At 39.4% G+C, this 229,178-nt stretch overlaps 3 protein-coding genes across 18 annotated transcripts; 1 reads left to right on the top strand and 2 right to left on the bottom strand.

The window, feature by feature from the left end:
• Nucleotides 1-16,991: 16,991 nt before the first annotated feature.
• Nucleotides 16,992-56,165, bottom strand: KANSL3 (KAT8 regulatory NSL complex subunit 3). Of its 11 annotated transcripts, none has more exons than XM_007475895.3 (22): nt 56,031-56,165; nt 54,309-54,576; nt 51,344-51,514; nt 43,650-43,740; nt 43,191-43,376; nt 36,324-36,455; nt 35,611-35,727; nt 35,245-35,346; nt 35,075-35,146; nt 34,184-34,258; nt 33,807-33,964; nt 32,732-32,795; nt 32,086-32,286; nt 31,314-31,470; nt 29,771-29,848; nt 27,892-28,083; nt 26,791-26,869; nt 26,142-26,296; nt 25,082-25,191; nt 24,413-24,635; nt 23,710-23,843; nt 16,992-19,743 (listed from the first exon to the last, which is right to left on the bottom strand). In XM_007475895.3, exons 2-22 carry the CDS (start codon nt 54,521-54,523, stop codon nt 19,723-19,725), a joined length of 2,733 nt encoding a protein of 910 aa, XP_007475957.1. In that variant the 5' UTR covers nt 54,524-54,576; nt 56,031-56,165; the 3' UTR covers nt 16,992-19,722. The 11 variants fall into 11 exon arrangements, with proteins under 11 accessions (XP_007475957.1, XP_007475959.1, XP_007475958.1 ...); XM_007475897.3 differs by having other exon boundaries at nt 26,142-26,233; XM_007475896.3 differs by having other exon boundaries at nt 55,917-56,058.
• A 24,643-nt stretch (nt 56,166-80,808) lies between these two features.
• On the top strand, nt 80,809-160,389 carry FER1L5 (fer-1 like family member 5). Of its 5 annotated transcripts, XM_016427875.2 has the most exons (53): nt 80,809-80,999; nt 84,158-84,213; nt 92,022-92,113; nt 92,445-92,553; nt 94,886-94,937; nt 96,476-96,585; nt 103,073-103,201; nt 104,326-104,391; nt 107,607-107,657; nt 108,108-108,138; nt 108,933-109,048; nt 109,252-109,375; nt 109,766-109,860; nt 111,667-111,735; nt 113,873-113,916; nt 114,607-114,689; nt 114,786-114,883; nt 115,237-115,365; nt 116,901-117,078; nt 124,730-124,854; nt 130,069-130,169; nt 135,522-135,708; nt 138,368-138,523; nt 140,131-140,289; nt 142,198-142,361; nt 143,127-143,238; nt 143,430-143,532; nt 145,905-146,047; nt 146,588-146,761; nt 147,146-147,263; nt 147,411-147,488; nt 147,842-148,023; nt 148,287-148,448; nt 148,832-148,936; nt 150,280-150,426; nt 150,775-150,937; nt 151,460-151,482; nt 152,211-152,246; nt 152,443-152,541; nt 153,715-153,834; nt 154,588-154,749; nt 155,046-155,137; nt 155,711-155,881; nt 156,168-156,313; nt 156,588-156,727; nt 157,071-157,159; nt 157,490-157,585; nt 157,865-158,006; nt 158,885-158,984; nt 159,062-159,255; nt 159,438-159,547; nt 159,855-160,002; nt 160,165-160,389. In XM_016427875.2, the coding sequence occupies exons 1-53, from the start codon at nt 80,915-80,917 to the stop codon at nt 160,387-160,389; spliced, it is 6,189 nt and encodes a 2,062-aa protein (XP_016283361.2). In that variant the 5' UTR covers nt 80,809-80,914. The 5 variants fall into 5 exon arrangements, with proteins under 5 accessions (XP_016283361.2, XP_056669046.1, XP_056669045.1 ...); XM_056813068.1 differs by lacking the exon at nt 148,287-148,448; XM_056813067.1 differs by lacking the exon at nt 157,490-157,585.
• A 1,248-nt stretch (nt 160,390-161,637) lies between these two features.
• LMAN2L (lectin, mannose binding 2 like) lies at nt 161,638-190,714 on the bottom strand. 2 transcript variants are annotated; one of them, XM_007475893.3, is made up of 9 exons: nt 190,350-190,596; nt 186,159-186,277; nt 181,738-181,855; nt 179,503-179,585; nt 169,601-169,633; nt 168,266-168,427; nt 168,026-168,140; nt 163,801-163,920; nt 161,638-163,388 (listed from the first exon to the last, which is right to left on the bottom strand). In XM_007475893.3, exons 1-9 carry the CDS (start codon nt 190,540-190,542, stop codon nt 163,246-163,248), a joined length of 1,086 nt encoding a protein of 361 aa, XP_007475955.1. In that variant the 5' UTR covers nt 190,543-190,596; the 3' UTR covers nt 161,638-163,245. The 2 variants fall into 2 exon arrangements, with proteins under 2 accessions (XP_007475955.1, XP_007475956.1); XM_007475894.3 differs by lacking the exon at nt 169,601-169,633 and having other exon boundaries at nt 190,350-190,714.
• Nucleotides 190,715-229,178: the final 38,464 nt, after the last annotated feature.

Genomic DNA, 229,178 nt, shown 5'->3' with positions numbered 1-229,178 from the left:
TGTTATAGCAAGGATTTTTTTTTTTTGGCATTTCAGTTGAACAAGATGGCAAAGTCCCTTCCAACTCTCAAATTCCTGTGAGTCTTAATTTCATCATCTGTTTAAAAAAAAAAGTAATGGGGCAGGGGGAGCAACTAGGTAGCTCAGCGGATATAAAGCCAGATGTGGTGATGGGAGGTCCTGGATTCAAACCTGGCCTCAGACACCAATCCACAGTATTGATTCAAAGACAGAAGTTAAAGGTTTGTTGCTTTGTTTGTTTTTTTAAGAGTAATGGATTTCCACTACCTACTTGGAGTTGTTATTGTCATCAAATGAGATTATGTATGCCAAGATTTTGTAAAGCTTGATGAAATATGTGGTTAAATATCTATGTCCTCATTGAACCCCCAAGTTCTGTGGCTCAAGTCAGCCTAGTTTATAAAGCTGAAAACCTGAGGAGAGTAAAGGGACCAAAAAAAATGCAAATAATAATTATAATAACAATAATAATAACAGTATTTAGGTAGTCCTTTAAGGTTTACAAAAGCACTTTAGAAATATTATTTCACTTCTTTCTCACAATGACCTTGAAGGTTACTTTTATCTCTATTTTATAGATGAGGAAACTGATATGGGCAGCAGTTAACTTGAAAATGAATTTGAACACAGATCTTGACTCTGGGTCCAGTGCCACCTAGCTGCCTCTGACATACCATTAGTCCTAATATAGCCTGACAACAATCAGCATGAGGTCAAAAAACATTGGAGTGAACGGATGGCTGGCTCTCCCAGTCAGAGTATCCCTTTGGGTCTGCTCTCTGCACCCCCTCCAGCAATGGCACAGGAAGCTGTCAGAGGTCCCTGAGACCAGGACCTACAGCAGGAAAGCATCAGCTGCAGAAGCTTCATCTGCACCAAAGCTCATGCCTTGGGTGGTGAAGAGGTGACAACACCTCGAGCCAGAACTCCTGAGCCCTTCATCTAATTTTGTGCTTTACTGATACTATGAAGGGAATATTAGTTAGAGACAGTCATATTTTCTACACTCTATTGCCTGCTCCTGCGAGGGAAAGTTGTAAATGGGTAAGATGACTGAATTGAGTCTTTCCTACAACTCCTGTATTCTAAGCATGCCTTTTACTGTCTGAGTCTGCCTTGGGTTCACAGCCTCATCACAGCTATTCTATTACATATTGCTTTTATTGTTTCTATGCAAAGAGCAAAACTTAGCACCCCATCAGGTTGCACTGTTCGCATGGCAAGCAGCTCCATTATGCCATGGCTGTATAAAAGGAGTTCAACGAAATATAGCAAACTCAGGCAAACAACAGGGTTTTTGACCAAGAGGGGCTCAGAGCTATTCTGATCCATGTAAATGCACACTAACCATATATTTAACTGATTGTGTGACCTTGAAAAGGAAGCCATTTAGCCTCTAGATCTCAGTTCTCTTATCTACAAAATGAAAGGTAGAGCAGATCAGTTCCAAAGTTCTATAAGTTGGGGGTATCATGAGCTCATAGGTCAGAGTTTTGCTCAAAGGAAGGAAACTGGTTTTGAGATTGTTTCATGAAATCATGGCAGTGCAGAGCTGAGAGGAGCCTTGGAGATGATTGGATCCAATTCTATTACTTTACAAAGGAGCAAAATGAAGACCAGAGAGATTAAGTGGCTTCCTGAACAAGGTCGCATAGACAATGAGTAGCAGAACTGAATAACACCAATCATATTCTTTATTTCCTCTCTTTCTTCCTTCTTCCTTTCTTTCCTTCCTTCTTCTCTACATCTCCTCTCTCCCTCCATCCTTCCCTTCCTGGCTCCTTCCTTCCTTCTTCTAGCACCAGTAATGGGGTTCAGAAAGTTCTTAAGACTACTTCTGGTAACATGGGAGCCTTTAGCCCTTTGTAAAAGTCACAAATAACCAAAAGTTCCTGTTTCCTGTTTGATACATGCCCTTTAGCAAAGGACCAGAGTACAGGTGTCATCAGAAGTATTCTGAGTGTATGCTCAGCTCTGTCACCCCACTACACTTCCTTCTTCCTCCTTCTCTCCTTCCCTTCATTTTCTTTTCTTTCTTTTCTTTTTTTAAACTCTTACCTTCGACCTTAGAATCAATACTAAATATCAATGTCAAGGCAGAAAATCAGCCAGGGCTAGGCAGTTAGGGTTAAGTGTCTTGACCAGGGTCACTGAGCTAAGAAGTGTATGAATTCAAATTTGAACCCAGGACCTCCCATCTCCAAGCCTAGTGCTCTTATCCACTGAGTCACCTAGCTGCCCTTCTTTCCTTTGCTTTTCAAAACAAAGCTCATACAACCACTTAGGATTGCTGCAAAATAACATTCAGTGAATTGAAAAGTACTTTGCAAAGTACATACCCCTTTCTCTGACCCATCATCCTACTTTAAGAAGCTACCTGGGCATTGACCAGACCTTTTCATCATACACAGGTCCTAAGAAAATGAAAGCTGCCCCTTACCTCACCTTCCTCTAGGAGAGAAATGTGCTTGCTTCCACATTCTCTCTGAACTTTTATTAAGTAGAAAACTATTAAGTGAGATCCAGCTCTGGGACAAATTGGGCATGACCTGCCCTAGATATGCTGAGAATAGAAGGTCATAATGGGGCTGACCTTTTTTCCTAAGCAATTGTGGTAGGGATGTGGTTAAAAAAAATAAAAATAAAAACAAAATTCCTGATGCCAGGGCAACTGAAAATTGCCATGAATTATTACTTAAAAAAATATTGCTGCCTCCAGATGTTCAGACATGCATGACTCTGCCCTTTTTGCTTATTTTCCCTATTGCAAAACTGTGGTTAGCTGAGTATTTGTTGTCATCAACTGCTATTACCTTGTCTGTATTTATCTCAGTGAGCACTGAACCTGAAAATGGCATTTTTTGAAATGAAATCTTCTGGGTTAAATTGTGCTGGGAGTGGTGCACAATATTCATTGATATGCAATAATTACCTGTACACAAAAAAGTTGGTTTTTATTTTTCCCACAATCCTTCTCTTCTCCTCCTTTTCTTCATTCTATTGACTTGGTTTTGTCGTCTATCCATTTTATCTTTAGATTTACTCTTGGATCAGAGACTTAGAGCTGAAAAAGGCTTTCAGGGTCACCTAATACAACCCTCTCATTTTATAAAGACCCCATGAGGTAAATTAAAAATAGAAAAGCAGCTGTTAACCTTTTAATAATATGCCTGAAGCCATAGAAATTTAGTGTTAGAAGGACTTGATAGATGGGAGCAGCTGGATACCTAAGTGGATTGAGAGCCAGGCCTAGAGATGGGAGGTCCTGGGTTCAAATCTGGCCTCAGACCCTTCCCAACTATGTGACCCTGGCCAAGTCACTCGACTCCCATTGCCTAGCCCTTACCACTCTTCTGTCTTGGAACCAATAATGGTTCCAAGACAGAAGGTAAAAGTTTAAAAAAAAAAACAAAAAAAAGGCATTGAGATGGGAAAAGAGCCTCTGTCCTATCCACCTCACAGGGTTGTGGGGGGAACTTAAGCAATAATTCATTGGATAAATGAAGGAATATGAAAGTGCTCAGTAGAGTGAACCCATAAAGGACAATCATCATGATGTGCTAGAATGGAGAGTTTAAGGTCCCACCACAAGGAGCAACTTAGGAACTTCAGAGACAAACTTTTGGACATTCTATCCAATGACATAGGTTGACACCCATTCATTCCTGTTCATCCTATGCAAAATCTTACCTGGGTCTTTTCCATAAGTTTTTCATAAGGGTGTCACTCGGTATACTGGAGACTGTCCTCTCTTTCCACTGACATCAGATGTGTCCCAGGAGAGCAATCTAATTGACTCCCTGTCATCCTTTATTCTTGCTAGCTAACTATCTTATCTCATCTTTTCCTAGAGGCAGCTAGGTGGCATGGTGGATAGAGAGCACAGGGCTTGGACTCAAGAAAACCTGAGTTCAAATCTGGCCTCAGACACATACTATCTGTGTGGTCCTAGCCAAGTCATTTAATCTGTTTGCCTCAGTTTCCTCAACTATAAAATGAGGATAATAACATCACCCACTTTGCCAGGTCATTGTGGAGATCAAATGAAATAATATTTGTAAAAATATTTAGCAGTGTCTGGCTTGCAGGAGTTGCTATATAAATGTACCTGCTGAAGGTTTTTAATGTTTCTGGGTCCCAGTCTCCTAAATCTATCAAACGAAGACATTAAGTTCCTTCCTTGTTCTGGGGCTCTAATCTACTCCCCAGAGAACATGGTTTGGGGTCAAAAAGTAGCCTCAGGTTCCTCAGCTGTAAAATTAGGATAGTAACAGATTCTCTTCTTATCATACAATTCGTTCCTGCCATGTTTTTTTACCGTGGTCCATCTCTGGAGTTCCTCATTGGCTATATGTTGCAGCCTGCTTACATTCATCATGGTACCTGTCCTTCACCTCCTCCTTGACATTCTTTTTTTTTTCAAAGCATTCCATATCTTGGTGCCATATAGCAACCGTAATAGAATATTAGTATTGAAAAGATGTACTTTAGCTCTCATGAGAAGCTCAGGGTCAGTAAAAGAGTTTTGCAATTTCCAGCTGCCTCTCTTCCTCTTGTTCAACTCTGGTCTCAATTTGTCATTCAACTCTACTGTCTATCCCAGATAAACCTATTCAATATCCAGCAGAAATGCATGTTGAAATCTGAGCAACAAAAAGCCGTTATTCAATTGGCCTTTTTCTGTGTGGATAGACAGGTCAAACTCCTTTGAGTGATTACATATCTCTTCCAGGAAGATGTCCAATGTCCTAGGACTTGATGTGCAATCAGATCTCTAGAGGACCTCACCACCCACTGGACTCTACCTTGGTCCTCTTTGTCTTTTTTATTCCTGCTATCCCATCCTGCCTCATTTAGTCCAATTCTACCAGAAATGAGCCCAGGCTGAATATTATTCCATCCTGACTTGCCTCTCTGAAATAACCAACTTCTTTAACATAAAATCACATTCCTTATCAGGAATTAACTTTATGCCCCAAAACCACTTTCTCTGGGGAAAATTGGAACCCCAGAACAAGAGAGAAACTGTCTTCATTTTATAGATTTTGGAGTCTGGGGCCTAGAGACATTAACTGACTTGTCTAAAATTCATTGTAAAACCAAGTGCCAAGACTCCTGACATTCTATTATACTACGTTGCCCTCTAATTCACATTACCTGCTACTTCCCTTAATGAGACAACCTTATGTAGAATACAGCAAAGTGTTGAGAAGAAAAATACTCACCAGAAGTCACTGAAGAGAAAACTCATTTTTCACTCTTTAGCACCAAGAAGTTCTGTAACTGGTTCTGTCTGCTTTGCTTTAGAGCACAGATATTAGGGGCCACGTAATTCACATAAACTTTGTGGCCACAGTTACAAAAACCACATTTAGAGAAAGAGAAGTGAAACCAATATACTGTCAGGTGGCTATTTATGCCAAACTCCTCCCCAAGATTTTGACTTTATTGGGTTTTTACTTCCTTCTACTAAAATTAGAATTTTTGAATTTAGGACTAATGATAGGAATCAAATGAATAACCTGGACATAGCTCTAACTCATCCCTGTAAGCAAGTGGTTTTCAGGATGGCTAACATCTCACTCATTCAAAGGATAATAAGTTTAAATATGGAAGGAGCTAGACATGGGTATGCAATTCCTACTGCCAAGGATGCTACAACTTGTGAATTGCTTGAGCTCAGGAGTTTGGAGCTACATTAGAATGCTAAACTTGGAGCCAGAAAGACCTGGGATCAAATCTCACCTTAGATGCTTCCTAGCCATGTGAACCTGGTCAATTCCTTAAACTTCTAAGAAGATAAACAGTATGCGTTTTCAACAACATAAAGGCTAACAGACTATTGGGGGATACATGAAAACTGGGTTCTAACTGGCAGTGAAGCAGGCATTCATCACAAGAGAGGATTGAACTAGATGAGATATGCTTGTACTTTAATTTAGGGCTAGAAACCTAGAGGATCCTGACCCTATGACTGGCTAAAATTGACAATTCAGTCAGCCAAAAGGCATTTATGTATTTATTTTTAAAACCTTCACCTTCTGTCTTAGAATCAATATCAAGTATCAGTTCCAAGGCAGAAGAGAAGAGTTAGGCAACTGGGGCTAAGTGATTTGCTCAAGGTCACACTGGTAGGTAGTGTCTGAGGACAGATTTAAACCCAACATTTCCCAGCTCTAGGCTTGGCCACTATCCACTGAGCCACATAGATGCCCTTCAATGGGCATTTATTAAGCACTTACTTTGTCAGGCACTGTGCTAAGCATTTGGGGTAAAAAGAAAAGCATGACAGTCCCTGCCTTAGGAACTACAGTTTAACAGGGAAGACATCATGCAAATAACTATGTGCCAACAAGCAATTTACAGGATAAATTGGAACTAATCAGCAAGGGAAAGACTACCAAATAAAGAAGGATCAGGAAAGAAACTCCCTTCATATGCACAGAATACCCCGGTAACTTTGGAGTTCGAGATTCAGTGGGATGAGAAGATCAGAGGCTAGATCACAAGGGATGAAGAATAGAGTGAGAGGAGAAAGAATGGAGAAATGTATGTTTAAAATTATTTGGAAATTAAAGAATGTCATCTTAAAGAATGAATAGATCAAAGAACAAATCATAGAAACAATAATTCCATTAAAAAGAATGACAGTAGAGGGCAGCTAGGTGGCTCAGTGGATTGAGAGTCAAGCGCAGAGATGGGAGGTCCTGGGTTCAAATCCAGCCTCAGATACTTCCTAGCTGTGTGACCCTGGGCAAGTCACTTGACCTCCATTGCCTAACCCTTACCAAACTTCTTAGAACCAATACACAATATTGATTCTAAGACGGAAGGTAAGGGTTTATTTTTTTTTTAATGACAGCAATGAGACAACATACAAACAACATTTATAGATGTAGCCAAAGCAATATTCAGGGAGAATTTTATACTTCTGTACATATACACCAATAAAAGAGAGAAAGAGCAGATCAATGAATTGGGCATGCAACTAAAAAAAAAAGCTAGACAAAAAAAAGAACAAATTTAAACCTACCCCAAATCACACCAAAATAGAATTACTGAAAATCAAAGGAGAGATTAATAAATTTGGAAGAAAAAATCCATCACACTAAAAAATAAAAGTAGGAGTTGGTTTTATGAAGGGAGAATTTTTATGGTTAATTTTATGTAAAAAAAAAAAAAGAAACCAAATGACCAGTATCAAAAATGGAAATGGTAGTGCTTGCTTTGGCAGCACATATACTAAAAATGGAAACGGTAAATATATATATATATACCAATGAAGAAGAAATTAAAGCAATTATTGGGAATTATTTGGCTCAATTATATGCCAGTAATACCAAGAATATAAGTGAAAAAATGCTTCAAATTACTATTATTTAAAGAAATGTACATTGCATCTACTCTGAGATACCACTTCATATCAATCAGATTTGAATAACATGAATAACATGACAGAAAGGAAAAAGATGACAGAAAAAGAGACACTAATACACTGTTGGTGGAATTGTGAACTGCCCCAACCGTTCTGGAAGAAAAGTTTGGAACTATGTCCAAAGGTCCATAAATCTGTTCATATCCTCCAAACCAGCAACACTACTACAAAAACAGAATGTCAGAAGCTAGATATATACCAATATCTCACACCCTATTGTAAGAATTGGAATAATATTTCGACCCAGATATATATTTTATAAAGTTTATTAAGAAGGGTAGACAATCATTCCTAAGTTTAAAGATAATTTAAGGGTTGTGATTTAAAATCTAAATTAATTGGTTGCCAGGGAAAAAAAATCTCAAAATAAAATACCCAAGTCAGTCTGGAAATGTATTGAAATTTTTAATTAATATAGAGGAAAGGATTTAAGGAGAAAGAGGGAAGAGGGTATAGGATTTTTTTACTTGGCCTGTGCCAGGGGGAGTTCAACATCTCTGCCACTAGGTCTCTGAAGGAGATTAGAGGCTTCTAATAGGATCAAGTTTGGAAAGTAAAGGAGGGAAAACTCAGCCAGAAACTCACCACTGAACCAGACAAAAGCTGTAGCCACGCCAAGATGCTGAAAGGCCCAGCACGCTGCCACCAGCCACCTCTCTTTCGCCAAAGGTACTGGAGAGAGGAAGTGATGCGAAATATATAGACCTTTTACTCTTGTGTCTTCTCTAAATTTTCACATCTACCAATCACATCAGAGGCTTTTCTCCAGGACTGTCCACTCTTTAGTTCTCATCTTCTTTGATTAGATTATATCTTTTGAGTTACTTAACACTTCTTTGTTAAGTTCAAGTTTAGTTACTTGACCTTTTTGTGATTAATTTAACCTTTATAGTTACTTAACACTTTTTTGTATTAAGATCTTAAAATAGACTTAGCTTAAAGTTCTAGCTTCACCCTAAAGTAAGAACTAAGTACCTTCATTGTTCAATCAGGAGATTACAATTTCATCTTCTCCATAAAGTAAGATCTAAGTAGGGTGGAGTAATTTAAAGTTCACATAAGTAACCTGACCATGTGATCCCTAGCCTGCCAGTCTCTTTCACTCTTTCCTCTTTCCCCCCTCACCTGCCTACTCTGTTCCTGACTTTTTCCTTCTTCATTTTCTTCTTGATTCTCCCCCAATTCCCTCTCAATTCTCCTGCTCAGAAGCCCAAAACCTTGACCTTTATTGATGCACAGCATGTTGATCAAAGCAAAACCTGGTGCAACTGTGGTAAATCAGGAATGTTTGACAGACAGATCAAGCTACTGAAGGAGGGGGAGGGGATAAAACTTCCTTGACACACTATATCAAGATAAGATCAAAAGGGACACATGATTTAGATATAAAGAGTAATACCATGACTAAATTGGGGGAATACGGAATAGTTTATCTGGCAGGCCTTTGGAGAAAGGAAAAATTTATGACCAAATAAGAAATAGAGTACTATTAGATATAAAATGAATAATGTTGATTATATTACATTTAAAGGCTTTTGTACAAACAAAACTATAATATTACCAAGCTTAAAAGGGAAACAAAAAACTGGGGAAATTTTTAGAACAAATTTCTCCAGTAAAGGTCTAATTTCTCAAATTTATAGAGAATTAAGTCAAACTTATAAGAATATAAGCCATTCTATAACTGAAAAATGGTTAAAGGATATAAATAAGCAATTTTCAGATGAAGAAATCAAACTATCAATAATCATATGAAAAAATGTTCTAAATCACTCATGAGAGGGAAGAGCCAAGATGGCAACAAAGTAGCAGGGAAATTCTGAAACTGTTCTGATGAATATCCTTCCAAAATTATCTTTAAAAAACATCTCAAAAGGACAGGAGTCAAAGCAGAACAAGGCAAGGGGGCTCTCCCACTGAACTCAATGGAAAAAGTAGGCAGGGAAAGTGAATTTCCATAGTATAAGGGAGAACTGGAGGCAAAACTGCACAAGGAAAAGCACGGGCTGACCACCCACCCCCACCTACCATGCCAGATGCAGAATTAGGACCTAGAAAACTTCAGTATCCTAGGACAGGGGCTACACCAACTAAAGAACACTTCAGACCCACTCCTGAAAGTTCCAGGTATAAAAATGGAGATTTGAACCCCAGACTTCAATTCCCAGGAGTCCTTGGCCGCTTCCCAAAATGCCTTATAACCTCACCTGAATTCCCACCTGAGCCAAGAACAGAAATTGTATTTAGGTTGACTCTCCACCTACTTTGGGTCTCTCTCTCCCTGCTTCTGCTTCCAAACACACGTGTCTCTCAAGATGTTGTGTAAGTGAAATTGAATGGGCCTTTTGGCCCTCCTAGGCACGTGCTTTCTTATTTTGTATTTTTTCTTTATTTCTTAATCTTTAATAAACCTCATAAAAATATAATACTTTTAGCAGAGAAACTAAATTTTTAATTTTTACACAGGTCTTCCTTGGCAATAAGATTTGGAACTCCAACACATTGGGCACACTTCTGCCTCCCCTGCAGTAGCCCCATCAGCAGTGAAAATAGCCCCTGGGCAAAACACTTTTAACCAAGACCTAGGCAACTTCAAGATCCCCAGAAGATGGATACCACAGACCCACCCCTGGCAATCCCAAGCCCTGAAGGTGAGGTTCAGAACTCCATAGCCCTGAATACACTTGAGCCTCTGAGGTGACTGAGAAGATAGCTCCAGAGCAAAACCCTGCATGCCAGAAACTAAGGCAGAAATGGCTAGTAACTTTCAGATCTCCCAGGCCTCAAGTGGGAAAATGGGTAAACAGCAGCAAAAATAGCACTTGACCCTCAAATTTTTCTACAAGAAAAAGGGCAAAAAACCAGAAGCAACAGGAGTAGGTGAGAAACAAGCAAACACACGCAAACTGCCCCCAAAAAAGAAAAAAATGGAATTTGGTCTCAAACTCTGGAAGATCTCAAAAAGGAGTTAAAAAATCAAATGGCAGGTTAAAGAAAAATGGGAAAAAGAAATTAAAGTAATGCAAAAAGAAAATAACAGCTTAAATCACTCGCTCATCATTAGAGAAATGCAAATTAAAACAACACTGAGGTACCACCTCACACTTATCAGATTATCTAATATGGCAGTAAAGGAAAAGTGATCAATGTTGGAAGAAGTGTGGCAAAATTGGGACACATGCATTATAGATGGAGTTGTGAACTGATCCAACCATTCTGGAGGGCAATTTGGAACTATTGTCCAAAGAGCCATGAAACTGTGCATACCCTTGTTCTGGTTATACCACTACTGGGTCTATATCCCAAAAAGATCATAAAAAAGGAGAAAGTTGTACTTGTACAAAAATATTTCTAGCTGCTCTTTTTGTAGGAGTAAAGAATTGGAAATTATGGGGATGTCCATCAATTGGGGAATGGCTTAACAAATTGTGGTTCATGTTGGTGATAGAATACTATTGGTGCTATAAGAAATGATAAGGAAGATAATTTCAGAAAAAGCTGGGAAGATCTGCAGGAACTGATCAGAGTGAAATAAGCAGAATTGGGAGAACATTGTACGCAGTAACAGTAATATTGTACAATGATTATCTGTGAATCTGTGTTGGCTACTCTCAGCAAAGCAATGATCTGGGACAATCCTAAAAGACTTAAGATGGGGAATGTTCTCAACCTCCAGAGAAAAAGCTGTTAAGAGTCATCTTTCCCTTCAGTGTAGCTTCAGTTTTTTATTTGGGGATTTTGGTTATGTATGAGTGTGCTCTTACAGTGATGATCAATATGGAAGTGTTTTGCATGATGATAAAAATAAAATTTTTTTAAATGCCACTACTAATTCTGTATTCCAAAGATATCAAAGAAAAAGTATATATATATATATATATATATATACATATATATATATATGCATATATATATATACATATACATAAACATATAAATATATATATTTATACCAGCTCTTTCTGTGGTGTCAAAGAATTGGAATTTCCAATTCTTTGACACCACAGAAATCCAATCAGGTGGAGAATGGCTAAACAAGTTTGTATATGATTGTGATGATGAACTGGTTTCAGATGGTTTCAAAAAAATCTGGCAAGACTTATATGAACTGATGATGTAAAGTGAAGTTAAAAAAACTAAGAGATCATTATGTGCAGTAATAGCAATATTATAACAATGATCAATTGTGGAAAAAAAAAACTACTCTACTCAATTCATGACAATTCCAAAGGACCAGTGATGAGAGCAAGAGAACTAATGAATTCTGAAAACAGATTGAAACATGCTTTTTTCACTTTAGTTTTATTTTTTCTTTTTTTAACATGACTAATATGGAAATGTTTTGTAGGATTTCATGTGTATAATTGATGTAAATTTTTTTAAGCCCTTATCTTCTGACTTAGAATACTAAATTCCAAGTTTCAGTTTGGGGTTCCAATTCTAAGGCAGAAGAGTGCTAAGAGGTAGGCAACTGGGGTTAAGTGATTTACCCAGGATCAAATAGCTAGGAAGTGTCTGAGGCCAAATTTGAACCCAGGACCTCCCATCTTTAGGCCTGGTTGTCTAGTCACTGAGTCACCTAGCTGCCCCCTAATTGATATCATAAAGCTTGCCTTCTCAATGGATGGGGAAGGGATAAGAGGAAGAGAATTTGAAACTCTACATAAAAAAAAAAAGAATTAAATGTTTTAAATAATTATTTTAAAAAGAGAGGCACACTTTGAACATGGAGACTCAGGCAGAGTTAAAACGATGGTAATTCCTTTATTTACTTTTCCAGGAAAAGCCTGTCATCCATAGAAGCAACTTGCTTTTGTGTTCTAGTTTCATTTATATCAGAAATATTAATTTTTATGATTCAACTCATCCAATAACATGTCAACTCATTGATAATTAAACAAAGATCTCATGTTTAATGCCATTAGAGAAGTTAGTTTTATAGCAAAATATAGTAAAATGAAAAATAGTAAAATTCTCAGCACCCTCTTTTTTTGCAACTCTGCTAACACTGAAAAAAACAAAAACAAACGTACAGCACATTTGACACCCCAAGTCTTTCACCTCTTTGTCAGAGAGTAGCAAGCCTCATCATTTGTCTTCTGAATTCATGGTTGGTCACTGCATTGATCCTTTGCCTGGAGCCCAATCATGGGTTCTTATCCTTTTTTTAATTTTAAACCACTTTTTTATCATCATTTTCTGTGGTTAGTTTGCTTTACTTAATAATAATCCCTCCTTTAATATATCCTCCTTCTTATTGCACCCTCTCCGATTCCCTGTTGAGTGACATATATTTCTGAACCCAAAAGAATGCATATTCTTTCTTTTGATCAATTTAGATAAAAGTGAAATTTAAGTGTTGCTTACTCCTTCCACCTTTTCCTCCTTGTTTGTATGAACTTTCACATGAACACTGTGAGAACTCGCCAGGATCAGAAATGGGAGGACCTCTATTCCACCTGTACTTAAGACTGCTTTAGGGCAGAAAACTCCTTGTTAAACAAAGAAAGTACTTGGATCCATGTTTATGGTGGGGCAAGGAGTTCTTTGAGCCAGGCCTGTTTTTAGAATTGATACAATGAATAGATACCTAAAAGGGTCCAGCAAGTTTTCTCTTGATGAGATTACTTGACTCAGCTGTGTTTTCTCTAGTTCAGACTTACTGAGGAGATTTGGTCAACCCAGCAGCATTTTTTCTGATTCAGACTTACTGAGGAGATTGGTCAACTTAGCAGGAATTTAGATGGGCAGTCTTTTGGAAAGCGTCTACAGTGATTGGTAGATGTAGGGACTTAGGGGAGGTGACATGGGAGAAAAGCCCCTATTTAAGAAAAAGCAGAAGTTCTTGAGGAGATATCCTTTTGGAGAAAGCCATTTTGGAGGATCTCTGATGAGGACCGCTTGGGAAGAATCTCTTGAGAGAGGCCTTTTGGAACAGTCTCTGGCTGGAAGGCTCTCTGGTGAAGTCAGCTGAGATGGAGCTGGCCTGATGTCACTAGAATCCTTGTTTAGTCAGACCTTGTGGTGAGTGTTAAAAAACTGACTGATTTCTCTCTTAAGGCTCCTGTCTAGGCCATATTGGCTTGAGGCCCTTCATACTTATTCCTTTCTTACTCTCTCTCTCTTTCTTTGATTACTCATTGTATTATTCATTAAAAATCTCTATAAAACCCAGTTGACTTGGGTATTTGAATAATTGGGAATATTTCCCTGGCGACCACCTTATATTTGATTTAAAACCAAGACACTGTAGTGAAACATATTTTCTGCGGTCAAATTTACTCACCCTCTCTTATATCTATCACAATTTATATCCTCCACTATTTTAATCACTACAGTTTAAGACCTCAACCATTTTAAATCTCACAACACCCCAATTATACAAGATAATTTTCCCCATCCTTCCTCTGCTTCTTTCTCCCCTAGTCTATTCATCTTCCATTTGCTTTTCATTCTCATTTCAAGTTCATCAAAAGTTAATAGAACTACTCCCAGGTCTTCTGTCTAAATAAACTCCTTCTATGGCCCAAGATGATGACAGTGTTACAAATTCATCAACGCTGAATACCTTTGAATCCAATGATTATGAGGCCAATTAAGGATGAACACAGGGACTGGTAAACTATCAACAAATGGCCTCAAACATTTTGGTAAAACATTAGGCTAGGTTCTCAGATGAAGAGGAAGAGTAGGACCTAGAACTAGGGGAAATCTGAGAAGAAAAAATATGGAAAATCATTTGTGCGATGAGGTTCACCAACCTCAATTAGAAAACAAATGAGCTACTTATAAGTTTGGCATCCTAGTAAAAGGGGTAGATAACTTCATGGTGGGACATGAGAGGAGTTAGGAGTAAGGGATCCTCCAAGACCCAAATCAAAAGGTCCCTCCTCCATATGAGCTTCTCAGAACCCACTGGAAGTGGTCTCTGTCCTGTGGACCAACATAGCATGTGGCTCTTCTTACTACTTGCTCTTTCATATTCTGCCTTGTAGTAAAGGTGTTTGAATTGAAATTCCCTCCTACTAAGAAAGCTTCTCAAAAGCAAGGCTCTAATTACAAAACGGCCTGGAAACTCATGGCAAAATGTATATAATGGCTGGATGTCCCAGAAGAGCAGAGATTTCCTCTTTGCATTCCTCATCATACCTGGCACAGGTTAGGCACATAGTAGGCTAAGCAAGACATTTCCCAAATGATTATGATAAGCAGCATAAGAAGATCACTCACCTCTAAGGTTTCTAGAGCAGTGGGACAATACATAGGTAAAGTATCATATAAATCATTATATTTTCATGAAGATATTAAAAACGAATATCATGTACAGAATTGTATTGGAAATGCAGGAAAACCACATAACTCATAATCATAGAGATAATACTTGAACCTGAAACTATCCAAAATAACTCTCAAAGTCCTGCAGGCCCCCTACAATTTGATCAGATTGTCTGAACACCTACTACTATGGGAGTTTGGAAAGAAGTACAACAGAGGTAAGGTACAAGAAACAATTCTGAAGCACCAAGTCCTGAAAGAAGGTTGATGGCAGATTAGGGTGAGGGGTGAATTGAAGAGCTTTGGGTTAGCAAGAAGACTTTGAATGGGGAAGGGTACCAAGGTATATCTACTTTAATTTTACATCCAACTCTGTCTTTTCCCATTATCTCTCCATCCCTCTTTCTCATCAATCAAGGAATTTGCCAAATCCCTATAGGCCAAATCTTCATCTTCACACAAGGTAAATAAGGTTGTTATTAGAGCTAGGGAGATGGAAGAGATCCTTTGGAAAAGTTCTTCACAAGTTTGAAATCCCAACTTTGGTGAAAAAGTTTAAGAAATTAGTCCTATGTAGATGTATACGATCTGGAGACAGACAAAAAGCAAAGCCCAACCTACCTCAACTTCTTGGACTGAATTCAGTTCTTTCATCCTAACCACCACTCTCTCTCCACCAAGTGAGATCTCAAAAACAGGTATTCTATCTTCACTGGGATGTGGCTCAGCTCATTTGACATTTTGTCTGGTGAATATTCTGAGTCAGCCTTAAGATCAAGTGCTATCTCTTGCACATCCATAAAGTTGGAATATTTCCCCAAAACACTATAAGCCTTCCTCATTCTGATTCCTCTTAAGAATGTTTAACCCATTTCTATAGTGGCACAAAAGCACCCCCTGCTGGTGAACATGGCACAAACAACATTCTCAGGAAATTCTAGGTCTCTCTTCCACATTGCTGGGGTAAGGGACACTGCCCTCCCATGATCTGGAAAATCTGCAAGAAAATTCTCTTCCTTCATATCAGAGAAGTCATCTTGAATTTTTTTTCCTTTTATGGGGTGTTTACAGTACCTTATTGTAAAATTTGGGTTATTTGTTCATGGATTGTATGTAGGTCACTGTTATTTCTATTTCACTGCATTTCTAGTCTTTTGTGTCTTCTTTCATGTTCTTTTTACAAACTTTTTACTTAAATTTTTTAAAGCTGTGAATGTTTATAGTATTAAAAGATAAAATAAGTTGATATTACATAATACCATATATGTATTTAATGCATTTCTGAATTTTTTAACTTTTTCTGTCATGTTGGCCTCCATGTATCCATGACTTCTGCAAAACTCCCCCAAAATTCCCATTTCTTATGCAGATCTATGAAACTGCAATGGGAAAAATTGTGATGAGAAAAGGAAAGTCCAAGAGCTTTACAAATAATAATAATAGGGAGATAGGGGAAAAAAACTTTACTAGTACTGAAGAGAAGTGCTCTTAGAGAACAATCCATCTGAAAGATCTGGAGGGCTTACCAACAATGTAAATAATAATGGGATCAACAGGAAGCTCTGGCAATAAAAAAAAAAGAAAGAAAAGATAGTGTGATCTTTGGCTACACTAAAGTGTCCAGAATGCCAATACTCTTCCCTGGTCAAGCCACAACTAGGGCACCATAGAGTACTCTATACATTTCTAGGTAAGACATTTTAACTAGGGAGAGGGACAAACAAGGAGTCCAAGAGGAGACCTAGATATGAAGGGCCTCATACACCTGCCATATGACTAACCTTTTAAGAGGTTTATCCTGGAAAAAGAATATAATCATTCTTTTCAAGAAATTGAAGAACATTTGGCATTTCAGTGCTCCCAGGAGTTTAGCATATCACCTGTATACCATGGTGTTAATTTTAAACTTATTCAGTTTAATAAAAATGGCAAAAACATAAGTAGTGCATAGAAGTTGCAGAGGCAGATTTAGGCTTGACATAAGATAAAAATTCTGAGCAATGAGTTATACAAAAATAGAATGGAGCAGCTCAGGAGGTAGCAAGTTACCTTCAACTTTCATGTGCTTGCTAAATATTCACTTGTTTGGGATGTTTCATGGGAAATATTTGGTTAGAAATAGGTACAGATGGCCTCTGAGGTTTCTTCCCAAACTGTGATTCTGTTTTCCCATTGAAGAAAAGGGAATAATACCTACAAGCCTAACCCACAGGGTTGCTATAATGGGGGGAAAAAAAAGAAAGAAAGAATTTCAAAAAAATAAGTTAGCAGCACGCCACAGTTTATTGTTAATAGAACATCAGAACTGCCACATCAGGTCAGCCCCATTTCCCAGCCTGGGCACATGCTCTTCTCAATGATGCCCCCTCGATGTTGAGGGAGGTCCTCCAAAAAATGTATTTTCTTTAATGACACAACAGACCTATCTTCCATGCATTTATCTAAGCTATTCCTGATCCTCAATTACATGAGGACCACTCACAGACAGTAACAAATTCCTTTAGCTTACTCTGTGTTGTACTATAGGACACTTGCTTTTTAATCCCTCCATTCTAGCTTTAAAAGGGGTCTACTTTTCTGATAGCTCTAGGGAAGAATTTCATGGTTACCTTTCACAATTTTTAGATTTCAACTGCCATATTTTTAACCTGGCTCTCACCTGAAGAACCCTCTTTATTATGTCAAATCTATAATCTTCTCTGGTTCTCTCAAGTCTTTCTCAAGCTATAATAACAAGAAATAGAAGATACTATGTGCAGACAAATCCATTTTCTCCCAGAGCTGAATGATATGTTGGTTGTTTTCAATACTATCCAGGGCAGTGCTCTTCACTTGGTTGACCTTTTTGGCTCCAGCAGTATTCTAAGCTAATTATGTCAGGGAACAGTCTCCAACAACTTACAGATCTCTTTCCTAGGTCATGAATGGAATGGCTGGCTGGGAAACCAATTCTAGATAGTTTGGATCACTGTCACCCAGATCTCCTGCCTTATACTTGCCCCCATGGAAGTACACCTGTGATTTCTGCCTGCTCCCAGCAAATGTGCCTACTATTTGCCTTAGGCTGGTTTGGCATTTCAGTGCTCCCAGGAGTTTTATCATATCACCTGTACACCACAGTGTTAACAAAATGTGAGCCAAACTGCAGTTCCTGCTTGCTACCTACTAGCTTGTGAGAACAGATCCTCCCTGCATGTGCCCACAGAGGGGCCAACTGAGAACAGCTCTGGAAGGCTCCTTTCTAAAGAAAAAGCAGAACACTGAACTTCAGTGGAGTTGACCATGCTCAATCTGACAGGCACACATACACCAGAATTACCAACTGCCACTGGTAATTATGTAAACTCCATCTTATCAACCCTGCCATCCCCTGCAACCACTGAATAACTAGGTCAGCTGCTTGGTTGTGGCATCAAAAGGCTGGATCATGGCTCCCAAGTCTACCATTGTCCTTTTGACTAAAATTACAAATGTGTAAGAAATTTGTTAGGAAAGTTGTAAAGGAAGAAGAGATAACATCAGACCTCAATTTCCTTCCAGTGTCAAGTATTTAGGAAGAAAGTGACAAGTTATGGTCTCCATTTCCAACATGAAAATTCTCCAGAGACTTTTCTGCTTACTGAACTGGACCCAATAGTCATCACTTGGTTAGGTAACTATCTCCAAGACTAATGACCTCCAACTTCTAGATGAGGAAAAAAAAATTAGCTACTCAGGAAATGAAAGAGGCATTCCTGACCCACACACACTTCATAAAGTGTCCCAAATTGGCATGTTGGGCTAAACTCCACAGCACCCAAGTAGCAGAGATTATCTTGGTCTTTTTATCTTCTCTGCTGATTATGGGTAACAATTCCTATTGATTCATTTGACCAAATTGTTCCTGTCCCCCATAACTTACACAAGCACCAATGCTTGAGTAAAAGTTGAATAAGATGCAAAGCCCAAGAACAAAATCATTTTAGTCAATTTACCTACTACTGCTCCCTCAAGCTGTCCCATTATTTATTTCCTCCTTTAAGTCCCTCCTGACTTGCTAGCCTTCTACCTACTAGAAGTGTTAACTGCTCAGTGAGATGACATAGGTTTTGTGTGGTTCTATCCTCATGTCATGAGTGATGCTGCTCATTCAGGAGGCAGATGGGGTGAATCAAGAGCCTAGAAATTTTAGCTGACCTCATCTTCATTAGGACAGGTTTGAAAAATGAGTTTTCAGGTCTCTAGGGATCCTTGTTTGACTTCTAAATCAAAGAGCTGTATTGGGCATATTGCCCTATGCTCTAAGGTACTACACAAAGAAAACTGTAGTGAAACCTCATGACCATGTGTAGGGTCAGTAGACCAGGCTTTCTTCCCTAATTCCTGCTTACACAATCTCTCAATCTTGCCACAGAGGGCAACAGAGCCCTTCCAAAGAGAAACAGCTTTATTAAACAACCTCAAAAATGCAACATTTGCACTCATGTCCAGTCATGGCTGATGGGAAGGTCTGACTACCAGCCCAGCTGTCATCTGACTGGCTTAGCTGGTATCTCATTAAAGAAGCCACTGCTTCTTACTGATGTCACCTTTGATTTGTTTTGATCTTGGTAAGAGGGGGGAGAAGCTTTCTCCTCTCTGAGAAGCAGAGCTCCTAATTCCACCTGGTAATAACACCTATGAAATGTGTGAAACCCAGTGTTATAGCCATCTGCTGCATTAAGGGGGACTGAGAACAGGGGAAGAGGGGGGAAAGGGGATGGCTTGGAAGCCAAAACCTGCTGATCCCAGATGATGGTATTGCATTTGCTGAACAGTATGGTTACCTAGCCCACTGGCTCTAAAAGACTCAAATGCCTAGCCTTGATGATTGAGCAGGCAAACAAGGACGATAGTCTCAAAGGAAGTCTTCAAGAAGGCAGGCAACATCACAAAGCAATCTGTGTGCCTGCCGGCTTGTTGGAAGGCAGCCATCACAGAAAATGAGAGTTAGAGATATTACACAGGCATCTTCAAGGAGCTGGCGGCAATCGCTGTAGGAAGAAGAAAGAAAGCACAGTCAAGACTCAGCCAAGGGGGCAACTGGGTAGCTCAGTGGATCTAGGCCCAGAGACAGGAGGTTCTAGGTTCAAATTTGACCTCAGACACTTCCCTGTGTGACCCTGGGAAAGTTATTTGACCCCCATTGCCTAGCCTTTACACAGTATTGATTCTAAGATGGAAGGTAAGGATGCCAAGAGAAATTAAGGAACTTTTGCTCTACAGTTCAGGAAAGAAAGGTAAGAGAAGGTCAAGGACTCAGGAGTCATAAGGTATTAAAACTCTTAGAAGACATCAAGTCCATGATATAAAGGATCAAGGATGCCAGAAGAACCTATATCCTTTTCTTTACTCACAAGTCTAACTAAACTTAAGCATCTCTTGGACACCAGATTTCAAGATATGTGGCAAAAAGAGCTCTCCTACAAAGCCAGCTTTAGTTCTGCTTTTCTGCATAAGAGTAAGGTGGGTTCATCAGTCAGCTGACATAGGACATTGGAAAAACTCAAAAACAAGAGATTCAAGCTAATATGGTATGTAATCATAACAATTCTGTTCTCTTAGGGCTTCCTCTGATTTAGTGCTCAGTCAACAGGTCCTACTTATTCTCTGATTCCATAAAAAACAACAGCCCATCTCTCAGAATGAATATAAAGGTTCTCTGTCTGTAGAATAGCTCTTTCTTAATGATTCACTAGTTGCTGAAACTTTTATTTTAAAGCTAATATATATATATAAAAGTGTCATTATTATCTCCATTTTACAAATGAAGAAACTGAAACAAAGAATTTAAGTGATTTGCCAGGACCATAAAGCTAGTTAAGTGTCTGAGGCTAGATTTGAATTCAGGTCTTCCTGACTCCAGCCCACTTAATATATACAAAACAATTTCTCTTTCCCTAAAAGATCTCCTCATCTCCTTCTGACTTCACTAATTCTGTCAATGGTACCTATTCACCTATATTCAAACTTCTTTTTTTGGTTCAACATCCAAAAATGATATCTTATAAAAGTGAGCATAACCCAAGGCTCTATCTGGGCTGCCTTCTCTCTCTTCCTCTTGATGATATATATCATCAATTCCCAGGGTTTCAAGTATCAACATTAGACAGGTGACTCCCAGACTATCCAAACCTAGTTTCTACTAAGCTCTAGTCATATATGATTAAGAACTATTTATTGTGTTATTTCCAAATAGATAGCCCATAGGTATCTCAGATTCAACCTATCCAAAACAAAACTCATAATCTTTTCCCCAAATCCACCATAGTTTCAATTTTCCCTATTTCTATCTAATAGATCTTGAGACCAAACCCCCTCTCCAATTCCTACCAAGACCAAAGTGCACCACCCCTTCCCCTTTCCCCAGCACCTGCCCAAGCCTGGGACAGAAATTGCCACAACAGTAAAATCTGGCAGGACACAAGATCTCCCTGTCAGGTCCAGACAAATGACCTCCTGCATCACTGGCCATTAGGCCTGAGAACTTACCACCCCCAGAGACCGCCGATTCCCAACTCTCTTAGAGCTATCCAATCACCTGGACACAAGTACCCCAACTTTGCCCAATAGAGGCAATCCAGATTACCCAATCTCTGACCACCACCCTGCAAAAGATTCCCCCCTTCTCCACCCCAGTAGAGACCCTTAGCCATCTACAGGTTTCAGGCTCCCCCGTTGCTCTCTCTTCCTTCCTCCCTCCCCACCCCCACTGCCCCTTCCCACAGTAAAGCCTCTCTACATTACTCAACTCTCTGTCTCATTAGTCTCGGGTCAGACCTGACGTCAGCCAGGTCTGACACTATCAAAGGCACTAACCTACTTCCCTTCATCAAATTCTAAACCTTGGCTTTATACTCCTCCTTCTCACCCCAACATGTGCAATTAGCAGCCAAAATGCTATCAGTTCTGCCTCCAGTCTACTCAGTCTGCCTCAGCATCTACTAGTTAACACTAACTCACATGACCACCACCCTCATTCAGTACTTCTCTCCTGACTGCTGCAATATTTTAATCAGTTTCCCTGCTTCCCCTCTCTCTGCTCTTCAAATCATCCATCCCACAGACACCACAATACTAGTCCTAAAAAGCTCAGTTCTGACCATGTCACTCCCATGCTCAGAAAGCTCCAATGCTTCCCAGTCGCCAGAGAAAAATACAAACACCTCAGTTTAACACTTAAAGCACATACTTCTCAATCAGGCTCCAGGTTACCTTTGCTCACCTTCACCTCAGAATTCCTGGCTTCTTCCAAAGCTCAGCTCAAGTACCACTTCCTACATTAGGTCTTTCTGGATCCTATACAGCTAAACTACAAATGCACCTGCCCATCCCCTGAAACTTCCTGGTATTTACAAAAATGTGTACACATTATTTCAACAGAGAGAAGTCAACTTCCTTGGGGGCAGGGAATGTTTCATTCTTGCATCCCTAAGATCTAGCATAGTGCCTAACACAAAGTAGGTCTGATAGTGCCAAAATCCTTCCCTATTTCAGAATGGCTTCTCATTGATGGTCTTAAAGAAAGGGAAGGGTGCTGCTTTCTATCACAACTAATGCCAGGTAGCAGTCTGCCAACTTCTGCCCCAAAAGGAATTTCAGAAGAATGCCTATGAAAAGTTGAAGTCATCCAACAACCACCAGCTACACCTTCAGTACCTACTAATTAAGCTCAGCTCATAATCAAACCAGGCACAGAACCCTAAAATGGATAATGCCCAAATGAACCAAGTTGCCTACAAGTATGTTCAAGATTAAAGCAAAATTCGTTTTTTCCTGATGCCATCAAACTATGGAGAGTCTTCCTGAGCTCCATCTGTGAACCAGAATATTTTATATCAAAAGCTCATATTAGGGATAGCTGGTTGGCTCCGTGGATTGAGAGCCAGGCATGAAGATAGGAGTTTCTAGATTTAAATCTATCCTCAGACACTTCCTAGCTGTGTGACCCTGGGCAAGTCACTTAACCCCCATTGCCCAGCCCTTACCATTCTTCTGCCTTTGAATCAATATTTAGTACTGATTCTAAGAGAAGGTACAAGGTTTAAAAAAAAAATCACATAGTAGTGTGAGATCAAATAAAGGTCCTGGTAGCAAAATCCTCAGAAGTAGCAAGAAGCAACAAAACTGCAGTAAACACAAGAGAAACAGAAGAATGAATCTCACAGACAGCTGGGCAACAGATTATCATGTTTGAAGATCAAGAAGAAACTCAATTATGGTGTGTATAGGGGTATAATGTGCAATAAATGAGAAGAAGGGTTTTTAAAGTCAGATAGAAAAGTACTTTTTTTAAACCCTTACCTTCCATCTTAGAATCAATACTGTGTAGAAAGAGCAATAAGGGCTAGGCAATGGGGGTTAAGTGACTTGCTCAGGGTCACCCACAGCTAGGAAGTGTCTGAGGCCACATTTGAACTAAGGACCGCCTATCTCCAGACCTGGATCTCTATCCCGAGCCAACTACCTGCTCCCAGAGAGAAATTCTTTCAATGTTAACCTTTTAGATTTTTTTTTCCTTTGTTTATTCTATGTTTAATTTTTTTTTTTGAAAACCCTTACCTTCCATCTTGGAGTCAATACTGTGTATTGGCTCCAAGGCAGAAGAGTGGTAAGGGCTAGGCAATGGGGTTCAAGTGACTTGCCCAGGGTCACACAGCTAGGAAGTGGCTGAGGCCAGATTTGAACCTAGGACCTCCCATCTCTAGGACTGGCTCTTAATCCACTGAGCTACCCAGCTGCCCCCTATTCTATGTTTAATTTTTAAAAAGCATTGTTGTCTAAATCTGTGCAAACTCCTCACCTGCAATGCTACTGGGAAAAGAATATTTTCAGCAATCTTCCTCTATAGCTGCTGAGTGATAAATTAGATAAATGGAAAGACTATCCCACTAGTCTTATCAGGCAAGTCTATGCCCTCTGCTTCACATGGGACTCCCTTCCTCACTGGTAAGACTCACCTGTGGGGTAGAAGGCAGAGCCTGAGAGGTGGACTCCTCTAGAGAGGCAGCTCCTGTTCCCATTGGACTCAATGTAGTGACACGACTGGGTTGACCTCGAAGAGTTACTGTAATGGTGGTTGGGGCCTTCAAGCCTTAGAGGAAAAAAGGATGTAAGTTTTTATTATAATCACTACCTTGAAAGGAATCTTTCCAGTACCACTTCCTTTTTCCTCATTAGTTTCTTTCTATCCATTTATCCAGCTCAACTGTATCTAACTAGTCAAAGTTCAGAAAAAAAAAACAGCGTTAAACAGCCTGTGTCTCATGACCTCCTTAAAGTAGCACCACTAGTCCAAGCTCCTATCCAATTCAAAAATCGCCTCTCCATTATCTTTGACATAGCTTCACTCAATTTCTGTTTCAATACTACTAGCAATGGAAAATATACTCCCTTACAAAGCAGCTCATTCTATTTGGGCACAGTTCTAACTGTTCCTTATAAATATGATAGATTATACCTGCCTCCCTTAAAATTTCTTTCTTCCCAAGTCTGCATTCTAAGTTACACAAAAATCCATGGAGCCTAATCAGTTGGAAGTTCCCTTCCTAATTCTCTTGTGTTTCAGTTTAAAGTCATGTCTCATCCATGTAACATGATCAGGCAGGCTACAGAGTTGAGATTACCCAATTTGTCACTCCCACAAGTCCCCATGAGACTCACCTGCTGCTTGATTAGAAATCTGAGCCAGGCCAGGGAGGCTACTGGCCAACTTGGCGAGGCCCCCATTGGTCAGCAGTTGGTGGATGGCTGTAGGCTTCCCACCAGGAGTGGCACCCAAGGAGGAGAGAGTGGTGGCCACAGGAATGGTTCGAACAATGGTGCCAGTGCCTGTGGTGATAGCACCCAGGCCCTGCATAGGGGTTGGCAACTTCACACTGCTGGCCTGTGGGATATATAAGCCCAGGTATTAAAAAGCTATATCATTTCATGACAATTCTTTTAGTTTTTGAGAACCACATAGGATTGAAGGAATGGATGAGGGAAGCCCTAATAACAATTGTTAGTTTATACTCCTCAAGGTCCGTTAGCTGGGCAGGATAAGGAACTATCCAAACTTACACATTTAATAGCTGTGTGCCCTTGAGCAAATCATTTAACTTGCCTCAGTTTCCTCATCTGTAAAATGGGGAAAATAAAGAGATCTACCTCCCAGAGAAGTTGTGAGACCAAATGAAATAATTTTAAAGTGCTTGGTACAAAATAAACACTACATAAACATTTATTATTGTTGTTGTTATTATTGACCCCAATCCCAATTTGGCTGTGACTACCTCTCCCTAATCTGCCTATCCAAGGACAATGCAGATCTCTGGACTGCTGACCACTTACCTGTGTGGCTGGCCCTGGGGAAGCACTAGCTGGGAGGGTAGGAGTTTTGCTACTGATATCTTGTAGGCTGAAGCTGAGACCCTGAAGAAGGCTGCTGGCAGATGTGGACCCTGGGAAGAGAGGATCACTATCAATACAATAGGCTTAGCCACCCTTATCCTTTAGCCCAAAGAAGGCTTCCCATCTCTTTATCTTTCAACTAATATGCAATTGTTTGCTGGTTTGAACCCTTACTTAGAATTGGCATTCAATTATCTTCCTACTTCTCTCTGAAGACTCATGTGGTACATAGCAAAAATGTTGGGGTGCTATAATAAGGATACCCACTTACTCTAAACTTGTCTTCCAATTAATCTACTTTGAGATAGGACCTTTAAAGGTTCTCCCTGACCTGATTCATACTCTTGCCAAAAGATTTTCTGCTACCAACCTCAGCCTAGAAGAATAGAGAGAAGACTTGACAGAAGAATCCCAGTGGTATGTCAAGGCCACAAAAGTGCCTAGCCTATACAAGTGGACCTTCTTTAAGGAGAAGACAAAAAGGTACATGGTCTTGCTAGTACCTAGTATTTGAGTCATGTCTCTGATTCCATTCTTCATGCACAAAAATGTTTATTAGAAGGGAATGGAAGGGAGGGGGCATGTAGGTAGCTCAATGGATAGACAGAAAGGCCTGGAGACAGGTCCCGAGTTTAGATTTGGCCTCACATTTCCTAGATATGTGACTCTGGACAAGTCACTTAACCCCCCCATTGCCTAGCCCTTACTCCTCTTATACATAGTATTAATTCTAAAATAAAAAAAAAAGAAGGGAATAGAACCTGTAGCCCAAAAAAATTCCACACATGGTACAACTGTAGACTGAGGTCACCTACAGAAAGAGGCTGAATAAAAATTCCTTACCATGAATAAAAGTTTGGCTAATTCCTAACATCAACACCATGCAAACCCTACATCTAAAAGCTAGGTCAAAAAAGATCCCTCTCACATGAAACCACCATCTTCCTCCCTGCCCAGTAGCACATCAAAAAGCAAAAGAAGTCAAGGTGGGACAAAATACCTGGGAGTGTGCTGCCAGGGGAGGCTGCCACGCAATGACCACCACTAGCCACCAAGCGGCTCTGCAGAGTGTGGAAGGCACTAGGAGCAGTACTGTTGGGAATAATGGAGGAAGAAGCTGGGCTCACTGACACTGTTTCAGAAGCCACACTTGATCTGGAGAGACAAGAAAAGAGTTCAAAAACTGTTCCAAATTTCAACAGGCAGACTGATGGAGACTGACTGTGGGGATAGCCAAGTATAAAGAAGAGATCAGGGGAGGCACAGGAAAGAACATCAGAGAAAGAACTCTGGCCTCCTGACTCTCAACTTCCAAAAATTGCCACCTATATCCTAAGCCAAATTCTACTAATAGGGAAGGAATAAAGCCAAGTATAGAAATCAGTAAGATATAAGGGAGACTGATATTTCTTTCTGGGGGCCATTAGAACAAGGATGAGTAATGGTGGTAGAGTTGAAGATCCTCAGACAAAAAGTGGCTCCCCTTTTCATGGATACAAATAGAAAATGGCCTACCCCTCAAGGAAATGCCTCCTGGAAGTAACCTAAGAGAAAACAAATTTGCATGCCTAAGGTCACAGTTTATGTGATCTATCAGGAAGAGATGAAAAGAAATTGCATTAATAGAAAACAAAGCCAAGCAGACTCACTTGGCTGTGGTGAGCAGCCCTGTTAGCTCCTTGGCACCTACAGCAGCTTGCCCACGAGTCACAGTAATGGGTTTTCCTCCTGAAAATGAACAACAGCTTTTAGACACATTGACTTCTCACATCTGTTTCTGCCTATACCTCACAAAATTATGGAGCACTAAGAAAATACAATAAACCTGGTCTGGCCTCACTATTCCCAGGCTAAATTGAGCTATGCCCTACTGATAAAGATCTCTGGACTGAGAATCAAAAGACCTAGTTTCAAGTTCCAATTCTACCCTTTACTATGTAACCATGAATGATTCAATTCAAACGGCATTTATCAAGCACATACTTGGTGCTCGATACTAATAGGTACTAGGGGTAAAAAATAAAAAATGAAAGTCTCGAGGAAGAAAAGACCTCAAGGAATTTACATTCTAAAAACGGGAATCAATTTATATGATACAAAATATGTACAAAGCAATTTTGGGAATTAGGGCAGAGGACACTAACAACAGGGGGATGAGGAAAAGGCCTCATAAAGGAAGACAAAAAAAATTCCAAGAGACAAAGGGAGAACATTCTAAGCATGGGGGAGAACCTGAGCAAAGGCATGAAAAAGGGAAATAGCATTTCACAGTTCAGGAATGGCAAACTACCAGTTTGACTGATAAAAATGAGTATGGGGAAGTAATATGAAGTCAGTCTAGAAGAGATAGGTTTTGAAGGGCTGTAAATGTCAAATAAAGTCCATTTTATCCAAGGAGTCACAAAATATTCTTAAGCAAAAGAAGGACATAGTCAAATTTGAGCTTTAGAAATATCAACTTAGCGATTAGTCATTTCTCCTCTCTGGGTTTCAGTTTCTATAATTATAAAATAAGGGAGTGAAACCAGGTTTTCTCTAAAAATCCATTATCTAATGGTCTATGACTCCAATATCAGATCACTGGTCCCTGTCTGGTTTCTTCCCACATGTATTTCAATGTCTGCTTCTACTACAGGCTCCTTTGTGGGTTGGAATGAAGACTAGACCCCAAAGCAGTAGCCACAAACTAGCAGGTCTAAGCTCTCTGTGAGTATTCAATTAGTGCAATAACAGCTTCTCTAGTCACTTACCCTCCGTTGTTCCTCCTTGGGATGGGAGACTTGGTCCACTAGCTCCATCACCATGAGAGACAATGGTCACTTTGATTTTAGCTCGCTTAGAAGACTTGCTACCTGGAGGGGGGCTAGGAGGATGCTGACGCTTCAGCTGGCCCCGAAGGTCTTCTTTATCAGCTTCCTCAGTTTGGTCTGAGGAAATGGGAACTAAAAAGTGAGGAAAATCAGTCTGAGGCCTTCTCCATCCCAGGAAGGCCCAACAGGCATTGCCTCAAAGAGGCACACAAACATGCATCCCACACATACGTACTACTCAAACCAAATGATCATCCCTTGTCCAAAGCCTTGAACCCAAGATGCTTCCAAAGTCAACTCTGTCTTCAGCCACCTCACCTTAGACTCTTCCCCACAATAGCAACCTAACCCTAAAAGCCCTGTCCTGAATGATGTGACTACATTCCTAATCACCCTGATCCCAGCCCTGGAGAATGAAGAGGTCCAGAAAAAAAAAAAGGAGTTAATTTCTCCCTACCATGGCTGGGTCCAGCAAGAGAATATTAAGGTGACAAGGAGAATAGGTAGTGTTTCCTAGTCTATGAAATAGTTCTGTCCATCTCTGATTCCATTTGTCCCTCAAATCACAAACCTAAAGTTCTCTTAGGGATATTAAACACTGAAGAGAACACAGCAAGGCAGAGAAATGTGTAGGACCAGTATACATGAGGACCACAGAGCATAAGGTCATTAACCCTGTCCATCAAGAGGAGGAGGGCCATCCTCCTCTAAATATTATAATTTCCATGGAACAATGAGTTTTGCCTAGTACCATAAAATCTGGGGCATTTTCTTTGTCAAATGTAGGAGACCTAAAAGGAATTCCACTGAAGAAAAAACTGCTGATTCTTTTCTTGTCCTCAGGCTAAGGGAGTTCCAATATGGAACCCAAAGCTCTTGCTCTAAAGCAACCAGGGTAACAGCAAACCATGCAACCTGCTTCAGAGATCGCTTCTCTCTAGCATACAAACCAGCCTCTCTTCAATGATTGGTGAATAGATCCAAATCAAACTAATCCACAAGGACGGCCAAGCCTTCTTTGTTCTCCTCTCTCCAAAGCACCCTTCTCATAGGCTTCTCCAGACTGGCTCACCTCTAGGCATGTTGCCAACTTTTCAGGGGAACTGTCCCACCCAATCCCTTCCCATTCAAGCACAAAGGGCAGTACAGTTGCTCCCATGAGGGCAGGATCCTGGCCTGGAGCCATAAGTGATTCCTCCTCATCACCATCACAGCACAATCAGAGCTGGAAGGATCATTCAAGACCTGAATGCACTGGCTCAATCAGGAATGGAAAAGAAGTGGAGGTAGAAAAGGAAAAATTTTGTAAAAGCTTTGAAGCTTGCAAATGGTTTCCATCCTTTAATGGTCATGATGGGGGCAAGAAAGGCACACACAGAGGCACACAACTTACAGAAAAATAGGCTTTTCTATATATGCAAAGGGGGCAGACAAAAAGGTCATGCAGAGAAATCAAGAAAGTAAGAACATGGAGGAACAAAGAAAATTAAGCAGAGAGAGAATAAAAAAATAGAAGGAAAAAGAACAAGAGAAATACAGCATGATAAAGGTCAAAGGGTCCCACAGAGGCAAATCCATTGAGAAAGAAGTAGGAAGATGGAAAGGAGGGCACAAAGATGGAAGGAATAAGAAAGGAGATTTTAAAAAGAGAGAGAAATGAGAGGAAAAGCTAGAGCAAAAATTCAATCTAATTCCACTAAATACCTATTTAGCACCTACTTTGTGCAAGGTATCATGCTGGGCTATCTATGTGAGAGAGGGAAGTTGTGAGCAGATGCAGAGGAAGCAAGAGACAAGCAGGCAAGAGAAAGATACTCACCAAAGAGACAGGAGGAGGTGCCGGGAGGAAGAGTTTTCCTCACCAGCATGTTTTGTTTCAGAAAAGCAGCAAACTGCGCTGGAATGAATCAGAAAGAATTACAGAATCATAGCCGGTCAAGGGAGACAGGGAGGGGAGAGGGAGCCAGGAAGGGGCCTGAAGATGTCTCATTACTTCTTGCTGACTGAAACCATCACTAATGGGATTCTGAAGTTACTGCTCTTACTCATGACCAACTGGGCACTAAACAAAAGGGAGGACAACTCCATTCTGATTCCATGCCTAACCAATATCATAACAGTATGACTATTAGCAAGAAAATCTCTAAATATTCCCTAAATTGCCATACCCTATTTGATGATCCAAATGGTAGTAATGGCTAACATCTCACCCTTTCCCTTTTCAAAAAAAAAAAACAAAATAAAATACCACTTAATGGTAACTCCATTCCAACTACAAAGCACCAGGCAGACATAGAATACAAAAACACTATCACATAAACCTGAGGGGCAAACATATACATGCATGCACACACATATGCACACACCTGTGCAGCACACACATGCGCGCACATACACACACGCACACACATGCAAACACACACATATACAGAGCTTTCTCTTCATTCTTGTTAGCTTTATTTTTCTAGAGTACCTTGAAGGAGTCTAGGGTTTGAGTTCTGACCATTAAGCACCAGATTAAGAGGGCACATAAATAGATGAGATAACCGTGTTTGAAAGGCAGCCTGAGTTCCATATAGTAAGGGCAGAAAATAACTGAAGAACTCAGCCCCCTAGAAAATTCTGAACATGTTAGGTGTTCTTGGATAAACAATCAATTCCCATAATACCAGCTCCTATGTGGGCTAAACCAAAGCCAGAATATCAGCATAAAATTATTAGCTGTCCTTAAGCAATTTCTTCTCTGACACCTCCCTTCTTCTTCTCCCTTCACTGATTCTTTACAGTGCCCATATTATCCAAAGCTTCTAATTTCAATCAGATTTCAAAATTCCCCAAACCAAATGTGCAGCAAGGACAGTGATAAATCCTTCCCAAAAGAAATCTCTGTTGAGTTTAGCATGGAAATCATGACTGTAAAGTCACAGAACAAAGAGCCCAGTGAAATCTGAATATCTTCAAGCCTCACCTTTTGAGAAGCCACTTTCAATAGGAAATGACTCAGGGAAGCAAAACTGTACATAGAAAGAGCAAGGATACAGCTTTCCCTGCTGACAATTAAAATATGAAGTTCAGCACCCTAAGATCCCTGCCATCAACAAAGCAAAGCAAGGAAGATTGTCCTTCCACACTTTCCATTCACAACCCAGTAGGCTGGCCCTTCATGACTTCCTTTCATTTCATTTCAAGGCTACCCCTGATATTTAACCTGTTTTAGAAATGAGCGCACACCAATAGCTTCCAGATCATGTTCACTAGGGAAGGTTGGGGGGGCCAATTATTTAAGTTCTAAGTTCTAAGGCACAACTACAAAAGAAAAGGGAAGGAAACCTCATTTTGGCATTAGATGTGGGAATCTGTACCTTGAGCTTGTTTATGGGTCAAGACAGCTTCTGTCCGTTGTACGTGTCTCTTCAATAACTGAGCAGTACCAATTTGGCTAGACTTCTGGACAGAGGTCACTGTTGCCATTTTGGTCTTGGGACTAGAGGTGGGGCTGCTAGACACACTTGATAGATCCTGAATGGAGTTAGAGAGATAAAGAAATCAGATACCTCCTAGTTGTGTGACCCTGGGCAAGTCACTTGACCACCATTGTCTAGCCCTTACCATTCTTCTGCCTTGGAACTGCTACTTAGTAATGATTCTAATACAGAAGGTCTTTTTTTTTAAAGAAAGAAAAAGAAAAACATGTCATCTGGACTATAATTTATTTCAATAACAAGCAATAGTTTTAGGTATTTGAGAGATATAAAGACAGAAGCATGAAAATTTCATGAGATTCCTTGTTCTTACAAGCAGGAATTTTTCTTTTACAAATATGTAAAACCTGAACCACTGAGAGATTCAAGAAACAGGAGTAAAGGTTAGGAAGGAACCCAGTAGTCACAGAATACCAACCCTTCATTTTATATATGAGGAAACTAATGTCTCAGCATTTAGGTAACTTGTCCAAGATAATATAGTTCCTAAGTAGTGAAGCCATGATTTGAACCAGGTCCTCCAACTTCAATCCAGTGTTCTTTCCACTAAAGCACTTTGCTGAGAACCAAACTTAGAAGTTCTAACTCTCTATCAACATGCTCCCTGCTCAATGTCCCCATAAACAAACATATTAGCCTTAAGTTGAATTACCTCAGAACCAGAAGGTGAGGCAGGAAGCTTAGCAGCAGGAGAAGTAGGCCTGCTTCCCCTTTCAGGAAGTTCAAAAGCCAGGTCCCGGCGGGCTGAGTCACGTGGCTTCTTCTTCTTCTCAGCGTCCTGATCCCGGGGCTCTGAGCCACTATGACCCTCAGCACGAGTGAGCACACCAGTCAGGAAGTCTGCAATCTCATCCTGGTTCAAATAGGAAGTGACTATGCATCAGCATCAATCAGTGTTACCCTAGGGTACAATCTCAAGGACATTTTCAAGCCAGTATCAACTTTGCCCTGTTTTTGATATTAAGATGAGCTGGGGGTTTTTCCCTCCCATATGAAGCCTAACACAATCTCCTCAGTTGGTCTACAAATAAATACTAAAACCAGGTAATAGGACCCCTGAGGGACACCTGAAACTCACAATACTCTACCACTTTTATCCATCTGCTTTATTATTCTTCTCCGAGTTATTTTTTCTCCTCTTCTTTCTTCTTCCTTGACTATGCCTTGTATTTCACAACAGACCCCACAGAAAAAACTTAGTATTGTAAAAAAAAAAAAGTTTCTGGACCCTCAACTGAACCAACCCCCCAAAATATGATGACAAGGACAAAAGAAAAGCTCAAGGCAACTATATTTACCTGGACACATCTGTCTACCATGCTCTGAGTCAGGCCTTCAGATTTCTTCTTTGCTTTGCTTATCCTAAGAGAAAGGAAAAAAGAAATTATGTGAAAATATGATTCAATTAAAAAAAGAATTATTTGGATTTTTAGAGTCAATTTATTTTCCAAGCACAAGAAGTATAAATTAGGAAAAAATGAATAAATCTCTCTAAAAGACATACAAAGGGGACAGGTAGGTGGCTCAGTGGATTGAGAGTCAGGCCCAGAGATGGCAGATCCTGGGTTTAAATATGGCCTCAGACACTTCCTAGCTGTATGACTCTGGGCAAGTCACTTCACACCCATTGCCTAGCCCTTACCACTCTTCTGCCTTGGAACCTATACAAAGTGTTGACTCCAAGATGGAAGGTAAGGATTTTGATAAATAAATAAATAAATAAAAATTAAAGACATACAAAATACTAGAAGTGAAAGAAACCTCAGATATCATCAAGTCCAACACCCTCAATTTAGAGGAGGAAACTGAAACCCAGAATGGTGAAATAATGAAGCGTAGTAAATGGAAGAACTAGTTCTAAACCAGAATTCCTAATTCCTAACCAAGTGCTCTGTCTATTCACAATTCCACACTGCCTCCTAATATGTTTATCATAGAATTGAGAGCTAGAAGGGATCTTTAGCACTCCTCCAGTCTACTCATTACCCAGTTATTTTTCAGTCATGCTTGACTCTAGATGACTTCATTTGGGGTTTTTTTGGCAAAGATACTAGGAGCAATTTGCCATTTTCTTCTCCAACTCATTTTCCAGATGAGGAAACTGAGGCAAACTAAGTCAACTGGTTTGCTCAGCATTACACAGCTAGTTAAGTGTCTGATGCCAGATCTGAACTGAGAAAGATGAGGCTTCTTGACTCCAGGCCTACTGCTCTCTCCACTATGTCACCTAGCTGCCCTACCTTTTCATTATTGAGAAATTGAGACCCTAAGAGACCATACTTAGAGGAAATTTTCTTCCACTTCACTTCAATTAATCTTGCACACTCTTTGCAATCTACTAGGAAACTGCAATCACTCCTCAAATGTGCCTACCTAAGATTGTCATCAGCTCCCCCAACTACCACCATGCTGTTATCAGCACGGATCTTCTCCCGAAAGTCCTCCATAGCTTCAGTATGACACTGTAAGGAGTTCTGGCCAATGACAAAGAGGACTGGAGTCTTCATATCCAGAAGAGGGTCATCCACATCCTGATGAAAGAAAAATATTTAAAAGATATTAACCAAATAATACATATTCATTGAATGCCTACCTGGAATTTAGGAAAGAAAAGGCAGTGTACCTAGGAAACTTCCCAGGTATAGGAAAATTCCTTTAGTTCAATGGAATATAGGAGGAAAACTATACTGGCACCTTAACTTTCTTTTCCCATTCTAATAATTAGTACATAATCTTTATCTTATCCTTACCCCTCTGGGACCATCCACAGTAAGCAGAGGAAATCCAAGGCAGACAACTGCAGTGACATATTCCATCACTGATACCTGAAAACAATGCAATTGTCAATGTAAGGACTCATCTCCCTGGAGCTTCAACCAGCTAAGAATCCTTTATGTAACCCATCAACCAATTAGTCCTAACCCCCAAGACACTCTCCTGATCTCAAGGTCTTTCAGTCATGACATCTTTGGGCATTACAAAGTAGATGTTAATAAATGCTTATTGAATTAAACAGCAAGGAATACAAGTTGGGTCATTTTGTATATAGTCATGTAACCCAAAGACATGGCCTTGAGATGAACCTGGAAGAATACTGAGGCTATAAATTTCATAGCCTTCTAATTCCTCAGAACAGAGTCCTGGACAGCTTACTTCTTTCCCAGTTAGCAAATGAGATCAGAAGAACTCCAGAAAATAGTTCTCTATTTCTTAAGTAAAATAAAACTCTTTAAAACTTAAATACAATAAGTGGCCCCCATTACTGCCCCTTTATTTAGAATACTCTAGTATATCCTTTCCTCTTCTAAACTACTTCTGAAATAAAATATAAAAGATGGATCACTTCCTTCAGTCAGTCTAAATACTGGGTTCAAACTAAAAAACAATACATTTTACTAATTATATTTATTTTACACTCTTGAGGGGCAAAAATTTTTAACACATCAGGCAAATCTATGTAAACCAATATTCAAACTTATGCTAGACAGTAAATAAATGTACCCCAATTTTGCTAGAAAAGTAGGGAGACAACCTAACAGCCAATACCAAAGACAAACATTTAAACTTCCACCTTCAGATGATTAATCATCCCAAAACTTTAAGAGAATGACCTTTAAAAAGCATGATGAGAAATTACTTACATGACAAGCCACTAAGGCTCCTGTATTCCAACCAATCAAAATGATGGGTTTGTGGGGGAAATGATTGTGAATCTTTAAGAGAAAAGAGAATCAAGTAAGTCCTAGACAGTTGCAAAGCCAGCCCCAAGACCTGATTTAGTGCCTCAGCAGAGGGATAAGAATATTCTTACCTCTAGTACTTTGCCTCGAACAGCTCCAATCATGTGCTCAAGACACTGCAGAACTCCAACTCCACTCCCATTATTTAGGAGATGAGTGGCAATTGGAATAACCTAGAGGAAAATGGTGCCACAGTAATAAAGGCTACATACAAAGGCAAGTTTTGAGCCTAGTCAAATCCTAACCCAAATCTCAACAATCTGTCACTAGCACTATTTCTGTTTCTACATGAAACCAAAATAGAATAAAGCCTCCATTAAAGTCTAGCTTTCTGGAAAATATCTATCATTAACAGCACAATTCATTCCACTCCCCCTTTTTTCCCTTCCTTATTCTTCAATAATCTTATGTACAAAGTTCCCATTTCCAGCACATACCTTGCCCAAGCAGGATAGCTGTGACTGCCAAAATCGGTGTCTTCTAGAGGTAGGGAACATGGAACTTGAGGGACCAGAAGAGGCAATGAGAATCAGTGGAGATCCAGGGAGCTTGCTCTAAAAAGAAAGAATCCCATCCACTCACAGATAAGTAAAGGTGAGTTCCCCTTTCAAGTCTCAAGGTCTCGATTTTTTCTTCTTTTTTAATAAAAGGTCAATTTACTTGATGGTATTACTAGGCAAATTAAGTAGATAATTTCTGAAGTTTATAATCTAAAGTTTGTAATTTTCTCACCACAGAACTGAGCTCTATAAAGGATATAATATGGGGCAGCTAGGTGGCTCAATGGAAAGAGAACCAGGCCTAGAGATAGTAAGCCTGGGGTTCAAATCTGGCCTCTGACACTTCTCAGTTGTGTGACCCTGGGCACGTCACTTAATTCCAATTATCTAACCCTTACTGTTCTTCTGCCTTGGAACCAATACTTAGTATCAATTCTAAGACAGAAAGTAAGGAGTTAAGGGGGGGTTTTTTAAATAGAGAAAATAAGTCCTCAAGGCAGTTGCTATATCAGTTTATTTTATTTGTTATAAAAGAGGGTTGAGGAGGAAGTGAAGACCATTGTGGGGTAGGAGGTTAATGGGAAATGAGGGCAGGGTAAAAAAAAGTATCAATAAAACTTTAAAATTAAGTAACTGGTTGTCCAGCTTACTGGTTTGTTATGAGAAAGCACTCCTACAGCAGGGTCCCAAGGTCTTTTGAGCAGGAGAGACAAGGCTTCAGCTCCTGCAGCCCCAGTCTTTGTGGTAGATGACATCAACATCCGGTCAATCAAGGTTGGTATCTAAAAGAAAAGAACAACAACAAAAAAAGTCAGTATTGTGTAAGTGGGCCTCTCACCACCTGAGACCAGGCTTAAGCCCTGCTATCTGAAACAAATCTCAGCTTCTCAGACATTTTAATCTAATTTTGTCTTTCACATAAGACTCCCTTAAAGAACGAAATATGCAGACCACTAACTACAGTTACATGTGACTGATATAAAATATTCCCATGGCAAAATAGTCTACTTGCAAACACATTATGGTTTCAGCAGTAGCCTATTTTAGTATAAATTCAAAAAGTGGTCTTATAGCTATATAAATGTAGACTCCAGATAGGCTAATGTCTGCAAGTAAAATGACTCGAATGAAGAAAAGGATTGTGATAATCTCCATGCCATCCATGAAGGTCAATGATTCACGTAGTAGAAAGGGGTTTTTAAAAATGTAAACAGCTTTAAGAGAAACAAGAATTTTGGAAATATTAAAGAAACTGAAAAACAGAAAGCAGACTACTCTAATAGTCAAGGAAAAAAAGAAGAAAGGCTCAAGGAAAATGGCCAGAAACTGTGCACCCAAAAAAAGACTAATTCAGGAGTAATGCCACTTGAGGTGTCAAGGAATTACCTAGAGTACAATCTAGTCTGAGTTTAACAGCCAGACTGCTTTAAAACAAGACAGAAAGGAACTCATTTCCTTAGTGACCAGAAGAATTAAGAAAATGTCCTTTAGGGGGCAGCTGGGTAGCTCAGTGGATTGAGAGCCAGTCCTAGAGACGGGAGGTCCTAGGTTCAAATCTGGCCTCAGCCACTTCCTAGCTGTGTGACCCTGGGCAAGTCACTTGAACCCCATTGCCTAGCCCTTACCACTCTTCTGCCTTGGAGCCAATGCACGGTATTGACTCCAAGATGGAAGGTAAGGGTTTAAAAAAAAAAAAGAAAATGTCCTTTAACTGGGTTGACACCAGAAGCAAGGGAAATGAAACTGGAAATGACTACAGAAGCTCACCTGATATATGAAAGCTGATTCAGTCAAGTTTAAGTGAAAAAGCAGTATCACGTAAACATAACATGGGACTTTTAGCATCATAAGATCTAGGTTCCAATGTTTAGTACAGCTATCTTCTAGCCACATGACTAAAACAAGTCAGAACTTCTCAGAAATTCTAATTAATTAGAATTCTTCATCTATAAAACAAAAGTAAAAAAGACAACAAGGGGGCAGCTAGGCTCAGTGGATTGAGAGCCAGGCCCAGAGATGGGAGGTTCTGGGTTCAAATATGGCCTCAGACACTTCCTAGCTGTGTGACCCAGGGCAAGTCACTTGAACCCCATTGCCTAGCCCTTACCACTCTTCTGCCTTGGAAGCAGTATACACAGTATTGATTCTAAGATGGAAGGTAAGGGTTTAAAAAAAAAAAAAGAAAAGATAACAAATTAGGAAAATCTGGGTTCAAATCCTGCCTAAGACATTTCTTAAATGTATGATTCTATGCAAGTCATAGAACTTCTCAGTGCTTTCAGTTACATTGTCTATAAAAGGGGGGGAAGAAGAAGAAAGCCCTGAATTTTATGGCCTCTAAGTTCTATATTCCAGCTCTAAATCTATAATCCTATGAAAATAAATACCAATTGTGAGGAAAGCCGTTTGCAATATAACTCCTAAATCGTGACATAAATATGTGATTCCTATTTAAGTAATCCAATTGTATACATGTACCTTTATGTTTATCATGAGATTTTTTTCAAATTGTGCTAATTTTGCTCCTTATTTGACACTAAGCATATATTTAAAAATTTAAAATAAAAAGGGTAATAGGAAGAAGACAAAAAAACAAGGAACTCACTAATATTTTAATGAAACATCCTAAGTATTTTAACATACATACTACCTAGTAAAAATAGAGGCAAGTAGTGGTTCAATGGATACAGCACCAGGTCTAGAGTCAGGAAGACCCAAGTTCAAATTTGGCCTCAGACACTTATTAGTTGTGTGACCCTGGGCAAAACATTTAATCCTGTTTGCCTCCTTTCCTCATCTGTAAAAATGAGTTGGAGAAGGAAAAGGCAAATACCTCCAGTAACTTTGCCCCAAAAAACCCTAAATGGGGTTGTAAAGAGTCAGATACAACTGAAATGACTTAACCACCTAATAAAATATTAAGAACTCAAAAGTCAAATTCAAAGTATACTCCCTGTGAATAATAAACAGAGTTCTTTGCCTTTTGAAAAGTGGCAGGAAGGGGGCAGCTGGGTGGCTCAGTGGATTGATAGTCAGGCTCAGAGATGGGAGGTCCTGGGTTCAAATATCGCCTCAGACACTTCCTAACTGTGTGACCCTGGGCAAATCATTTGACCCCCATTGTCTAGCCCTTACCACTCTTCTGCCTTAGAACTAACACACAGTATTGATTCTAAGATGGAAGGTAAGTGTTTTAAAAAAATAAAAATAATAATTTTTCAAAAAGTGGCAGGCAGAAAAAACAGATGTAGGCTTTCTCAAACCCAAAAATGAGCTCTCTCTTTATTACATAGATTTTAGCAAAACATATGACAAAGTTTCTTCCTTTTAGTAAACAAAATCTTTTAGTTTATTCTCCCAGAAATTCCAATATGGAAAGCACCAGGGTAGTCATCTCTGATAACCCAGAAAGATGATTAGGGTTTCCCTCATCTCTTGACATGCTCCTTACTTGTTTTTCTAATCTAGCCCAAGTTCTACCCATTTTGAAAATCTAGGAGTTCTCCAAGAGCAAACAGAATGCAGGTGTCCTTGCATGGCCAATTTATAATAAAAGACACTGATATAGAACTTTAAAGCTTGCTAAATGCTTTATATATTTTATCTCATGTGACTGTTCACTTTCTGCCTCCTATGGTCCTCTCTGCCTCAGGTACTTTATACCTCAATATATCCTCCACACTACTGCCAGTTATTTTCCTTAGGTACCTATCTGGCCACATTGCTCCCCTATTTAATCATTAGCATCCTATTGTCTCTAGAATCAAATATAAATTTCTCTGTTTAGTTTTTACAATCTAGTCTTAAACAAACTGTCCTTCTCTCCATTCCTCACAGACTTTATCTTCTATTGCCAAGTTTTTCCCTGGCTGTCCCCTATGTCAGCAAAGCACTCTCTTCTGTCCACTTCTACCTTACAGAATTCCTGTAATCCTTCAAACACTACTTGCAAGGCTTTCCTAACTGCCTCAATCACTCCTCCCTCTCAAGAAGGTATTTAACTATTTTGTATTTGTTTGTATGTATTCTCTTTAAACCTTCTGTATAGAAACTTTTCTCCTCGTTGTCTCCCAACAGAATGCATGCTTCTGAGTAGGGACTGCCTCGGTCATTGTATTTACATCCCCAGCATCTAGCACTGTGCTGGGTACACAGTAGAACTTTAATAACTACCTGCTGATTGATCTTCAGTTTCCTCATTTGTAAAATAAGACAGTTGTTCTCAATCAATGACCCTATGACATACACAACAGTCCTATGAGGTAGATGGTGGCAGCCCACAGATTACAAAAATGAGGTCAGAGAGGTTAAGTAATCTAATCAGTCACAAAGAAAGTAAATTTCAGGGCAACATTTGAATCTAGGTCTTCCTAACTCCAAGTTCAGAACTCTCCCCTACTACATATTGCCATTCAATCACAGTTAATTCACATGATCAAAAGAGAAAGCGTTTTTTCTTGCTTTTGAAAATATTCATCATGTATGCAAGGCATCTGATTCTGGAGGTATGAGAAAATGGAGCTTTTATGAAAGCATTATAAAGACAATAAACTTTAAATGAAAAATTAATATTGAAGTGATTGAAGCTGAGTTGTTCCACAGACCACAATGGTAATTTACTTTTGACTCATATTTGAAAGTTGCCAACCTAATGTAAACATTTTATTTTCTTCTTTCTAGTCTATACAGATCAGTGAGAGGATCCAATATTCTTAGAGACAGTCCTGACTATTCCCCTTCCAAACTTTGAAAGAACAAGAATGCTAATAAATGAAAAGTACCACCAACCAGTCTTGAGGCAAAGCTGAATTTGCAAGTCAGTGACTGAGATCAGGGCACTTGATCCAAAATAGATGTTTACTGAAGTAGCTTTGTCTAAGGAATCTATCCCATCCTCTCTTTCCTCTCTACCTATTCTAGATCCCAGTCTGGAAGGCAAACCTCATCTGCTTATCTTTTCCCTAGTAACTAAGCTCAAGGAAACCTGAATCAAGCACCATCTATTCTACCCACACATTTCTCAACCTCCTCCTGCTTCTGATGCTACTACAAGGATTGAAGGGACTTGAGGGAGGAAAGAAGGGGAGGAATATAAGAAACTATATAGGTGTCACACTAACAACCTAGTAATGGGGAATAAACAGTAGAATTAAGCAATATTGCACAACTCTAAGTAAAGCAATTTAAATTATTTTACCAACCCCATGTGATATAATAAACAGCTATTATACTGCCTCTAAACCTTCTCTTCATCAAGCTAAACATCATCCCCAAGTTCTTCAACCTAGCAGCTAGGAGGCACAGTGGATAGAACACCAGACCTGTAGTCAAGATCTGACTTCAAATTTTACCTCAGGCACTAGTTGTGTGACTCTGGGCAAGTCATTTAACCTTTTGTGTGTCTCCTCAACTATAAAAGGAATAATTATAGTATCTATTTCACAGAGTAGTTATGAGAATCAAACCATTTTTAAGATTTACAAAGCAACTGGCACAGTACCTGCCATATAGTAGGCCCTTAATAAATGCCTGTTCCCTTCCCTCCCCTCAACTAATTCCCACATTGGAATGCATCAGAAAGGCCAATGGGCTTAGAGTCAGACAGCATGGATTCAAATTGCTGCCTCTGTCCTCCTTTTTCTATATAATCTTGGGTATGTCACAAACTGTTTCCTTATCTATAAAATTATAGCGATTTGGGCCACACTAATATAATAAAAACAATAATATTACCTAAATTAATTTACTTATTCAATGTCACACCAATTAAGACTACTAGTTAGATCTTAAAACAAAAATAAGCATGGTGACACTAAACAAGAAATTGACAGCTGGCAGCCTAATAATAAAAGAGAAAAAATACAAAAGGCAGATAAAAACTAAAAAAGCCTGGTTACAGTCTGCCACCAATTATTAAAGGAACGAAAAATGTTCCTTGCTTAGATAATTTCCTAACATCACAGTAGACAAGAGTGTCTGAGATTCATCATGACAGATGCATCATCCCCCAAAATTAAATGGCTATTCAAGGTCTTCCATGATCCTTTCAGGTTTTTTCCCTTTTCTTTCCTTATATAAGCCTGTCATAGCCAAAGTGGTGTATTCATTGTCCCCAAAAGTCCTTCAATTTTCCCAATACTCTTGCCTTTACTAGCACCATTCTCCCTACCTAGACTGCTCCTTAGTCCCATAGGACCCACCACCACTTCTACCTCTCAAAATACTACCACTTTTAAGGCCCAACTCATAAAGTCTGCCTTAATCACCATATTAAGAAGTTTTCAACCTTCTTCCTCAATTCCTTTAGCACCACATATTTGTATTATTCATCAGAAACTACCTGGTATTGAGATTTTCTTTAAACACATCTCCTCTATAAAACTATAAACTCCCAGAGGGCAAAGGCCTTTTCTTATTTCTGCATCCCCAAGATGTATGTGGCACAATCCCTACACAAAAGAGATACTCAATAAGAGTATGTTAAATGAATATTGTATCAAGAAGGCATCGGGTAGTATTGTTTACTGTTTTTACAATACAAGTAGCATGAAATGGAGATTCATAATTTCATATATAATCTTCTTTTCGTATTCAATACTGTATATGGAAATACTTTTTTGGTGTCTTAAGTTTAGTATTGGAGAAAACATTAAAAATCATCTGCAAACTATGTTTAAAAGGCAGAAGAATTTTGATATAGAACAACTGATGAAAATATATCTTCCCTTTTGGTAGAAAGGAAGATTGCTGTAATCACTCTTAGATTTGTTCCCTTTGTCTTAGTTATTTTTCTTTTTGTTACAAGAGAGGTAACATTGGGGGAGAGGGGTATATCTAGAAATGACAAAAGACATCAAGCCTATTTTAAATAAATAAAATTAAACTTTAAAATTACTTTGCCTTAAAAAAAATAACTTTTTAAAGCCTAAAATTTTTTTAAATATATAGAATGCAAGTATGTAATACATTTTAGAAAATGCCCTTTTTTTAAAAAGATTACCCCAGTAATATGAAAACTCACAAAAACTGGCTCATTCCCTAATAATACAGGGTTTGTTGTTTGTTTTTGTTTTATTATACTCACATATTGTAGTCTAAGGTCAGAAAGCCCTATTTCACAATATCTGCCTGACCTGGTATCTCTCCTGGTAAATATTTCATCTCCTCTGGGACATCCCAATTTTTGTAACATTCAACTCACCTTGGGGATGACAAGTCTGAGTTTTTAAAAGTTGAAAAACACATGACAGTTTTCAACACCTTCCCCTCATCCTAGAGACAGAGATGATAGAAACATTTACGAGAAAAGGAATAGGAAATAAGGAGGGGCACATATAAAGAGAAGGTTGGTTGGTTGGTTGGTTTTTACCCAATTCTTTCCTAGCCTGAACAGCAATTTTTCCCTTTTTCATATACCATGACCATTCATGGATCACAACTGGGCAGGGATCACCCCTAGTGCTCAGGCCAGTGACCTCTGCTTCTAACAATGAAGCAAACCAAACTGGTATTCTTACCTTCCCTTTCAATGTCTGCAGTGCATCAAGGTATGCTGCTAGCATAGGCAGGCTCAGGGTTTCCACCAATGTTGTATGCAACCACTGGACAAGTTTAATGTCCCAACTCACACTTGCCAGTGCCTGCCGAACTCTCCTTGCACATTTATCCACAGCAATTCGCCGCAGCACAGGCTCATTGCAAGCCTGGAAGATGACAATGTAGGTTACAGATATGAAGAGGTGAAGGAAATCATCACATATTAGTAAATGACCCTAGAGGAATGGATGTTATACAGTATAGATGGGGATGTCACAACTGACACAACTATCACCCCATAAGAGATAAGAAATGCTCAAAAAGTTTTGAGAACCAAAAAATAATAATGAGGAGTAAGCATTTAAAAATTCCACAGTACCTACTGTCAAGAGTAATTGAAAGGTGTTAGAAGCATACAGGAATCAGTTTATCAAACTTACCCCTTCATTGGCTAGCCGGGCCAGCCGGTCGGACTGCAAGGCTTTGAGAATCTTGTTGAACAGCTTGTTCTGGGCAATTGTCCAACCAGTCCTGGGGAAGAAAGTGCAAATAATTCAAGTATCTCTACACTCTTTAAAGATGATATAACCCTAGTGACCTGTTTCCACTATAACTTGTATAATTTAAAATGGCATATCAACCAACAAGTGCTTATTAAGCACCTGCATATAATGTTCTATGCTGGATATGAGTGATATGCATATAAAACAAAAAAACAGTCCCTACCTTCAAGAAGGAACTTAAAATCTATTAAGGGAATATAAGCTATAAAAGTATATTTTTGATAATTTAAAAAACAGAAGCGTAATAAGGGCAGCAAGAATGGATTACCACAGGTCAAGAGCAGTTGATCCCTGAAGGAAGCTAGGGTTTTGAAATGGCAGAGGTGAGTAGAGAGATCACTCAAGGCATGGAAGTCTAGGAGAGGGAATGTATGGACAACAATAAATAAGCCTGTTTGGCTGAAACATAGAATAACATGGAGAATAATATGAAATAAGTATGGAATCATAGGCACAAGACAGAGTGTAATAAGTTTTAAGTGCTAAACAGAGAAGTTTGCATTTTATCCTAGATATAATAAGGAGCCAGATGGTCAGTCTTGTCCTTTAGGAATATAGACTGGGCAGCTGTGTAGAGGGCATATTTGAAAGAAACGACTTGAGAAAGGAAGACCAATTAGGAAACAACTGAAATAGTAAATGCAAAAGGAGATGAGGGTTTGAACCAAAGTAATGATCAAGTTAAGTAGAAAGAAGAGGATGGAATCAGGAGATAATATGGAGAATAATCATTAAGACCAAACAACTGATTGGGCTGGGGGAGCGGTGGGGAGCGGATAAAGATAGTGAAGAATAAAAAATGACTCTGACATTGTGAACCTGAAAAAAACTGGAAGGATGGTGGTGCTCCTGAAAAAAACAGGGAGTTAGGAGGAATGACAGGTTTAAAAAGTTTAGAGAGAAAGATGATACAGTCTGGTTTGAATCTGTTGAGTTTGTGACTCCTATAAAATATCCAAGTAGAGGCATCTTGCAGATAACTATGAAACTGAATCTCTGAAGACATGTGAGACATGTAAATTTAGAAGTTATTTGCCAAGAAGTGAAAACTGAATCCACAGGAACTGAAGCAATCAACAGAAAGAAAATAGAAGATGAAGCTTTGGGACACGCATATGTAACTGGAGTAACAGGGAAGACATGCATGATAATTAAGAAAAAGACAGGAGGATTCGTACAACTTGTTGTTCAATCATTTTTCAATTGTGTCTGACTTCATGACCCCATATGGGATTTTTTTTTTTGGCAAAGTGTGCATTTCCTTCTCTAGTTTATTTTACAGATTAGAACTGAGACAAATGGGGTTAAGTGACTTGCCCAAGGTCACATAGCTAGTGTCTGAGGACAGATTTGAATGCAGAAAAATGAGTCTTCCTGACTCTGGTCTCAGCATTCCATCCACTGTGCCACCCAGCTACCCTTCATACAACTAAGAGATCCTAAAGAGAGTAATGTCATTTAAAAAATGTAGTGAGCAGAGAGCATCTAAGAGGATAAGGATGGTCAACAGTATCAAATATTGCAGTGTTCAAGAAAGATGAAAGGATGAGGACTGAAAACAGGCCATCAGATTTAGCAATTAAGTGATATAATCAGATTTGAAAGGGCTGAAAAGCAGAAGGAAAGGAAAAAGAAGCAATGAATGTAGATGATTTTTTTCTATGAAAGGGAGACAGGACATAAAATGATAGCTTAAAGGTTTTTTAATTGACAGGAAGTCTGGGTACGTTCATAAGTAGCAAGGAGAAACTAGGTATTGAGGAAAGATTAAAGATAACAGAAAACAAGAGGATGATCTAATAAGAAACAAGAAGAGAATTAAGGCAAAAGTGGAAAACAAGTAGCCTGCATCGTTTTATCACTGATTTTGTTACTGACTCAGTCCACAAAAAATCCCATCCCCTTCTCAGCATAAGTATATGAATAATAATAGTAATTATAACTTAAATATATGAAGGGCTTTTAAGATTTGAAAAGCATTTTCCTCATTAACAGCACAGTGAAGAACATAAATATGGCATTATAACCCCATTTTATGGAATTATAAGAAGAAACACATCAAGTGATTCACCAAGATTAAACTGCTATTGTCAAGAGTTGACCCTCAGTTCTTCTAATTATGATCCTATACCAGTGTTCTTTCCACTATACCAATCTCTTACTACATATCACAACATGTCAAGAGAAAAATCATAAACTATTTCTGTTTGTGCTTATAAAATCAAAGCTAATCATTTAAATAAAGGTTATTTTCTTTGTTATGCCATTAATGAAAGTCTATTTGCAGCTCCTAATACCCAAAGCAATCAAGGCTCTGTCCCCAAATAACTGTGTACTTACTTCATATATACTTTGTATTTACTGAGCATATCTACTGCCTATATTTATGTTTATGATTTGTTTCTAACAATAACAAAAAAAAGCAAGCTTCTGTGTGCATAGAATGAAGGAAAGAAACAAGCATTTATTAAGCTCCTACCCTAGGATAAGCACTGTTAAATGCTTTACAAATAATATCACATTTAATCCTCTTAACAACCCTGTCCAATAAAAAAAGAAAACAACCCTATCCAGTTAATGTTATTATTTTTGATCCTTAAAACAACTCTATGAAGGTAGGTGCTATTATTATCACCTATTTTACAGATAGGGAAACTAAGGAAAGAATCAAACTTGGGTCTTTTAACATCAAGTCCAACATTTTATCCACTGCACCAACTGTAAGCCTCTAAAAATATAGGGAACTAATTCAAAAATTAAAAACAAGTGATTATCCAATAGATAAAATGGTGATAGAAGCAAGTAGTTTTCAAAAAATGAAAAGTAAGCTATAAATAACCATATTTTTAAAATGATACAAATTATAAATAAGGGAAATTCAAATGAAAACAACTTGGGTTCCATCTTATAGAGACCAGGTATACAAAGATAACAAAAGAGAAATGTGGCAATTCCTAGAGATGTGGGAGAACTAGAACACTAATATATTATTAATGGAGTTGTGAACTGGTTCAGTCATTCTGGAAAGCTATCTGCTTTCTTTTTTCTTTATTTTGTATTCAAATACATTTTATTTTTATCATCATTTGTGATTTTTTCAACCTTTTAACAACAGCTCATTAAGGTTTTTCCCAAAGTGGACAAGTATGAAATTAATTTTCAATAGAGGTTTGCTAAAACCTGGAAACTATGAAGCCTATCAACAAAATGGAGCTAGTACTAGTTTATTGCTTTGTTAATTAATTCTGTAACCTTGTGTAGTGAATTGCCTAGGATACTAAGAAATACCATGCCCAGAATCACAGTCAATAAGCTAATAAGCATCAGAGGCAGAACTTGAACACAGATCATCTGTCTAGGATTATAAATATGCCCTCTTACCTTCCTTGACATAACTCTTAACACTGTATATTTCTGAGTTTCATATGGACTTCCTTTCAAAGACAGAGAACTAGAATCCATGTTTCTTTAAGATGCTACAAAATATTGTTTTCAACTTAGCTTACCATTTATTGTATGAAAGAATGTCTTTCTTATTTGCTTTTCTTGCTACTAAATTTATTCTGAAACCCAAATTGGTAAGGGATGGAAATGATGTAAACATTGGAGAAGAAAAAAAAGTCAAATACCTAGAAATTACTATCATACTCTGATGACAGTTGAGATCACATTAGAAGCCACAATGTTGACATGCCCAAAACCAAGAAAAGATTTGAGAGTTGTAGCTAGAGGTCTGCCCAACTGGTTCCAAAAACTAAGACAACTGTTCAATGTTTTGTGTCAGCTCTATAGGAGGTCTAAAAAATTAAACTGGCAGAAGAAAAATATGACCTAACCCAAGGATCAAGATAAACAGTGCCTGAAATATATAATTAAAGAAATTTTAAAACAGCAGACAGAATTTTAACTACAAGTCTGTAGGAGAGGATAAGCCCCACTAGGCTTTGCTAATGGGGACTGCGGTAAACTGAACTGGCTCCCCTCCCCAAAGTTCCCCACCAGTTCAATTTTAAACAGGAAAATGATGTCTCTTCTTGATTTCTCAGACCAGACACCAAAACTAGGAACCTGTATTTCTCCAAACTTTGACTAAGCCCAGATGAGACATCAGAGAAGGGATGGGGGGAGGTGGAAAAGGCAGTATTTATTATTTATGCTGAACTCTGCCCTATGCTTATAACCTAATTCCTACAATCTCAGTCCTGGAGAAGCCTTAATGAGTATGGCAATGCTTCCTTTGGTGTTATTCACAGGGAACCTATTTTATATGAAAATACCCAAAGGACTTAAAACCCCAAGAGATACATAGAGACATTGTCATGGTCATAATTCTCCTTTATGAAATTTTAAAACATCTAGGTTTAAACAATAACAAAATTATAAGTCTTCTGGAATTCATTAAATTCTCTTGCTAAAAAAAAAAGGGGAGGATTTCAGAAGTGTATACTCTAGCTATGGACTCAGATATTTACAATACTGAATAAAATATAAACATCTCATATTGGGTGTTTGAATTCTGAGAGTGTTTCTTTTCCTCCCTCTCCTCATTATTTTAGAACTAAGAGGGGTCATAAAGTTTAACCATCTAATTTTACAGATGAGGAAACTGAGGCAAAGAGTGATGAAATGACCTGTCCAGCTTCCACATCTAGGCAGTTCCACATCTAAATCATGATTTGAACAAGGTCTTTTTTATTCCAAGTCCAGAGCTATCCATTACATCATGCTGTTACTGAAGTATACTCAGAATACACAGACAGAAAGGAAATAGATTTAATAGATTATCAGCTTATAGACTACAAGTCCATGGACTTGATATAATGATAAAGAGAAACTTAAATTACACAAACATGTGACCTTTCTTACAAAAGCAGAAGAGCTAATAATTTAATGACTTCCTTTCATGATAACTTCATTCTTTAAAAGTTGGAGGAACCAATGATGGAAATGTTTATTCTGAGCATGATTCTCACCAACAAAGAATTTGTTGCTGAAGCAGAAATGGGGGAAAGTGATCAGGCCATCTTGGAATTTGTGACACAAAAGTAAACCAGGACATGAACCTTGAATTCTGAAAGTGCAGATTTCAAAGGGGTTCAGAGGAAAAGGTCAAAAAGGAAACAATGGACTAAATTACATAGGGAAAATCATCCAGAAGGAATGAATAGATCTCAAAAATTATATTCTGAAGACAAAAAGGCAAATCTGTTAAGAAAGAAAAGCAGGAATTGTTGAAAGAGACAGATGTGGATGTATCACATGAGTTTGAGATGCGGAATATGGGGGGGTGGAGTATAGGGATGAGGATAAATAAAAAAGGAAAGCATAGACTTGCCAAAAAAAATATTACTGAATTAGAGTTCAAAAAGATCTAAAGCCATTGAAGAAAAGTCAAGGACAATCAAAAGGGGGATTTTTGAAGCTATACTAGTGAAAAAAAAAAGCATCCAAGAAAGGACTGGACCACTTCAAGAAAGAAAGAATAACAAACTAACAGATTGGAAAACACCTAAAATGAAATAAAATAGAGATGAATTTACATTCAAGTAATTTTCATACAAGTCTTACCCACATGTTCAAAAAGTTAACTTCACAAGAATAAAATGGGGGAGATATAGCTAGACAAAAGTTCATTGAAAAAGTTCTACAAATTTTAGCAGACTATAATCCCAATGAGTCTAAAATGTGACATAGCAACCCTATGTAATTTAATATAACACTGGCCACAATGAGAGGCACAATGACCAGGACAGAGGAGACATTAGTACCACTGTACTCTGGATCTAGTTAGACAATATATGGATATTTTTTAGTTTGGGGAAAAACTTTGATAAATTGGTAAGCATTCATAACATTGGGAAATCCCTTGACTCCATTCCATATAAAAATCAGATTAAAGAATTGAGAATATTTAGTTTGAAGATAAGATTAGGTAGGGTCAGATAGGAAAAAGATCATCAATAAATAGTCATTCGACAAATGTTTATTGTCTAATAGTTAACATGCCAGGCACTGTCCTGGGCAATGAGCATACATACATAAAAACAAACCAGTGCTTCAAGAGGTTTACATCCTACTGAGAAAAACATGTACAAACATACATTTTATATACATGTATTTATGTGTGTATATGTGTAAGCTATGTGTATATGTGTGTATGTATACATATAGTAACTTTTGGATTCTCATATACATATATACACATGTACATAAACATATATACACACACAAATTAAATACTAAGTAATTTCAGGGGAGATGCACTAGCTACTGGGGCTAGAAGGGCTTCATTTAGGATGCCACCTGAGCTAGGCTTTGTAAGAAGCTACAAAAGGGAGGGTCAGGGGAGGGCACTCTAAGCATTGAGAACAGCTGAGACAAAGACACGGAGACAAGAGATATAATGTAACATAGAATATGTGAGGGAGAGTAACATGTAATAAGTTTTGAAAGGGAGGTCAGAGCTCCACCATGATGTCCTTTAACTGCCAAACAGAGGAATCTTCTAACCATTTTGGAAGACAATTTGGAACTATGCCCAAAGGGCTTTAAAAGACTGCCTGCCCTTTGATCTGGCCATACCACTGCTGGATTTGTACCCCAAAGAGATAATAAGGAAAAAGACTTGTACAAACAGAGGAATCTATATTTGATCCTGGAGGCCTTGGAAAAAAGAGTATGCTCCCTCACTGAAGGTCTTCAAGCAAAAGCTGGACAACCACTAGTCAAGATTATGCTATAGAGGATGTTCCTGTTCATTTATGATTGGACTAGATAGTCTCTAAGGTCCCTTCCAACTCTGAGATTCTGTAAAAGTTTACAGATTGTTTTCCTCAGTGCTCTATGAAGTACTCTAGGGACCACCATACTTCTCAAACTTAATGAAAATTTGTCTTCTGTGGCTACTTTAATCTATTCACCAATCTAGATTTCTAAATGATGTTAAACTCTTAATCTTACACATGAATTTAATGTTTATTATTCTACAATCTGTATGCCTTCTAAATGTTTATCTGAATTGGTGTATTTATCTTAATAGATGCTTACATTTATATAATACTGTACCATTTACATAGTATTTTCCATACAATTTATCTCATTTGGTCCTCCTAACTCAGTAAGGTAAGTAATATAATTATCCCTATTTTATAGATGAAAGAGTTGAGGATTAGAAATGTTAATACATCACAATCATATAATGTTTTAAGGTTATTAAAGTTTTACATACAGTCTTTCTTTTGATCCTTACTCCTTGTGAGGTAAACACTACTTCTATTTTACAGATGAAGCACCTTAAGACTCAGAAAAACTAAATGACTTGCCAGAGGTCACACAGAGTTGATGGCCAAACTTAGGAACTGCATCTAAATCTTCTGACTCCAAGTGTTCTTTCTTCTATATCATACCATACCTAAGACAGTGACTGCCTGACTCAACATGAATATACAGCATCAGGTGCAAATAACCTTTCCATATGTGTTTTAGAAAGCAAGGATGAGATAATAAAAAGGAATACTAACTGAAACCATGACCATTATCCCATGGGATTCAATGTGCCTGAGGAGACCCACCTGTTGACATGCTCCTCCCAGTCTTCAGGTGGGGGTGGAGCATCTGCATCAGTACGGGCAAAGATGACATGGCGTTCACATTCATTCATCACACTTCGTGCCTTCTGGTTGTCATAGAGTGGCACTGGGGTAGATGTGACAGTCTCCACATCAATAGGGATGTCTGCCTCACTACAAATAAGCAAAATAAAATCAGACCACAAATATTTTGCTTAATTTATGCATGTGTTCAATGTTTGTTCAACTGTCTATTTATCCTTGCCCAACTGCATTTAGTCCACATAAAAGTTCTTATTGTTAGCACATGCCACTGCCCTAATGGTATGTGCTCAAGGACCCTGGACTAATTTTAATATTGTCCAAAGCAAAACAATTAGAAAGATAGACCTACTACAAAAGTCACAAATATTATTCAAGTATAAATATGAATATTTTAACTCCATTTTTTTAATGAATCACAAGTACTCCCTTTTCAGGTCATGAAGAATAGATACAAATTAAAGAACTTCCTTAATCTCAGGAAAACTCCCTATGGCAGGAGCAATATTTTACTATATTCTCCCTGACATCCAAGCAGGTTAGGCTAGTTTTTTCCTAAAAAGGTACTGAAACATTCTTTGAGGCTTGGTTGGCTCAAGGGTCTAAGAATTTAGACTTCAGACATCACTTCCTCAATATCTGAGTTCAGAGAGCTTATGAAGAGTTAAAGGGGCTATCAGATGCCTGGCTAGGAATCACAATGGTACTACTTTCCCTCAGGCAAATTAACTGAAGATGTTCTCAATGCCTAGCCTTGCTGAATCTTCTGCTATGGTTAAGTAAATCTACTTTTATTAACTGTTGGGGAGGTCCAAAATGTCTCATTTTGTTCCAACATCAAACCTAAATTAACAAGGGCTTGATCTGAGTTGGGCCTAACCCAGAACATCCTATCTCAAATTTCAATGAAACTAAAATATAAATCAAATCAGCTATGATCTAATTAATTATAATATGCCAGAGGTAATGGTGTCATAACAGAAGAGTAGTGATCTGCAAGATTCTTGAAAATGAAAGTCAAAAATCTGTTGTATATCTCCAGCACTAAGAAAAACATGAATATTCTGGATTTCTAAAAACATATATTCTATGGTGAATGAGGAGTAATTCTGGCTCTACAACCTTCAAGATTATCCAATTTCCCTTGCTCTGATTCCTTTTTTTTTTCCAAGTACCCAGGCACTAAGAAGAAGAAGTGGGGGTGGGGGAGGTCCTTAACATAGACAATCATGAAAGCCCTTAAAAGAGTACAGCCACCATAGTAAATTGTAAATTAATGTTTTGATGCCTTAAACAGTACTTTGTTGAAACTCCCAGAGCCTGATTTCCCCTTCGGGAAATGATAAAATTGATTTTTTTTGAACATGCAAAGCTGAACACAAGACATTGGCAGACACCCAGTCAACTAACTGATTTCTCCCTACTCCATTCCTCGACACTATATTAACTTACTCCTTATTTTCAAACTAATAATTTCAATTGTTTTCTTCTTGAACTTTCCTTTTTATTCCAAGCTCCAAATCAAATATCAATACTGTCTTCCACAATATATCTGTTTTGAATGGATATGGATCCTGACAGAAGCATGAAAATATTTAGATGTAAGTCCTACTCTAAGGTCAAGGAAGTCCAAGTGGAAATTTCCAATACTTAGCACATGCTCAATATGTATTCTTTCTGTTCTGTTACTGAGTATGATTAAATACTCATGATTCAGTTATAAGCCAAGTCATCAATTAATTTTGATTAAGTCAATGAGAAAACCAGTATTTAATATACTGAACTATTCTTGAGAAATGTGGCATATATCCCAGTCAAAGCTCATCTGAATTCTGACTCCACGTTTACCTAACTGACTATGATTCAACATTTATTTTCATAAATTTCATGAAAAACATAAGAGATTGGCCACATAACCAAAAATTTCATTAGTTAAATACTAATGAATTCCTAGGATCAAAGATTTAGAGGTTGAAGGAACCTCAGAAATCATCTAGTCCAACCCTAGAATCTGATACCTGAGATAGAAGTTAAGTAACTAAGTAACTTTCCCAATGTCAAATAGGTAGAGTAGGAAGTCAAATCCAGGTTCTGATTCCAAATCCAAAGCTCTATTAGTTCTGTGTTAATTAGCTTTTTAAAATCTTTTTCTAAAAATCTCAAGCAGTCATATGTACCAAAATATTCATAGTACATTTTTTGTGGCAGCAAAAAAAAAACAAACAAACGAGGTACACAGTGAGTGTCCACTAATTGAGAAATAGCTGAATGAATTATGGTATTTGAATGTAATGGATTATTAACAGCACCAGAAACAAGGAAAAGGAGAAAGATGATAACTATGAACTGATGCAGAGTAAAGTAAGTAGAACCAGGTAAACAATATTCACAATGACAACTATAATGTAAATAAAAAGAACACTAAAAGGAAGCCAAATGTGGAAAAATTGCAATGACCAATCTTGGTCCCAGAGAACAGATGATGAAACACACCTCCCTCCTTTTGGTAGAGAGTTGGGGACTACAGGTGCAGAGCGTCAGATGTGGCCACTGTGTCGGTTGGTTTTTGCTTAACTATTTTTCTTTATTACAAGTGAGGCTCAATGGAGGTGGGGGTATATCCAGTAATGACTGTGATATAAAAAAAAAGGCATCAATAAAACTTTTTTCTTTTTTTAAAAAAAACGACAATTCTAAATATAAAAATCTCAGGCAGGCTGAATCAGCCAGGCCACTTTTTGTCATATGTTGGACACCCAGGCCATATGCTGGGCATTATAGAATTGTCTCAAATCCCTGAAACCCCCAAGCCAGTCTCCTCCAGAATCCCCAAAATCACCCTCCCTATATCCCACTATCCAACAACCATGGTACCTGTTGTTGGGGCACTCTCAAGCACCCTAATGGAGGAGGACCACAAACTCACATGGTACTGTCCTGATGACGCCTGGGAGTGACAAAGAGCATGCGGGTGGGGCGGGCACTGCTGGCATCTGGATGAGCACTCCATGGCTTGGCATAGCTATGATCCAAAAACACCAGGTCCAGCTCCCGTTCATGTACTGAAAGCTGGAAAAGCAGAGAGGTGCCCATGCGCCGGGCTGAAGTCTGGAAGTCTCGCTCACCACCCCGGTGGGACATCTCTATAGAAGGGACACAGTGTCTCAGAGCCTGGGAGTCAGCATGCCGTCAGTCTGCAGTAAGAAGAGATCAAATTGGAATGGGGAGGGCAAAATTCAATTCCAACATTATGAACTCGTGACTCAAATAATTTTGTCCTTTTCACAGAAAAAGGTTAACACATATCTGCAGAGAGGACTCACAGAGAGGACTCACAATTGAGTCCTCTTTTCCTATCTTGTGCTGTTTCCTAATTATAGGGCAAGGGCCAATATTATGCAGTAGAAAGATAATAGGACTTGAAAAAAATCAAAAAGCCTGTGTTCAAATTCCAGCTTTGTCATTTACCATGATAAAAATAACCTTGGGTTGGTCACTTTCCTTGTGAAGTTCCTCAGTCAATAAAATGGTGACCAGACTTGGTCTTTTTCAGGTACAAACAAGATAAATGTAAAATACCAATATGTGTCAGCTATTATTTAAGAGAACTTAAAGAACTCTTAAGAGTTAGACCCTTTCAGGATCTAAGAGGACTGGGCGTCCTGAAATCCCACAAAAATCCTCAGAAAATCTCAGCTCCATCCACCACCCTTCAACTGCCTCAAGAGCCTGTAACCAGTGAGTGTCATTCCTGGCCCCCATTCTTGAATTCCCAACCACCACCTTTGATGGTCCAATTTATCCTTCCACCTCCTCTTCTTTGCTCAATTCCCAACGTCACCAGAGGAATCTCCCACAGAAACCCCATCTCTAAGGCCCTGTCTTCATAAGATAGCACAGATTTAGATCAACCTTATTTCCAGAGCAAACATGGGCAAAGATCAGACAAGTGACTTGCTCAAGGTCAAGAAGTAGTTTGGGGAGGGTGAAAGCAGCTGAACTGGGAGCCTCAAGAGGCCATTGATAAGAATGTTGGCTCTGCTACTTCTTACCCTCAATAACCTTTAAGAATTCACTTCACTCGCCTGGGCCTCAGTTTCCTGAACAGTAAAAAATCAATTCGCTCCCAAATGGCAGCGCTGAGGTTTGAACCCAGGGCTTGAATCCGAGGGCTCTTTCTAGTACACCGCCCTAGCACCCAAAGAGCTCGGATTCCATCCTTGGGATACTTCAATGTCACTTCCAAGGCCGCATCCCTTCCTTAACTTTTTCCTTCACTCATATGCCTTCCCCCGCCCCCCACCCGCCTCCTCCCCTTTTATTTCTCCACCCCCAGCCCCTCCCCTCCCCCAGCTCACTCCACCGCACGGCAAGCTCGTTCTCTCCCTCCCCCACGCGCCCGCCTCCGCCCGCCCCTCCCCCTAAGCTCCCTTCCGCCTCCCCTCCCCCACTATCCTCACAACCTCCTCCCCGCCTCGCCTCCACCCTGCGCAGGCCACGGCCCAGAGCCAGAACCCCGGTTCCCCGAAGATACCTCCCAGAGGCGCTACCCGGGCCGATCCCTGGAGCCCCCAAGGCCCCAGGGTCCAGCCCCCAGCATCGACCCCGCCCCCTCGACGGTTCCGAAGCCCAGGCCCTGGACTCTCACCCGAAGGCGCGCCGGGGCCCAGCGGCACAACGCCCGGGCCCCGCCGCCGTAAGCATGCGCGCCACCACCCTTGCCGGCCGCCGAAGCAATCTGCAAAACTCGGAAGTGGATAGGAATCAAGAAGCCAGAGTGGTGCGGCCATCGAGAAAACCCGGAGAGCAGTTTTCGGAGTGGAGCTGCGCAGTGCTGCTAGGGAAGCCTTTTGAGATAGTTCCCGCGGAGATGGGACGCGTCCAATTTGGCACGGGTTTACCTAGAGGTAGAGACTGAAGTAAGCAGAGGCAAAAAAAAAAATATGTACCATAACTACCACCGTGTAAACGGAAAGCACAACCACACACACACATACAGAATTCGAAGTGAGTGTAGCAGAACCCAATGAAGAGTTAAGAAGACAACCCCGACCGGATAGATCCCTTCGCGGGGAGGAGGGAGGGCCTCAGACGCTACCTGTCCTGTCCCACGAGATTTAGGACTTTTTCAATGTATCTGATCTTTTACCTCTTTAAAAAAATATTGTTAGATGGCATAGCTCTCTGCCAGGGCCTGGGGGATTGACACTGGGAATAAAGTGATATGTAAAAAAAACAATAAAAACGTGGTTTTTTTTATGTTGTATGTTAGGGTTTTTTTAATATTTTGTTTTTATGTTTTTAAATGTACAAAATTTAAGGCTGATAGGGACCTGGAGTTTTTTTGTTTTTTGGAAAACTCACAGTGAGAATATTCTGTACCAATGCAGCTCTTACACCAATAATGAAACTTCTTAGAGTCAACTAGGGTGCTGAAAGGTTGTCAATAATAGTAATGGCAAGCATTTATGTAGCCCTTTAAAGTTTGCAAAGGGCTTTACAAGTACTATGGCATTTTACCTTCCTAAGAACCCAGAGTGGGACATGCTGTTGCTATCCTCACTTTAGAGGTGGAAAGTGAGAGAAACGGGGAAAGTAACTTGCCCAGGGTCTTCCAGATGCTAAGTGTTTTAATGTAGATTCAAATTCAGGTCTTCCAATTCCAGATCCACCCTTTATTCACTGTGCTTTGGGTGCAAATCAATCAACCATTTATTAAATACCTACTTTGTGCACTGTAGAATGTCAGACTGGAGCCAGAAAGCTAGATTATTGGCCTTGAGACCCTGGAGCAAGACACTCATCTTAGAATTCTCCACCAAGGGAAGCAAAGGGCTCCACCCTATCTCTGTCCCCTACTATGTGCCTAGCAGTGTGTCAGACCTTGGGGAGTTAAGTGAAACAGCCCCAGTCTTGGAGGAGCTTATTTTCCAATAGGGAGGTGGGAAAGCATTTGTTAAGTGTTTTAACCATGTGCTAAACGCTTGCTAAGTACTGGAGATACTAAAGTCTAAATAGTTCCTGCCCTGTCTTACACTACAGCTTATATCTAAGAGGTCACTTAAATACATTTTTAAAAATACTTATTAAATGTTTACTATGGAGATAGCTAGGTGGTACAGTGGATAGAGCACCAGGCCTAGAGACTGGAGATCCTGAATTCAAATTTGACCTCAGATACTTCCTAGCTATGCAAGTCACTTAACCCTATTATGCCCTGCCCAATGTTTGTGAGAAGCCTTTGAGGAATCTTGAATGGTTTTAATAAGATGCCTTGTTGAAGCTGAATACATAAGGTACATACATAAATATATGCCCTCCTTCATAGCCTCAATAATTCAGCCATACTAGGCTATTTTTCTGTTCCTCAAACAAGACACTGCACCTATATCCTGCCTGTCCCCAAACCTAGAATTCACTCCCTATGACCCTTTCCATCTTGGAATCTCTGATTTCCTCCAAGAATAAGCTCAAATGCCACCTTCTCCTACAGGAGACATCTCCTGGACCTCCCAGCTGCCAATAGTGTCTTCCCATACAAAAGTGCTCCCTATCTACTTTATACAAGTCTGGTCTGTGCCTTTATCTATCAATACATTCTCTCTCAGTAAAATATAAGCTTCTAAATTAGGAGTTCTTAACTTTTTTCTCATGGACACCTTCAGAGGCCTGGTGAAATCTATGAATCTCTTTTCAGAATGTCTTCAGATGCATAAAATAAAATACACAAGATTACAAAGGAAATCATTTGTATTGAACTAAAAATGTAATTTTTTTCTCATTCGAGTTTATTGGGATTTTGAAATCTATCAATTTGTTCCCTTGGGTGGACCCTAGATTAAGAATGTTGTTCATTATTTGACAAAAGCTGCTGGGAAATTTGGAAAACAGTATGGCAAAAATTAGAATTAGATCAATAAGTATCTCACACCCTATACCAAGATACAGTCAAAATGGATACACTAAATAAATTAGGGGAGCATGGAATAATTTACCTGTTGGATCTATGGAGAAGGGAAGAATTTATGACTAAACAAGAGATAGAGAATATTACAAGATATAAAATGAATAATTTTCATTGTCAAATTTAAAAGCTTTTATACAAATAAAATCAATGTAACCAAGATTAGAAGGGAAACAACAAACTGAGAAATAAATTTTATAATAAATTTCTGAGAAAGGTCTCATTTCTCAAATATATAGAAAATTAAGTCAAATTTATAAGACCATAAGCTATTCTCCAATCAACAAATGGTCAAAGGATATGAACAAGCGATTTTCAGATGAAGAAATTAAAGCTATCAATAATTATGTGAAAAAAATGTTCTAAATCACTCCTGATTATGGAAATGCAAATTAAGATAACTCCGGGGTACCACCTCACGCCTATCACAGATTAGTTAATATGATAGTAAAGGAAAAGTGATAAATGTTAGAGGGGATGTGGCAAAACTGGGACACTAATGCTTTGTTGGTGGTGTTGTGAACTGATTCAACCCTTCTGGAGGGCAATTTGGAACTATACTCAAAAGGCTATAAAACAATGCATATCCGTTCATCCAGTAAGATCACTAATAGATCTGTACCCCCACAAAAAAAAGGAGAAATGGCCTACTTGTACAAAAATATTTATAGCAGCTCTTTTTGTAGTGGCAAGGAATAGAAACTGAGATGTCTGTCAATTGGGGAATGACTGAACAAATTATGGTATATGACAGTGATAAAATATTATTGTGCTGTAAGAAATGAAAAACAGAATAATTTTAGAAAGACCTACATGAAATGTCAAAGAGAGAAATAAGCAGAACTAGGAGGAAAGGATATTTAATGTCAACTAGAGAAAACACAGAACTATTAAATAGTCAAAATCACTCTTTAATTAAGGGAAAAGGGGTTAGCAATACTAATACGACACCAAAGCTGCTTCCCATGACTGCAGAGTCAAGACGCCCTGGTCACTAGCCCCTGGGAGTGCCACAGACTCAGGATGGACTCTGAGGAACAAAAGAATTTGGAGAGCCTATATACCACTCTAGATGACCTGGGGGCTTGGAGAGGGACAGTTGACTGACTCTACAATGGTAAGAAAGGAAAATGAGGAGTTCCAGACAGTAATAATAGTGTGGGGCTAATGCCCTACAATGGATACAAAAGGGAAAGACTCAGCCCAGGGCTGGGTCACCTTGGTAATGGACCTTAGCCTAGGGGGAGAAATCATTCGGGCAAAAGGGATGCTCAATATTGGATGGGATTAGCTGTTCCCACCCAAACTACCAGGAAGTTCACTGTCTGGTAAAGAGGGACCTTCCCTCAGGGGGAAACCTCTCCTGTGACAAGGTCAAAACCTGGGGTTTCTACCCTCAAACTAAATAAACTGGGGATCTCTAGATTTCCATGTTGACAATAGTAATATTATGGGTATGGAAGGATACCCTTGGGGTTTGGGAAGGATTCGTTTTGCAAGCATGCAATGACTCCAAAACTTAACTTAAAAACAAAAAGATTTATTAATTTAGAGAGTAATGTTGAGAGTGGTCAGGAGGATAGCAAGGTGGAACAGCAAGATGGGGAGGCAGTTCCTTGGGAGGACAACATGAAAGGAAAGGCTGTTCCTCCATGGGGACAGCATGGATGGAGAGGCTGTCCCTGTAAACCTTAAAATTTCTCAGACTTATGAATGTTGGAAATTTCCCCATTGGGGAATCTTCAACTTAAAAAAATTCCCTAGCAGATAGTGAGAATTCTACTTGAATGTGAAAACTCCTTGCCTTGGGAATATCCCTACTCCACCCTACTTAAGACTGCTTTAGGACAGAAAACTCCTTGCTGAACAATGAAAGTGCTTTGACCCATGCTTATGGAAAGGACAGGAAGTTCTTTGAGTCATGCCTGTTTTTAAAATTGATACAATGGGATGCTAGGTACCCATATAGGTGGGGCAACTTGTAAACTACTTAAACCTAAAAGGGTGATAACTTATTCAGAGGTTTTTTCTTAATGAAATTTGTCGACACAGCAGCATTTTTTTCTGACTTACTAAAGAGATTAAAACTACTCAGCTGTGAATTCAAAATGGGCGGTCCTTTAGAAACATCTACAGTGATTGGTAGATTTAAGGACTAAGGGGAGGTGACAGAGGAAATTTTTGCCCTTAAAAATAAGAGCTTGGATCTCATTCAAGGATCTCTTGATTTCTGATTCTCATTCTGGAGGATCTCATTCTGAGAGACTCATTACCTTGAGGACTGATGCTTGAGGGCTCTTTCCTTGGAGATAGATCTCTTTGAGAAGTGCTCTTGGAGGAAATCTCATTCTGAAGGAGAGCTCCTTGAGGAGCTCCTCTGAGGGGCTCTGTCCCTCTGGGGTAGGAGCTCTGGAGGCTCTTGAGAGAGGCCCTTTGAAACAATCTCTGGCTGGAAGACTCTTTGAGGAAGGATGCTGGCCTGGTGTCACTAGTATCTTTGTTTAGTCAGACCTTGTGGTGAGTGTTAAAAAACTGACTGATTTCTCTTTTAAGACTCAGGTCTAGGCCATATTGGCTTGAGGCCCTGCATACTTATTTCTTTCTTACTCTCTTTCTTTCTTTGATTACTCATTGTATTGTTAATTAAAATCTCTATAAAACCCAATTGACTTGGGTATTTGAATAATTGGGAATATTTCCCTGGTGACCACCTTATATTTGATTTTAAAACCCAAGACACTGTAGTGAAACATATTTCTGTGGTCAAATTTACTCACCCTCTCTTATATCTATCACAATTTATATCTTCCACTATTTTAATCACTACAGTTTAAGACCTCAACCATTTTAAATCTCACATCCCCCAGATGACATCAGTTCTGGGGTTTATATACTCTTTAGATGCTAGGTCCTGGTGTGGACAAGACCAGAGAGTGTTAGTCCCTCAGGCATTTGGTGTCACAAGGTGTCAGTCATTTGGTGGAGTCACAAGGATGCAAGGGCAAAGGAGTTTTCCCTGATAATAGTTGGCCTGGGTTTCTGGGGGTACAGTGCCCATGTCAAAAGTACTCATGGGAGTCACCCAGATGCCAGATTCCACCATAACCCCAGCAAGCATCCCAGCCTCATGCTCTGGACACTGTCTACAGTCAATGCCTCTCCTAAGGACCTCTCTACGCCCATTCTCAGCTCTGAAGAAGTTACAGAAGACAGATCGATGTCACGTTTTCCCTTACATATTAGGAGAGGGGGGAGATGACATGGGCACTGTATCCCCCAGAAACCCAGACCAACTATAATCAGGGAAAACTCCTTTGCCCTTGCATCCTTGTGACTCTTAACCTAGAAACACCCAATGACCCCACCCAGGGTCCTGAGATGTTTACCCTCTTTTCTCCTCTAGTTTTAAGGTGGACAAAGAAATGAATCTTTATGCCTCCAGGGAGACCCCAGTCAGATGACCACCCCACCCCACCAAATGCCTGAGGGACTAACATTCTGGTCTTGTCCACACCAGGACCTTGTATCTGTTGGTTGTCTCTTGAACCGAGGATGAAGATTGTCTTTGTGTGTTTTTGTGCACAAAGACACTTGTGCATGAAGAAGATTTAAGTGGAAAAGTTGATGCACAGAGACAGTCCCACTCTCTCGGCATTGGAAGCCTGGGTCCAGTGGCACGAAAAGTCATTACACCTGGAGGCTTCCTCAGCTGAATTGGATGGCCATGTTGTCTTTTGTGCTCCATCACGCCCTAAGCACTCCACAGTGCCTTGCTGCATCGCCATCTCAGCCATTGAACCTTCTTGTTGGTTTCTTCCGCCTGTTCCTCCGAAGCAATCTTCACATGCTGGGTGAGCAAAGCCCTAGTTCACCAGGGGTCAATGACCCGATGGCTACCCTCACAAGGTTTAGCCGGCCTGTTGAAGCCGTTGCCCAGGGTGTGGCCGCTGCCGCATGCTAGCAGCTACTGGGAGCCACAAGTGAGAGCTGGGTGTCAGGTGAGGGTCAGTGGCTGGAGAGCTGCCCTAGAAGGGCACAACAAGCCCTCCATACCAGAGATATTACTCCTCCCTGAGCACCCCATACACCCTATACACCCTAGCATCTAAAGAGTATATAAACCCCAGAACTGATGTCGTCTGGGGGACAGCCTCTCTATCCATGCTGTCCTCCCAGGGAACTGCTCCCCACCTTGCTGTTCTACCTCGCTATCCTCCTGGCCACTCTCAACATTACTTTCTAAATTAATAAATCTCTTTTTGTTTTTAAGCTAAGTTTGGAGTCATTGCATGCTTGCAAAAGGTATCCTTCCCAAACCCAAAAGGGTATCCTTCCATGCCCATAGCACTTTTACCCTAGAAGAACTAGAGAAATGACAAGGTTACAAGTACAACCTCAGGCCTTGGATAAACTTCAGACGCACTGAGATCTTGGGCTAGAGGCCTGGGGTTCTTTCCACTTTGGGGGTGCTTCATACAAACCCAACAGTTAGAGGGACCCACTTTGGCTACTGCTTCCGAGCTGAATCAGAGAATTATATGTCCAGCTGGCTGGGTATACATAGGAGAAGACCCAAAATTTAAGGAAAGAAATAGTTGTGGCCAGGTAGTTAAGAGCTAGAGTAAAAGGGTTTGAAGATAACAGGGATGTAAAGGCTGTGGGCACAGGGTTTTAGGGACATGTCTTCAGTGAATGCCTGTGTCCTAGGTAGCTGGAAACCTGCTTCGAGATGTGAGGGATGTGCAGCAACTGCTTCCCCTGATCAGCAGACAGGTCACAAGGGGAGATTCAGTCCCTAAGATAGAAGTGTAGAAACCAGGACTAGGGGGATAGAAACAAGGAAAATTAGTACAATAACAATTGGCATTACACATTTGCATTTGGGTATCTTAGCCAACAGACTTCTTCAGAAATCATCTTCTGACAGGAATAAGATCCCTTTAGGAAATCGGATTCCTGACTTGTTTGCAGAGTTGGTATGTGATGTTTCTGTTAAAGAATATAATTTTGCAAAGTACATGTTAACTATAACATCTATAAACACTTGAGTAACAATATTTTACAGTTGAATTTCTTTACTCCAGATTCTGGGGAAAATTCAGGAAAGCTTTGGGTTATTCTAAGCTCAAGATCCAAACTTCACTTAAGGCTGCAAATACAAGCCATCAATTAATAAACTTCACCTACTTCTCAAAGTATGTTCCTAACAATTTGGGAATGTCCAATTAGCCTGATAGGTTGTTTGGGGAAATGGAAACTTTAATTATCCAATTTGTCTTGTTAGCAGTCCAAAAACAAATTTCCATACCCTCAAACAAGCTTTTCTGACCATTTGCCCTCTCCTTAAAGCCTAGAAGTCTACATTATAGCAGTTATTCTTACATATTTTGGCAATAATGAATTTGTCACAATTTAGTCATAAATCCTGAACAGGAATGTTGAATTCATTAGCTCTACAGTAAATGCAAATCAAGGCTAGATCATATCCTGACCTTAGGCCATCTGAAGGAACTAAGACAAGACCAGTTAGGAATCTCTCTAAGGAATTTTGATTTTCCAAAACTACATACATCAATTCTAGAAATGATCCCTAAGTTAAAGATCCAATTATGAGAGCAAAACATCTATCTGTTTTCTTTCACCTTCTCTCTCTCTCTCTCTCTCTCTCTCTCTCTCTCTCTCTCTCTCTTTCTCTTCCTTCAAAACCCTCTGCTTAAAAAGGCAGAACACAACTTCCATTCTTCCTTCACAATCTACATACTCAAGCTTTATGGACATTAGAGCAAAGTCCCTCTTTCTTCTGAATTCAAACCCAACATAACTCTTCACCTTCTCTGACTTGCTTTTACCATCATAAGTCAAACAAACATTCTATTGATATCATTTCAATTGCTAATCGGTAACCCAAAGAATTCTGATTTAAAGGATCATTGAAATACTATAACTTTAGCATAGAACTCATCAGTTATAAATTTTAGTTCATAGAACAAATTGGTAAACTGAGGTAACCACTGAGTATTGAACAAAATCTATGGTAGAGTCAGGTTTACAATGAGCTTTTTGTTTATACCTAAGCAATATTTAAAATACATATTTCAACAGCAACTCACATAACATTAAAAATTTTAGGATCTATTTTAAATTTAGAGATTTGAAACCTTTTAAGGACTGTAAACCTTAAAGCAAGCCTTTTGACAAGTAGGCTGATTATCTATTTTCAAGACCAAGAAGTTAAATAATAAAGTTATTCCAACTTTAATACACTGGGATGAAAACCATTGAGAAGAAAACCATTTGATAATTTTAAACAAAAACCCATTTTTGGTAAATTTAAACACTTTAACCCATTTTTTTCTTTAAACCTCTTATGGTAGAAAGGTAGATAAGGATGGAATGCAGTCTTTTTTTGAGGCTATACTGCTAAAAACCTATTGGTTTTACAAAACCAATCTGTGGCTTTTCTGTACAAACAAATTTTACTGTCTGACAAAATTAAAATTAGGATGTTATTCTTTAAACCCATATAAATACATGATCACAATTTTGAAATAAAATACCAATAAATACCTCTAATAGACAAAAAGCATTACTTCCTTCTGGCTAGCAGACAGGGAAAGACAGGGAAAATTTATCAGGTCTTCTTATCTCTCCCTGTTTACCTCAAAACAGAAGATAATTAATAGGTTGTTCTACAAGTTGAAAAAAAAAAACCTTAGTTTTAAAAGTGTAAGACATTTAAGAATCCCAAAAATAGGGGTCTCACCAGCTTCTGTTCAGAATCAATTCTTCTTCTCGGCAGTAAAGGAGGAAGGCAGATCTGATCAGTGAACTAAAAAAGCTTCCCCGTTTCCTTCCCCCCATCTTCACCTGGGTTTTTTTAGGCGGGCCCTTGCCTTAAAATCCAAGTGAAGAATAGAGTTTGGAGAACTTGGGAGCCTGGTGAGAGAATAAAGCTAAAAGGTACAGAGCTTCTGTCCATAAAATATGTCCAATTGCCACCTGGTGTTGGAATTTTTAGGGTAACAAAAAGTCAGTTTCCTCATCATTTTTTTTGGATGTTGCTCAGCTATTTAACATGAGAGAAAACAAACAAACAAAAAATCCAACTGAATTTTCTATCAGACTCTTAGACTTGATCTCTTCCCAACAAGAGAGGCCTGCAAGCATGCTTCTCCCTTTGTCTTAATTGGGTGGGCTAGTCCCTATCTGGCTTGACCTCAGGCTGGAAAAAAGGATTTGCCATGGATAGTGCCTCTTGCTTATCAAAAATGTAAGGTGGCCAGTCAACATTACAAAAAGAAATTGGTTGCTTTTTCTTTAGTGCCAATTTTTTTCCAATTTTTAAATATACACCCCAAAGGGGAATCTCGGGGTACTCTCTGTATCTGTCCCATTTAGATGCAGAATTGGCCAATTCTACACCTAGGGTCAATTCTGTGCATCCACAGGTTGCCCAACCAAAACCACTCAGTTCCAGTACTGAGGCGAGCACTCAGTGTAAACTGAGGCGGCAAGACTTCCCATACCACTTGGAACCGTCTTCCAGTATAACGGGGAACCAACAGATAGACCCCAAACTCCAGTGGCCAGACTAATCTGGGGCCGATGGGAGAGAAAGCACAAAAGAGTTCCCACAGAGATATCACCCAAAAGATGGGGGTTTCAGGAGTCAAAGAAAAGGCTTCTTTCCTACCTGAGAAGCCGTGTCCTCGTGGACGATCCCGGGTACAGGCGTAGCTTTCAGGAGAGCCAAAAATCACGTTGGGTGTCAAAATGTTATGGGCAGGGAAGGATACCCTTTGGGGTTCGGGAAGGATACCTTTTGCAAGCATGCAATGACTCCAAAACTTAACTTAAAAACAAATAGATTTATTAATTTAGAGAGTAATGTTGAGAGTGGCCAGGAGGATAGCAAGGTAGAACAGCAAGATGGAGGGGCAATTCCTTGGGAGGACAGCATGAAAGGAAAGGCTGTCCTCCATGGGGACAGAATGGATGGAGAGGCTATCCCCCAGACGACATCAGTTCTGGGGTTTATATACTCTTTAGATGCTAGGTCCTGGTGTGGACAAGACCAGAGAGTGTTAGTTCCTCAGGCATTTGGTGGGGTGAGGTGGTCATCTGACTGGGGTCTGCCTGGAGGCATAAAGATTCATCTCTTTGTCCACCTTAAATCTAGAGGACAAAAGAGGGTAAACATCTCAGGACCCTGGGTGGGGGTCATTGGGTGTTTCTAGGTTAAGAGTCACAAGGATGCAAAGGCAAAGGAGTTTTCCCTGATAATAGTTGGCCTGGGTTTCTGGGGGGTACAGTACCCATGTCAGTAACAGCAATACTGTGGAATGATCAGCTGTGAAAGACTTAGCTACTCTCAGCAATATAATGATCCAGGACAATTCTATCCACCTCCAGAGAAAGAACTGTTGCAGTCAGAATGAAGATCAGAGCATACTATTTTTCACTTTAGTTTACTGAGTTTTTATTTTGGGGTTTTGACTTTCTTTAATTAACTAGTTTAGAATATTTTCCCATGGTTACATGATTCATGTTCTTTCCCTTCCCCCTCCCAGAGCCAATGAGCAATTCCACTGGGTTTTATATGTATCATTGTTCAAAACCTATTTCCATATTATTACTATTTGCAATAGTGATCATTTAGAGTCTATGTCCCCATCTAAGCATGCGATCAAGGAAATGTTTTTCTTCTGTGTTTCTACTCCCACAGTTCTTTCTCTGGATGTGTATAGTGTTCTTTCTCCAAAGTGGGGGTTTTGGTTTTATATGAGCATTTTCTTACAAAAATGAACAATATGGAAATATTTTGTGTTATAATACATGTATAACCCAGTTCAAATTACTTACCAGCTCTGGAAAGGGGGAAGAAATAAAGAATGGGAGCCAATTTGATCATATAACTTCAGAAAATTTATATGGAAAAATGTTATATAATTACATTTACATGTAATTGGCAAAATAAAATATCTTTTCAAAAAAGTTCTTAAGAAAGTTGTGATATACATTAATATCCTATCTATAATATTTTGCACATAGAAAGCACTTAATGTCTTACTCCTTTATTCACTTGCTTTGTTTTTATAGCGTTACATTTAAAAATTATAGTAAACTGAGATACAATAGTCCAAGCATGATCAATTTGTGAGTGAGACTAGCAGTAACCAACAAAATGAATCAATGGCCTCTCTCCTTGACCAAAGACCCTGAGACAGAACTCAAGGGTCACTTAAACCTTAAATGTTTCTGATTGGCCCAACAGTAAGTCTTTTGGACTTCCCAGGCAAAGATAAGACAAATCCTTTTGGTAGAATAGTAAGGGCAAGGCAATGGAGGTTAAGAGACTTGCCCAGGTTTGGAACTATGCCCAAAGGGCGACAAAAGAATATCTACCCTTTGACCCAGCCATAGCACTGCTGGGTCTGTACCCCAAAGAGATAATGGACACAAAGACTTGTACAAAAATATTCATAGCTGCGCTCTTTGTGGTGGCCCAAAACTGGAAAATGAGGGGATGCCCAACAATTGGGGAATGGCTGAACAAATTGTGGTATATGTTGGTGATGGAATACTATTGTGCTAAAAGGAATAATAAAGTGGAGAAGTTCCATGGAGACTGGAACAACCTCCAGGAAGTGATGCAGAGCGAGAGGAGCAGAACCAGGAGAACATTGTACACAGAGACTAATACACTGTGGTATAATCGAACGTAATGGACTTCTCCATTAGTGGCGGTGTAATGTCCCTGAACAACTTGCAGGGATCCAGGAGAAAAAAACACCATTCATAAGCAAAGGATAAACTATGGGAGTGGAAACACCGAGAAAAAGCAACTGCCTGAATACAGAGGTTGAGGGGACATGACAGAGGATAGACTCTAAATGAACACTCTAATGCAAATACTATCAACAAAGCAATGGGTTCAAATCAAGAAAACATCTAATGCCCAGTGGACTTACGCGTCGGCTATGGGGGGTGGGGGGGGGGGGGGAGGAAAAGAAAATGATCTATGTCTTTAACGAATAATGCTTGGAAATGATCAAATAAAATATATTTAAAAAAAAAAAAAAGAGACTTGCCCAGGGTCACACAGCTAGGAGGAATCTTAGGCCACATAAGAACCTAGGACCTCTTCTCTCTAGGCCTGGCTCTCCAATGCAGGGAACTACCTACCTGTCCTTCAGTCTTAAAAGAACTCAAAACATTGAACTGACTGAATTAACTCTAAATTGGTCTTGCTTAGTTCCCAGAAAATACCTATAGGACTCAGAGAATTAAATGAAAGGGGACAAGCAGATCTAAATAACTAAAGACCCACCCTAGCATCTTTCTCTAGCTTTTGTGGACTCAAGAACCTGGCATTAGGCCCCTCCCTTTTAGAAGATTATTTACTCAATAATTTTCTTCTGTTTAGTGGAAATCCCAGTATTTTGGTTCGGTGGGGATTCCCAGATTATAATCTGTCTGCCTTAATTAAAAATTCTCACTATAACTACACTGGTAGCTCTGTATTTTTTTTTTCAGGTTGACACACTGGACAAGGCACTTAACCCCATTTGTCTCAATTTCTTCATCTTCAGCTCATTTTAATGAGCTGGAGAAGGAAATAGCAAACTATTCCAGTATCTTTGCTAAGAAAACCCCAAATGGGGTCACAAAGGATCACACAACACTCCCAATTTTGGGGGAATGGCTCTAGCTGCTGAAAGAATCAGGAAAGGTTTCACATTGAAGGTAATATTTGGGCTAAATTTTGAGGAAAATGGAGATTTTAAGAGTCAGAGGTAAAGAGAAAGTACATTCCAAGCATGGAGGTGGCAAAGATGCACACAACAGAGATTGAGTGAAGAGGAAAAAAGGAAAGCTAGATTGTTGGCACAATAAAGTGAGGAAAGTAGGTTTAAGTATAACAGGGTTGCAAAAGTAGGTCAGAACCAAATTGTGAAGAGTTTTAAAGAACAAAGAAATTTTACAGTTGATCTCAGAGATAGATAAAAAGTCAGAAGAAAAACTTAATACTCTGCTTATTGACTGTTTATCCCAACATGTTTGCCTTCCCTCATTTTGGGGAATTTTCAATGCACTAAGCCCTTTCTGCTTATAATTTATACTGTTAAAAAAACAGACAATTCCATATAAAGATTTTAAAAAGAGGACAAAGTCCTCGTTTTTTCAGACTTTCTACATGTAGTTGTATTTTTAGCACTTTCGCACAGGGTCTAGCTAATACTGAGCTGTTAAATGTTTTATCTAATTTTAAAATAAATTTTGTTTAAGGTTGTTTTTTTTTCTCAACAAAACAAAAGCAATTTAAAATGTTAGTCCATCCAGGAAAAAAGTTTCCTAAAAACATTCAGTCTTGTCAGTGATCAAGAGGAAAAAAAGTACTGTTCTTAGTTGGATTAAACAATTTAGAAGAATTTGGGTGTTTCCCAGAGCTCCGCTGGCCTCTCCCCTTAGAAATTAAAGCTGATTAAAAAGCAAAAAGATTTCAGTTGTAGTACATTGTTTTCCTTGGGAATGGATTAAGCATTAATGAGGTTTTTCTATTCACTTGAGAACAATTTTTTTTAATTTTTTTAAAAATTACATGTAGAAACAATTTTTTTAAACCTTTACCTTCTGTCTTAGAATCAATACCTTGTAATTCCAAAAAAGAAGAGGTGAAAGGGCTAGGCAATAGGGGCTAAGTGACTTGCTCAAGGTAACAGAGCTAAGAAATGTCTGAGGACAGAATTGAACCCAGGACCTCTTGTCTTTAGGCCTGGCTCTCAATCCACTAAGCCACACAACTGTAGTAGTAGTAGTCTCTCGGTGATCGAGAATGACTATTGTCTTTGTGCAGCTTCATCTACAGTGTAACTTCATGTGGCTTTGGAGTCCAAAGGCTGAGGCGCAGAGTTTGTGGCACATGGGGCCTGGGACGCCACTTGTTACGGGAGGTGCGGTTGTGGCCTGGTGTCGGCGTTCATGCACAGCGGCAAGATGTCGACGTCGCTCATCTTCAAAGGTGATGGCGGCCTGGTTAATGTGGGTTCACCAGCTGCTTCTGTCAGAGGCAGTGAGTTCTAGTTGCTTTGGTGTAATGCCAGCCCACTTCAAGTTGGACTTTAGCTGATCCTTGAATCTTTTCTTTGGTCGGCCTTGTTTCCTGAGTCCAGCTGACAGTTCACCATAGAATACCTGTCTTGGTATTCGCTGTGGGTCCATGCAGATGACATGTCCAGACCATCGTAGCTGGGCTTTGAGGACCATTACTTCAATGCTGGTGGAGTTGGCTCTGTCGAGGACTTCCTGATTGGTGATTCGGTCCTGCCATTGGATCCTCATGATTGACCGGAGAGACCATTGGTGGAATTGCTCCAGCTGTTTCATGTGCTTCCTGTACAGTGTCCATGTTTCACAACCGTACAGGAGTGAGCTGAGGACCACTGCGTTATACACTTTGAGCTTCGTCGCAGTGCTTACACCTCTATGTTGGAGGACTTTGGAGTGCAGCCGCCCAAGTGCCTGGCTGGCCTTTTGGATCCTGGCATTGATCTCATGGTCTAGGGACCCGTCGTTGGTGATGGTGCTGCCCAGGTACTTGAAAGTGTTGATGTTAGAAAGCTGCGTGCCATCGATTGTAATGCACGGCTGGTTAGTTGGCCTCCCTGGTGCAGGTTGGAACAGCACCTCTGTTTTGCTGAGGCTGATAGTCAGGCCAAACAGTTTTGTTGCGGTAGAGAACCTGTCCACAATGGTTTGGAGATGATTTTCTTGGTGGGCCATGAGAGCACAGTCATCTGCAAAGAGAGCTTCCAGGATGAGTCTCTCTGTTGTCTTTTGTTTTTGCAGTCAGGCGGCGAAGGTCAAATAGTGAGCCATCCAGTCGGTATTTGATGTAGATGCCCAGGTCTAGATCCATCACAGCATGTCATAATACTTGGGTGAAAAATAGGTTGAATAGTACTGGAGCGAGGACACAGCCTTGTTTCACGCCATTGGAGATGTTGAAGCAATCGAAAGTCTCTCCACTAGATAGGACTTCCCCTGTCATGTCAACATGAAAGAGCTGGATCAGTTTGACAAATTTTTCTGGGCAACCAAGCTTGCTGAGGATCACCCACAATGTGTCCCTGTTCACTGTGTCGAATGCCTTTGATAGGTCTATGAAGACAATGTAGAGACTCAGGTTCTGCTCAAGGCATTTTTCCTGCATTTGCCTCACTGTGAAGACCATGTCAATGGTGCTGCGATCTGGTGGGAAGCCACATTGTGATTCAGGCAGGTTCTGCTCTGAAACAGATGACAGGAGACTGTTCAGTATAACACGGGGGAGGATCTTTCCGGCAGTGGAGAGTAGTGAGATGCCTCTGTAGTTGTCACAGGCTGCTCGTGAGCCTTTGTTCTTGTATAGGGCTATGATGGAGGCATCTCTGAGTTCTGGGGGCATGTCTTCCTCTTCCCATTTGCTGGTCAGCACTATGTGGAATGCCTAGAGCGCCTTTCCATTTAAGGCCTTGTACACCTCGGTTGGGATCCCATCTTTACCGGGTGCCTTGCCTGCACTCATTTGTTTAATGGCTTTTTGGACTTACTCTATTGAAGGAGGGACATCAAGTTGTTCAATGCAGTGGTTTTGGGGGATCTGGTCAAGGGCACTTTGGTCGACTGAAGAGGGTCGGTTGAGAAGCTGACCAAAGTGTTCTTTCCACCTGTTGCTGATGCCTTTTTTATTTTTTATGAGAGTGTCACCGTCAGAGGATAGCAAGGGAGTGGTGGTGGGTTTTAATGGCCCATAGACAGTCTTGAGGGCACTGAAAAATTGTTTGTAGTTTTTCATATCAGCAAACCACTGGATTTCTTCTGCCTTTTTTTCCCACCATCGGTCTTGCATCTTTCTGATCTCACACTGTGCTGTGGCTTGAAGAGACTCGAATCTGTCCTTTTTAGGAGCAGAGTTTGGGTTATTTTGCCACTCCATAAAGGCTTTGTTCTTCTTGCTCAATAGGTCTTCAATAGCAGTGTTGTTCTCATCGAACCAGTCCTGGTGGTTGTGTTATTTTGGGCCTAGGACTGCCTTTGATGTTTCCTTCACTGCGTCTCTGAACTGGTTCCATTTCTCCGTTGAACTTCCAGTGAGTGGTCCCTTGGCAGACAGCTTGTTGTCCAGGCAGGACTGGAATGTTTGCAAATAAGATGGATCTCTAAGACGACTCACGTTGTAAAATGCGTGAACTGTCTGGGCGCGTTTTGGATGGCGAGGCACAATGCGCATTTGAAGAGTTGCTCTAACCAATCGTTGGTCTGTCCAGCATTCAGCTCCTCTCATAGCTCTGGTGATCTTTACATCCTGGATGTCTCGCCAGCCTACAATGATGTAGTCAATGAGATGCCACTGTTTTGATCTTGGGTGCATTCACATTGTTTTATATTTGTTCGCCATTCTGAACACAGTGTTCATGATGGTGAGTTCGAACTCTGAGCATTTGCAGTAGGCCGTTGTTGTTCATTTTGCCCACGCCGTGTTTGCCGAGCACTCCTTTCCATCTTTCATGGTCCTGGCCAACGTGGGCATTGAAGTCTCCCAGTAGTATCAGCTTGTCATTTGTGGGCACTGAGTGCAAGACGGCACTCAGGTCAGAGTAGAACTGCTCAATGGTCTCTGTGCTGGTCAGTTTTGGGGCATATGTGCTGATGATTGTGGCATACCAGTCTTTGCTGAGAGGCAAACGGATCTTCATGAGCCTCTCACTGATGCCCACAGGCAAGTCTGGCAGCTGTTTGAGCAAACTGGTCTTGATGGCCAGGCCAACACCGTGGATTCTGTCTTCATTTGTGGCTCTACCTTTCCAGAAGAAGGTGTATCCAGTGGTGGGTTCGCTGGGTGATCCCTCTTCTGGTAAGCGTGTTTCGCTTAAGGCTGCGATGTCGATTATATTGCGCCAGTTCTTTACCGATTAGAGCTGTTCTTCTCTCAGGTCTTCGGGTATTCTCTCTATCAAGTAATGTCCTGATGTTCCATGCTACTAGTTGGAGTTTCTTTGTATTTTTTCTTTGATTTCAACCACTTAAAGGGGATGACCCGCCAGCCACGGTGTGCTGACCGGGTGTTTGTAGGGCAGACAATGTTTGGGACACCTTTTCTAGTCCCCTCCCTTGATTAGGGTGAGCAGTGCTCTCCTAGAGAGGGCTGCTCAGTCGCCCAGGATGCTGCCGAACATCCCTGCTGCCCACAGGGCCGAGCGACCACTGGTCCGTGGGCTGCCTACGTGCAAGATCGTGACTACAACTGCCAGTGGTCACCTCCACCTGTTGCGTCGTCACTCTCCCATCGCCGCAGGTCTTGAAGAGGGTGGATGGGGTTAGGATAGATGAGTGTGCACAAAGATACTTGTGTACCCTATAAGAAACAATTTTTGATGATTGTTTTTTGACATTTTGTGATTCAGATTCTCTCCCTCCCTCCCTCCCTTACCCCCAGGTAATAGACTGATATAGGTTATACTAATGCTTTCATGCATATTCCCCATGCCATGATAGATGACATATAACACATAACACATAAAAAAAATTTACAAAAGAAATAAAGTGAAAGATGGCAGCTTTGATCTGCAATTAGATTCCAACAGTTCCTTCTTTGGCTGTGGATAGCATTTTTTTTTATCAAGGGCCCCTAAGAGTTATCTTGGGAACTTATTTTATTCCATATTGCTCTACAGAATATTTGTATCAATACACAATTCCACCAGCAGTATATTAATGTCTCAATTTTCCTGCATTCCCTCCAACATTTATCATTTTCCTTTTTGATCATATTAGTCAATCTGATAGGCAGTGAGATGGCATCTCAAAATTATTTTAATTTGTATTTCTCTAATTAATAATGATTTGGAACATTTTTTCATATGACTATAGATTTAATATCTTCATCTGAGAATTGCCTGTTCATATCCTTTGACTATCAGTTGGGAAATGCTTTGTATTCGTCTAAATTTGACTCAATTCTCTCTATATGTATTCTTCCCTTATCCACAAGTCTAACAGGTAAACTTTTCTGTGTTTCCCTAATTGTTTATGCTATCACCTTTTATTTCTAGATCAAGTATTCATTTTGACTTTATCTTGGTATATAATGTGAGACATTGGTCTATGCCTAGTTTTTGCCATGTTGTTTTCCCAGAAGTTTTTGTCAGATAGTGAGTTTTATCCCCAATTACTTGGATTTTGGGATTTATAGAACATTAGATTATTATAGTCATTAACTACTGTGTTGATTCTATTCCAATGATCCACTGTTTCATAGCTGGTACCAACTTGTTTTAATGAATACCACTTTATAGTATAGTCTGGAATCTGGTATGGCTAGACCTCCTTCCTTAATTTTTTTTTTCATTAATTCTCTTGATAGCTTTGATCTTTTGTGCTTCCAGATAAATTTGGTTATTATTTTTTCTAGTTCTAGGAAATAATTTTACTGTGGTTTAATTGGCATAGAACTGAATAGGTAAATTAATTTAGGTAGGATTATCATTTTTATTATATTGACTTGGCCTATCCATGAGCAATTAATGTTTTTCCAATTGTTGAGGTCTATTTGTGTGAAAAGTGTTTTGTAGCTATGTTCATATAGTTGCTAATTTATTTTAGTATGTATACACTGTCATAGTTTAAGTTGTCTATAATTATTTTATTTTATTTTATTTTTTAAACCCTTACCTTTGGTCTTGGAATCAATACTATGTGAATCAATACTATGTATTGGTTCCAAGGCAGAAGAGTGGTAAGGGCTAGGCAATAGGGGTTAAGTGACTTACCCAGAGACACACAGCTGGGAAGTGTCTGAGGCTAGATTTGAACCTAGGACCTCCCATCTTTAGGCCTGGCTCTCAATCCACTGAGCTACTCAGCTGCCCCCCCTACAATTATGTTAAATGGAATTTAAAGTAGCTCTTTTGGGGAGGGGGCAAAGAATTGGAAGGACAGGATATCATCAAATGGAGAATGGCTTTGTTATTGTAATGGAATACTATTGTGTTGTAAGAAATAATGAACAGGAAGGGTTCAGAAAAAACCTGAAAGACATACATAAATTGAAGCAGAGTGAAATAAGCAGAACCAGGAGAACATTATACTCATTGTCAGAAATACTGTACAGTGAACAGATGTGAATAATTTAGCTATTCTTAGCAATATAACGATCCAAAAGAATCCTAAAGCACTCACGGTTTAAAAAAAAATGCCACCTGCTTCCAAAGATAGAAGTGAATCCAGACCAAAGCAAACTTTTTTCACTTTCTTTCTTAATTTTTTTTTTTGTTTGAGTTTCCTTCCACAAAAGGAAAGGTGTTTTACAGGACTGCACATATAAAATCTATATGAGAGTGCTTACCATCTCAACAGGGGGTGGAAGTGGGAAAGAGGGAGATAATTTGATACTCAATATTGTTTGAAAAATATAGGAAACTTTTTTGCATGTAATTGGGGGGAAATAAAATGAAAAAAATTTTAATGAAATTTACTTTTCTATCTCTTATTATTGAACTTTATGGTAAATAGAAATGCTGATGACTTCTGTGGGTTTATTTTGTATCCTGAAACTTTGCTAACATTGTTAATTGTTTCTATTGGTTTTTTGGTTGATCCTTTGGGGTTCTCTATGTATCTCATCATATCATCTACAAAGAATGATAGTTTTGTTTTTTATTGACTATTTTAATTCCTTCAATTTCTTTTTTCTACTCATATTCCTATAGCTAGTGTTTTTAGTACAATATTAAATAGTAGTGATGATAATGGGTATCCCTGCTTCCCCCTGATTGTATTGGAAAGGGTTCTAGTCTATCCCCATTACAGATGTTTGCTGATGGTTTTAGATAGATGTTGTTTATCACTTTAAGCTCCAATGTTAACAATAAAGAATGGGTATTGTATTTTGTTAGGGATTTTTTCTGCATCTATTGAGATAATCATATGTTTTTGTTGGTTTTGTTATTGATATGGTCAATTATGCTGATAGTTTTCCTAATATCGATGTACCCCTGCATTACTGATATAAAACCTGCCTGGTTTAATGTATGATCCTTGTGATATATTACAATCTCCTTCCTAGTATTTTTACAGAGGTCCATCCAGTGGCCTCTCTGAGGATTGTGAAGATTGGATTTAGCTATCTCCTGATTGTAACAATGAAGATACTTAGCTCTTTCTTTATTGTGAAGATAAAATTGTAATCTCCTGATTATAACAATGAAGGTACTTAGCTCTTTCTTTATAGTGAAGCTAGAATTGTAAGCTACAATCTATTTTTAGATTTTAACTACAAAAAGGTGTTAAATAACTATAAAAGTTGAATTAATCACAAAAAGGTGTTAAGTAACTAAGAAAGGTGAATTTAACAAAAGAGGTGTTAAATAACCCAAAAAGATATAATCTAACCAAAGAAGGTGAGAACTAAATAATGGACAGTCCTGGAGAAGTGTGTGCTGTGATTGGTAGATGTGAAAATTTAGAGGAAGTGACACAAGAGAAAAAGGTCTTTACATAGAGGAAAAAAAGACTGAAAAAGAGAATCAGTCACTCTGGGCTTGGAGTGAAGGACAGAGCAGAGACTAGAAGACCAGCCCCCAGACTTCTTTTAGACTGTTAACATTGGTGAGTGAAAAGCTGACTTAGTGACTCCGCCTTTCTGGAGGCGTGAAGCCTCCAGATAAGGCCCAATCTTCCTGAGACACTTTCCTCTGGCTGGGACTTAAAAATTCTAACTGGTATCAGAAGAAACCAGAGTTTTCTCTCTTTCTCATTCCTTAATATCTTCCTTCTATTGTAAATATTGTAAATAAACTAACAAATTCCACTTACTTTAGTAATTCATTTTGGGATTTGGAAATTAAATCCCTGGCAACAACCTAATATATATATATATATATATATTCAGAGTCCAACCACAAATAAATTTAACAGGATCCAAGGTTATCTCTATCTAGATATGATGACCAGGTCAGATAAAGGAGATGAGAACATTATGTATTCAAACTCATGTATGTAGGCATCACACACAGTGATCTGCCATAGTGCTGTGGTTCATTTATTATATAGGTTTTTCAGGTACATACTTTTTTGACACACAATTTTCTACATATGTGACATTCTACAATCTGATTGGATATTATCAAATCACCTAAACAACAGGTTCAACGGCTGAGATGGCGACACAGCAAAGCAGTATGGAGTGATTAGGGCATGTTGGAGCACAAAGGACAACACGGCCATCCAATGCAGCTGAGGAAGTCTCCAGGTGTAAAGATTTTTCGTGTCATTGGACCCAGGCTTCCAATGCTGAGAGAGTGGGACTGTCTCTGTGCATCAACTTTTCCACTTAAATCTCATTCACACACAAGTGTTTTTGTGCACGCTCATCTACATCACAGATGAAAGCGCACAAAGAGAATCATCATCCTCAGTTACTGAGAGACTACTACTATTGTAGGGGCTTGAAGCATATTTTGTGCTTGAGAAAGGAGGGGTTATGGGCAATAATCTTTGGGCTTTAATTCTGTAATTGCAATCTTTTGGGGGTAACAATTTGGGGGGATTAAAGTGGGGTCTATATGTTTTGATCCTATAAATATTTGCTCTCATGTTATTTCTCCTGTATTGGAGATATTTGTAACCATGGCAAGTCCATTAGTAGGGGAAGTTGGGGAGAGAAGTCACAGAAAGGGGGTTTGTGGAGGTACCTCAGTTTTAGAGGGATGCTTTGCAGTTCCCGACTTCCCACCATGTCTATTGGCCCCCTGCATAGTTTATTTAAATTTTTTGCATCAATATTCATTAGGAAGATTAATCAATAGTTTTCTTTTTCTGTTTTAGTTCTTCCTGGTTTAGATATCAGTACCATATTTGTGTTATAAAAGGAATTTGGAAGAATTTTTCCTTTCCCTATTTTTCTAGATAGTTTATGTAGTGGAGTTAATTGTTCTGTGAATGTTTGGTAGAATTCACTTGTGAATCCATCTGACCCTGGGGCCTTTTCCTTGGGGAAGTCATGGATGGTTTGTTCAATTTCTTTTTCTGCAATGGGGTCAAGTATTCAGTTTCCTCTTTTGTTACTTTACGCAATTTATATTTGTGTAAATATTCATCTATTTCATTTAGATTTTCAGATAAATTGGCATATATTTGGGCAAAACAACTCCCAATAATTGCTTTAATTTCTTCTTCATTAGTTATTTTTGTTTTGCTTTATAACCTTTACCTTCTGTCTTAGAATTGATATTGTGTGTTGGTTCTAAGACAGAAAAGTAGTAAGGGCTAGGCAATGAGGTTTAAGTGACTTGCCGAAGGTCACACAACTAGGAAGTGTCTGAGGCCAGATTTGAACCTAGGACCTCCTGTTCTCTAGGTCTGGCTCTCAATCCACTGAGCCACCTAGCTGCCACCTAGTTGCCCCCTCTTCTTCATTAGTTGTGATTTTACCCTTTTCATTTTTGATACTGTCCTGATAACTTGATTTTCTTTTTTTAAATCAAATAAACCAATAGTTTATATACTTTATGTTTTTCATAAAATCACCTCTTTTTCTTATTTATTTTTGTTTTTTGTTTTTAAAACTCTTACCTTCCATCTTAGAATTAAGACTATGGACTGGTCCTAAGGCAGAAGAGCACTAAAGATTAGGCAATGGGAGTTGTGAGCTCAGGGTCATACCACTAGGAAGTGAATGAGGTCATATTTGAACCTAGGACCTCCTATCTGTAGGCCTGACTCTTGATCCACTTGTTATGGGGGTGCAGATATCCTGCAGATATCCTGAATCCTGGGATTCAGGAAGGATACCTTTTGCAGGAATGCAAGACTCCAAAACTTAGCTTAAAAACAAAAAGAAAAATTTATTAATTTAGGGAGTAATGTTGAGAATGGCCAGGAGGATAGCAAGGTGGAACAGCAAGATGGGGAGCAGTTCCTTGAGAGGACAGCATGAATAGAAAGGCTGTTCCCCCATGAGGACAGCGTGGATGGAAAAGCTGTCCCCTGGGAGCACAGCATGAATGGAAAAGCTGTCCCCCAGACGGCATCAGTTCTGGGGATTTTATACTCTTTACAACAGATGCTATGTCGTGGTGTGGACATGACCTAGAGTGCTAGTCACTCAGGCATTTGGAGGGGTGAAGTGGTCATCTGACTGGGGTATGCTTGGAGGCATAAAGATTCCTTAGTTTTAGGAAGCAAACAGTTATCTGAGATGTAGCTTGATAGGATTGATCAAAGGAGGACAATCATCTCAGGACCCTAGAGGGGTCATTGGATGTTTTTAGGCTCAGAGTCATGAGGATGTAAGGGAGCAAGGGAGTTTCTCTAAAAGTTTGCCTGAGTTTCTAGGGGTACAATGACCATGTCACACTGAACCACCTAGGTGTCCCCTTCCTTGTCTTATTTGTTAATTCAATGGTCTTACTTTCAGGTTTTTTATTTCTTCTTTGATTTTCATTATTTCCTAATTGTTGTTTAATTAAGGATTTTTAATGTTCTTTTCCAAAATTTTTTGTTACATGCCTAATTCATTGATCTGTCATTTCTCTGTTATTGTTTTTTTTGTGTGTGTGTAAATATTTAGAGATATGTTTCCCCTGAAATATAGCTTTGGCTGCCTCCCCTAAATTTTGCTATGTTGTTATCTTATTGTCATTCTCTTGAATGAAATTATTATTTCTATATTTTTTCTTTGGCCAATTCATTCTTTAGGATAAGATTATTTAGTTTCTAATTAATTGTCTTTCTGTCTGCTGCCTTTTATTGACTATAATTTTTATTACATCATGATCTGAAAAGATGCATTTAATATTTCTTCTTTTCTACATTTAGTTGTAAGATTTTTATAAAATATTATGACATTAGTTTTTGTGAAGGTGCCATGTGCTGCTGGAAAAAAGATATATTCTTTTCTATTCCCATTCAGTTTTCTCCAGAGGTCTATCATATATGACTTTTAAAAAATTCTATTTACCTCCTTAACTTTTTTTCTTATTTACTTTTAGTTGGATTTATCTATTCTGAGAGAAGAAGGTTGAGGTCTCCCACTAGTACAGTTTAACTATCTATTTCCTTCTATAACTCATATAACTTCCCCTTTAGGAATTTGGATGCTATGCCACTGGGTTGCATATATGTTTACTATTGATATTGTTTTATTATCTATAGTACCTTTTATGAAGATATCGTTTCCTTCCATATCTCTTTTAATTAGATCAGTTTTTACTTCTTCTTTGTCTGATATCATGATTACAACCCCTGCTATTTTTACTTTTTACTTGCTCTATTCACTGAACCACAAAACTGCCCCTTACTTTGATTTTTAAAAGGATTTTTCCCATTATCCTGCTTCAGTTACCTCCCCCTTCCTTCAGAACTGCCTCCTAAATGACCCTCCAGAACTAAGAATCTCCAACCTTTATGTTATCACTCTGTTGCCTAGCAATAAGATAACTTAAGGCCACTTAAGTTATTTGAGACTTGGGATTGTACAGGTGCAAACAAGCGAGAAGTAAACAGTGAGCTTGTAGAAATCAGAGAAAATGCTGCAGCTCATTGTGATATCAGCCAACGTTCAGCCCCCTCAAATTCCCCCACCCAGTTTCTGTGTGACTGTATACTTCAGAGGTAAGAGCCAGGATCCTAGAAATTAGAAGGGAACAAGAGTTAAAAACAATATTTATTCATTCATTCATTTGACAGCAATTTACTGATTTCTTATCATTCAGGCCAATCCTACAAACATTTAAGTGCATTGCCTTTGAATACAATGATTAAATAGTCCTACCCTCAAAGAGCATAGTTCTATTGTGTTTGGGGGGGGAGGGGCAGAATGAGGAGGGAGAATATACAACATAAAAATTGAATGTTCTTAACCTTTTCTGTATCATGGAGCCATTTAGCAGTCTGGGGAATTCCCTGAATCTCTCTTAAGAATAATTGTTTAATGTTTCCCTTAATACTAATAGAGTTTCATTAAGCAATGTTCCTTCTGGAGTTGTATCTGTCAAAGAATCTCATATTATTGTTAAGGTCTGGGATTTCACCCACCACCAAGGAAGACCCGTGGACAATGCAATCAGGCAAAGAAAGGGTCTTTTATTGAACTAGTACACACTAGTGAGAACTCAGCCAAAAGAGTTCCTCCTTCCCTCCTGAAGACTCAGTCTTAAATACTCTTCAGCATGTATAGCCCTTCTCCCTTCCTCCTTCTAGTCCGTTATCTGTTGCATATCCTTGTTGGAATGTTGCCGGTATGTATGGCTCCCCTCAGCCCTCATCTGCTACGTACTGTTCTTGGTACCTTGACATTTTCATGTCACAGGGTCTTTTCGGCTCTTTCTTATCTGGTGCCCAGTGCAGCTGGGATCTTGGCATATTTGTGGCTTTGAATTTCCAAGGCTAGGCAGCTCCCTGTTTAGGCCTTCCTGAACTTCCAAGGCTGGGCAATTTCCTGCTCTGGCCTCCCTCATTATCTTTTTTTTAATATAAAATAATTTTATTTTTAGCTATTTGTACTACAAAGCAAAACCCAGATCATATCAATTATTAGATAATAAAATTCATCGTCCTTTTGGAAGGAGTGACTCAGAAGTGATAAAAATAGTGCTTTTGAATATTACTACCTCTGGAGAAAAATAAATTGGTTGTCAAAGGCAATAAGTTAAAAATAAATTAAAATGTAAGAATCTCAGACTATCTTAACAGATGCATGATAAAGGATCCCTTCAAGTCTGCCCTTTATTCATTGAGTCAAAAATGTTCTCATTTATTTTGTCAGGTCTTGTGATTTCAATGGGGGAAGAAATTCCTGGTATGGAAACTTCCTTTACTGAGGCACAGAAAATTACACCTTCTGTTATTCATAGGCTTAGAGAATTATTGGGGGCATTGAGATGTCAAATAATTTGCCCATGGTAACAAAGCTGATAAATGTCAGTCAGCACCTGAACCCATAAATATCAAGGCTCTCTTTACCTCTGTCTCATTACCAAGTCTTAATTAAGAAATGACCTCATATACTTACTAACCATGGGACCCTAAGCAAGACACTTACTCTTGTGAATCTTAAAAACTACTCAGACCATACTTTAGAAGATTTTGTTTAGCTATTTCCTTGTTGTAACAATGGAGATACTTGTTGGATGCTAAACAACAACAATCAACAAATAATTAACATTTATACATCAAAATTTATAAAGTGCTTTCCTCACAGCAGTCTTGTGAGATAGATAGAGCAAATATTACTATCCTTATTTTACGAAGGAGAGAACTAAAGCTCTGAGCAGTTTGTAAATTTTAAAAATTTATATTCAATACTCCAAATATTATATTTAATAATATTTATTAATATTTAACTTGAAGCAAAAGGAAACTAAAAAGCTAGAGAAACAGGGAGAGCTCACCCAGTCTCACAAGTGAAAAAGAGGATGAGGGAGGCGTTACCCAAAACTTATATACAATAACGTAAAAGACCCATGTAAACAGAAAAAGAAAAGGAATTTTGGGATGAGGGAAGAATTCTGAGAGATGAAGTCCAAAGGATACAAAATTTCCACTTATACAAGTTGAATGGTTTACCTTGGGTCCCATAGAGAATAAGTTTCAGAAATGGGATTCCAACCCAGATTCCTGATTCCAGATCAATTGCTATATATGTTATGCATGGCCTTTCAACAAACACATATTTCCTATTCTCAATACCTTTTCCACTTGAATGACTGTCAAGATGTGATCTTCTGTGGAAAATTGATGGTGAATATCTTTGAGTTTTCATTCATGTTAGTATTAAGTATCCCTCAGTACATTTATCATCCTTATTAAGATATTTTTTAGAAATGGCTGAGTAGGCATGGGCATTGAATGTTGCTTTTGGACATTATTTTGGGGGTCAATAATACCATCCAAATGATTTATTTATTCCAATTGATATCATCCTGTTCTTTGAGATAGCTTAAAAATTAATCTCAGGGGCAGCTAGGTAGTATAGTGGATAGAGCACGAGAGGTCTGAAGCCAAGAAGACCTGAGCTCAAATCTGGCCTCAGAGACTTCCTAGCTGTGTGACCTGGGCTATATCTGATCATAGGCACAGCAGCAACCCACATTCATAGTCTCCCGCTTCTCCACCAAGAAGAGGGAGAGATATTTTATCATCTGTACTCTGGGACCAAGAACAGTGGTAAGTGCTGGGAAATAGGGGTCAAATGGCTTGCCCCAGGTTACACAACTAGGAAGTGGCTGAGGTCAGATTTGAACCTAGGACTTCCCATCTCTAGTTCTAGTTCTCTATCCCCTGATTCACCTAGCTGCCCCTCAGTTGTTTTTAAGCATTGTTTTCATTAACATTATTTTAGTCATCGTGTATATTGTTCTCTTAGTTCTACTTGCTTTGCCCTACAACAGCTAACACAATTCTTTCCATGTTTTCTGAAGTCTTTGTAGGATTTGTTCAGTTCTTCCCTGCCTGGCTCCATGGTAGTATACTCATAGAAGGTAGGCTAATGTACATTTATCAATTGATCATTCACAGACAGCCAGGGCACTAAATCTGTGGTGACTGACATTGATGCCAGGGCTCCTTTAATGTCATTTCCTTGCTACTAGTCAAGGTATGGAGAAGAGCCAGGAAGAGGAAGAATAAGTGGGGAAAAGCCAAGTTTCTCAAAGGAAACAAAGAACATACATCAGACCATACCTGAGAGGATAAACGTGTTAAGGCTTTTGAGCCTCAGGCATAGAGATTAATCAACTATCATTTCTCCTTTATTTGGTCTCTCCTTCCAGATGTCAAGAAGAAAACTCGAGTTATAAAAGATGACAATAACCCCACGTGGAATGAGGTACTTAATCACCAAAGGACAAGGAAGAACTCCAACTCCAGGAGCCTGGAGAGTCAAAGGCAGGGTAGTCATGGTGGTAGTTGGTGCTCTTGGAGATCCTAGAAGTGTGTGTATGGGGGAGGGGGGGGGAGAGTGTCAATTTTCTTTGCCCAAAGATCAGTAGAACTTAACCTCATAATATACCTAGCCATTCACCAGATAGATATGCTATAAATTTTGTGTCGTCCACAGGAGCAGGCTACTTAGTTCTCAGCTAACCACCTCAGGCTATTCCAACTTGAGTATAAATTCTGGTAGGGAAATCAGAGGCCCACCACTGGTCCTTAATATTGAAATAGCAGAATCTACAATACCCCAAAGACACACAGTAACCATGTTTGCCATGTACTGAGCCTATATCAGCATAAACTCCCTGTTTGGAGCCTCTGTCTTTCTCTCTGGTCCTGGAATATGGGTATATCCCAAAGACAAGTCCAAATGTATAGTCCAGCTGCTTCTTAGAAACCATAATGCAAGACTTCCCACCTTCTCTTCTTCCTTTCCTCCCACTCTTCTTCCCTCTCTGAGACAACAAGCAATCTATATGTGCCATCATGTAAAAATTTTTTCCATGTTAGTCATTTTGTGGAAGAGATTTCAAACCAAAAAAGTAGAAAGAAAATGAAATATAGTATGTTTTGGTCTTCATTCAGACTCAATCAGTTCTTTCTCAGAGGGCAGATGGCTTTTTTCATCATGAGTCTCTGGAATTGTGTTGGATCACTGCATTGCTGAGAATAACTCGGTCATTCACAGTTGTTCCTCAAAAAATATTGCTTCCACTGTGTACAATGTTCTTCTGGTTCTGCTTCCTTCACTTTGCATCAGTTCATGTAAGTTGGTTCAGATCCTGCTTGTCATTTCTTATAGCACAATAATATTCCATCAGAATCATATACCACAACTTGTTCAGCCACTCCCAACTTGATGTACAATTCTTCAATTTCCAATTCTTTGTCACACAAAAAGAGTGGCAATAAATATTTTTGTACAAATAGGTCCTTTTCCTTTTTTTTTAATCTCTCTGGTATACAGACATAGTAATGATGTTGTATGCCCAGTTTTAGAAACCTTCAAGCACAGTTTCAAACTGCTCTACAGAATGGTGGATCATATTGCAACTTCATCAATAGTGCATTTGTGTCCCAATTTTTCCACATCCCCTCCAACATTGATCATTTTCCTTTTCTGTCATATTAACCAACCTAATAGGTGTGATATGGTATTTCAGAGTTGTTTAAATTTGCATTTCTCTAATCGAGTGATTTAGAACATTTTTTTCATATGACTATAGGTGGCTTTGGGTTCTTCATATGAAAATTGTTTGTTCATATTTTAGAATCAATACTGTGTATTGGTTTCAGGGCAGAAGTGCAGTTAGGGGTAGGCAATGGGCATTATGTGACTTGCCCAAGATCACACAGTTAGGAAGTGTCTGAGGCCAGATCTGAACTTAGGAGCCCCCCTCTCTAGGCCTGGCTCTCAATCTACTGAGCTACCCAGCTGCCCCCTTGTTCATATCCTTTGACCATTGCAGAATGACTTTTATTTTTTATAAATTTGACTTAGTTCTCTATGTATTTGAGAAATTAGGCCTTTATCAGAAATACCTGCTATAAAGAAAAAAAAATTTTTTTTGCAGCTTTCTGCTTTCCTTCTAATTTTTCTTGCATTTGTTTGGTTTGTAACAAAAACTTTCATTTTAATATAATAAAAATTAACAATTTTGACATTTGCTATCTCTTGTTTGGTCCTAAATCCTTCCCTTATTCATAGTTCTAATAGGCAAACTATTCCATGCTCCTTTAATTTGCTTATGGTATCACCCTTTATGTTTAGGTCATGCACCCATGTTAACCTTATCTTGGTATATGGTCTATTCCCAGGTTCTGCCATACCATTTTTCAATTTTCCCAACAGTTTTTGTTGCATGATGAGTTCTTATCCCAAAAGCTTGGATCATTTGTTTTATCAAACACTAAATTATAATGGTCATTTATTAAGTTATGTAAACTTGACCTATTTCAGTGATTCACCACTCTTTTACTTAGTATTGGGTTGTTTTAATGATTCCTGCTCTGTAATATAGTTTGAGATCTGGTATTCCTATGGCATCTTCATATTTTTTCCCCCACATATTCCATTGATATTCTTTGCTTTTTGTTCTTCCAGATTAACTTTACTAGTATTTTTTCTTGCTTCATGAAATAATTTTTGGGCAGATTGATTGGTATGACACTGAAAAAGTAGATTACTTTAGGTTAAACTGTCATTTTTATTATATTTGCTCAACCTATCCATGAACAATGAATATTTTTTCCAGTTGTTTAGAACTGATTTTTTGTTTGAAAAGTGTTATGTAATTAAATTCATACAGTTCCTAAGTTTGCCTTGGCAAGTAAACACCCAAGTATTTTATTTTATCTATTGCCAATTTAAATGAAATTTATTTTTCTCTCTCTTGCTGCTGGGTTTTGTTGGTAACATATAGAAATGTTGATAATTTATGTGGCTTTATTTTATATACTAGCTTTATTAAAGTCTTATCTACTTCACTAATTTTAATTTATTTAACTATACCATCATATCAGATACTTTTGTTTCTTCTATGCCTATTTGTAAACCTTAAAATTTCATAGACTTATGAATGTTAAAAATTTTACTCCACATTGAGGAATCCTCCAATTCCCTACTTGAAATAATTCCCTATCAGATAGTGAGAACTCTACTTGAATGTGAAAACTCCTTGCTATGGGAGTATCCCTATTCCACCCCTACTTAAGAATGCTTTAGGGCAGAAAACTCCTTGCTATTGGAGGACCTTGCCCATACTTAAGACTGCTTTAGGGCAGAAAACTCCTTGCTAAACAATGAAAGTACTTGAAAACCATACTTATAAAGGAAAGGAGTTCTTTGAGCCATGCCTGTTTTTGGAATTGATACAATGGAATGCTAGGTGCCTATAAAGGTGGGGCAACTTGTAAACTACTTAAACCTAAAAGGTGAAAACTTACTCAGAGGTTTTCTCTTAATGAAATTAGTTGACACAGCAGCATTTTTTTTCTGACTTACTAAAGAGATTAATCTACTCAGCTGTGAATTCAAAATGGGCTATCTTTTGGAAAACATCTACAGTGATTGGTAGATGGAAGAACTTAGGGGAGGTGACATAGGAGATTTTGCCCTTAAAAATAAGAGCTCAGAGAAGAGCTGGGAGGTCATTCTGAAACATTCAGATTGAGGAGGTCAATTCTGAAACATTCAGATTGAGAAGGACTCATTCTGAAACATTTAGATTGAGGAAGGACTGATTCTGAAACATTCAGATGGAGGAGGGAGCTAGTGAAAGCAGCTGAGATGATGCTGGTCTGGTGTCACTAGAATCCTTGCTTAGGCAGACCTTGTAGTGAGTGTTAAAAGACTGACTGACTGATCTCTCTCTCTTAAGACTCAGGTCTAGGCCAGTTTGGCTTAAGGCCCTTCATACTTATTTCCTTTTTCTCTCTTTCTCTCTTTTCTTTGATTCCACATTTGTATTAATTAAAATCTCTATAAACCCAGTTGACTTGGGTATTTGAATAATTGGGAATATTTCCCTGGTGACCACCTTATATTTGATTTAAAAACCAAGACACTGTAGTGAAACATATTTCTGTGGTCAAATTTACTCACCCTCTCTAATATCTATCACAATTTATATCTTCCACCATTTTAACTCACTACAGTTTAAGGCCTTCAACCATTTTAAATCTAACATATTCTAATTTCTTCAATTTCTTTTTCTTCTTATTGCTACAGCTAGCATTTCTAGTTCAATATTGAATCATAGCAGTGATAATGATCATCCTTGCTTCACTCTTGATCTCATTGGGAGGGCTTCTAGGTTGTCCTCATAACAAATAATGTTTGCTGATGATTTTAGATAGATACTATTTACCATTTTTAGGAAAGCTCCATTTATTCCTATGTCCTCTTGTGTTTTTAATAGAATTGGGTTTGCATTTGTGAAAAGCTTTTTCTGTGTCTACTGATATAATCATATGATTTTGGGGGGTGTTTTTATTATGGATATGGTCAATTATGCTTAAAGTTTCCCTAATATAGAACTAGTCCTGAATTCCTACTATAAATCCTACCTTGTCATAGGGTATGATCCTTGTTATATATTGCTATAATGTCCTTGCTAGTATTTAATTTAAAGTTTTTTTTTTATCAATATTCATTAGGAAAATTGGTTTATAGTTTTCTTTCTCTGTTTTTTATCTACTTGGCTGAAGTATCAAAGCATGTTTATGTCATAAGAAGAATATAGTAGGATACTTTTTTTCATTATTTTTTCAAATAGTTTATATTAGGACTAATTATTCCTTAATTTTTCCGGTACAATTCACTTGTGAATTCATCTAGGCCTGAAAATTTTTTCTTATGGAGTTCTCTGATAGCTTGTTCAATTTCTTTTTCTAAAATGGGATTGTTTAAATATTCCATTTTCTCTTGTATTAATCTGGACAGTTTATATTTTTGTAAATATTTATCCATTTTACTTACATTAATAAATTTATTGGTGTAAAATTGGGTAAAAAAACTCCTAAAAGTTCTTTTAATTTCCTCTTTAATGGTGGTGAATTTACCCTTTTCATTTTTGATACTGGCAATTTGACTTTATTCTTTCTTTTTTTTATTAAGTTAGCCTATATCTATTTTATTGATTTTTTTAATAAAACTGAATTTTAGCCTTATTTGTTTAATAGTTTTCTTACCTTCAATTTTATTGATCAAACCTTTGATTTTCAAGATTCCAATTTATCATTTAATTAGACAATTTTAATTTGTTCTTTTTCTAATTTTTTTAGTTGCATGTCCAATTTTGATCTGTTTTTCCTCTAATTTATTGCTGTGAACATTTAGAAATATAAATTTCCCCCTGAATATTATTTGGCTGTATCCCACATATTTTGGTATGTTGTCTTACTGTTGTCACTCTCTTCAATGAAATTACAGATTGGTTCTAAGATACGGTTGGTTTTGGGTTGTTTTTTTTTTTTTTGGTTTGGCATTATATCTTTTCATATTTATTTATTTGTTCTAATTCTTTAGAATTCATTGTTTAGTTTCCAATTAATCCTTAATTCTTCTTTCTATGACCCTTTATTGAATATGATTTTAATTGCATTGTGATCTGAAAAAGATGCATCTAATATTTCTCCTTTTTTGTGTTTGTAAGGTTTGTATGCCCTAATACATAATTTTTGTGTAGGTGCCATGTATTACTGAAAAAAAGTTATATTCTTTTCTATTCCCTTTCAGTTTTCTCCAGAGGGCTATGATATCTAATTTTTCTAAAATTCTATTTAACTTCTTTCTTATTTTTTGGTTAGCTTTATCTAGTTCTGAGAAGGAAAAGTTGAGATCCTGAACTGGTATAGTTTTTGTTATGAGCATGGAAGGATACCCTTTTGGGTTCGGGGAAGGATGCCTTTTGCAAGCATGCAATGACTCCAAAACTTAGCTTAAAAACAAAAAGAGATTTATTAATTTAGAGAGTAATGTTGAGAGTGGCCAGGAGGATAGCAAGGTAGAACAGCAAGATGGGGAGCAGTTCCCTGGGAGGACAGCATGAAAGGAAAGGCTGTTCCCCCATGGGGACAGCATGGATGGAGAGGCTGTCCCCCAGACAACATCAGTTCTGAGGATTTTATACATTCTTCACAACAGTTAGTCACTCAGGCATGAGGTGGGGTGATCATACTAGGGTCTGCCTGGGGACATAAAGATTCCTTAGTTTTAGGGGACAAACAGATATCTGATAGGATCGAGGTGTGGTCTGAAGGCGCATCTTTCTGTCCATCTAGAGGACGATCAAAGGAAGGTAGTCATCTCAGGACCCTAGAGGGGTCATTGGATATTTTTAGTCTCAGAGTCAGGAAAAACAACAAGGGAGTTCCCTTGATAATAGTTTGCCTGGGTTTCTGGGGTACAGTCCCCATGTCAATTTTTATTGTCTATTTCCTCATGTCAGTCTTTTAACTTATCCTCAAAATTTGGATGCATACATGTGTTAACTTGGAAAAAACACATAACAATTAGTCAGAAAAATCCCTCTTTAATCAAGGAAAGGGGGTTCAGTGTAATAGTAGACCTCAACACATAGCTGCGTACTAACAACGACACGGGTCTAAGGATTGAACTCTGGATGCTCTGGACACTGATCCCTGGGAGAGTCAACCACACTAGATTGACAACTCCAAAGAACAAAAGAATTTGGGGAACCTATATACCATTTGGGGGAAATCCAGGGGCAGGGAAAGATGATTGATATACTACAAAAAATATAGCTACAAAGAAAATAGGAGTGTTCAAACTATACTGACAGAATACAATCAAGCTTGGGGAAAGAATCATAGCTAGAGGCTAGGGTCTAAGGGAAGGGGCTGTTTACAATGGATACTAAAGGATGGTCCCTGCCCAGGAGTGTGAAGATTTCCCTTCATCTTCTTGGGAAAGGGTCTCTGATACAATAGTGAAGACTACCTAAGACAAAAAGGGAATTTAGCATATGTTTAGTCCCACCTAACTAGAATTGTTATTGACCTTAGGGTCCATTATTCAGTCTGAAACTACTAACCTCAGATTCCCTTCAGGGTGGATTCTCACAGGAACAAGGAGTAAGTACAAGCTTTGGGGTCTCCAACTTGTAAGCTAGTCCTAAAACTTGGGGTTCATCAGATCTTACTAAGCTACAAACTTGGGGTTTCTAGATTCCATACTGACACATGTTTAGCATTGATTTTACTTCATTGTCTATGGTACCTTTTAGCAAGACATAATTTCCTTCCTTATCTCTTTTAATTAGATCTATTTTTGCTTTTTATGAGATCATGATTGCTGCTTCTGCTTTTTTTACTTTGACTTTGATTCTGTTCCATCCCTTTAACTTTACTCTGTGTGTGTCTCTCCACTTCAAATGTGTTGATTGTGAAAGCACATTGTTAGATTCTGTTTTTTCATTCATTTTGCTATCCACTTCCATTTTATGGATGAGCTCATCCAATTTACATTTACAGTTATGATAATTAACTGTGTATTTCCTTCATCTTCCATTTATCCTGATTCTTCTTTTTCCTCTCTCCTTTTGTGATCTTTTTTTGATTGTGGCTTTCAAGTAGTCCAATAATTTTTAAATTTTTCTCCTTGATCTATTTTTTCATGTTAGTTGTTTTTCCAATGAAAAATTTCACATTTTCTTCTATTTTTTTCATTCTTTTTTTGTTTGTTTCTTGATATCTCATGGAGTAATTAGCTTCTATTTGTCCAATTTCAATTTTTAAGAAATTATTTTCTTCAGTGAGTTTTTATACTTCCTTTTAAAGAAGTTGTGTTCTTCAGTGAATTTTTATATTTCTTCCCATTTTTTTGTACTTCCTTTACCAAGCAGCTGGCTCTTAATTATTTTCTCATATTACTCCCATTCCTTTTCCCAATTTTTTTTTCTAAATTTCTTATTTTATTAGAGTTTCTAAAGTAAGAGCTAAATAGTTAGGGGTAAGGGAAGGAGGGAATGGTGGATGGCAAGAAGGCAGTTGGCTGGATGGTTGATTGAGATGTGAAGAATGGTCTAGGTAATATAATTTAGGCTATTGTCCTTGTAAATCTGGTGACCTGGAAGTTTCAGCAGCAAGGGAGATGGCAAGAAGATGTCAAAAATGGACACCTAACTAGTATGTAAAACATAACTAGAAAATATTAATTTTCATTTTGCTCCCCCACAGACCCTAATCTGGCATATAAGTCCATATTACTTGGAAGAAGATGCCTTCCTGCAAGTCATCCTCCGAGATATGAGCCTTGTCAAAAATGAAAGGTGGGAGAATCAACAAAGGGAGGTCCTTAACTGGCAACAAGTACAGCAGATATGGTATCCCCACCTCACCCAACCCCAACTCAAGAAAGTGTCACTAGAAAAATACATGACAAGGGCCTAAAGGGATCCCAAAATACCAAATGGAGTAGTGGGTACTCACATTCTGGTGGGTATCCTGGAATTCCCATGAGCCAGACATCCCTTAACTAAATTCTAGAATCTAGATCATAACTCAGCCTTAATAGTGATATGGTCTCTGAGGTTCTTTTCTTCCATCTCCTTCCAATGAAAGTAGGAGTTTTCTAACCATATCTGTTTTCCTCATCCCCAGGACTTTTGGTATCTGCACTATATTCCTCAGGACACTGGCAGAAAACCCAGATGAGTCCCTGGTCCTAAATGAGTTGCCCCTGGTCAGCCGTACTATAAATCCTACAAAAGTGAGTAAGGGAATAAGGACTTATAGTGGAGTTGCTTTGAGAGGGGAGAAGGAATTATAGGTAATATACGTGTGCATTGAGTAGTGGAAGATAAAGTAGAAGGTTGCCTTTTTCAGGGAATAAGGTTTCCTGCAGATTATCTAAAACTGAATACCTCCAAGAAGAAAGATTCTTCTCCTGTCTAAGAGTTGTTGAGAAATGATAGTATAACCCAGAGCTCAAGTCTAGGAATTTGCATGTTAACTTTCCTCATTGATGGAGAAGTAAACTCAATCTTTTTTAAGGTAGGCTATTGCCACACTGTCAAAACTTTGAACATCAGACATCTCTTGGCATTCAGATCTTAGAAAGTACTTCATATTCTATATCCCAGATCAGTGCTATGACTATCATGGGGTTACCTGGGCATTGGAAATTTATAGGGCACAAAAATTTAACACATGCATTCCAGCTACAGAAACAACTAAGTGAAAATAACAAATATTTCCCCTTCTTTGCAGAGGCAAGAGACCAGTATATGAAATATTACATGTGCTGTCAAACACATAAATGTGTTGTTTGGTTGTGCTTTCTTTCTCTTTGTTTTTTATTACATTGGTTGGCTCTCTGGGTAGGAGAGGCATATATTTAGAAATGGAAATGATCAAAGAGGGGACAGCTGGGTGGCTCAGTGGATTGAGAGTCAGGCCTAGAGAAGGGAGTCCTAGGTTCAAATCTGGCCTCAGACACTTCTCAGCTATGTGACCCTGGGCAAGTCACTTAAACTCCATTGCCTAGCCCTTACCACTCTTCTGCCTTGGAGCCAATACACAGTATTGACTTGACTCCAAGATGGAAGGTAAGGGTTTAAAAAAAAAAGAAATGATCAAAGAACAAAAGATATTCCTAAAATATATTTTTAAAATATAGTTAAAATAAGTTATCAAATAGTGGTTATTATGAAAACATACCATTTGTGAGCTGCTGCTAATTACTGTGGTAGCTAGTAACTGATAAAAGTAATTCAATGGATTCAAATCCCACCACTGATACTAGTTATGTGACCCTGTCTCAGTTTTCTAAATATCCTATCTTAAAATGACTTGCAGAGAATAGCTAGGTGGCTCAGTGGATAGAGAGCCAAGCCTAGAGAGAGGAGAGGTCCTGGGTTCAGATCTGGCCTCAGCCACTTCCTAGCTCTGTGACCCTACATAAGTCACTTAATTCCAATTGCTTAGTCCTTATCTCTCTTCTGCCTTGGGATGGATATTTAGAATTGATTCTAAGACAGAAGGTAAGGGTATAATAAACAAATAAAAATTCAAAAAAGACTTGGATATACTTCTCCACTTGATGAGTATGACATGCAAATACCTCCCATTCAGCTAAATTTAATTCTTACAGTATTTTTTTGGGGGGAGTCCTATATTTTTATTCTAACCATAAAATAAATAAAAGGGGGATTTATACTTATAGTAAGAGAACAGACATAAATCATTGCATATGTAACTGCAGGTCTTGATTATATAGTTTCTTTTTCTTAAGCATATGATAAGTTCTCCTGGAACTTTCAAAGCTATCCTGCTTGTCAGTGCTTCTTTTTGAACTTCCTTCTGTTCTCTTCTCTACATTTTAACAAAAGTTGTTGATGACCACCTTTCTTGTCCTTTTCTTCCTTTTCTTTCTTCTTCTTTTTTTTTTACAAGTCTACCCCTCTCCCATTTTACCTAGGCTACCATCATTTGAAAAGAAAAAGAAAAACCAAGCCCTTGAAGCAAATATACATAAAGAAGCAACAAATTCCCTCATTGGCTGAACCTGAAAATATGTCCTATTTTGCATCTTGGTTCTCTCACCTCCTGCTCAGGAGATAGGAAGCATGCTTCCTCCTTAGGCCCATGGAATCATAGATGGTCATTGCACTGATCAGAGTTCTCAAATCTTTCAAAGTTGTTTTTCCTTATAACATTTATTCTTATATAAACACTTGTAGTTTTCATATTTCATATATATATATATATCACAGATTACAAGGTTTCCTAGGAACACTTTCCTTCCCTCCAGCTGGCCCCAGGCACCAAAAATAGTACTGGGATTTTGTTCCTTTTCCTCCTTACTCATTCCTACCACCATCATCTAGATCCCTCAACTTTCTCCAACTTCCTATACAAACACTCTCTCCATTTGACCTCATTTGTACCCCCAGTGTCATGTCTTATTCCTAGATCACTACTAGTCCCATACAGAAGAAATCAGAGGTAAGCTCAATGGGGTAGTGCCAAGGTTAGACCAACTGAATTGGTGTCAGAAGCTTTACATTTTGCCCATAGTTCTGCTTGCTTTTCTTTTGCAGAGTACCATCACTTTACAAATAACCTACCTACCAGAAGGCAACCAAAATTTAGGTGAGCCACCATCCTGTCCTGTGACCATCTCCTTGAACCATGCCTCCTCTGCCCCTTGTACCCTAATTCAGTCCACAAGCATTGGGTCCTGACAGCTCACTTGATATTAAAGGGCTCTGTCTGAGGGCCTAAAATGTCTTCTGCTTATCCTTTGCCTCCAATTAGTATTCTCCAGGGAACTAAAAAACACCTAAGACACAGGAATATCAGTTTCTAGGCATACAAGGAGATTGGAAAAGGCTTCTGGGTTATGTGTGAAGAATTCTGGGTTCTGGGGGCAGCAGGGTAGCTCAGTGTAGTGAGAGCCAGGCCTAGAGATGGGAGGTCCTAGGTTCAAATCTGGCCTCAGCCACTTCCCAGCTATGTGACCCTGGGCAAGTCACTTGACCCCCATTGCCTAACCCTTACCACTCTTCTGCCTTGGAGCCAATACACAGTATTGACTCCAAGACAGAAGGTAAGGGTTTTAATAAAAAAAGAACGAAAGAATTCTGGGTTCTGCCACTTATAAAATAATCTGTGACCTTGTGGAAGTGTTTCTGCTTCTCTGGACCTCAGTTTCATCAGCTACAAAATGAGCATAGCACTAGGTTATCATCTCTAAGGCCTAAGGATCCTTTTCAGATATTCTTCCACCTTGGACAGTCACAGTGTGTGGTAGGGAAAGACACATAGAAATAGCAAATGTGCCTAAAGAAATGTGTGTTTGCTTGTTTAAGTTCTCCTACTTGTCTTTTCAGTGAGGAGAATTGAACCATAGATTTAGAGTTGGAAGGGGTCTTAGATGTCATGTAAGATTTCCCTTTTCCAAATGACTTAACAGAAACCAAGAGAGGGAAATTACTTGCCCAGAGTCACAGAACTTGTAAGTAGAAGGAGCTGGAGTTTTAACTCAGATTCTCTGACTCCAAATCCAGATGAAGAAAGGGTGTGAAAGCCTGATAACCTTTCAACTTTAACTTTTACCTCTGACATAATTCTAGAGAACAGAAAGTGGTTACAAGGAGAAGACAGCAAAATTCAAACATGAAAATACTGTGCAGAATACTATACCAATATCAGATTACTTACTGTCTTAAGGATGCAGGTAGAGAGGAATGGGGAAAATTTGGAACTCAAAATTAAAAAAAAAAAGAATGTTAAACATTGTTTTTACATGCAATTGGGGAAAAATTAAAAAAAACACATATATCGGCTATGGGGGGGGGGGAGGAAAAGAAAATGATCTATGTCTTTAACGAATAATGCTTGGAAATGATCAAATAAAATATATTTTTAAAAAATGAAATGGAAATGTAGTTTTAATATTAAAAATCATTCAATAAAAATTATAAGAAAAGCAAAAAAAACCACATATATAAAAAGAAAAGATTGTGCAGAGATGTTCAAAGGAGAAGGTAATTAGAGATAGTTAGAGAAAAGGGTTTGGTCATCTCTTCCCCCTTCCCTTTAGTGGTAGGTGCTCTTAATGGAGGGACTGACAAAAGAAGCTCCTCTTCCCTTCCCCAACCCACCTGCTGAGTTCTCTGTTTTCCCAGAAACTTGGGAAAAGTTTGGCATCACCTGTAAGGAGACTGAAAGGCCAGAAATTATGTTGGGTGATCACAGCGTGAGAAGGCCTCTGTTCTCCATGCCACAGGACTTCCAGGTAAGGAGACCACAGCTGTTTCTCCCAAGGCTCAAGATGAAACAGTTCCAGATTTTCTCAGTGAACCTCAGCTAACACTCCCTGGGTAGTGATGGGGAGGCTCTTGGCCCATATTTACAAAAGGCTACCTCTTCAGAGGATGCCCAGTGAGAACATGCTCAAGGATCAGAATAGCTGGCAGAGGGAGCTCCCAGATCCTGCTCTGAGTTCCTATGGAGCCCCAGAGCAAGTTTGCCCCCTTTATGAGCTATATCTAATGCCCAGAGAGTTCAGAAATATGCTAAGAAATTGTTCCCTACAGGTGGTTTGCAATTAAAGCTGTATAACAACATTGGGGGTGTTGGGGGGAAATCAATCATTTAAATATTTATTGATGATCAATTAACCCAAAAAGCATTTATTAAAGACCTTTGCTGTGCCCAGCACTCTGCTAGGCTCTGAGATTATAAAGGCAAAAATGAAATAATCCCTGTCCTCAAGGAGTTTACAATCTATAATTACAAAAATATATACTATAATATACAAATACATATACTATACAAAAATATATACAACATACAAATACACATACCATGCTACAATATACAAATATATACATATATACACACACATACATATACATACCCAAGCACACAAACTAAGTATATATGGTAATGGGAGGCACTACCCGCTAAAGGAACAGTGAAAGCTACATGTTGAAAGTAGCACTTGAATCAGGAATTTGAGAGTTTGAAGGGTCCTCAGTAACTGTATTTAATTCTTAAAGAATAAATTATGAATGTCCAAAGAGGGAGCTGAAAGGTAGAAATATGAAAGACAAAATTTGTATGAATATCTGTCTCCCAGAGGATGTCTTCTGTGATGCAGGGAATGTGGAGGCTTTGGGAGCCATCCAGTGGTCTCCCAAAGGGTGAGGACTTGATCCATCTAGATGTGATGATCCAGTTGAGTAATGGAGATGAGAAGCACTGTGTGCTGAGGTGTAAAGGTAATTTTAGGGTTGTGACTTAAAATCTAGAGTTAATTGGTTGCCAGGGAACCAGGGTTGCCAGGGAAAATTCCAAATAAAATACCCAAGTCAGTCTGGATATTTATGGTAATTTAATTAATATAATTTAAGGAGAAGAAGGGAAGAGGATATAGGATTCTCCTGCCTGGCCTGTGCCAGGGGGGAGTTCTAAAATCCCCACCTCTAGGTCTCTGAAGAAGATTAGAGGCTTCTAAGGGGATAAAGTTGGAAAAGTAAAGGAGGGAAACTCAGCCAGAAACTCACCACCGAACTGGACAATAGCTTGTAGCAACGGTAAGATGCCGAAAGGCCAGCATGCTGCTATCAGCCAATTCTCTGCGCAAAGGATGCCAGAGAGAGGAAGTGATCCAAATATATAGATCTTTCACCCTTGTGTCTTCTCCTATAAATTTTCACATCTATCAATCACATCAAATGCTTTTCTCCAGGACTGCCCATACTTTTAGTTCTCATCTTCTGTTGATTAGATTATATATTTAGAGTTACTTAACACTTCTTTGTTAAGTTCACCTTTTGTTAGTTACTTGACCTTTTTGTGATTAATTTAACCTTTATAGTCACTTAACATCTTTTTGCATTAAGATTCTTAAAATAGACTTAACTTAGAGTTCTAGCTTCACTATAAGGTAAGAATTAGGTACCTCCATTGTTCAATCAGGAGATTACAACTTTATCTTCCCCAAAAGTATGTCTAAGTAGGGTGGAGTAATTTAAAGTTCCCAAGACATTCCTGATTTTGTTAAACTAAGTATCTTCATTCTTACAATCAGGAAATGGCTAAATCCAATCTTCACACAGGCCCAGTGCATAGGCATCATGCAGTGTTCTGCCATAGCACTGAGGTGTGCTTATTATATAGGGTTTCAAGTACATACTTTGGCACACAATCAATTTTCTACATATGTTTCCATGGAACTTAACAATAAAATGCGTAGCCTAAGGAAATAGTCAACAATACATTATTGCTATAGATGAATTACATAGACAGGGTCATCTAGAGGTAAGTTCTCCCTGACCTAGAAGAATCATTGTTACTTTTGGTCAGCTTTCACAATCAATCACAATTACTTGGGAGATGGGTAACAAAACATTTCATAGCTAGGTACAACGTTAGAGGCAATTTAATGACAGACCAGATTTGGGGTTTTCCTCAATTCACAAGTTCTGTTTTTCTTGTGTCACTTTAAAGCACCTGGCAATGTTGCTTGGATTCTGTCCATAGACAGAATTCAGTGGAGTGTGTCTTGAAGGTGATTGATGTTCTTGGCTTGCCTGGCTTGTAATGGGAGTAAATGTGGCTCTATGAAGTAGGAAAGGAGGGGGGAAGATAATTGGCAATAATCTTTGGGCTTTAATTCTGTAAATGCAATCTTTTGGGGTAATAACCTAGGGGGATTAAAGATAAAATATATATGTATTGATCCTATAAGTATTTGCTCTCATATTATTTTTCCTGTATTGGGGAGGAAACAATAATCATAACAAATCCATTAGTAGGGAAAGTTGAAGAGAGAGAAGTCACAGAAAGGGGTTAGCAGGGGGAGGGTTATGTTCTTGGGGACTGCTTTGCAGTTTCCCATTGTGACTGTGTCAACCAGTGAGGGGTCTGTTGGCTCCCCACAGGGAGGAAAGAGGGGTTGCAGCACTTGTAGATAAATTCTATTCATAATAATTTTTTATATTTTCATTAAAATTTTTTTTAATTTAAAAAAGAAGTAATTGGGTGTAGGTTATAGTTGAGTAGGTTCTGGGGCACTTGTGTATAAATTCTATTCATAATAATTTTTAAAATTTTAATTAATTTTTTTTAATTAAAAAAAGTAATTAGGTGTAAGTTATAGTTGAGTAGGTTCTTTCCTGAAGTTGAATAGTGTCTTTCCTGTCATGCTAAATTTATGTTAAACTTTAACTTGTCAGCATGACTTGCATGACTATAGAAAGAAGCCTTCACCCTAAGCTTTGTAAGAATAATTTTAGGATTGTGACTTAAATCTAAATTAATTTTGGTCACCAGAGAAAATCCCCAATAAAATACCCAAGTCAGCTGGAAATTTATGATGATTTTAATTAATATAGAGGAAAGAAATTAAGGAGAAGAGAGAGAAGGAGGGTATAGGATTTCTCCCACCTGGCCTTTGCCAGGGGAAGTTCAAAGACCTCCACAACAAGGTCTCTGAAGATTAGAGGCTTTCTAAGAGGATAATGTTTGGAGCGTAAAGGAGAAAGAATCAGCCTAAACTCCAAGAGAGCTCAGTGAAGATGTCTCACCTGAACTAGGCTACTCAGCTTCTCCCATTATAGTATCAAGGAAAACTCACTGCCAAACCAATCAATAGCTACCACCATGCCAAGATGCCAGAATGCTTAGCACACTGCCGCCAGCTATCTCTTCACACAAAGAGGCCGAGAGAGGAAGTGACATGAAATATATAGATAGTTTTACATCACTTCCCTGCTTCTCACCTGTACCAATGGTAGCTTAAGCTTGACTTAGGACAGCCCAGGGATGTGTCAGCTGTTTCTGATTTGTCATTTGTTGGCACATGTCTATCATAGGCCATCCTCCTAGATACTTAATCCTTAAGTATGGGTGTAGACATTCCTGATTTTGTTAGACTAAGTAGGGTGGACTAATCTAAAGTTCACAATCTCCCCTGATGATGATTGGGAGACTAGTCTCCCCAATTGATCACTAAACATAATCATCCTGCACCTTCAAATTTTCTAACTGCAGGTGCATACATAATTTCACCTTCTAAGAGTAAATTACAATAGTTAGATAGAAGAGGGAAATAGAAGAAAGAGAGACAGCAAAATCAATGTTTACTGGGCACATTGACAAAAACAATTAGGGGGCAATCCCCTTTTGGCACAGGAGTATACATTCAAATAAATGTCCAATCAAACTTCAGTTCAATCAAACACCCCCAAAGTTTGTTCTGGATCTTCTTGATGTAGTGTAGGTTTTCTGGCATCTTTCTGCAACAGTTCATTCTCTGGATTTAGGAGTTAGCAAGCTTCTTTCCTTGAAGATCTTTCTCAAACAAAAATTTTAAATCTTGGATTTTTATTAAAATACAATCCTTAAAAATACAGCTTGAACATTTAAGCAGTGGAAAATAGCAGAGATATATTGAAAATCCTTCTATCCTCTGTCACTTCCTTCCCATGACCCATTCAAGATAGGCCTAGACAAGGGGCTATACCCAAGACCTAGTAAGCTCACTGTGCCAGATCACACCAGGACACATTGCTAGAGTGATATCATATGGACTGGAAAAAGGGCTGGTTGCCACATGCCCACCTTGCCATTTTGTGACAACGTGACTTAGGACATAATGAGAGTTTGGAATTCATCAATGAAATTAAACAATTTGTACTAATGCTGCCTGAACTGTCCAGGCACTTAAAGAGTGAGTAGGGCCTGATGGATATAAAAGCCATACTCTAGAAAACTAAAGCAAGTGTCTCAAACCATAAGGAAGGTCTGGGATCCTATTTCTTTCTTTCTTTTTTTTTTAAACCCTTACCTTCTGTCTTGGAGTCAATACTATGTATTGGCTCCAAAGCAGAAGAGTGGTAAGGGCTAGGCAATGGGGGTCAAATGACTTGCCCAGGGTCACACAGCTAGGAAGTGGCTGAAGCCGGATTTGAACCTAGGACCTCCTGTCTCTAGGCCTGGTTCTCAATCCACTGAGCTACCCAGCTGCCCCCGATCCTATTTCTTGAAAGGGGTTAGGGTCCTTTAATAAATAATTATTGGCTCAGTGTTCAACCTCAGTTGTTTCATTGCAGATTGAACAAATCTTTGCCTTTACAAACCCAATTTTGTACCTCAGAAGCTTATGGGAAGGGGCATGTGAATGTAAGACTTTGTTTATCTCTCAGATTTTCTTTTAATAGATTTAGCCCAGTGCTTTATAGTCTAGAAAGATTATTTTGGATCCTGATTCTGTAGTATAGTATACTGACTATCCCTCCTAATTTTGTATCATCTGCAAATATGATGAATATACCACCTATGTCTTTATCCAGGCCATTGCTAAAAATGTTAGGTGTCCCAGAATCAAACACAGGACCCTATGATACTCCACTAGAGACCTTTTGCCATTTTAACATTCACTATTTTTAACTCTTTGAATCTGGCCATCCAGCCAGTTCTGAGGCCATCTGATTGTATTATCCTCTACTCTTATCTATCTATCTTTCTCACAAGAATCACGTGAGATACTTTACTAAAATATTTGCTAAAATTTAGGTAAATGACATTCATAGGAGCCCCCTCTTCTACTAGTTTATTAATCCTACCAATAAAGGAAATGAGGTTAACTCTGGCATGACCTATTTTTTCTGAGGCCATCATGGTTCTTTAATCACTGACTGAGTTGGGCTTAGAAGGACACAATCAATTCTAGGGGAAGAAGGAAGGCATTCCAGGCATGGGGAACAGACTATACAAAAGCAGAGATACATGAGACAGAGTACCCAGCAGTGTGCCAGGCACCACTGGAAATACCAAGTGATAAATTATAATATATATTTTTAACTTGAAGGAATTTTAGAATATAAGCTCCTTTAGGGTTGACACTAATTTTTCCTTTCTTTTTATGAAAGGCATTTAACAAAATGTATGGCACATAAAAGCTTGTCGATTGATTGGTCTTAGAAATCATCTAGCTCTCATTTTGCATTGTGGCCCTGAGGTCAAGTGACTTAGCTGAGGTTACACAGGTAGATTCCCACATCTATAGATTCCACTGAACAACATCTCCCTATTTTTTAGGACTAAACAGTCTAATGGAGGAAACAAAATACACATCCTTGCATATATCAATAACAAAAAAGAAACAGAAAATCAACAATTTAGACTAAACAACAGGCAGCCACTGAAGAACAATGAACAAAGGAAGGACAAGATTAAAACTAGGCCTTGGGAAAATTAATCTGATCAAAGCCAGGAGAGAGTTGAGACTCCTGGGCAATTCAGATAGAATATCAGGAAGGTACCAGTGCACAACAGAATGGGCTCAGGATGAGGAGTTAGAAAATTTGAGTTTGATTCTCAATTCTATTGCTTTCTTTCTTAGTCACTTCTCTGAGCCTCGGTTACATCATCTGGGGTAAAATAAGAGAGCAAGTTAGTAGGGGACTCAACAGTCTCTAAAGTTCCTTCCTGCTCTAAGCCTATATGGTCTCTTCTGACAGGGGCCTGAACAAGGAGGGAGGCAGAAAAATCACAGGAATTTTCACACTGTTGCAATTTCCAACATATGCCCACATCCAACCAAAAGTGTTTCCTCTCCTTTGTGTTTTTGGAGTCTTCTTTTTATTTATTTTTAATAATGTATAGCTTAATGCCCAATCTATGGGCTGACCAAGGGAGATCCTTTGGATCCCTGTTTGAGAAGGGTAGTCTGAGCTGGCTCAACTTGCTACAACTTCTCTCCTTCCCTTTAGGTTCAGGTGAAGATATTTGGAGCCCACCAGCTCCATGGAAACAACATTGCACCAGTGGTGAAGATATTAATTGGAAATAAATTGTATCGGACTCGGATCAAGAAAGGAATCAACCCTTTCTTCAATGAGGTTGGCCTCAAAGCAATGGGAGAAGGGAAGAAAAGAATAGGGGAAATGGGGAATAACCAACCTTGGTTCCTAAGCATTTTTTTTTTCCTGAAAATAATTACGACCAGAGAGGGATAAAGCTCTGTCCCACACTGGGATGTTTTCCCTGGGCTAGGTTTGAGCTGGGACAAGGACCTGAGAACAAGCTATGGGGCTCCTTAGGAAGGTGATGGCCACTGGTATCCTCTAATTTTTCTGCAGGACTTTTAAGGTTTCTAAGAAACTCAGTTTCCTTATCTGTGCAATGAGGACTTTGGACTACATGTTTGCTCAGGTCTCTTCCATCCTATTTTATCCCGTTCTGTGAGCTCTTTAGGCTTCCTAAACACTACTCTCTCCACCTCTCATTGCTGCAGTGTGGCGAGCCCTAATGAAAGTTCCAGACCTTTAGTGTAAAATAATGGAACATGAGACTGGATTTTTGGCTAATGTGGATGCTATCACGAGAAGCTCCCAGCTAGGGATTAGGTAAAGAAGATAGGAACATTTTTCTGAGGTTTGGGATTCTAAAGCTAATCCCTGATGTCTTAGAGAAAGCAATAAGGTAATATGTCATCACATTTTGGAAAGTAGCATTCATATATTTGAGCAGCTGCATATATCAATGCAAGATTAAAACTTACCAATGAAAACTTTTTTAAACCCTTACCTTCCATCTTAGAATCAACACTATGTATTGGTTCTAAGGTAGAAGAGTGGTAAGGACTAAGCAATGGGGGTCAAGTGACTTGCCCAGGGTCACACAGCTAGGAAGTATATGAAGTCACATTTGAACCCAACTCCTCCTGACACTGGGCCTGACTCTCAATCCACTGAGCTACCCAGCTGCCCCGTTTTTGTTTTTTAAAGAAAAAGCAAATGAAAACCTCAAATCCCACCTCTGACACTTACTACTTATATGATCTCAGGCTTCAGTTTCTTAAACTATAAAACGGAGAGTTTGGGTTAGATGGTCTTTGAGGCCCTTTCCAACTTTTTATCTGTAGTGATCCTATGATCCATGATTCTATGAACTTTATGATTAACCACTCCCTTCTCTATCATTCCCTGCCCCAATATACCCCATCTCTTTCTTTTTGTTCCAGAAATTCTTCCATAATTTCCACCATGTCTCTCCCACAGAAATCTTTGAAGAAATCATCGCAATTCGCGTAAGGAAGTAAATTAGTTTTCCTTATTCTCCAGCATCAATGACCTTCTTTGGTTTGGGGCAGAACTGATGTTTAGAAATATTTCCCATAATACTTCATTCCTGAGCAAACTGTCCTTTTCTCCCTTTACTTTTCTGGGGTAGAGGCCAGCTTATCTAAAGTTGTCTATGACTTCAGCCACTAGGGTAACACAATGGATAGAGCACTGGGCCCAGAGTCAGAGAAATCTGAATTCAACTTCAGTCTCTTTAACTCTATGCAAGTCATTTAACCTTTGGTTTGCCTCAGTTTCCTCAATTGTAAAATAGGAATGATGATAACACTTACCTTTCAGAGTTGTTAGGAGAATCAAGTGAGATAATATATATTAAGTGCTTAGCACTGTGACTGGCACATGGTAGGTGCTTAATAAATCTGTGCTTCCTTCCTCCTTCATTCACCTAACAGCCTAAACACTCATATATATGGACTGTGGTCCAATGTTATTGGTGCCTTGACATAGGTCCATGTTCTCTAGCCAAAGGGGGCCTAGTTATGTTAGAGAAAAGGGAAGGAGAAGGGAGAAAGCATTTAATAAGCAACTACTTTGTGCCAAGCACAATGCTAAGCACTTTCCAAAAATTATACTCATTTTAATTATTTTTTCCTTAAATTTATTTGTTGGTTACATCAAAATTCCCAGGTATTTCCCTTCCTTCCTCCCCTCCTGTACTACAGAAGGCATCATTTGATTAAAAAATTAAAAACTCAAGAAAAAATATATACAGATAAGAAAAAAAATACATACACACACATATAGTCTTTCATGTTTCTCCTTATCAGTTCTTTCTCTGGAGGTGGACCTTCACAAGTCATTCTTCCAACATTATTTCTTTAGCTGTACATAATGTTCTCCTGGTTTGACTAATTTTACTTTTCATATTTTTATATAGGTCTTTCCATGTGTGTTTGTTAGTTTGTTTTTAATTAACCTGCTCATCTTTCTTTTCTTTTTTTAAACCCTTGCCCTCTGTCTCAGAATCAATGCTAAGTTTTGGTTCTACGGCAGAAGAATGGTAAGGGCAAGGCAAATGGGGTTAAGTGACTTGCCCAGGGTCACACAGCTAGGAAATATCTGAGGCCAAATTTGAACCCAGGTCCTCCCAATTCCAAATCTGGCACTATACCCACTGAGCCACCTAGCTGCCCTCTATGTTTATCATTTCTTATGGTACAATAATATTTCATCAGATTATCTCATTTTAGTCAACAAAAATCCTACTGATGCCTCATTAGGGCATGATTCAATGCCTATGTTCTCCAAGGCAGCAGTCAAGCTCTGGAAACTCCAACCATTCTGGAAAGTCGTGAACCCAGTAATAAGCTCAATATTGTCTGTTGTCTTCAGTTAGCCACTATTTTGAAAGCTTTCTTGTTCACGCCATCCTGTGAAATTGCATCTAAAATATAAAGAATCTGCATCCATATTGATGAAATCTAGGATCTTTCAAATAATTTGAAATAGATGTATTTGACAGAGATCCCATCTCAGAATCAGAAAGACCTAGATTCCAGTTACCTCTGATAAATACTGGCTGTACCACCCTGGAGAAGTCGCTTGACCCCTCACAGGCCCAGGCAACCCTCAAAGACCAGAAGGTGCAGAGTAGATGCTGACCTGCACTGGTAGAAAGAGTTTCACGGCTGGGAGTTCCCTTCACAAATGAACTCTAGTGGTCTGGGCACCTCTCCCCCAAATGTGCCAAAATACCCACGTCCATGCTAGGCATTAGAGGAGTCCAAAAAGAAATGGCAAGTATTGGTTGAATATAGCAGCCTATGTTGAGAACACCACTCTTAAGCAGTTTAAAGCATAGGAAAGCCATGGTCTTATTTTGTTTTAGTGACAGATTTTTGTAAAAAGTGAGGAAAACCCCAGAGTCCCCAGAGTAAGCAAAGAGCTTCCTGGTTCAGATCACAAAGTCAGTAAATAACCAGGACATAGAGGAGATAGGTAGATACAGGTAGGTCTACCTATACTAGGTAGAAGATAAAGTTTTTGCTGTCCAGGAATAAGGCAACTTCCTATGACAAAACTCCATCAACAAACAGCTATTTTGTCATTTGGAGTCTTTGAGTGCTGAGATTATAAGAGGTTATATGACCTGCTCAAGGACAATCTGGGCCATACATGTCATGGTTGGGATTTTAACCCAGGACTTCCAGAGTTCCACTGCTTAGTATAGTCTCTGGCACAGAACTCTGTTTTGTTTTTGTGCAGTCATTTCAGTTGTCTGATTCTTCATAACCCTATTTGGAGTTTTCTTGGCAAAGATACTGGAGTGGTTTACCATTTCCTTCTCCAGCTCATTTTATATATTAGGAAACTGAGGCAAACAAAGGTAAGTGACTTGCCCAGGATCACACAGCTATAAGTGTTTGAGGCCAGACTCGACTCATGAAAATGTATCTTCCTGATTATAAGCCCAGCACTTTCCACTGTGCCACCTACCTATCCAACAGTTGCTTAATAAATACTTACGTTCTATTGATTGATCATAAAGCTAGCTCTCTATCCTCTACAACTCTGTGCCTCCCTAGGTACTAATACTAGAAAATAGAATGAAGTGCCAAATTGTGGGATGCCAGTTCCAAGTACTGCAGAAATTCAAAGAAGGGAGAAAATATTGTGGAGGGAGAAAGGGATAGTCAGGAAAGACTTCCTAGTAGAGGCATGTTGAATGGGTCTCCAGTCTGTCTTTTTTTTCTTCCTTAAAACTCTTACCGTGTCTTAGTATCCATTCTTTTTAAACCCTTATCTTCAATACTAAGTATTTGTTCCAAGAAAGACAAGCAGTAAGGGCTAGGTGACTTGCCCAGGGTGTCATAGTTAGGAAGTAGCTGAGGTCAGATTTGAATCCATGTCCTCTTGAACCCATGTCCTCCCTACTCCAAGCCTGGCACTCTATCCACTGTACCACATAGCTGTTTCTCTGGCCAGTCTTAAAGTTGGAACTGCAGTGAGGGAGGAAGGAAGGATATTTCCTATTGTCTATGAAAAGTGAATGTCTACTCCTACTTCTATACCCTTCCTTCTCCACATACTAGAGAGATCCAGTGGGAAAAGACCTAAACTAGAAGGAAAGACCCTACCCACTATATCTACATCCCATGCCCTCCTTGGGGGCAAGAGAATTTACAAAGAATTTGAATCTTTCTGGAAACTTGGTCCACAGGTGATGGACTCCCGTGCAAGAAGATCCAAATCAGAGATTGGGGCATGCCAGGTGAGTGGCAACTGAGCTCTTTAATCAGAGGTCCTTAACCTTTTTGTGTCCTGTACTCCAGTTTGGTGAAGTCAATATATGCTCCTCCATGTCTCTGCCAGAGACAGAATCCTAAGTCAGAAAGATAACAGCTCTGGCCCATCTCATGCAGTTATGGTGTCCTCATAGAGACTTTTTCTGAGAAGGAAGTGAACTTTTTTTTTAAGAGTTAATTTATTTAATTTTTATTTCAGAACTTTCCTTTAACATGGTTAATACAGAATCCCTTGACAATAGTCCCTTTGACAACCTTCCACCATCCTTTGATCTCTTTCCCCACATATTTGAACATCCAGTGATGAAAAATAGGTTTTTCCTGTGGTGGTGGTGGGAAACCAACATTCCTTATCTAGTTAAGGCTCTATAGAGAGACTGGCATCCCTAATTTGTCTCTTCCTTTTGTCTGTTTAGATAGATATTGGGACCATCTACCGCTCTCCAGGTAGGTGATGCCTGCTACATATATACTATTGTTCTGAAACAAGTGAGTCTGGGAGTTGATACCTAGAAATCAATTAGCCAGCAAACATTTATTAAGCACCTACTATGTGGCAGGCATTTTGTTATGTGCTGGAGTTACAAAGGCATAGGAGAAATAGTCTGTGCCCTCAAGGACCTTGGATTCCATTGGAGAAGAAAGACAATATGTACATAAATATATATATATATATATATACAATTCATACATGTGTAGGTCATCCCTTATATTGGGAATAATATGGGAGATTGCACATATCATTTCTGGTACCTTTTCTCCAAAAAGGGTTCTCACCTTAGATAAAAATCATAAACTCTACAAATATTTCTGATACAGGTCAGGATTTGGGGTGAGAATTTGGGGTTAACAAATTGGAATTGGGTAGTGGGAGTTAAGAATTTTACTGACATTGTAACTGAAACTGAGATAGGATTGTATTTAAGAATTAAGGAATTTAGGTTTGGATCTTAGGTTTGCATTCAGTCAAGGTCAATAATCACTACAGATGACCTTCTGTCTTAGAAACTAATATAATGGTTCCCTTTCCCACAGGCCTTACTTTGAGGCGCCATCTTGATAGAGCACTCTTTGCCTGAGTGGGCCACCATTAATGACTTCCCTTTTTCTCTAAGTTTTAGGAAGATGCTAATACTGTCATGTAATTAGCCCTACATCAATACACCCTGATTGATGTTAAGGGAAAGATGGGAGAGCCCTGAGACTCAACACAAGGAATATGTTCCTCTCTCTCCACACAGGACATACCCTCATGAGGAAGTGGCTAGGCCTCTGTCATTCCAGTAAACCCACCTTGGGGATCAGGGGTTACCTGAAGGTCACCATCTCTGTCCTCGGCATTGGAGACCTCGCTCCGGTGAGGCTGTGCACCCAAACTGGCCATGGCTACTTTCTACATGACATCTGTGGGGCCTTAGTCTGACTTAGACATCTCTTCTATAGGAGATGGCATTAGGGGCCTGGAGTTCTATGAGTGGGAGGTTAGAGGGCAGTGTCCCCTGGGCCTCAACCCAGGCCTCCAAGGAGGCCCTGTCACCATCATTTGAATTATCTTTCCAGGTGGATCATGGACAATTGCATGAGACTGGTCCAACAGAGAAGGATCTCTTCATCTCCGCCACAGTCCCCATTCGATTAGCTAACTTTGAGTTCCTTATCTACTTAGCTGAAGACCTGCACCTCAGTAAAGCCAGGGGCCCCATGCCTGCTTGACTCCCAACACATTCTGTCTTATTACCATAGTCTTATTTCCATCCCAACTATGATGTTGACATTGACCCTTATAGAGGAAAGGTTAAGTGAGAGATCCCCCATAACTCCCTTTGTTTTGACCCTGCTGTGACTTTTTCAGATGGGCTCCCCTCTCCTTGACCTGCTGTGGGCCTTCTAGTTCAGGGGGCATCTCAAGGCTCCCCTCCTTCCCTACTGTTTGACTTACCCATCCTATTTGGGGAAAAGGAACCCCCCCACCCCCCCACCCCCCACCCCAGGGAGGAGAGGGCCTTCTTGAAAATTCCTAATGTATCATGTTAATGTAGGCGTTCTCTTATGACCCCATTTCCTTGCTTCCCAGAAACTGCTGTGACGTCCAGGCTCTTTTCCCACACTGTCAGGGAGATAAAAGGCATAATGAATCCAATACTGGAGTTGGAAATAGCTGGACAAATAGTAAGTGAGTCACAGGCTCTGAGAGGGAAGTGGTATCAGAAAGTAGTATAGATTAGCAGAAAAGTCTGGAGACAAGGGGCCAGGAGACCCAGGTTTTTTTTCTTTGATCTTCCACTTAACAGTTCTGTGACCTTCAAAAAATTACTTAAACTCTCTGGGGCTCAGGTTTATCATCTGTAAAATGGGGGAGTTAAACTACAGAGTATCTAAGGCCCCTTTACATACTGTGTTTGTTTGTTTTTTAAATAAATTTTCACCCACTCAATTTTCTTAACTCTAGTTCTTTGTTTTTTCAAATGATGGGCCCATTGTCTCCATGTTATATTCCAGGAATATGCCAGAGCCATCTTCTAACATAGAGAACTTTTAAATTTTTAGTGTGAGAGGGCAGCTAGGTTGCTCAGTGGATTGAGAGCCAGGCCTAAAGACAAGAGGTCCCACGTTCAAACCTGACCTCAGACACTTCCTAGTTGTGTGACCCTGGGCAAGTCACTTAGCCTTCATTGTCTAACCCTTACTGCTTTTCTACTTTGGAACGAATATATAGTATTGACTCTAAGATGAAAGGTAAAGGTTTATGTTTTTTTGTTTTTTGTTTTTTTGTTTTTTTTTAAACCTTTACCTTCTGTCTTGGAGTCAATACTGTGCTCCAAAGCAGAAGAGTGGTAAGGGCTAGGCAATGGGGGTCAAGTGACTTGCCCAGGGTCACACAGCTGGGAAGTGGCTGAGGCCAGATTTGAACCTAGGACCTCCCATCTCTAAGTCTGGCTCTCAATCCACTGAGCTACCCAGCTACCCCCGGTTTATGTTTTTTAACTCAACATGAGCATTTATACCCTGGAAATCAGTAAGCTCTATAAATCAGCACTTGATATATTTTGTTAGTTGTGTAGAATTAAGAAAGTAATGGAGAAAGATCGACTAATTCAGATGAAATTTAAATTAGCACTACCCTATGCCCCTTGCCCCCAAGAGGTTGTTTAACATCTGTCGGCATAGTCCTGACACAGTAGAAGGAAAGTCTCCAGGAAAGATTAAAACTACTGTCTCTTAGAGATGTTCTTATGATTGCATCCCTCTGCCCTCTTCAGACAAAACACTTAACATCCCTGAGCCACAGTTTCCTTGACTACAAAATGAGGGTGTTGGACTAGATGACCTCCAAGCTCCCTCCCAGCCCTAGATTTATGATCCTAAGACTTTTCATTTTGCCTTTTTCTCCCCAATACCTAGCCCAATGTTTAGTAAATATTAATTGATTGAAATGAATAATCTAGCAAAGGGTAGAGATTCTAGTTGGCCCCAGGACCGAGATTTTAAACTTGTAACCCTCCCTGGAGGGTGGCATTCCGGCTTCTATCAACTATATACTCCAGGGGTGGAACTCAGCGTCTAGATTATATTCCAACTCTCAAGGCTCATTATCTATCTATCTATCTATATATATATATATATATATATATATATATATATATATATATATATATATATATATACATATATAAATTTCCCTTCTTGCCTCTCCTGCTTAAGGTCTGTGTGATCTTGGGCAAGTCACCTAACCTCTCTGAAGATTAAGTTTGATGACCCCTAGGGTCCCTTCTGGCTCCAACTCTTAGCATATCTAGGCTCCTAATAGGGATACTTGAGCCTAGGCTGGCATACAGACAAATACCCCAAGAGGTCTAGAAAAGGAAGGTTCCTTGAATCAGTGGCAAGTTGGATGGGGAAGTGAGGAATGGGAGTAAACTGATAAGTAACCCATAGCAGCAGCAACAGCTAACTCTACTATTGAATACCCTCCAGCTCAAAACTAAACCGAGGATGCACACAGAGAAGCCCAGGTGGGAACAGACTCTGAAATTCTCTGTTCAGGTAAAACATCTTACCCCTAGGGACCCAGAAGAGATTCTCAGCAGCTGGCCCTTCTTTAAACATGGGCCTCAAAGGGAAAGGGGGAACAATAAAGGCAGAAGTGAGGGGTGAAAACTGAGAGAAAGAGAATGGGAGAGTGCTTCAGTAGCGAGTCCTCGCTATCAAGAAGGAATTATTCTGGTCTTTTGGCAAATAACTGAGAAGGAATTATTCTGGTCTTTTGGCAAATAACTGGAGTTCATCCCTTTAATCTTCCCTTTTTCTTTCTTTAACCTTTACCTTCTGTCTTAGAATCAATTGATTCTAAGGAAGAGTGGTAAGGGCTAGGCATTTGGGGTTAATTGACTTGTCCAGGGTCACACAGCTAGGAAGTGTAGAGGTCACATTTGAACCTGGTATCTTCCATCTCCAGACCTGGCTCTCTATCCACTGAGCTCCCTAGCTCCCCCTGAGCTTTCTCTTCTTAAAACCATTTTTATTGGAAGTCCTTAAGGTGTTTTATGCACTCCCCTGACTCCTTAAGCAAAATGATCTCAATATAAGCTTGCCTTTTTTTTTGATGACTCAAGGCCTCATGGTCACAGTAATAACCCTCCACGTATGAGATGTGATGAGCTGGTGGCCCCTACCCTCCATGGCTCCAAGATGCTGTGATTTGTGAGTTCTTGGGTCTGTTCTTTAGAATTTCTCTCTTCTTCCCCATCAAGTATCACTTCTTGCTTTTCTAAATGTTTTTAATTCTACAATTTCATTAGCCCCACTCTGACAGCTTCCCATATACTGTGAACTGGAAAGCCAGGAACTTAAGTTTATTAGAATGTCTCTGGAATAAGAAGAAATGATTCCAAGAAAGAGCCTAAGAGGTGCTCTATTTTGGCTGCTCGGAGGCTTTATGTGCTTAACTTCAATCCAATTGAAACTTAGCAAATATTTCTCAAGCTCTTACAGACTACTCTGCTGGCTAAATTTAGCTGAATCAGGGTCTTTGGGCCTCATTCAGCTCAATCTCATTAAGGGAAAGGAAAAAAGAAAAACCAGGCAATGATTGGGACTGAGAAGGAATTCTTAGATAAGAGAACCATGAAATTCAAGTAGGAAGACTCTCAAACCCAATGTTACAGAAATCACGTAGAATGAGGACTGAGAAAAAGCCATTGGATTTGGTGATAAGTTTATTGGTAGCCTTGGAAAGAGATACTTCAAGGGAGGGACAAGTATGGAAGGCAGATTACATGGAGTTTAGAAGCAAAGGATGGTGAAGAACTGAAGATAATGATTAGAGCATTTTTTCTAGAGGTTTGGCAGTGAAAAAAAGCTTAACAAGCCAGCAGGATTGGGGCAGTTACTTTTAGAATAAAGAGATTCATGAAAGTTGGTAGGCAGAGGGAACCAGGCAGCAAAGAATGTAATGAAATCAAGAGCACAAAGTGTACAAAGATATCTGAATTACAAACTGATGCTGATGCTTTGTACACCATAAGCAACATTGAGAATTAAACCCTTGGACCTATGTAAAAAGCCTAGCCCATGTCCCAAGAGGACAGAATTGCAGAATTAGAAGGGATCTGAGCAACCATTTAATCAAACACTTATTCAATTTGATGATGATGATGACGATGTGGCTCAGTGGACAGAGGGCCAGGCCTAGAGAGGGGAGGTCCTGGATTCCAATCTGACCTCATGCATGGTCCAGCTATATGACCCTGGGCAAGTCACTTGACCCCAATTGCCTAGTCCTTACCACTCTTCTGTCTTGGAACCCATACCTAATAAAAATTCTTAGATTAAGGTAATGACTTTTATAAAAAAAGAAAAGAAAAGAAAAGAATTCCTTCTCCACTATACCCAAAAGCCATCCAACTTTTACTTGAAGACCTCAGAAAAAAGAACTCTGCCTCAGGCAGTTGATGGCACAAAACTTCATGAGGACCAGGACCATGTTATCTAAACTGTGTCTCCTTCAATGTCTAGTATAGTACTCGGTACACATTGGTACTTACTATTTGAATCTAATTCATTTGAACTGAATGTATTATCCTTAGTACTGGTTAATTAATTCACCAAGGCACCCTAGGGGATTGGGAATCCTGAAAATCTAAGCACCTTACCCATCACTATTCCAACCTTCCTATTGCAGCTACCCTGTATGACCAACCATATCAAGCTGAGGGTTCTTGACTGGTAAGTACCTGTAGTCCAGTCAAAATATCCCATTTGCCATTCCTAGTACACAATCTGTCATCTCCCACCTTGGGGCTCTTGCCCACATCTGAAATATTCTCTTCATCTTTGTCTCTTAGAATTCCTAATTTCCTTTAAGTCTCAATTCTCAAACTACCTTCCAAGGAAGAGCAATCTTAATTCCTCCAGTTGGTAGTAAGCCCCACAAGAAAGTGACTTGGGTTTATTTTGTGTATTTGGGGAATTTACTCATCTACATCCACAATGCTTTTCAACCCAATCCCCAATAGAATATAAATTCCTTGAGGGCAGATTTTTGTCTTTTTGTCCCTAGAACCTAGCACAGTGTGTGATACATAATAATTACTTGTTAAGGGGGCAGCTGGTTGGCTCAGTAGATTAGGAGCAAGAAGTCCTGGGTTCAAATCTGGTCTCAGACATTCTCTAGCTGTGTGACCCTGGGCAAGTCACTTCACTCTCATTGCCTACCCCTTACTATTCTTCTGCCTTGGAACCAATATCCAATATTGATTCTAAGATGGAAGGTAAGGGCTTTTTAAAAAGTTACTTTGAGTTGGTTGAATGGATAAAGGAATAATTTAGAGACAGAAGTTCATCCAGGATGAAATAATAGAAATGAGGAGAGGAGGGAACCTGTTGGAGCTTAGCTAGATCTTTGTTTATTCCCAGGAACAAAAGCAGACATAATGATGTGATTGGGACAGCCAGTCTAAACATCACACATATCTCTTCCATCGGAGCTTACTCTAGAGGTAATTAGGGTAGACCCCTCTACTTTCCTGGCTCCTTGGGAGTCATCCTCTCCCCTCCTTACCCTGTCTAATAGCACCTCCTCTCTCTGTTCTCAGGAACATTCTCAGGTTTCCTGCCCTGTTTTGGTCCTAGCTACATCATTCTTCATGGGGGAGAGAAGGCATTATCCCAGAGCTTCCTGGATGAAGAGCCTGTGAGTCCTTCATTTTGACTGTGGAGAACTATGGGAGGGGAGTGACTCTCAACCTGTAGACCATCAGTAAGAAACACCTGGAGGTGCAGAAACATCCCACTACATCTCCTTCACCAATACCCTGGCATTAGAAGCTATGCATCTGCATGAAGTCCTAAGAGTCTCAACCAGTCCTTCCTGGAGCAGTAGATGAAGGACAAGTAAATACCCTGGCCTATAACTACTAGAGTTCAGCATTCCCATCTAGGGGTGGGAAATCAATTATGCTGTGAGTCTTCACCAAGGGAGTTTTTGTTTCTGCTTTTGTTTGCTTGCTATATTCACACCTTGTTTCTCTCTCCCTTCTGTCCTAGTTCCCTCTCCTCACCTCAACTGAAGAAGGCTTAATTTATCGAGGTAGAGTCTTAATGGAATTAGTCACTGGAATCCAAGAGATGAAAACAAGATTTTTTCCCTCTAGGATTACTTCTACCTTTATAGAGGTAATTCTTCTCTCCATGCCTTTGTACTGGCTGGTCTCCATGCCTAGAATGTTATACGTCTTCATTTTTGTCTCTTAGAATTCCTAGCTTCCTTCAAAACTCCAGTAAAGCACCATCTTCTACATGAGAAATTTCCAGATCTCCCCAAGTGTTAGTTCCTTTCTTCCCACCCCTAGGAAAAGCCTCAGAATCCCGGGTATCAAAAAGGAGCTTTTGAATTAATCCTTTTTGATACCCGGGATTCTAAGACCTAGAGATATGAGGGAGTGCATTTCAGATATGGGGGACTGCCTGAATGAATGGGAGGGAATTGAATGTCATCCTGCAGAACAACAAATATTCCCAGTTTGGTGTTAACACCATAAAGTATATTGTAACAAGCAAATTGAGGAAACAAAGGCTTCATCTTCTGAGCATACTGACTGGACCCTAAACACAGGCGAGACAGATTTTTATACAGTAAAAACAATTATTCAAATAAGACCAACTAAAAAGAAGCAATGCAACATTAGATAATCTGATGTCTAAATTAGATGAAAGATTTGGGAGTAAATTGTGAGGGAGAGAGTGAACAGATGCAATTCCCTGAATTCAGAAAAAGAGGTATCTCACTCCACCCCAACGATTAAAGGGGCATCAAAACAATAACTGATTGATCAGTATGGGGCCAGTTTTCAGATAAGATATATAGGTTGATTGAGATGCACAATTATAAGAAAACTCCTTGAATTAATTTTAGGATTTGACTGCATTTCTGGTCAACATAATCTAGGTCCTAAATCCTTGATTAACGGTCTCTAAACAGCAGCTATAGGTGGTCCAGTTTCCCAGCCACACAGGACTGGGTTCAAACAATGTAATAAGATTTTCTCTCTCTCAATTCCCACAATTAAATAAACTTTTCTCACAAGACAGAATTTGGACTAGGCCCATGATTGAATAGAAAGAAAACTAAGCTAGCTCCAGAATTATAGTCACAAGATGGAATCAGAGTGGTTCACTCAGTTCCCACAATTAACCACTTTTCTCCTAATCCCCTCAATTCCCTCACGATATGAAGGGGAGTGATGTGTAATAAGGCTGGAAAGGTAGATTTGGGTTAGATTATGAAAGGCTTTAAATGCCCAGCAGAGGAGTTTGAATTTGATCCAAAGTCAATATTGAGTCACTGAAGCTTTTTGAGGAGGGGGTGGCAGCTAAGTTGAATATGGATTATATAAGGGAGAGAGTTGGAGGCCAAGACATTAATTTTGGATACTATTTTGAAAATTTAGGTGAGAGAGGCAAATATGAGAAAGACAAAAGAATCTGTGTTAAATACATTTCGCAATATAGAGCCACTGTAGGCTTTTGAGGAAGGAAAAAACCTGATGAGAACAATGTTTAGATGGATAGAGACCCAGATCTCTTCTTTGGGTGGCAAAGCATACCCCTCAGTAACTCTAGATGGCTATCTCATCCTTACCTCTCCTATTATAGCTTTGTCCATTCCCTTGCTGACTTGAATTTGGGACTGGGGTTGTTTCATTGACCAGAGTGGATTGAGCAAAAAAGATTATGGACTGTGTGTCATCTTCCTCTCCTCTACCATGATGCCTGCCTTTGAGGACTTGATTCACTTCGAGGTTACCATTGGCCACTATGGTAACAAAATGGACCTGAATTACAAGCCACTGGCTTCTACCACTCCATATAGCCAAGCAGTATTTGATGGTAAATAGTCAAATCTCATTTTCTCTTGCTCCTTTGACCCATGAACTAAATGTTCCACTCTTCCACCTTCCCTGCTCTCACTAACTCAGTGATGGTGAACCTTTTAGAGATAGAATGCCAGGCCCTGCCCCCACCCCACCCCCCCAGACCTAGTGCTCTGCCATTCATCTGCCCAGAGACCACGTACTGTGCTCTTTCCCCTAACCAAGTGCCAGGTGTGCTCCACCTTAGCCCACACTGGGAGGGAGGAAGAGCTCCCATTGGGCTGCCAGGCAGAGGGGGAGGGGATGTGGTGAGGGGGAGGGGAACAGTTCCACCTAAGTCCATCTGCCTTTCTAGTAAAGAACTAGGGGAGGGAGGACATGTGCCCACATAGAGTACTCTACATGTCATCTTTGGCACCCATGCCATAGGTTCACCATTACTGCACTAACTCAGCACCTTGACTATGCTTTCCAAACTCCTCCTCATTATTACCCCTTTTTATTCCTATCTGTTCCCATCTACTTCTTGTGCACTCCCCAACCCCATTTGTTACTTCTAGTCTCAGTTCTAAACGTATCTCCACCCTTTCCCCAAATCCTGTAATTAAATAAACCCAGGCATCTCATTTTTTTTTCCCGAAACCCTTACCTACAATCTTAGAATCAATACTGTATATTGGTTCTAAGGCAGAATAGCAGTAAGGGCTAGGCAATAAGGGTTAAATGTCTATGGCCAGATCAGAACCCAATACCTCCTATATCTTGGCTTGGCTGAGCCATCTAGTTGTCCCCCCTCTCATTCCTTTTTGACTCAAGAATTCTCTAATATTTATTACCTTTTTTAAAAAATGAACATAATGTTGTCTTAGCCATGTCTTCTCCAGGCATTGTCAAGGAGATCAGAACACCGGAGATGGATGCCTATTGGTCTTTGGGCAAATATTTCCTAGCAGCCTTCTTAGACCACTTCCCTCAGAGGATTTTTCCTTATGGCTGGGTGGGTCTAAAGGGATTGTGACTTATGCACCAGTCCCTCCTCACCTTTGGACTTGTGGGAGCAAGAAAAGGGGTTGATTGATAATGAGAGTGATATCAGAGCTGAGTAAAGAATTGTAAGAAACATGTCTGTGGTAGAACTGACAGGTCTTGTTCTATTTATAGTATTGATTAAGAAGAGAGAAGAAAGAGCAAAAGATAGAAATCAACCAACAAGAAGTATTTTAAGTATCTACTAGGTGCCAGACACTGTGCTGGACCCTGGGGATACAAAAAAAAAAAAGTCCCTGCCCTTGAGGAACTAATATCCTATAAGGTGGGAGGGCTATGCGTGTGAGAGAGGAACAATATACACATAAATTATATATACAAAATAAACAAATGGAAAAAATAAAAGGCAACTTTGAAAGAGACAGAAATAGCAGGGGAGGGGATGAGAAAAGGTTTCATGAAAAAAAATGGTGATTTAGGGGGTGCCACTGGGTGACCCAATGGATGGAGAGCCAGGCCTAGAGACTGGAGGTCATGGGTTCAAATTTAATCTCAGGCACTTCCTAGTTGTATGATCCTAGGCAAATCACTTAACTCCCATTTCCTGGTCCTTACCACTTCTGCCTTGGAACCAAAACTTAGTATTTATTCTAAGATGGAAGGTAAAGATTAAAAAAAAAAAAAGTAGTGATTTAGTTGAGTCTTGAAGGAAACAAGTGATTCCAATATCCTGAAGTAGAAGGGAGAACTTTCCAGGTGTGGGGACAGTCTGTGCAGATACATAGACAGATGTAGAGTCATGTATGGGGAACCACAAGAAGACCTGATTAATGTAAGAAGGGCAGTTACATATAAGAAGACTATAAAGGTGAATAGGGCCTTACATACTATCTAAAGGAGTAAATATTCTTTTTTTTTTATCTTAAAGGCATTAGAGAGTCACTGGAATATGTGGAGTAGGAAAATGGCATGGTCAGACCTCTGCTTTAAGAAAATTACTTTGGTGGCAGCAAGGTTGCTCAGTAGATAGAGAACCAGAGCTAGAGATGGGCAGTTCTGGGTTCAAATTTAGCCTCAGACACTTCCTAACTTATGTGATCCTGGGCAAGTCACTTAACTTCCATTGCCTAGCCCTTACCACTTTTCTGCTTTGGAACTGATAGTATTGATTTTTTTAAGAGAATGAAAGAAAAAGGAAAGGAAGGGAAGGGAAAGGAAGGGAAGGGAAGGGAAAGGAAGGGAAGGGAAAGGAAGGGGAGAAAGAAAGGAAGGGGAGAAAGAAAGAAAGAAAGAAAGAAAGAAAGAAAGAAAGAAAGAAAGAAAGAAAGAAAGAAAGAAAGAAAGAAAGAAAGAAAGAAAGAGAGAAAGAGAGAAAGAAAGAGAGAGAGAGGGAGAGAGAGAGAGAGAGAGAGAGAGAGAGAGAGAAAGAAAAAAGAAAGAAAGAAAGAGAGAGAGAGAGAGAGAGAGAAAGAGAGAGAGAGAGAGAGAGAGAGAGAGGAAGGAAGGAAGGAAGGAAGGAAGGAAGGAAGGAAGGAAGGAAGGAAGGAAGGAAGGAAGGAAGGAAGGAAGGAAGGAAGGAAGGAAGGAAGGAAGGAAGGAAGGAAGGAAGGAAGGAAGGAAGGAAGGAAGGAAGGAAGGAAGGAAGGAAGGAAGGAAGGAAGGAAGGAAGGAAGGAAGGAAGGAAGGAAGGAAGGAATAAGACAAGAAAGAAAATTTTGACAACTTTGTGGAAGATATATTAGTATGAGAGGAAAAAGAAAAACTTTCTATGGTACCTACTACATGCTAAACTCTTTACAAATATTATCTCATTTGATCCTCACAACAAACCTGGTAGGTAGGTGCTATTAATATCCCCATTTTATAATTGAAGAAGCTGAGGCAAATAGAGGTCAAGTGACTTGCCCAGGGTTACTCAGCTAGCAAGTGTCTAAAGCTGGATTTGAACACAGGTTTTCCCCGATTCCAAGTCCAGTGTTCTATCCATTGCACTACCTAGATGCCCAGGGAAAGACTGGAAGCAGAAAGACCAAATCTGAGGCTATTGGAATAGCCCAAGGTTGATGGGATGATGAACAGAGAGGCAATGAAAGCTTGGTAATGTAAAAATAAAATTTGGCAAGTTATAAAATAAAATATTTAGATAGAAAAACTGTTTCAATATAGGTTCAAAACTTTTTCAAAACTGTTTAACTCACCAATCAGGTTCAAACTGTTCAGATACTTTCGGATACTTTTGATAGAGATAATCAGTGATGAAGTGAAGCTCAAATGTGAACTTCCCTTCAGGGCCAGGCACAAGGATGCTAAAGAGACTCTTATTATAAACATAAAATATTTATTGAAATATATAAGGATAAATAAAGGATTTCTAATTCTAAGGGATTCTAAAGTTACCCAAATAAACTCCCAGGTTCCACAAGGAACTGCTTCTCCTGTGTTTCACAGGCTACACTACTCCTCCCTGATCTGACTAACCCAAATTTATACTATCTAAATAAAAACTACCGCTATTATCCTTATAAAGCTTAACTTTGCCTTCAAATTATAAAATAGCAAAGGCTAGCTGGTTGGGTCTCAACAAGAATCCAGTTTGGACTCTGATATGAGTCCAAACCAAAGACCAGGTTTTTCTTTGGTCTTCTCAGAATTTAAACAATTTTTAAAAACCACAATTAATATTCAATAGTGTTTCCCAAGTTGGGAAAGGAAAACACTGAACTCCTTTAGATCTTTCCCTCAGACAGAGAGGATAAGATGTTACCTCCTCCAGCCCTGAGAGTCTCTGAGAGTGTGTCTCTGCCAACTGCCAGAGAGCAACTCCCAACTGCTAGAGAGAGTAATTGACATAGAAAAATGGTTATAACTGTCACATATGAAATTAACATGCTCTCTAAGCTCTGCTTCAAACTCCAATTCTTCTCTCAAGCTAGCCACTTTACTTCTTATCTCTAAACGAATAAAACAATACTTATTTTCTAGTATCATTCTTACAATTTCCCCCCTTCGAGCATATGGAGAGATGAAAAATCTCTCCTGTATGCTCACTATTCTATGTAATTCTAAAGTTATACCTAATCTTTTTATTATTATATTTCCTAAAAATAATCTTAATCTGATGCTTATCTTATCCTATTCTTATTGCTATACTTTATCTATGTTAACCTATACTAGGGATATAAATGAAAGAAAAGAAAATTTCAATGAAAATATATTTGTACAAATGCAAGTGCAAAACATACAATTACAGAAATTCAAAATGGAAAATACAAAATGCAAACTTTTGAAAAACTTTTGAAACAATAAAATACAGTTACAAACTTACATTTTACAAAAAACTAAAGTCTATCTAAAATAATAACTATGCAAAACTCAAGCAAACTTCATTTTATAAATCCTATTTGAACAATTCAAAAGAAACTTTTTACTTTGCTAAGACCTTATTCTATCATTAATACAGAAAACCAAAACTAACTACATAAAAACTCAAAATCAACTTACTATACTAACATCAAAACTTTTAAATAATTTAACTATATACACATCTATATAAATATACAGATCTCTACAATTTCTACAGCTATGTATATGTTACGTACAAACTATTTACATGTTGCAGAGGAAAATAAACTTCCCCCTTTAAGATAGTCTAAGAAAACCTTAAATATTTTCTTTAGAAGGTTATGTATGTTTTCTTGATTTTTATCTCCAAGGAACCCATAGTCTTCCTGTGAGATAAGATCTTATTATTTTAATGTGTACAATTATTATTATTTCCCCAAGGTGATTTATCTGTATTTATTTATTTCTATGGATACTCATCACCTGGTTATGATGTTGCAGAGTTTGTGAGAAATGTGTCCTATATGTGTATGTTATTTTGTAGTGAATATTTACCGAATCTTTAAAGTTACCTCCTCTGCTACTGTCTTCTGTCTTTGTGTTGTTACTATGTAGTGTTTGTTCACAATTATAATGAAAGAATGTAATGTTAGAATGGCACAAAAATCTTACAGTTCATGTCCATAATCAGTCTGTGTTCCTCTTCTTTGCACTGATTTGTTTTTCAATGTCTTTGTTACAGTTCAGTTGTCCTTTTTGCTGTCATCTATGTTTCTTTTATGTTGTCTTTCTCCTTTGTCTTGATCTTGGTCTCTGTCTTCATTTCATACTTCTTTTTCTGATATCTTTTTGACTGCAGCCATGTTGTCTAAATAAATCTCTTCTGCTGTTGCTTTTTTCACATGCAAGCAATGCAGCCATATTTCTTTCTCTAATACACTCAATACTTAAAGTTTTTTTATGTAAACCGAATCCCCAGATTTTATCGTATGGAGTACATAATCTAATAGATACCTGTCACACCCACAACTTCCATTTAACCCACTACTTTGCATTCCTCAGGGGATTTCTGCAACACCGATTTGGCAGCACTTGTATCTAAGAGACAATCATAAACAATCATAATGAAGTTGCATCTTTTTGTATATCAAGTTTTTGAGGATTCCCACCAGCTACTAGGGAATATTTTGGATGAGCACCTGCTTTGATTGATATATTCTTGCATGGTATCAGGTTTGCAGCTTGTAAATTATATTATGTAGCATCCAGTATCAAAATAATTTGGGTAGTTTGGTCTCCCATACTGGAATGCATAATTAAATCCATTGTTAAACCCATAATTTCTATATCCATTTTGCCTTAATCCATTAAAGCAATTAAATCTATTGCCTCGGTTTCCCCTGCAGCTATGTCCAAAGAATTGTCCCCTAAATCTGCATTCTCTCATGAGATGACCAGGTCTGTTACAAAGAAAACATCTTGGGGTTTGTCTGTATTGACTGGGATTGTAATTATTTCTGGGTTGTCTATAAGTTCTTAGTACAGCTACTGTTTTTTTCCTGTACTTCATTGGATTTTGGTTTTTATTTAAGTTCTCTAATTTCTTTGGTTAAGTTATCAATTATATCATTTTTCTCTTCTCTTTTTTTTTTAAGCCCTTGCCTTCCATCTTGGAATCAATACCGGGTATTGGTTCCAAGGCAGAAGAGTGGTAAGGGCAAGGCAATGGGGGTTAAGTGACTTGCCCAGGGTCACACAGCTAGGGAATGTCTGAGGCCAGATTTGAACCCAGGACATCCTATCTCTGGGCCTGGTTCTCAATTCCCTGAGTCACCCAGCTGCCCCTTGTTTTTCTCTTCTGATTGCCTATCTTTCTCATCTTGGAAAACATATTTTGCAATTCTCCTAATTTCATCAATACCCATGTTAAATCAATTTCAACAGTTACTCCGAAAATAATTTCAGATCACAGGGCATGCATTTTTCACAAACTGCCTGTGAATGTGATTTACATTTTCATCTGTTAAAGTATCTAACTCAATCCATTTTTCTAATATCATCCTTATAATAAGGTATGGAAAGGGGATGCCATATGAGTGAAGAGGTTTGGAACCTAGAGATATGTGGAGGTAGAAATGACAGGGTTTGGCAACTAGTTAGATACATAAAATGAGAGGGATTGAGAATTCAAAAATAATGTCAAGTTTATAAACCTGAGAGACTAGAAGGCTAGCCATGTCCATCCCCAAAGGAAGAGGGGTAGGTTTTGGGGGGTAAAAGTGTTTGTTCTGTTTTGAACATGTTGATTTTGAAATGCTAATGGGATATCCAGGAGGAAATCTCTAATAGATTGTTGGTGACACAGGACTGGAGCTCAGGGGAGAGATCAAGGCCTGGACACTTAGGTCTGAGAATAATCTTCAACAGGATGCTAATTAAATCCTGGAAGTTATTACCAAGTGGTTACCAAGTGGTTACCAAGTGGAGAGAATAATGAGAGAAGAAAAGAGGGCCCAGGACAGAGCTTGGAGAGTTATATCCACAGTTAGGGAATGGCATGTGAATGACAAACCAACAAAGTAGAATGAGAAAGAATTGAACATAGATGGGTGGTTGGGGATGTCATTAATAGAAATAGTGAAATCAAAGGAAGAATAGGTTTTGTGGGGAAAGATAAGTTGTTTTGGATGTGTTGACCTTAATGAAGCCATGAGATCTCCAGGAAGAGTGGAACAGGTTCTTAGACTTAACAGCTTCAGATGCTTTCCAATTGTGTGAACCTGAACCTTTACTTCTTCAGTTATAAAATGGGGATAATAATAGCATCTACCACTTTTACCTCAGTCTCTTCATCTTTGAAATGGGAATGATAATACCACCTACTTACAGAGTTGTGAATCTCAAATGAGATAATTGTGAAGCACTTGGACCAGTGCTCTATCTGCTCATAGAGTCTAACTCACTTGTCTATGGCCACTTAGCCAGAATGTGTCTGAAGAGTGTCTTCCTGTTCATTGTCTACCATGCCAAGCTGTCTCTCATTTATTGCTGTTATTATTGAATATAATTATCTTTTTTATTATTAAATATAATTATCTTATATTTAATTTATTACTATTATTAATGTCATTATTAGTAATAAGCACCACTTATATAATACTTTAAGGCTTACAGAGTACTTTATATATAAATATGACATTTATATATACTTATAAAAATAAAATAATATAGTTGAGCTACTTTTAATTAGCAAATATCAAGTAGTCCACGAGTTCTGTGACATATCAATGGGGGGTACTAATGCAGAATTTCTACATTTCTGTTCCTCTGTGCCCCAGGTACTTTATACCATTTCATGCCCTGGCAAGATAACAAGCCAGTAGTGTCCTTGATTTCTACCTGGGAGGATATTGGCTACCGTATGAGCTCTCTCAATATCCTACGCATAGCCTGGGACCGACTGGTAAGTGCCACCTCCAGGAGTGGGGAGGGAAGGAAGAAGACAATTTGGATCATAGAACTTTGGAAATCTTATGTAGAAATTTGTTGTTATGTGTAATTATTTTTTAAAATTAAAAAGAAAAAAAAAGAAAATATGGTGTGAAATGAAGACAGAGAAGTCAATGTGAGAAATGATAAGAGAGCAAAGCCAGTAGAAACCAATCACTGGCCTTTTTCCCCTTCAGAAGAAATTATCTCTTTGTGACTAAAAGTTATGGCAAGGAGCTTCTGAGCTAAATTTGTTAGTTGACTCACTGAATAGCAAAAGAGTAATAATGACAATTTTTAGGTGACATTTTAAGGGTTTCAAAACATTTTATGTACATTGCCTCATTTGATTCTCACAAAATCCAGTAAAGTAGGCACAATTCTGATCTTCATTTCACAAATGAGGAAACTAGGGCTCAGAAAAGTCAAATGACTTCTACACAGATGCACAACTAGGAAGTGTCAGAAAATGGGATTTAAGTATGAGTCACCCTGACATCATCTAGTACCCTATTCATTATGTCACACCATCTCTTACCTGAGCAATTTGGGTTAAATTTATCAATCAATAAGTAAAGTAAGACAAAGTAAAGTAAGACAAAAGTAAAACAGTGCCTGCCCTCAAGGAGCTTACATTCTTTATTTTTTAAACCCCCATTTTCTGTCTCAGAATCAATACAGAAGAGCCATAAAGGTCCTAGCTTATACTACCTACAATGGGGGTTAAGTGACTTGCCCAGGGTCACACAGCTAGGAAGGAGATTGCATTCTGATGAGGAAGACAATGGACAACACATCTACATATTGGTGCTGTATATGCAAAGCAAACTCAAAAACCTTAGGCGGGAATGAGAGACTAGATAAAATTATTCTGCAGAAATGAACACAAAAGATATTTTAAAGATTTAGTTTCTATCTTAGAATCAATACTACATATTTTCAAGGCATAAGAGCAATAAGAGCTAAGCAATGGGGATAAGTGACTTGCCCAGAGTCACACAACTAGAAAGTGTCTAAGGCCAGATTTTGAACCCCAGGACCTTCCAACTCTAGGCTTGATTCTCTATCCACTGAGCCACCTCATGGCACCCATGTAAATTTATTCTTGAGGAAAACAAGCAAGATCTGGAGGCACAGAGAGTGAGTGTTCCAGCCATGGGGAATAGTCAGAGCAAAAGCATGGAAACATCATATATGAGGAAGAGTAAGAAAGGCTCTAGTGTGAGTGTTTGGGAAAAGAAATACCCTTGGATAGGAGAAAATCCTGGATTCAAATCCTGCTTTTGGAATTTATTAGCTGCTTGAAAATGCTGAAGTCACTTAATCCTTCTGAGCCTGTTTTTTTTTTTCATCTACAAAACAGGAATAAAAATGCTTGTAGGTACCTACCTCACAGATTGATGTGAGGATCAAATATGATAATATATACAAAGTAATTTGGAAACTTTAAAGTACTATATAAATGTTAGCTAATGCCCAATTCAATTTAGCAACATTTATTAAGCACCTTACTATTGTTGCGTAGCCCTGTCTGACTCCATCCCATGAAAGTCCATGGAGTTTTCTTGTCAAGATACTTCAGTCATTTGCCATTTCCTTCTCCTGTGGGGTCCTCATTTCATAGATATTTTACAGATAAGGAATAGACATAAATAGGGGTTAAATGACTTGCCCAGGGTCACAAACTTAGAGTCTAAGTCTCAATTTGATTTCAGATCTTCCGGTATCTATGTTCATTGTTCTAATCATTGTACCACCTTGTTGCCCCCTACTATAGGTCAAACCCTGAGTACAAAGACCAAAAAAAAAAGAAAGAACAAAAGATAGTTTCTGACTGAGAGAAATTACATTCCACAATTATCTATCACCTATTCTGAGAGCACAGAGAAGGGAAGAGGTCCTATCCATGAAGATCTATGATATATAGTTTATGAGGCCCCTTGGTCTGAAAGCTTTAGTTCCTGCTAGGATTCCTGGGGATCTGAGAATTCCCAGTTCCTAGCTGAGAATGTTTTGGAGTTCTTTTTTAAGTTTATTCACATTTTATTTCTTTTCTTTTCTTTTTTAATTATTGTGCAAAACCTACTTCCACATATCAGAAAAAGAAATTGAACAAGCCATCAAAGAACTCCCTAAGAAAAAATCCCCAGGTCCAGATGGATTCACAAATGAATTCTATCAAACATTCAAAGAACAACTAACCCCAATATTATACAAACTATTTGACAGAACAAGCAAAGAAGGAGTCCTACCAAATTCATTTTACGACACAAATATGGTACTGATCCCAAAACCAGGCAGGTCAAAAACAGAAAAAGAAAACTATAGACCAATCTCCCTAATGAATATAGATGCAAAAATCTTAAATAGGATGCTAGCAAAAAGACTCCAGCAAGTCATCACAAGGGTTATTCACTATGACCAGGTAGCATTCATACCAGGAATACAAGGATGGTTCAATATTAGGAAAATCATCTGCATAATTGACCATATTAATAAAGCAAACCAACAAAAATCACATGATTATCTCAATAGATGCAGAAAAAAGCCTTTGATAAAATACAATACCCATTCCTACTGAAAACACTAGAAAGCATAGAAATAGAAGGACCTTTCCTAAAAATAATAAACAGTGTATATCTAAAACCATCAGCAAACATCATCTGCAATAGGGATAAACTCGAAGCCTTCCCAATAAGATCAGGAGCGAAACAAGGATGCCCATTATCACCTCTATTATTTAACATTGTACTAGAAACACTAGCAGTAGCAATTAGAGAAGAAAAAGAAATTGAAGGTATTAAAATTGGCAATGAGGAGACCAAGCTATCACTCTTTGCAGATGATATGATGGTCTACTTAAAGAATCCTAGAGAATCAACCAAAAAGCTAGTTGAAATAATCAACAACTTTAGCAAAGTCACAGGATACAAAATAAACCTGCACAAGTCATCAGCATTTCAGAAGCAAGAATTAGAAAGAGAAATTCTATTTAAAATCACCCTAGACAATATAAAATACTTAGGAATCTATCTGCCAAGACAAACACAGGAACTATCTGAACACAACTACAAAACACTCTTCACACAATTAAAACTAGACCTAAACAATTGGAGAAACATTGATTGCTCATGGGTAGGATGAGCTAGCATAATAAAAAGGACAATCCTGCCCAAATTAATTTACTTATTTAGTGCCATACCCATTGAACTTCCAAAAAAACTTTTTTACTGAATTAGAAAAAAACATAACAAAGTTCATCTGGAAGAACAAAGGATCAAGGATATCCAGGGAAATCATGAAAAAAAATGCAAAGGAAGGAGGACTTGCAGTCCCAGATCTCAAACTATACTATAAAGCAGTGGTCATCAAAACAATTTGGTACTGGCTAAGAGACAGAAAGGAGGATCAATGGAATAGACTAGGAATAAATGACCTCAGCAAGACAGTCTATGACAAGCCCAAAGATCCAAGTTTTGGGGACCAAAACCCACTATTTGATAAAAACTGCTGGGAAAATTGTAAGACAGTATGGGAAAGATTAGGTTTGGATCAACATCTCACACCCTACACCAAGATAAACTCAGAATGGGTGAATGACCTGAATATAAAGAAGGAAATTATAAGCAGATTAGGCGAACACAGAATAGTATACTTGTCAGATCTTTGGGAAAGGAAAGACTTTAAAACCAAGCAAGAGCTAGAAAAAATCACAAAATGTAAAATAAATAATTTTAATTACATCAAATTAAAAAGGTTTTGTACAAACAAAACTAATGCATCCAAAATTAGAAGGCAAGCAACAAATTGGGAAACAATCTTCATTACAAAAACCTCTGACAAAGGTCTAATTATCCAAATTTATAAAGAGCTAAACTAGTTGTACAAAAAAATCAAGCCATTCTCCAATTGAAAAATGGGCAAGGGACATGAATAGGCAATTTTCAGTTAATGAAATCAAAACTATTAATAAGCCCATGAAAAAGTGTTCTAAATCTCTTATAATCAGAGAAATGCAAATCAAAACAACTCTGAGGTATCACCTCACACTTAGCAGATTGGCTAATATGACAGCAAAGGAAAGTAATGAATGCTGGAGGGGATGTGGCATAGTTGGGACATTAATTCATTGCTGGTGGAGTTGTGAATTCATCCAACCATTCTGGAGGGCAATTTGGAACTATGCCCAAAGGGCGATAAACAACTGTCTGCCCTTTGATCCAGCCATAGAACTGCTGGGTTTGTACCCCAAAGAGACAATAAGGAAAAAGACTTGTACAAGAATATTCATAGCTGCGCTCCTTGTGGTGGCAAAAAATTGGAAAATGAGGGGATGCCCTTCAATTGGGGAATGGTTGAACAAATTATGGTATATGTTGGTGATGGAATACTATTGTGCTCAAAAAATAATAAAGTGGAGTAATTCCATGTGAACTGGAACAGGAATTGATGCAGAGTGAGAGGAGCAGAACCAGGAGAACATTGTACACAGAGACTGATACATTGTGGTACAATTGAATGTAATGGACTTCTCCATTAGTGTCAATGCAGTGATCCTGAACAACTTGGAGGAATCTAAGAGAAAAACCACTATCCACATTCAGAGGAAACACTGTGGGAATAAAAATACTGAAGAAAAACAACTGCTTGAATACATGGGTAGAATGGATACAGTTGGGGATGTAGACTCCAAATGAACACCCTAGTGTAAACAACAACATGGAAATAGGTCCTGATCAAGGACACAAGTAATACCCAACAAAATTGCACGTTGGCTACAGAAAGGGTTAGGGGAGGGGAGGGAGGGAAATAAAGTGAGTATTGTAACCAAAAAAAATAAAATAAAATAAGAAAAAAAACACACTTCCATATTGGTCATTGTTGTAAGAGCAAAGTCATACATAACCAAAACCCCAAAATAAAACCAAAGATACACTAATGGGAAAGACGCCAAGGGTTCTTTCTCTAGAGGTGGAGAACATTACTGTCATAAGTCCTTCAGGATTGTCCCAGATCATGGCATTGCAGAGAATAGCCAAGTTTTTATAGATATTCATCTTTCAATATTACTGTGTACAATGTGCTGAGAATGTTTCAGACAGACTAGTTCTATAGTAGCTTGTTAATGGCTTAGTACTTATTTGACTCTCTCTCTCTCTCTCTCTCTCTCTCTCTCTCTCTCTCATAGAAAAGCAACCTGGAGGCCCTGAAATCAATACAGAATCCTAAGAACCCAGCTTTGCCTAGACTATGGAAGAAATTGCTGGAGGAGCTAAGGGAAGACTGCAAGTAGGTTGGGGAATACGCTGGAAGGATGGGGATTTGGGAGAAGATCTAGAAAGTGGAGTTGGACTAAGTTGTGAATGAGGCTGGGAGCTAAAGTTTGGAGTGTGTTTGGGAAAAAGAGGAACTTGCCAGAGCCAGATTGAGTTGAAGTTAACAGAGACAAGATTCCAAGCCAATCAATCAAATAATAATTATATACAAAACCCTTATTACATGTTAGGCCCTAGGCTAAACACTGGGGATACAAAGAGTGCCTGCTCTTAAGAATCTTTCTTCTAATGAGAGAGACAATATCTATATGAAGAAGATACTTACAGAGCAAATAATCTTTTTTATTTTTAAACCCTTACCTTCAGTCTTAGAAGAGATATTAAATATCTATTAAGAAGCCACAAAGTTTTGATTCCAAGTTAGAAGAACAGTAAGGGCTAGGCAAGGGGGTTAAATGACTTGCCCAGGTTCACACAGCTAAGAAGTGTCAGAGGCCACATTTGAACCCAAGTCATTCTATTTATCATGCTACCTAGCTGCCCCCCTAAACAGGGAACCTTAAAGAACTACCAGGCATGAGGGACAGACAGTATAAATACATGGAGAGAGGAGAGCTCCACTATATCTGAGGAATCACATGTAGGTCAGTATGGATGGATTGTAGAGTACATGGATTGCCTTGCACTATATATCCTTCACTTTTCTAAGAGGATGAGGTCACTGGGTGATGGATTTAGTTGAAGCAGATTTGCACTAAGTTGTCAGCCTCACTCTCTCTTTTGGAGTTTTGCACAGTGGCAAGACAAAAGTCAGGGAGTAACATGAAAGAAGAATGGAAAGATGGGCAGCTAAGTGACTCAGAGGATAGAGAGTCAGATCTGGAGATGAGAAGTACCAAGTTCAAATGTGACATCAGACACTTCCTAGTTGTATGACTCTGGGCAAGTCACTTAACCCCCATTGCCTTTGCTGCTCTTCTGTCTTAGAATCAGTACTTAACACTGTGGGAGTAGAAACACAGAAGAAAAACATTTCCTTGATCACATGGTTCAATGGCAATATGATTGGGGATGTAGACTCTAAATGATCATTCTATTGCAAATATTAATAATATGGAAATAGGTCTTGATCAATGGCACGTGTAGAGAAGGGGTTGGGGGAAGGGGTGGGAAAGAACATGAATCATGTAACCATGGAAAAATATTCTAAATTAATTAATTAAAATTTAAAAAATAAATATAACAAGCAAAAAAAGAATCAATATTTAATAGATACTAAGTAGATACTTAATATCTATTCTAAGACAAAAGACAAGGGCTTTAAAAAAAAGTTACCTGTTCTATATGTGATAAAGGTGGTAACTGTGAAAAGGGAACTAAGAACTTCTGTAAAAGAAGAAACAAGACTTAGCTGGTGCCTGGTTGAATGGGATGAAAGAAGAGTGAGGAATTAAGGATGACATCAAGGCTGGAAACCTGGGTGGTTGTGAGAATGGTATTGCCCTTGACAATTCCAAAGAACCTCAGAAGAGGGGTAGACTTCCAAGAAAAGGTAATGAGTTCTGTTTTGGACATGCTGAGCTTAAGATGCCTAAGAAGTATCCAGTTTGAAGAAATGTTCAGTGGACACTTGGTGATCTAGAACTAGTGCTCTGGAGAGAGATTAGGACTAGATATATAGAACTGAGAATCATCTACATAGAGAGGATCATTGTAACCTTGGAAGTTTTCTTCCAGAAGCAAAAACAAAACACTCTGGCATTCAAAGCCCTTTATGACCTACCCCACTTCTGCCTAGTCTTCTTACACCTTCCTCCACATTAACTCTTCAGTCCAGTGACACTGGCCTCCTGGCTATACCATAAACAACCCACTCTATCTCTTGGCTCCTAGGATTCTCTCTTGCTGTCTTCCATGCCTGGGATGTGCTCCCTTCTCCACTTCTACTACTATATCCTTGGCTTCCTTTAAGTAATTACTTAAAGTAACTAAAATTCCACATTCTTCAAAAAGTCCTTTCTGATTCTCTTAATTCCAGCACCTTCTTTCTGTTAATTATTTCCTATTTATCCTATTATAGCTTGCTTTGTAGATATCTATTTGCATTGTTTGCATGTTGCTGGGAGCCATCAGCCTTGACAGAGTCACGCGTGGTAGCTGGGGAGATCACAGAGTGGTCCTTGGTGAGATGTGATTGCCCACTCAACCCCCTTTACATGACCTCTTTCATCAATGCCCCTTACCTATAAATTGGCAAAACACCTGTACCCTAATTCCCCAAACCATCACCAAAAAGATCAGACCCTTAAACCCAATCCCAAAAAGACTATCATGGGTTAACTTTTACTTAGGGACATAATTCCCAGCAAAACCGCAGCTACAGGCCAAGCCCAAAACTTTTCCACTCACAGAAGCCTATTCTCATGAAGCCAGCACACAAATCAATCATAGAGGCCCATACAATAAGTACAAGTACATCAAGCTTCAGTATCCCTCAGTGACTCGATTACACAAATCAGTAATTCAGGAACTCCCTAGAAGAAATTTGAATTATGTTCCCAGTACCCCTCAGCCTCAATGGTATGATTGTTGAATTGTCTTCTAAGATCTACTGATTAATTATTCCATTTTATTTAAAGCAATACATAATTTTCCTTGATTGTTTATAAGCTCAAAACTTCTCACAGGGTAATGAGAAAATTAAGCCACCTATGACAAAATCATTTATCTTGCGTACAACCTTTATTCTGTCTTTAATCACAATACAAAAATATAGAATGTTAATCAAGTGATTTGTTAAAAGTTAATGTATCACTTTTCCAATTACCTCTCTTTGATTTTGTGTATCTGCATGCCAAGAAAATTGGTATAAAAATAAAGATCAGACATTGGGATGGTGGAGCAGCTCTGAGATGCAAAGCAATCCCATAGCTGTAATGATTAAGCTGTCTTCCGTTTGTTATTTTTTGTTGACTGATCTTTTGCCACCAGTTGGGATACCCTGGAGTCGTGGGCAAGGGCGGACTTTGCCTGCTGCAGCATTAGACTCTCTCTCATTAGACTGTAAGTTCCTTAAGGGTCAGGTACTCTCTATTGCCTCTTGAATTCTCAGAGCTTAATGCAGTTCCTGTATATAGTAAGCACTTAAATGCTTATTATTTGCTTGCTTACTTGATGAGATCAATAAATGAGAGAATATAGAGAAAAAAGAGAAGAAGCAGTCTTGGTGGACATTCACAGTATGAAGGGGTGTGGGGGAGGTACATGATGGATTCACAAAGGAAACTGAGAAGAAATGGTCAACTATATAGGAGGAGGACCAAGAGAAAGCAATGTCACAAAAACCCAAAGAGAATAGAGTGTGTAGGAGAAAGTAGTCCAAAGCTGCAGAAATGGCAATAGAGGTGAGAATTAAGAAAAGGCATCAGATGTGACAAATAAGAGATAATTGGTTAACTTTGGAGAGAGCATTTTTAGTTGAATAATAAGACTAGAAGAGGAGAATAAGAGAAGAGAAAGTAGAGGCACCCAATGTCAATAACTTTTTCAAGAGATTCATTAGAAAAAGAGAAGAGAAAGACAAGGATCTAGAAAAAAATAATAGGATCTATTGTAGTTTAGAAGAAAACACATTTTACATCTCTTACTGTCTATTCTCTCCACCCCGTTTTCCTTTTTTGTTCCTGCTTTCTCTTTTCACTCTGTTCCTCCTCACAGGTGTTTTGCTTCTAAATACTTCCTCCCCAAAACCCCCTCCCTTTTATTAGCCCCCTCCTATGTTCTTATTCCCCTCCTACTTCCCTATAAGGTAAGAGAGTTCTATACCCAACTGTTTTATTATATAACTGGATGTTTATTCCCTCTCTGAGCCAATTACTAAGAGTAATTGCCCACCTCCACCCTCATCCTCTTCTCATTTTTTTAAACCCTACCTTCTGCCTTAGAATCAATACTATTTATTGGTGCCAAGGCAGAAGAATGGTAGGGATTAGGCAATGGGAGTTAAGTGCCTTGCCCAGGGTCACACAGCTAGGAAGTGTCTGAGACTAAGTTTGAACCCAGGACTTCCCATCTCTAGGCCTGGTTCTCAATCTACTGAGCCACCCAGCTGTGCCCCCTTTACCTCCATTTTAATAACTTTTTCATGCCTCTTCAGGTGAGAATTTACCCCCACTCTACCTCTCCCTTCCCTCTTTTCTCAATCCTCTTTTTCACCACTTGATTTTTTTTCTGGATATCATGTCATCATAATTACTTTGTCTATGTAAGTATCCTAATAATGATATAATTCTTAAGAGTTACAAGTATCCTCTTCCCATATAGCAATGTAAACAATTTGACTTTGAGTCTCTTACATTTTCTCTTTCCTGTTTACCTTTTTATTCTTCTCTTGAGGCCTTTTTGAACATCAGATTGTCTTTTCAGGTCTGGTCTTTTCATCACGAATTCTTAGAAATCCTTTATTACATTAAATGATCACTTTATATGATATAATCAGTTTTGCTGGTTAGGCGATTGTAAACTTGCCTCTTTTGCCTTCTGGACTATCATATTCCAAGCACTCTGATCCTTTCATGTAGAAGCTGCTAAATTCTGGGCAATCCTGACTGTGAATCCATGATATCTGAATTGTTTATTTTTGCCTGCTTGCAGTTTGGACAAGCACATTTGTAAACAACTCCAAAGGAACTAAATAGAGAGACTGATGATTAGGACAGGAAAAGGGATGATAACAAGAAACAGTCAGCTAGAGAAGGCAGAAGGGGATGGCAAGGGTGATGGGGTTCATTTAAAGAGAAGGAAAGCTCTTCAGCAGATAAAAGAATGGAGCTTTAAGTAAGGCCGGGGCAGGTAGGAAATAGCATGGTAAAGCTGACTTCAGAGAGCCTGGGTTTAAATTCTGACTCTGGATCTTTCCACCTATGTTATTTTGGGCTCATTTTCCTCACCTATTAAATGAGTGGGTTGAACTGGATGGGCTCTAAAGTCCCTACCAAAATATGTTTTACATGATTTCACATTTACAATTGTTATCATATTGTTTGCCTTCTCAGTGAGTGGGAGAGGGATTAGAGGGAGGGAGAAAATTTGGAACTCAAAAATATTAATGTTTAAAATAAACAAATTTATTAGAGGAATTTTTTTTAATTCTAGAGCAAAAAAAAAGTTTAATTCCCTCCTAGCTATAGATTTATGTATGATTCAGAGTGTTTTAAAAGTCATGTTGTAAGATCCAAAGATAAAGAAACCCCAACTTTTGTGGAAGAGGTTTGTGCATGGAAGGGAGAGGGAAAGGATGGATGAGTGTGGATGTTAAGTGATAGGCAGTAGTAGCAGCTTCTCTCTACCCCTGTCCCTACCCCAGGAGGCCTCTGCCTAATATGAGGAAAGAATCCACCTTTGTCACAATCTTGGACAAGAATTTATTGAAACTTCGACACAAGGTCCTTTCAGAACTGGACTATGAAGCCAAGAAGAGCAAACATGAAGTCATGGAGATGTTGCCCACAGCTGAGAACTGGTTGTATCGGCTCAATGCTGTGCTAGCAGAGGTAGGACAAGTGCTATGTCACCCTCATTCACTGGAGGGAGATGGAGAAGTCACCTGTTAGGCCCCCTTAATATCACGAAGCCCTTTCTTTTCTCTTATGAGTCCTTAAGAAGAGGTACATTCAGAGGCAGAAAGGTGGCTCAGTATTTTGAGAGCCAGGTCTAAAGCTGGGAAGTCCTGGGTTCAAACTTGGCTTCAGATACTTTTCAGCTGTGTGACTCTGAGCAAGTCACTTAACTTCCACTGCCTAGTACTTACCATTGAGCCCTTACCATTGTTCTGCTTTGGAACCTATTCATAGTATCGATTCTATGTCAGGAGGTAAGAGTTAGCCAGGCCCAGAGATGGGAGGCACTGGGTTCAAATGTGGCCTCAGACCCTTCCTAGCTGTGTGACCCTGGGCAAGTCACTTAATCCCCATTGCCTAGCCCTTACAGAGTATTGATTCCAAGAGAGAAAGTAAGGGTTTATTTCTTTTTCCAAGCCATAAAGAAATAGGTTTATTGCAAGGGGGCTGGTCTCACAATAGAGTCAGACTTCTGGTAAAGACCAAAAGACCCAGAGCACTGTGAGAGACTTTCCTATATACCCTAAAGAACATCACAATTTATATACCAAGTTAAAAATAATCCAAGACCACATTAAAAATAGAGTAGGATGTCACTTGATGATGATGTGAAAGTCACTTCATAGTGAAGCAAAAGACAAGAGTGGGTGGTATTGGGTGTTAACAGGTTTTAAAGCCAGGGTCAGGCCTAGTGATATATACAGGATCACAAGTTGAAGACCATAATTATTGCTGAGGCTTGTAAGGGTTAAATGTTAGGAGTCTGACAAAAGTGAGGAGAGCAATTGAATAAAACACTTAGTTTAATTTCAGAAGAAGTACAGATAGAAAATAGAGAAGGAGGAAAGAGATTATTATTCTAATGCCCTATGACTATACCTAAATTCCTAATACTAACTAAAATTTCTAAAACCCTACTTCTAACTGTTTTCTGAGGACAGGTTCTTCTTGCCTGGTAAGACCAGGCCTATCTAACCTATACTATCTAAAATTGATTCACTAACTACCTATTTTTCCTAATTAAACAAGATATTCACCACCCACAAACTCCTTAAATCTGTTTATGCCAACTGTCAGTAGTCAAACTGCCAGTAGCCCTTGACTAAGAGACAGAACTCTTGGGTATCAAGATATTCAGAGGCAAAAAGACCTCTATCTGCCAACTGTTCCTTCCTTATCTATCCCCTCATCTCCTAGGTAACGAAACTTCAGCTCTGGCTCACTGGCCCCGATCAGTTCTACCCTACTTAGAAATCCTGCTTCTTGCCTCTTTTTTTTTTTTATGTGTGTGTATGTATGATTTGAACATTTTATTTAATTAATTTAGAATATTTTTCCATGGTTACATGATTCAGTTTATTTTTTAAAAGGTAAAGGTTAAATAAAAGAGGTACATTCATTCATTCAACAAGAATTTCATAAGATCAGGGATCATATAGGGAGTTACAAGTGGCATTAGAAGATGTCTAATCCAACCCCTTCATTTTACATGAGGAAACTGAAGTTCAGGGAAGGAAAACTAATGCCTAAAGAGACAAAGAGAGTAAGCAGATGCACTGGAATTTGAACCCAGGTCCTCTGACTCCAGAGCTAATATACTTTCCACTGATTGGGTTTTTTTTTTTAATTAAAAAGCATTTTTTTAATGTATTAATCTGCTACTTCCTTTACTTCCTGATACACTGATCAAATTTTAAAAAGAAAAATAAAACCCTCACTATAAAATTTAGCAAAATAAATTCCCTTAATAGCTATGTCCAAAAATGTAAGTATATTCTACATTTCAAGTATATCAGCTATCTATTGGAAGATGTGACATGTTTCATCTTTCTTCTTTTGGATTTGGAGTTTATCACTACATTTCATCAGAATTCTAAAGTATTTCAAAGTTGTTTTTTTCTTTAATGATATCATTGTTATTGGTTATTTCTTTCTTTCTTTCTCTTTTTTAAACCCTTACCTTTTGTCTTAGAATCAGTACTGTGTATTGGTTCCAAGGCAGAAGAGTGGTAAGGGCTAGGCAATGGGGGTCAAGTGACTTGCCCAGGGTCATACAGCTAGGAAGTATCTGAGATCAAATTTGACCTCAGACCCTCCTGTCTCTAGACCTGGCTTTCAATCCACTGAGCCACCCCCTTTAATGATTACTCTCATAGCACTCATTATCCTCTGAATCAGTTCCTAAAGGTTTTTCCTGGTTTCCTCTGAAATTGGCCATTCTATTATTACTTGTGGCACAATAATACTCCATTACATTCATATACCTCAGTTTGTTTAGCTCTTGCCCAATGGGACACCCCTTTAGTTTCCAACATTTGACTGTTATAAATATGCTTGTAAGTATTCTTAAGATCCCTTTCCTCTTTCTTTGATTTCTTTGGGGAAAAGGCCTAGTGGTGGTAGGATATGCTTCATTTACTAAGTTCCTATATGTCAGACATTGTGATAGGTGATGGGGATACAAAGAGCCACCTAGCCTAAGGAAAAGGTCCTGAGGAAAAAGCTTGGGCGTCTCTGAGTGCCTCACGCATTTCCCCCAATCCCTCTTTGTTAATTTCTTACTCCTATACTCCTTCTCATCTCCCCACATCAGCCTCAGTTGAGCATCCCTGATGTGGTGATCTGGCTCCTGTGTAAAGAACAGCGCATTGCCTATGCTCGGGTACCTGTCCATACCATCCTGTTCTCCAAGGCTGGGCCCTTCTCTTGCGGCAAGTTCTGTGGGAAGGCACAGACCCTCTTCATGCAGGTGAGAAGATACCTCCCAGCCCTAGGTCTATACCAGTCTTTTGCTCTCATTTATATGCCTAGCACAATCCTCACAGGTAGGCAGAACAAAGAGGGGAGAATTTGGACCCACATCTTAATGACTCAGCAGCACTCTATCCCCTCCCTACATTCTACTGCTTCTATAGACAGTTAAAAGTGGACGAAGGGGCAGCTAGGTACCTCAGTGGATAGAGAGCCAGGTCTAGAGACTGGAGGGCCTGGGTTCAAATCTGATCTTAGCTACTTTCTAGCTGTATGACCTCGTGCAAGTTACTTAATTAACCCCAATTGCTTAGCTCTTCTGCTTTAGAATCAATACTAGAAAGTAAGGGATTTTTAAAAGCAGATTAAAATAAATATTAAGAACGTGGCAAAATTAAAAGAACAAACCTGGCCCCAAAGAGGAGATAGAAGATGTCTTTTCCCCATTTCCTTTGCAGAAATGAAATGTGGGGAGTGGAAATTCCATATATGTATTTTTTTTATTTTATTTTTCAGTTCCAAATTCTCCTCTTTCTCCACCCAAGGAAAAGGCAAGAAATAAAATACTCATACATATGAGTCATGCAAAAGATATTTCTGTTCAAATCTAACTTCAGACACTTCCTAGCTGTGTGACCCTGGCCAAGTCACTTGACCCCCATTTCCTAGCCCTCACCACTCTTCTGCCTTAGAACCAATATCCAGTTTTGATTCTAAGACAGAAGATAAGGGTTTAAAGGGAAAAAAACCAAGCATATTTCTGCCTTAACAATGTTATAGAGTGGGGATCAAGAAAAATTGGGGGCCAGCTGGGTAGCTCAGTAAATTGAGAACCAAGCCCAAAGATGGGAGTTTCTAGGTTCAAATCTGACCTCAGACATTTATGAGCTCTATAATCCTTGTCAAGTCTCTTAAATTATCTGTTTCAGTTTCCCTAACTATAAAAATAGGAATAATAATAGTATCTATCTTCCATGGATGCTGGAAGAATAAAATGAGTTAATATTTGCAAAGGGCCTTACAAATGTGCTGTATAAATGCTAACTATTATGTACTGATGGTTGGGGGGGTATTTTCCTCTTTAAAAAAATAACATAAGGTTGCTCTCTGGGGAGGGTAAGGAGAAGGGATACAGGAGGACTACAAAAGGTGTCAATAAATTTTTATTTAAAAAAAATGAACATTAAAATGGGTACGGGCAAGGCAGAGAGTTGCAAAAAGATATCATGGTGCCTGTGGAGGAGGATACTAGGTAATAAGCCCCAATGTATAGGGCAGTGGTGACTACAGGCTGATTCTATAAATATGAAATGGTCAGGATTTGGGGATTTCCAAGCCCAGACAGGTAGAGCTCCACCTTCTTCCCCTCCACCAGCTGCCCATTCGCCTGGTTTCCTATTGCACTTTGATTTCCTACAATGGGTAAAGTCCCTGGTGAGGCAATTATCCCAACTGACTCTGCAGGCTGCCTTCAAGTTAGCATCACTAAATTCCAGAAGCTTGGGGCAAGGATGGGCCAGGCTCATAAGCCATTAGGAGAGGAGAAAACTAGCTTCATCCCAAATGTTAGACCCTTGCTTTTTTGCCTCCTTATCTCTGGCTCAGTACTCCAAAGAAGAAATGCCAAAGCCCTTCCTGAAGGCCGAAGAGGAGAAGGGGATAATGGCAGCCCAGCTCCGGGTATGCATGTGGCTAGGCAGTATCTTCCACAGCAGTGCCTTGGCAGAGACCAGCTATAATGATTTCATCTTCTATTCAGAGACAGTAAGAAGCCTGTTTGGGCATAGGGTGAAATGTAGGCATAGGGTGATGAGTCTGGGGAAGGGGGAGAAGAAGGAGAAGGTGAGAGGTAGGGGAGGGAAGAAGAATGGAAAATATACTAGGGAGGTTGGGGAGGCCAAGAAAGGACTTGTTTTAATGCATAGAATTTTTTTTTTTAACTAGAGGGAAACCTAGAGATCATTTTATAGATGAGGAAACAAAAACCAAACAGAAGGACCTTTCTCAGAAAATAAGAGGAGTTGTGAATAGAATGAGACAGGAGCCTCTTAGGGGCCCAGAGCCAAAGGAAGAAATTCCCTCTCTCAATCAAGGGAATAAAATATGGAATAGTATATTGTGAAGCCATTTTCCCTCTTCTTTCTCTCCTGTCCAATTAACTCCCACATAGATTATTTTAGGGAAGAGAGGGGGAAAGGGAGAGCAGGATTTAACCTGTGACTTAATCGCCTCAAATGCTCTGCAATTTTTAATCTTAGAGTTCCCTGGGGCACCAAGAGGTTAGGTAATCAGAAGACACAGCCAGAACTCAACAGACTTGACTCAACTCTAGACTTGAACTCAGATTGTCCTGACTCCAAGGCTGGCTCCCTGTCACACCATCTACTAATTTCCAATTGACTCTTTTTTTTTTTTTAAACCTTACCTTCCATCTTGGAGTCAATACTGTGTATTGGCTCCAAGGCAGAAGAGTGGTAAGGGCTCGGCAATGGGGGTCAAGTGACTTGCCCAGGGTCACATAGCTGGGAAGTGTCTGAGGCCAGATTTGAACCTAGGACCTCCCGTCTCTAGGCCTGGCTCTCAATCCACTGAGCTATCCAGTTGCCCCCCAACTGACTCTTGATATACTCCAAGGCCCATGTACATTCTAAGAGGTCTCTGCCCTCACCTCACTTGCTTTAAGCCCCTATTACTCCTTGACCTCCACCATTACCATCCTTAGCTCTCATCACTAGCCCAACACATTCACTATTTCTTGCCCATGCCTTTTTTTAACCTTTACTTTCTGTCTCAGTAACAAATCTAAGACAGAAGGGCAAGGACTGAGTAATGGAAGTTAAGTGACTTGCCCAAAGTCACACAGCTAGGAAGTGTCTGAGGTCACATTTGAACCCAGGTCCTCCCAAATCCAAGCCTTACACTCTATCTACTGTGTCACCTAGCTGTCTTCCATATGTTATTTCTGAGCCCCCTGCCCATACCACAGTTACAAAGCATTCCTCCTTCTTTTTTGTGAAATTCTACCCTTCTCTTTATTCAAACCATCTAGTCACCTCCTCTGATATTCAGTACTCCTCTCCTTTCAAAGGAATCCTTCCCTTGGCCTCACCATCCCCTCAAACTTGCCTATCTCCTCTTCTTCCAGAGAGAGATATTTATACCCCTGGCCCTCCCTGCCTCATCCCTGTTCACCTTGCAAGATGGCACGTATGCTTTGTCTGAAATTCTCTGTTTAGTTAAAATCCCTATTAAACTAGATTCTGGTCTCTGCCTGCCTTCACTCTTCTGTCAGGAGGGAAATTGGGTGGGTAAAGTCTCAGATCAAATGTATATGAAGCACTTTTTAAACCATAAAGTGTTCTGATAATGTCAGCTGTTGTTGTTGTTGTTGTTGTTAATCTAGTCTAATGATACAAGTATGGCATAACAGGAAGGGTACTATATTTGAAATCAAATGATCTGTATTTGATAGCGCTCTGCTCTTTATTACCTGATTACTTTTGAGCAAGCTTTTTCATCTTTCTGGGCTCTGCTTTCCTCATCTGTAAAATGGAACAGGGGGTGGGGGTGGAGAGCTGGACTAAATGGACTCTATTGCCCATGCAACTCTGAAGATATCCTATGATTCATCTCATATTTATTTGTGTGTGTGTGCCTTATTACCTCTCTCAGTATGAGAACCAAGCCATGTACAAGGGCAAGTGGGGACAACAAGGGCTGAAAAACTATCCCATCTTCTCTGATGTCACTGCACAGCAGTATCTCCCCATGAAAAACTTCCAAGTGCCCCAAGGATGGCGCTGGGAGGGAAACTGGTTTGTGGAACCCCAGAGAAGGTGAGCCTGGCAAACAATGGGACTGGAAGGACAATGGGAATAAGGTGGGATGAGTAGGGGCTAAGTAAATGTCCATGGATGTCTACCACTACCTTTACCTTATCCTGCTCCCTAATCCTACTCAATCTCTTATTCAGACATTTGTGCTACTCACTATGGGTGAGAATCTGGCTATTAAATTGTGCTAGAGGGAGATAAAGAGAAGTACCAGTATGGAAGCAATGGAGTAGAAAGGAAGGCTACAAGATAGCCATTCGGCCACTGAAGCTAGAAATAGATAATTTGTTCTTGTGTAATCAGGACCAAAGCTATAACTGGAAATTCCTTTACCTTGGATAAACAAGTGGTAGAAGTTGTCCTGAAAAGGATAGTCCAATGAGGTTTGCCGGGGGGGGGGGGGGGGGGGGAAGGAGGGGGGAGAAACCAAGGAAAGTATGACTGTGAACAATCTCATCAAGAGAGGGAAGTTCATCCCTCAGGTCAAAGAGAATAGTTAATTTCAGAGAAGTGTCCAATGGTAAAATGCCCTAGGTGGCCACCAAAGGATGGACAAGGGTCATATTGAACAGCATAGACTGGTGAAGTGCCATAAGACTTAGGGGAGAGAGCACCCTAAATTGCTCTACCCTAGGTATGTCTAAGAAAAATACAGTGATGACATTGTATGAGGCTAAAAGACAGGACAAGTCAAGCCCACTGGATTATCACAAAATGGTGAGACAGGTATGAGTACAAGGGTCTGTCCTGCTAACCTCCTCCCTCCAGACTTCTAGGCAAAGATATCCATCAAAAACAAATACTGGAGGAAGTGTATGAAAACCAGACACGAGACACCTGGAAGAGTTGGACTCCAGCTGCAATACCAAACACTGATATGGTGAGTAAGAGTGGTATCCTTAAAAAGAAATAGGATAACCAAAGCTGGAAGGCAGAAGATACAAATCAGGGACTGCTATAGTGTAGATGGAATAGAGTAAGGTAGCTAGGAGTGTTGGAGATGGGAGGAATCCGGAATTGCCCTTCCCCTAAAGTCCTCAGTTCACTCTTTCCCTCTCATCCCTTCTGCAGATTGGACAGCCTGTGCCAGCCAAGGAGAGTATGGAGTGCCCCAAAGGGTGGACCATCAAAGAAAACTGGAATGTGGAGTTAAACGAGGCAGTGGATGATGAAGGCAGGTCCTATTTTCATTGGAAATATCTACCTACTAGAAGAACCATGGCCCCCAAATTATTGTTACTAAAATCTAAAGGGCCCCTCTAAGTTCTTCTATAGCTCTAAATCTGTGAACTTGTAAACAGCCCAACAGTGAGTGATAATTTCAGTCAGAAGGGAAATATGAGCCATTTCACACTGCCACCCCAAAGATTTAGAATAATGGGATACTAAGTCTAGGAGATCATGCAGTGCAGTAACAAGAACCATGGGTTTGGAATTTTTCTTAAATATTTCCAAATGGTCTTTGAGTTGCTTGAGAGTTAGGAGACCTAGTTTAAAATCCCGACTTATCTGTGTAAGTTGGGCATACAAAATGAGTGGGCTGAAGGGCCTTTCCAAGGCTAAAATTCTATATTCTATTCTATATTATTCCATTTTAGTCTAGTTTTTTTATTTTAGTCTATGTTAGTCTATTCTGTCTTATGCTGTTCTGTATTGCTCTATTCCAGCAATGGTGAACCTATGGCATGGGTACCAAAGATGGCAAACAGAGTGCTTTCTGTGGGCATGCACTGTGTGCCCACCCCCACCCCATCCCTAGAGTTCATTACTAGAAAGGCAGAGGGACTTGGACAGAGTTGCTCCCATCTCCTTCTCCACCATACCTAACAACATGTTTTCACATCACCCACTCCTCTGCCCAGCAACCCAATGGGAGCAAACAGGGGGTAAGGTGGGCAGCTCATGAGGGGCAGAGCTGGAGGGGAGCAGAGCACTCAGGCTCATTGAGGACATTCTTCACTTTACCTGCCCCTCCACCCAGCAGCCCACAATGGGAGAGCTTTCTCCCTCCCCTGTGTGTGGTAAGGAGGAGAGTGGGGCATACCCAGCACTCCATTGGGGGGGGGAGCATGGAACATAGTCTGGGGTGGGGTGGGCACAGCTCTTGGTCTGGGAATGTGGAACAGGGGCAAGGCCCGGCACTACATCTCTAAAAGGTTCACTATCATTACTCTATTCCATTGTCTCCTGTTCTATTCTTTTTCAACAAACTATAACACCAATCTCTTCAACTACAATGAAAACTCATTTTCTTTGCTTCACTCAGTTTTGATTCAAGAAATATTTATTAGAGACCTATCATGTGCCAGGCACTAGGTACATAAAAGCTGAAAAATGAGATAGTTCTTGTCCTCAAGGAGATTACATTTTTCATATGAGAGTAGAGGATAAGAGAACAATGAATACAGAAATAAGTAAATGCAAAGAAGTTTCAGGGGGAGGTAGAAACTCTAAGGACTGAGGAGATCAAAAAGGGTTTCTAGGGCAATTAGGTAGCACAGTGCTTAAAGCAACAACATAGAGTGGGGAGAACCTCAGTTCAAATCTGGTTTCAGACAATTCCTATCTGTATGAGCCTCAGCAAGTCACTTTACCCCCATTGCCTTTTTTTTTAAAAGAAAAGAGGATCTGATGGGGTGGGGTACACCTAAAATAGGATTGAAGGGAACTGGGGGTTCCAAGAAGCAGAAATGAGGGAAAGTTATTTGCATTTTCCTACCTATATCTCCAAATGCTTCAGTTACTAAGTTATTTCTCCTTTTCTCCAGGGCAAAAAAACTATTAGTTTTTTAGTACCATTAGTCTTTCATAGACTCAAAGACTATTTTGGAGGAGTACTTAAGAGATCATCTAGTGCAACTCATTTTTCAGTTGCAGAAAACTTAGGTTCCTAGAAGAAAGCAAGTGACTTGAGGGCAAGGACTGATTTTCATTTTGTCTTTGCATTCCCAGAACCTAACCTTGTGCCTTTATGCCCTCCTACAGAGACATGCACCGACACACCCACATAGAGTCCAGATATTTGATCAATGTAGAGAATATATGGTTTGGAATCTCCCTCCACCAATACCAATTAGATGTTCTACAAGTGGTTTTAGAGTTGCCAGAAGCACTAAGAGTTTAAGTAACTTGGGTCTGGTCAAACAGCTAGAATATATATATGTATATATCATAGGCAAGAATCAAGATCTTCCTGACTCTAATACCAGCCATCTATCCATCATTCTATGCTGTCTCTTACCTTGCCTTCACCCACACCTTGTGGGTATTTAAAATATGCTAACAGAATTGCATTTGTTTGGTTTGAAAACTGAGGCCCAGAAAAAAAGAAATGACTTTTCTAAGATCACATAGGTTGTTAGTGGCAAATCTGGAGCTTATACCCAAGTCTCCTCATTCATAGTACCAGGTTCTTTCCAGTTGTATCACCTGGGACCTAGCTCTTGGTACTTTAATCAATCTGCTTGTCTTCCCCTAAACCTTTATGCTTTCTATGCCTCACTAGAGTTGGGCAGCCAAAAGGCTGATAGGTCCTTCTTCCTACAGGCTGGGAGTATGGTGTGGGGATTCCGCCCTCTGGTATCCCCAAAGCCTGGACTGCTGTGGAGAAGACCTATCATTCCTGGCGGCGGCGGCGCTGGGTGAGACAGAGATACCAAAACACTGAAGAGCAGAGACACGAACAGAAGGTAGCCTCTTCCTCGTAGGCAAGGGTTCAAGAGGAAAAAGATTGAGCCAAGAGTGTCTTCATCTCACTCCACCCCCAAACTGTTCCATTTCACTAATTGCCTGGGTTTAAATACTGCCTCAGATGCTTACTAGCTCTGTCACCTTGGAAAAGTCCCTTAAACACTGAGCCTCATTTAACTCATCTGCAAAATGGTACCTTCTTCACAGGACTGTTGTAAAGACCAACTGAAATAATGTACGTAAAGCACTTTGCAAACCATAAAGTACTTTGTATAAGAAGTTTTACCCTCCATTTGTCCAATTATACTGGTATCTTCTCACCCTTTCCTCTTTTCTGTCTTCAGATCTTTTCATTGCCTCTCAAGAGTACATTCCCACAACCCCAACTGTCCTAGAGGAGGCCCTCTGTGCTTTGCTGGCACACCAGGGGTGATGGCAAAGGAAACAGGCAGAACTACTGTATTATTCCCCACCCCCACCCACCCCCAAGTCTCTCTGGTAAAGCTTCCTGACTGAAGTTCTCTTCTGCCTACTCACAGCAGTCACCTGCCCTATCTGGGGAAGAGGAAGGATGGGAATATGTCTCGTTTGACTCCAAATTTGGCCTAAATCCACAGTCAGACAGCAAGTTTCGCCATCGCTGCTGGCACCGTAGGATGGTACCCATTGAGAACACCAATGTTTCTCCCATCTTCTACCTGGAGAAATCCTTGGTAATGGGCCCAATATTTCTCCTTACCCCATTCTTTCTCTTCTATAGTTAGCCCAAAGCAGAGCACAAATCATGACCTTCCAAGTACACTTAAGAGTGGGTAATAGGGCACAATCAAAGGCGTCCAGGACTCAGGGCACCCAATACCAACCCTGACTCCTAGGGGGTCAGAGATCTACCACCAAACTCTACCTTGCCCTAATCTAAGGCCAGGCTCTTCTCTCATAACACAGCTTCACTAGATTGAGCCTGGGAAAAAGAGTTCATCATCCTATATCCCCATCCTCCCCAGAGTGGGCCCTGGTTTTGAACCCAGCTTTGGGACAGTAGGGATCTGGTAGGTGGAGTGTGAGACACTTTGATGAAAGGTCATCCTGGATGACAGGAAAAAGAGAAGTTGATGGCGAAGCAAGAGAAGAAGGAAAAGGATGATCCCATGGCCCTAAAAAAAACTTTAATGGAGCAAGAACTCAGGACTCCTTTCATTTATTGCATCATCCACAGTGAGCACCTTAGATGGGGGGAAATGCCCAAGGGCACCAAAGCTCCAGCTCCTATGCAGCATAAAGGAATAGGTATGTGGTTGAGGGTTAAGGGGTCCTAAGAAATGGTTACAGATATGTGTGGCTCCTCTGTCCCCCCATAACCAGAACCACAGTACTACCAGCTCCTCTGTTATATCTACCAAGCCAGAAACCTGATGTCTAATCACGACCAGACCTTCTCAGGTAAGCACTGTCCACTCCCATTGATCTTGCACCCCGCCAAAGATCCCAGAACTATAATGATAGTGGAGTTCTCTTGAGATCTGACTGTGGGCTCTGCTACTGGGATGGCTTTGCCCAAGGGATAAGCTTCACTTGCATAATGCAGGCAGGGCTTATTTCTAGGAGGTCAAGGACACAGACTTCCTTGGAACCAGGGTGGGTTGGATTAGAAGAGGCTACAGATGATTCCTAACTCCCCAACACCACAATTTGAAAAGTAGATAAAATAACCAAGATAAATGTCTGGGCTAGATGAAACCCTCACCCTTATTTTGATTTTCTACTCTACTTCCTTCCCCTTACCCCATTTCTAGGGTCTACCATTCAGGTGGTCTTCCTGCACTATGGCCAGCGCACCCGGACACTGGAGACTTCCTTGGTCCCAACATGGGACCAGACATTGATCTTTGACCACATTCCACTCTATGAAAAACCCCAGGATATAGAAGAAAACCCTCCCCTTGTGTGCCTAGAGCTCTGGCAGCAGAATTCCCATGTATGTGGGCAGCAATGAGTTAAGCGGGGGGCCTCCATTGCTATTCCTACAACCCCTTGCCTTATGCATGGTTTATTCTTGTGCCTGTCTTTGGCGCAGTGCTGATGGCACATACTGGGCAAGTTCTTATTTCAAAGTCAGGGCCCTTCAAGGTTTGCCTATGACTTACCTCTGGCTTTGTTACATATGTCAATTCCTAGAACCCAAGGATATCCCTGCCCATCTCAGCCAACTTTTTAAAGTTCCATTTTCCTGTACCCTAGGGCAAGCAGAGCTTATGTGGGAGGAGCATGTGTTCACCAATTGTCTATTTAGATCTCAAAAATCGAGTCCTACCTCTGCTAAGATGGCATTCCTTCAACAAAATGCCAGGGGAGGACGAGGGAGAAGTTCTGGCTGCTTTTGAGCTGATCCTAGAGACTGAGGTACTTAAAGTGCAATTCATCTGTGAAGGACCCCACGTCCTCTAAATTGCCAATCCCTTTCATAGGGGGAAATAAAGCATAAGCCCACTAGATAGATGTTGGGAGGCCTGAGGGAGAAAAGTGGAGGCTAGGTATCAGAACATTCTGGTTGTCTTCTTGACTCCATGAATGGAAAGGAATCACATGTGAAGCTCTCAGCCTTAGAGACTCTAGGGCTGCCTCAAAGGAGCTTTTAGAGAATCAAATAGCCCCTACTTGACACCACTTTTCCCTCTGCCTTAAGTCCAGTGTATCCTTAATGTCTGTCCTACACTCAGCATCCTAGAATTATAGGTAGAGAGATGGAAAAGGGGCCTTAAAGGTGACTCTCTATCACTCTTCAGATGGTCAGTAACCAGAGATCTCCACTCATGAGTATACCCTGGAAGAATGGCTACTATACCCTCCCTCAAAGCATCCAGCCCTCCCTGAAGAAAACTGCCATTGAGGTGAAAAGGCTAGAGGAATAGGGGATGGATGGGGTGATAACAGGAACATCTGTAGGTGCCCAAGAAAAAGGCTCATGATTCACCCCAGGCAGAAGTGAGAAGGGGGTTTGGACCTTCCTTCTCATCACACACCCATTTTGGCCTTCCCTACTCCTTGGTTCCACGTCTCTTGGATCCCATCTGTCTGAAAGGAAGTATATGAGCTGAGATGGTGAGAAAGGGGAGTGGAGACCTAATGCTATCTTCCAGGATATGTTGGCACTTGGGAAGATCTGGGAGTTAGATACAGGGGTTCAATAGGGTTCACCCTTCCAACAACCAAGCAGCCTGTGCACCTAGACATGTGACAAGAGTAATATCTTTGCTCAGACCATTATATTTTACTGACTCTCCTGCAATCTATAGTCCAACCAAAATAGCCTTCTCTCTGTTCTTCCTGTTTCTGGGTCTTTGCACTGACCATCTAATGTCTGGAATGTACTCCCTCACCTGTGCTTCATTGAATCCCTTACTTCAAGATTCAGCTCAAATACTAACTTCTTTACAAAGCCTTTTCTAATATTGTTAGGCTCCTATCCCTTTTTAAAAAATAGATAAAAAACAAACAAAGCTTAACCTTCTTGATATTAATTCTATGACAGAAGAGCAGCAACACCTAAGCAACTGGGGTTGAGTGACTTGCCCAGAGTCACACAGCTAGGAAGGGACTGAGGTCATATTTGAACCCAGGTCCTCTCAACTTCAGGCCTGGCACTCTAACCACTGTGCTACCCAGCTGTCTCTTAATATAGAATCATTTTGAATATACTTCTGTATATAAATGTTGTCTCCTCCTCTAGAACATAAGCTCCCCCAGAGCTTAAACACAAGAAATAGTTTGAACATAGACACATGTAATGGTTAGAAAACACAAAAATGAAGACATCAAGTTTGAAGATGTATACGACAGGCACTTGGGGTCTTAGGTCAGAGTAGGGAGAAACACTATGGGCAGAAGATATCCCAGAGGCTTCAGGAAGGTGGCAGGAGCAAGGCTGTGAAGACAGAGTATGATGAACGGGCCACTGATGGTGGTATTTCCATGACCCTTATTTTGTGACTTTATCCATGCCTCTCCCTCTGCCCCACATATATGAATAGAACATAACCCTTTAATGTAAAATTCTGATCACTATTGCCCAACTTAACTTAGGCTCCCTGTCTTCTGGTTAAATAAAGTTAGAAGCCCCTTTCCACAGAGTATGACAACCCTCCTATAAAAGCAAGGCTCCCGGTTGTCTTACTCTGATCTCCTACCAGTGCCCCTTCTTGGAGTACTATCCTATCAATTTGTCCCCTGGCAGATCCTGGCTTGGGGGCTACGAAACATAAAAAAGGCACAGTCTCCCCGGCTCCTGATAGAATGCGGTGGGGAAACTCTGGAGACAGCTCAGATTGAAGACTTCTACTCCAACCCCAACTTTCCCCAGTCTGCCCTCCTACTCACCCTGGTAAGGACATAAGGGGAGGTGAAGGAAGGTGCCCATCTCATCAAATGGGAGGGGGGAAGGGAGGGCTTTGATTTTAGAAGAACTAAGGGCCAAGATCTGAAGGAAGAGTCTAAGGATGATGCAAGTCTTGGGAATGGGCACCAGTATTTCTCATGAGAATACATGTATAACCCAGATTGAATTGCTTGCCAGATCCGGGAGTGGGGAAGGAAGGAGGGAGGGAGACAATTTGTATCATATAACTTCGGAAAACTTATGTGGAAATTGTTATTACATGTAATTAGTAAAAAAAAAATGTATAAAAGGGAATGGGCACCAATCTTCCTTACCTGCTGCTTGGGTCCATAGTTCCTGCCTCAAGAGGAAGCATATGCCCCACCCCTGGTGCTGAAAGTGGTAGACCAACAATACTTTGGCATCCAGATGGTGGTGGGTCAGGCTGTTGTCTCCTGCTTGCGTCCATATTTCTGTGACCCCTGGGCTAAAGACTATGTAGCCCCACGCCTTCCTGGTATGAAACTTTCTTCCTTTTCTCTGATCTCCTTTGGGACCTCATTCCCCATTCCCCTATCCCAAAATCTCCTGAGGGGGGAAAAATGGCTTTATTTCAGGGTTTGTGCCCCTCCACCTCTTCCCAGCTGCCCTTTTCTCTACAGTCCCTGACCTCTCCTTAAAAGTTCAGTCATCCCCACTCCAGAATCAAAGCTGGACAGGATCTTTCCACACCTGAAAAGGATTCTCTCTACAATATACCTGATAGCTGGCATCCAAGCCTTGCTTAAAGAACTATAGTGAGGAGAGATCCACTATCTCCCTAAGCAACCTAGACTACTTTTGACAGGTTCTAACTGTGAGGAAGCTTTTATGCTGGCATTAAGCCTGGATTTACTCCTTGATTGCTCTGCTTCTGACTTCTAGGGCCAAGCAGAACAAAACTACCCCTTCTTTCCACGTGAGAGCCCCTTAAATACTTGCAAACAGCTATCTTGTTGACCCTACCTAATTAGTCTTGTTTTCTACTTCTACCCCATAGCTATTATTCTCAAGAAAAACCAGGTGAGTGAAGGCCAAATTACTCTATTCCTGCATATTTCATCTTTCTCCCTAAACATGGGGGAGCGGAGTCTTTGTCCCCCTTTCCCAGCACTTGAGAAGCCCCTCCTTCCCAAAAGTTTGGCCTAGAGATACAACCAAGTTTATAGCTTTTTAAATACCAAGGAGTGGGACTTAAGTAAAAAATAAAAGTACCTAATCCTAGACAATCCTTAGTTAACCTGAGGCAAGTGCATTCTCCTTCAAGGCTTTACTTTTCTACTGAGGACTGAAAGCTGTGCTTTCACCATCACTCACCCCCACCCCTCCCTTACCAATTCCCATGGGAGGCCAACAAAGTCTTTCCAAGTAGAAAGGAGGGAGAAACCATAAGGAGGGGAAGGAGAAGAGCGGCAAGCCCCGGCCATCAGTCTCTTCCCTATTTCTTGGAACTGATAACATAGTATAGTGTACAGGAGGCTGAAGTTGGAGTCAGGAAAACTTATTCAAATCATGCCTCAGATACCTAATATGTGGCCAACCCTGAGAAAGTGATGTAATCTCTCTTATTGGGCCCCAGTTTCCTCACCTATAAAATGGGGATAATAGTACCTCACAGGTGAGGAACTGAGATAATGTATATAAAGTGCTTTGCAAATCTTAAAAGTGCTAAATAAATGTGAATTATTGTTGCAAGATAAGGGATGATGGTGTTTTCTCTTACCTCTCTCCTTGCTTCCTTCTCTCCCCAGGTTTTAGATTGGTACAGAAATTCTGAACATGATGAGGTGACATGGATGAAATCCCTGCTCTTGGGAACCCCAATTAACCAGTGACCATACCTCATGAGGGTGGGAACAGGTTGATCCCAGGAAGCAAAGTGTTAGAGGGATTCTGGTTTCCTCATTGAGAAAGGGGCACCCTAAGGCTGATGTGTGGGATGTTCTTGATAATAATGCCAGCTTTATCCCTTTCCCCTGGTAGGAAGAGTATATACATGAAGTGGACTGGTGGAGCAAGATGCTCTGGGCAACAGGAGAGAGCAAGAAGAAGTGGGACTACAGTGACTACTATACTTTGAAGGTGGATCTTTAGGGAAGGGGCATAATTCCATTAAGGGGACGTCTTGCCCCAGCACTGGTGCATAGAACTGGAGAGCGGGAAGGGGCCCTAAAAGGTCATCATTCCCCAAGGTCACACAGATCTTTAGGTGGTAGAATCAGGTTTCCAATTGAGGTCCTCCAAAATCCATCACTTTTTTCAATACATTCTTTCAGCTTTCATTCATTCACATGTGGAGAGAGAGAGAGGGAGAGGGAGAGGGAGAGGGAGAGGGAGAGGGAGAGGGAGAGGGAGAGAGTAAATCACATAACCCAGCAAAACCTAGGGTTAGTTCTCACAGCCAGCCCTGACAGCTTAATTCCATTTACCTACAAACTCCTCTCTCCTGTTAGTTAACTTCAGCAATCTTGGCATTTTGGCTCCTCCTACAAAGGAGATTCAGAGCTAGGAGGGATCTCATAGGTCCTAGTAGTTTCTTAAAAACCCACCAAAGGTGAGGAGTTTCTGTCAAGTTCTCTTTGAATCTTTCTCCAGGACATGGTTTGGGGGGGTAAGGGGAATGAGAGAATGGTGCGCAAGGAAGGAGAAGTAGCAAGAAACAAAATAAACAGAAAAATAGGGCAATTTCTTTGGGCTTCATGCTTTGGGGAAGATGTGGTTTGATAGACCCCTTTGCCCCTTCCAGCAGGCATAAAAATTCTAAGACCCTTTAAAAACACACACATACACACACACACACACACATACACACATATATATTTTAAGATAAAAAGTATGCTTTAATATACTTAGTATATATTTTTTTTATTTTTTATACATACTTTAAAAAATAATTTAAAATCTGTGGTCAGTTTCCCCATGCCTCCTTCTAAGTGCTCTGCCTGCACAGTCCAACAGAATTCTTCAGTCTTTAGAGGGGGCCCTACAGGGGCTTATTTACCTTAGACCTCTGGGAACATCTTAGAGAGCCTTGAAAGCTGACAGCTAAAGACAAGCTGGGACAGCACAGGGAACTAGCAGCTATTTGGCCCTTTAGAAATGAGGGGAAAATGAATTAGTTCAAACTCCTGCCAATGAGGGGTGTCTCACCTCCTACTGTGTCTTCTATATCTTATTCCAACCCTTAATCCCTCCAAAACACACTCTCTTTTCTTTCTCTCTCCTCTCTCTCCTCTTTCCGTCTCTCTGCACCAGGTATATGACTGTGAGCTGGAAGCTGTACCAGACTTCCAAGGCCTGCAAGATTTCTGCCAGACTTTCAACCTCTACTATGAGAAGAAAACTGAAGATAGTCCTGTTGTAGGGCAATTTAAGGTGAGGTTGAACATCAGTCTAGTTTGTGTCTACCCCTGCTTAACTTTCCTCATTCTTTTATTTTAGTTTCCCTTATCCAGGAAGTGGTTTCTCTTTCTCCACAAGATGAGACTGTGGCCTCTCTGAAGGAAACAGCAGGGTGGGCAGAGGGAAGCAATGCTGAGGATAATGGGGACATATGGATTTTCAGGGTTACCTAACTTGAAGGATAGTATACTGTGGAGAGAGCACTGGATAGGAAGTCAGAGCTCCTAAGTTCAATTCCTAACTTTGCCACCTTGGACAAGTCATTATCTTTATGGGCTTCAGATTCCTTCTGTGAAATGAGAGCATTGGACTAGATGTCCCCTGAGGTCCCTTCCATCTCTCCATCTATTATCCTACAAGGAGAAAGCTTATATTCTCAGTTCCATCTCATGACTACCATCCTACATGCTTCCCTACAAAGCTTGGTTCAAGTTTATGGGGGGAAACAAGGCTATAAGGGTTTGAATGAAAATATAGAATCTGAGATGGGATGACCCATCCATAAGCTGCATTATTCTAAAACCATTAACCTCTCACCATCTGTCCTTGCTTAGACCATAGCTCATTCTCCTGCTGCTTTCCCAGAATATCTTCCTATCACAGGTACCTCTCATTATCTTCAGCATGGCTAGAGAGCACTGCTCTTTGAGTTTGACTTAGTCATCAAACAGCATCTCTTCATTGGGGAACTGCTAGGCTATGACCCCATGTCCTGTCCCCCACCAGGGCCTTTTCCGGATCTATCCACTTTCAGAGAATCCCAAACAACCCAGTCCTCCACGCCAGTTTCAAAATCTGTCTGAGAAACAGAGTGGCCCACAGAGGTGCTTAGTCCGAGTATATGTAGTACGGGCCTTCAACCTGCAACCTAAAGACAACAATGGTTTGGTAATAGCCAGTAGCTCACCTAGTTTCCCCCTTCCCCTGGGGTATCAACCCTTTTCACTGCCATCCCATCTCTCCCATCTGATCTCCCACTGCAATTCTCTGGTAGACTACTCATACTCCTTTAGAGATCCCATGATTCCTAATCACCCTAAGGATCACCCTCAATCCTCCACTCTTGTTGGACTAAATCCTCAGTGGTAGCCTTTCCCCCCCTCTCCTTTCCATTGGTTGTTTCTGGATATGACAAGTTTCTAATCAGCTCAATTCCATTTTTGTGTCTGCCTCTGCAACACCAGTGTGACCCTTATGTGATCCTGAAGTTGGGCAAGACAGTGCTAGGGAACCGGCACGATTACAAGCCCAACACTGTGGACCCCATCTTCGGCAGGTAAGCTTTCCTCCCTTCCTCCAATCCGGTTTTAAATTCTTCGAGGGCTGGAACCCTTAACCAAAGTCCAACTCAAATTGGTCCGTTTCTCCCACAATGCCTTGCACATAACAGTAACTGAGTGTTTGGTACTAATCCTAACCCTAAATTGATTAATCAAGTTCTGCTCTTCTCTATTGCCAAAACTAGCCTTTCCTAGGTTTAGAGATTACAGTCAGCTATCCCAAGTCAGTCTCTGAAAGAAACTATTTGGTCCCTTACAGGCTACAAGTAAAATGGCCAAATGAATAGTAATAATGGTGTCATATCCCCATATATCAAGAATATTCTCCATCTCTGATGACAGCAGAATAAGGGGGATTTGGGGATGATGTGCAGACTATCCTGTTAGTGTCAAGATGCTGGGAAAACTCAATTCTAACAGGAGCCCAGACATATGTTCAACTGAAATATAGGAGATATAGTCCTAGCTGGAAGTAAGGGCTATATTATTAGATGACTTCTGAAGAGATTTTCCTGCCCTAGTACACAGGATCCTATAATTTTGAGTGTTCTCCACCCCTAATCCCACAGGATGTTTGAACTGAAATGCACTATTCCTCTGGAGAAAGATCTGAAAATCACGCTTTTTGACTTCGACTTAATTTCACCTGATGATAAGATTGGGTCCACAGTCATTGACCTAGAGAATCGGCTCCTGTCCAGCTTTGGTGCTCGTTGTGGGCTTCCCAAGTCCTACTGTGTGTGAGAGGGGGGGTCTAATCCCAGCATTCTGGGAAGGTCAAGGGAGGAGTTACAAGGACAGATGAGAGATGCAGAGGGGTGATTCTTCTGTTACTTCACAACACAATCTCTGCCGGGTCTCATTCATTGGAACCCTGCAGCCTTTGCTGCGCTGAACTACTTGGATATCCCTTACTTGTTACAATCCAATCCTTTAGGATCTTTTCCCACATAACCCCATGAAGTTCTAATCCTATCCTAACGACTGAGCTCTAAAACAGCCTTGCTTCCACACTCATCTCCCCAGGTCAGGACCCTTTCAGTGGAGGGACCAGCTAACCCCAAGTCACCTCCTGGAGCGCTATGCCCACAGGAAAGGCCTGCCCCCACCTGATTTCAGCACTGAGGGCTCTATCATATTCAATGGGAGGACCTTCAAACTACCTAACTTTGGTAAGGAGCAGTACTTTCCTCTCCAACCCTATCTGAAGCTACCAGTACACCAGATGGGCATAGACAGCCAAGAAGACCACCTGGAAGAATAGAGCATTCATGGAACTTGAGATTGCAAGAAGGTTCCCAGTGCCCTTTATTTTGGTCCTTAAAGCTATCCCTCTTGGGGGGAATAACTTCTCATCAACAAGAGCAGTTTTTACATGGACTGGTACTGGCAAGGCTGACTATGTCAGGCCTAACCACTGTAATCTTTTTGTTCTACATTTCCCAGAACAACATACCCCTCAACTTAAGCACTTAGGTCCTCCACAAGAGCGCCTAGCACTGTACCTCTTGCAAGCACAAGGACAGGTACCTGAGCATGTGGAGACTCGAACTCTGTACTCTAGCACCCAGCCAGGCATTGACCAGGTATGTATAGGGAATTGAGCTTGAGTGGCAAATTTTGTGGAAGAAAGGATTAAATACAGGCGCTAAGCAGGGGAGGGCAGAAAAACGTCTATTTAATCAACGTTCCACACTGTGTGGAGAACATCGATTCATGTACACACATATGTGAACAAACAGGTTTGTGTCTGTGTACCTATAATCAGATAGGACTGCAGAGATGCCTGTCTTTCTTGACAGTACCATTTTTAGGAACTCAACTCCAAGGGCTCTAAGACTTCTAAAAAGGCACAGTCAGGCCACAGAAATAAAGCTATTGCAAATAAGGATAGCAAATGCCAGCTAGCAAGTCTATCTCTGGTTCTAGGGGAAGGTACAGTTGTGGGTGGACATCTTTCCCCTGCATCTTGGGCCACCGGGGCCCGCAGTCAACATTAATCTCCGAAAAGCCAAAAGGTGAGTTAATGTTTCCTTCTTCATACCCTCAACTAGAATAGTCAAATACATACCATTTCACAAACAAAATTTAAGGGCTTTTTTCCCTGTCCCTGATCCCATCTTTGGATACTGAATTTAAATGACACCCCTCCACCCCAAAGATTTCTTTCCAATCCTGGTGATGTGTAGAATATCCTCCCAATTTGACACCACTAGACTCAGAAGGTAGTGCTGAACCTTAAAACAAGGCTATCATAGGCTCTGCATGCTCTAAATTTACTTGAGCCATGTAGAGAAACAGCTATCATCATGGCTCAGTAGCCTGGTCTCAGAATGCAGTGACTGTAGGTTCGAATTGCGCTGTATCATCTGGGAAACAAGAGATGTGGACCTGCAGGACGTCAATTTAACTGGAGAGAAGATGAGTGATATCTACATCAAAGGGTGAGGGCAGAGAGAGTGGGGAATAGATGGGAAAAGGACCAAGAATTAAATATGACCAAAACACATCCTAGACCCTCTGAGCTGAACCCCTCTCTAAGTTTCTTGTCCCCTCCCATACTATCTGGATTCCCCCAGGCCTGGAAATGAAACCTTGGCTCTTTCATCCATACCAAGCATTAAGTGGTGCCCTTTTAATACTGGACCAACTTAGGAGGCCAATGGGTACACAGAGGAAGGGTTGAGGGCATGTGGACCTAGGATGGTGCATTTTGGTTATAGATGGATGCATGAGATGGAAAAGGACATGCAAAAGACAGATATCCACTATCGCTCACTTACTGGGAATGGAGATTTCAACTGGAGGTTCATCTTCACTTTTAAATATGTGCCCACAGAACAAGTCTGCATCCTGAGCAAGAAGGTAAAGAACAATATTGCAGAAACTGCATCTCTTCTTTGAACATACTCAGACAGCCAAACACCTGTCATGTCTTGAGGACAAGGTCTGAGTATTGGTTGTAGGAAAGTTCCTGAGAGGCAACTTCTTTTCTCAAACTGTCTAAACCAGCTCTTATTCAGTCTCTCAGCAGAGGACTTCACCTCACACTGACAGATAAAACAAGTACCATTTGCCAGGAGTTCCAACCTATTTCTCACTCTATAGCATCAGTCCCCTCCCCATGACTGTCACTGTCTCCAGTATCTGATGAAGAGGTCCCTTCTCCTTCTTGACAAAGCCTTGTAACATTCATTCCTTGCTCCTTTCCCATTTTTCCCAATAATAGCATTCCTTCTTTCACATCCCTTCAGTTGACCTATCTATTAGCTCCACACTATTTCTACAAACACATCCAGGTCACCTCTATCCTGAAAAAAAAAAAAGCCCACCTTCACTTAACCCTATCAATCCTTCAAGCTGTTGTTTTTTCTGTATCTTTCTTTGCTTTCATAGCCAAATTCCTAAAAACATTTCACTACTTTCATTGACAAATGAAAACATTCTCTTCTCTTCATTCCTTTGCAAATATGGTTTGACTTTATCTTTCCACTGAAAACGCTCTCAAAAGTTATCAGAGATCTCTAAATGGCCAAATTCAGTCTCACTTCTTAACCTCTTCCCAATATCTGACAGTGTTAACTCACTCCTTCCTTACTTATGGATGTACAAAATAATGTTAAACTCTTTAAGCACAATTTGTTTCATTTTTGTGTTTCTGGCAAGTAGCACAATTCCTGGCACATAGTAGGTACTTAATAAATACTTGCTGATTGATTAGAGTATCTTCCATTTACCACCAGGAATTCATCTGGAGCCTAGACCGCACAGTGAAGAAGACCCCACCCCGACTTATAATCCAAGTTTGGGACAATGATAAATTCCTTCCTGATGACTTTTTAGGTAAAGGGCTGAAATGAAGCTTTGGGACCCTATGGGTAAAGAAGAGACTTTTCTCAGATAACTTTTTCTTGTCTCAGGAATCATAGAGCTGGACTTGTGTGAAATGCCAATACCTGCCCGAAAACCCAGTAAATGCACCCTGAGCATGATGGAAAGCAAACCTAAGTGGCCATTTAAGTTCACCTACAAGCATGTCTCCCTCTTCAGACAGAAAACTCTTGCTGGCTGGTGGCCTTGTCAGGTTCTGGATAATGGCAAATGGCGTCTGTCGGTAGGAACCAGTGATTTCTTGTTCAGTACACTGGGTGCAGGGTGAGGATTATTGGGCTATACTTTTAATATTTTGTTTGCAGGTAACAAATTCTTTCCCTTCCCCTCTCTGGGTCATGGGAAATCTGAGATTGCTGTTGAATAATTTCATTAAGTCCCTACTACTACCTATGATGTCTCCAGGGCAAAGTAAACATGACCCTGGAGGTGCTGACAAAAGAGGAGGCTGAAGACAAACCAGCTGGGAAAGGCCGCTCTGAACCCAACCAATACCCTACACTTCATGCGCCGATGTAAGGGTCACACAAAATACAAAAGCTCCCAAATGCCTGTCCTCTCCCCTTCATCCTAGCTAATGGCTTAAGAACTTCGTGTGTTATAAGTCTTTGGCAGGCCTGCAAGGAGAAAATAGACAGCTTTTTCTTATCCTACGGAATAGTCTGGCCAATTAACACCAAGTTTGGATTATAAAAAATAATTATCTTTTGCTTTTAAAAAAAAGCTCTTTACTCTAGGTTTCTTCTACCTGAAATTGCTTTTTCCTTCCTCTCTCTATCCCCCCATCCTGGGCTTATATGAATCTCCTGAATGGGGAAACAGACGACCAGAATCCTCATTCCTGTGGTTCTTATCACCTTCGCTCAGTATCCGCTACATCTGCTGGCATCACTACCGCTGGAAATGTGCTGTTTTCATGATAGCAACAAGCTTGTTTATTATGCTACTAAACTTTCTCTTTTCTATTCCTGTAAGTAATGGGAAGTAGGGGAAGGGAGGGAGAAACAAAATTATGGGGTTTTTAATCTTCCATCTATAATGGTTCCATAGGAATAATCCCTTAGTGACTGCCTCCCAGAGGGAGAAAGCCTATGGCACACTTTAATCTGACCCGATCCTCTATTCTTTCCAGTACTATTTGGCCATGAAGTTGTTCACACCTGAGTTTCGGTTAGCTGGGACTTTGCCTGAAACAGTCACTAAGACCAAGAGCACAACAACAACTACTCCTGGAGGTTCTTCTACTACCCCTGGAGGTTCTTCTACTTCCCCCGGAGGTTCTTCTACTCTGTTTTATAGTCCACAGACTGAAGCTGACTATCAAAACTCCACCAACTATATGGATATTTTTTTCTGATCTACTAGCCCCATGAGGGCAAATCTACTCCCCTGGGGGACTTTGTTTTTCCACATCCCTTCTATCATCAATCCTTTATTGCTTTCATTATTTTGAAGCCCTGAGGCTTCTATGGTTATTAAAAAATGAAATTCAAGAAGTTCTGCATGTCACCATTTATGGCCCGTAGACGTAAAAATAGAGAGCAAATAGATCGAGTGGTCCATAATTGGCCACTTTGGCCAAAAAATAAAACTCCCCTAAGTAGGACAGCACTATGAGAAGACTGAAGAAATACCACCCAAATAAAAATGTCTTAGTGGCAGAGCGTCTCATTTTATATTTCAAGGTGATTGATGGTATGGGGACTGATAAAGTAGCAAACACCAAGTGAAGACAAGTAGTAACTGGCATTCTGTGTGCTTAAGAGAAAGAAAAAGGGCCTGGGTGCTATAAACTTAAACTCTAAAGAATTTCGTTTTCTTAATTCCTCAGCCAGAATAAAAGCTGAGCATACAGTATTCCCACTTCTGGTGCATACGTGTACATACAAAGGCCTATGTCAAATATCTCTCTGCCACAGACAATGCTCCAATTCTAAACAATCCATGTAAATGCTTTGCCCCACACATCTTCCTCCTTAACCTCCAATCAGGCTAAAAAATGGACACTGGACACTTGATTTCCAGTTTGTTAGATACAATTAAATTTTACCTTCTTAAAGGCTAAACAGAAATAAAACACTGGGCCACATTTTGGACTCTATCCCTGATAAGGCATGAATGTCTTTGAATAGGGTAAGACTTCTATCACAAAAGAGTACCAATAGCTTTGAGCAAATAGCTTTACACTAGAGGAGTACAGTCTAAAACCCCAGCAGGATGACAATTCAGATACACAGGGTCACTGACAAAACCAAGCTCCAAACCAGCTAAGATTAATTCTCAAAGCAGGGCTGCCTAATCAGGAAGAAACCAGGGCAGCAGAGAGCTGAAATCAAAGATGCTTAAAAAGTTGCATAAACAAACTACCCCTGGAGGGGCAGCTGGGTAGCACAGTGGATAGAGTGCCAGGTCTGATGATAGGAGGTACTGAGTTCAAATCTGACCTCAAACACTTCCTAGCTGTGTGATTCTGGGCTAGTCATTTAACCCCCATTGCCTTGCCACTCTTCTACCTTAGAAGTAATATTAAGACAGAAATTAAGGTTAAAAAAAAAACTACCCCAGGTAAGAAGAGCACCAGTACTTATTATGGCCAGACTTCAGATTCAGTCCCATCTATGGTTTTATTAATAGATCTCTGTTCCTAAGCTGTAGGATGATGACTTTATTTACCACCAGGACTACAATAAACAACTCCAAGCAAAAAAAGGTTCAGGACTTGCAGATGAACCCCAGGCCCTTTCCTACCCTGAGATAACGTCTGTTTGGGACACTTTGAGAGTCTCAGGCTCAAATCTCCCCCAAGACCCAGCCCCAAGTGGAAAGGCACTGAGGCACCACCTCATTCTTTACCCCTGCTAATCATTTGAAGAATTTCCTTTGTGATATACACAGAACAGCATGAAGGCTTGAGTCCCTTTTGGGACGACACTTTGAGCTAATAACTAAACTAATGTCAATAACAAGGAGAAGGCAGATGACACCTTAGCAGATAAGACAGCAGAGGAGGGTTTACAGTGAACAATTCTCTTGATACTTAATAGCTTAACATTCTTCTGAGGGCAGATGAAGGGAGTTCCATATGCCTAGGAGCAGTTCTTGTTTTTCCAATAATGAAGCCAAATTTCCTCCACTTATGAGTATCCCAGCTTGGGCTGTGGGAAGAAGCCTTCATACATTTTGAACATTCATAGTAAAATCCTAGGAATTATCACAAACCCAAAACTTGCAATTTAGCAAATCCCAGAGCAGCTGTAAGGGCAGACTAATATGAGCTGTTGGATATAAAAACCTAAAGCAGCTGGGCTTTTTTATACTCTTAAGGAAAAAATATCCTGAATTCCAGCCAGTTCATCTGCAAATTGACCATTCCCTGGCAAAAATGTTCCAAGGAATTACAGGTAGATAGCTGGGATCACTGCCAGACCACCTGGTGCACTCAAAAAAGACCCATAATTACAGAATGGGATGGAAGACTGAGGTAAAGCCACATTGAAACAGAGAGAATATGCTCAACCTTCCAATCCTTAGGGAAATGTCAATAAAAAGCCCTGCTTTCTTGTAGTTCCAGACTTCCAGTCACCCAGAGTGAATGAGGCAATGCAATCTGCTTCCAACAGGAAAAGGACTTGGAAGGAAGAGAGAAGGGACCTGAAGGAGGAGTGGGGAGGGACAGGGGAAGAATCTTCATTTATTTCTAAGAAAACCTCACTGGGAAAAAAAAAAGACAGTCCAAGCCACAACAAAGATCAGTAAATAGATGGCTGGAAGTACCAAGGAGTTGTTGATTTCTAATAAGAAATCTCAGTGCTTTGGGGATTTAGAAACTGAAGTATAATTCCCCTTTTGCTTTGGCCTTCAAGGTATCCTGTGCTATAAAAATTTGGCCTGTGATTATGATTTCACAAAAACCCTAAAGAATACATTCTCCCCACCCTTCTTGGCTCCCAGGTGGCAGGACCTCAGGGAAAGGCACATCACAGCAGCACAGTCCCCATTATGAATGGGGTTCCTGTCCCAGAGTTAACATTCCCACAGATTCATATGGGAATGAGTGGCAGTGTCCCTGGGTTTGAAGCTCCAGTTAAAAAACAAAGTCAAGGGCTCTGTTGTCTGAGACGGGAGAAGTCCTCCTCCTGGGCTGCATGCTGGGGTCAGTGCTTCTCACCCAGTGCCTAAGGGTTATAGCCATGGTGGTGGCAGCCATGAGAGCTCAGTAGAAACGCTTTCGACTCTGGTCCTGCCATTTGTTGTAGACAATGATGCCAATGACAAGAGCAAACACAGCAGCCACCAGAGAGAAGAAGACGATGAGGAAGAGAGCCAGGCCACTTAAAGGTTCCATTGGTAGTGTCACTGAGGAATCATAAGCAAGAGAGAACTCAGTCAAGAACAGTACAGCAGAGACAACTCAGCCAAGTAGCAATAAGGGCATTTAGCTATTATTCTCATTACTGGCTTTGTTCTAGGAATCCAAGATCTAGGTTCTCCTCTTTTTAGTTAGCTCCATTTTCTCTCCTAGGAACAGAGAACCACCCCAGCCCCTCTCTACTGCCTATAGAGTGGCATCATAAGGATGAACTAGACAGTATTTATGAAGTATTTTAATTTTCTTGGAAGGAAACTAGCCTTGGAATACTTGTAGAAAGGAAAAAGCTGAAAGCCATCATTGCGGGTGTTACTGAATCTAAGCCCTCCCACCTCCAGAGCCCCATGCATTATTAACCCCTCTTCTCCCACAGCACACTAATTTCCTTCATTTCCTCACCCTCAGGCAGTTTCATATTGTCCACTGAAGGCAGAAATACATCACGGTGCAGCTTTTCTTCTTCTGGAGTTCGCTCTACTGTCAGCTCAAACAGTTTCAGGGAGATGATATCATGGTTATCTAATGAGAGAAGAGTAAGAAGGATCCAGGCCACTTCAAGGAAGATAAGAAAAAGACAGCTACCAAAAAATATCTCCCCAAACAAGACTTGCTTATGAGGCCTGAAGCTAAGCCATTAATGGGACAAGTTAAGTCATATTGTCTCTAGAGATAACCCTTATAGTATATGGCAGCTTCTTTTTGTATAGAAAATGGTAGAACCGAATTCATCAAAATCCACCAAAAAGGTTGGACTACAACACTTCTAAAATACATCTCAAACTCTGAAATTTCATGATTTTACAATTATTTTCTTAATTTGTTCTGTCATGCAAAATTCAGTGCTTATTCTGCCCCACCAATATTATTTATCCTTGTCTATCTATCACAAGGGCTCTTACTCTTTTTTTGCATAATGGTCCTTTTATTGAATAAAATTATTAAATAAATAAAACACATAGAATTTTTTTAAATCCACCAAAAAAGGAATCTGTATGAACTGAGGACTGGAATTCCTGACATGTCAATAACTAATATGACTCCCACTGTTGCTATGGCTGAAAGAGGCTTTAATAAATGTCCAGTTGGGCAATAACTCATCAATGAATACAAAAGTCACTTAATCTGCTAGAACTAAAATTCTAGACTATAAAACAGACTGAAAAATTAGGCTACCAAATGTCAAACAATACTACAATGCAGTAACCATCAAAATGATTTAATACCAGTTAAAAACTAGAGAGAGAAAATCAATGGAATAGATTAGGCTCATGGCACATGGAAGTAAACAAACTTCATAGATCAGTATCCGTAGATCTTGGGATAAGGATTTAATATTGAATAAAACCTGGGAAACTAGAAAGCAGTCCGGCAGAAATTGGGGTTAGACCAACACCTGTGGTATCTCTCTTCCACATACCTCAATAACCTCCAAATGTATGCATGACCTAGCTCTAAAAAAACACATTCAAGAACAAGAAAGAAATCACCTTTTGGACCTTAGGATAGAGAAAAGAATTTATGTCTATACAAGGCCACAGAAGATAAAATGGAAAATGCAGCAAAAATTAGAAGAGAAACAAGTAACCAGAAAAATAAATTATGAGAGGATTTTCTGATAAAGATCTCATATCCAAGATCAAAAGCCAGTCTCCAAAAGACAAATGGTCAAAGGATATTAAACAGGCAGTTTTCTTTTTTTTATTATGTTTTTTTCTCCAATTACATGTGGATAGAATTCTTGATAATCATTGTCACTTTGTGATCCATGCTCCCACTCTCCTTCCATTCCCAACCCTTTTCCTGAGACTGCAGTTTCATGATATAGGTTATATATATGTGCTATGAAGCAATCCACGTTTCCATGTTCATCATGTTGTTTAAAAAAGGCACATCACTTATACAAAAAAAAAACTCTTGAAGGAAATAAAGGAAAAAAAGGTATGCTTCAATCTAGATTCAAACTCTGTAGGTTCTTTCTAAGGCAATTGAATAGCCTTTTTTGTCTATAAAATATAGTCAATTTCTTTTTGAGGGATGTTGTTCAGTACTCACAAAATCTAGCTCCTCTAGGTTTCTGAGAACCTATGAACCTTTTGTTTTTTTAATTTAATACTGAATCATTAAAAAATTTTTCTACTATACTTTCCTTGCAATAAAATTAGCAAATAGCAAGCTGTATGTTGAATTCTGAAAGCTATTAGCAAGTTCATAGAATTTCTTTGCTTAGATTGTTTGGGTCAAAAGTTAAACAAACTACAATTATCTCCATATTGTTTACATAAAGTAAAAGAACTGAGAGGCAAGATGACCAAATATTTCTGTTAAAAAATTTTGTTTATCTCTCTTGGGTGTACAATAAAACCAACTCTATCAACTCTTATTTGGGTCTTTAAAGAGGGGCAGCTGGTGGCCCAATGGATAGAAGGTGGAGCCTGGAATCAGGAAGACCAGAGATCAAATTCAGACTCCAGCACTTATCAAAGCTGTGTGACCTTGGGTAAGTCACTTAAACTGCCTGCCTCAGTTTTCTCACCTGTAAATAGGGATAACAGTAGCACCTATCTCCCAGGATTGTTGTGAAGGACCAAATAAGAAAACAATTGCAAAGTGCTTAGCAGTGTATTTAGCACATTGTAGGTGCTACATAAATATCAGTTATCGTTGTTATTAAAAAAGCACCTATTAGCCATCTTCCCATTTAGATGTGAATTCTTGTGTCCCAGTTTCACTTATAATAAAAATGGTTCAGTTCCCCCTGAAAACAGACCCAATTTGTTGATCATATTGTTCAGTGATTTCATATTTAAAAAGCAGAAATCATTACTTTATATAAGATCATTTAAAAATTATGTCATTTTTGCCACCCTCTGTCCCCTTCTTTTTTCTTCTGCCATTATTATTGCTAAAGGGGAGCTACAGAGGACTAAGGCCTTTTTAAAATTTTTCTTTGTTTCATGGGCTGCTGTGATCATTATAATAGTAATAAGCCTCCGTATTTACTCAGATTGGTCCTCCCCAGTCTGTTGCCAAAATTATGCCTGAAACCCTCCTAGGTTGCAAAACTTTCCAAAAGAACCTGTCCACTTATAATAGCAATATTGTAATGATAATCAAGTATAAAAGACAACTTCTCTGATCAATATTTTTTAAATCTTTACCTTCCATCTTAGAATCAATACTGTGTATTGGTTTCAAGGCAAAAGAGTGGTAAGGGCTAGGCAATGGGGATTAAGTGACTTGTCCAGGGTCATACATAGCTGGGAAGTGTCTGAGGCCAGATTTGAACTCTTGTTTCTAGGCCTGGCTCTCAATCCACTGAGCCACCCAGTTAACCCCTCATGAAAACTCTAAAGGATCCATGATGAAATGCTATCCACCTCCAAAGAGAGAAACTGAGTACAAATAAAAGGATTTTTTTTCAACTTTTTTTTGCTAATGTGTAAATGTGTTTTGCATGATTTCATATGTATAGTGGGTGTTGTATTCTTTCCTATTCATTGGGTAGAAGGGGGTAGAGAGAGAATTTGTAACTGAAACTAAAAATAAAAAATCAAATTAAAAAATAAATAAAAAAGAACCTGTGCTCCTAAGACATAGCCTTTGACAACCCAGCATCACTATCTTGCCTCTAACAGGCACCAAAGCAGGACCTTCTTAAAGGTTACAAGAAAAAAGAGAAAAATGTGCACATAAAGAAAATAAGCAGAGAACAACATGGAACAAATCTTGGAGAAGATAAATCAAAGACAGAATTTAGAGGAGAACCAGGAAAGTTTTATGTCACAGAAACCAAAATAGATTTCAAGGAAGACTATACCAAAAATGAATATAAAAGTTACATTCATTATTTAGTTACAAAGAACATACCAAAGAGCCTGAAAGAAATAATCTTATGAAAAATAACAGGTCAAGAATACTAATAAGTTGCAGAATTGTTGCAAATACATAAGCGAAGAAAAGAGCAATGAAGTTGGCAAGAAGGACATAAGTCATCTTTAAGATGGCAGTGTCGATAGAGTGGCAGCGACTAGATCACAGAGGTTAAGATGAAAATTAATCAATAGCAAGCAGAGATAGAAGGGGTGGATATATTCAATAGGAGTACAGAGGAAGGGAGGAAGGAGAGAAATTAATATTAACTAGAAGGGAAAGCAGAATCAAGTGCATCTTTTTGGAGCACATCTAAATACATGTGAAAGTAGAAGGGAAGGAGCTTTGAGGAAGGTAATGTTAAAGAGATAAATTATAAGAGAAAAGGCCAAAAAGACCTAGTGAAGAATATGTTCAAATTACAGATGAAGGGGTAGATTTTAATAAGGAAGACAAGTCTCTTTAACATAACCATTCTGATCTATCAAATATTCCTTTACCAAGAATAACGCAAACCAGATGAGATTTCTTAGCCTCCCCAGAATGGTCAAGATTCATCCAGGACCTGAATTACCAGAGTCACTTGAAACTGAACTGGACTCTTGATAAAGAAAAGCAAGAGAGAGGAAGAAAGGTCTGTATCTACCTCCCCAAATCATATACTAATTTGGATTACTTTCTTAGAAACCTCATCAAGATCTAGGTATGAAGATATGACCCAAATTTATGGAGAAAATAATGCTTTTGATGTTACCTGAGAGATCCCCAGTGACAGAAGAAGTGCCAAAGAAATAGCCCCGAGGCAGGCGGACTCCAGGCACATCAATGCAGTCCCTCCATTCGTGTTTGCCATCAATGTCCAGCATAATCTAGAAAAACACAAAAGGATGAATGAAGGGTCCTGCTATGAAAAAACAACAACAACATAGAAAAAGGAGAGATATAGCCCACACTTACTTTCTCCAAAGCCAAACTGTCAGGGACGGGGACTCACCGTCAGGCGCCTTTTGACATAGCGAATCACCAGGAAAGTATCATGGTTGAGATTTCGAACCATAGCTGTGCAGCCACCCAATTCCGTGGGCCTCCCATCCCGCTCATGGTCATAGCTGAGGGAGCCATTGCTCACCATGGCTGAGACATATGGGAACACTCTCTAGAGAAACAATGGGGGAAAGAGCAGGCAACCATATTGGCACAGTTCTTTAAAGAGTACATGAAGACAACGTGTGCACAAAGACACCCAGAACAATGGGAAATGCACATAAAAGCAGCAGGAGCCATACAACCTCATAGCAAATAAGAAGGGCATCATCATAGTCAACCTCTACATTTCCATGCGTTAGGAAGGCAATCAAAGTACAGACATGAAAGGAAAGGTCACCCCACTGCATGACATTCATTTCAACTTGTCCCCGGTCTGGAATGGATTTGAACTGGTGGCAGAGAATTGCTCTGAATCTTCAGTCCTACTGGTGCCTCCCAATGGAAAAAAACACTTCAGACAACATTGCTTTGATACTTTATATGCTGCCAGAATGTGCCTTATGTTTCTATTTGTGTGATTTGTCTTCCTGACTTAACAAACTCCTTGAGGATAGGGATTGTGCTTTATGTCTCTTGGCATCTCCAGTCTACAAGTCTACTACAGTGGCCAGTATCCAAAAGTACCTGACAGTTGTCTGACCAGTTATTTATGGAAACTGTTCTCCTTTAAGATGATTCCTTCCAACTTTAATACTGGAGAATACAAAACAGGTTCAGGTCTAGAGATAGCACTACTAGTACTGGTATCTGGTATTGCTGAGTTATTACTGTTTGACAATATCTTATTAATGAAAACTCTCTGTTCTCCCAAACCCTTTTAAATCCTACTCAGAAATAATTCTACCCAGAAGACTTCCCCACAGGATGTTAAACACTGCCAGGTTCCTAACAAATGAGATGCATTCCCATCTATTCCAGTTTCTGACCTCAAAAAAAGTTGAGAAGATGCCATCGCTTAATGCCCAAATAATCCAACAAAGATTTCTATTAGCAATTCCTTGAATAAAGATGGATGGATGCACTCCAGAACAAGGCAAGTCTGGAGATGGAGAGAGGCAGGGATAATGAGATGGTTACAGGAACATAAAACATGCTATCTTTTATCTGATAAGCATCCCAGCTGGAGCTTGATGTCAAAAAGTCAACATGCAGGTTTGTGCCTCAAAACAAGGCCAAGGATTAGTGGCACCTGGTACACTAACACAAATTCTATACAAGACCAAATGTGGAAGAAACATTCATGAGGATGAGGGATGGGAATGATGGGTCAAGAATTGAGTACCTGGACTCCTGGAGAATATCTCCTCTTCTGGGCCTGGAGGGGTCCAGCAGTTATTACAAAAGAGAGGGCATAGAATAGGAGACAGGGTCAAAAAGAACTGGCCACTGAGGAAGCATGGTGAAATTATGGAGGATGAGTACCTTAACCTTAGCCCTCTTCCCCACAGGAGACTAAGGGATTCACCAACACATTCAGGGAGTATAAGAGAGTCTAGTCCCCTCTACTAAATCTTATAGGATCAGAAAGTCTGAAGCCTTTACCGAGATTGGAGTATTTCCACACTAAAGGAAAGAACTGAAGTTAAGCTGAATTATTCTGACACTGAAATGTTCTTTATTCTTTTCTTTATCCTACTGATTAGGTTCCAGTCCTAGTCTAGAACACAAGAATTCCATAAGAGTTTTTTAAAAAAACTGTTATCAGCAAATTAAATCCAAAGAGACAGCTCTTTACCCAATTGAGCCACAGGGGCTCAATTCTGATTACTATCATTCTGTCCTATACTACCTGCAGAAGGATGAAATTCAAGTTGAGAAAGCCATCATGGCAGATTTTAAAAAACTATCAAGTACCCAGCTTTGATTCAGAAAAACTGTCACATTTTTGTAACTATGTAGAAGAAACTGAATTGAAAACTTGGACTCATTCCAAGAATGATAGAGCAAGCAATAAAACTGGAACTAACTAGACAAGGGCAGAACTGGATTACTTAGAATTAGAGCATCTCATCCCCATGGTATACTAAATAAGTTGGGAGTCTCCAATGACTCATCCAGGATTAACAAGTGGGAGGATCACACCAACCATTACTGTGTGTAAGGTTGATCTAACATCTAAAATATCTAGTTCTAGAAAGTGGGTTCTATGATTATATGGTTGGGTCTGATCTACTCTAGCATTCTCATTACTTTATCTTAATCCATAATCGTAGAGTTAATATGAAGACTTCAAATGTTACCCAATTTACTGAAACTAGCTAAGAGGTCTGATATAAATAGGACACCACTGATCCCTTCCATGATACAGTTTGGATTTGTTGCTCTATCCAGTCTGATTTTAACCCCTGTTAATAGGATATAGGATCAAGCTGCATCTAAAAGCCCGTATGTGTAATTGTGTGCAGAAAGACAACTTGCATCAAAAGACTCACTGAGTGGCAGAGATATCAGACCTAAAGAAGCTCAGAAATCCAATGAAGTGTGGTAGAGTATTTAAAACCCATAAAACAGAGATCTTCTCAGGTCATTTAAACATGACAAAATTATCTCTAGACCTGATTCTTCTGCCTACTCTGACATGGATAGATCTTGTTGGGATTGCATTATTCCAAAAATTCCTTAAGTCAAACTTTAAGGATCCCTGTTACCCTCTACTGGAATTCAGAGAAAATCCAGAATGAGATATAGCAATTGGCACATATGAAGAAGTATGAAAACAAATAGTCACGCCTATGAAAGCAGGAGCATATTTCCATAGGGATAGAGGCCCTTTTAAGCAGAAATAATGATAGAAAGGATAAACAATCTGAAAGTAGATGCTGCTAAAGAGTCAAAGGATCAAGAGAATCATATAGCTGAAATGCAACAGTCTGCTGCTAGCACATATGAGTCGATATAGATCAATGCATACATTCATATGTCTGTGCACATATGATTGAGAATAATGAATATGTATGAGTATAGATATCAATATATAGATATAGTTAGAATGTATATCCAGAGGCATTGTTATCCTAGTTTTTCTTTTTTCTACAAAGAAATTATTACTCAAGTCATTGGATAAAGTCAAAGAGCAGAGTTTAAGTGTGCAGTGGAATATAGTAAAAAAAAAAATACTTATTAATTTCTTGATCTGTAAGAACTAAAAATAAATCCTAATTTAGGTCACAGTGATAGTCTGGAGTTTGGCAGGGCTAGTCAGCTTGGTTTATTAGGAGCCTTGAAAAGGGACTATTTTTTGTTTTGGTAATTTCTATAGAAATGTCACCTCTTTTCCCCATGAAACCCAATATATGCTAAAAATATGGAGAGCATTTCTTGAAATTAGCAGCATATGTTTATATTATAATATGAATAATCTACATAAAAACCAGTTAGATGTATACTTAGAAACACTGTTATCCATGGGTACTAGTGGGTCACTCATAATGTAACAATTAGAAATTTTTAGAGAAGAATTCCACAGCCTATCAAGGTTAAGTAATCATGATAACCAGTATGCCTGTGATCTATGACTTTGCTAATAAATGAAAATGAGAGGCATTCTCAACCTTATTATGGTATAAAGGTAGAAAATGAATGATTTTCATTTGAACATAACTCTGAAAAAAATAAAGTATTAGACTGGCTAAAGAAAATAATTATGATGGAATCCTTGACTCTGAACTCTTATGGAATGGGATGTGAGTTGGACACAGAAGAAAAAATTCATAAAGAAATTACCTCAAATGTATGTCTCAGAGAAGGTGACTGTAAGGTTATGACAAAGTGCTAAAAAAATGGTATTCTGGTTTGAAAACTTGGCAAAAAATTTTTTTAATTTAAATTATTGTAATTTAGATTTTTTTAATTTAAAAAAATTCAAGCACTAAAAATGAAATCAAAAGGAGCAAACTCAGGGGACAGTGATATAACTGGGGCAATTCCTCTATTCGATACAATGGAAAGCAATATGGAAAAATTAGCTTCATATTGAACAATTTTTTGCCATACTACAATAAACTCAAAATAGATACATAACCTAAATAGAAAAGGTCACATCGTTTTTTAAAAAGTAGAGAAGAATGAAAGGAGGAAAATTTTTAAATAAAGGTGATCATAAAAGAAAAAAATAGGAAATTTTGATTACATTAAATTAAAGAGCTTTTGTAGGAGTAAAGCCAATACAAATAAAATAGGAGAAACAGTTAACTGGGGGGAAAATCTGTGTAGCAAATATCTTTTTGATAAAGGTTTGATATTCTAGATAATTGGAAAATTAACTCAAATATATAAGATTATGATACAGTAATAAGCAATCTGGCTCAGCTCTCACCCAAATACTCCAGCAAACAATAAAGAACACCTGATGGGTCACCTGAGCAACAGGAGGAGGATTATACATTTTCTCTGATTGCTACAACCTTTTAAAATCTCTCCACAACAAGAATTTATCCTCCAAAATAGAGCAACTTCAGATGTCTCCGTGATCTAGGATACCCGGAAACCAAAAGAAGGGTTAAAAACCCCCCATGAAATAATGCTCACTGACCCCGAGTTTCCTGACCCCTCCCTACCTCTCATGCTATACCTGTAGTGAGGCTGCTCTAGCCGACCCAAGGACGTGATTTAAGCTTACAACAAAACCTATCCCACATCTTGTCCCCTCTCCCTCCTTCCAGAGCTGTGAGAACCCAGCTCCAAGCTGCAGAAGTCTGTCCAGGCCCGGAAGCACCAGCATACGAAGTTCTGAATTGTCAGTAGCCAGGCATATACCTCCTTAGCACTAATGTAGCAGTTCCCTGAACTGTTAGGACAGCCAGCTCCTACTAAAGCACCCAAAAACACTTGTACAGATTCAGTTACGAAGTACTCCTTAAAGAAATAAAGAATAAGGGGGCAGCTTGGTGGCTTAGTGGATTGAGAGTCAGGCCTAGAGATGGGAGGTCTAGCCACTTCCTAGCTGTGTGACCTTGGGCAAGTCACTTGACCCCCATTGCCTGGCCCTTACCATTCTTCTGCCTTGGAGCCAGTACACAGTATTGATTCCAAGATGGAAGGCAAGTGTTTAAAAAAAATGGATACATGACCTTAATATTAAAGATCATACTATTAAAAAAATCAGAAGAAAAACAGATGATCTACCTCACATCTAGAGGTAGATATATTCTTAACCAAACAAGAGAAAGGCAATAAGAAAAGATAAAATAGTTACCTTTGGTTACTTGAAACTGAAAAGCTTCTACACATACATTCATGCACTTGGGATAAGAAAGAAAATGTTTTACTAGGGAAAAATCTTTAATCAAATTTTTCTGATAAAGATTTGGTATCTAAGATATAGCAATAATTAGTAAATATATATGACTATTAGTCATTCCTCAATAAATAAGTGGTCAAAGTATGTGAAGAAACAATTCTCAAAAGAACTGCCACATTCATAACTACATGAAAGAATGTTCAAAATCACTATTAATAAAAAAAATGCACATCAACACAATCCTGAGGTTTCACTTCACACCCTACAAATTAGCACCAGAAAAAAAAAGACAAAAAATGGTAACAGATAATGCTGGAAGGGTTGTAGAAAAACAGGTACACTAATACACTACTGGCAGAGCTTTGAAACAGTGCAACCATTTTAGAAAGCAAAGTGAAATTATATAAATAAAGTGACTAACATGCCTATACCTTTTGAACCAGAGACTTGATTACTGAGTTTTACCCTAAGGAGGCCATCAATAAGGAAAGTTTTTATATACCAAAATATTTATAGCACCACCTTTTATGATAGCTAAAAATTAGAAACAAAGTAAATATCCATCAGTTGGGGAATGGCCAAATAAATTATGACACATAAATTTATACAGGCATATATGTATATGATGAATACTGAAAAAGCATGGAAAGATCTATGTAAACTGATGTAAAGCACAGTAAAAGAAAATGTACATATGCCAAAAAAAATTAAAAGTAAATGTAACAACATTATAAAGTTTAAGCAAGACTCAAGTAGAGAAAAATAAGGACACCTCCAGATCCACCCTTCATAGAAGTACAAAGTCAAAAGGCATTATAATTGCCATATTTTCAGACTTTTTCAACATATCAATCAGTTGTGTTGAATTTTTTTCCCTCTCTAAAATATACTTTCTGGTATATGTGATGGCTCTGAGGGGGAAAAGGAGGGATACTTGGGATAACTTTAATGATATAAGAAAGAGAAGATAGGGGACAGCTGGGCAGCTCAGTGGATTGAGAGCCAGGCCCAGAGATGGGAGGTCCTGGGTTCAAATCTAGCCTCAGACACTTCCCAGCTGTGTGACCCTGGGCAAGTCACTGAATCCCCATTGCCTAGCCCTTACTGCTCTTCTGTCTTGGAATCCAATACACAGGTAAAGGTTTAAAAAAAAAAAACAAACATAAAAGGTGACATTATAAACATGTTAAGAGGAGCAAAGAAGAAACTACCTTTCAGATTTATGGATAGGAAAAGAGTACAATGACCAAAGAAGATAAGAAAGAATCACAGAAGACAAAATGGACAGATTTAATTATAGAAAAAAGTTTTGTACAAACAAAACCAAAGCAACTAAAATTAAAAGAGAAACAGATAATTAAAGGGAAAAGATTTTGTAGGACATTTTTCTAAAGCATTTATATCTGAAATATATAAGGAGCTGATTGAAATTTTAAGAATAGCCATTCCTCAAGACATATTGTCCAATACAAAGTTTTCAAAGGAATACATCTAAGCTATTAATACCCAAATGAAAAAATGCTGCAAAATGCTAAAAATTGGTGAATGTAACAGCATATAATAACATAACTCTGTGATTGTACCTGACATCTATCATATAAGAAAAAATAAATACATAAAAGTTAGTTTTTATATAGTGCTTCAAAGTTTGCAAAGTGCTTCATAAACATTTCATTTTATCCCCACAACTTGGGAATTGGATCCAATTATTGTCCCCATTTTACAGATGAGGAACTTGAAGCAAACAGTAGCTAAATGACTTGCTCAGGGTTACACAGCTAGTAATTAATTTGAGGCTAGATTTGAATTCCTGACACCAGACACAACACCATATCCACTCTGCCACAAAAAAATAAATAAATAACAAGTACTGGGGGGGAGGAAGGGCAGTAGGAAAACAACATTATAAAGAAAAACAACTTTAAAAGACTTGAGAACTCTTATCAATGCAATGACCAACTATTGATTCAAGACTAATGATGAAACATGCTACTAATCTTCTGACAGAGGTGATGGAATCAAGATGCAGAATAAGACACATTTTCAGACACAGAGTGGGAATTTGTTTTGCTCGATTATGCATACTAGTTAAAAGGCTTTCTTTTCCTCCAAAGCAGGGGATTTGTTTGAGATAAAAGAGGAAGAAGATGGAGTAGCAAAAAACAAAGAGTATAAAAATATTTCAAGGTATATTTTTTTAAAGGAAGAAAAGAATAGGAAGACCAGGAAGAAGTATAGATAAGCAAGACAACTTTGACAACATCATGCTGAACTTATATATATAAATAAAAAGAAAGTTGTACATAAGAGATCTACAACTTTATATACAATCCTTATAACTCTATTTTTATATATGGAAATGCAAATATTTAAATTACAAATCAAAATTAAAAAGGATTTCCATATCTTTCCATCTATGCTGCAGCTGAACTTTTTTATGTGCTATCTCCCCCAATTAAAGTATATATTCCTTGAGAACAGAGGCTATCTTTGTCTTTTCTATCTGGAAATCTAGTACTTAGCATCATTTTGCAAATAGTAAGCATATGATAAACTGTTCTCTCTCTTTTTTTTTTACTTTCATTCATTCATCTGTCCCCAGCTTCTTGAAGACAGAGATGAAGTTAGATCCTATAAAGAGCTATATTTCTGTCTTTTCAATCAAACAAAGTCTCTTATCCTAATTACAACATTCATTCTCTAAAGTAATACTTTTTAGTTCACTGAAACTTTGAGTAAACTTCCCATTTCCATGTAAGAAACTGATGACCATCAACTGATGGCTTTGTGAATGAAAAATAAAGAGGACTGAGTCAAGTACTAATCAGTATTTATATAGCACTTTATGGTCCTGGTAATTTCCATGTGACCTATATAGCTAACAAATAACCCTTCTCATTGACAGAGAAATAAAGCTATTAAAGTTTGGGTGATTTGTCCCTATGCCAGAGACAGGCCTTAACTCCAGGCATGCAATGAGCCCTCAAGTAGCTTTCTTATACAAGTTTTTGATCACTATTATCTTCTTTGTACTATAACTCCAAAATCATAATACGAATAGCTGATATTTATGCAGCTTTTTAAATTTTGCAAAATGACTTGGCATATTATCTCATTTGATCTTCACAACCTTGGGAGGTAAGAGTTATTATTATCCTCACTTTACTTTGAGGATGGGAATTGGCTTTTCTCAGATATACTTGTGACTTGGAAACATATAAAATCAGAGAGCTAGTTTTGGAAGAGGGTCATCAGCTCAGATCATTTAGTCCAACTCCCTCACTTGAAAGATGAGGAAACTGAGGCTTAGAAAGATGAAGTGAGTTGCCCCTAGTTACCCAGCTAGGCAGCTGGGGATAAAATGTGAATTAAGTGCCAGGCCTAGAATTGGAAAGGCCTACGTTCAAATCCAGCCTCAGACACTTACTAGATCTATGACATGAGGGGCCAGTTGCTTAATCTCAATTTGCCTCAGTTTCCAAATATATAAAATGAGAATAATAATAGCACCTACCTCCCAGGGTTGTTGTGAAAATCAACTAAGATAGTAACCATAAAATGTATAACACAGTGCCTATAACATGGTAAGTATTATATAAATGTTAGTTATTATTATCATCTGAAGCAGAATTCAAACCCAGGTCTCCCCTATCTTCACTATACCACATTTCAGAGAAGAGAACAAGTCATGTGTTCTTAAAGAAGAGTCTCAATCCGGAACCTGGCCTGGGGCAGTGATAGGCTACTTCCCACCTGTCACTAATCTTCTGTACTTCTTTCTACTGTAAGGAAAACTCAGGTCACAAGAGTCTTGAAGTTCATTATATATCACCTATCTCTTCTCTGTGTCGGTTGACTTTAGATAAGTACACCTTGCCATGAACAGAACACATGGGTTTTTTGTTTGTTTTTGTTTTTTTGGTCATAAAAAATACTTTATGATCAATTTAAATTACCTTAATAAGCAGTATACCAAGACATGAATATAAATTCTAAGTTCAGATAGCAATTATCTACTCAACATCAGAAAGTATCATACAGTGGAAAAAACACAAATTCTAGACTCAAAGGGCATGCCTTCAAATCCCTTTTCTGATGATTAATAACTGAATTCCCTGACCCTCAGTTTCCTTATCTGTTAACTAAGGGACTGGACGAGATGATTCCTGAGGTCCCTTCTAGTTCTAGTCCTATGCAGCTTCCAGCAAATTAGCAGTATGTCTAAAAAAAAGTCAGTCTCAAAATCTCAAGGGGAGTGCTGACCCTGCAAAAGTAAAAATCAAATGGAGAAAAAAAGACCTGAGTAGTTACAAAATAATTCTCAAGCTAAAAAAAACAAACAACTAAGGAAAGAACTAGTAACTGTTATCTGGCCTGTTTGATATTGAAAATACTGATGACAACCTTGAAAAAAATTAGAGAAAAGTCAACTAAGTAGAAGGGAAATCCTGATAACTGACCATTAAAAGGACAAGATGCATAGTGATTTGACTCCCCATGAACTTGGATGGTTTTTTTTTTTTAAATAGCAATCCATCTCAGGCTGACATACTCAGACTCTGGACATCATATTTTAATGAAACTGACCTATTTCTTGCAACTACTTGAGCTATAAATTGCATTTCCCACTGCTGTGCCCTTGCACAGGCATCCCCCATAACCAGAATACACATCTTTCCCATCTCAACTTGTTAGAATCCTTTTCTTTCTCAAAGCTCAACTCAAAAGAGTTCCTAAGGAAATCTTTCCCCAAATTGTTCCTGCTCAAATTATTATGAATTTGCATGTACGCATACATACACGTAGTAATAGCCTCTCAGTAGAATATAAACTTCTTATAGGAAGGAACTGTATTTCATTTTGTCTTTGTACCACAAAATCCAACACATAATGCGTATTTACTGAATGCTTATTGAATTAAATTGAAATTCTACCTCTCAGAATCCTTTTTCACGGCTAACAACCCTTCTCATTGGTATATAAAATAACCTGACCCAATGATCCCCAAAATGGAGCATAAAAAGTCTACAACTTAACAGCAGATCATCCCACTGCTTTATAACCAAATAAGTCCAATACTAAGTTCTCCCTTTCCAATTTCTACAATGAGCTTTGGTCTTTACTGTCATCCCTACCTTCCTTTTTATATTATCTTCTTAGATAATCAATAAAAGAAATCAAATTACACTATATTTTTTGCCCCAATATCAGGTCCATATAGCAGATATGGACAAATCTATTGCCTGATACCATTTAAAGAGAGCTAAGGCAGGGCAACTGGGTGGCTCAGGGGACTGAGAGTCAGGCCCAGAGATGGGAAGTCCTGGGTTCAAATCTGGCCTCAGACACTTCTTAGCTATGTGACCCTGGAAAAGTTACTTAACCCCCATTGCCTAAACCTTACCACTCTTCTGCCTTAGAAACAATATAAGACAGAAGTGTTAAAAAAAAAAAGAGAGCTGAGAAAACCTGTAGAAAATTTTCTCATGTTATCATATCCTCAGGCAAAGAACTGCCAGGGTTATGTAGGTTTTCATATGGAAGATAAGAGTTGCTTCTCCACTTTGAGGATATGAAGATGAGGACAGAAGCAAAAGAGAAAAGATCATTCATGTTAGTTTATATCTGTGTGCGTGCATGCACTCATGAATACAAATGTGGATAAAGCATAGTTATTAATGAAAGATAAATAGGAGTTAATAAGAACTATGAAAAACAGTTCACATATGAAATGTGAACAATTGTGAATACAAGAGAACAAACCCCCAACTACAACCACTACACCTTCTCCTTTACAAAAAGTATATCTAAAGCTCAGCAGACTAAGCAAATAAGGTAATCATTCTCCATCCATTCATTTTCCCAAATCTTTGCCAATCAACTTTCCTAGGGATTAAGAATTGTGAAATCAGTAGCATCAATACACGTTTTGCCACTTGTCTTACCTCTTGCTGTTTTTCCTCATTGGGGTAAGTATCTACAAAAACTCCCAGTCCTACAAAGTTGTCCTTGCTCCCAAAGACAGGCCCTAAAAGAATGAAAAGACAAGAGATCAATCAAAATATGGTTATGAATGCTTTAAAGAATACCTCTCACTCTGGAGTGGGAAAAGGGAGCTGAAGTAAGCCTCATGCTTTACTTGGAGAGAAAAGCCAAGGAGCAAAAGAGAATGGGATCCTAACCTCATTTAATCCTACAGAAGTTCCCTAAGATATAACCCTTGTTGCTAAAGATCCCTAACTTCACAGACTTCTGCTTCAGAAACACTCAGGGAAGACTATTCCCCAAAGAAAGGAAGGTAAATTCCCAGTTCTAAATTGTGACAAAGTTTTTTTATTCTTAGAGGTTGAACCAAGTTAAGCCTATCCTCTTCTTGAAGAAGGGTCACATAAGCAACAATAGTTTAGATGGTTTAGATAACAATAGGCTAGTTTTTCCAATCTCCACAACCTCTCGGAATTCTCTAAGATAAAAATTATGCACAAAAGAATTATCAACTTCAGCTGTTTCCATGGACTAAAATGCCCAGAATCTAAAATGGGAAAAAAAATTCCCTCAAATCCAAGAACTGTCACTCAATCAGCACTCCTCCACTGCCTCTTGCTGGTAATGAGGCTGTACTAGCAGACCCAAGGACATGAAAGAGTCTTACATTAAAACCCATGCCTGCACCTTGTTTCACCCCCATCCTCTATCCCGGCTCCCTCTTTTTCCAGTGCTGTAGAGAACCTGGTTCTAGGCAACAGAAGTGGGCTCAAACCCTGGCAGTCATCTTGGCCACAACCCTTGAGGAAAAAAAACCTACTGGGGGCTGAAACTCAAAAGCATCAGTGCTACAAAACACTGAACTGTCAGTGCTGGTTTCAAAGGCTCTAAATTGATAGTACCAGTCAAAAAACTAAGGAATAGAAAGAGTAGGACACATCACTGGGATAGGACATGGTGTGTGTGAAGAACTATGCAGCACTCCACTAAGCCTGAGGAAAAGAGCACAACATCCAGTAAAAGTCAGTTCTGACCACCCAAAGATGAGTCAGGGCAGAAACCTAAGCAGATGAACCATGAATTGTTCCATGTTGGAGAAAGCTGAGATAATTTTAGGAAAACGCAATCAAAGGGGAGGAAATCAGAAAAAGAGTAATTAGGAAAATAAGTGGGGGTGGGATGGGTTTTGAGATTGCCAAAGATTTCAGGAAGAAGAAATCTCAAAGACCTTGCATATAAACAGAGAAATCCAGGGAAAACAGTACTAATAGAAGAATATCTAGTAAACAGGTCCAGGCATCTCTGAATAAATACTACAAAATGAAGGAAAATGATCCATCTTCTTAGAAACAGTAGGAACAATGGCTCTAGATCCACAAGAGGAAATCACTAATTTCCTTTCTGACTTAGTTTTGTTAAGATTATTCAGGGGTTAAAAAATTTTTTTTTAAAAAGCTAAGGGCAGCTGGGTAGCACAGTAGATTGAGAGCCAGGCCCAGAGATTGGAGGTCCAGGGTTCAAATCTGGCCTCAGACACTTTGCTAGCTATGAAAGTCACTTGACCCCCATTGCCTAGCCCTTACCACTCTTCTGCCTTGGAACCAATAATTAGTATTGATTTTAAGACAAAAGGTAAGGGTTTAAAAAAAAATAAAGCTTCTTCAGTATATGCGACTATTAGGATTGGGCTCTTCCCTCACCTTTCACCAAGCTATAACGTGAAAATCTGTACTTTCAGCAGTCAACATGCCGAGTGGCAGCAAAAATAAAACCTAGAAACTATTAATGAATAAGAAGTCTGGGGCAGCTAGGAAAGCTCAGTGGATAGAGAACCAGGCCTAGAGACAGGAGGTCCTGGGTTCATATCTGACCTCATACACTTGCTAGCTATGTGACCCTGGACAAATCATTTAACCCCCCAATGCCTAGCCCTTATCACTCTTCTATCTTAGAACCAATATATAGTATTGATTCTAAGATAGAAAGTAAGGGTTTATTTAAAAAAAAAAAAGGGAATTTGGAGATTAAGCCAAACTCATTTGTTTAGAAAGGATTTCAGACCCATTCTAAAGGTGAATAAACACAGATGCCAAAGTAACTCATATCCTGCAAAGAAGCTACCTTCTAAGCCTTCTGCAAAGATACAAATCTTTCCATACCCCATACAAAGAGACTCTAGACTAAGATACTGATACCTGGCTGCATCCGATCCTTTGTATACCAGATTGCAAAGCCATCCCCATTCAGATTTTTCTTTCCTTGTCCATGGATTTTGAAATGGACTTGTAGTTCCCAGTCTCTCAAATAGCAAGGCTGCAAAAGGAAAAGGATAAGAGTCAGGCTTTCAGTTCTCCAATAGCAAGCTACAGGTAGGGAAAATTAACAAGAAGTGAACACAATGACAACTAAACTCCCGAGAAACTAGGACCTGAGATCTAAGACTTGCTAAATTTGTTACAAGTGAAATCCTGTTACCTGTATATATATATAGCATTAATATGAGAAATCTGACTAGAGGCAAGTTCTCTCAGTCTCTATAACAGATATGCCTTGCTCCTTTCACTCTAGGTATAAAGTAGTCCTAGAAAAAGTACAATACTTGTCATCCACCTAAAGTGTCACCCACTAGACTATCTCCTGAATGGAAGCAGGAACTCAGAGCTAGGAGGCAGAAAAGCCATGCAACACCAATTTGCCATTCCGATGGTATGGTGCTGTAAAAGCAGCAACAGATTTGGCAAAAGGAACTACATTCAAATCCTACTCTGCTTCCTCATTAGTTATGGGACCTTCAACAAGCCACCTAACTCCACTGAGCTTCAGTTCCCCCCTCTCTAAAATAAGGGAGTTGAAGTAAGATCCCCTCCACTTATGGAAGGTCCCTTCTAACTTATGATCCTATAAAGCTATGACCCAGGAAAACATTTCAGGATATATTGCCTGGCCTGGTCATATTCATTCCACACATGCAAGACCTGCTGAATCAAGGCTGAATCAATAAAGTGAATTAAGATTACCATAAATTATTGATCCATTTGGCCTAAGCCAACCCAAATTTGCTCAGTCATCTAGCAAAAAGTCAAGAATTAGGACTCAATCCTAAATCCCCTGACTCCTCTACTTCAGTATTCTTTCTTCTGCATCATGCCATGCACTCCTAGACAAGTCATCCAACCTTGTGGGGCTTTAACTGTCTCATCTGTCAAAGGGAAATCCAACCTTCAGTATCCTCAACCTCAACTATCAAAGGAAAAACAGATAGCTCTTTGGAAGAGTTGTTGTTCGAAGAGTTGTTTTCAAAGAGGGCTATGATATCACAGGGTGATGTCTTAACTCATACATAAGTTGGATTTAAGTGAAGTAGAGCTGTACAAAATCATTGGCTTCACTCTCTCTTCTAGTCATCAAAGTCCAGTGACAAGACAAAAGTCAGGACGATATTGTAAATGATCTTGTCATGTTCAATGTCTGATCAAGCTCTAAGCACTCCACAGAGCCTGCTTCAGCCACATCATGGCTGTTAGAACAACAAATTGTTCTCATCTACCCATTCCACTGCGGGTAATCTTCACATGCTTAGGGTAGACATCCCCTTGCCTCACTCCAGGTTACCCTCAACTTGGTTTAGATCCAACCTGATTTAGCTGTCTTCCCAGACAGTTTTACAAGGATGTGACCACTTCCCATGCTTCAGCTTCTTGGAGTCACAGATGACAGCCAGGTGACAGTTAAGACACTAAAAATGAATGAGCTGAAGAATGAACATGGCTCAGTAAGCCCTCACACCAGAAGTGCTAGTTCTCCCTGAACTGGAGTCAGGAAGATTCATCTTCCTGAGTTTAAATCTGGCCTCAGACACTAGCTGTATGACCTTGGGCAAGTCTCTTACTTTTTTTTCCTCATCTGTAAAATGTTTCCTCATCTGTAAAATGAGCTGAAGAAGGAAATGGCAAAAAACCTCAGTATTTTTTATGGAAGAGTATGCATTATGGCACATTAGAGAGAATGCTAGGTTTGGAGAGGGCAGTTTCAAATCCAAGGTTTATATGACTACAGGTCAAGTCATTTAATCTCTCTCAGTCTATTTCTTCACCTAGAAAATGAAGGTGCTTTAGACAACATGACTTCTTAGGTCTATTCTAGCTCTATACCTACATAATCCTTTGAATAATTTTTTTTTTATCTCAAAGTAACTCCATTAATCTCTCTTTGTTCAAAAACTCTGAAGAACTCACATCTTCCTCTGTTGATCTTTATTTGGGAAAGCTAAAGGTTTACTTATTAAAAAAGAACCAAAAAAAGCTAAGTCAAGGAACACCTTGTCTCATGAAGTGATTTCAGGACTTACCAGATGGTATAAACAACTCTAACCAGATCTTGGTCCATTGCCAAGAGAAGTAAATTAAAGTTCCTAAAATTAAATATAGACATCATAAGGCATCTCTGCCTATTACATATTCCCTCTCTACTTCCTTCACCAAAGGAGCACCAGAAGAGAATATTATTGAACAACTTGTCTACACAAACAGAGCAAAGGAATTGAGTATTTTGGAGAAAAGAGATGTGACTATGAAGAAGGTATAACATATAAATAAGATATGATGTTTAAACAGGGACCCCTGAATCCTAACTGTACACCATAACACAAAAATATCTGCAAGCAGTAGAATAAAAGTATTTTCAATTGTAGGGTTCACTTAAAAGTAGGAATACAATCATTTTCTCTCAAAGTTCACAAAGGCTTATAGATTGTCTTGATACTCCAGGAAAAAATTCAAAGACAAGTTTGATTAGATGTATTAATTAGAAATCTTGTACTCTTGGACTCCATCTCCCAGAATTCTTTTTCATCTCCTAGCATCCCTTTCCCTTCTCCTCCACATAGTGTGTTCCCTTTGTATATAGTTTGGAGGCTAAGTGAGCTCTCTGTTTCTCTAGCCTTTATTTTCCTTTTTGCTTCAAGTTAATCTTAATAAATCTTATTAAAGATAATACTTGGAGTATTGGATATTAATTTTAAAATCTACACCAAGTATCCAGGTTATGAATGGAAATGGAACTTTAGAGGGAAACAGCAAAGGCAGACCAATCAAGTTCATCCCAGAAGATTTGAAAAAACAGGTTGCTCTCTGATTCTTATAATATACTAGGTCAATTTTTTTTTAATTTATATTTTTATTTTAATAACAAATTTTTACATAAGTTTTCCAAAGTTATATGATCCAAGTTGTCTTCCTCCCTTTTCTCCCTCCTCCTGGAGTTGACAAGCAATTCAAACTGGATTATACATGTATTATCATGTAAAACATATTTCTGTATTATTCATTTTTGTAAGTGAATAAACTTATAAAACCAAAACCCCAAATGTCTACTGAATATAGAATTCAATTCAAAACTACCATTTGATGAAATACTATGGTGCTATAAAGCATGATGAACAGGGTGATTTCTGAAAGAGCTAGATAGACCTACATGAACTAATGTAGAATGAAATAAGCAGAACCAGAAGAACATTATACCCAGTAAGTGAAATATTGTGAGACAATCAAATGTGATAGACTTTGCTACTAAAATCAATACAATGACCCAGGACAATTCTGAGAGACTTATGAAAAAGAATGTTACCCACTTCCAGAGAAAGAACAATTATAGTAAAAATGAAGATGAAAACATATGATTTATCACTTGTTTATTTGGGTATATGATTTGGCACTCTATCCACTGTGCCATTTTGCTGCCTTGTCTATTATGGTTTTTATTCTAACAATAAGCCCTGTGAAGCTAAAACAGGTATCATTAATCCAATCTGATAGAAAACTGAAGCATAGAGAAATAACTTCCCTAAGATCACATAGTAATTCAATGGCAAAATTAGAAGCAGAACCCAGGTCTCCTGTCTCCCAGACTTATCACATTGTCACTGGCTATACCTAAGAATAAGATAGGGAAAAAAAGTGGTTGAGAATTACCAAAATTTAAATTAATGGGACAGCTCTTAGATAAATGAACTCCCTCACCCCTCTGTCACTTTCCACAAGATTGGCCCAAATAGAAAAGGGACACATTGCAATTGCTCTACTTTGGGGAGACTTATTTCACAAGGTTCAGTATTTGTAACAGACATGAAAAAGGAAATTCTTAGCTTCACAGGAGTCCAAGAGAAAGTCTAAAAAATATTAAGAGTTATGCAGAGAAGCAAATTAGTCTTAAAGGATATGAAAGGATATTTGATACCAAAAGCTTCATTTTACACTGGTGTGATACAAATTGAAGCCATTTAGTACTTTAGCATTAAATAAGTAATAAATATGTCAAACCTGTTACTCTAACAGGTTTTACAAGATCAAAATAAAAAAGAGCTCAAGAAGGATTTAAATAATGTCACAAATGAAAAACCCATACTGGTCCAGTTGGGAAGAATGAAGGATGTTCAGAGTATTCTTCTAACCACATAAACAATGTCACACAATTGTTATTCTCCAGAAAAGGTTACTTGGAACTACTGTCAGAAATAAAACACTGGGCTGAATGGACTATAGGGCTGAGCCAGTGTATGACATTCGAAACTTTTCACATAGTGTATTTAATCACCAACAGTAGAAAAAAAGATTCTTACCACCCGGTTCCACAGGGCGCCCTGTTTGCTCTGCATATCTGGGGTAAGACGGATATACTGGGTCATGACCATGGCATTCCCCATCAGGGTCCACAATGAAGAACTGCTAGTACCCACACCTATTGGGAGGAAAGTAGAATTCTCATAAACCAACAACACTTTCTTTCTATTATATCAATTCCTTGCCTCCTCCTGTCTTATTTTTTCACTAACTTACCTCTGCATCAAATTCAAATCCCTCCTCAGACAATAGCTGTATGACCCTGGGCAAGTCACTGAAGCTCTCTCAACCTCATGTGAAAAAATGGAGATATCACCTACCTTTCAGTGCTATGAAGATCAAATGAAATAACATATGTCAAGAGCTTGGCTAACCTTAATGCACTATATAAATGCTAGCTTTGTCAATATAGTTATACTGAGAAGCAATAGTAAAGGCAGACAACAAAGGCTTCATTCATCCTAAAACTAGATTTTACATATATATATGAAAATGATTACTCCCTTTTATACACTCTACATTCCAGTCAATCTAGACTATTTGCTGTTCCCCAAACTTAGCCTTCCAGCTTCCTGACCAAGGCCTTTTAGAATCCTTATATTTCCTTTAAATTTGTTAATCTCTCTAGAGATTGGTGCTCTCTCTTCACATTATGTTTTATGTGTCTAAATATTGTATCCATTGTGTAGAATGTAGCCTCCATGAGGGAACTGCTTTTCATTTTTACCTGTTTAAAAACTGGTATCACAGTAGTTATCAACCTTTTTACCCTCTTAATGATTTGGCACCCCAAAGAGCTTTTGTTTAGGTGAGTTATAAATTACAACTTGGTATCATTATGAAAATAGTTTTGACCATATACATTCCCTGAAAAGGTCCAAGGGCCCTCCAGGGGTCCAAGGGTCACACACTTTGGGATCCAATGACACTAGTGGGATAGGATTAGACCTGTGATTTAATTGGTTTTTGGAAACTTCTAGTAGAGAAATACCCACCACCTCCAAAAGTAGACAATTATGCTGCAAATATGGTTTAGAGTTGTTTGAATTACACTAAGAGGTTAAAAATTTTCCCTAGGTTCACATAGTATCAAGTTAAGAATTTAATCTTGCTCTTTGTGACTACAAGACATCTCTCTCAGCACTGTCATATTAACTTTCATGCCTACCACAAGCTATGTGCTTAATAAATTGCTTGAAAAATAGGATGAATTGCACAATTTCAGACTTGAATCTCTGAAGCCATCTAGTCCAAGCCTCACATAAAAAAAAAAGAAAGAAATTCCACTACCAAACACCCAACAAGTAGAAATCCAGGCTTTGCTTGAACACCTTCTACCAGAGTTTATTTGCCTATAATTTATCCCCAATTCCCAAATTATAAACTCTCTAAAACTAGAGACTCTTGGGGATTTTTGTATCTCTGTGTCCCTTATACTCAGTATGTAAACAAATGTTTGTTACATAAATGAAACTCTCCCTTTCCTAATAATCATGGACTTTTCACTTGTTAGGTGGTGATAATAGAATTATAGACATAGAGCTGAAAAGGATTTCAGAAGCTATCAAGTCCAATCCACTCATTTCATAGATAAGAAAATTGTGAGCCAAGGAGGTTATAACTTGCTCAAGCTCTTTCTACTCCACTTTGTTTCCTGACTGGTTATGCTTAGTGATAAGTTTCTTTTGTCAGCCATCCACATATTCTCATCTGGCCTCCCTTGTCACCAAGAGCATTCTTTTATAAATACTGGAATCATACAGAATCACAGGTTTGGAGTTGTAGGAAGCTTAGAAGACAATCAGGGATTCTTAACCTGGATTTCAAGGTCTGTGATTTAGATGGCAAAATTATACAAACACATATACATAGATACACACACATACATACATACATGTACACATACACATACATATATGTATATAGACATACACATACATATATTTTTTTCACTAACCTCTAAATAAAATATAGCATCATTTCCTTCACTTATGAATTTTTAAAAAATTATTCTGAGAAGTGGTCCATAGGCTGCACCAGACATGGTCCTGGGTCCAAGACACCAAAAAAAAGATTAAGAAGCCCTGATCTAAACCAATCCTTTCACTTTAAGAGGTAAAATGAAGTAGTAGTATGGTAGTATTGGTAGTAAGTAAAAGTCAAAAATATGAACCCAGGTCCTCTTACTTTAAATACAATACTCTTCTCATTGTTTAGCTGGCTGTGTTGGAGAACTAAATAGTCTATACTCACTGAATAAGTCAAAGAAAAAAGTTAAAATCAACAAAACGTGTCTCCCATGGAGAAGACATTTTGCTAGCTACTAGGTGTACAAAGATGAAATGGGTAGCTTTGACTCATGAAGTATTTATAATCTTAAGAGTGAGAAAGATAAAGGACCACAGATGAGGAGCTAAAAGAAAATTTTAGGGTCACCTAGGCCAATCCCTCAATTAAGTCTATGTAATTTCAAAAGATCATATAGACAGATTCAGGATCCAATATTTCTAACTCTTGATCACTCTTTTCACTATAATCACATTATCTCCCTTCACATAAATAAAACCAAAGATAGTAGAAAAGAAGTGAGGCAATGTTCTGGGAAAGTAGGGGGAGGGAGAGTAATGAGGGGCATGTTCAGTTTATTTTTTGATCAAGTTTTTTTTCCCTTGCTCCCCACCTCATCACCCCTTTAAATGAAGGAAATAAAATAAAAACAAAACCTTTGTTAAATATGAAGCCAGGAAAATTCCCACATTGTTCATGTCTAAATGCATGTTTCATGCTATACCTTGAATCCATCACTGCTGTGAGAAAGTAACATGGGTTTAGAATCCTGGTTGGTTACTGTATTAATCAAAGATGTTAAATCTTCCCATTTATTTGGTTTAATAATACTATTGTTATTGTGTAAATTGTTCTCCTGGTTCTTCTTACTTTATTTTGTATCCTTTCATAGAAGTCTCCAGGTTTCACTGAATTAATTACTTTTCATCATTTCTTCTTATTTATTTTTTCTTAATAACCCTTGCTCTCTTAGAATCCATACTAAGCAGAAGAGTGGTAAAGGTTAGGCAATTGGGGTAAAGTGACTTGCCTAGGGTCACAAAACTAGGAAGTATCTGAGACCAGATATGAATCCAGGTCCACAGGACCCCAGAATTAGCTCTCTATCCACCTAGATGCCCCCTCCTTTTCCACAACCTTCACAAATTGAAATTTGTTCAACCATTCCCTAGTTGATGGGCACTACCTTAGTTTCCAGTTCTTTGCTACTATAAGAGGAGTTGGTATAAATTTTATGTACATATGGGTCCATTTTTTTTTCTTTTTTGAGATCTCTCTGGAGTATAAGCCTAATAAAGGAATCACTGAGTCAGAGGATAGGCTTAATTTATTGACATTTTGTTCAGAGTTCCAAAATGCTTTTCAGGAATAGCTTCTCCAATTCACAGCTTCAAAAACAGTGAACTAATGTACCTGTTTTCCCATAGCCCCTCCAATATTAGTTATTTCCCCTTTTTTGTCGATTTGATGGCTAGGAAGTAGAACCAGAGTTATTTGCGTTTGCATTTGGAGCTTTTTTTTGACAGCTTCCGTGAATTGCCTATTCAGCTTCTATGAATGGGAAAGTTTCTAACTAGCTTATTTGTCATTAAAAACTGAATCGAGCATTTGGGCTCATAGATCTGGTGCTAAAATGGACCCCAGAGGTCATCTTAATACATGCCCCTCCTTTTCTAAAAGAAGAAAAATGAGGCCCCAAGGGGTTCGATGCCTTGGCCAAGGTCACGCAGGGTAAGTAGCAGAGCTGGGATTTGAATCAAAGTCTCTTGACTCCATATCCAGGGATGCCATGTCACAAATAAGCTCCAAGGCATCTCTCTTTATTTGTCTCCGCAGCTGGCTCGAAACCCGGTAGAGACCAGGGGTCTGGCCCAGGGGTGAGCACTCCAAAAACCTGCACCAAGTTGAACTGACCGGGCCACCTCTGCTTCCTTGCCGGGCTCGGGCACAATATGGTCCTCCTGACCAGAACTGGGGGGTTGGGGGTTAGGGGTGGGATGAGGAGAGCCGCCCGCCCCTTGCATCGAGCTCCCTTGACCTCCGTTCAGTGACCTCTCCCGCGGGCCCGCCCTGCGTCCACACCGCCGCCCGCGCCTCCCCCAGCGCGGCCCCGGCCCCCTCACCCTGGTACGGCTTGGACAGCGAGTGCTCCCGCTTCAGGTACTCATCGGTTTGGTCCGCCCCGGCCGGTCTCAGCCCAGGCCCAGATCCCAGCAAGAGAAGCAGGAGCAAAGTGCCGAAACCCGCCCGGACAGGCCGAGTCCCCGGCCCCTGCCATAGCCACCGCCGGCCGGAGAATCTGGGAACCAGCGCCATCTTCCTCGTCGCCACCGCCTAGCCCAACACCCGCCCTCTCTCCCGGCCCATTGGCCCAAAGGGTCATCCGCCCCGCACTTTATTGGTTGTCAATGTGTCCCCGCCAGCACAGGTGAGCATCTCTCTGATTGGGTACCTTGGGCATCAGTTGCCCTGCCAACCCGAGGAAGGGAGTATGGTAGTACAAACAGATGGGCTAAATTTGCATTTTCGTGGAACTCGCAAAGTATGCTGGGGAATGAAGTCTTTTATTTGAAGTCTGTAGTAATTCATTACAGTTAGAGACAGAAGGGTATATTTTCTACCCCATCAAATCTCAAGGGTCCCTGTGAAGGGCTATCTAAGTATGCTTCAAAACTGCTTTTGCCTCTTTTGGGAAGGATGAGAGGAAACTGAAGTGAAAAGGATCTTTTTCATTGCCCCCACATATAACCTAGAATTTAAAAATTAGAACAAGAAATTGACTTTTTGTTGTTCAGTTGTTTTTTAAACAGTGTCTGACTCTCTGGCTCTTAGTGACCCCATTTGGGGTTTTCTTGGCAAAGATATTGGACTGGTTTGTCATTTCTTTCTTCAGCTCATTTTATAGATGAGGAAACTGAGGCAAACAAGGTTGAAGTGACTTGTCCTAGGGCACACAGAGAGTAAGTGACTAATGTCACATTTGAATTCAGGAAGATGAATCTTCCTGACTCCAAATGAGACACTATCCATGCCACATGGCTGCCAAGAAACTAGCAATTTTTTGTTGCTGAAATAAAACATATTTAAGGACTTTTACACTACTCATTCCCTAAAAAGTATGTGCCTGTGAGTGTGAGCCTATGATTACATCCTTGTAGTAAAACTCCCAATAAGAAAATTCCCTCCACTTTAAACCAAGCCAATTTGATGTCAAATCCTGACAAAATTGTAGTCTCTATTATTAAAAATAAAATTATTGAACATCTATAAAAGAAAGCAATATTTACAAAGAGCCAGAATGATTTCACCCAAAACAAGCTAAACTACTTTTCTTCCCCTAGTTCAGACCTTCACTGTCTTGCTTCAACTATCCCAAAAGCCTACAGGACTGTTTTACTAACTGTACATGTCACTGTCCTTTATCTGCTCAAGCTCCAGCATGCTTCCTATGGCCTCTAGGAGAAAATATAAATTCTTCTGTTTGGGACTTAAAGCCTTTCACAACATGGCCCCAATTTCACCCTTCCAGCATAATTATACATAACAGTGATTCATGGACTCTAAGATCCAAACTCACTTATTTTGACTCTTACATATGATATTCAATTTCTTGTCTCTGAGCCTTTTCATAGGCAATTTCCCATACCTAGAATGTGCTCCTTGCATATATATCCACCTCTTAGAATTACTAGCTTTCTTACTTTCGTTTAAGTTCAACCTAACTGCTTCATTTTACATGAAGCCTTTCTGTTCTCCCTCTGGTGTTAATGCCTCTTCTTCCAAATTACTTTGAATTTACTTTGTATCTATTTTTTACATATTTAGATTTTATATGTTGGTTCCTTTCACTAGACCATAAACTTCTCAAATTACGAGATTGTTTTGATTATGTCTTTGTATCCACAATGCCAAGCACAGTGCCTGCCTCGGAGTAGATACTTAATAAATAGTTGTTAATTGACTAAATAATTAATTCTCAGCATTTTGTCTAAGGTGATACCAGACTAATGTTATTTTATGAGATCAGAATATATGACCTAGATTTTATTAAAGTGTTTGATGAAATAGCTCATTATTCTATTTTTATTTATTAATTTAATTAATTCATTTAGAATATTTTTCCATGGTTCCATGATTCAGATTCTTTCCCTCCCCTCCTTCTTTCCACCTCCTTTAGTCAACAAGCAATTCCACAGGGTTTTACATGTATCATTGTTCAAAACCTATTTCCATATTATTACTATTTGCAATAGAGTGATCATTTAGAATCTACATCCCCAATCATATTCCCATCGACCCATGTGATCAAGCAGTTGTTTTTCTTCTGTGTTTTTGCTCCCACAGTTCTTTCCTCAGGATGTTGGATAGTGTTCTTTCTCATAAGACCCTCAGAATTATCCTGGATCATTGCATTGTTGCTAGTAGAGAAGTCCATTACATTCAATTGTGCCACAGTGTATCAATCTCTGTGTACAATGTTCTCCTGGTTCTGCTCCTTTTGCTCTGCATCAATTCCTGGAGGTCACTCCAGTTCACATGGAATTCCTTCAGTTCATTATTCCTTTGAGCATAATAGTATTCTATCACTAACAGATACCATAATTTGTTCAACCACTCCCCAGAGGGCATCCACTCATTTTCCAATTTTTTGCCACCACAAAGAGTGCAACTATAAATAAAACAAACAACAAACAAATATCAAACAAAATTCACAAAGGGAGATATCTAGAGGTCTCTAGAATTCTAGAAGTAATGAATTCCTTCTCTTTGGAAGTTTTTCATGCAAAAGCTAAAGGATCATTTGTCAAATATGTTGTAATGGGTATTCTTAGTGAGGCACAGCTGGATTAAAAAATGCCCCTGAGATTCTTTCTAATTCTGAATTTCTTTGACTTTACTCATGATCATTTGATTCTCTCTCTACAAGTCTCAATTGATGAGCTTTATCCACTCACCTCTTTTCTCACTGCTATTGCTATCACCAGTATCTTTTGTTTTGAAGGGCTTCCAGTCCTATGTCTTTGACAAACATTTGTCTAAAAGACAAGCATGAACTATAGGGCAAGCAGAGAATCTCAGAATATTAGAGCAAGCAAGATGGTTCTTTAAGTTTATCTAGTCCCATTTCTTCATTTTAAAGCCAAGACAACCAAAAATCTTTAAAATTAAGGAAAGGCAGTGTGCCACTTTAGTAATTATCCAGTGAAGGGGTGTAACCTGAGTTGTTCAATAGATGGCATTCTTCTTGAGCCATCAAGCCAGCAAGCACCTGGATTCCTCTGTAACACTTAGACTTATCTACCCCCTTACAACAGCCTTCTGCTTTCTTTTGGTGGTGCTGGTTGACTTCAGAATTCAATTAGGGAAAGACAAGGAATATTACCCAAAGTATCTTTTTAAGAAGAAATCTGTGATGGGTACATGACCGTAATCTTTAAAAGTACCAATTCTTAAGCTTTTTGGTCTTTTTTATACTCATAGGGGCCCCCAAAGAATTACATGGGTTATATCTATCAATATTTACTTAATTAGAAATTGAAACATGTTATCATTATTAAAATATGAAATTTATAAAAATTATTATAGAATAATTATAAATAATTATGGAAATAATGTTGACCTTACAGATCCCTCTGAAATGGTTTCAGGGCCTCCTGGGGTCCTTGAACCAAATTTTAAGTATTACTGTTCTAGAACACCTACCCCACCTCTGGCATCCTTTCACTTTCACAAGACAGAGATACTTAACCTCCTGTGACCACAAAATTTAGTTTTGTTTATATTCTAATTTAGAAACATTAAAAGGGGAAAGTATATACACCCCTACATAGAGTAATCCAACCTCTCCACCATGTCTCACGAAAACTTCTTGTTGGCCCACTGAGATCTCTGAGGTGCCAGGAGAACAGTAAAACTACATATATTCAGAAGTGTGCTGGTAAAAGTTTAACTACTGGCTAGGTGCTGGAGTGGGGAAATGTGCCCAGGAATATACTTTTAAGTTTAATCTGCATTTTCAACATTTTCTTAAGTGTAGGAGTCCTGATTTTATAGTTTGCCAATTTCCAAAATGCAAATGTTCACACTGAAAATTTAACAACTGGCTCTCCCAAGTCAGTTCAAACCATCTCTAGCATACTTCTTCCTATACCCTACACATCATAGAAAAGATTGTCATGCAAATGCTATTATGATTAGAGAATCAGGGATTGTAAATGAGAGAAAGCAATGAAAACACAGTATAAGATAAATGATAGAGAAAGGATGAGGAGGGTTTATATATCACTATGTATCGGGAACTGTGCTAAGAGCTTTTTACAATAATCTCATTTGATCTTTATAACAACCCTGCAAGATAGGTGCTTATTATTATCCCCATATTAAAGTTGGGGAAACTAAGGCAAGCAAAGGTTTAATTATTTGGCCAGGTTCACACAGCTAATAAGAATCTGAGACTAGGACCATTTCCAATGTGCCACCAGCTGAAAGACAGAGATAGAGAGACAGAAAGAGTGGGGAAGAGAAAGAGGACAGGGAAAGAAAAAGAAGAGTCAGGACAAGAAAGACAGACAGACAGGGAAAGGAGAGAGGGTCCTCAAGGACCTTACATTCTAATGGAGGAAGAAAACACTCAAAACACTTTCCTCCTATTTAAGCTAATGAGACATTCAATAGCTGCCACTCCCAACCATTCTGGCCTCCCACTGCACCAATTATCTTGGTATCTGTGTGCTTCCAGTTCAGGGGAATGCTGGCTATTGTCTTGGCTCTTCCTTTTCTTGCTCTGCTCATTAGCAGATTGGACATCAGGCCTTTATGGTTTTGGCTGTGGTAGCCAATAGTCCTAATCTTAAGGTCAGAGTACAATTGCAATGACTGCCCATCTCCATGCCCTCCTCCATGATTAGAACATTTGAACCTCAAGGGCAAATGAAGAAGAGGCCCCCGGGGCCTGTATGACCTGGTAGAGATCTCATAATTTCCCTTGCTCTCACATGACTTCTTTTCCATTTCAAGAGTGTGCTTCAGTCAGTTTTACTTCCTACTCCTAAAGAAGATTGGGGCAGTTTGACATCTCATATAATTGTCTCACAGATTCTCTCTTCTTCTGTAAGCAAACTTCTGGAATCTTTTGGTCTAGCAACAAAATGAAAAGATGATAAAAGCACTATCTACATAGGAATTTAGTAAATATATCATTGAATAAATATTTTTAAGCCAGCCCAATCTGAAACAGCAGGGTCCTTCTAAAAAAGTTCTTTAAGAAAAAGACAGAACTGTTCCTTCTACTCAAACCCAAGGGAAGAAAACTAGGTTCAGACTCAGTAGTAGGTATGTTGGAATCAGCTCATTGTGGATACAGAGACAGACAGAGAGGCAGAGAGGAGGGGAAAGATTTAACAACAGTTACCTTTTCAGCATTACAGCGCCCAGACAGTTTGCGCATTTTACAATGTGAGTCCTCTTAGAGATCCATCTTATTTGCAAACATTCCAGTCCTGCCTGGACAACAAGCTGTCTGCCAAGGGACCACTCACTGGAAGTTCAACGGAGAAATGGAACCAGTTCAGAGACGCAGTGAAGGAAACATCAAAGGCAGTCCTAGGCCCAAAATAACACAACCACCAGGACTGGTTCGACAAGAACAACACTGCTATTGAAGACCTATTGAGCAAGAAGAACAAAGCCTTTATGGAGTGGCAAAATAACCCAAACTCTGCTCCTAAAAAGGACAGATTCAAGTCTCTCCAAGCCACGGCGCATTGTGAGATCAGGAAGTTGCAAGACCGATGGTAGGGAAAAAAGGCAGAAGAAATCCAGCGGTTTGCTGATATGGAAAACTACAAACAATTTTTCAGTGCCCTCAAGACTGTCTATGGACCATCAAAACCCACCACCACTCCCTTGCTATCCTCTGACGGTGACACTCTCATAAAAGATAAAAAAGGCATCAGCAATAGGTGGAAAGAACACTTCAGTCAGCTTCTCAACCAACCCTCTTCAGTCGACCAAAGCGCCCTTGACCAGATCCCCCAAAACCACTCCATTGAACAACTTGATGTCCCTCCTTCAATAGAGGAAGTCCAAAAAGCCATTAAACAAATGAGTGCAGGCAAGGCACCCAGTAAAGATTGGATCCCAACCGAGGTGTACAAGGCCATAAATGGAAAGACACTCCAGGCATTCCACATAGTGCTGACCAGCATATGGGAAGAGGAAGACATGCCCCCAGAACTCAGAGATGCCTCCATTGTAGACCTATACAAGAACAAAGGCTCACGAGCAGCCTGTGACAACTACAGAGGTATCTTACTACTCTCCACTGCCGGAAAGATCCTCGCCTGTGTTATACTCAACAGACTCCTGTCATCTGTTTCAGAGCAGAACCTGCCTGAATCACAATGTGGCTTCCCACCAGATCGCAGCACCATCGACATGGTCTTCACGGTGAGGCAAATGCAGGAAAAATGCCTTGAGCAGAACCTGAGTCTCTACATTGTCTTCATAGACCTATCAAAGGCATTCGACACAGTGAACAGGGACACATTGTGGGTGATCCTCAGCAAGCTCGGTTGCCCAGCAAAATTTGTCAAACTGATCCAGCTCTTTCATGTCGACATGACAGGGGAAGTCCTATCTGGTGGAGAGACTTCCAATCGCTTCAACATCTCCAATGACGTGAAGCAAGGCTGTGTCCTCGCTCCGGTACTATTCAACCTATTTTTCACCCAAATATTACGACAAGCTGTGATGGATCTAGACCTGGGCATCTACATCAAATACCGACTGGATGGCTCACTATTTGACCTTCTCCGCCTGACTGTAGAAACAAAGACAACAGAGAGACTCATCCTGGAAGCTCTCTTTGCAGATGACTGTGCTCTCATGGCCCACCAAGAAAATCATATCCAAACCATTGTGGACAGGTTCTCTACCGCAACAAAACTGTTTGGCCTGACCATTAGCCTCAGCAAAACAGAGGTGCTGTTCCAACCTGCACCAGGGAGGCCAACTAACCAGCTGTGCATTACAATCGACAGCACGCAACTTTCTAACGTCAACACCTTCAAGTACCTGGGCAGCACCATCGCCAACGACGGGTCCCTAGACCACGAGATTAATGCCAGGATCCAAAAGGCCAGCCAGGCACTCGGGCAGCTGCACTCCAAAGTCCTCCAACACAGAGGTGTAAGCGCTGTGACAAAGCTCAAAGTGTATAACGCAGTGGTCCTCAGCTCGCTCCTGTACAGTTGCGAGACATGGACACTGTACCGGAAGCACATGAAACAGCTGGAGCAATTCCACCAACGCTCCCTCTGGTCAATCATGAGGATCCGATGGCAGGACCGAATCACCAACTAGGAAGTCCTCAACAGAGCCAACTCCACCAGCATTGAAGTAATGGTCCCCAAAACCCAGCTACGATGGTCTGAACATGTCATCCACATGGACCCACAGCGAATACCAAGACAGGTATTCTATGGTGAACTGTCAGCTGGACTCAGGAAACAAGGCCGACCAAAGAAAAGATTCAAGGATTAGCTAAAGTCCAACTTGAAGTGGGCTGGCATTAGCAACTAGAACTCTCTGCCTCTGACAGAAGCAGCTGGCGAACCCACATTCACCATGCTGCCACCACCTTTGAAGATGAGCGACGTCGATGTCTTGCCGCTGCGCATGAACGCCGACATCAGGCCACAACCCCACCTCCCCTAACCACTGGAGTCCCATGCCCCATGTGCCACAAACTCTGCTCCTCAGCCTTTGGACTCCAAAGCCACATGAGGGTACACCGTAGATGAAACTGCACAAAGACAATAGTCATTCTCGATCACCAAGAGACTACTATACATACATACATTTATTTATACCTAGGAAATTGGTAAACTATTGTGAGGAATGAGAAATTAGTGTGATATCTTAAACAGTACTATAAAGCAGTGGTCATCAAAACAATATGGTACTGGCTAAGAGACAGAAGGGAGGATCAATGGGCTAGACTTGGAGAAAATGTCCTCACCAAGAGAGTGAACAATAAACCCAAAGATCCCAGATTTTGGACAAAAACCCACTATTTGACAAAAACTGCTCGGAAAATTGGAAAATGATATGGGAACTCCATTGCAAATATTAATAGTATGGAAATAGGACTTGATCAATGATACATGTAAAACCCAGCTGAATTGCTCATTGGCTACAGGAAGTGGGAGAGAGGAGGGAAGGGAAAGAATACAAATCATGTAACCATGGAAAAATATTATAAATTAAATAAATAAATAAATTTTTTTAATTAAAATAAAAAACATGGGAAAGATTAGATTTAGATCAACATCTCACACTATATGCCAAGATAAATTCAGAATGGCTAAATGACTTAAATATAAAGAAGGAAACTATGAGTAAATTAGGTGAACATAGAATAATATACCTGTCAGATCTATGGGAAAGGAAAGAATTTAAGAACAAGCAAAAGATAGAGAATATTACAAAATGTAAAATAAATAATTTTGATTACATTAAATTAAAAAGGTTTTATACAAACAAAACCAATGCAACCAAAATTAGAAGGGAAGCAACAAATTGGGAAAACATATTTATAACAAAAACCTGACAAAGTTCTAATTTCTCAAATCTATAAGGAGCTAAATCAATTGTACAAAAGATCAAGCCATTCCCCAATTGATAAATGGGCAAAGGACATGAATAGGCAGTTTTCAGATAAAGAAACCAAAACTATCAATAAGCACATGAAAATGTGTTCTAAATCTCTCATAATTAGAAAAATGCAAATCAAAACAATCCTGAGGTACCACCAGACACCTAGCAAACTGGTGAATATGACAGCAAAGAAAAGTAATAAATGTTGGAGGGGATGTGGCAAAATTGGGGACATTAATGCATTGCTGGTAGAGTTGTGAATTGATCCAACCATTGTGGAGGGCAGAAGAATTGATTGATCACATGGTTTGGTGGGGATATGATTGGGAATGTTGACTTTAAATGGTCTCTGTATTACAAATAGTAGTAATATGGAAATAGATTTTGAACAATGATACATGTTGGCTACAGGAAGGGGGAAAAGGGGAGGGAGGGAAAGAACATGAATCATGTAACCATGGACAAATATTCTAAATTAATTAAATTTTTTTAAAACTTCTAAAAAAAGAAATTAGAGTGTTATTCTCAAGTTATTAATTATTAAAATCTCAAGGTAATACTAAGTTAGTAAAGCTGATTCTTCCTGCCCCACCTCTTCCATTTCTTCCTTCAAGATACTACCCCCAGGGGGGCAGCTGGGTGGCTCAGTGGATTGAGAGCCAAGCCTAGAGACAGGAGGTCCCAGGTTCAAATTTGACCTCAGACACTTCCCAGCTGTGTGACCCTGGGCAAGTCACTTGACCCCCATTGCCTAGCCCTTACCACTCTTCTGCCTTGGAGCCAATACACAGTGTTGACTCTAAGATGGAAGGTAAGGGTTTAAAAAAAAAAAAAAGATACCACCCCCCCCATTCTTACCAGGGCTTTCCAGCTTTAAGTGTGTCTGGAAATTGCCCTAGGCAGGAGTCTCTGGCGGATGATTTTAAATCCTGAAGTACCCCAGATCAAATCTTGTGCCAATCTTGAGTATCCTTTTGTTTCATAAGTCTCTCCAATTGTGTAAGCTTCTTCCTGGAGGTCAGGCCCATTGGCTGGGCTGATCCTCTCATCAACCCCAGCCAAATAAGCCAGTCCCAAACCCTTTTCTTTGTATCTTTCTCCAGCTTCCAGCTCATTTCTTTAAAAATGTTAAAATGCTTGAATGTACCCACCCACAATAAAGCCATTCTCCAATTTCTTAAAGATGTTAATTAGTTTGAATGTGTCTATTGTAAAGTCATCATAAAATTATTAAGCATTCTGTCTCTAACCATAGTAAAAATGTTATAATCCCTTAAGGATTGTATCAGAATTCTCCTATAAAGAAGATATTTTTCTGTGAATTTTGGGGTGGTCATCTTAGGTTAATGACTTGAAGCAGTGCCCCCCATTTCTCTCTCTCTCTCAATAAAGCAATGTTTTAAGTGATGATTTTCCCTGTTCATATTTTTTTTTGTAATGGTTAAAGTAAATGTATTTTGAAATTTTCAAGTTCCCCTTAATTTCCACTTCACACACTATAAAGCAGTAGGAAACTTGTTGGGTTCTCAGTGGATAGAGAGAGCAACTGGGTCTAGAATCAGGAAGACGTAGGTTTAAATGTGCCCTCAGACATTTACTGGCTGTGTGAGCTTGAACAAATTAACCTCCTTTGCCTCTGTCTCCTCATCTGTAAAGTAAGCTGGAGAAGGAAATGGCAAACTACTCCAGGATCTTTGTCAAGAAAATCCCAAATAGGGAAGTAAGAATGGAGCAATTGAACAACACAACTGACTATCTACTACATAAAGAGCTTGTATTTTATTATCTTTTTTCATTATGTTGTGGGGTGCAGAGGTGAACCTCTGGGGTTCGGAAAGGATACTTTTTGTAAGAATGCAAGACTCGGAAACTTAGCTTAAAATTAAAAAGAGAAACATATATTGATAATGTTGAATCTGGCCAGGAGGGCAGCGTAGGTGGAAGCCTGCCTCCTAGGGGGAACAGCTGCTCCACGGGAGGACATCCATTCTGGGGATTTTATACTCTCTACAACAGTGAGGGAGTGACTCTGGAGCAAGGGGCTGGGGGAAGGTTTACCAGAGGGCATGGGGTGGTTCTCTTGATAAATGAATGAGGTGTATCTCCTGGTCCATCTCAAATCAATGAGGCAATCTTCCAGGTCCGGTGTTTCAGGGTTGGGAGTCACGAGGGCTCAAGGGAGCAGAGGAATTTCCCTGATAATAGTTTGCCTGAGTTTCTGAGGGGTACAATGCTCGTGCAAATATAGTATTCATTTAATAAATATAACATTTAAAATGTTTATAATTGGGCTTTTTAAAGGAGTGGTTCGTTTGGGTTTCTTTAAGTACAGTCTGAAGGAAAAGCACAGTAGGAGGAGACTCCTCAACTGAGGTAACCACAACTATGGGAAGCCAAGCTCTTGGAGCCATTAGGCCATAAATAAACAAAAGACACTCATTTACCTGGTGGCAGCTTACCCTAATTGCTGCTCAAGAGACTAAGGGTTAATAAGCAGCCTCTCAAGTACTCTCCTCAGTCACCTAAACCTATAAAGTGAAATGAAACCCTACAGAGACAAGTTTATAATATCTCTCAGATTCATCACTTCTTCCTCTATTGCTAGGCTTGTTTTGAACCTTCCATTATCTCTCAACTATTTAACAAGCATTTATTAAGCATCTTCTGTGTGCCTAGCCCTAGCACTTAGCATTCTGTTAAGCACAGAAAAGACAAAGAAAGGGAAAGACTAAACTACTCCCCAGAGAGACACAATAGGCAAACAACAATGAACTAACAAGATAGAGACAGAATTTTGGGGAAATAACCACAAAGAGTAGGCAATAGCAGTAAGGAGAACAGGGAAAGTTTCTTGTAGAAAGCAAGACTTTAGCTAGATTTAAAGTAAGCCATGGAAGCTAGGAAGTAGAGATGAGGAGGGAGAGAGTTCCAGGCTTGAAGACCAGCCAATGAAAATGACTAGAATCTGGAGATGGAACATCAAGAAATCCCTACAAGGACCTAAGATATTAGAAAGCAAGAAAGGAAAAGGAACAGCTAAATGGCCTAGTAAATAGAGTAAGGCCTTCACTCTAGAGGAGCTGAATTCAAATCTAGCCTCAGACACTTCCTAGAGGTGTGACCCTGGGCAAATAATTTAACCCAATTGCCCAGCCCTTAATGCTCCTCTGCCTTGGAGCCAATACTTGTAATCCATTCTAAAATAGAAGGTAAGGGTTTAGGGAAAGAGAGACAGAGTCAAAGGGGGGGGGAGGGGGGAGGAAGAGGAAGGAACTGTGTTATTGGCAAAAGTCCTCAAACAATAAATTGTAAGACATCTTTGTTAATCTGGAAAACTTAACTGGAAGCTCTCCAATCTAGGTAGATGACAAAAGGAAACATTTCTGCCCTCAAACTGCTTCTGTTGTATTGAGGAAGACAACACAAACACTATAAATATAAATATGTACAAAACCTATGCAAAATAAACCAAGGCAATTTAAAAATGGGAGACATTAACAACTGGGATGGACTGATGGCTGAAGTCATGATGGGCTTCAAAAACCAGTGATTTTTTTTTTAAACCCTTACCTTCTGTCTTAGAATCAATACCAAGTATCAGTTCCAAGGCAGAAGAGCAGTAAGGGATAGGCAAACATGGTTAAATGAATTACCCAGGATCACACAGCTTGGGAAGGGTCTGAGGTCAAATTTGAACCCAGGTCCTCCCATCTCCAAGCTTGGTTCTCTATCCACTCTAGTAGGTGCTGTGAATATCAAAACTATTCCACCCTAATCAGACCATTCTTTAGAAGATGTGATTTAGCTATTTCCTGATCAGTAACAATAGAGATACTTGGAATAACAGAATCAGGTCTTGGAAACTACATTTCTCCTCCCTTCTTAGTTTAACAAGATTAGGAAGGTTTGCATTAAACTCAAGATTTGATTATCTGAGAAAATGGCCTTCAACAGACATGTGCAAAAAAAGGACAGACCTCTGGGCTGTCCTAAGTCAAGCTTGAGCCACCATTGGCATGTGTGAGACACAGGAAGTAAGGTAGAGAACAGCCTCTGGAGTTCTCATGACTTCCTGTGGAGAGGGCTAGAGTTTAGTTCGATCCTGAAGCTTGAGCTTGGAGGAGCCCTGCAGACAGCTTTCTTTAAGCTGGTCATGTGAATGATAAGAACTGACCCCTTTCTCTGCCTTGGCTTTCCAAGGCCTTAACACCCACTTTGGCTCAGCCTGAGTCAGAGTGGTTCTGAGTTAAACGCCTTTCCTTCTCTCCCTATCTCTCTCTCCCTCTAATATTTTCTTTCTCCTGTTGTAATTAAATCACCATAAAAATTTGGCAGCTGACTTGGGTATTTTATTATTTGGGATTTCCCTTGGCGACCATTTAAATTTAGATTTTTTTCAGTTTCAACCATAATATTCACCCTTTACAGTGCTTAATAGATTCTAACTGACTAATCCTGGAGGTGTTAGGGAGACTGAAGTTCATTTAAAAGAAAGCTGACGTGAGCAAATCTGTACTCTCCAATTCATCCTTTGAATAGGTGCCAAATTTTATTACAATACAAATGTATCTATGATCTAATTGATATGGGTATTCCCTCTGTGGCTGCATTAAAGATCTTTTCATTCCATCTGGGCTGAATAATATTTCTAGATTCAAAAAACCTTCCAGACTTTTCCCTATTTGAAGGGTGTAGAAAGCCAAAGAATTAAGGGCAGAAACCTCTGTAACATCTATTGAATATGCACTTTTAACACTCTAGTTCAGGCCCTCATCACCTAATGCCTTGATTATTGCAACACCCTGGGTCTGCCTGCCTCAAATCTCTCTCTACTCTAATCCATTCTTCAATGAGCCACTTAAGTGATTTCCCTAAAATTCAGGTCCCAGCATGTCACCTCCACCACCCTAAGCACCACCACTCAATAAACTCCAGTGGCTTTCTATTGCCACCAAGAGCAAATACAAAATTCTGTTAGAGAAACAGCAATATCATATGATGAAAAACTCCGAATGACTTAGCTCAGCAATATAATAATATCCAAGACAAATCCCAAAGAACTCATGTTGAAAAATGCTATCTGCCCCCAGAGAAAAAACTGATGAGTCTAAATGCAGACAAAAGCATACTCTTTTTTACTATATTGTTTTTGATTCATAATTTCCTCCACAAAATGACCAATATGGAAATGTTTTCCATTATTGTACATGTATAACCTATATCAGATTGCTTATCATCTCAGAGGAGGAGGCAGGGGAGGGAAGGAGGAAGAGAATTCAGAACTCAAAATTTTTAAAAATGAATGCTTAAAATTGTTTTCACATGTAATTGGGGAAAAATATTTTTTAAAAATCTGTTTGGCATTGAATGCCCTTCATAACCTGACCTCTTCCACTCTTTCCAGTCTTCTTAAATATTATTCTCCAATTTGTACTAGGCTATCCAGTGACAATGGCCTCTTGGCTGTTCCAGGTACAACAACACACTCCATCTCTTGGCTTCCAGCATTCTGGCTATCTCCCATACCTAGAATGCTCTAACTTCTTTATTGGGACTACTGACCTCCCTGACTTCTGTTAAATCCAAACTAAAATCCCCCCTTCTACCATAAATCTTCCCTAATCCTTTTAATTCCAGTGCTTTCCCTCTTTTAATTATTTCCTAATTGTGGGGTGTATAGCTTGCTTTGTCTGTATTTGTTTGTTGTCTCCTCCATTAGATTATGAGCTCCTTGAGGACAGGAACGATCTTTTGTCTCTTTCTGAATCCCCAGTGCTAGACACAGTGCCTGGACCATAGCAGGCATTTAATAAACAAATATTGATTGATTGAAACCAAACTTTTAACAAAAAATACCTGTGTTCTCCCTAAAATCCTGTACTTCTCTATTTCCAGAAGAGATTATGCTTCATCTCACCTAAGGACTTTGCCCTCTTCAACATTCAGAAAGGATTAAGATATTGATGGGAAGGAAGAAACCCTTTGATTACTCAAAAAGAACACTTATGGGGAATGATCCAGGAAAAAACATTTTAGTGATACAGTAAGGATATTGTTCTGGAATGTGAGTCCCAAAACTCTGTTTTTAATATATTATAACCTTTTTTTCTGGTTCAAGATTCTTTATAAATATTACTTCATATCCTCTTAGGTGAGAGACATTTCCAAAAGCATGGGGTGCCTGTGCCAGTTTGGTCATATTTGTAAACTGGAAATAATTGTATATTAGATCGATTCAATAAAAGTTTCTTGAAAACTTGTGCATAAAACACAGAGCACAATACATTCCAGTGGTGGCAAACCTATGGCACACATGAAAAAAAGGGTATGCAGAACTCACTGTGTAGGCATACCTGCAGTCACTCACTAGAGTTTATTACTAGAAAGCCAGAGGAACTTAGAGCAGAGTTGCTCCCCTTCCCTACTCCATGTGGCTGAGGACATTCCTCACTTCCCTTGCCCCTCTGCTCAGCAACCCAATGGGAACCCTTCCTCCCTCCCCTGTCTGGGGTAAAAAGGGTTCCTGGGGGTGAGGGGGGTAAGGGAAACATGGCACTCAGACTAGGGGTGGGATGGGATGAGGGTGGAATGGGACCCAATACTCTGTCTCTAAAAGGTTCACCATCACTGTTATATTCTCTCTGACCTTTAACCTCGGCCTCTCAATTTCATCCCATGGGGTTTACCCAATGTATTTAAAGTATTTTCCTCCAATTCAACCAGGACAGTTCTTTCTTTTCTTTCTCTCTCTTCTACATCACATGTACATACACACACACAACACACACACAGGAAAGTACATCCTATGCTTATCCATATTTTTCATATTCAAATTTCATATATTCATAAACTTTGAGGTTTTATTTTCCCAAAACAACCTATTGTCATTCCATCTCTTCCTCTGCTTTGCAATTCCAAACACTTTTCTTCATCCAGCCCATGACTTCTTCTACCCATTGGTCCAATTCATGCCTAGGCACTTACTCCCTGGGTGTGACCTTAAGGAAGTTACTTCACCTCTCCAGGACTCTACTTTCTCATTTATAAAATAAGGGGATGGAATGTGGTCATTATAATAGTCAAAAAGGAGAAAAGGAAATTACAGACATGAATATTGATGTAAAAAGATTGTGTTTTTTTTTTAATTTGTAAAATATTTACAAAGAAACTACAGGAAGACATCACAAAGATTACACACCATGGCCAGGCTGGATTTAGAATAGAAATGTGAAGCTGGTTCAGTATTAGGAAAATTATAAACACAATTGACCACATTATAACAAGAATGAGAAGTGGAACTAGAAGAATTCTAAGTCTAAATCCCTGCATAATAAATAGAACTAAACCTGAAATCAGGAAGACTTGAGTTTAAAATCAACCTCAGACATTTCCTAGCAGTTTAACCCCCAGCAAATCACTACCTCAGCCTGCCTCAGTTTTCTCAACTTAAAATGGTAATAATTATGGTACCTGCATGACCCTGGGCAAGTCACTTAACCTCAATTGCCTTTATACTCTTCTGGCTTGGAATCAATATTTAGTATTGCCAACTTTGTTTATGGAACTTCCAAGTTTGCTCCTGTACCTAGGGAACTTGTCTTAAGGGAAGTCCCAGGCTGACCTTATCTCAGAATGAACAATAAACCTTAAAGTACCCAATGATCTCAGCTTAGGTATAGAATTAGTAGATATAATCAAACCTTAAGTATCTTTTTTTGTCTTAGAATTATCCCTTTGTATCAGAATCCTCTCCCAGGTAGTCCAGCCCTTGGCTGGAATCATCCTTTCCTTGTATCCATTGTAAAACCTATCAATTGAACCTGCCTGTTCTATATTCCCCAAAAGTGCATATAAGACCCCCAAGTTCTTCAGCTCTTTCGAAAAATCTCCTTTCCTTTCAAGGTGCCTTTTCCCAGAGACATTGCTGCTAGTCCCTGAGCTTTGGTTCTGTGTAGTATCTGGAACTTGACTGTGTAATGGATAATCTGAGCATAATCTTCCTTGTCCTGATTAAAGACTTGTTCTTTAGGTGTGGGATGAAATTCCGTGTGTAATTCTCAGAGTAGTATTTGAATTATAACCCCAGTTTTCAAGAAAACTGTCCCTCTCCCATAGAATTTTTAATTTTCCTGACCTAATTTCAAAAACCTTGAGAAGAGTTTATCTGTAGCCTGGGAAACATGCCTGCTCTAGGATGGGGGGTTAAGATAAGCTGAAAGAAGAAAGCACAAGGTATTTCAAGTGTATCTTTACTGTCCCAGGCTGAAAATCCCATGATAGTCATGGATTTTTTTTTTTATCATGGGGGTTTTTAGGGGTATGTAATGTTGAAAATCACATGTTCAAGATTTGAAACGTCATAGCATCCCCCACCCCTCTAGGATTGGATAGAGGGAAGGAGAATCTTGCATCAGGATTATTATAAAAATCTGTGATTGTACATAGGAGAGAGGACATTTATTTTTACCCCAAGAAGGCAGCTTGAGTGGGCAGAATACCTTTTCTTCCCTTCCCCTCACCCTTTTCCCTCTTCCCCTCTGTCTGCTGTTTTCTCCAAATAAAGCAGCATCTTCTCTGCCAGCATCTTATCTAAGTCTCCTGTCTGATCATTAGAGTGATTTCTGGGGTTGCAAGCTCCTCCCAAATTCTACTCCGCACATTTCTAACTACTTTAAGATAGAAAGTACAGGTTTTTTAAAATAATAATAATGGCATCTATTTTCTAGAGTTGTTATGAGGATCAAATGAGATAATATTTGTAAAGTACTTAGTGCAGTTTCTCATAAATGTTTGGTCCCTTTTTTCCCCCTTTCCTTCCCCCAAGAAGGGATACCTTTGGGGTAAAATAGAAACTCCTCTTTTTGATGCTTTAAAACCTTTCAATCTCTCTGTCCAGGTTAATGACTTATTACTTCCTCTCATGTACTATAAATTGTGATCAAAATGGCCTCCTTGTAGTTTCTCATATCAGACATTCCATTTCCTATCATCATACCTTTGTATAGACTGTTCCTTATCCCTGGAATACTTTTCCTTCCTCACTTCCATCTCTACCAACTCTTGGCTTCATACAAGTCTTAACTTACATCACTTCCTACAGGAGGCCTTTCCTGACTCCACACCCCAAATTTACTGTGTGTATCTATTTTGTAAATATAGCAGGGGATGAATTAGAGCCTATCCCATGGTGCATTGGTCCATAGGAATCTTAGCTTAAGTAGGTGGAGGAGGTGTAGCTCATGGGAAATTAGTATATTGAGAAATTAAGAGGTACTTCCTGCAGCATCTATAATATTTCTAAATGAAGATGACCTCCAATAGCAGAATGAGCCCAAACCCTAGACTGGTTTGCCAGGAAACAGGCCCAGGCCCTCATCTCTTCACAGCTGGACTATTACCTCCTGTCAAAAGTCTTTCCTCACTGTATCCTCTACTCAGGTGTCAAAGGGATCATACTAAAATAAAAGCATTGATCATATCACCACCACCACTCAATAAACTCTTGTGGCTTCCTATCACTTCTAGAATCAAATATAAAATTCACTCCCATGATGAACTAAGAAACCAAACTACAGAGAATTAAGAAAAGAGTAAAAGAAGAGAAAATAGCAACTTCTACTGTAGAAGCTATTCTTGAGGAATTTGGCCACAGAACTGAATAGAGATATGGAATGGTGGCTATTGGAAATGGATGGATCAAAAGAGGGTTATTTGAGGATGAGGGAGACAACCTGGGAATGTCTATAGGCAGCAGAAAAGCAGCCATAGATTACAAGATAGTGGAATGATCCAGGCAACAATCTGCTGGAGAAAACAGGATAGAATGAGATCACTTAGGTGTATAGATGGTTTCCCCTTGTCTAGTTGCTCTGACAATGAGGAACCAAAGGAAAGGAATATTCAGGAACTCACTAAATGTCTCACAAATTGAGTGTTCAAAATGTCAACTTCATAGAAAAGTTTGGTTGCTGAATCAGGTTTTAAGTCTTTGTCAATGTACATTTTTGAGTCACTTGTGTTTGATTGCCTTTTATACTTCCCTTTGGGGAGACTTAAAACATGAGTTAAACCTAAACTTTTTAAAAATTTATTTTTTTCAGTTACATGTAGAAACAACTTTCGACAATTGTTTTTCTGACATTTTACAATTCAGATTCTTTCCTGTCTTCTCTCCCCTGCCTCCCTGAGGCAGCAAATAGTCTGATATAGTATATACCAGTGTTTTCATGCAATACATATTTCCACATTCCCTATGTCATGGCTGAAGACACCTATCATATATAATAAAAAACTGATGAAGGAAATAAAGTGAAGGATGACGTGCTTTGATCTGCAGTCGGATTCTAACAGTTCCTTCTTTGGCTGTGGTTAGCAGTTCTTTTTTTTATCATGAGTCCTTTGGGGTTATCTTTGAATCCTGTTTTGCTAATAGTTTAGTCCTCCACAATTGATCTTTTTAATATTTGTTACTTTATATACTATTCTCCTGGTTCTGCTCACTTCATCAATTTTGATACAACTTTGAATCAATTCAGATAAATCTTTCCAGGTTTTTCTGAGCTCATTTCTTTTGACACAATAGTTTTTCATTACAACCACATACCACAACTTGTTTAGACATTCCCTGATTGATGGACACCCCTTAGTTTCCAAGTCTTTGTCACTACAGCTGCTAAAAATATTTTGTGCAGGTGGGTCCTTTCTGGTGTACTTCTGATCTCTTTGGGTTAAAAACCCAGTAGCAGTATGGCTGGGTCAAAGGGAAGACACAGTTTTATGATCCTTTGGTAGTGGTTGCATATGCTCTCAAAAATGGTTATATCAGTTCACAGATTCACCAACCAGGCATTTGTGTCATTTGGAGTTTCTTGGCAAAGATACTGAATTGGTTTGCCATTTCCTTCTCCAGCTCATTTTACAGATGAGGAAACTGAGGCAAATAGAGTTAAGTGATTTGTCCAGGTTCACAAAACTAGTAAGTATCTAAGGCTGAATTAGAACTCATATCTTCCTGACCCCAGGCTGGGTGCTCTGTCCACTGTATCATCTCGCTGCCCATGTACATATGTATGCACATATAAATAGATATATACATATATGTGTATAGAATATATATTTGAATATATCATATGCATTTATGTATAAGTGTACATATTGTTTTGCCCCCCAGTAAAGTATAAGCTTTTCAAGGACAGGGACTGCTTTAATTTTTGTGCTTATCTCCCTAGTTACCTGAAACAGTAAGTACTTAATGTTTATGGTTATTTAATTGAAGTTACTTCTGAAGATAATTGGAGTCCAAACAGAGTAAAATCTCATTCTAGCCTAAAAGAGGTAAATTCCCCCAAGAGGATACATCTTTTCCCCCATAATAAAGTTAGGGTTTTCCTTTCTTTTAATTGAAGTCTCTGACAAGAAAATGATTCCTCTCCAACCTGAGGCTTACTGCTGTTGCTTCCCCATTTTGAACAATTAGAGCATCTATGATATCAGTCACCTTCCTGGAAACTTGGAAGAGAGACTCCAAAATGCCTGGGATGACTTGAGTTGAAATTTGAGCCAAAGGACCATTCTCTCTAATTCCATTCCTCCTGTTGAGAAATATACACACACATACACACACTCTCAAATGACCTCATGCAGGTCATTCTCCTCCTTCGACCTATGAAATCATAACCAGCTCTGCCTCCCTCTGACGACTTAATAACAAGGGTGAAATCTATAAATATTTAGGATTATATCCTCCCAGCCAATAAACAGGTCACTTTACTTCATCATGGTCTCATCCTTCTAGCCACCAAATATATACCAAGAATCCTATCCAGCCCTCAGGCCTATAAGGCTAATGGTATTTCTACAGGAACTGTGTCCAACTGAACAGAGAATGTATGACCTTAATTAATCTCAGATGGCTACAAACATATGGGGACATCCTGCCCAAACAACCACTCCCAGGTTTGAGGTGCCCAGAGGTTTAACAGGAACTGAGAAACCACTATGGAATGGTGTATGGAATTACCACATCATAGATACAAAATAAGAATCAGTATCATATAAAGTGGAGAATGCTGGAATGGGTTCCCTGGTTCTTATTGTAGATCTCTTTCCATATTTCTATATGGGTTTGAAACCTTCTCCCTAACAGTCTCAGTTTCTTCTATAAAATGAGGGGCATTAGACAACTTCTAATATCTCTTCCTGAGCTAATATTTAGGATTCTTATGATGGTTATTAGTCAATGCCCTTCACTGGCATTCTTGATATGACACATTAAGGTCTACAGAGTACTTTACACATGCTCTTACTTGTTCCTTGTAATAACCCCATGAAATAAGTGCTATAGTTAATATTATCCTCTTTTTTATAGATGAGGAAACTGAGACCAAAAGATAGTGACTTGTCTGGAATCATAGATCTTGTTAGGTATCTGTAGCATGATCCTATTCCAGGTCTTTCTGTTTCCTGGTCCAGCATTCTATCTGGAATGCCATTTTTATTTCTTTTTTTTTTAATTTGGAAAATTTAATTTAATTAATTACTTTAGAATATTTTTCCATGGTTACATGATTCATGTTCCCATCCCTCCCACCAACCCCCTCCCATAGCCAATGGGCAATTCCACTGGGTTTTACATATGTCATTGATCAAGATCTATTTCCATATTATTGATATTTGTATTAGGGTGGTCATTTAGAGTCTACATCCCCAGGCATATCCCCATCAACCCATGTAATCAAGCAGTTGTTTTTCTTCTGTGTTTCTGTTCCCACAGTTCTTTCTCTGGATGTGGAGTGTGTTCTTTCTCATAAGTCCCCTAGAATTGTCCTGGGTCATTGCACTGCTGCTAGTAGAGGAGTCCATCACATTAGATTGTACCACAGTGTATCAGTCTCTGTGTTCAATGTTCTCCTGGTTCTGCTCCTTTCACTCTGCATCAATTCCAGTTCACATGGAAATCCTCCAGTTCATTATTCCTTTGAGCACAAAAGTATAGAATGCCATTTTCTTGAGGCTGACATTCAATGCTCAGCTAATTTCATTAAAGATGATTATAGATTCTTAAACATTCCAAGAATGGACTATTTAGAAATAAGACATATGTCTACTACCTGTGAGTTTAAGATCAATTATTAAAATATTGCCAAAACATTTCCAGAAGAAATGAACAATCAATATTCTTGGAGACTGGATTATTTTACAAGCAAAGGAAAGGGCCCCATTTCTGAAATGTTTGCTTGGTGGTCTAGGATATTTAGTTATCTCCAGGGATTCTATCTCTTGACATTTTATAGGAGATTCTCCCCTAACCCCATAAAAGTGTTACTAAATCTGGGCTTGAAGAAGTTAACTGATCATAGGTTTTTATAGGTTGATGCTTTACCTGTGTGACTGAGTTTAAAAGGGGAGCCCCTGATGAATTTAAGCCCCCCCAATGACCTTGACAAAAGTACAGGTCCTGAATCTTGGTCAGAAGGAGACCCCCTATGGAGGGAAACCTGTGCCATAGCTCCTTGCAAAGAACAAACTACTCTGATTGGTCCCAGTGATTAGCGTTGCCTCCAAGAATCTGAATCATGAATAATGGGTATCATATTGCTTGCCCTCTTAGTGGGTGAGGGAGAGGCTGGAGGGAGAGAAAGAATTTGGACCTCAAAATTAAAAAATAAATGTTAAAATGTTTTTAATTTAAAGAAATTGGTGAATGAGGGTCAGGGGGAGACAGATTCCCATCAAAAGAGATTTCTTTTTCCCATTAAGAGGAAGGTGTGATACAGCTTGGCCCTTTTTTCTTCTTGAGTGTGTTTTCTTTCTCCTGGACTTCCAGAACGGTTCATTGAAGTAAGAGGAGAAAGGAATGTAATAGTCCCTTTCTAGGCCCAAGGAACAGAAACTGGCCATTTGCCAGAGAAGCACAGGGTCAGCAGCCTGTGGTTGCCCAGGCAAATCTGAAAGGGGAGTGCCTGGATCTCCTGACTGCTTTCTGCTTTTTTATTTTCTTTTTTGAGTCCAAGTCAGAGAAGAGAAAACTTAAGAAAGGATGTTTCCCACCTGGGAAATTATGGATAATCCTGAATTCCAGCATTCTGGAGTTTGGAAACCTCCCAGAGGTAGGAAATCTCCCAAAAGGTGCTTCTTAGAGGATTCCCTACAAATAAAAGATTAGTGCCCAGGATGTGGGAGGGGCCAGAAAACTATGGCCCAGACAGACCTCCATATTTCAGTGAGTTGTTTTATGGTGTGGGTCTAAGGTGAATGAGGAGTAATTTGTTTATCATTCACACAAAATAGCTGTACTATGGTGGGTGGGAAGAAATCTAATATGCTATTTGGGTGAACTTTGTTGAATCCTTTAGATCTTAAGCATTTTTCTGTGGTGGAAGAAATAAAGGCTACACAATATGTAATCCCTATACTGCATTCATTCAGTCCTGTCTGAGTCTTCATGTTCCCATCTGGGGTTTTGTTGGCAGATACTGAAGTGGTTTGCCATTTCCTTTTCTAACTCATTTTATAGATGAGGAAACGGAGGCAAGCAAGGTTAGGTAACTTGTCTGGGATCACATAGCTAGTAAGTATCTGAGGCTGAATTTGACCTCCGGTCTTCCTGACTCCAGGACTGGCCCTCTATCCACTGTAGCACCTATCTGCCCAATCCCTGTATTGTACAGAGTACTTATTCGGGGAGAGGAACGTGTTACAAAAGTTTTGGAAAACTTAGTCATGAGCAATAGCTAACCTTTATTCAGATTTTACTTTTTCATTAATTAATTTTTTTTTACTGTATTTCAGTGTTATTCTGGCATGTGAACATTGAGTCACAGAAAGAACTGACCATTTGTTGTCAGGAGTCCAGGATTTACCCTGTGTATAAATGGAGATTTTGAACCCAAGACTTCAATCCCTAGAAGTCCTTGGTATTTCCCAGAATTCCCTATAATCTCACCTGAGTCTCCAGGTAGGCAAGATCACAATTGGTATTTAACTGGCAGTAATGCCTACCACGCTCTTCTCTGCCATTGCATTGCAATGATGTAGCAAGTAAGCTAATGGCAACCACTATAAAATAATTGTTACACCTGGGCCAAATGAACCCAGAGATTTTGTGTGGGCTTTGGGCAGTATCTGTGCCTAGGGTTGGTAAGCAGCCATTATTTAATTGGCTTGATCTATATTCTATCACAAAAATCATAGGTGGATCCTACATTATTATCATTAGTTTTTTTTTCTTTTGATGTCGGTAATTCCATTTGTGATTTCATTTCTTGTGGACAAGTCAAACCCAAGTAAAAAAAAACCCAAAACATCAGAAATAGATCCCATGAGTAGAAATACAGAAGAAAAACATATGATTGATTACATAGTTTGATGGATATATGACTGGGGTTTTGGCTTAAGAAAAACACTATTACAAATATAAATAATATGGAAATGGGTTTTGAACAATGACATATGCTCTTGGAGGGAGGAGGGAAGAGGAGAGGGAAAGAACATGAATCTTGTAATCATGGGAAATATTCTAAATATTTTTTTAAGTTAAAAAAAAAGAAAGAAATCCTACAAGGAGTTCCATCTTCCCTTGTCTCTCCCTTTTCTACCCCAAAAGAGAAATTAGAGGTTTCATAATAGCTGACATTTATGTATCATCTCAAGGTTCCCAAGTACTTTTATGCTCACAGTGATGAAAATTATAAATGCTTATTGGTGGAGTTATGAACTGATCCAACCATGCTGGAAGGCATTTTGAAACTATGCCGAAAGGACTATAAAATTCTGCATACCCTTTGATCCTGTAATTCCACTCCTGGGTCTGTATCTCAAAGAATTAATTAAAAAAAGGGGGAAAGGATCTACTTGTACAGAAATATTTATAGTAACTCTTTTTGTAGCATTAAAGAATTGGAAATTGAAGGGATGCCCATCAGTTGGGGAATAGCTAAACAAGTTGTGATACATATTGGTAATGGAATACCATTGTGCTATAAGGAACGATAAGCAAAATGATTTGAGAAAAAGCTGAAAAGATCTTCAGAAACTGATGCAGAGCAAAATAAGCAGAGCTGGGAGAACATTGTACACAGTAACAGCATTATTGGATGATGATTAACTGTGAAAACTTGACTACTCTCAGCAATGCAATGATCTGGGACATTCTTGAAAGACTTATGATGGGAAATGCTTTCCACCTCCAAAGAAAGAACGGTAGGAGTTGTCTTTCACATCTGTGTATTTATGGTTTTATTTGGAGATTTTGGTTATGTATGAATATTCTTTTACAACAGTGACCAATATAGAAGTATGGTTCACATGACAATAAAAATAAAATTTTTTAAAAGATTCAAATTCTTTTCATTCACAAATTATTTCTTCCCATTTTAACTCATGTTCTTCCTGATCTCTGTACAACATGCTTTCGCCTCATTGCCCTTCAGAAGTCGGCCACTTCAAAATCAAGCCAGTGTTTGCATGTGAGTCTCTTGGGCATCCCATATTACTGTGCTTTTCTTTGTGTATTTCCTAAAATGACATCTTGTTATATTACTTACTGTTGGGCAAGCCAACTCCAGTTGACAGAGGGTGAAATCAGAGCAGTATCTCAGTATTCCCTTTATCACTGGGTCAGGCAAGGAAGGAGATTTGGAGGGTCAAATGGAACAGCAAAAAAGCTTATGGATTAGAGAAGAGAAGAAGAAAAGGTCATTTATTCAGTAAGCAGACAGTTTCCAGACTCTTTTCTCTTCTCTGGATCAGAATGTTCAGAGTTCAACAATGGGAAGAATCCCAAATTAGCAAACATTAGGTGAAGTAAGGAGTTATGGGTGTAGTGAGGCCTCAGGCAATACGGAGTAAGAACTAAGGAATTTATGAATGAAAAGTCCTTTAGGTGGAGTAATCCAGTTAATGTTTGAGTTGGCAAATACTTTAGTTCATTTCTAAGGCTCTAGAATTGGAAGGGGTGACTGAGGCCATCTTATACCACAATGTCAATTTATAGATGGAGAAACTGAAGGCCAAGGAGGTTAATTGATTTGACGGAGCTCACACAGGCAGTGGGGGCAGCTAGGGGGTGAAATGGATAGACCCACAGATCTGGAATCAGAAAGCCCAGAATTCAAATCCAGTCTCATGTCTATGGACAAACCACTTAACTCTGTTGGCCTCAGTTTCTTCACCAGTAAAAATGACCTGGAGAAGAAAATGTCAAAGCACTCTAGTATTTTCGCCAAGAAAACCCCTAAATGGAGTCACAAAGGGTCAGACACAATTAAAACAAGTGAGCAACAACCACAGGGAGTGTCAGAAACAGAATTGTTCTTTCCACCGTACTCCACTACCTTCTCCTGATCAATTCAATTAAAAAAAAAAAAGATTTTGGGGGGGAGATAGCAAACTAGCACAGTGCATAGATTACCAGGTCTGAAGAAGGGAGGTCTTGAATTCAAATTTGACCTTAGACACTTCCTAGCTGTGGGACTTTGGGCAAGTCTCTTGTCCCTAATTGCCTAGCCCTTGCTCTTCTGTCTTAGAATTGTTACTAAGACAAAAGAAAGGACCTTTTTTTTTAAAGGTTTTTTCCTTCTCAGTCATTTCCCAATGACTTCTCTTCTGTCACTAAGTACAGCTTTGGAACACAAACCTATCTGCCAGCCTGAATTAAACCCCAAACTACCAGAGTAGTAATAAAAAAGGGTCTTCATTAGAGGGCAAATAGATTATATTCTGGGGTCCCACAGCACCTGAGCACTGAGGTAGCCAAAAGGGACCCAGGGAACTTGATTAAAATACATTTGGAAGGTTCAACCCAAAGAAAGGGGTTGCCTAAATTGTTTTACTTAATAACCAAAAAGTCCAAAGACTGGACTAGACTGCCAGTGGCTTTGTGGGTGGGCATGGGGAGGTGGTATGATCCATCCTGTCAACTAGAAAAAAACACTATTTGACTATTAAATAGTCAAAAATCACTTTAATCAAGGGAAAAGGGGTTAGCGCTACTAATACGACAACAGAGCTGCTTTCCAAGACTGCTCAGAGTCAAGACGCCCTGGTCACCAGCCCCTGGGAGTGCCACCGACTCAGGATGGACTCTGGGGAACAAAAGAATTTGGGGAACCTATATACTACTCTAGATGACCTGGGGGCTTGGAGTGAGAGGGACAGTTGATTGACTTTACAATGGTGAGAAAGGAAAATGAGGAGTTACAGACAGGAATAATAGTGAGGGGCTGATGCCCTACAAAGGACACAAAAGGGAAAGACCAGACCCAGGGCTGGACCACCTTGGTCATGGACCTTAGCCTAGGGGGAGAAACCAGGGACAAAAGGGATGTTTAATATTGGATGGGAATAGCTGTTCCCACCCAAACTACCTGGAAGTTCACTGTCTGGTGAAGAGAGACCTTCCCTCATGGGGAAACCTCTCCTGTGACAACGTCAAAACCTGGGGTTTCTACCCTCAAACTAAATAAACTGGGGATCTCTATATTTCCATGTTGACAATCCTAAGGCAATTTGTTGCTCTGAGTCAGAGCAAGATCAGCTGATGGTCAGCTGCAACATGGACTGCTGCATTGGCCATTTCTATTATTTCCAGTATATCTTTATACAGCGCATTTGTACATAGCTGTTTATGAGTTGTCTTCCCCATTAGATTAAGAGCTCTTTGAAGGCAGGGACACTTTTGTCTTTCTTTGCATTTGCCCTGTGGGATAATATAGACTTCATCCCACACCTATCATCCATACCACCTCTCTTCTGAGAAGAGGGAAGTTTCACCATCATTCCTCTGAAGTCTTGTGATGTCTGTCTTTTTCCTTATATGGTAGTCACAGTGAAAATATTCTTATGGTTCTACTTACTTTATTCTGTATCTATTAATGTAGATCTTCCCAGGTTTCTCTAAATTCTTCTTATTTTTTATAGCACCATCATCATCTATTGCATTCATATATTACATATTCTTTAGCCTTTCACCAATTGATGGTGAGAGTCCCATTACTGACTCCCCCAGGGTCTTAAAGAAAAAGACTGAAAGGACTGAATTGACTATGAATCAGTCTTGCCTCCCCACCAGAAAACAAGAGCCGGAAACCCACTTCCAGCCATCCTAGCCTCTGGCTACAGCATCTTTCCCAAGCTTTTGTGGTCTCTATAATAGAGACCTGGCTTTTGCCCCTTCCTGTTCTGAAGACTATTTAATGGCTTCTTTTATGTCCACTTCAGTGAAAGTCTGCCTGGATTAAAGACCTTTATTTTAACTACTTTGGAGGTTCAGCAAGGTGTCTGAGTGGATAGAGATCCAGACCTGGAGACTGTGATTTCAGATACTTCCCAGCTGTGTGACTCTGGGCAAGTCACTTAACCCCAATTGCCAAGACCTCACCACTCTTCAGCCTTGGAACCAATACTTAGTATTGATTCCAAGATGGCATTTTGTAAGTTTTGCTGTTGTGAATGAATGAGAAAACATTCTTTTTTTTTTTTAATATATTTTATTTGATCATTTCCAAGCATTATTCGTTAAAGACATAGATCATTTTCTTTTCCTCCCCCCCACCCCCCATAGCCGACGCATAAGAAATGAGAAAACATTCTTAAGCATTGTATTAAGTGCTAGTGATGCAAAAACAAAAAATTAAGATAACTCCTTGCCTTAAAGGAGCTTACACTTACATTAAAAACAAAACAAACAAACAAATAAAAACCTGTACTGGTTCCCTCTTAGAATCAACACTGGAGGCAGAAGAGTGGTAAAGGCTAGGCCATGGGGGTTAAGTGACATGCCCAGAGTCACACAGTTAAGTGTCTGAAGCCACATTTGAATCCAAGACCTCCCTCTCTAAGCCTGGCTTTCAATCCACTCACATTTTAATTGGGGAGACAAAATACATAGGAATAGTAGCAAGGATGAGTATTTTGTCTGTCAATAAGCATCCACCAGGGACAGCTAGGTATGGTGGCTAGAGTACAGGGTCTGGAATCAGGAAGACTGGGGTTCAAATCCAATCTCAGCTGCTTACTAGTTTTGTGACCCTGGACAAGTCATTTAACCTCCATTTGACTTAATCCATTGGCACTGGAGAAGGAAATGACAAACCACTCCAGTGCTTTGGTCAAGAAAACTCCTTTTACGATATTGGCCTCCTGTGGTCCATGGGGTCAAACAGTCATATGCAATTAAATGAGGGCACAACAATCAAGCTATTTATAGCTATCTCCTGTACATTCTTCTCTAATCCACATCTTGACTTCTTGGCCAAACCAATTCAACTTTACCCTGTCTTCTCGGGAATCTCTAGACTCCTTATTTTATCATATTGAAGATTACACTCAGCCAAACCTAAGCCCTGGTTCACTCTCACCATTCAAAGGTAGAGAAAATTACATAATTATTCCGACTGCCTCCACTGCTGCTAGGCAATCCTACTATATCTCTCTTATCAACCCATTTCACTTTGCACAGTGACTCTTCCAAACTTTCTCATTCCTCTTCAGACCTCCCATAGCTCCCCGCTCCCCACTTTCTCAGCTGAGAATTTTACTTCTTATTTTACAGAACAAAATTGAAGCCATTCATTGAAAGCTTCCTCATCTCCTGTCACTCAAAACTCCTCCTTCACCCACGTCTCACATGAACAGCTGGCCTTATTCCTTTTTGTCTTCTTCAATGGATTTTCCTCTCTGTCAGCCCCACTCTTTCTTATTTTAAATCTTTCCTTGTCTACTAGTTCATTTCCTACTGCCTACAACATGCACAGCTCTCCTCTCTTGAATAAACCCTTCATTTGGTCCTTCTGTCCCTGCTAACTATTATGTCTCTTTTGCCTTTTGTAATGATACTGGAAAAGACCATGTATATTGCCTCCCCTTTCTTTCCTCTGTTCTCTTGCAATGGATTAAGTTTACTTATTTAATTAATTAATTTAGAATATTTTCCCATGGTTACATGATTCATGTTCTTTCCCTCCCCTAACCTGTAGCCAACAAGCAATTCCTCTGGGTTTTACATGTGTCATTGATCAATATTATTGATGTTTGCACTAGGGTGATCCTTTAGAGTTCACATCCCCAATCATATCCCCATCGGCCCATGAGATCAAACAGTTGTTTTCTTCTGTGCTTGTACTCCCACAGTTCTTCTTCTGAATGTGGATAGTGTTCTTTCTCATAAGTCTCTCAGAATTGTTCTGGATTGTTGCAATGGAGTTTCTGACCCTATCATTCTACCAAAACTGCTCTCTCTCCAGAGTTACCAATGATCTCTTAGTTGCTAAATCCAATGGCCTTTTCTCAATCTTCATTATTCTTGACCTTTCAGCATCTTCTGACCCTGTTGATTACTCTCACTGTGATACCCTCTTTTCTCTAGGTTTTCTGGATATCATTTTCTCTGGGTTCTTCTCCTGCCTATCTGACTATACTTTCTCAGCCTCCATTACTGGATCATCTTCCAGATAACTCCCTATAAGTTTTGGTGTCCTACAGGGTTCTGTCCTGGGTCCTCTTCTCTCCTCCCTTCTCTCTCTACATACTTAGCTTAGTGAACTCATCAGGTCCCATAGATTTAATTATCATCTCTATGTTGATTCTCAGATCTGTTTGTCTTGCCCTAACATCTCTGCTGATTTCCAATCTCACATCTCTAACTTCTTTTTAGGCATCTAGATGTCCTGAAGATATCTCAAACTCAATCTGTCCAAAACAGAACTCATTATTCTTCTGTTTAAACTCTCCCTCCCTCCTACCTTCCCTATTTCTTTTGAGTACATCCTAGTCCCTTACCATCTTCAGCTCCTCCTTATTTCTCACCTCCTATGTAGCCAATCTATTGCCAAGGCTTCTTGGTTTCACCTTTGCAATATCTTTCCTCTGATAATGCTACCACTCTGGTGGGGGGTTCTTATCACTCCACCCTTGGACTATTTATTCAATAACCTGCTGGTAGGTCTACCTGCCTCAAGTCCCTCCATCTTCTGAACTGTCAAAGGGATCTTCCTAGAGCAATGGATCTGACCATGTCATCCCTCTACTCAGTAAATTCCCTCTACCCAGTAGATGCTTTCCCAGCTTCCTTCAAGGGGCACTAAAATTCCATTTCTATAGTAAGCTTTTCCTAATTCCCCTTAATTCAATTTATCATATATCAATATATCATATATCATATATACATATATGTATATATATATTTTTATATATAGTCCTTTTAACTGTGGATATTTAAAATACAGTTATCCCTACCACATCTTGGGAATTAAGAATCAATGCATAATATTGATTCTAAGAGGGAAAATCTCCTTGACAGGAACTACTTTTTCTTTATACCATTCCCCTTTCCAAATAGAGTAAATATTTTTAAAATGTTGTTGGATGATTAATTAAGCCATTACAAAGTGCAGGGTTGAAGATACAAAAGCAAGACAAAAGACAAGTCTCTGTTCTCAAGGAATTCATAGTCTAATGGAGACCACATGCAAAGGACTATTAACTTGGAAAAAAATTTGAAGATAAATCTGTTTTAAAATCCAGGGGATTGGGAACTGTTTGGTGGCTCAGTGGGTTGAGAGCCAGGCCTAGATAAAGGAGTTCCTGGGTTCAAATATGACCTCCAATGCACCCTAGTCGTTTGACCCTGGGCAAAGTCACTTAACCCCCATTACCTAGCCCTTAGCACTCTTTTGCCTTGGAAGCAAAATACAATATTAATTTTAAGTCAGAAGAAGGTAAGGATTGTAATTATTAAAAAAAAATTCAGAGGAATTTATTGAGAAAGAAAAGTTAATCATGCCTGTAGGGCTAAGTCCCTCCCCACGGGAGGGTAAGGTGAGCAGGGCTTTAAAAAGATTTCAAAGCCCAAAGCTGGGAGGGGATAAAAGGCTAATGGTTGATGAGCATTTGAATTGAGCTAGAGCCCAGGATACCCAAGAAGGAAAAGGGGATGGGGCTCTTTTGCATATCAGCTTTTTCAGGGAAGTTGTCTGAATGCCAATATATGGTTAAAGGTCATCTGTTCAAACAATTTCATTGGGGCTGCTCGAAGTTCTAGGCTGGAAGTCTTGGTGGGTTTCCATGCCTGCATTTAGCCTCAATTTCTGATAATCATACTCTACTCTATTACAATTCAAACATTTAGGATTATGCCATGTTATAGATTTTTATTTTTAAATGGATGCTTACTTATATATTATGTATTTATTTAAGCATGTGTTTATTTTTTAAAATCCTTACCTTCTATCTTAGAATAAATTACTAAGTATGGGTTCTAAGGCAGAAGAGCAGTAAGGGCTAGGCAATAGGGGTTAAGTGGCTTGCCCAGGGTCACACAGCTAGGACATGTGGAGAGAGAGCCAGGTGTTACCCTGTTGGGAGGTTGGGAGTATCAGGGCAGAGTTCTGACCCAGGCACAAAGTCATTTGCAGACATTGTAGGAGGTGTGAGGTTATGAATCAGAGCCTAGCAAAGGAGGAGCTCTTTCTAGTCTGCCTTCTGGTTGCTTATTTTAACTAATTATTGTTCTCTAGGTCTTAAGCTCTGGTATTTCTTGACTGTTGGGAAATTGTAGGTGCTGCCATTGATCTCCAATGAAACTCACCTTATTTCTAGCTTTGTCAGCTGTCCACAGTAGGAGGGAAACACAATGGAGTAATGTCAGTGGAGTACACCACTCTGGATGCTCAACAAATGAGCCTAAGATAGAGTTCTAGTGCTAACCTCAGTAAGACCTCAGAAACCAAATCTTGCATAAAGCTAGGCATATGCCCTACATATGCTCCAATCATTAGTGCCCTCCCTCCGTAAATTGCTTTAGGTTTATTTTATATCTGTTCTTGATATATTCATTTCATTTCCCCTGATCCTACTCTTCTGCCTTAGATTCTAAGACAGAAGGTAAGGGTTTTAAATATATATATATATTATTTCCCTGAGGGGAATATAAGTTCCTTGGTTTTAGTTCTAAGGCAGGAGAGGCTAGGCAGGTAAGGTTACTTGATTTGCCTGGGGTCACACAGCTAAGAAGTGCCAGAGATTATATTTGAACCCAGAACCTCACTTCTCCAGGCCTAGTTCTTTATCTACTGAACCACTTAGTTACCCCTAAATATTTAGTATTGATTCTAAGACAGAAGGTAAAGGTGTTTGGAAAGAAGGAAGGAAGGAAAGAGGAAGGGAAAGAAAGAAAAGAAAGGAAGGAAGGAAGAAAGGAAGGAAGGAACAAAGAAAAAGAAAGAAGGAAGGAAGGAAGGAAGGAAGGAAGGAAGGAAGGAAGGAAGGAAGGAAGGAAGGAAGGAAGGAAGGAAGGAAGGAAGGAAAGAAGGAAAGAAGGAAGAAAGGAAGGAAGGAAGGAAGGAAGGAAGGAAGGAAGGAAGGAAGGAAGGAAGGAAGGAAGGAAGGAAGGAAGGAAGGAAGGAAGGAAGGAAGAAAAGGAAAGAAGGAAGGAAGAAGGAAGGAAGGAAGGAAGGAAGGAAGGAAGGAAGGAAGGAAGGAAGGAAGGAAGGAAGGAAGGAAGGAAGGAAGGAAGGAAGGAAGGAAGGAAGGAAGGAAGGGAAAAAACTTCTTTGAGTTAAGGAACTGTCAAATTTTTCTTTGTATCCCTAGCACTGGGCACGGGTACATAATAGGTGCTTAATAAAAGCTTGTTATTGATAAGAGTGTTGTTTTCTGGGAGAATGCCACATTCATCAACTTTGGGATATAGCTAAAGAACAATACCAAGCATTAGCTCTGCCTGGTCTCTGAGGTCCCAGACCTCCATTACAAACCCTAAGCTGCACCAATCAGTTATCTATGAAGCACATGATATGGATTTCTAGCTTTAAAAGTGCCTACTATGTGCCAGGCACTAGGGGATTTAAATACCAAAGTGAGAAAGTTACTGCCCTTAGGAGGTTTACATTCTACTTGGGGAAGATGCAGGAAATAAACATACTTACAGGAAATACATACAACAAAATATCTAGTAATTGTAGTATGCATTGCAGTGGGGTGTATTTAGTGTTTGCAAAAGGAATTCTCATAATCACTGCTGCTCTTAGTCTTTATAGGTCCCTACCCAAATGGCATATTCCAAGATTCACAACTTGAAAATTCACACAGCCTATTTTATTTTATTTTATTTTATTTTATTTTTCTTCTTTTTTTCCCTGTACATCTTATTTAAAAAAAAAATACTCTTACCTTCTTTCTTAGAATTAGCATAAGTATTGATTCCTAAGCAAAGGAGCAGTAAGGACTAGGCAACTAGGATTAAGTGACTTGCCCAGGGTCCTATAGCTAGTAAGTGTCTGAGGTCATATTTGAACTCAGAAGTTCCTAATTTCAAGTCTGGCTCTCTATCCACTAAATCATCCAGCTGCCCCACACATGCTATTTTCTTTTTTCCCCTTTTATTAGCAAAATACTAGAAAGAATTCATATTCAATACCTCTACTACCTCATCACCCACTCAAAATTTCAACCTCTTGCAATCTGGTTTCTTATCTTACCATTTCACAGAAACTTTTCATTCCAAGGTTGCCAAGGATTTCTTAGTTGCTAGGTCCACTGTTCTTTTCTCAGGCCTCATTCTTCACCTCTCTGTAGCTTTTTTAACCCTTACTTTTTGTCTTATAATTAATTTTGTGTTGTTGGTTCCCAGGCAGCAGAAAAGTAAGAGCTAAGCAGTGGGGGTTAAGTGACTTGTCCAGGGTCACACAGTTAAGAAGTATTTGAGGCCAGATTTAAACCAGGACCTCCTATCTCTAGGTCTGGCTCTCCATCTAGTGGGCCACCCAACTGCCCTTCTCACTATAGCTTTTGATACTGATTCATCTTCTCTTCTTTGCTTTTGTGACACTGACCTCTCCTGGTTCTCTTTCTACCTAGCTGACTGCTCCTTTTTATTTTCCTTTATAGAATAATCATCCATCTCTTACTCCTTAAGCTAGGATGAGCCTAAGACTCTGGACTCACCCTTCTTCTCTCTATATACTGCCCTTGGTGATCTCAACTGCAGCTGTGGTTTCCAGCCTTATCTTTAGACTGAGGACTTCCATATCTCCCTATCTGAGGTCATTTTGCTCATGCTATACAATGGACATGTTCATCTTAGATGTCAGGAGGTATCTCAAACTCAACATGTCTGAGACAACTCATCCAGACTTCCTTTTCTCTGCTGAAATAGCGTCATCATCCTAATATAGCAGTCCTAAATCTAAAACTTTGCAGCTTCTGCCAATGCCCATTGATCCTAGTCATTATGACTTCTGTGGCCAAGTAGAAGAGGTCTAATCCCTCTTCCAAATGATAGTCTTTTCAATAACTGAAAATAAGAGTAGCTCAGAGGAAAAAGAATCAGGCCTAGAGATGGGAGGTCCTAGGTTCAAATCTGGCCTCAGATAATTCCTTGATGTGTAACCCTGGGCAAGTCACTTAACCCCCATTGTCTAGTTCTTACTGATCTTCTGCCTTAGAACCAATACTTTTAATGGATGCTAAGACAGAAGGTAAAGATTTATTTTATTTTTAATTTTAATTTTTTAATTTAATTAATTTAGAATATTTTCCCACAATTATATGATTCATGTTTTTTCCTTGCCCTCTTCCCTCCCCCTCCTGTAGCCAATGCGCAATTCAACTGGGTTTTACATGTATCATTGTTCAAGACCCATTTCCATATTATTAATATTTGCAATAGAGTGATCTTTCAGAATCTATATTCCCAATCATAGCCCCATTGAACCATGTAATCAAGAAAATGCTAAAAATTTATTTATTTATTATTTTAAAATAAACCCTTACCTTCCATTTTGATTCCAAGATGGAAGGTAAGGATTTATTTAAAAATACTGTGTATTGGTTCCAAGGCAGAAGAGTGGTAAGGGTCAAGTGACTTGCCCAGGGTCACACAGCTGGGAAGTATCTGAGGTCAGATTTGAACCTAGGAACTCCCATCTCTAGGCCTGGCTCTCAATCCACTTGAGCTACCCAGCTGCTCCCTGTTTTTTAAAAATTCATTTGTATTGTCCCATTAGACCATCTCTTGATTGATGATTCAAAGGACAATGGAGAGGTAGATGGTAGGTGTGAATAGGCTGTAGGATAAAATATTGCTTAGGAGAAACTGAATAAAAGGATATGATCAAAGTGGTATATCAAAGAGCATAGAGAATAACTGATAACCTGAGTGTAATGTCAGGAGGACAGCTATATGGCACAGTGGATGCTCTTGGCCCCAAGTCAGGAAGACATGAGTTCAAATGCAGTCTCTTAGACAGCAAAAGTCTCTTAGACACTTACTAGCTGTATCATTCAGGGCAAGTCATTTAACCCTGTTGGCCTCAGTTTCCTCGTCTATAAAAATGAATTAGAGAAGGAAATGGGAAAGTACTCCAGGTTCTTTGCCCAGAAATCCCAAACAGGTGCCCTGAGGAGTTGGATACAACTGAAACAACTAAACACTTCATGTCAAAAAAGGCAGGTGGTCTAGAGGAAAGCCACAGCTTGTTGGATGGATCTCCTATGAATATTTTATAGGGAGATATGAGTAAGATTCATAAAAGATAAAAAAAAGTATATCATGAAAGGTGCTACTATCTATACTGCTGGGAAGTATATCTATATCATGGAAGCACTGAAGTACCTAAATATCCTTAGTCTGGCATTTGAGGCCTTCCACAAAGCAATACCTACTTGAATTTCTAGCCTTAACTCATACTATTCTCTTTCATGAATTAATATTCTAGTCATATCGGACAACCAGTTTCCCAAACTTGATCCTCCCATTTCCCATTTTGGTGTATTTCCTCCTCATCTTTGCCTATGAAGATCCCATTCTTTAAGGGATTATTATGCCTAATATAGTTATCTCCTAGTTAAAAAGAAGTTGTAGATCTTGGGTGTTGCATCCCCACAGGAAAATTGAAGTTCTTTGTGGGCAGGGTTTATCATGCCTTTGTATTCCTGGTGCCTAGAATAGAGGCTTGCACAAAGTAGGTATTTAATAAACTTGTTAAATGGAATGGAAACAGGACTCCAATATCTATTTCTGGGTAGATAGTCTCTACTTAGTGCTTAGCATAGTACCTGGCACACAGTGGGTATTTAATTAATAGTTATTGACTGAATGACTGGTATTCCCAATCCATTCATATCTGCTGATCCTGTGAGACTTTGGTCCATCTTCACTTCCAAGTTTGGACTCTGTCTCTCTGTCTCTCTCTGTCTCTGTCTCTCTCTGTCTCTCTGTCTCTCTCTGTCTCTGTCTGTCTCTCTCTCTGTCTGTCTCTGTCTCTGTCTCTCTCTCTGTGTCTCTGTCTCTGTCTCTCTCTCTGTGTCTCTGTCTCTGTCTCTCTCTGTCTCTGTCTGTCTCTGTCTCTCTGTCTCTGTCTCTCTGTCTCTCTCTCTCTTTGTCTCTGTCTCTCTCTCTGTCTCTGTCTCTCTCTGTCTCTCTCTGTCTCTGTCTCTCTCTGTCTCTCTGTCTCTGTCTCTGTCTCTCTCTCTCTGTGTCTCTGTCTCTGTCTCTGTCTCTCTCTGTCTCTGTCTCTCTCTCTGTCTCTGACTCTCTGTCTCTGTCTCTGTCTCTGTCTCTGTCTCTCTCCCTCACCACTGGTTTCAACCACTTGCTGTGTGACTCAAGAAAAGTCACTTAATCTCTGAATTTTAGCTTCCTCTTTTATGAAATGAGGCATTGAATTAGGTTCCTCCCAGCTCTGACTTGCTATGACTTTTTCAAACTCTTTGTATACAACTCTCCCAAGAATAGCCCTCTATAAATGTATGATGATGGTGATAAGATGGGATGTGCCCATTTATTTGTTGCCCTTTAGGAGTGGATGTTAGACTGAATTTCATCAGGAACTAAATTTTCTTTGCCCTTTGTCTTGGAAAGCCAACTTTTTAAAAATTTAAGTATCTAAAATGCCCCTCTTCCCTTTTTGTTGCTACAAATAATGTTGATATCTGAAAGCTTCTCAGGTTAGTAGATGTTTGAAAAGGATGAAAATATATTCAAACTGCCAATAATCACGTTAATCAAAGAATTTCTAAATCTTGTGGGAGAAGAAAAGGACAGCAAGCATTTGTATAAGGTCTGCTCCAAATCCCGGAGGATAGCCGGCTTGGAGAATCCTTGGGGCTTGAACCTGGCATTCTGGAACAGGGTCAACTCTCAGAAAGTAATACTTGTAAGGGCCCAGTGTTAGGGCCTGTTGGAGTGGGGGAGGGGAATGATTGCTGTAAGGGTCAGAGGTTGTATCTACTTACTCTAGCTGTTTTCTCCCCTCCCCAAGCCAGCTCTATTCTGTGAGCATTCCTCAAGTTAACTAGCAGCTTCTTGCTCAACAGGACAGGAACTAGACAAGGGCAGTTAGACTTGATTAGGTCAGGCCTTCTCCACTAAAGACCAGCACTCCTGTTGTCCTATTGTCTGGGCTAGCCAATAATGCCCTACCCAATGGAAAGGTGGGAATGGAACCCAGGGGGGCCCAGTCCATCCCTTCTCTTCCTCCTCCTTAATTAAGGACCACATGACAATGAGTAATTGCTTCTTCCTTATCAAAGTCAGCATTTTGCCAGTAAGCCAGGAGTGGGAGAGTAGAATAGATTTTATGCCCATGGGGAGGGCCTGGAAAATGCCTCTTGAGTGGAGCCCTTAAGGTACAAAGTCTGAGCACCAACTGGAAATTAATGCATTTATGTGTATTGAAGCTCCTCAGGACTGATTTTATCTGGGCAGGTCTGCCTTTTAATTCACCCTATAAGTGCCCAGTGCTCAGTAAACAATTGCATACTGGGAGAGGAAAGGTTTCCTTTGGAAAGCAGATTTTTCTGGTCTAAACTACCACCTTTCATTCTGTCTGCCTACTCACTGTCACAGTTCTTCAGTGGCCCAGTGAAGATGGAGGTGGGGGAAAGAGAGAGCCAGAGCCAGAGCCATAACAGTGCTAGCAATGGCAGCTCACACTCCTCTAAGCACTGGGAATAGCATTGATATTGATAGTATACATACATAATATTATATGATAATATAGAATACAATAATATATAATATGTCATAATATTATATGCTATATAAATATATTGATTATTGTGAAATTTAATAATAACAATAAGATATAACACAATAGTATTAATAGTATTGATATCCTGCTGATAAAACACTTGGTGAATTGCAAGGTACTCTCTGCTTAAGTATAGACAAATGGAACTAAAAGGGAACTTCTCTTTATATACCCAGCCTTTGCATAGTGCCTTGTACTTAGTAAATGCTTGTTTACTTACTGTTTGGGTTTCCCTGTCTTTGTCACTTACTGCCTTGCCACCTC

This window comes from Monodelphis domestica, chromosome 1 (genome assembly GCF_027887165.1).
Source record: "Monodelphis domestica isolate mMonDom1 chromosome 1, mMonDom1.pri, whole genome shotgun sequence".
NCBI lineage: Eukaryota > Metazoa > Chordata > Mammalia > Didelphimorphia > Didelphidae > Monodelphis > Monodelphis domestica.
The sequence above is the reverse complement of the archived record's forward strand: the minus strand, read 5'-3'. Positions and strand labels throughout refer to the sequence as shown.

Excerpts from the sequence above, each read along its gene's own strand:
- FER1L5 (XM_016427875.2), top strand. The coding sequence starts at position 80,915 with ATGCTGCAGCTCATTGTGATATCAGCCAACGTTCAGCCCCCTCAAATT. Across the intron at positions 114,690-114,785 it reads CATCGGAGCTTACTCTAGAG|GAACATTCTCAGGTTTCCTG; the intron begins GTAATTAGGGTA and ends CTCTGTTCTCAG. Across the intron at positions 115,366-116,900 it reads TTACTTCTACCTTTATAGAG|AGTGGATTGAGCAAAAAAGA; the intron begins GTAATTCTTCTC and ends TTCATTGACCAG.
- LMAN2L (XM_007475893.3), bottom strand. The coding sequence starts at position 190,542 with ATGGCGCTGGTTCCCAGATTCTCCGGCCGGCGGTGGCTATGGCAGGGG. Across the intron at positions 179,586-181,737 it reads AAAGGATCGGATGCAGCCAG|GGCCTGTCTTTGGGAGCAAG; the intron begins GTATCAGTATCT and ends TCATTCTTTTAG. Across the intron at positions 168,428-169,600 it reads GATATTCTCCAGGAGTCCAG|AGAGTGTTCCCATATGTCTC; the intron begins GTACTCAATTCT and ends TTGTTTCTCTAG.
- KANSL3 (XM_007475895.3), bottom strand. The coding sequence starts at position 54,523 with ATGTCCCACCGGGGTGGTGAGCGAGACTTCCAGACTTCAGCCCGGCGC. Across the intron at positions 43,741-51,343 it reads TGGGAGGAGCATGTCAACAG|GACTGGTTGGACAATTGCCC; the intron begins GTGGGTCTCCTC and ends TTTCTTCCCCAG. Across the intron at positions 31,471-32,085 it reads CCTCACCTTCTGGTTCTGAG|GATCTATCAAGTGTGTCTAG; the intron begins GTAATTCAACTT and ends AACTCCATTCAG.